Below are 274,015 nucleotides of genomic sequence, written 5' to 3'. Positions count from 1 at the left end.
GCCAAGGATAAATTCCTAGAAGCAGAATCCCTGGGCCAGAAGATGTGTGCATGTGGGACACAGATTTCCTGCTACACGGCCACCGACATACAGGAGCATCATCCCCAGCACCCAGCATGTTCTGTTATCAGTCTGTAATCTCTGTCTACGTAATCAGTGGAAACATAATGGTTTCTCAGGGTACTCAGGGCTATTTTTTTTTTAGGTAGTATATCAGGCCTTTTTTTTTTTTTTTTAGTATATCAGGCCACTATCAAACTTCATGATTGCTGAGATTTGCCCCCTCAGCCTTGTCATTCATCAGGCATGTCCCAACCCCCCCTCCTTGGATGTGGGCCAGGTCACCTGGAGAGTGAGAAGAAGCTTTGTTGGCTTCTTGGTAGATTGGGGGCTCACTCCACACCCCTCCCCCAACACTGTGGGCTGTCACCGAGGCCCGGTGGTGGGTGGGGGCCAGAGGACTCTGCTAAGTCTTCTGTTGGAGCGATACTGCAGGCTGGTATGATCCCTTCCCTAGCCTGGAGACACGCCCCCCCAAGGCGAGCCAGGGAAGCCCAGGCTGGGCTTCTTTTGTCCCCTCCAGGATCCAGCCTTGTTTACCTCCACTGCTGGGGAGCTTACCTCCTCCAGAGGCAGCTCTCTCCATCTTCAAACTATTCCAGCTGTGAGAATGGCCTGGACCCCCACCCCACCAAGCTACCCAGAGTGGCCCTTGAAGCCTAAACTATGGCTGTTCTCCTCAGCGCCTTCAGCCTGCTCAGCTCCAAGCCAGGCTTCCCACCACTGTCATGAGTCCTAGCTCCCACACTGACCTGGTCATTGTCCCTAGAAAGCCTCCAGTTTGTCATGGGCCTTCTCTGGAGTGTCGAGAAGGGTTGGGCTTCCCTGCTGTGCTGTGCTGCTCAGAACAAACATGAACAGACCAAACCCTCCCTTTGTCTGGGCACTAGACCTTTAATGATGCCACCCACAACCCCGCTTGCCTTTTTTTGGGCCACGCTGTCCTGGTTTCTGGTTCCAAACAACAGAAACCAGCTCTGACTAATTTAAACAGAAACGGATTCTTTAGGAGGCTATCGAGTGTGTCACAGATTCTCTGGGAGGGTCAGAGAACCAGGCCCAAAGGGCTCACCCAGCCAAGAACAATGCCCCAAAGTACATGCCAGAAGTGGCTTGGTGCAGACACCCCAAGTGCCAACCCCTCATCCCAGGCCGACACCAGCCGCCGAGGTGTTGCTGTCGCACATTCTGCACAGTGGCATCCCCCCTCGTCACCGCAGGGCTGGGAAGGCCAGTGACAGCACCATCAGCATCTGTGCCAGGAGGGACCTACCTGAGAAGATGGGATGGGGGAGGGAAGGAGGGCTTGGGTAGAGTAAAGAGGTTCAGGAGCCGGGCATCCCCAGGGGCGACAACATTAACGATAGGGTCTTGGGTTGCCATGTTGCACCCCAGATGATGCCTCTTTAGCACCCACTAGATGCCACCTGCACAGCAGGCACCCACACAGGTTTCTCATTTGGTTTGCGTGACAACCTGTGCCGGAGATGCTGTCACCCCCTTTTCCCCGAGATTCCTGTGGGGCGCCTGGCATCCTGCCGCGCACTCCACTCCAGCAGGAAGGAGGAGGTTCTGGGGGGCTGCCTGCCAGCCGGGCTCAAACCCTGCCTCCCACACAGCCATTCCAACCCCTCTGCGCACAGTCCCTGCCACCGACATGGAAGTACTCCCCCCTCTGTACCCCCCCAACCCCCACCCGCCACGGCCTTGGCCCTGGCCCGGGCCCTGCAGCCCAGGAGCACAGCCTCTGAGCACAGAGACTCCTGGAGCAGAACATGGTCAACACAGAGGATCCAGCCAGGGAGGCCAGCCAAGCTGTCAGCGTGTTCCCAGAAACCAGTCTCTGGGGAGGGGTGAGTCAGAGGGCGAGGCCAGGAGGGGAGGCGGCCCTGGCTCCAGCCGTGGGTCCAGACCCTCCCTCCGCGGGGGGCTGCAGAGCAGACCCCTTCGCTGAGCGGACCACTGCCCTCCTTTCCTGTCTCCCTCATTCATTCAGTCATTCACTCAGCCTGCTTATGTGTTCAGCATTCACTGAGCACCTGCTGTGTGCCAGGCCAAGTGCTGGGCACTGAAGACCAAGAGAAAAACCAGCCATGGTCCCTGCCCTCAAGGGGTTCACAGTGGAAGGGAAGAAATAGACGTAAAGGGGCAAGTGCTAGAGCGGAGACATGCATGGTGGGGTGTGGAGGGGGTGGTGGGTGCTCAGGAGGTCTCACGGAGAAGTGACATTTGAGCTGGGTCTGGAAGGATAGGGAGGCATGTCTGATATATGGTCGCGGGTGGGAAGGGAATGATCCCCGTGGAGGAACCAGCCTGAGCAAAGGTGGGCAGGTGTGATGAAGCCTGGGCTGTTCCGGAAACACCAAGGCAGGTGGTGTCAGAAGCAAAGGTACATGAGACTGGAAAAGCAGATAGGAAGCAACTAATGGAGGACCTTGACAGTGGGGAGAGCCCTGACATTTTCCTGGGCAGGGTTTGGAGCACAGGAGTGGCGTGGGTGCTGGAAATGCAGTAGACTGACATTTTGAAGTGTTAGCATGTGGGTCTCCTTCCCACTCTGAACTCCCTGTGCTCCTGACCCGAGTGGTCAGTTGAATGGAGGATCTCCGCCCACACATCTTTAGGGACCGACAAAAATGTTTTAATTTCTTTTGAATCAGAAGCAAAAAGTGAATGTAATAGTAATGAATATATAACAAAGGAATCTAGCCTGGATTGTATTCATGGTTATACCAAAGCAGAGGGAAAAAATGTGTTGAGATCTCGATCCAAGCCAATCAAAAGTGCCCAGGGCACAGGAAAGTCAATGCTCCCTGGCACAGGACAGGGGGCAGCTCTTGAGTTGCAGTCCACAGCAGATCGGTAATGCTGGAAGAAGAAAGCGTTGGGAGTTACAGAGTCTGGGTCTTTGAGCTTCAGGGGAGGCTTGGAAGGGGTGACAGGACCAGCTATGTCGTCGGCCTCCGCAGGGATGGGGAAAGAGCCTTAGACAAGAATGAGCCCCTTGGGTGCCACCCCAGGGAGGGAGGGGTTGGATGCCGAATTGGCTGAGATGAGAAATAAGTGTTCGATCGAGATTGCACTGGGATGCCTGGGTGGCTCAGTTGGTTAACTGACTGACTTGCTTTTGGCTCAGGTCATGATCTCTGGGTTGTGAGACTGAACCCTGGGCATGGAGCCTGCTTAAGATTCTCTCTCTCCCTCTCTGTCTGCCTTTCTCTCTCTCTCTCTTCCTAATAAAAATGCATGCAGTGGGGGCAGGTGAAATGCATAACTGGTCAAACTTCCAGGCACAAGATAAATAAGCCCCAGGGATGTAATGAACAGCGTAGTAACTAGAGTTAACAATACCATGTTGTGTATTTGTAAGTTGCCAAGAGAGTAGACCTTAAATGTTGACATCACCAGAAAAAAAAAAATTATAATTATGTGAGGTAGTGGATGTTACCTAAACTTGTGGTGATCATTTCACAATATATACATGCATCAGATCATCGTGTTGTACTAAGACTAACACAAAGTTCTAAGTCAATTATATCGCAATAAAACTGGAACAAAATGGATTAAAATGCACCCATGCCAGAGTACCCAAAAAATTTAAAATAGGGGGGCACCTGGGTGGCTCAGTGGTTGAGCATTTGCCTTTGGCTCGGGTCGTGGTCCTGGGGTCCTATGAGCCCCACATTGGGCTCCTTGCTCAGCACGGAGCCTGCTTCTCTCTCTGCCTATGTCTCTGCCTCTCTGTGTGTGTTTTTCATGAATAAATAAATAAAATCTTTAAAAAAAAGTGTGATACAGACACACATTCACATACACACTCACACACCCAATGGAATATTATTCTGCCTTAAAAAAAAAAAAAAGAAGGGACTCCTTGGGGTACCTGGCTAGCTCAATTGGTAGAGCATGTCACTCTTGATCTCAAGGTCATGAGTTCGAGCCAGCCCCATGTTGGGTGTGAGTGTTTACTTAAAAGAAACAAGAAGGAAATCCTGTCACGTGCTACAACATGAACGAATCCCGAGGCCATCATGCTCAGTGAAATAAACCAGTTCACAACAAACCAAGCAGGCTTCCACTTATATGTGATACGTAGAGTAGTCAAGTTTTTAGAAATAGAAAGTAGGGTGGCGGTTGCCAGGGGCTGGAAGGTGGAAGGAGGGCGAATGGAGAGCTGTTGTTTAATGGGTATAGAGTTTCAGTTTTGCAAGATGAAAAAGTTCTGGAGATGGGTTGCACAACAATGAACATATACTTAACCCTGCTGAGCTGTGGACTTAAGAACTGGCTCAGATGGTAAATTTTATGTTACGTGTGTTTTACCACAATTAAAAAATACAAATATACCCCAACTCTACATGTATATATTTTGGCCGTCAAAATAGTTGAAAACATTGTTATAACTTAGTTTTTGAAGCTATTTTGGGACAAGCCACTCCTGTGATTTGCTACTGGCCCTGATTTTTCTACAAACATCATGCATTCTTGGGAATCCTGGGAATTTTTCCAAAGTGAGAAAATGTGACCTACAAATTGTTTGCATGCACAGTGACATGTTTTAAAATCCTAAATGTAACAGTGAGCAAAGCTGACATGGTGTTGCATTTAGAAGAAGTTTAAGTAAATTTTTGTTATCTTTTTAAATCTTGGGGTTTTAACGCTGGGTAGCCAATGCATTTCTCCCCAACCAGACCGCATGGATTTTCCTGAGCGGGAGGCCCCAAGCCCACAGGGCCTCCTGGGGAAAAGGCCTTTCCACGCCACCCTACCGTCCTCCAACCTCAGACAGTGGCTGCTGGTGCCTGTCCAGTCCCCTGGGAGGAGACAGGAGCGGGGAGGAGGGGGCTGAAACCGAGAATGTGGGTCAGAGGAAGGAGCCGGGAATGGAGAGGCAGCTGGGCAGATGTGCTATCAAGGTGGTGAGGGCACCCCCACACATACACAGAGGTTTGAGGGGCCCAGCTGTGCCCCCACAGATTCTGGGCACGGGACTCTGGACGGAGCCCAGGGCCACAGGGAGGACGAGCAGGCTCTAGGCCGGGTGATAGCGATGTGCCAAGAAGTCTGGACTCGCCAGCTGTGAGAAGCCGGGAAGGGCAGGCTGAGACGCATTCGCAGGCCAGATGGGGCTCTGTCCCCAGCTTCCCCCCCGGCCCCGCTGGTCTTGACACCCCACCCACCCCATGTAGAAGGAGAGCATTAAATTAAATATTTTAAAACTGAGGCCCCTGGGATGCTGGGGGGCTCAGCGGTTGAGCACCTGCCTTCGGCTCAGGTCGTGATTCCAGGATCCAGGATCGAGTCCCATATCGAGCTCCTTGCGGGGAGCCTGCTTCTTCCTCTGCCTGTGTCTCTGCCTCTCTCTCTGTGTCTCTCATGAATAAATAAATAAAATCTTAAAAATAAATAAATAAAATAAAATAAAACCGAGGCCCACAGTGAAGAGAATGTGAGCCTGGAGCCGCAGCGCTGAGTTCCAATCCTCAATCCACTACTCCAATAGGATGTGCTGTGTGATTGTAGGCTAGTGACTCAGCCTCTCTGGGCCTCACCTGCCTAATCTATAAAGTGGGGCAGTGGTGGCCGCACCCCGTAGAGTGGCTGTGAATAGAGCATGCTGATGTCCCCAGACCTCGGGAGGCACCTTCCAATGCTAAGCCCTTCAGGGACGTCCTCTCTTTAGTGCCAGGAGCGGTTCCTGTCATCCTCTTTTATGGATGAGGAAGCCACAGCCGAGCCCCCGCTCTGTGTGGGGCGGCCCTCATCACCCTGGATCCACAGCGCAACTCCAGGCCCAGGTGCTGGTGTTATGTCTCCTTCACAGGTGAGGAGCCGCTAAGACACTTTGACAGAGCTGCCCACTCCGAGCTGCCTCCTTCCCTGGGAGGACAAAGAAACCCCCCCCACGCAGAGAGAGACAGAGAGATCTAGGTGCTCAAAAACAGTCCAAAGTAGAAAGAGAGGCAGGACGTCAGAAAGGGAAAAGACAGAAGCAGAGGGGACCATCCTAAACACCCCACAGACTGTGGTGGGGGCAGAGGGAAGCAGAATATTGCCCCCCAACTCCCTCCAGGGCCCCCTTGTTGCGGGGTGAGGTGGCAACAGGTTGCAGGTCCCTCTGGGCATCTCAAGGTGGCCAAGAGTGGTCTTGGGCAGAAGCCAAGGTGGGCAGAGGCAGGAACGGGGCTAGTGACAGGTGTCCGTCAGGTGCCCCGTGGGCACGGGGATCCCAGCAGTGGCAGAGAGTGGCTGCCAGCAGGGAGCTCACAGGCTCCTTTCTGTTAACCCTCTCAGCATCTGCCCCATGGGTGAAAACTACTTTCTCAACCCCCAAAATGGGAAACTGAGGCATATGGCAAGACAAGTGAGAAAGCAGGAGTCCTGGGTGTTGAAAGCTGAAGGTTGGGAGTCCACGGTCTTGGGTCCAGATCTCTGCCATGGCCTCCAGGAACAACCCAAAGCACACCCTTCCTATGGAGGAAGGAGGTGTTCCAAGTGGGCTTCCTGGAAGAGGTGGCACCAGGCTGGACTTGAAGGAGTAGGGATGTACCCAGGAAGTGGGGGTGAAGGGGCCAGGCTGAGCTCTCAGGGTGCCCCCTGAGCAGAGAGGACCCAAGGTTGTGGGGGCAGTGTGATTGCAAGGAGACCCCAGGCCCTAGGGCCCTGACAGGGCCTCTCCCAGCTCCACAGGGAGAAGGATGTATGTGTGAGACAGGGACTTGGCTTGAGAGCAGTGCAGCGGCAGCCAGAACATAAACCTCCTGTGGCTTCTGGCGCCACCGCCTTCCCACTCCAGCTCAGCACAGGACCCCCCCCCCCGGGGTGGGGGGCGCTGACAGGAACCAGGAGTCTTGGGGTGAAGAATAGATCCAGGGTGTGGGGGAGGCGGGGGACAGGAGGTGGAGGTGGGTCCTGGTTCTCAGCCTGACTCCTGCCCAGAGAGGTCCTGCACACCCTTCACACTCAAATGTCCCTCCTGGCAGGGCTCCCCATCACCTCCTCCTCCACTCCGTAGCTCCGGGGGCTTTGTGGGCACTGGGGCCCCAGCCTCTGGCTGCCCCCTCAGCTCACTGGGGTCCCCTGCCCTCGCTGGCTCCAGCAGGATCCCTACCATCCTCTTACACCTTCCGTGTGTGACTGTCCTTCCCTTCCCTGCTGGACCCCACACACTCTCTTCCTGAGCCACATCTCTCTGGCCTGGGCCTGGGTGAGGGGCAGCCAGGCTGATGGTGTGAGCAGGGCAGGGAGGGGGGGCAGCTCCTCTCGGAGGCAGGACCTCGGCGGGCTCGCCTCTGTGGCCCCGGTGCTGCTGGTGGGTGCTCCACAGGGGTGCTCATCAATAACACAGACACCTCCTCACACTGTAAAACATATTCAGTCTTAGGTGAACAGCTCGAAGGATTTTTACACATGGCCTCACCCAGACCGAGGTCTAGAACATTCCCAGACCTGAGCTGGCTTCCTCGGGCCCCAGTCCAACCACTGCCACCCTGGCTTCCCACCACCCCCTTCTCTCTTCACCCGTGGAGGGGCACCTGTGCTGTGTTCAGTCGGGGGCTGTCATACATAAGACCGCTGTGAACATAAGTTCCCTACACATCGTCTGCTGGACATGGGCCCTCAGTTCTCTTGGGGAAATACCTTTGAGCAGAATTGTGGGGTCCTGGGGTAGAATCCTGAACAGGCCAACTCTTAGGGTCCCTCCGCAGGCATTTCACACCAGTCCCCATCTCTCCCTCCATGGACCCACCAGATGTCCCCTACCCTTCCCTCCAGCAGCCCAGTGGTGGAAACTCCAGATATAGCTTCTTTGGGCAGAGCAGGGCAGCTCTGATCTCACTCCCCCCACCCCCGTGGACCCAGGGCACCCCTGCCACAGCTGAAGGGCCCACTGGATTTATCAGCAAACACAGAGCCCTTCCTTACCCCTTAAGAAGACACAAAGCTATTCTGAGAGCTCCTCTCATGGCACCTTCAGGACTGTCTTCTTGGGGTCTGCTGCTCTGTACTGGCCACCCTCCTGCCTATCTCCCCATAGGACAGGGACCGTGGCTAAGCTGTTTCTGCTCCCAGTGCCCAGTATACAGCCTGGGGAGGATATAACAGATGGCTGGGGACACAGAGAAAGGTCTAGAAATGAATGTCCCACCTTGGGGACCAAGCTTGAAGATATAGCCTCAAGGTCCAGTCTGTCTGCTGCTTTAACTTCTTAGGTCCTTAACACAGGCCTGGCATCCCTCTAGGGTTCCGGTGGGATTCAGAACCTGTTCTTCTCTTCACCCCTGCCCGCTGATCCTGAGGCTCAAGGCAGGTGAGTTAAAGCCAACCAGAGCGTGAGGGCTCCCTCCCAAATATCCCTGGTTGGAGCAGGTGAGCAATGGGAAGAGAAGAGGCCTCTGACATTCTCAGAGACTCCCTGGGGGACCCCGTGGCCAGTCAGAGGAGGCCGAGCTGTGGCCCTGGGGCAGCGGGTAGGCAGGCTCCGTGACCAGCAGTGCACCCACCCCACCCTTGGCCTGCAGCCCAGGCCTGGGTTCCTGTCTTCCCAGAAGTTCGTCCATCTCCTGAGTGGAGTTCCACACTTTGCTCTCATTAACTTCCTGAACCTTTCAGAAAGGAGTGGAAACGCCCTGCCTCGTCCTCCTGCTGAGGAAGCCATGGGTGGGAGCTGGGGAAGGTGAGGGGATCACCCAGGCTGCTGTCCAGATCAGAGGTGGGGGTAGGACAGCAGGGTGCCCCTGCCTCCCCTCTAAGAGTGCTGTGGCCCCCCACCCCGGCAGCTGAGCTCTGAGACCCTCCATGCCCGCGCCCCCCGCCTGTGTTCCCTACCCTCATGGAACCCACTATGTGCCCATGTCTTCGTCTGTAAAATGAGGCTATCCTGGGCTTGCCCAAGGATCTGGGGGTTCACATGTGTGAATTGTTCGGGTCAGTTCCTGATACCCTGTGCATGCTGTGCAAGGGTCAGCCCCTCCTCTGACTCACTGTGCCCTCTGTAGGTGGCATTTGATGGGCCAGGCTGGAGTGACCAGAGGTGGTGGACAAGGGTGGTTCAAGTCTCCTGTTTCCCTGCTCCCTGTCTGTCTCTCCTGGCCCCTTCACCCCACCAGGGATGGATGGAGAACCCTCCTCTTTGTGGGCAAACAGGAGATATTCTTGGAGTCCTTGGGATTTAGGAGGGACAAATAACTTGTAGTGGAAGGGACCCCAGGCGGCCACAAAAGAAGGGCGACATTCAAGCAGGGCTTGAATGACCAGGAGGGTTTGGGGGCCCTGTGATGGTGATGGGAGGTGGGAACAGCAGCAGGAAGGCAAGGGGAAAATCATGTGTGAGCCCTCGGGCCATCAGGATGGCACAGGAACCTCAGAGCTGACTCTGGGCAGCTCAGACACACGGGGCAAGCAGAGACTCTGGCCCCCGCAAGAGCACATCCCCAGGGGGACCCCAGGAGCACCGGATTCTTGGCCTGGGACTCACCAATGGGTCCTGGGATAATAGAGGAGACCCCCCTTTTTTTACCCCCTTGGCTGGACTGTCTTCCCAGGGAGAGGCCTCCCAGTTGGGTACCTGGGACCCCAGAGAGACCCCTCTTTCAAGTTGGGGTGAGCCTCAGGATGGAACCAGGAAGCTTAAGTTGATGGGGTCAGATGCAGAAGCAGCCCAGCCTCAAACCCCAAAGCTAGCTGATCCCTTCCTCTCCAGGGCCCACCTGGCTTCTGGCACCCCCAGGCCTTCAGACCCCCTCTGTGTGAGCCAGCATTCCCAGCAGAGTTCTAGGTCCCACGCCAAAGCAGGGTGCAAATGCACACTTGCAGGGAGTAGGGGGCAGAGCCGCCTGATTTTCCGTGACAGTGCACGTGGGCCACCTGGTTTCCTGCTGCAGAGGACAAGTGGGGTCTCGATAGGGGCCAGGGCATGGAGACAGGGAGGCTGGGGGCTGCAAAGGGCGTTGGGAGCAGGGCCAGTGGGTGAGGGGGCTCGGAGGGGGAGTGCTCTCTGGACCGGCTGGGCTAGGGCAACAGGCTGCGAACAGTCCCCATCCCTGACACACATTCTCTCCTTCCCTTCTCCTCTCTGCTCTGTTTTTGTCCTTTTCCTGTACTGAGCCCAAACCCAGAACAGAAGCTAGCTTTCTGATTTTATCCTGCCGTTTTCTGGGAGACAGTCATAACCGTTTCTGGGCCTGCTCACACGGCTTTTTCCCAGAAAGTGAGACAGAGTTCTCATGGCTTGTCATAATTAAAGATAGAGACAAGAGACAGGGCAAAAAACAGGCGGAGAAGCAAGAGGGGGACAGGCCTGTCAGTCGAGGGCCACCTGTAGGAGCAGAAAAAGGACCCTACTCAAAGCCAGGCGCTGATAGCAGGTGGCATGGGACCCACTGGACATCATTTCATGGCTTAAGGTCCTTATTCCCAGGTCTAGCTTCCCAGGTCTGTGACCCCAAGAGCTGGCACGCTGGGTGGGTCAGTGGTCAGTGTCACTCCACCTGCCCCTGCTCCGGGCACCTCCGGGCAGTGTGTGCCCTTCCATCCCATGAGGGTCCCCTTGTATCTCTTTGCATGTTGAGCCGCTGCTAGGCTAGGACTCCATGCCTCTGTGCCAGCAAGGCTGAAGTCAATGGCTGCTGGGCATGTAGGTGAGTGAGTGCGTGGGTGCGTGATGGGGAGGGGAATGACACCAGCTATGGTTCACCTCTTCCAACCTTTTCACGGATGAAAAGAGCAAGAAGGGTCCGGCAGGGTGCCAGGGCTGGGGCTAGGGCACGGACCCTCCCAAGGCCCCAACAGCTATGTCCCACGACACGGCTCCGAAGCTGAGGCTCCTTCTCTGCTTCCTGGGGATCCTGGTCAGTGGCTTTATGGGGCCACCCTGGTTCAGACCTTCCCCTCCGGGCTCCCAGGACCCAGAAGAGCCCAGCAAAGCATGCCTGGGCCTGGCTGAGGCTCCATGGGAGGCCCCGAGGGGGAGAATCCCACATACACCCTGCTGGGCTCTCTACCAGCCCCTGAACTTGGGCCTGGAGTTCAGCACCAGGCAGGTCCCAAGGAGGTGGCTTAAACAATGTGGCCAGGCTGTGTCAGTCACAGAAAATAGTGCTCGTCCTCAGTGGGGGCCTGTAGTTAAGGAAAGAGGTTAATCAGAGTCTTCTCTAGCCTTTGGCCTGGGGCTTGGAGGACCAGGGAGCCAGAAGGAGGTGGGGGTCTGGGGGCAGCTCTAGGTTTGGCTATGGATGTCGAATGGGGACCCAGGGCCTCTAGAATATCCATTCAGAGGTAGCCAGGGTTCCTGTCCTGCAAGACTCAGGGATGGGCTCCTGCCGAGTCCCCTCTGCACACCCCTACTCTGGCCTTATGCAGCACTCTGTTTGAGATAGGACTTTAAGGCCACCTGTCTAGAGCACAAAGATGAGGAAGGGTCTGATTCTACAGGATTGGCACAAAGGTGGCCTGTGACTCTCTATGATATCATGGTATAAGAAATATATATTTGGGGCACCAGGAGGGCTTAGTCAGTTGGGTGTCTGCATTCAGCTCGGGTCATAATCCCAGGGTCCTGGGATCGAGTCCCACAATGGGCTCCCTGCTCAGTGGGGAGCCTGCTTCTCCCTCTCCTCCCCACTTGTGCTCTCTCAGTCACTATCTCTGTCTCTCTTTCTCAAATAAATAAATTAATTAATAATAAAAAATAAGAAATACATATTTGATGTTTTTTCCTGATTCCTGAAAACAAAGCTCTTAAAACTCTTAGAATTTTTTTTTAACTCTAGAATTTTTTGAATGTTAGGGGTGACAAGAACATCTTTTTAAATTTTTATTATTTCTTATTTTTTATTTATTTTTTTAAAGATTTTATTTATTTATTCATGAGAGACACAGAGAGAGGCAGAGACATAGGCAGAGAGAGAAGCAGGCTCCACACAGGGAGCCTGATGTGGGACTCGATCCTAGGACTCCAGGACCATGCCATGGGCAGAAGGCAGGCACTAAACCACTGAGCCATCCAGGGATCCCCCCCTTTTTTTTTAGAGTGAGAGTGTGAGGGTGAGGGGAGGGGCAGAGGGAGAGAGAGAAGCTCAAGCAGGTTCCACACCCAGCGCAGAGCCTGTCACCGGGCTTGATCCCACGACCCTGAGATTATGACCCGAGTTGGATGCCCAACCGACTGAGCCACCCAGACGCCCTGAACACCTTTTGTTTTGTAACAAGCTCCCTTGGACCACACCTGAGTCCCAGCTGATGAGGCGATCCTTGGTGGGGCCTCGGGTGGCTTCAGGAGGCAGGCTGGCCTCCAGAGGAACCAGCCAGGTGCTTAGGAGGTTGGAACTTCCAGCCCCATCCCCACCCCCAATGGCTTCTGGGAGGGCAGAGAGGCTGAGCGTTGAGTTCCATCACCAACAGACGATGATTTCATCAATCATGCCTACGTGAGGGAATGTTCACAAAGACTCTGGACGCTGGGGTTCAGAGAGCTTCTGGGCTGGTGAGTGCACTGGGAGAGTGGCGCACCCGGAGGGGGCATGCCAGTTGTACACCCCTTCCCCCTACCTCTCCCTACGCATCTCTTCGAGGCTGCTGCTCTTGGTTTATAGCATTTATAATACTCTAGTAATAGTAAGTAAGCTGTTACCCTGAGTTCTGCGATCTGTCCCAGCAAATCATCCAATCTGAGGATGGGGTCATGGGAATCGCTGAGTAACAGCCGAGGTTGGACAGAAGTGTGGGTATCCCGGGCACCTAGTACTTGTTACTGTGTCTGAAGTGGGGAGCAGTCTTAGGGGGCCGAGCCCTTACCTGTGGGGTCTGTCCTAACTCCAAGTAGCTAGCATCAGAATTGAATTAAATCCCAGCATACCCAGTTGGTGTCCGGAGAGCTGGGAGTAAAACAGATCACAGTAATCCTGAGTCCATTCCTGGCCCTTCTCTGTGCTGCTCTGGTCCCAGGAGGCTGGCACCCAGACCATGTCCCCCCAGAGCCCCCTGCCCCCTTGCTTCTGGTAACATGGGGTCTGCTGGAGACACCGGTGTGAGAGCAGAAATCAGGAGAAAGGCAGGGGTATTTATTTCCCCGACTCCCTCTAGGGGTTTTGTCCTTCTATCCATAGCCTCCCCGCCCGCGCGCCCCCACTTCTGCTGTGCCGACCCTTACCCACAGCTCCTGCTCCCTGGCTCTGGAAACACCACCCTCTCTTGCTGGCCCTGCAGAGATAGGAGGGCTTATGGCCATCAGTGCCCTGGGTCAGGGCCCCCTCCTGTTGGCCCCCTTAGCACGCTGACCACACCTTTGTAAATGTTCTCAATTGCCCCGCCAGACAGCGTGCCATCTGTTTCCTGCCAGGCCCGACCCTACAGGGCGTTGGTTTGTGCCCAGTTCAATCCTCACTATTTACCAGAGAGGGTAGGTGATGTGTCCAGAGTCACCCAGCCCCAGGGTTGGGGCTCATGGCTGCTCCAAAAAGGCTATGGAGAGGCCAAGGCTGATGTAGGCAGAGGGTAGAGGCTTGTTTGACCCCCGCCCCTCCCTGCCCCTTCTGCCCCTCCCAGCCTGGCTCCCCCATGGTCTCCGAGGATTTCCTCCAGAGCAGGAGCCGGATGCTCTGCTTGGGCTCATAAACCAATTAGGGCCATTTGCACCTCCCAGAGAGAGGCACCTGGGAACCCAGCCAGCACCCTCCTTCCCCACCCCCTGCCCCAGGGGCACGTGGCACAGGCTGCCTCTCCCTTAGGCAGGGATGCCTCCCTGCCATCCCTTATCCTATCCTCTCACCACCCCAAACCTGCCCATCCACCAGCCCCTGGCGGCTCCTAGGTCTTTGCATATGCTATTCCCCCCAACCTGTGCACCTTTCCTGTGTCACCTGGCACAATGCTGCTCCTTCTCCAAGGCTGCATCTGCCCATAAAGCCTCTTCTGAAGCCTCATCTGGATCTCTGGTACCTGCATTCCCTCTATTCCCTGAGTGCTGGTGTCCCTCTCTTCCCCCACAGCACTGGGTGGCTTGAGGGCAGGATCCCGCATGGGTCATCTCTCGCCCCGCAGAGCCTGGCCCAGAGTGGGGCTGATGATAACAAATGCCAGACGCCTTGGACTAGGTTTGGGGCTAGAGTCAGCTCTGGGATGAGCCCAGGCTTCTTTAGGAGCCATAGCATCACATGCACGTCCATTCCCCATCACCCAGAGCCAGCTTAGAGCTGGGTGTGAAGCCCAGAGGCTCTAAGCCCTCCAGCCAGAGGGGGGCTACAGAGTGGGCCACCGGGGGAGGGGACCACAGGGAGGATGCTGCGGGGATGGAGTAGCCAGGACAGGATGAACACATTTGCCTCACTGGTTTAGCAGAAACTTGGCCCAGTGAGGCCAGTGTAATCATCCCCATCTTCCAGAGAGTGACACTGAGGCCAGATGAGAGGCTTACCTTGATGCAGATGGCTCAGCCAGCCTGGGACCCTGGGCTCACATCCTCCTGAGTACCTGCCTCCTTCCCCCTGCAGGGAAGCTGGGGACAGGGGTTCAGAGAGACTGACTGCTCAGGAGTACAACACAGATGTGCAGGGGTGGGTGGTGCTGGGGACATTTATTTCTGACAAAGACAGGCCCAGTTTTGGGCTAAGGTACCCTCTCCCTACCCTCACTTGGAAACACTCTCTTCCCAGGGCTCCAGCAGCTGCAGGGCATGCCCCCAGTCCAGGATTTGTAGCCTGGACCAGGGACGAGGCTGAGGGGGAGGTGAGGACCCCTCAGGAGCCCCCCACGGCTGGAGGGCTGATCATGTGGTGGGTGTCATATCTTTTCACGCACACTGACTGCTCGGGGCCTGAAATGGGAGTGCTCCCGCGGATGTCATAGCTGCAGGGGAAGAGAGAGAAGAGGAACTTAGGGCCTGATCCAAGCCCCACAGTTACTGCCCACAGCTTGGAGCTCTAGGCATAGGAGCTTTGGGGAAACTGAGGCTCAACTGGCCAGGCCGGCTTAGCCAAAGAGATCCAGGCTCTTCCTCTAAACCTCACAGATCCAGGGGCACCTGGGTGGCTCAGCAGTTAAGCGTCTGCCTTCAGCTCAGGGCATGATCCTGAAGTCCTGGGATCGAGTCCCATGTCAGGCTCCCTGCATGGAGCCTGCTTCTCCCTCTGCCTGCGTCTCTGCCTTTCTCTGTGTGTCTCTCATGAATAAATGAATAAAATCTTAAAAAAAAATAAACTTCACAGATCCAGCAGTGCAGCACCCCCACTCTCCTCTATCCCTGCTCAGCTGATCTGCCTGTCTTTCGCATCTGGGTGTGCCCCACCGGGAGTATCTGGGGCCAGCCCCCACTCGCAAGTCCAGCTGTTGCCGCCAGGGGTCACATGGGGCCCGCTCCGAGAGCGCAGACTCGCTGCCACCAACAGCTCCTGCCAGCAATTGGCAGCCCAGAGGGATAGAGGAGGAGGGTTTCCTGTGCACACACACTCGCAAGACCTGCTGTCTTCTGGGGGCATAAGAGGTGGTCTGGTCAGAGACCCCACCCCTCCCAGGGGGCCCAGACCCTGTCCACTTACCAGGTGTAGATAAGCAGAGCAAGGAGGGCAGTGAGGAGGACAGCCAGCAGGACCGACAAAATGGCAATGATGACCACGGTGCCCGTGCTTTGGGGGCCTGGGGCAGCCTGCAGCCTCTCAGCTGAAGGGCATGAGGGGGTTTCCCCAGGCAGGCAGAGCAGTGGAAGGAGGAGAGATCCGACCTGAGAAGAGGGACCTGGGACGGCCTCCAGACCGACCATCCCTCTCCCCAGCTTGGGGAGGGGCACCGGCAGGGGTAGTAATGGTGCCTGTGATGGGGGGCTGGCCCCATCTCCCCAGCCCAGCCCATCCTCAGGAGCCCCCAGGCCCCAGACCCCCCTGCCCCAGTGTTTTACCAGCCCCTTACCTCTCTGTAGGTGGGTCTCATTGGACCACTCTGTCTCAGCTACAGGTCCCTTGTCACTCATCACCAGGAACTTCACTCTGAGAAGAAGACCCAGGATGGGGAGTGAGGCCTCTGGCCCTGACTTTCAGGGCCTGGGGGATTGAAGGGTGGGGGAGAGAAGTGCAGACTGGCCTAAAAGCCAGCCTTAGAACCCACCAGAAGGGGCCTCAATTCCAGCTGTGACATTTCCCAGCTGTGTTGCCTTGGGTGCATACCTCACCATCACTGGTCCTTAATGTCCTCACTTAGGAAATGTGTGTGGAATGGTCTAGATCCCCAGCACCCAATATCAGTGAATCAAGACCCAAGTAAGGGGAGATGGGCTGGGGCACATCCTGCCTAGATGGGGAAACCTCCTGTGGGGTCCAGATGGCCCATGGGGGCAGAGGTGCAGGTGGTGGACCCTCTGCTCAAGAAAGAAGGGAGAAGTCACCGAGACCTCCCCAGCCCTGGCCCCTGCCATGCCCCCCCCACCCCTCCCCACCCCCCAGCCCCGCTCCCGCCCATAGAAAGCCAGGCATTGAGCAGGGAGCTGCCCCAGGCCGGGGTTTGGGCCCTGGCAGGAGCTCACCGGTAGGGGCCTGGGCCCGGCAGGGGGTGGTTGCAGCCCCTCTTGGTGGGGGAGCAGCTGGTATCATTGCCAACGCGGAGGACACGGAGCTGGTTGCCTGGCTGGTTGCCCGGGTAGAGCAAGCGGTTGGCCATCAGTGTGAGGTAGAAGCCCCTCCGGGTGAAGTCTTCAGGGACAGGGATGTCCTCCACCCTCTGTGGGGCACTGAAGTTCTGGGTGGCTGAGGGTGACTGCAGGTCAGACCGTGAGGGCTGCAGGGGCGGGGCTCCCCCCCCTCCTGCCAGGCCAGACAGCCTTCCTGTCCCCCAGCCCCTCAAAACCTGTCAACCCTCCCCCACGCTTGCTGTTCCTCCCAGGCCTCCTGCCCCCGTTCACAGAGGGAAACCGAGGCCCGCCCCCGCAGCACCCACCGTTGCTGTGGGCCACCACCAGCCAGATGGCATCAGAGTCAGAGATGCTGCGGTGACTGAACTGGCCCCTGGGCTGCTCCAGTGTGAAGGTGGACTGGGTGAGTGTCCCTGCCAGGCTGCGGTTTGAGAGCTGGGGCACGTAGCTGATGTGCTCTGGGGCAGGTGGGGGGCAGATGGAAGAGGCTCAGCAGGACAGCCAAGCCCCCACAGCCTGGTCTGAGGGAGAAGTCATGGTTCTGGAAGCCCCAGCCTGAGGGGGGAGGCACAGACTTGATTCGGGAGCCCCGATCTGAGGGAGGAGTGGAGGCTTTCTCTAGAAGCTGCAGTCAGGCACAAATCAGGAGGCCTCCTAGCAACTCTGTGCCCGTGGGTCACAGGCGGGGGCCTGAGTCCAGCCCCTGCCCCTTAGCTTTGCTAGTCTACTAGCAGGGCTCAAGAGGGAGATCCTGTCCCACCTGAGTCACTAGGGTCTCTGCCCTGCACGGGGCCTGGGGAAGCCATGGAGGCACAGGAGGCCCCTCCCCAGCAGCAGAAAGGGGAGGTGGCTTTCCCCGCCAGTCTCCCGAATCCTTTCCCTCTCTCCGTTGGGTTCAGTATGATTCATTTCCATTTCATTCAGCTCCAAAGGTTCAGGGCTACACCTCTCCTTCCGCAGAACCCCCACTTCTGTCTCTGAGGCCTGGTGCACACTGCATACAGCGGGTACTTAATGTCCACTTAATGAGGGAGAAGGAGTAGAGTAGCCCAGATGAGAGGGGCTGCACCTCTTAAGTACCTCCAGTTTAAGAGCCCATAGTAACCAATGCCTGCAGCCATGCCTGGAGGGCTTCCAGAGCTTTCTTCATGGAGGGATGGTCCTTGTCAACATCTTTAAACCTCTCCTTGGGGACAGGAAGGAGGGGACAGTGAGGAGGCATTGGTGAGAATAGGATGGGGGCTCAGGACCCACGAGAATGAGGACCCTAAAGAGAGTGAGGAAGCGCTGCTCACTCTCCTGTCTTGGGCTGTGGGGACAGGTGTCTATCTCTTGTGACCTCTTTGGTGGGCCACCTCCCCTGACCCACCCAGACTTGGAGCTTGGGAGGCAGCTGGAGGAGGTAGATCTGTCCTTCTGAAGCTGGAGACAGAGTGCCCTGCTCCCCTTCACTCACCCAGGGCTGTCCCCCGCTGGAGGCAGGTCAGCAGCAGCAACAGTGGCACTGGCAGCCCATACTGACCCCCACTGAGCCCCATGGCCAGGCCGAGTGTCTGTCTGTCTGTCTGTCTGCAGCGTCCCAGGGGCTCCACTATCTATCTGGATGGAGGAGGCTGCTTCTGGTACCTCCTGCAGCTCCTCCCAGGTCCCCCCTCTTCGCAAAAAACTGGTTGGACAGGTTTGAGGGCAGAATCTGCAGGCCCCATGGATGTGGCATCCCAGGGAGGGGTCTGATGAGAACAATCAGTAGCTGCCCGTCAGGACAAGCCTGGACCCTCCCACCCCTGACTCCAAGAGGGCTTGGCCAGGGAGGGGTGGAGGAAGGAGGCTGGAGCTTGGGGTCCAGGTGGCTCCCGTGACTCCGGCCAACAGGGCAACCTGGCACCATGGCTCTCCACAGCCCCCTGTACTGGAGGAAGTTGCTCTCAAGGGGCTTGTCCAGGATCACTGGCCAGCCAGGGCAGAGCCTGGATGGGACGGTCACAGCCAAAGGCAAGCCTAGGGGTACTCCCTGCAGCCTGGGCTCTGGAAGGGGGGCTCCCCAACATCGCCCTTTCTCCTTTCATTATCCAGGTGACCTGGTCCCTCTTCTCCTTCCAGCTCTGGCCACTGCCAGGACAGGGCAATTCTTCCTCAGAAGGGTCCTAGATGGGGTCTGGGGTAGGGGGTGGGGGTGCCGAGCCTGTACTAACCATCTCTCACCTGGATTGGAGCAACAGTCAGTCCCCTGTGGGGCAAGCCCTGCCCCAAGCACAAGCCCCCCTCAGCCCAGCCTCTGCACCTGGGCAGAGCCTCCCTCCTAAAACCCAAATTCCTTTGGGGAGTACTTTATTTTTTTAAGATTTTATTTATTCATGAGAGACACAGAGAGGCAGCGACACAGGCAGAGGGAGAAGCAGGCTCTATGCAGGGAGCCCGATGTGGGACTCGATCCTGGGACTCTAGGGTCATGCCTTAGGCTGAAGGGGGTGCTGAGCTGCTGAGCCACTGGGCTGCCTGGGGGAGTACTTTAAAAAAACATTTATTTTAATTTTTTTGAGGATTTATTTATTCGAGAGTAAGAGAGCATGAGCAGGAAGGGCAGAGGGAGAGAGAATCCCAAGCAGACTCTACCCTGAGCACAGAACCCAATGCTGGGCTTGATCTCATGATCCCAAGATCACGACCTAAGCTGAAACCGAGGGTCAGACACCTAACCGATTATGGCACCCAGGCATCCCTAAAGCACATTTTTAAAAAACGATTATGAATATTCTTTAGTTATTATAATGCATTTACATGCTATCTGATTGCCAGCCCACATACACTATTTTTTATCCTCCAAAGTACTTATAGTACTTATTTATATTATAGTGAACTTCAAAGGGGCAGATACTCCTATCAACTCTGTAATTAATTGCCTGGTTGATTTTTTTGTGACACTAACTCTACTCAGACATGCTAACAGATGGTTTCAGATTTTTCAGGATTTGAAATCACTGTATTTCCATTCGTGATCTACTCAGCCCCAAGGGAACTTGGGGCCGATACCAGAGTGAAAGCTCAGGGCAGGCTCATGAGGTCAGGGTGAGTGTGGGTATCTGTGTGCAGGGAGGCTCAGCCAAAGGGCCACCAAGAGGGCCTCTTTAACCTGGGACGAGCTCCCATATGTACCCAGGGTGTCCATAGCCCATTCGGGGTACCACTGGCTCGGTTTGTCCTGCCAAGCACAGGTATGAGGGCTCCTTCCCAGACTCGCAGGCCTGTAGGAGTCCTTCCTAGTCCTGCAGAATTCATCCTGGGGCTGCCGCAGGTGACAGCAAGGGAGCTGGCGGCAGACAAGCACAGGCTCAGCCAGGCCAGGGGATGCTCTCTCTTCCACGTCCCTGGACAGGAGCCTGGGCAGCTGAGGGCCGGCCCTGCTTGGGCACAGCTGGACATCACCAGAGTAAGCAGCTCCCAGCCGTGCCACGATGGCAGAATTGGTGACAGCGACAAGAAGGACCAGCGCAGACTCCTGGCCAGACATGCCACCTCCTCCCACAGCCATCTTCCTAGCCTGAGTCCGCACCAGAACTTTGGCCAAACTCAGCAGAGGAGAGAAGCCGTGTGAAGCAACCGATATTGGACATTGGAAGGACAGCCCGAGAGAATGGACACCAGGAACTAGAGTTGCTGTGATTCAGAAAACAAAGTCTGAGTATCCTACACCTCGGAGTTCACAGACATTCATGCCTGGTCTGCGTGTGTGTGTGTGTGTGTGTGTGTGTGTGTGTGTGTGTTCTAGTCAGCTTCTGGATGTTCTGATTCACTTCTTGGATCAATCTGTCTATTTGGGCATCAGTATCAGGCCATTTCAGACAGTAACTTTATGCTACATTCTCGACCACAGTAGAAATGATTTCCCCCAACTATATTAATTGGCCGTATCATTATTTGACGAATACCTCATTTCTCCATTAACAGGAACACCCCCACTGCATCCCCAGCGCTGAGCCCAGGGTCTGGCCCAATAATTGTGCTCAGTAACTTTTTAAAAAAATTTATTTATTCATGAGAGACACACAGAGAGAGGCCGAGACACAGGCAGAGGGAGAAGCAGGCTCCTTGTGGGGAGCCCGATGTGGGACTCGATCCCAGGACCCTGGGATCAGGAGCTAAACCAAAGGCAGACACTCAACCTCTGAGCTGCCCAGGTGCCCCGCAGTAACTATTTTGACTGCTAAGATAAACACCTCTCTGCTCTGTGTATCTGGCCAGGTGGCCCATAGGTACCATCTTGTTTTACATCACTGGGCTGACAACTACCATGTTGTGGCTTCAGGGTAGAGCCCAGCTCTCTTCCCTGGTCCAGATGTCCCCAGCCCAGTGAGTCCCAGTGTGAAAGGAGTGAGCCCAGGATGCCTGGGGGGGGGGGGGGGGGGGGGGGGGCATGCCAAGACCTAGGGAATAGTCTGTTCCCAAGGACCTACCTTGCCTTGTACCTTTGGGGTGACTCATGGGATGAGGGATGAGGTGGGGCTTCCACCTGCCCCCAAACACAGAACAGCCAGCTAAAGGCCCACCCAGCTCCATGTCACCAAACAAGGCACCAGCTCCATGGCAACCATCACACCCTGTCCTGTGGAGGTGCCTAGGATGAAGCTCTGGCACTTCCAGGGGCAGGAAGTCCCTTCCTCACCCTCCCCAGCACAGTGATGCCCCAGATCTGCAGTCTAGATCTGCAGAGGAATGCCTCCTTTGAGTGAAATCGCACAAATTTGGGGCCAAGAGGTAAGTGACCCTGGCTCATCCCTGATTCACCTAAGCCCGGGGCCAAGCCCGTCCTGTTCTGGGCCTACATCTCCCCAGCCAGACACAGAGCAGCAGGTCAGAAGACTGAGGCCATTTTAGTTGCTACGTTCAGTGCAGCTGCCACACTGTTTATTGAGGGACTACTCTGTGCCAGGGCCACTGTGGGCACGGGCCACGGCCGAAGCTCTACATGTGAAGTGGAGGCTGGGTAAAAGGTGGGCATTTTCTCCGCTTATTCCTCCCTCCAATAGGCCATCAGAGAGGCCAGCAGCTCTGCCCACAGAGCACCCCACTCAGAAGAGGCACTCGGAGATGTCTGATGACCTGAGTGCACTCTCTGCCCCCAAGTCCTCCCGCCCATCCCCCCACCTGCACCCCACGGCACCTCCTGCCCTGGGGGCCCTCCCACTGCCCCAGCCCCATGGAGTTGAGGTTCAGACAAGGACAGGTTCCAGTCACAGGGATTAGAGGGCAAGGCTGAGCGTGGGGGTTCCATGGAACCCTCAGGGAGAATTTGAGCCACCTGCTCTGGGGAGCAGAGGGAGCAGGGCTGAAGACAAGGAGGGGGAGGCCAGGATGACTAATGAAGCATTCCTCTTTGTCCCTCAGGGAGAGAAGTCAGGGAAAGAATGGTTGTCAAGGGCAACACATTCTTGCCCTTGGGTAACTCTAGCCCCTGTCACCCACAGGGAGTGGGGTTTCGGGGAGGCCAGGACTGGAGAGTCTGAGTCAAGGAGCTTGGAAAGATCTTTGCTCATTTTATAGAGGAGAAACTGAGGCCAGGCTGTCTGGTGGGGCTCACCCGGCAAATAAAGCATAAAGGAGAACCCTGTGTTCCTGTCTCACTCTTGGGGCTCTGCCTCAGGATCAGGGGCGTCCAGGCTGGAACCAGTGTAGAGGATGGAAGCAGAGGGACAGGACATGGCTATCATGGGGGTGGGGGAAGGCCGCCCCGAAAGCTGGGCCAGGGACAGTGAGCAGGGTGAGGGCCAGGGCTGAGCGCAGGTATAGCCCGGCCTACCCTCAAGTCCATTCTGAAGCCTGCTCGGTGGTCCCCCAGGCCCTGTCCTACCTCCAAGCCTCTGTGCACAAAAGCCGCTGCCCTCAGCTCACCTGCTGGCTCTGGGTTACATGACATCTCACCCTGCCCCTGCTCCCTGGGCCCCACCTCGTGAACACTCTTGCCCCCTGTGCTGTAATGGTGGGTGACTTAGTCCTCTTACAGCACGATGCCACAGGCGGGTGCTCAAACAAGCCTCAGGGTGCCTGGCCTGCTTCAGTAAAGTGTGCCGTTCCTGATCTCGGGGTCGTGAGGTCAAGCCCCACGCTGGGCGTAGAGCTTACCCAAAAGTGAAAACCAAGCGACTGTTCTCTCACACTGGAAGCCCAAGATCCAGCTGGTGGGACTGGTTTCTTCTGGGACCTCTCTCCCTGGCCTGCGCACGGCTGCCCTCTTGCTGCCTGGTCACATGGTTTCTCCTCTGCACATGCAACCCTGGTGTCGGTGTCCTAATCTATAATAGTGCCAATCAGATTGGATTACGACCCACTCTAAAGGCCTTACTTAGGGACGCCTGGGTGGCTCAGTGGTTGAGCACCTGTCTGCCTTCGGCTCAGGGCCTGATCCTGGTCTCCCAGGATGGAGCCCCACATCGGGCTCCCTGCATGGAGCCTGCCTCTCCCTCTGCCTGTGTCTCTGCCTCTCTCTCTGCGTCTCTCATGAATAAATAAATAAAATCTTTAAAGAAATAAAAAGGCCTTACTTGATTCCCTCTTTAGAAACCCTGTCTCCAAATACAGTTGCATTCTCAGACACTAGGGGTTAGAGCTTCCATGTATGAATTTTCCACAATTCCTTCTATCATGGCAGGTGTACCTCCCCTGTGTGTGGGTCACTCTCTAAGGACAGGGAATGAATCTGAGCCCTCTGTATGGTCCATAGGATCTCTGGGCTGGGTTTCCAGGTCCTGCCCAGAAGTGGTGCCCAGTAACTGCCTCTCCCCCATCCCCCTGCCCCCTCCCCCTCCCTTCAAGGGAGCCAGCAGGTGGGGTAAGCAGGCTGCAGAGTGAGGAGTGAGGGCTGGGTCCCTCTGTTCCTGTTTCCTTTCTGGCCCTCCACCTGAGGCCAGGCAGCTTCCCAGGGCCGCTGGGGGCAGGGATAAGAAGTGCTCCAGGGAGCCGGGAGTGGGGGGGGCGGGTAGGTAGGCAGTGGGCTGGGCTGCCAGGGGCCTGCTGCCCAGCTGTGTGGCCGGGAGCTGTATGTGCCATCCGTGCTCCAGCCTGCAAAGCGTTCTTGTGCCTCCACAAGAAGGGAAGGGGATAGGGGGCTCTGGGGTAGCGGCAACTAATGGTCAAAACGACAGCTTTGTCTTCCTCTGAAGTAACAAAAACAATCTCAGAGGAAGGTAGAAACACTCATTAGCGGATCATCTGCACATCAGACTCTTTCGGTCACAGCATCTCCCTGCCCCTCACAGCAGCCCTGGGTGATGATGATGGGCCTCTTGTACAGACATGACCACTAAGGCTCCCAGGTGAGGTGTGACAAGTCCAAGGGCTGGACTGGGGAGGCCCTCACTCTCCCCAGTGTTGGTCACAGAGCCCAGCAAAGCTCTCAAGAACTCCCAGCATTTAAAGAAATGAATATAAAGCCAAGCATCAGCTAGGCCCCCGCCCTGGCTGCCTGGGGCCTGGCCACCTTCCCAGAGTGATGAGTGGCTGCCGTGCTGATCTCCTAGCTCCTGCACTCCTTTCTTCCATTTGGGGTCTTGCCTTTCTGCTCTGTGCACTCCCAGAGCCAGCACTGGAGAATCACAGAAAGGTGTCCCTTCCCTACAAGGACTTAGTCCCTCACCCACACCCAGATACACAAGCATGGCCCACCTGTGGTGGGGGCTTGAGTCTGGACTTCTAGCTGTGGCTGCCAGAGAGGGTGACTTTCCAGGCTCCCATGCAGCCAGGGTGACCAGTCATGCACCCACACCAGACAAAGAAGTGAGAGCTGAGGACAGCCCTTCTGGCTGCCCTAGGGGCCACCATGCCCAGCTTCCAGATGCAACCAGGCCAGAGCCCCCACGGTGGGACCCAAGGAATGCAGTTTGTTCTGTGCTGGGATTCCCCATGTGATCTCCAACCCTGGCTCTCTCAGAGCTTCCAGGAGTTTCCCAATCTCCTCTAGAACATTCCTTCCTCCCCTAACTCACCAAGGTTGGTTCCTGCTGTTTGTGGCTGAGAATACACTGGCGGCAGGGGTGGGGTGGGGGGTGGGGGGTGTTAGTTGGAGGGGGCGTGTTTCCGGTCCCCATGGAGACTGAGCCATCTTGAGTGTTCTTGGGTGGGTGAAAGAGACCCCACATTTACTACCACTGGAATATAGTTCTATCCAATTAAAAATGATTAAGAAGTGATTCATCCAGATGAGACAAGCAGCGAGTGACCGAACCTGTGACAGGTAAATGACAGGGCTTCTATTTTCTTTTCCTCCCAAATTATTCCAGTCACAAAGGACCACCTTTCTATGTACTGTCCAGGGAGTAAGTGAGTGGTTGCCAGGGTCTGAGAGGTGACTGCCTCGTGGGTACAGTACAGTGTCTTTCAGGATGATTAAGATGGTGAATCACCATCTCTGTGAATATGCTAGAAATTAGCGAATTGAAGTAGGTATATCGCATGGTATTTGAATTATATCTCAAGGAAGCCGATTTTTTTTTCATATTTTATTTATTCATGAGAGACACACACACACACAGAGAGAGAGAGAGAGGCAGAGACACAGGCAGAGGGAGAAGCAGGCTCCCTGCAGGGAGCCCGATGTGGGACTCAATCCTGGGACTCCAGGATCATGCCCTGGACTGAAGGTAGGCACTAAACCACTGAGCCACCCAGGCGTCCCAGAAGCTGATATTTTTTTTGAAAAGAATATGAAGATGTGTTTGCCTTTTATGAATCAATCAGTCAACAAATGTTTTTAAGCACTCACTGGGGAGCCAGGCACTGTGCTAGCTCTAGGGGCACCATGGTGAGCAAACCAGATATGGTCCCTGCCCCCTGGAGTTTCCAGTTCAGTGGGAGAGATGCAAAACTCACCGTTTTAAATGTTTAATTACAAAATGGAAAATGTTCTGAGAAGGGAAAGAACAGGGACCCAGGAGAGCTGAAGGGTCACAGGGCTTCCTTGAAGAAGTGATACAGGAGCTGAGGGATGATCTACAGAAGCAAGGTGGAGAAAGTTTTACACTGAGGTGGGGAAAGCAAGTGTAAGGGCCCTGTGGGGAGGGCTAACCAGGGACCGCTGTCACTGGACTACAGGGAGCAAGGGATGGATCAATGGACCTCAAAACTGAGGTGGTTGTGACCCCAGTCATCTCTGCAAGTTGTAAGCAAAGCTGGACACCATCAGGTTCATAATCTGGTCCCTCTGGATACTGGGAGGAGGATGGGTGTGGGGGTCAGGAACACCGTGTGGAGAGACCAGCTAAAGATGGGGTGGCTGGCTGGAGATTGCAGGGATGATGGGCAGGAACGTGTGGTTCAGAGGTACACGTGAACTCAGAATGGTGAGAGGGAGCGGTGCTCTCCCCGCCTTCCCTTTCTACCTGTGTCATCTTGATTCCTTTGATTTTGGGTCTGATGAGTCATCTGCGAGTCATCACCCCCACAGTCACCACTGTTTTTTCCTTTTTTAACAATGAACTTGTTTTTAGCCACTGAGCCATTATGTTACAGGCCAGTGGATTTGGAGGCCCTTCCTCAAATACAGCCCTGGGGAAATTTTATTTATTTATTTATTTATTTATTTATTTATATTTATTTATTTATTTATTTATTTATTTATTTATTTATGCAGTTTCTTTCTTTTCTTTTTTTTTTTTTTTTTTTTAAATTTTCTTTATTTATTCATGAGAGGCGCAGAGAGAGGCAGAGACACAGGCAGAGGGAGAAGCAGGCTCCATGCAGGGAGCCCAAGACTCGATCTAGGGTCTCCAGGATCACGCCCTGGGCTGAAGGCGGTGCTAAACTGTTGAGCCACCTGGGGAAATTTAAAGGCTGCCCCTGGGGAAAATTTAAAAGGCTATTTAAGAAAAGATTCACCATAACATGGCTGTCACTACACACTCTGCTCAAGGCTATCATGAGCTGGCCTGCACGGGGCTAGGGTCCAGCTGGTGGCCCTCTGGAGCATGACTGTGGAGCAGAACGCCCTGCCTTGGCTCCCTGGGGCCCAGTGAGGTGGTGGCCATGCTCGGCCATGACTAATCCCTCTCCCCCGCCCCCCCCCCCCCCGTGTGGATTTGTTTTTGGCTTTGGTTTGTTTTTTTTTATGATTTTATTTACTTATTTGAGAGAAAGAGAAAGAGAGAGAGCACAGCCGGGGTGGGGCAGAGGGAGAAGCAGACTCCGCTGAGCAGGAAGCCAGATGTGGGGCTCGATTCCAGGACCCCAGGATCACGACCGAGCCACCCAGGCACCCCCTCCATGTGGATTCTGTGACACCCTGGCATGCTTGCCATCACAGCCCTGGGCCAGAACACCCACAGTCCGCAGGGATCTCAGGATGGCCTCCCACTGACCCAGGGTAGGCCTCCATCCTTGTAAAATATTAACTTGTTAATGTTCTTCTGAACTCCCCCATTTGCTAAGATGGTATCCCCAGAACCTCCTTTTCTGGGGGTCTGCTCTGAGGCAGGCTGGGGGATAGGGCCACCTGCGGGACATAAAGTGCCTCCATTTTGCAGTCACCCAAGCATGGCCCATCAGAAACCCAAGCATCACCTCTCCTGGAGCATCTCCCTCATCTCTGGAGTCCCAGCTCCTCAGATCGCCCCCTGAATACTCTAAAATCTCCCCTCCAATTCCCTTTGTCTGCCCCAGTTCCATTTGTCTGGAAGACCAGGCCAGTCTCCCTCATCCTGGCCTCCTAGCCCCTCATCCCTGCTGCCAACCCTTGGGCACCACCCCTGCCACCACAGGGTGAGACTGTTTACACCTGGTCTCCCTAACTCTCTCACTCTCTCTTCCTCCCGCCTTCCCTCCGCTACTTGATTCACTTCTCTGCGCCCCTCAAGACTCATCTCAGAAGTCACCCTTGGGAAGCTACCTTGACCTTCAGGTGGGGTCACTTTCTTCCCTTGGGTTATGCTTTACCCACTGGGCTGCAATGTCTCCTTGGAGGCTGTCTTCAGGGTCAAGGCCCAGATGGCTGGATGGGGTGAAAACAACTCCTCAGCAGGGCTCCAGGGTGTTGTTCAGAAGCGAAGCGCAGCCCTGGGCACACATGGGGCATCACTGGGGCTGTGTCTAGGGTCAGTATAAGCCAAAATAGGGCCCTGGGACACATAAAAGGTTAGGGCAATTTCTGCTCCTGCCTTATCCTCCAGCTCTGAGCTGGTTCATTCATGTTTTCACTCAGCAAACACCAGCCTCTTCCTCTTCGCCATACCCACCTGGACAGGCCCCAAGCTGGGCATTCAGGCCTAGAGGGCCTCTCCATCTGGTGCTGGAGCCAGCCTGGGCAGGACAATACAAGATGGGCTCTGCTGGATAGAGCTGGTGAGAGTGGAGGGCACTTTTAATCCTTCTCCGATTCCAAGAGGTCAGGAGGGTCCTAGATTCCATAGCAGCAGAATTTCAAAAGTGGCTGCCCAAACGGGCTGGCTCCCCATAGCCAGATGTCACTCAGGAGGCTGGAGCCTGAGCTCCTGACTGCATTCGAATCTGCTTCTGCCTGCACCTGGAGGATGTCTTGTGGCTGGTGGGAGTGTAGGTAGGATGGGGGATAAACCACTAGGGGCCAGGGGTTCATGGGTTTTTTAAAGCAAACCTCCCTGGTGTTCTCCTGGGAGGGAGCAATGCTAAAGCCACAGAAGCTGCATTGGTGGTTGGCTTCTTGGCCCTGAGGTGAATGGTGGGTTTCCCTGGGGCCCATTAGGCCATGGGGCATCCCCAAAGTGCAGTTAGGGCTACCAGCCAGAAGGACAGGCTCAGGGCAGACCCGGGGCTGGACGGGTGAAGCCAGGCTGGGTCCTGGGTGCAGATGCGTCTCTCCCCCACCCTGCGTGAGCACCACTTGGTGATGGAGGAGCCAGACCACTGTTAATTCACCTCTGAGGAGGGCAGGCATACATGGGCCATCACCGGGCGCCATTGGGGGGGCCTGAATGCTGGGAGCCGCAGTCAGGTTGGGGAAGCAAGGAGCAGCCCAAGGGCACGGGAGGTGGGGCCGGGCCGGCGGCGGCAGTGGACAGAGGGCGAGGACGAGTCGCCGAGCCTCAGTTTCTCAATGTACAGAACGGTGGCGGTTGTGCAGACTGGACAGCACATAGTAGGCCCTCAGGCGGGAGCGTGACTGCTCATCCATTTGACTTGGCCGAGATGAGGCCTGGAGCCTGAGACCCCACTGCGTGGCGGGGGCTCTTAGGCCTCAGGTCACTGCAGGAGGCCCCCAGCCTAGAGTCCAGCCGCTCTGTGAATAGGAGTGCGCGTGCGCGGGGCCCAGCTGCGGCGCATCAGCGCCCCCGTGTGGCCACAGCAGGAACCACCGGCCTTGTGAACCCTCGGTCGTTAGCGGGGATGCCGGATGATGGGGGGAGGCTCCCCGGCCTCAGAGAGCTCTTTAAGGTGATCATCTAAGGAGTGTGAATCCGAGGGTATGTGACAGTCTGAAGGCGTGACAGGCCTAACAGTAACATCTCACATCTGGACATGTGGGCATCACAGGTCCAGAGCGGTGAATGAGCTCCCCAAGATCAGGACTGGCTCTGCCTGAGGCCCCATGTCAGTGGCATACAGCAGGTGCTTAATAAGTTTTTGTGGCGTGAGAACGAGTAAGCCATCTGTGTGTGCAGCAGGGCTGGACGTGGGGGAATCAGTGGTCAGACGGTCACAACGTGCGTCTCCTCACTCGGACCTTCTGGCCACCCTCTGAAAGGGCCCAAGGATAATGAGGCGCCTCTGAAGGCCCCAGACACTGGAAGGTGGGGTGGAGAGACAGAGGGAGGCTTGGCCCCATACACCCTGTGACGGGCCCGCCCAATCCCCTGACGGCCCCCTTCCCGGATCCTGGAAGCTTCTCCACGTTACCTGTAGTGTCTCTCTCAGGAGGCCAGGCAGAGCAGAGGTAAGGATGGAAGTAGGGCTGCATGCTAGCCTGACCCTGACCCTCCCTGGGGACGGCAGAACAGGAAAGGCAAAGGCAAGCCTGCTAGTGGTGGTGATGTGCGAAACAAAGACAAAAGAGAAATTATTAAATTTCCTTACTGCCTACAGCCCACTGACAAGTCCTTGAAACAGGCAGAGTGACATTCCTCTAGGGACTCAGCTGCCTCGATGTTTTGTTTTGTTTTGTTTTAAAGATTTTATTTAGGGGATCCCTGGGTGGCGCAGTGGTTTAGCGCCTGCCTTTGGCCCAGGGCGCGATCCTGGAGATCCGGGATCGAGTCCCACATCGGGCTCCTGGTGCATGGAGCCTGCTTTTCCCTCTGCCTGTGTCTCTGCCTCTCTCTCTCTCTGTGACTATCATAAATAAATAAATAAAAATTTAATAAAAATAAAAATAAAGATTTTATTTATTTATTCATGATAGTCACACAGAAAGAGACAGAGAGGCAGAGGGAGAAGCAGGCTCCATGCAGGGAGCACAACATGGGATTTGATCCTGGGTCTCCAGGATCGTGCCCTGGGCCAAAGGCAGGCGCCAAACTGCTGCGCCACCCAGAGATCCCTAGCTGCCTTGATGTTGACACTTTGCTAAGGGCAAAGGCAATCTTAGCTCATCCTCCCCAGGACCCTGTAAGTCTACTTTATTTTTTTTTTTTTTAAGATTTTATTTATTTATTCATGAGACAGAGAGAGGCAGAGACACAGGCAGAGGGAGAAGCAGGCTCCATGCAGGGAGCCTGATGTGGGACTCGATCCCGGGAATCTAGGATCAAGCCCTGGGCTGAAGGCGGTGCTAAACTGCTGAGCCACCTGGGACTCCCTGTAAGTCTACTTAAAGGTATAAAAATTCCTTTGGAAACCACCTTTATCTCTACCCCCGCGTGATATATGTTGGCAGTCAGCCTCCAAGCATATGACCCACCGATATACATCTGAAGAGTCTTATGACAATTTTTGCTAAACAGTAATAAATCACCTTTTCTTAACAATGGCTAGTCCCCTCAGAATCCTGGAAACCACGTTTCCAAAATACCTGGGAGGCTTACTCGTTCCCTAAACCCCTCCCAACTTGAAAGTACATAATGGGCCACTCCTCATGACCCCAGGGCAGCTCTCTCTGCCCTTGGATCCTGTCCCTGTGCTTTAATAAAGTCATCTTTTGCATCAAAGACGTCTCAAGAATTCTTTCTCAGCGGTGGGCTACGAACCTTAGTATCTTTCCTACATCAGTGGGACTTTAGGCTGGGTGGGGAAGTGCGAAACAGGAGAGACAGGTGGGTGCAGAGGCTGGGGATGAGCACTGGGTACTTGCCCCCCACACCCCATGGCCATGCCCCAGACACTAGGCTAGGGGCTCAGGCTGGGGAGGGGGTCCAGACCAGGCTCACAGCCCACAGGCAGGGTGGCGGCCTCGCTGGGTGGGATGTGGTGGGTCATGTAGCGCTTCCCCATGAAGGAGCCAATCCGCAGCTGCTCCGGGGCCTCCTCAGGCCACCACAGGCTGGAGCTGGATGGGGAGAGGAGGCGGTACTGGGTCCCTGCTGGGTCGAGTGGCCTGCCAAGTCAGGCCTCCTCCCACAGCCTCCCCCTTTCCTTCCTTCTAGAACCAGCTGCTGCTGGCCCACCTCCTGACTACCCTGGTATCAGTTCTCTGAAGTGACTAAGGGCTCATGGGAGAGAAAACAAGGTCCAGGAGGAGAAAGGCTGGGGCCAAGGATACAGTGAAGGGCAGGGCAGAGCAAGGTGGCCCCTTTTCTGAACCCATCTTCAGAGAAGCTGCTGGGCCAGGGAGGCCTGCCCTGCAGGTGAGAGATACTTGGGATGGAAATTCCCTGAACATCCCAGGAAGGGGCACTGCCAACTCAAAACCGCCAGGTTCCTGGAGGGCTTCTAGGTGCTAGGACCAGTGAGAAGGAAGGGGCTCCCCAGGGTGGGAGGGAGGCCCATGAGGATATCAGCACTTACAAGTGCACAGTGGACGCTGCCAGGAAGGCCAGGAGCAGGAGGCCAGCCAGGGAGGAGAGGATAGAGGTGATGATGATCATGTCACCACTTCGCCGCCCTGGCCACGTGTCGATGGAGCCTGGGGCCTTCCCTGCACATAGCAGCTGCTCTCAGAGGCTGCCCCTTGACCCCAGGGCAGTCACTTCCACACCCAGGCTAACACTCAGGGCCTGAGAGCCTCTGAGTCCACCCATCTCAGCCAGGCATCTGTACCCTGCCAGCCTGGACCACCCACAGCTCCAGCCTCTTGGGTCGTCTAACCTTCTAGGCTGTTCTTGCCAATGTGCCCACACACTGCCCTGCAGCAGACCTCAGGACTGACCATGTGGCTGCTCCCTGGAGTCTGGTATTCAAGGCTTTTAGATGAAAAGACCCCCTGCTGCCCACCTTACCCAACACCCCAGCCTCTATAGCCTGCTTCGAATTGTCCCTCACACCAGACACTGGCTTTCCATATGCAGTTTCCTTGGCCTGGTGAATCACTGGTCCCTTAGGGTCCTGCTGAGGGAAGTCTCCCAGAACCCACGGCCCTGACTCTGACTCCAGCCTCCTTCATGCCCTAGCCCTTCTCCACCTGGTAGCACTTGACCCAGGGCTGGCGTTGGAGGGGAAGGCTTTTCCTGCACACAACTGGGCTGGGACCTGGGCACTCAAAGGTTAACCAACATTTGAGCCTGGACAGAGCTGTCTCTATCAATGAGACTGACCCTACCTCACCCACACGAGGTTCTGTTTTGGGAGATGGGCTGAACTCGGACATTGCCCCCAGACCCCCAGTCTCATGGCAGCAGGAGGAGAGGCTGGCTGGGCATGGCCATTTTGCAGGGGGACGGGCAGACTGGAGCCAGAGCACCCCCTCCCCCAGCACTACCTTGGTGGAGAGTAATGGGGTCGGACCACCTGGTCTCAGCCTGGGGTGAGCCCCTGGTGTCCATCAAGAGGAACTTCACCCTGGGGAGAGGAAAAACAGGTGAGGCTCAAAGCCTCAACTGCCCTGGGTAGGGTGCCCACAGTGGCCAAGCCCCAGGAGTTCTGGGCCAGGCTCTTTTGGGGCACATCTGGCTTAGCCACGGCCTGGTGATGCTCTGGGGATCCTCTGACATCTCTCTGACCACAGTGACCTCTGCCAGCAGTCCCAGTCCAGATACCTCATCTGGTTTAGGGGACCCCAGTTACTAAATGTTACATACAGAATGCCTCAGGGTGGCTCAGTGTGTCAGAGGGAGCTAGGGGCCCCAGGCCTTGCCAAGGGAGAAAAGCTGGCCAAGTGGCATCTAGGAAGCCACAGAAGGCCCCCAATAGGGTCAAACACCCTAAGCAAAGGTCCAGGGAGGGAGGGAGGGGTGTGGTCAGGGCACACTCAGAGCCTGGGATCACAGGGAGGGCGCCAGAAGCCATGCAGAGGAGTTCAGGTTGTTATCTTTGCTCCAGGTGGGGAGCTCTGTATCTGAGGGCAGCCAGCTCTGGTGGCTGCTAGGAGTGGGGGCAGGAGGTGAGCCAGGAAGTGGGCATGGGGAAGGTGGGAAGGTGGTCCTGTTGGGGCAGGGGCTGGGCAGGGGGCAGAAGGAAGCTATGAATGGAAGTGTCAGTTCAGCCCATACAGTGATCCACCTTCCCTGCACCCTGTGTTGGTTTTCTCAGCTGGACTTGGACTCCTTGAGGACACCTGGTCCTGTCCTGTGGCCCAGGCAGCCCTCCTCTGGACACCTGTTCTCCCACTCTGGCCCCTCTCCCCACCTACCACATGACCTCATACCTACTAATTGCATCCAAACCTAGCCCTGGGCTTAGATTCCTGCCAGGTCTACCTGTGGGCCAGTGGCTGCAGCTCCCCAACCCCCCGACTCTAGGCCAGAAACCCCACCCTGCCCCCACCAGCCCTGTGGTGCCCACTTCTTCCTCATGGGCAGGCCCCCTGGAAAGACCACACTCTGCCTGCCACCCAGCTGGGATGAGTGCTGCTCTTTGACCCCACAGAGGAATAAACCAAAACTAGACCTCTTCCCCCAGCACAGCTCCTGTCCCAGGGTCCAGAGGGAGTGACCCACCTGTAAGGTCCAGGGCTGGGGAGGGGGTTGTTGCAGTAGGGTGGTTCGTAGAAGTCAGCAAGACAGCCAGGGTCATTGCCCACCCGCAGCAGGGGGATGCTCCTGCCGCCACCCTCAGGGTCCTCACAGGGTAGCTGGTCCAGGGACAGGGGCAGTGTCATATAGTGGCCATCAGTCAGCAGCCGCGGGAAGGCTGGAATTTCAGCTAGTGTCTGTGGGTTGTGGAAGTCCTTGGAGGCTACAGGAGAAAGGGACAGACAGGTGGGGTCAGAAAGCATAGCCCCTGGGTCCGGGTCCCCCAGCCTGGCCCTCCTTGCCTCAGGGCCCAGAGACCCCCTCCAGACACAAATCAGGTTACTTAGTCACCCTCTCAGGGTCCCTCAGGATAAGGCCCAATGCCTAGTCCACTACCCTGCAGCCCTCCTCAGCCCCAGACCTACACCATGACACACCGTTGCTGAAGGTCACCACCAGCCAGACGGTGCTGGCAATACTGGCAGGCCAGTCCAGGACACAGCGAGGCTGCTCCAGGGAGAATGTGGTAGCTGTGACTTTCCCTTCCAGGTCCCAGGCTGTTATCTGCGGCGTGTAGGGGATCAGCTCTGCAGCCATGGAGATAGGCATGAGGGTCCTGGGACCTGCTCTCCCCTGTTGGAGGGGTGGGCTCCCAGAGTCCAATCACCCCCCGCAGGTGTCCCAACCCCTTTCGTCTGGCTGGGTGAATTCATCACCGGACCCCTACTCACTCAGGCTCATACAGGGCAGGGGCCAGATCAGTGTCCCCACGAGGAGGAGGAGGAGCAGCGATGGGCCAGGCTGCCTCTGGAGGAGCCCCATGATGGCCGCCCCAGCTCAGCCCTCTTCCACATTCACAGCCTGGGGCTGATCTGGTTACCTCCTGCCACACCCTCTCCCCCAGAGCCTTGAGCCAGGAGGAGCTGGTTAGTCAGGCTGCCAGGCTGGCCAAGGGCTGGAAAGACCTGAAAATGTAAATGCACCCCACCCTCTCCCACCAGCTCAGCCTACCATAAGGGAGCTGGGCAGGGCTGTAGGTGGGGCAAGCCAGTGCCAGGCCCCACTGCCAGGCCTGAGGCGGATGCCACAGACCCCCAGAGCCCCATGTCTGAATTTGGGTCCCACCCAAAATAAAATCTTTAAAAAAAAAGTTTTAAGATATAATTCACAGACCATAAAATTCATCCTTTTAAAGCCTACAGCTCAGTAGGTTTTCACAAGGTTCTGCAAACATCACCACTAAGTACAGAACATGTGCATCACCCCAAGAGGACACTCTGGACCCACAAAGTCCCTCCCCATTCCCCGCTCCCTTGACAACCATCTATTTACCCTAGGCTTCTGCAGACTTCCCTATAGGGAACATTTCACATCAATGGGATCACCCACGCGGAGTTCTGGGTCTGGCTTCTCTCACTTAGCATCTTGTTGTCCAGGTTCATTAATGCTGTAGCGTGTGGCAGGCCTCTGTTCTTCCTGAGGGCTACAGAACATTCACTCCACTGTATGGAGACGAGGCATTTTGTCTCCCGGCTCCTCAGCTGACAGAGATAGTGGGGCTATTCCCACTTTTTGGCTGTTATGAATGATATTGCCATGAACGTTCATATACAAGTTTTGTGTGGACCTGTTTTTGGATACACGCCTAGGGGTAGAATTGCTGAGTCATAGGGTAACTACTTTTTTTTTTTCTTAAAGATTTAAAAGTCATTTTTACACCCAACATGGGGCTCGAACTCAAGACCCTGAGATCAAGAGTCACATGCTCTACTGAGTCAGCCAGGCGTCCCCCAAAACCCAAACTTCCAGATTGAAGAAAAATGCTTTAATATATAACATACTCATCTTTTAAAAAATATTTTATTTATTTATTCATGAGAAAGACAGAGGGAGAGAGACAGAGACACAGGCAGAGAGAGAAACAGGCTCTATGCTGGAAGCCTGATACGGGACTCGATCCCCAGACTCTGGGATCACACCCTGAGCCAAAGGCAGATGCCCAACTGCTGAGCCACCCCAGGTGTCCCTAATATACTCATCTTTATACCAATGCATAAAACAGAAATTTTTTTTTTCTGGTGGAGGCAAAAGTACCCCTGGCCCACTCAGGATGTGGCCAGCGTCCCTGCAGCCCCAGGCACAATCACTGCCCCCAGGCAGAAGGGGGCTGGAGTATTTGATCCTCCCAAGATGGTTGAGAATTAGAACTTTGAGGATGGGGTCATATCAGCCCCGGCCCAATTCCAGCCCCAGTTCTATCTACCGCGAGCGAGCCTGGGACCTTGGGCCAGTCACTGCATCCTTGAACCTGCTCCCTCCTCTACAATGTAGAAGACAGCAGCACCTTCCAGGCATGAGCAGCGAGCAGCGTCTCACTTGGGGAGTGAATGGCATGGAGGGCCTGGCAGAGCAGCTGGACGGCACATACAACGAGGAGCATGGAGTCAGGGCCAAGGGAGCAGCACCAGGTCAGCATGTGGGCTTCTGGCCCTCACCGCAGAGCCTGTCATTACGGAATGCGGGTTGAACAGGCAGTCTGTGGGCTCCCTCCTGCTCTGATGCAGGACACGTGTGTGCTGCTTCTCGCACCAGCATGAGAGCACGAGCACACAGACGCACAGCCTCTCCACCAACAAACACACCAGGGTCTCTGACTTTGGCTATACGGCATTTATTGCAAACAGAATGTCTGAGGTATGAGAAGCTGACCCGGAACCCACGCCTGCCCAGGCCATGATGGGGCAGTCTGGCCTCACCCCACACCAGGCCCCCGGCACTATGAACCCAAAGCCGCCTGCCCAGGGCAGGGCCCCACACACTGAGGTAGCTGCATCTTAAGCCCCCACGAGTACAACTCCCCAGGCTTGCCCAACTCCCACACACATCCAGGCCTGGAGGGGAGGAGGCGGCAGAAGGCAGGCCCCCAACACACACCGCAGCCTCTGAGGAAAGGCACCTTCCTGCCCACCCATCCCAGGGGCAGCCCAGCCGGCGGCGTGGGTAGAAGGTGGCTGGCTGCCAGAGGCAGGCATGGTAGGGTGGGGAGGGGGCTGGCCAGGCTGGGGAGTCATGGCTGCTCCAGGCAGTCCTCAGTCACTCCCTGGGCAGCCAGCTCGGCCAGCACATTCTGCAGGTAGTTGGGGTCAGGGTAGCCATGGCCTGTCACGTTGCGGTCCATCTCTGTCTTGTGGTGGATCTCATTCCACACCACTGTGTCCGTCTCTCCTGTGGTGCTGGAAGTCCCTACTGTGAAGATAAGTCGCCTCTTCCAGGCTACCTTCAGCAGTTCCAGGACCTGCCGTGGGGAACGGGAAAGGAGGAAGGGTCTGGTGAACAAACCCAGGCCTGGGCATGGGTTTTTCCACCCAGGAGCAGCAGGGGACCAGTGTGCTAGCATTGGCTGTGCCCTCTTCCTTCCCTGGTCTCACCTGCCCCAGCAGTGAGGGCCAGGACGGCAGCAGTGGCCGCCCACCAAATGCCAGCTGTGGGCACACTGAGGGATGGAGAAGCCCTTTGTTTGATCCCTACTGTGAACCACTTGCAGGGCAGGGATTGGGCCACTCTCCTAAGTGACCTCATCTACAGTCCTGGACCTACAGCCCCATCTGTTGGGGTCCCCAGCTTCTGGCTCCAGTCCTAACTCCCCTTCCAGAACTCCACCTGCTGACCTGACTGCCCAAGACGACCCCCAACCTCAGAGGGCGAGTGCTGCCATCCTCTGTACTGCTCAAGCCACACCTGGGGCCAGGCTAACTCCACCCTACTTCCAAGTCAGCCTCTCCCTCCAGAGGGAACCCCTGCTTCTCTGCTCCCCCACGCTCAGCAACCTGCAGGCTAGGCTCACAGCAGCTAGAGGGAACTTTTTCATACCTCCAATCAGCACTACCCAGAGCAGCCTGTCCCCAGGCCTCATTGCCCCTACATGAGGCTCAGGCTCCTCCCCTAGACTCTTCACACTCTCCTGCCCAGCCTACCTCCATGACTCTCAAAGCCACCACTCTGAGCTCTTCTGTCTGCTTAAAATGCTCTCTCCCTAGTCTCAGTGCAGAGGTGGCTCAGTGCCGAGGTGGCTCTGCAGGCCATCCCAGTCACCCTGTTCTGTCCTGCCCCCACTCCCACCCCACCAATCTCATCACGCTAGCCTGACTGAAGACCAGGTGACCTGGCCCAAGAGGTTGCTGGAAGAGGCCTCCTCTCCCCTCTAGTCCTCTCTCTTGGGGAAGCATGCCTAATGCGCAGCAGTCCCTGGGAGCCCTAGAAGATGAGCTAAGCAGAGAAGGTATGGCCAGCAGGCTAGACCCTCCCTAAATCACCTGCTCAAATTGTCCACAAGCAGCCAGGGGGCCTACCAGCTGGGGGGCCCTCCCCAAGGGTTGCAGGGCCTTACCTTGCGGCCCTGGGCATTGTCTGGAAGGTAGCACTGGCGGGGAAACCCCCTGGCGGTGAACGGCTTCCCAGGGTTGGGGTGCTCCGGGCCCTGCAAGAAGAACAGACACTAGGAGTAGGAACATCCGGAGAGGAGCGCAGCAGCCCAGCCCACGCTAGGCCTCCTCTGCTGGGGCTATTCCTGTACTCAAAGTGACCAAATAAATTGGTGTCTCAAATCCTGCCCCTCAGAGACCCGACATGACACGGCCTCCCCCCAGTGACCACCTTCCTTGACCCCATGCCACTAGATGTGGCATCAGACACTTCTGCTAATGTCTCTCCCTTCCCTGATGAGACTGGAACTCATCAAAGGCCAAGGCACATGCTCCCACCCCGCTGGTGTTTGCCTCCAGGTGCTGGGCTCTGCGGCCTAGATGGCAGGGCCTCCTTCCTGACACCCTTACCCGTTGCTCAAGATGGAGCCACTGTGGGGCCTGAGACAGTGCAAATAGAGCAGAAAGGTAGGGGGCTGGGAACAGCAGAGGGCCCTTGCTCGTGCCCTCTGACACTCGGAGGCACACCATGTACACCACTACATTTCCCCCCCTGCTCTGTGACTCTAAGGCTGTCGGGAATGTTTTTTTTTTTTTTTAAGGTTTTATTTATTCATGAGAGACAGAGAGAGAGGCAGAGACACAGGCAGAGGGAGAAGCAGGCTCCACACAGGGAGCCTGATGTGGGACTCGATCCCGGGACTCCAGGACCTGGGCCAAAGGCAGACATTAAACCGCTGAGCCACCCAGGCGTCCCATGTTTTTTTTTCTTTTTAAAGATTTATTTATTTGCTCATGAGAGACAGAAAGAGAGACAGAGAGAGGCAGAGACACAGGCAGAGGGAGAAGCAGGCTCCACTCAGGAAGCCTGATGTGGGACTCGATCCCGGGACTCCAGGATCACGCCCTGAGCCGAAGGCAGATGCCCAACCACTGAGCCACCCAGGCGTCCCTTGTCTGGAATGTTTTTAAAATTCACTATGACCCACTGAAAAGACGTGGAGGGAAACCAGGGAAAAGAATGTTGTTGAACAGGGACACCCCACCTATCAGATGGGCTCATAAGGGTCCTGGTCTCCATTGCCCTGTTCATCCACCCCTCGCCCCCACACCTGGCCACCACCCATGCAAGAGGCCCAAGGCCCCAGGGCTCCTATCTGGGTCTCTACTGGGACCCTAGGGCCTTCTGCTCAGGTTCCAGTCTTATTCTCGCCACCAGAGCTGACCATGCACACCCAAGGCAGGCCTGGATCTGGCCACTGAGCTGGCCTCTCAAGAGCAGTCCTTACTGTTGGCATCTCCCTGCCCTATGGGGTTCCCCCATTATTCAGCCCCTCAACACAAGCACACAGCATTCTTCTTGTTTGTACATTCTTCTGCCCAATACATGCCCAGCTAAGATGTCTCCACCTCCAGGATGCCCTCCCTGCATCAGGAAAGGGCTGAAGGCCATCTCTTTGTTTCCACAGCCCTATAAGCTTATTCTACCCCCAGATGCTAGAGCCCTTTGGTTCCTGAGAGCCTGAAATTGGGAAGCCAGGGCATCCTGAGTGACCCAGGGATCAGACTGCTGGGAGAGGGGTGAAGCAGGAAGAAGAGTGCCCCAGAGTGAGAGGGACCAATTCCAGAATGGTCCAAGGAGGCTCCTCTTGTACCAGGGCCCCTTACCTGGATGCCGTGAGGAATGTTGTAAACTATGAGTATTGTCCCGCAGTCCTCATGGCCAGGGAGGGATACTTGGAACTTGAACACCTCCATCTTGCCCCGGGGTTGGGTCCCAGTTTTCTCTCCATAGATGGTTTTGCAGGAAGGACACTGCAAACTTCCGTCCTGAGACGAAGCAGAGCACCACAGACTGAGCCCGTGGCCCTGAGAGAGTGCCTAGGCACAGCCACCTGGGGCACAGGTGGGCTCACTGCTCCACAGCAGGTCCCTGGCTTATCACCCCACTCCCTCCTTGCATAGAAACCCGATCCTCGGGATGCCTGGGTGGCTCAGCAGTTGAATGGCTGCCTTTGGCCCAGGGTATGATCCTGGAGTTCTGGGACCGAGTCCCAAGTCGGGCTCCCTGCGTGGAGCCTGCTTCTCCCTCTGCCTGTGTCTCTGCCCCTCTCTCTCTCTCTCTGTGTCTCTCTCACGAATAAATAAAATCTTGGGCAGCTTGGGTAGCTCAGCAGTTTAGCGCTGCCTTGAGCCCTGGGTGTGATCTTGGAGACCCGGGATCGAGTCCCAAGTTGGGCTCCCTGCGTGGAGCCTGCTTCTCCCTCTGCCTGTGTCTCTGCCTCTCTCTCTCTCTCTGCTTCTCATAAATAAATGGATAAAATCTTTAAAAATAAAATAAAATCTTAAGAAAGAAAGAAAAGAAACCCAATCCTCACGGCTTCCCTGGAAAGATGTTCTACTAGGAGACTGGCATCAACTAGGCAAATCAGGTTTATGCACAGAAGAATCTATGGCCTGACAGGTTTCAAATCAAACAAAAAACCCTGTGACCTATCACTGCTGGTGCTGGCACCCTGGCTGGTTCAGAGAGCACAGGGATACTTCAGGGAGAGGAAGCCAGGCCCAATGGTCTGCCACATGACTCAGGTCTTTCTCTCTGTCCTCCTAATCTCCGTCCACTCTGGTTAAACTCCCCTGCAGGATGGCACCCAGGTGTCACTTGCCACCCTCAGCCCCCCAGTGGCCAACCTCTTTTCTGCTGCAGGCCAAGGCCTGCCGACATCTCAAGGCTGCCTCCTAGGGTGTCCTGGGCCCTCTGCAGGGCAGCAGCAGTCAGTCACCTGCTCAGATGCAGCAGGACCAGGGCAGGCCCATGGGCAGGTCACCCTGGCCCCCCGCCCATCCCAGGGACAGAGGTGTGGCACCTTATTCCCGTTGCAGTACATAGCCAGCAGACACAGCAGGTGGAAGGCATGGCTGCACTTGGCAAGGCGGCCCACTGCCACTGGCCCAATGGTCTTGCTGTGGGTCACGTCGCTGTACCCGGACACCACGGACAGTTTCTCCATACAGATGATGCAGTCCTGGAAGGAGACCAGCACAGGGCATGCTCACCAACAGCTTGCTGAGCCACAGGTGTGGAGGTATTCTTAATAGGAAAAGGCCTTCCTCTGCTGAAACACCAGGATTCTGGGCAGTCTGGTATCAGCTGTCCCAGAGGCTGGGAAGACAGGTGAGTCACCAGGATCTGTGCCCTCAAAGGGCTCACCACAGTCAAGGGGACAACAGACAACCACAAGCACAGGACACATGGGGGCCTTGGCAGTAACAGCAGCACAGGCCACACAGAGGCAGGGAAAGGGGAAAGAACAGGCAGGCTGCTGAGAGGCGAGGCCCTTGAAGTGGGGTATCACAAGGAAAAAAGGACAAGGTGAGCAAGGATGGGAACACACAGTCCAAGTAAAGGGCAGAGAATGTCGTGAAGCAAGAACCAGCAGAGTCTGGGAACAGCAGTGGCAGCCACCGGGGCCGAGGGGTAAGTAGGGTATAAAAGATCCAGACGGGACAGGACCAGGTCCCCGAAGGTTCTGATGGCCACACTCAGGAGCTGGGCTTTGTCTCACACGTCAGGGGCCTTGTAGAGGAGTTTTAAGGTTGGGGGTACCAGCACAATCACAACTGAGTGGCAGCTTGGAGGACAGGAGGCTGGCATGGAGCAGCCCAGGTATGGCAGGGCCACAAGGGCAAAGACAAGGACACTGATGTGGGTGCTGTCAGGTGGGAGCATAGACGGGGCTGGAGGGATGGTGGGAGACACAAGGATGGCCTCCAGGTTACTGAACCTTTATCACCCAGAGCTGCAGGAGAGTCCTGCACAGGCAGAGTATGTGGTTCTGTACTGGCGTAACTACACTTTAACCCATGACTCCCACCCACCACCCTCAAAGTCCTTGGAGCTCTCCATTCAAATCAGAGACCAGTGGCACTGTAGACCCCAAAACACAGCTCAGCACAGAGGATCGGGTCCTATTGAAGCTGCTATGAGGGTCTGCAGGCCCTGTAATTACAGGAAGGCTAACCAGCTCTCCCAATAGCCAGAGGGGCAGGGCTGCTTTGGGGACAAAGTCACTACTTTTCCCCAGCTCGGTCCTCGGGGAATGGGCAGGCTCTCCCATCCCTTGTCTCCAGGACCCTCCAAGGCCCCAGAGTGGCACAGGAAGAGGGCTACACAGAGGCCTGTGTAGGAGCCTTGCTCAGAACTACAGCTCATCAGCAGCAAAGCTAAAACCAGAATGCAGGCCCCTGAAGCCAGATCACCTCCTCTTGGTAAGGCCTGCCTCCCGTGGGAGGCTGGGTGATTAAACCCGAGTACCCGAAACAAGGCCGGAACCTTGTGAAGTACCCACTCAGCAGAGAAAGGCCAGTATTTTTCACCTCAGGAGCCACCCCTTGCCTCCAAACAAAACCAGAGGCAGCGTGGCTCCTGTGACACATACCTCATCTGAGGCCATTTTCAGCTCTTCTGTATACTTTTTTATCACCTGTTCTGGCTCTGGCTTTGGAGTCCCTCCTAGAAGAGAAAGGAACATCAGCGGTGTCCCAAGGGGTATGAACTGGAGATGCTGAATCCAGAGAGAAGGAGGACAAGGGAGCGGCCCAAGCTGCCAGGAGGGACGTTTAGAGGGGCCAAGACGGGAGGACTGAGTGTGCGAGAGGAGAGACATGGCACTAGCGCAGACACTCAGAGCTCTGCCTAACAGAGCCCTATCCGGTCCACCCGCTGGAGGCCCGATCCCAGAAGCCCTGGAGGCAGCTGGATGAGGACCAGAGACAGCTGCTGCTCATAGCCCTCAGGAGTCACAGACTGGGCCTCCTCCACATTCCCACACACTTCGGTCAGGAGGCTCTTCAGAGGATGCACAGAAAAGACAAACAGCAGCTGCTAAAACAAACTACTCTAGAGCAGGTTTTGGCAGCGCTGTTTCACTCAACTGCCACTACTCTCGTGAGAAAGCCGAGGCAAAAGTAGTTCCAGGGGCTGAACGTGCAGCGGCAGACATCTGTGCGCACGCCACCTGCAGACAATGCCACACAGACACATTCACCACAAATCCAGGTTTCTCTCTCCTGGCCCTGGGCTGTGAGGTTTCAGTGACACACCAAGCCCAGGAAGGAGCCAAGACGCAGCAGGAAGTGTGTTCTGGCCACCCCCTCCTCGGTGCGCACACACGCTCGAAACCAGGAGGGGCGACCCTGCACCTCCATCAACGCTGAGCCTGACTCCACATCGGCCCCCCCCATACCCCTAAAACGAGAAACTCCCCCAGTTGGTGAGAGAATTGGCCAGGCCCGGGTCTTCTCCAGCTAGAGGCAGTGGCAGAATGACAGAGAATGTAGCAAAGCCGTGCGGGAGCAGAAAGGGGGGCCTGGGGAGACCAGTGCAGCCGGGAAAAACCCTGGCAGGGCTCCTCTTCCCGCTTTGGGTCGCAGGGCAGGTCCTGCTTCTAGCCTCTGACCCCAGAAGGACCCTGGTTTGAACCCAAGCTCATAGCCACTGGCTACAAAGACATACAAGCCCGAGAGCTCCACAGCCAAGTGCCCTCAAAACTAGAGAAGGCCTGGGTGTGGCTGGGAGCAGGCAATGTCAGGGGTGATTCTGGCCATCCTGGGACCAAAGCACATCACTGGAATCTCAGTTCTTCACCTAATGGAGACCTCATCCTGACCCAAACTATGACTGCGGTGAGGGCATGAAGTGCGATTATCTGAGAGGCAGCTACGGGCAAAAGAATACCATCCCCCCTTCCACAAACGTATCCCCCACCCCCTCACTCACGCACCCCTCCTCATCCACATACATAAATGTCCCCACACTCCCTTCACGTGCGCAGCCCATTCATTCCCATACAAACGTATCCCCCACCCCCCCACACACACCTGACACCCCCGTCACACATGTACCCCACATTCCCATACATGCAAACCCTCCCTCAAATACAGACCCATACACACAGATTTCTAGGCCCCTGACAGTCACTGGTGAGAAAGCCAGGCCAAAGCACAATGACCACTGGCACTGGTAGCTGTCCTGGTAGCTGGGACTCTATTCAGAGACAGAGGAGGGGTGTCTAGAAAAGCTTGGCTACAGGCCAGTCTGCAGAAGGACCCCGGGACCCCAATTGCCAGGACTAGTCTCAGGCCCAACTTTGGCAAGGCCTGGCTCAGCATCCCATTTCCTAGCTCCTCATCCTTCCCTAGGTGGTCTTTTAGAACTGAAGGTAGCTTTCCAGGAGCCACATTTCTCTAAGGGGGCCAGCCAGGTGACCACCAACTCCAAGAAAGGGATATCTGAGCCCAAGAGGAAGGCCAGAGTGTCTGCCAAGAGCCTGTGTTTTTCCCAGGCAAGTCAGAATATCTCAGGAAGCTCTGGACCTGTCCTGCCCCCAAATCTGTTTCCACCTCCAAGGCAAAGGAAGAAGGAAGTGGGTCAAGAGCTCCAAGGCGTGCCTGACTGCCAGGATCAGGGTGAGGCAGGGAATGGGGTGTAAAGCCCCACCACTCCCTGGGCCTCCCTGTTACCTGCAGGGCTGGGGTTTGACAGGCAATCGCCATGATCAGGGTAGCCCCATGACCACGTGCTGGGTGCCTCATATTGGATTTTCTATTCCTCCCATGCCTGATTTACTAAGTAGGAGGTGCTGGCTTGTGAATGGAGGCACAAGCATGAGATCATGAAACAGGAGCCAAGACTGGCACCCAGGATGGCTGAGCCAGAGCCATGCTCCCTGCTCACCACATCACACTGAAGATCACTGGGCTTCCAGCAGTCCATGTATCTCCAGCCCAAAGATGGGAGGAGGCAGAGCCGCTATTGGCTTTCAACATAGCAGGTTTAGAACTTACTACCCACAGGACCCTTCATGTAGGTCTGGTTAAAACTCACAAAAGCTTCCATGGTTCTGAAACCCCTCCTTCTTGGCCATGTGATGGGAGGAGAGTGGTCACTGGGGGACCCCTCTGACGTAGTCCTGCATGGTGGCCAGAGAGGGCTGGGGGCCTTTCCTGAGACACATGCTGGACAGGCTGGGAGGGACAAAGTACCCCCCATTCCAAGCTGGCCTCGCCTCATGCCTATGTTTATAGTCACAGAGTCCTCAAGAATAGGCCCCTCACACTCGTACTGTGCCAGGAAGACAGGAGCTGAACTCTGGGTTTTCGGTGGTAAGTGATTCTGGGGACCCCCTCTGCACGGAGGGCAGGCAGAAGGGCCACTGAGCCCCTCTCCTTGGGGTAAAGGAAGCAGAGAAGGGCTGTGGGGTCAGAGAAGAGCGATCGATGCAGGAGAGTCAGAGGCAGCAAGACTCGCAGGCTTAGCAGAGGCCAGAGAGTATTTGTGAGCAGGACTACCTTTCATGGACATTTTCCTCAATCTCTTAACTGAGCTGTGACTTTTAGAGGCCAGACAGGAGGCGGGAGGGCTGGCAGGCTGGGGTGCGCGGCTAAGACACACAGGGAGTCCAATGGCTGACATCAGAATACTCGTCATGCCTACACGGGGTGCGAGATCAGACATGCAGAGAGGGGAGAAACGTTAGAAGGAGTCATTCGGCATGGGACGTCCACAAACCCCGGCCGAGTCCAGGTGGCACTGTGAATGACCAGCAGGACCCATCGATCTTCCCGAGGAATCGGCTGCTCGAGGCTCGAGGCAGCTAAGCTCCAGGCCAGGAAGCAGTGAAATGCCCAGCTCATCAGAGTCCCGCAGGTATCAGTACGAGCCACCAACCAGCCTGAGCTCACGGCAGGCAGGGAAGGAGGCAGGGCGAGGCCATTTGCTTCAGGAGGGCAGAGGGAAGGATGCCATCCCAGGAAGCCTCCTAAGGTGTTCTGAGCAGGATCTCCTTGTGCCAGGCACAAGGATATGGAAGGACACAGGCAAGCTATGGAGACAAGATCTCAAGCTCACAGTTCTCTCCCTGCACTCCCCCTGGCTGTGCCCTCTGGGCTCCTGGTCACCTTGTCACTCCAGTGGGGTGCTATTTGCTTTCTACACCCCATCTGGCCCATCTAGGTGTTCTTAGTGCCATCGCTAGGGTGAGCAAGCAGGAATGCTGGCTCTGGGCCTGCTTCCCCACTGAGGCATCCCCATGGCCCCTGTGGCTGCTCCTCTGACGCAGCACAGGCTCTAACAGACTTAGCTGTCCTAGATGGTAGCACCACGGACATACCATACCCATAGAGAGAAGGCCTCACTCAACTGGCGTTCCACACGCGGTCTTGCTGGACTCTCACTCCACCCCGCTCCCTTGGCACTCCCTGAGGACCTAAAACTTCCTGGCACACAGCCTGTCTTCCTGGTGGAGCCCCTATTCCTGACCCACAGATGGCCTTGCCATCCATAGCACCACCTACCCAAACCTCCCTGCCCTCTCTCCAGCTCAAAAGCACCTCGTCCACAGCTGAAGGGAGCTCTAGGCTCTCCTCAGTTACCTCCGTGAGCGGGGCTTGCTGAGTGCTCTGAATCAGGCTCAGGAGCAGGGTACAGAGGGCAGCTGGGGGTAGGAAGCAGAGATCTTGGATGGGCCAGGCAGATGGCACTGCCCATTCCAGAGGCAGTGCAGGTGGGAGGGGGAAATCTGCCCCTGGGACCTATCCAGGCCAGCCACCTTGGCCTCTTCTGAGAACAAAGACTCAATGTGGCCAACAGGCCCAGTCAGGGACAGAAGCAGAGGCCAGCCAGCAGCCTGGGCAGCACAGCAGAGGAGGGCAGGGTGCACTGTGGCGGCCACTTGCAAGAGACACCAAAGCACACATCAGAAGACCAAGGCCGTACCCTGAGCCCTCACTCATTGGGCAATGCGTTGCCACCAGTGTCTCAAGGTTGGCTACTCCTGAGCTCAGATGTGGGTTTTAAATGTTAGGCGGACTGAATGACAAGCAGGCACAGGGGGTGGGGAGCCACAATGATGGAGGGGATAGGAACAATGCTTTAGTAGAACCCTGGGCCTTTGCACTGACTGTGACCTCATCCCCCAGCACTCACTGACACACCACTTCAACCAGACGTTTCCCCAGGCGTCACCTAGGAGGAAGCTCTTCCTTGATCCCTCTATCTAGAAGGGCCACTCCTCCTCTGTCTCTGTCCCCTTTACCTTTAGTGTTCTTACTACGTGAAAGGACTTGTGTCTCTGTTTTGTGACAGCTGTCCTCCCTGCACTGAGCACCTAGGGCAGGGCCCAGTCAGAGGTGCACAGTATCTATCTGCTGGGGAACCAGCTGTACCTGAATGCTGCCAGGTGGCCTTTGTGAGGCCAGCATGAACACTGCTTCTGCCCTTGTCAGTGCAGGACCCTCCCCTGAATTTGAGTCATAGACACAGAAGTCTCAACTTAGAAGGCTGCAGAGCAGCAGCTCCTGCTCTGTGGGTCTGCCTTTTTTTTTTTTTTTAAAGGATTTATTTATTTATTTACGATAGACAGAGAGAGAGAGAGAGAGAGAGGGAGGCAGAGACACAGGAGGGAGAAGCAGGCTCCATGCCGGAAGCCTGACGTGGGACTCGATCCTGGGATTCCAGGATCGTGCCCTGGGCCAAAGGCAGGAGCCAAACCACTGAGCCACCCAGGGATCCCCTAGGTCTGCCTTTTGTGAGAAAGTGTGAAAATAACTCCACACCTACACTTCGCAAAAGCAACATCCACTGGACAGGACGGGTTGGGGGGATGCCAAGACGGACCATCATACCTTCCCAACAGTGGGGCTCAGGGACAGCCCCCTCACCCCCACACGCCATCACAAACTGCTGTCGTCCCCAAATAACTATAACTGTTTAGATGGCCATAGCTTCTCCACTTATCTGAGAGGATTCCCACTTAACCACTAGAGATCCAGAGAGATCAGCCCCTGTCGAGGTCAGATGTGTAAACACCTCCCCCCTTCTGACACCTTTGTCTCGTGACTGGGGCTCAGGTCCAAGCCTGTCCTCTGACTGGTCTTAGCAAGCCGGGTCCCAGCTCCACTTTTCCCCAGCTTCCCAGCCTTGGGTGGGCTACAGCAGCATAAAACACACACACTCCAAGGAGGGCTGGGCCATGCCACAGCCAGTGGAGCTGTCACCTGAGGGCACTGCTGGCCTGACCTGGAGGTAGCTTCTCTGTGGACTGCCTCTGTGAGGGTAGTGGGGTATACGGTCCTTTCACAGCATGACCAATTGTTTGCAATCCTACCCCAAAACCCTACATCTACCTCATTGTGGCCTGAGTACTCTTGAATCCATAAATGTGGCCCAGGGAAAGATGACATTCTCCTGACTCTACTTCCTGGGGGCTAGCTCAGGATCTCTGCTTCCCTGGCACCTCAGACTAGAATCCCATTGACAGGTACAAGGCAGAGTCTGTGTCCAGGGGAGATGGCATCTGGCTATGGACGCCAGTCTCTACTTCTTGCTGGCCAGGACCAAGTTCCACAATCTTTGAGGTCTGCTTCCCCAATGAGTAAAATGGAGGTTAAGAGACCTGCCTATCTCCAGGACTGACCTGAGAGCCAGGTGACAGCAGACACTGAGGACACTCTGGGATAGAGACTAAGAGGGTCCTCAATCTCAAGAGCAAAAGAAAGGGAGCAAGTGTTACTCAATCCCCAGACTACTTCTGAGCTGTGTTTAGAAAGGTTTTTATAGCATCTGTATTCAAGCCTTAGTGACTACAGAGCTGAATGGAGCTCAGCCATGTGCTGGCCACACCTGGTCACCCACAACCTTTCTCCAGTGAGACCACCGCCTCATACACGAGCATACACATACACACAACACACATATTCAGACACACACGTACACTGGTCTGACTCATGTGTTGCCACAAGAAGACCTAAGCTGGGGGAACTTTGCAATCACATCTCTGCTTCCTGTTCTCTCTGCCCCAGCAGAGGGCTGATGGCTGAGCAGCTGAAGTAGGTTCCAGAAGGCCCCACTCTCCTGTCTTCTATAACCTCTCTGGCTGGTACCTACATCTCCTTCAAAGGCTCTTCCCAGCATCCCACCCACAGTTTCTTTTTTTTTTTTTTTTTAAGATTTTTAAAAATTTATTTATCATAGAGACACACACACACACACAGAGAGAGAGAGAGAGAGAGAGAGAGAGAGAGAGAGAGAGGCAGAGACACAGACAGAGGGAGAAGCAGGCACCATGCAGAGAGCCTGACGTGGGACTCGATCCAGGGTCTCCAGGATCACACCCTAGGCTGCAGGAGGCGCTAAACTGCTGCGCCACCAGGGCTGCCCCCACCCGCAGTTTCTGTAAGCCCATACATTCCACCCATGGGGGCAGAGGCCATCCCATTCCACCCTAGACTGCTCTCCTGAGCTGCACATCCAAATGCCCACTGCCTCCGGGAGAACTCCCCTGGGCTAGGACCACAGGCAGTGCCCTCACCCCTTCCCGTACTCCCAACAGACTCGGGAGTGGCACAGTGTAACTGCTGTGAAACCAGCTTCCAGGGCCCAGAATGCCTGCAGCTGAGTTCCAGCTCTGCCAACGGCTGACTGGCTCATCTTGAGAAGTTTCTGGAATTCTCCAAGGCTCAATTTCCCTAAGTGTAAAATGGGTGGCCCAGTCAGCTGGGCATCTGCCTTTGGCTCAGGTCATGATCCCAGAGTCCCAGCATCGAGCCCCTGATCAGCAGGGAATCTGCTCCTCCTTCTGCCCCTCACTCTGCTCATGCTCTCTCTCTCTTTCAAATAAATAACATCTTTCAAAAATAAAATAAGGGACACCTGGGTGGCTCAGTGGTTGAGCCTTCACCTCAGGTTTGTGATCCTGGGATCCTGAGATCAAGTCCTGCATCAGGCTCACCACAGGGAGCCTGCTTCTCCCTCTGCCTGTGTCTCTGCCTCTCTCTCTCTGTTTCTATCATGAATTAATAAATAAAATCTTTTTTAAAAGATTAAAAATAAATAAATAAAATAGGAATAAAAGTTCCTACCTTCACAGGGCTGTTACAGAAGAAATGAAGGAAGATATATGTGAAGCCCCTACTTAATTCCTCAGTAATGCTGGCAGGCGCACACTGGGCCTTGTTCTATTCCTTCTCTCTTGACTCATCCAGTCACCAAGACAGAAGTTCTTGCCTCCACCACTACTAAGGCCCGAGTCAGGTGTTGGCTGGCTCCCCTGAGCCATGGAGTCAGACCCTGCACGGGTCTCCCTCCTCTAGGCCTGTCCCCTCCAGCCTCTGGTGCTACTACAGTGACTCACTTAACACATAGACTTAGGTTATCTTATTCTCCTGCTTCAACTTCACTATACTCCCCCGTCTATCTTTCTATTACACTTTGCCTTTCCCAATCATTAAAAAGTAACTTTCAGGGGATCCCTGGGTGGCTTAGTGGTTTAGCACCTGCCTTTGGCCCAGGGCACGATCCTGGAGTCCTGGGATCGGGTCCCACATCAGGCCTGCTTCTCCCTCTGCCTGTGTCTCCTGCCTCTCTCTATCATGAATAAATAAATAAATAAGCAAATAAAACCTAGTTCATTAAAAAAAATAATAATAAAAAAATAAAAAGTGACTTTCAGTAACTCCCTACCCTACAAAAGGAATTTTTTTTAAAGGAATTTTAAAAACAGTTCAAAGGTGTATGGTTAACATAAGATCAAGTTGGACTCAAAGCCACTTATTCAAAGCATATCTCCAGCCAAAAAAACTGAGTGCCCCAGAGGGCCCCTTCAGGAAAATGTGTAAAGTAAAGCACTTCAGGAGAGACAAATGACTCAAACCATAATTAAAGTGATGCTGAAATTTCAAAGATGGGGAAAAGTCTACACCAGGGTACCCACTGCCATTAGGCTGGCTAGACCCCCGAGAGACCAGACCGAGGGGTGCCCAGGCTCACTCACTGAGGGTACACAATCACTGCAAAGAGGCACTGCCTCCCCAGTCCGCCCCCCCCAGGAGCCCCTGTGGCTTTCCATGAGAATGGAGAGGGTAACGACCCCTGTCCCACAATCTCCTCCCATTCTCCCACTGCCTCCACATCCTGCTCCCTGCAAGACACAGCCTGTTCTGGAACCCAGGACCCAAGAGGGTGCCTACCTGCAAGGGCTTGCTGGACCCGGCTGGGCTTCGGCATCTGCATCTGCACCGGCAGTGCGGCAGGGATGCTCCCAGGACTGCTCACAGGACCGCTGGGGAGGGAGGCACTTGGGGAGAAGAGAGAACAAAGCTGAATGTAGGAGCCAACTTAGCAGAAACAAGAGCCAGAGCGAGACCAAGATACGAATACCCTGGCACTTGCTGGGGCCTTGATAGCTTCACTTTGTGTGGCCACTTCAGTGTGAGTGAGGACTTCTTGGTTTGTTTGTTTTTAATTAAAGATACTGATAACTGGAAAGAAGAGGAAAGAAATCTGAATTTTACCACTCTCAGACCCAGACTAACCTAGAGAAGCTGAATACTGAGGACGGGAAGCCCAGAGCCTGGCCCACCACCATGGCAAAACTCTAACAGGGAGAGTCAAACCCCAAGCCAGGTAAACAGGAAAGGGGGCATCATCAGCAAGCAGGTATAGGGCCAGGGTGGGAAAGAACATTGCTGAGGTGTGAGGCTCAGCTTTTTACAAGCTATCGAGAAGGAAGCTTTAACTGTCAAAAAAAAAAAAAAAAAAAAAAAAAGTTTTCCTGGACAATTCAAACTCTGAAGACAATCCTAAAAGAATTTGAGCTCACTAGCTTTGTCAGAATTAGGGCTTTATGGTACCTGGGGAGGGGAAATCCGGCAGAAACCACTCTCACAAATACTCAAGACCACTATTACCACTAATATGACCAATCAATATCAGGAACCCCGAGAAAGGGTGCTCTGAGAAGGACATAACACCACTTTTGTGGTTTCTGCCAAAACTGCATAAAACCTCAAGCGTGAGAAAGCAACTGACAAGCCCCAAATAAGGGACATTCAACAAAGTTAACTCTTCAAAAGCGTCAAGGTTATGGAAGATAAAGACGCCGAGGAACTTCTACTGAAGGGAGGACGGGGAGGATAAAGGACAACTGGATAGGAGGTGGAATCCTACAGGATCCTGGGACCGAACAGGAGCAGCACTGCACAAAGTGAAAATCGAGAAAAGTCTTTGGTTAACAGTAACATATTCATGATAGCAATTGTTTGACTTTACAAGATAAGGCAAGGAAGGGAGTTATGGAAACTCTCCATACTATTTTTCTAACTTTTCTATGTATCTAAAATTAGTTCAAAATAAAGAGATTAAAAAAAATAAGGGTCTTGCTTGCCACAGTAACTATGCTTGCTTGCATCACTCCCTTAGTTTTAAGCCATTATATTTTTCGTAATAATAAAGCCTCTGCCACTATGGTTTGAGGGGAGCCCCACACTGACAATTGGTGTAGATGGCCCCAAGATGCCTGCTGACCTGTGCTGCCTGTGCTGTGCTGCCCTGCCGCCCCCACTCACCTGCCACTGGGATTCCTGTATCTTCCAGTCCATCTCATCTCTGCCCATGCTAAAGATGGCAACACCAGAAGGGTTATGAAACCCTTCCAAATAGTTCCTACACTGGAGCTCCCCAAGGTCAGGGCCAGGTTGCATTCATCTGTTCCACTGGGCCTAGCCTGGAGCCCAGAAGATGCTCCGGAAATGATGGCCAGCTCCAATCTACCGTGCTACCCTTACAGCTGTCAGCAAACCAACAATGTGCCTGGTTCATGGCAAATGTTTCTGGAAGCAGCCTCGGATACTTCCCCTATCACCAGCGCCAGAGTCACAGATTCTGCTGGTGTAAACTACCTGGAGCTGGCCAGTTCTAATCCAAATCAGAATCTCACATTCAGCTGGTGCTGAAGCTTCTAGGGCCCCTGCATGGGGCTGGGAGCACGGCAGGTGTTCTAGTATTTGTCTGAATAGATGTTTTGTTTTCATTTCTGGATTGTTCTCCTACAAGAGAATCACCTGTGTGGTCACTCTATGCAGATCAGACTTCTTGCTGTCCTCAGCTACTCTCAAGCTCGAGAACAATGGACCTGGTTCTGGAGAGCTTTGATAATGTAATGGAAGAGCTGGGCATACAGGACACCTGGGCTAAGGTTTTGGCCCCTCTAAATTGTTCAATGTGGAACAACCAGCACACCCCTTCCTGAGCCTGTTTCTCCATTTTCATTTTTTAAAGGAAAGTAGATAATCTCTGATGGTCTTTGCAATTCTCAGGTTCTAGAAGTGAAGGACAGAGCCCTTTCAGGGATTCTTCATCTCCCAAGCCAGTTCTACAGAGGACACTGAACTTGAGCCCTCAGCCAGGAAGTCAGGAAGCTGAAGCTTGGCTCTACAATTCCCCCAAGTTAGTGGGCTACTCATCACTGGCTCAGAGAGGGTCCAAGAAGTGGGATCTTCCTTTGCTGGGAATAGGCATGTATGTGAGGGAGAAGGCCTCAGGTTCCGCCCCCAAGAACTAGAGCAGAAAGCAGGCATTAAGGCTACCACTGGGCACTCATTCTAGAACTGGGGCCAGGAACTGTAGCTAAGTTCTATGGGTCTCACAGTGTTGCCACTTCCCCTATCATTCATCCCAGTACCTACTCTGTAGGTATCCCTGCAGTGATAGGAGCAGGACAAGAATCCAGGAATTCCAAACATGGGGACTCTTGGGGCGGACAGGACCTTAGAGGTCACCAACTCCCCCTCCACCATCCTCAAAGGGCCCAGACGGGCAGAATGGTCCCCAGCATGGGCACTATTTGCCCAACAGAGCACCCTTCTCTGACAATTCCTCCCGGTCACTGCCTCCAGCAACCCTCCTGACCTCCCCTCTTCCTGGTACTACCTACTAGGCCCAACCTGGCTTTCCTGTCTGGGACTCTCTCCAGGAGCTTCCAAATGGGAGCTCAGAACAGGAGACAGGAGGACTTCCAGTCTTCTATGAAGGCAGGATGTGGCAGTCCCAGGCAAGCAGCAGAGCTGGGAGGCCAGAGTGAGGAAACACAAAGCCTCCCACCTGCTCCCCACAGGCCAGCAAGCCAGCACTGACCAGCAAGCCCTGACAACAGGTGCAGTACAAGGAGTGTTAGATGTGGGGTCTGGAGACCCCACTTCCAGCGCCACTCCACCTTAAACCTGCATGCCCTTGGCCAGGTTGAGTCCCCTTTCTGATCAATTTCTCTATCTGTAAGATGAGAGCAATTCCAAAAGGCCCCCAGGATGGTTGTGAGGCTCAATCTCCAGCCCAATACAAATGTTCACTGTTTCCCTGTTCTCAGAGAAGTCAAGGGGACACAGGAAAGCTGAAGGGCTGTCATGCACCTTCCTGCAAGGCCCCCCACGGAAATCCCAAAAACTACAAAATTAGAGCAAAGGGAAAATTCTGGTTTCCCGGCCCAACTCCTTAATCTCAGGAGGGGAGAGAATAGACATAGAAAGAGAACAGAGCTGACCCAAGGGCCTATAGCCAGTCAGAGGAAAGGTACCCTCCTTGGACCTGGGACTCCAAGCATGCAAGCCAGGTGGACTGCAGGAGGGAGTGTTTGCAGAGCCTGGGGGAAGAGCGGCAGCGAGAACACAGCAGATGGAAACAAACTGGGAAAGCCACATCCTAGGGCCACTTAGTGCATGGGCAAGCCACCCCAAGGCTTAGCCACGCCAAAGCTACAACAGACAGCCGGTCATGATCACCACCTCAAGTCATCAAGATGTTAAGCCACCACACCCTCTACTAAAGAAGACAAGGGTGTACGTGACACATTTCGGAAGGTTTTCTATCCAACATCATTAAAACACAAGTCTTGGTGCTGAAAGGATAAAGTTCAGCAACCAGGAAATTTTTTTTTTAAGATTTTATTTATTTATTCATGAGAGACACAGAGAGACAGAGAGGCAGAGAGGCAGAGACACAGGCAGAGGGAGAAGCTGGCTCCATGCAGGGAGCCCGATGCGGAACCTGATCCCGGGTCCCCAGGATCACGCCTTGGGCTGAAGGTGGTGCTAAACCCCTGATCCACCCAGGCTGCCCAGGAAATTTTCTTAAACCTGGCAGCTGAAGGCGGCACTGCCTGCTCAGAAAGCCTCCCAGAGCACAGGGAAATCTGTCAGCTAAGGTTTTATCCGGATTGAGCAAGAGGCGATCTGAAACCACATGGTTTCCAAAATAAAAACCACACGTGTTCCACAAATTTTGATTTTGCTCCTCCGCCTGTTCTTTCCAGTGGCTACCAGTAAATAAGGCTGGTTCTCAGGCTTCCCCAGCCCATGGTGCCCCCAGCCCCGCTGCCCTCTGGGGAATGTCCACCTAATGCAATCAACATTTGTTCAGCTTGGAGAATCAAACCACAGCCCCTAGGGAGACAGAGTTGTCAAGTGTTTTCGACTCTCCTGGTTCGGCTGGGTTGAGAGGCCAGGTATTCATTAAGCCCCCTCCGTTCCATAAGAAACAGGTTAACTGAAGAGGGCCACCTGACAAATAAGACATTGAGAAACCCTGTTTTTCAAAACAGGGAGGGATATGGCCATGTGAGTGAACTGTGCCTCTCCCAGGTCCTGAAAAGCTGGAGGAGCTAGAGATGAACACCCACTTCAGGAGGCAGGCCCCTTTGACGCGGTTTTAACTAACCTAGCCGGTTGGCCTGGTTCCCTTCTTGGCTTACAACCAAGGCAAGGAGGGCAAGCAGCAACACGCATGGCCAGCAGCACAGGTGAGGCCATGTGGCCCAGCCATCGTCCCTTCTGAAACTTGCCTGGCCTGTGCCAGGGGGGCCCACTTTGGCAGTCTCTCGGGCCCTCAGGCTGGGGAGGGGGGACGCCAGAGAAATATCAGGGGAGACCAATGGGAGCCCCGTGCCAGAAGAAAGCAACAAAGCCTATTAATTAAGTCACCTGGCTCAATCCCAGAATCCCAGCTATAGAACTATCTAGAAATGTGCCCCAAAATAATTTGTAAGAACTTAAGAAGCCCCAGAAGGCTCAGCAAAACCAACCTAGTAAAAGCAGCTCTAGCCCTGCTGATAACCACTCCGGGCTGGCAGAGAGCATACTTTTCTCTGAAGGATTCTGACCCACATATCAGAGAGGGCCTCACAGAACACTGGGTGGGGCTGACATAACACAGAGCCCTGCTTGCTAATGCCTAAGTGAAAATCCAGGGAGATGGCCAAGTGAGAGCTCCCATTCCCAGAAAGACCTCAGTTCACACACCCCCAGTCCCTAAAGGAGAAGATGCCCCTCCCATCTACGGATACCTCCATGCTATCCTTCAGGAAGTCTCGGTCTTCCCCCCCACTCCACCTGTAAGAGAGCTTCAAGATCTCTCCATGGGTCCCTCACAGCCTGCTCTGGGGCCTGGGTTTAATCCCAGCCATGCCACTTGCTGGCTGTCCTGCCAACCTCCATGTGCTCACCCGGCAGCTGAGGACACCATCTACCAGATGGCCATGAAGAGGATTACTGAACTCATCCACAACCTAGCTATGTGCACTTGGTGAAGGGCAGTCGTCACTGTCTTACCGTTGCCAGCAAGGGCCTCTGAAACCCAGCTTTAAAAAAATGCTAGAGGCTGATGTCAGCCTAGCCCAACGGGATGCTGCCCCCATGGGGTGGGGGGGGGGAGCCACGGGTCAGCTAGGGGCCCACAAGTCACTCTCTTGGGAACCAGCCCCCATCCGGGCTGCCATTCAGAATTCTCTGGCTATCCCCCAAGTCCAGCACCTTCAATAATGCTCCCCGAGGAGCCACTCTTCAGTGACAGGTCTCCAGGAACCACCTGGAGCACCCACCCCCCACTGGGCACTCCAGGGCTCTCCCAACTTTTCAGTGCCCTCTGGTCCAGGTGGAGTCCAGGCTCATTTCCCCATCCTCCCCCAGGTGCAGAGAGCTCTACAAGACACTGGGCCGATTGCGTCACCGTGGAAGCCATCCTGCTACCTGTTGCCACCTGCCACATACTCAGCATCTTGTTCTCTCAACTGTTAAGCACCAAAGCTGGGCTCACAGCCTTCCCCTGGATGAGTGGGAGGGGACTGAACCTTCCACACCTGTGTCTTCGGTGCCTGGCACAGAGGAGTTGTCAATGAGATGTCCTCAGGTACACGGCAGAGCAATGTGGCACACAGGTATAGCTAAAAGGCCTTTATATGCTTTACAGAGAGCCTCTCAGGAGTGAAGGCAACTATCAGCACTCAGGCACCAGAGATCACCTAGGCTCCATGAACCCAGACTGAGGAACGCCAGCATGCAGGCACCAGGTGGCATATGCAAAGGAGACGACACAGCATGGACGTCCACGGAAGCAGGGCCCAGGCCTGCAGGTATTTGGGCCATCTTCCCAGCTAACTCAAAGCAGAAAGCCAAGCCTGCTGACATGGCGCACAAGTGGACAAAATGACCCTCAATAACAAAGAGATACCTGGCTCCACTGGCAGTGGACAATCCTGGGGGCTGGTGCTGCGGTCCCAGGTGGGAGAGGCTGGAGCGGTAGAGGGGCTGGCTCCCCAGGGAGGGGGGCGCCCCACCCCAGGGGTTGGCGGTGTTCAGCCTGGGTGCAGACCTAGCCCCAGAGAGGGAGGGCTTGCTGTACGGAGCAAAGGCCTGGTGGGCCCCAAAGACAATGGCGGTCCTGTGGGGGGGCTGAGGGACAGGGTACGCAGGGAGGTTGGTCATGGAGTGGCGGTAGCGGCCTGACACCGGGCCAGTTCCACCACCACTGAGGCACTGATGGCAAGAGCAGGCAACTCCCGTGTGGCCTGGTGGAGCAATGATGGTGGTCACTGGGTATGGGGGTCCTGCTTGGCGCCGCACACTGCGGCAGAAGCTTGAAGTTTTGTTGGTCTGCGTGTGAGTGGCATAGTTGACGGTATAGTTGTACCCCAGGGGAGCCAAGTCCACAAGCTGGTTGCCCCTGGCCATCTGTTGCTCCAGGAAGTCACAGACACTGGCTTCATAAGCCGTCCAGGAACCATCGTCACTCAGCCACTCCCAGACAATGCCCCGGCCGGGGGCCGACTGCTGGGGGAACAGGTGCCTGCGCACAGCCCGCATGGTGCCTGTTCAAAGAGGAGGAGGACACATGAATGGTGAATCTCCTAGCCCCCCAAAACAAAAAGAGTAAAAATTCTTTTTCTACAAACAAAATAAGCCAGCATGGTCACAGTATGAATAGACAAGAGTCATGCTGTTATTTGAACAAAAGGCTGGCACCAGTTATTCTTTCCAAATTTTGGGTAGAAAGGGCAGAAAATTCTCTCTAGGTAAAGAAACTGGGGGAGCGCGTGGTGGCTCAGTCAGTTGAGCATCTGCCTTTGGCGCAGGTCATGATCTCAGAGTCCTGGAATCAGTCTGGAGTTGGGCTCCCTGCTCAATGGAGAGCCTGCTTCTTCCCTCTCCCTCTGCCCCAGCTCATGCTCACTCATATGCGCTCTCTCAAACAAAAGGGAGGGAGGGAGGGAGGGAGGGAGGAAGAGGAAGGAAGGAAGGAAGGAAGGAAGGAAGGAAGGAAGGAAGGAAACAAACAAACTTGGCCTAAAGGGATCTACATGGCAGATGGGGATCTGTGCTCCTTGGCAGGAGTGGGGGATGCTAGGAACTTAGGTCAAAAAACAGCTGTGGGGAATCCCTGGGTTGCTCAGAGGTTAAGTGCCTGCCTTCGGCCCAGGGTGTGATTCTGGAGTCCCAGGATCGAGTCACATCAGGCTCCCTTCCCTGCATGGAGTCTGCCTCTCCCTCTGCCTCTCTCTCTCTCTCTCTCTCTCTCTCTCTCTCTCTCTCTGTGTGTCTCTCATGAATGAATAAATCTTTAAAAAAAAAAAAAAAAAAAAAAAGAACAGCTGTGGCTCAGACTCCAGGCTTTTTCTTTTCTTTCTTTCTTTCTCTCTCTTTTTTTTTTTAAGATTTTATTTATTCATGAGAGACACAGAGAGAGGCAGGCAGAGACAGAGACAGAGGGAGAAGCAGGCTCCATGCAGGGAGCCTGATGTGAGACTCGATCCCGGAACTGCAGGATCTGAGCTGAAGGCAGATGCTCAACCACTGAGCCACCCAGGCATCCCAAGGATTTTTCAAAATACTTCTAATGATGCCTCTTTTTTGCTCAGGGAAGTGTCTCTGTCCCACCAGGAAGCTCTGCAGCCATGGACAAGATCAGTAGTGGCATGATAAACAGTACAAGAAAGCCTATTTGGGCACAGCCGTGAAGGCCAACCCTCTTGGAGGCATTTCCCATGCAAAAGGAATTGTGCTGGAAAAAGTAGGGGTTGAAGCCAAGCAGCCAAATTCTGCCATCAGGAAGTGTGCTGGGGTCCAGCTGATCAAGAATGGAAAAAAAAAAAAAAAATCACTGCCTTTGTACTCTTTATGGTTGTTTGAATTTTATTGAGGAAAATTATGAGGTTCTGGTTGCTGGATTTGGTCACAAAGGTCATGCTGTAGATGACATTCCTGGAATTGGCATTAAGGATGTCAAAGTAGACAATGCCTCTCTTTTGGTCTTATACGAAGGCAAGAAGGAAAGACGAAGATCCTCAGTTTTGATGGTGAAAACACAACAGTAAATTTTCATTTACCAAAAAAATATATTTCTAATGATGAAAAATAGGTAGCCTCACTTAAAAAAAAATAAACTGAAAAAAATATATAGAAAATTAAACCATCTATAATCCAACCATCAAGACTAACCAAACAGCTTGTATCACCATGCATTCCTCCCATCTGGTCTCCTAGGCATCTACCCTTAGGAAGCTGACAATCACACTGAAAAATTTTCCAGACTATTTTCTTATATTAGGCCATGAGTATTTCTTATATCTCTAAAACTTTATAAAGCTCATTATTCATTTTTTACATAAGTCCCTTACATGGGTGTAACAATCCCTTTGACTTCTCAAGTAGCAACTATTGGGAAACACCCTGTGGTTAGCTTATATTCTTAATAAACCAAACCTGAAGATTACAGAGCAAAAGAAGAGAAATAATTCGGGCCATGTTTCCAATAGCACTTGCCAAAAGATGATCATCAAATTCATTTCTACTGGTCTCCTGATCTCCACCCTTGCCTCCATGGCAGCCACAGGGATACTCTTCACCTCCAAATCAGATTACAGCACTCCTCTGCCCAAATCCTCCTAAGGCTCCTCCTTTCAGAATAAAAGTCAAAGTCCCTTCAAGGGACAACCTGCCCCTCCCTCGGGCCTGTCTTCGTTCCTTCCTTGTGACCTGGCCACTCAAGTTCAAACTTCGTCCTCTCACAACACTACAGTTCCATTACCTGATTAACACTCACTGTGACTGGGATGCCTGGGTGGCTCAGTGGTTGAGCGTCTGCCTTTGGCTCAGGACCTGATTCCAGGATCCTGGGATCAAGTCCCACATCAGGTTCCCTGCATGGAGCCTGGTTCCCTCTCTACCTGTGTGTGTCTGCCTCTCTGTGTCTCTCTCATGAATAAATAAATAAAATCTTAAAAAAAAAAATCTCCAACACTGTCAAACGTCCTGGGGGACAAAATCACCCCCAGTTGAGAACCCCTGGGTGAGAAGGACAGGGCATGGCTCTGGGAGGAAGCTGGTAATCCCATTCTCAGTAACACTGATCAAAATCCACAAAAAACCCACACATGAGAATAAGAGAGTGAAATAACCTGTGTAACTAGGTCACGCAGATAGTGCAGTGGAGGCAGAAGTCATCACTAGGCCCTCTTTATCAGCACACACACTAATTCCATGCCAGCCTGTCTGCAAGACCCTCTAATCGCTGCAGGTGGAAGCAAGCATTTGAGGTTTGGGAAACAAGGGGGAAGAGGCTATGAGGGCCTATGCACTCTGCTCTCGAGGCACTCGCTACCAGTGAGAGGTACATCTCATACTGTAGTACCTGGTACCACTCATGGCACCTGCCTCCCAAATGAGCGCATTTCAGGGACAGAATGAAGCTCTGAGAGTCATTCCTATATATAACCCCAACACAGGCACTCTGACACGTACTAGAGACAAGAAGTATCTTACCAGTGTCCTGGCGGAACTGGGTCCAGCTGGGGAGGTCAATGATGTAAGGCGCCAGCAAGGGGTCAGCTTGGCCTAAGGGGATGCTGTGGGCCAGGCTCCCCAGCCCGAAGCGCTGGCCTTTCTGCTGGACAAACTGCTGCTCAATGTAGCTGCAGACGGTGGCACTGTAGGGATGCCAGGTGCCCAGCCCATCCTGCCATTCCCACACAGCCACTGCCACGGGACTGGTGTACACCTGAGCCAGGGAAGGGCTTGGGGCCATGGCCATCTTCCCCAAGATTCCCTCTTCTTTCCCAAATGCTTTCAGACCACTCTGGGTTGGAGTCTCAGGATCATTGCCCAGTGCTTCCAGCAGACCTGTAAATAGGACAAACAGTTAACAACACACATAGTGTCCCTGAGAGTCAGCCTGAGTGCTGGGAGAGAAAAATGCTACTTTTTCACAATAATTTTTTCTTCTAATACCTTAAAAACATGGTGAATCAATACCTGATCCTGTCTCTTTGCTCAGGCAGCGAGGAAGAATTCAGTCAATCAAGCATCCTACCTGCCTTTGCAAATGTTCAGGGAGATTGAGTGGAGTGAATTTCGGGTGCTAATCATCAGCCCAGCTTCTTTTTAACAATCATTTCCCTCTGACCTAACTAGTGAGTGTATAGTGTATCCTTTTATCCTGTGTTTTCCTTTTTTTTTTTTTTTTTGAGATTTTATTTATTTATTCATGAGAGACAGAGGGGGGGCAGGGGGCAGAGACACAGGCAGAGGGACAGAGGGAAAAGCAGGCTCCACGCAGAGAGTCCAAGATGGGACTCGATCCCAGGTCTCCAGGATCAGGCCCTGGGCTGAAGGTGGCTCTAAACCACTGAGCCAAAAAAAAAATAAAATAAAAAAATAAAAAAAATAAACCACTGAGCCACCCGGGCTGCCCTATCCTGTGTTTTCATGAGTAATCCCAAATCCCTTACTTATACTGTTTGGTGAAGACTACTGTTTCCAAAACAGGTTTGTTTGTGAGATACCTGTTATGCTACAGATTGGAAAAACATTTGTCTCACAAAAGATTGGGGGCTCAGGACACCCAAAGGCTCAGTGGCAGAACTGAGACTCAAAGCACAGTCCTAACTCCGCCCAGGTCTCCAGGCTGCCCCAGTAGGCATCATTAGCCATGAAGGGTACCCTAAACATTAAAATCTCACAGCTGCTGAAGCCCAACCTCTCCGCACCATAGTCTGGGTCTTGCTGACCACTGGTCAGGCCCAGAGGGTTTACACTCATCTCCTGAGACACTCTTCTCCCAGCTATCCCAGCCCATCCTGTTCCCTTGTCAACTCTACTCAGACTTGAGGCCTAGCCTATGTGGTGCAGGAAGGCTTTCCCTAGCCACCCGTCATGTGAGCTTCTCCCTTGCAGCAGTGTCCAGAACTCTGATGTCTACAGACATGTTCCAGATCATACTGCCTCTCCAGACAGCAGCAAGCCGAGGCATCTGCCTTGTCCACAGTCGTACTGCCAGCCCCAGCAGAGGCCTTGTCATGACCTAAGTGTTCTATACACATTAGTTCAAAATACAGCTAAATGGAAAGTAGCCTGCAGCTGTTTGAAGAACACGGTACCGTGTTAGGGCCCCAGAGTCCAAGAGGAACAGGACCAATTTAGTGACAAATAACAAATATACTTGTCTCGTGTATGACTAATAGATGGACAAGGTGGTACTTCCACTTTATGATAAGGCTCAAAAGAGGTCAAGGTCTTATTGAAGGGCACACAAATACTGCTAAGTGACAGCAGAGGCAAACCCAGATCAACTCAACTCTAATGTCCATTTCTTGGACAGGAAAGCTCAACCTGACTCTACATTGGGCTCCACTTACAAACCCTGCTGAGAAAGGAGGAAGGAGAGAAGAGACCCCCATCCCAAGCCCTGAGCACTCTCAGCTGTTACAGCACATCCACCCAGGGTTCCCAGTCACACTATCTGCTCTGATTCTTACACAAACCCTTCACACACACATTGAACTGTCTCCCCATTTTGCAAGTGAGGAAACCAAGGCCCAGGGAGTGGCCGTGACTTGGTTACACAGCTGGTAATAGGCTGGGACCCTGGGCTCTCACTGCTGTCCCTGAGACAGCTCTGCACCATCAAGATTTCGAGAAGGCTCCAAATCCCTGCTCCGCAAGGCAGGCTGATCTGGAGTGGTGTGTGAAAATGACGGGCATGGGCTTATTCTACTCACTGTATCATCTTGACGAAGATACCTAAGCTCTCCAAGTTTGCTTTCTCCCACCTGAAAATGATGATACCAACATCTGTTCTCAGTGAACAAAGCACTCCGCAAAGCACTAGGCACCCAGCGCATATCTTCCAAGCCTGTCCCCTCCCTCCCATTCTCTGCCCTCCTCCCCCCCCAAACCCCACCCCCCACTCCAGCTGCCTGCCACACTAGGACCTCTGTCCCCACCCCTCAAGTCTGGGTGAGGAGTGGTGGCCCAGGGTAGCACTGAGCTACACAGCATGAGAATGTGGGCGATGGATGAGTCAGGCCTAGAAGAACTCGGAGCACACCTGCGGGTGCCAAGGCTGCCAGTGAGCTGCCGACTGCTCCAACGAAAGCACACAGCCCACTCTGGAGGATCAGACCTGGGATGCCCTTGGGCTGGCTGGCTTATTAGCTCAGTGACTGCAATTAGAAGTCTCTATAACCACATCCAGGTACAAATCACAGGACTGGTTTCAGAGCCAATTAATCCTGAGCCCAGACTTTCCTTCTGGCACCTCCTGGCAGGCATCACTCATCTCTCAGGCAGCGGTGGCCTGCCATATATTAGCACACCTGGTATGTTCCAGCATGTCCGCACATCCTCAGATGAACCAACTCGCAGAACTCTGCCAAACAGCTTGAGAGATACGGGCTAGAGCTGCAGCTGAAGTTTTTCATGAAAGTGTTTGGCCTCCACACACCAAGGGCCCACCTTCATCCAGGCACTGTTGGGGTACTGGAGACCCAGAGATGAAGAAGACATGGCACACAGCCACTGTCCCTCCCTCATACCATTGTCCCCACCTTATGTCCAGCCACAACAAATTCTAGCAAGTGCCAGAACATTCAAAGCCATTCCCTACCACCTCTGAGCTGTTGATCCTGCTGCTACATGTGTCCAGACTCTAGTCCTCTCTCCACCAAAGAACCCAAGGAAACATGCCCATCTTTCTAGAACCAGCCACAGCACCCCCTCTCCTGAGCCCTCTGACCCACACCCTCACCCAAAAAGTGCTGACTCCATCCACCTTCCTGGCCTAGTCCACTTAATCTGAACACAAATGACTGCATTTATTGGTTTCAGGGTCTGTCTCCCCATGGGAACAGGAACTCCCTGAGGGAGAGCTACAGCTGTCCTAGTGCTGGGGCTTCAGCTCTTCAAATGCCTAATATCCCAAAAGGTCTGAAACTCCAGCAGACGAGAGAGAGAGAGAGAGTGAACCTTCTGCTCCAGGGGACTTAGGGCACATTTGAAGCAATGCCCAGAAACACCGACTGGCTTCCATTTGAAAGCAGCAATTATGCACATATAAGGGCCATGTCAAGGCACCCATTCTCTACAACTACTTCAGCCATCATGAAGCTGTAGTTCAAAAACCTAATTTGTTTCAGCTCCTAATGACAGGAGCTATTGAAGGTGTTCTTAATTATGAAAATAATTACTATAATGGGCCATGGAAAAAAGCCTCAATCTGGAAGTAACCTAAACATCTACATAAGGGAATTGTTTTTTTTAAAAGATTTATTTATTTATTCATGAGAGACACAGAATGAGAGAGAGGCAGAGACACGGGCAGAAGGAAAAGTAGGCTCCTTGCAGGGAGCCCAATGTGGGACTCAATCCCAGATCCTGGGATCATGATCTGAGCTGAAGGCAGGTGCCCAACTGCTGAGCCATCCAAGCATCCCTACATAAGGGAATTCTTAAAGAAGCTACAGGATAGGGATCCCTGGGTGGCTCAGCGGTTTAGCACCTGCCTTTGGCCCAGGGCACGATCCCGGAGTCCCAGGATCGAGTCCCGCGTCGGGCTCCCGGCATGGAGCCCGCTTCTCCCTCTGCCTATGTCTCTGCCTCTCTCTCCTCTATGACTATCATGAATAAATAATAAAAAATATTTTAAAAAAAAGAAGCTATAGGATATTCTAATGATGGAATAGGAGTCTCGAAAGATGTTTACAAACGGCCTATGGACCTATGACTGCTTACAACACATACAATATACAAGATATGGAACTGCACCTGCTCTGCTGTCAGGCAGGACAGTGTGCTGTTCACTGGGCACCGACTGCGGGGTGCTCTGGTCCTCTAGGTTTGCTCAACCTCAATTGCCCTTGAAGGTAAGGATTGTCCCCATTTTACAGACGAGTGAACTGTAAAATAAAACTGAGAATTAAGAATTGGGGCACCTGGTAGGCTCAGTCAGAAGAGTATGTGACGCCTGATCTCAGGGTTGTGAGTTCAAGACCCATGCTGGGTGCAGGGATTACTAAAAATAAACAAACTTAAAAAAAAAAAATGAGCTGGAAGGAAGGGGGTTAAAAAGCTGCAAGGAACAACTCTGAAATTTTAATAGGAGTGACAGAATTATGGTTTTGTTTTTTTACCTCTTTCTGTACCTGCAAATGTTCCACAAGGTCATAATATTAAGTCTTAGGATGAGCCCAAAGTTACTTTCTAAAAAACATCAACAACTCAGACCATGAGAAAAATCGTCCCCACTTCCCTCTGCATCCTCTTGCTGGATTTAGCTACAAATCCTGTCCACAGCGCTGCACTGTGAGGCACAGGTGGTTGCTGCTATTCTACTAGGGAGGTGTTTTCACACAAAAGAAAAAAAAAGCTACATGCGTCCCAGAGTCTTTCTATCCACAGAAGATTTAGAAGAGCTTTAGAACAAGATCAAGCTGGCACAAGAATCTGAGCAAAAATCATCTTGCCTAATTGTGGGCCTCAGGGTGTGTGAACCACACAAGCGGATCCCCACGACAGCTGCAGTCGCTGGGGAGAGAGTCCGATGCGGTTTTTAGGGCAGTCCTCAGGCTGGGTGATCGTCACCTTGCCAATACATGAGGACTGGTTCATCCCTCCAAAGCCCACCGAAACATGTACCAGCTTCGCACAGGCCTGGGCTCAGAGGTTCACCATTCCGTCCACACAGGGATTGTGGCTGGCCTCCACCATCTGCTGTACCGAGGGGGAGATGGAGATGGAGACAGCTGTCAGAATCCCCCTCGGCTCAGCTCACACACAGGTGTGCTGCACCCTCAGGTGATTTTGGGACAGTCACCTCCCCTTCTTTAGGCTCTACCACTCAGGCAGTTGGATGAGCAGTGGAACCTGTTTGCAAATGGGACCATAGGCCGCCCACTGATATGCAAAATGCAGGAACGTGGGGGTGCTCTGACACAAAAATGGCCTCCTGCCTACCTCTCCTGAGGCTCAGGATGCTCTTCTGCAGAATAGAGGAGTTCTGAGGAGCATGGACAGGAACGCAGTGAGCCCAGGCCTATTTCCTAAGCCACCTCTCCTTCGGGGCCTTTCCAAGAAGCTCAGCCTGAAACTCCACACCCACCAGCTGACACAAGGAACGTGACCTTCCTAGACCTCGAGACCGTGCAGCAAGCCACCAGGGCCCTGTCAAGATGCCTTCCCACAGACCTGGGAAAGGCCAATCTTGCACACAAACACAGCAAAGAAATGTTCTACTGGACTAGAAACATTTTTAATGCAAATTAAAGACAACGGAACATTATTTTTTTGCCTATCAAAATAGTTAAAGACAAACAAAAAAACCCAAAGCAAAACAAAGCTTAATTTCAATACTTCATGCTGGCAGGAGTCCACGGAGTACTCCTACCCCTGGGAAGGCTAAACCCTTTCCAGCAAAGTGTGATAATATGTATGGAGTGGTTTAGAAATGTTTACTTGCTTTGACCCAATAATCAATCTAAACAGATTATAGAAAATCTTTGATGTAAAGATATTTACCATAGCACTATTCTGACAGTTAAAAGAGAAGCACAGAGAAAACTCAACAGAAACCTCCCAAAGTGTTCACATTGGCTGCCTTTGACTAGAGAAGAGGCCTTATGGTTCTACGTCCTCACATACCTCAACTTTTTACATTTTCTAAAGTGAGAAAGTATTATTTCTATTATCAGCAAGCAACACATCGCTTTAAAATGCCCAACACTTTTAAAAGACCACAAATATAAACCAAACCACTACCACCACCATGACTTAACATCATTACTTTAAATGGCTGCTATCTCTGTGGGGTTTTGCAAACAATAGACCTCATCAAAGTACCATGGCACTTCTTTTGCCAACACACATCCCCATCTCTGAGTTCCAAGAAAAGGCATACAACGGGGCAGCCCGGGTGGCTCAGTGGTTTAGCGCCGCCTTCAGCCCAGGGTGTGATTCTGGAGAACCGGGATCGAGTCCCATGTCGGGCTTTCTGCGTGGAGCCTGCTTCTCCCTCTGCCTGTGTCTCTGCGCCTCTCTGTCTCTGTCTCTCATGAATAAATACATAAAATCTTTAAAAAATAAATAAATGTTAAAAAGTTTTTAAAAATTAAAAAAAAGAAAAGGCATACAACGGACTACCCACAGGGCACCTGGGTGGCTCAGTGGTTGAGTGTCGCCTTTGGCTCAGGTCATGATCCCGGGGTCCTGGGATCAAGTCCCGCTTCAGGCTCCCCTCAGAGTCTGCTTCTCCCTCTGCCTATGTCTCTGCCTCTGTCTCTCATGAATAACATTTTTTAAAAACAAAACAAAACAAAAAAAAACAAAAACAGACCATCCACAGACTTGAACTACTGCAATAGGTAGACACTGTAAGATGAGGCTTTTATCTTGAAAACAGATGGCTAGGGGATCCCTGGGTGGCTCAGCAGATTGGCGCCTGCCTTCAGCCCAGAGGGCATGATTCTGGAGTCCCGGGATTGAGTCCCGCATCAGACTCCCTACATGGAGCCTACTTCTCCCTCTGCCTATGTCTCTGCCTCTCTCTCTCTCTGTCTCTCATGAATGAATAAATAAAATCTTTAAAAATAAAACAAACAAACAGAAAAAAAAACAGATGGCTAAAGACAGGGCCAGCCAAAACTTACTAAGTTTCTGAAAGATGGAGGACACTAATACATAATCTGCCCCTCACACTTAGGCTGCTGGAAGAGAAGTGACAACTCCTCTACTAGTGGGGGCCTGCCTAAGCCCTCCAGGGGCAGGTCAGAGCAGAATCTTCCCAGTAGGCCTCAGAAAGCCACAGGGTGGGGCGCCTGGGTGGCTCGGTCAATTGAGCGTCCAACTCTTGATTTCAGCTCAGGTCATGATCTCAGGGCTGTGAGACTGCACCGCGCCTCAGGCTCTGTAGTGAAGCGCGGAGCCTTCTCGGGATTCTCCTGGTCCCTCTCCCTTTGCCCCTCCCCCAGCTCGTGCTCTCAATAAATAAATAAATAAAAAAGCAAGCCCAGGGTAGCCAGGGGGCAGGCCCTAGTAATCTTTGATTCCCTGTAGGCAACCTCCTCCACCAGCAGGAGAACCTGCCATGCTGGCTCCTTCTCTGCCAGGAGCAATGTGGCCACTGGCAGCTAGTCAGGACACAGCCCTGATCCCCAGGCCTACACAGGGGGTCAAAATGGGGCAGCAGTAAAAGCAGTGGCAGGACTAACAGTGATGGCCACCAACCTAAGCTTACAAGGCACCAGACACTAAGCACCTTACACGGGTTCTTATTTAAGCCTTGTGGTACTGGGCACCACTCTTGACTTTACAGATGAGGACAGGAGGCAAAAGAAGATAAGCAACCTGCCCAAGAATCCACAGGAATAAGGAAACCCAAATCATTTCCAGACCCACTGAGACAGAAGAGGTATGCTCATGCTGGACACGTCAGCCTGCCAGGTATGTTTTTCCTGGCCTAGACAGTTTTCAGGGGTTTCTTTTTGTTGTTGTTGTTGTTGTTAAATGAGTTATTGTTTAAAATTGGAATATTCACCATTTAAAAAAAAAATCCAGATTTTCAGCTTCTGCAAAGTAGAAAAGTTGGCAACGCTTGCAGTGCTGACCTAGATTCATAACCCATCCAGCAATAACTAGTTGAACCACTGTGGTGGCTGGGACACACTCATCAGGTTACCACAGTTACCACAACTTATCATGGCAGAACTCAGCAAACTTTTCCTCTAAAGGGCCAAAGAGTACATATTTTAGGCTTTGCAAAACAAAGGGGGTCTGTTGCATTGATGTAACCCTGCCACAATAGTGTGAAAACAGCCACAGGTAACGTGCAAACTAACTGGAGTGGTTAGTTTACAGCGTCCCCAACATCTTATCACCATGCTCCCACTGTCCTGGAGTTGAAAGATACCTCTCTGAACCCATTTCTCTGTCAAGAAGTAGGAAAGTGCCTCTGTCCTCTGCAGACATGTCTTTCCCCAGCACCTGAGGAGGAACTACAGCTTGAGACGCTCTACCCTGTGAAATCTTTCCTATACCCACTCTGCCCACAGGCAGAATTGGCCACTTCTAACAATCAATATCCATGTAACATCTGAGTGCAATTATCTACCAGGCCCTCCACTAGGGCAGAGGCTCCTTAAAGGCAAGGACTAAGGTCAGGGAAAGATTTTTTAAACAAGACACAGAACACTGACTACAAAAACAACAAAATTCCACTATCTTAAAATTAAGATGATTCTACAAAAGAGACTTTTTTTTTTTTAAGATTTTATTCATTTATTCATAAGAGACACAGAGAGAGGCAAGAGACATAAGCGGAGAGAAGCAGCCCCCCACGATCACGTCCTGGGCTGAAGGCAGACACTTAACCACTGAGCCACCCAGGCATCCCAAAAGAGGTCTTAAATAAAGTAGAAAGAGTGCAATACAAGCTGGAAGAAAATATTCACAATATGAACAAAGGATCAAAATCAAGAATCTACAAAGAACTCTTACAATCAGTAAATAATAAAAAATTGGCAAAAACCATGAACAAATTTTCACAGGAAACACATAGGTCAATGAGCTTATGAAGAGATATTCAACGTCAGGGCTCAGGAACACAGAAATCACAATCCCAATGATCTCATTTTATACCCATTCAATTGGCAAAAATAAAGTCTGCCTATGATGAGTGATGGCAAGAATATGGAGCAACTACAAGTCCCATACACTAGTACTAATGGACTGTGAACTGGTACGACCTCTTCAGAAAGTAGTTTAGCTATATCTATGAAAGCTGCACATTTATTTACTCTATAACCCAGCAAAATATCACCCCTAAGTTCAAACCCAAGAAAACCTCTTGCACATGTACTACAGATGTGTATAGAAATGTCTAGAGCAGCAGATTTGCAATAGGAAAAATCTGGAAAACAACTGAGTGCCCATCAGTGGAAGATTAGATGCCTGAACTGTAGTGTATTCACTCCATGGATTATTCACCAGTTAAAACAAATGAACTAGATGACATGCAATAATATGGATAAATCTCAGCAATATTTTTTTACTTTCCTTAGAAACACATAGGTACAATATATAAACACAAAGCTAGGGGATGATGGCTATCTCAGGATGGGGAGAAAGACCAAATGATTATACATATATTTCCCTCTCAAGCTTTTGCTTCAGGTGATTGGAATGCAATAGTTTACTACATTCATTAAAAGTCACTTAGAAGGGCATCTACCAAAAAAAAAAAAAAAAAAAGAAGGGCATCTACCTTCAGCTTGGGTCATGATCTAGGGGTCCTGGGATTAAATCCTGAGTCCCAAGTCAGGCTCCCTGCTCAATAGGGAGGCTGCTTCTCCCTCTGCCCCCCCCCCTTCTCATGCTCACTCTGAGTGTTCTTGCCCTCTCTCAAATAAATAAAATCTTTTATTAAAAAAAAAAAACTTAGGAGATAAATAAAAGCAAGCCACACATGAATAGTGATTAGTGTGTATTAATCTAGCTCTGTGTTTACCTGAGGTAAAAATTAAACACATCTTACATCAACTGCCAAGCACTAGTCCTGGTACACAGTTTCTGTGGAGGCCATGGCCCCATTCCTGTTGGCTTCTTTGGCACCTTCCCCCAGATGTCTGAAGACAAACTCACCACTCAGGCAGGTTTTTTTTTTTTTTCTAATATTTTATTTATTTTTTCATGAAAGACACAGAGAGTGGTAGAGACATAGGCAGAGGGAGAAAGAGGCTCTCCACAGGGAGCCCAATGTGGGACTTGATCCCAGGACCCTGGGATCACAATCTGAGCCAAAGGCAGCTGCTCAACCACTGAGCCACCCAGGCACCCCTCACCTTCCTTCTTAATTCTGCTTTCCCTGGATTCCCTGGCCCCCGGCAATTAGGAGAAAAACCTGGGTTTCTAGCTCCTCACAACTTTTCCCCCACAGCCGCCACAGCGGCTTGCATTCTCTTCCGTCCTCACCTCCTCAGCCCCTGCTGCCAGCATCCGCTTGGGATCTAAGTGCCTCTCACACTGACAAGTATTCTCTCCCAACTGGCTTCTCCAACTCTCTCTCCTGGTTCACCTGAGAGGCGGGTACAATATTGAGCCTCCCAAAGTATACTTTCCGAATAATTTCAAGTTCCTTGGGTTGACACTGAAAGCCCATCACAATCTGGTTCCTCCCTATCAACAGTATTTGCCAGCGTACTTACCTTCAATACCTTCTTTTTGTCTACACCTCCTTTTCCCCCAATCCATTCCCCAAGAGTTTAAGTGACAACTGCTACCCCTACATACATCCAGTTCCCCCCCCCACCCATGCCTCAGCTCTACGAAGAATCCCACCCATCTGGCCACACATCCTCACCTAACCCATACTTTCAAGACTCAAATTTTTTTAAAGATTTTATTTATTTGAGAGAAAGACTGAGCAAGAGAGTACGCACAAGCATGGGGGGCGGGGGGGGAGAAGCAGACTCCCCAGTGAGCAATCCTGGGACCCCGGGATCATGACCTGAGTCAAAGGCAGACGCTCAACAGACTGGGCCACCCAGACTTCCTTTCAAGACCCAATTTAAACGTACTTCCATGATGCCTCAAGATGCCCAACTGAAAGAAAACACCCTCTTCTCAACTTCCACAGCACTTGCCTGCCCTTTACAGTTCTCTATGTCCATTCTATCTCTTCAAGGAGACTATGAAGAAACTGAGGGCAACATCTATGTCTAACTCTCCCTCTATCAAAAGCTGGCATGGTGTAAGGAAACAGTCACAAAGAGAATAATCCAGTCTAATCCATTCATACTTTCTAGCCAGTGTGCTCATTTAAAATGCCCTCATGGAATTCTGCTAAAATCCTGCTTCCCAGAGCCTTAGTGCGGCCCACAAAACCATCCACACTTTCCCTCTGCCTACCTAACCAGCCTCCTCCACCTCACACCCATCCCTGTTGCTCTAGCCACATAGAGCTACTTACATTGGCCCATGCGTACCAGGTAACTTCTGGACTCTGCAGATGCCCACTCCTCTGCCAGGCTTCTGCTCTCCTTTTCAAGTCCTTCACAACTCACCTCAATTATGTTCTTCTAGAAGCTTGCTGACCTTCCCTCCTATCCCTTCCTGGACAAACAGGGTCGAGGGGCTGGGGCTCTGCCCTGTGATTCCTCCCACCTCAACACAGCACACCAACAACTCCTTGCCACTGTCTAGGGTCTGTCTAGGAACGGACAGTCCATTCCACCAAACGATGCGAGCCCAGGTGACAGAGCTCTTCTCACTCATCACTGTGCCCCACCACTGAGCATGGGGCTTGACACAAAGAAGGCACCCAGTTTTGTGCGGGCAACAAAAGAAATAAAAATTTCCAGCTCAGATGCAGAAATCATGACTTGTGTCCTTCACCCCATAAAGCATGTCTTAAGTGAAAACCATGTGTAAAGCATCCTCTAAGACTGGTTAAACAGAAGAAGCCCTTGGCAAGAAAGCACTTGACTTTATTTGAGACAGTTGGCAATCAACAATCAACTCCCAAGGCTGACTTTCATCCGGGAGACCTCAAATTTCACCCTCCCCAGTCTCCACCTCCTCTACTGAAAACCAGATCCAGAAGGCAGCAATGTAAAGTCCCTGTCACTCTTACCTTTTCTCTCTGGAGAGCTGGCACAAACTGTCCCTTCTTGACAGAGACACTAGATCCTTAGGAGGAATGACTTGTTTGAGTTCCCATCTTGATATAAAATGCAAACAACAAAAACCGAGCAAATCGGAAAGCCTTGCTGACTCAGCAACACAAATTCCAGGGCACCTTTGCCAACAAGGAAAAAGATGATCAGGTTTTAAATTGAGAAACAGCAGTCAGTGAAAACGAATGCACAGATGTTGGGTCTGTGCGCTGCGGCCGGGGACTGGAAACCACCAGATTTATTTTTCAACAGCCTGGGCAGGACAGAAGGTACAACAGTCTCCTTCTACCCACTCGATAATCAAGGGGATGGTGGAAACAAACACACACACACACCTCAGCTCTTTCACGGAAAGGCCTAAATGGGCTTCCTAAGTCAGTCTGCAGTGTAAGAATCCAGGAGATTAACACACCAGAGAAGGTAAAAGTTTGGCCAAGGTCACGCAGCAAATGAGTAAGAGGCCCAGTTATAGTTACCGTGAGGGTAAAGCCCGATTTTGGCTACCACAACGTCGACCTTCTAGAACTCTAGAGGAGCTAGGATAGGATGGATAGCAGGCAGAAGCATTCTTGAATTAATTCTTAACGGTCCAGGAGCCTGTGCGTGCACACACTATTTCCACTGTTACTGGCACTTAGGGAAGTGGAACCAGTGTGGAAGGGAGCAGCTGGTTGGAGGGGAGCGGAGTGGGCGACAGGGCAGGTTCAGAAAAATAAAAAAAGTCGTCTAATTCCTCTCCAACGTACATTACGCAACCCTCAAAAGGAACCCAGGGCCCCCAGGAAACCGGAGTTTCCTGGAGGGCGACCCCTACCTGAGGCATGGGAGGCAGAGTTTGGGGACAAACTCTTTCAAAAAGTACAGCCCCGAGCTGCAGCAAGTCGTCCGCCCGAAGCCAGAACCCAGCAGAATCGACCCCGCGAGCCCCGGAGCCCAGTGACAGGATCTCCAGCGCCTCCGCCCGCTCCCGTGGGAAGGGGTGTCCTCCCCGCCACGGCCCCAAACTCCCGGGGTCTGCGCCCCTCCCCCTGCCAGACCTTCGGCTCCCACTCGGCGTTCACCCTCGCACCCAGACCCGTCCCAAAGCTGCCAGCGCGTCCGATTCTCCCAGCTCCCGCCTCCGGCGGCCGCGGCCCCGGTCCAGCCCCGCGGCGGGTCCTCCCAGTCCCCCCGGACCTCACCACGGGGCTCTTCCCCGGCCCGGCCCGGCCCAGCCCTCCCTCAGTCCCACGCCCGCCCCCTTCCGGTCCCAGTTCGGCTCAGTCCCCCCCGCGTCCCCGGGACCCCAGCCCTGGCGACGGGCAGGTGGCCCGCCCGCCCGCCCCTCTCACCGAGGCTGAGGAAGACGAGGGGGCCGGGTGAGGGCACCGCCGCGCTGGGGCTGCAGCTCGGGGCGGCCTGGGGACCGCTCGGGCTGAAGCTCCGACTCTGAGGAGGCAGCCAGAGTGAAACTCGGCGTCGCAGCTTCCTAGCGCTCCAGTGCGCATGCCCAGGTCGCGGGGTCTTCTGGGAAATGTAGTTCCATGTGTTGGGGGCGGGGCGGAACCCAATCCCACGCGCACCTGTTCAGGTGTATCTATTCTTCCTTCTTGGTCTGTTCACTCACTGACTTACTCCTTCATTAACTTACTGACTCATTTTAGATAGTCATTACCCGTACACATGCCCCGTGCTGGGTACCGAGGCTCCAAACGTGAGTCAGAAACTTGGTTTCTCTGCTGGGAGAACTTCATATCTGCTTGGGGAGACAGACACTCAAACACATAATTACAGTACAGTGGGATAAATGTGACTTTAAGCACAGGAGTTGGAGCACAGAGGGTGTGGTTCATTTGGAGGAGGTATCAGGGAGACATCACAAAGGGGTGGGACGCCTGAGTTGGATTTTGAAGCGCACACGAGGGTTTGCCAGATGAAGTACAGGGAAGCTCCTGCAAAGGAAGAGAGATGTGAAAGTGCTTGATGCATTCAGGAAGCAGTGAAACGTTCCCTGTAGCCAGGGCAGGAGGGTACACAGAGGGGCTGAGGACAGAGGAAATAGATTAGGGTGTGTCAGGATATGAGTGTGGGGACCAGGCTGGGTAAGATTATGAATGTCTTTAAATACTATGCATTTCTTTTTGCCACTAAGGCCAAAAGAAAGATTCAAACAAAGGAATGATACCCTGTGTGATAGGTGGAGGACACGTTTAAGGAACAAAGGAGTAAGACCAGTTTGGAGGCTCTTGCTATAGTCCTATATATATATGTGTGTGTGTGTGTGTGTGTGTGTGTGTGTGTATATATATATATATATATATATATATATATATATATATGATCTTTTTTCAAAAAAGATTTATTCATAGAGACAGAGAGAGAGAGAGAGAGAGAGAGAGAGAGGCAGAGACACAGGCAGAGGGAGAAGCAGGCTCCATGCAGAGAGCCTGATGTGGGACTCCATCCAGGGTCTCCAGGATCATGCCCTGGGCTGCAGGCAGCACTAAACTGCTGCGCCACCGGGGCTGCCCATATATATCAGATCTTGATATAGTCTGAAATATATCTATAGTTCAGATAGAAGGTCTGAACCAGGAGCACCTGGGTGTCTCAACGGTTAAGCATCTGCCTTTGGCTCAGGTTGTGATGGCGGCAGGGGGGGGGGGGTCCTGAGATCAAATTCCGCATCAGGCTCCCTATAGGGAGCCTGCTTCTCCCTCTGCCTCTCTCTGTGTGTCTCTCATGAATAAAAATATAAAATCTTTTTTAAAAAAAAAAAAAAAAGGTCTGAACTAGGTCGGTGACTACTCTTCTGGGATCACAGACCTCCTTCACAAAGATAAATAGCTATTCCCAAAACATGCTTAGATAGAAATGTTCACACATGTGTACATACATGTCACATATACAATCTTGCACAGTTCCAGGGGGTTAAGAGGTCTCTGAATCTTGGCCTCTAGTTGAGTATCTTTACATAATCTAATGTCACTCATACTTCATCAGGGATTTAAGGAAAAGATACCTCTCCACACCCCGCCCCCATCATTCAGTTGAAAACTTTATTTTATAGAAAAGGGAGCTGAGGCTCAGAGGGGAGACTAATCCACCCAAAGTCAGTGAAGCAGAGGAAGGAGTGCCTGTGGCAGGCCCACTTCTGGGATCCTAGTTTAGGACTCGACTCTGTGATCCAGGACCTGACTTGGAGGATATAGGCCTTGAGCCTGGGGAAGCACTAAAGTCAGATTCTCTCAATAATGCCAGTCCTCTTTCCAGAAATGAGGGAGTGACTTTCTAGCTGTGATTTATACTAGGTAACTGTATTGGCTACAGCTTAGGATGGGGACATTTCCCTTCCCAGAATCTCAATGTTCTCAGCCGAAACCACCTACAACATTTCTAAAGCACCTAGTATGTGCCAAGCATCACCTCACAGGAAATCCCCTCAATGAGGTAGGTACTAGCATCATCCTCATTTTTTAAAAAGTAGGCTCCATGCCCATTGTGAGGCTTAAACTTATAACCCTGAGATCAGGAGTCACATGTCCTACTGAATGAGCAAGCCAGGAGCCTCCTCATTATCCTCATTTTAAAGATAGGGACACTAAGACAGTTTAAGTGATGTGTCTAAGATCATACAGCTGGCAACTGGCAGCACTGGTCTTTAAATAAAGGTAGTGTCTGGGACACCTGGGTGGCTCAAGTAGCTTAAACCATCTGCCTTTGGCTCAGGTCATGATCCCACAATTGAGGGATTGAGGCTCCTTGCTCAGCCAGGAGCCTGCTTCTCCCTCTCCTGCTGCTGCTCCTCCTGCTTGTACGCTCTCTCTCTCTGGCAATTAGGTAAATAAAATCTTAGAGAAAAAAAAAAAAATCAGGGCAGCCCAGGTGGCTCGGTGGTTTAGCACCGCCTTCAGCCCAGGGCCTGATCCTGGAGACCCGGAATCGAGTCCCACGTCAAGCTCCCTGCATAGAGCCTGCTTCTCCCTCTGCTTGTGTCTCTGCCTCTCTCTCTCTCTCTCTCTCTGCCTCTCAGGAATAAATAAATAAAATCTTAAAAAAAAAAAAAAAGTGTTGTCTAACTCCAGACTTAAGCAGCCCCATATGACTGACCTCGTGGTGGCAGTGGGTGGGGGGAGGGTGGTGCAAATGAAATGATCTGAAGCATTAGAAAAGCCTTTCAACACTCAAAAGGTATGTTCTTTTTTTTTTTTTTAAGATTTATTTCTTCATTTGACACAGAGAGAGCACAAACAGGGGGAGTGGCAGGCAGAGGGAGGATGAGACTCCCCACTGAGCAGGGAGCCCCATGTGGAGCTCAATCTCAGGACCCCATGATCATGACCTGAGCCAAAGGCAGACATTTAACCAACTGAGCCACCCACATGCCCCCAAAAGGTATTTTCTTCAGTGCTTCCTTTTTCTTTAGTGAAATGCTTAAATGATAGTTATTTTCCCAAAATCCCACTGCACACACACCTACAGGTTCAAACAGAACAATGGTGGCAGGCTGGGCTGGAAAGGGGAGGACATCCAGGCCCAGAGAGCAGGAGGAACTGGAGCTTGGAGGGGGCTCGATGGAGCTGCCCAGGCTGGCGACAAATGTGGGGAGCCAGGGGGAAGGCCAGGGTGGTAAAGCTTCACAGAGCCAGGAAGGGGACACAGCCTGGAAGTCTGTATGCATGGACAGGCTTCCCATGAGGTAGAGGTCACTAGAAGGCAAGGTTGGTGGGGGCTGTTATGTTTTCAGTCATAAGTTGAGTGTGAGGTAGGGAGGCAGGCAAAAACAGCCAGGTGGGAGGCTCTAGAGACATCTGGGTAGAGATAGGGATTTTAGAGTCACAGGCAATGAGATTGAGATCACCTGGAAAGACGACAGAAGATAAAAGGTGAGTCCAGGGCTAAGAACACTGACTTTTAAAGAACAGATGAGACATAGAAGTGTCCGGAAAGGAGGCTGGACTGGGGTGGGGCTGGGGGATTGTGGGGGCGTGGTAGCACACCCTAGAGGAGCATAATGGCAGAGAATCAAGGGGAATGTCCCATGAAGGTGGCACTTAGTGGTGACAGATACTTCTGAGAGGCCCAACAAGGTGGTCTGCTAGAAGGGGAGCCTATGCCAGAACCCAGAGTCGTCCCTGCCTCTCAGTTCCAGGCTTTATCATCTTGAAGCCTTGAGGAAGTGCCCCAAACTTCCAACTTAGCTACAGGGAAGCCGTTGGTGACCAGAGTGGTTTCCATTGAGAAGCAGGGGCTGGAGCAATTAGATGGATGTAGGCAGCTGTGGTTGTGAAGGTTAGGAGTGCAGTCTAGGAGTGCAGACAGCTCTTCCAAGAACAATCCTAGTGTTCCATGCATTGGGGCAGGGGGTGGAATGCGGAAGAGGTTAAGCCCACATGCATGGAATGAGACTACTTACATAAGGTTGCCTGTGGCTGTGTAAGTCTGGAAGGACAACTAGCCAACACAGTAACATCTGACGGCAGGATAGCAGGTGATTTTCACTTTCTTTGTGCTTCCCTTGCATCATGTGAGTATGTCCCAATGAATAGTTTCCTTTTTTATAACCTGAAAAGAAAGACTTTTTATTTGGGAAAAATAAAGAGTTTGGGTCGTGAAAAGAAGCAAAATAGGGCAGCAGCAAGAGGGAGAATATGGGGGGGGGGGGCATGGACTTTAAATTTTAGGCAGGAGAGAGTGAGTGTGCTGTGGTCTGAGGCTGCAGCAGGATGTTGCTCAGGAAGCTGGAAATGAGGGAAACTGGGACCTGCCACTCGCAAACCGAACTTTAAGCCAATATGCTTTAGCAAAGGATCCAAAGGATTCGAAGCACTGAGCGCCCAGCAGAGGGGGCTGGTTAAATGACCTTGGAACACTGGTAGAAAGAATGAGGAAGATTCACAGGAGCTCATGGAACAGTGGCCAAGATCTATTGTTAAGTAAAAAAGGAACTTCCAGAGCACAGAGAATGTGCACCTGTTTGTATTGTTGGTTTGAAAAATGTGAGGATGCCCTCCCCCGTATACACACAAACACACACAGTAGGGCAGGTTAGGTATGCCTGGCATGAAGTCCACCCAGGGGTGAAAGGAGCCACCACATTCCTGGCATTGGCTAGGACAAAATCATCTGCCTAGAAGGGGAGGTTTTTTGTTTTTTGTTTTTTTTTAATGTCTCAAAGGCTGGAGTTTGTGCTGCCCACAGGCCTCTGAAGGCTCCCTAGCAACTGAGAATGGATGACGTGACCCACAAAAGAATGTGGCTGTTGGCCACGGAATGAGGATCAATGGTGGCCAAAGAAACATAATTTTTTTCCCCAGAAGCCCTTAGACCCCTCTCCAGGTGCCAGGGTTTACTGCTTCTGAAGGTTCCAATCCTGGAACCAGCCCCAGCTCACCCGAGAGCAGGAAAAGATCAATGTCAATCTGAGAAAAGGCTAGACACAGGGTCCCCAGCATTTCTGCTGAGGGGCTCAAGCACTTTCTGATGTTTTGCTTGGAAAGGCAGAATTTTGTTGCTTAGTACCTCAGCTAATTGGCCTCCATCTGACACTCTGGAGGGACTGATTTGAAGCCACAGCTGCCTTGCTCATTATTTCTGATTAATAGACAGCACCTGGCATCTCTGGGCAACAGTGCCCACTCAGGACCCAGGTGTGAGCCACACAGCCAACAAAAGCATGATGGCTTTGTAGCCCCAGGAGTGAAGCCCCTAAAAGTGTTATCTTATGTAAGTCCCGGCCCCTTGGAACATGCTTTGAACTGGCTTGTCCTTTTTGCTGGTTCCCTTGCTGCAAGTCTGAAATAACTGATGTGTACTCACAGTTAATTCATCTGAGAAATTTGTTTTAACACTAGACAATCTCACTCGACCTGTGCCCTCCACCTCAGTTATTTTCATTGTAAATTAATACTCTGGCATCCTGGTTTGGGATCCAGAGTTGCTCAAGAGAGGGCCCTATTGTGGTGTGTGGACAAGCCAGGCTTCCTTCCTAGCCTGGCTGAGGGTAAGAGGCGGCTCCCGCCCAGAGACAGACTCATCTTTCTGGTGATATTTAGCCTAGCTTCCCCCTGAAAACTTCCATTATAGTCCCTAGGAGCTGCTTCGAGTCTCTTGCTAAAAATATCTGATAAATCTAATACCCATCGGACGAAAGTGGGAGTTTCGGACACAGGCAAAAAGGTTGCTGGATGTTCTCTAGCAACCTTCCAGATTATCTCGTTCTACAAAAGTCTGCCTTTCCTAGTCTTTGACTAAGGTTTTGTTTGGGACTTTTTTAAGATGTGAGAAAGAGCATGAGCAGGGGGGAGGGAGTGCACCGAGGGGAGGAGAGGTGTGGAGGGAGAGGCAGACTCCCCGCTCAACAGGGAGCCCAGCTAGAGACTCAATACCCAGAGATCAGGACCCAATGGAAAGGTAGATGTGTAACCCACTGAGCCGCCCAGGTGCCCCTAAGGTATTTTGCAATTCTGTATATTGCAGAAAACCAGTAGTAGTGCAAATAATTGCAAATGATACTCATCTGTGGAGATACAATTGATTTCTTCTGAAGCCCTTTAGAAGAAGCCAAGTTTGCATCTATCAACCAACTCATTTCTGCATTCCTGATTACCTTCATGAAAGTCTTTGGGGATGCCTGGGTGGCTCAGCGGTTGAGTGTCAGCCTTCAGCCCAGGTCATGATGCTGGGGTCCTGGGATCGAGTTCCGCATTAGGTTCCCACAGGGAGCCTGCCTCTCATGAGTAAATGGATAAATATATATATATATATATATATATATATATATATATATATATATATATGTATTTGGATTCTCCTTTGAACCAGTTTTACATCTTGTGGTTTCCCGCAAGCAGGGAATTAGACCTTGGACACATTTTCCTTTTGTATTTGTGTGATCATGATTTTACTCCCTCTGCCCTGCATTGTCCTTTTTAACAGACTCACCTCCCTACCCCCACTACCAGGAAGCACAAAGGCAAAATTCTAAAAACCCATGAAGAGTTGATCCATCGAGAATTTCGCAGGATGTAATAAGAAGCTGCCCCAAACACCAGAGAAACAGGTGGCTGTAAGCAATGGAAATGCAGACAACCCTTAGCTGCTCACCATTTCCCTCACTTCCCCAAACTTCCAGTAACGTCTAGAAGGCAGGACGCTCTGCCTTCACTGCTGGAGGCTGCCTCTAGGCCTGTCCAGAACCAGCAAGGGCCACACTCAGGGTCACGTTCTAGTCACACTTCCTCCCGCGCCAGATCCAGCCACTTCCTGTTCCCACTGAGGACAGCAGAAGTTGAATGAGAGGAGTTCCCAGATGTCGCAAGCCCCAGAAATAGGAAGGCAAGTAATGGGTGGCTGGTTGTTGCAGGGATGGTCCCCGCCGGTGTGTCCTGGAAGTAGCCGTTGCTTATTCAGCACTTCTGTCTGAACACACGCTGGTGGTGGGGAGTGAAAATCCACTTTCCTTCAACAGGTCTTTCTGGCTGGTTTAAGAGTTTTGTCACCAGCTGGACCCCAAGACCTGGCCGGACCCCAAGACCTGACTATTAACTGTGCACCTACTGGTACTCAACTTTGAGACTTTCCCCTAACCTCTTCTTTCCTACTTATCTCTTTATTCAGGCAGATGAAACCTGAAACCATCCCTCAGGTGATGGGAGAGGCCCAGACCACCCAGACCTTTTGAGTGGAACCTGACTCGCATCTGCGCAGTTGGACCATGGAGTGACCTCTGGAATGAACACAATCACCTTTACCTCAGGATAGCACTAAAATCTCCACCCAGGGAGGAGTCTCAGCCTCATTTACATAATGTACCAGTTAGGTAGAGGCATGCCTTCTTAAGGTGCATGTGCCACCTTACCCCCCACCTCTACCTAGGAAGACCATGCTTCCTCATCCATATAGTCATCCTAGCCCTAAACTAAAGGAACCCAACCCATCCACCTTCTTTCTTGGGCAGTCACTGCTTTGGAAGCCATTCCCCGTGATCTCCTTGTTTGCTGCAAACGAACCTTTTCTGTGGCCACTCAACCTGATGAGGTATGACTTCCCAAGGTGCAAACTCATGTTGGTAAGTTACAACTTGACAGGAGACAGATTAACAGGAGGAAATCAGATTTAATTTTGTATATAGGAACCTCTCACATGTGTGGGGTTACCTTTTACTCAAAGGTAAAAATGAGGGGTGCCTGGGTGCCTCAGTTGGTTAAGAGTCGGCCTTCAGGGATGCTGGGGTGGCTCAGTGGTTGAGTGTCTACCTTTGGCTCAGGTTGTGATCCTGGGGGGTCCTGGAATGGTGTCTCACATTGGGCTCCCCGTGAGGAGTCCGCTTTTCTCTCTGCTTCTGTGACACACACACACACATATATATATATATATATATATAGAATAAAAAAAAAAAAAAAAAAAAAGCCTGCCTTCTGCTCAGGTCATGTTCTGAGGGTCCTAGGATCAGGCTGAGCAGGGAGCCAGGCTGCTTCTCCTTTTCCCTCTGCTTGTACTGTCAAAATAAATCTTTAAAATAAAAAAGGGAAGGATCCCTGGGTGGCTCAGCGGTTTGGCACCTGCCTTTGGCCCAGGGCACGATCTTGGAGTCCCAGGATTGAGTCCCACATCGGGCTCCCGGCATGGAGCCTGCTTCTCCCTCTGCCTGTGTCTCTGCCTCTGTGTCTATCATGAATAAATAAAATTAAAAAAACCTTTATAAAAAAAAAAGGGAAAATTAAGTCTATAGGCCATTGTGAGTTAAGGAAGAGGGTAGGCAGTGTAAGGCAATTCACAAGGCAAGAATCACAGGTGTCCCCACCCCCACAGATGGGTCACTCAGGTAAGATTTAGCTCTGGTAAAAAAAAAAACAAACCAACCTCATTCTAGGAAAGGCACCCCTCTCTAATTTCAATACTTCTAGGTAGTTGAGGGGCAAAAATTTATTTTGAGCTGATGAGTCTCACTTGGCATGTGGCCTCTTGAGATGAAGGCAGAGCCATCATTTTGGGGAGACTAGTCCTGAGCCCCTTCACTGGCCCAAAGTAACATGTTACTCCTCCCAGGAATTCTGAAGAGTGGAGAACTCTATCTGAAAGTCGAGGAGGCCAAGTAGGAGGAAACAGCTCAGGGAGTAGAGCTAGGTGGGATGGGACCCAGGCCATCTGGTCTCACGGGTCCTGTGTGACCCAGTATGCCATCAGGCACTCAGCCTCCAGACAGTGCTTCTACACATGAAGTGACCTGCCAAGCCAGCAGTGGAAGGGAGCCAGGGTGATTCTCAGCCTCCAGGCCATGTTCTGCAGTTCCCGTGGGTATTCTTGACATGGACTGTCCATTCTGTGGCTCATTTCCACATTTTTTTTTTAAGATTTTATTTGAGACAGAGAGAAAGAGGCAGGGAGAGGCAGGGCAGAGACACAGGCAGAGGGAGGAGCAGGCTTCATGCAGGGAGCCCGATGTGGGACGATATGGGACTCGATCCCGGGTCTCCAAGATCACGCCCTGGGCCGAAGGCAGGTGCTAAACCACTGAGCCACCCGGGCTGCCCCCACGTTTCCACATTGTTATGGCCCTAAGAGGCCTTCCTTCCTACTCTACCCCTTAACAGGGCACTGAGGCCCTCCGTTCTTCTAGGGCCAAGCGCTCCCCCCTTGCTCTCTTCCCCTCATACCCACCTCTCCCATTTTGTCCAGCTAGGATCTGCTAGCTCTTTAAAGATTTGCTCCAGGAAGCCCACCCCTCCTATACCTCCAACCTTTTACCCCCTCACATAGCACACCAGGTGGGACCTGCTTGGGGAGACAGGATTCCTTCTTGATGCTAAAACCCCTGGCCCGGTGCACTTTAACACAACTAAGTTGCCTAGAGTTTTTTTTAAAGATTTATTCATGAAAGAGAAAGAGGCGCAGAGACACAGGCAGAGGGAGAAGCAGGCTCCACGCAGGGAGCCCGACATGGGACTCAATCCTGGGTCCCCAGCATCAGGCCCTGGGCTGAAGGCAGTGCTAAACCGCTGAGCCCCTGCCTAGAGATTCTTAAATGCAGAGTAAGGCTGGGACAGGGCCCAAGATTCTGTCTTACCACAAATCTTCAGGTGATGATAATAGCGCTCACAGACCACACTTAGAGGGAGCAAGAACTGATGTCAAGGGGCCTGTTCTCAGTAGAACTAGAATCACAAAACCTTGCTCTGAACATACTTTAGACCTCTGTCTCTATGCCCTGGACAACACCCTTGAGCCCCTGCCCTCAGCCAGGCCTCAGGCTGCAGAGACAACCATTCTAGATGCAGCATTTAATTAAATTGATAGGAACCAAAAGGAACTTGTGTCCAAGAAACCTGCCCAATAGATACTAGCCCCATTTTGCCCATGAGGAGCCTTAGGCTCCCAGCAGGTAATTGGCAAATGTAGGGACCTTCACCTAGTCAGGAGAAGGAATCGGGGTCTGGGGTGAGGCTGGAGTCCACTAAGGGCCACAGCCCACTGTGTATGTGTGTGGGGGGGTGGCAGCACAGGGGAGCATCACAGTTGTCAGAGGGGGAGCAGGACCTGCCCTGGAAAGGAGGCCACAGTCTGCTTGGGCACCCCCAGCGTTACCATTCCCTCCTGGGCACTCCCAGGGCCTAGGAGGCCAAGACCACTCTATTGGTGAGGCAGAGGGGGAACAAGGAAGCTCCCCTAGGGACTGGAAGCTTAAAGCAGGGTCCCAGCCCTCCTGAGGAACCACCTTGAGTTGGTGACTTGGCCACAGCATGCACTCACCACACACCCCAGATGTGATCCTCTATAGCAGCTTTAGGCCCAAGGTTGCCATTGTCCAGACCATTGCCTCTAGCCTGCTGCCCCTAGAGAAGCCCACTCTGTCTTTTCCTCCCTGCCCCCACCATTAAGATGCATGAGGTGGGAGGTCCAGAGACACAAAAGACCCTTTACTAGCCTGGAAGGGAGACTGACAGGGCCCACCCTGCTTTTGCCCCCAACAGCTTACACCTTGGCCTCCCTGGCAACATGGGATTGTTGCCTGGGAAGGTGAACCCTGCTCCCAGGAAGGCCTTGTTGCCCAAAGCCAGAGGAAAAAAAAAAAAAAAAAAAAGGTCTGCCTTCACAGGCCAGCCTGGCCTCTCTGCTATAGACAGACCACCTTACACTAGAGATGACAGTCCTTGAATTCTGTTCCAACTGTGTTCTACATTCTGCCCTCACCTCCCAGCTCAGCCCTATCTGATATCACCATGCCACAACCCAGAGTTTGCTTATTCTTTTATTGGGAGACAGATGCAGGGCATATCACAGGGTGGGAAGCAGTGCTATGTCTCTTGGCAAGGACCAGGACAATGGTAGCTAGAGTCAGGGATACCACCGTGGCCAGGCCTAAGCCCAACATCACAGAGGTGTGAGGAGAGGTTGACCCCTTTATACCATGATCACTAGCCTTTCCCAGGAAGATCAGAGGCCCCACGGTGATCTCTGCTTCTTCAGTCACTGAAAGACACAGGACACCTAAGGGTCACTTTAGTCCCAAACCACAGGTCAGATTGAGGATTTTGCTCTGCTTCGGTGGATTGAAATAGTAGGTTTTGTTCTGAAAGCTGCATTATATCCCCTGGAATTCCTGTTACACCCTATTCAGAACCCCTGGCTGGCACTTGGGTGGGGGGTTTTAGAGCCTTCTAAGAGCCCCAAGGCTGATAGGTAAGAAAGCCCAGAACAGCATTCCCCCAGAGGTGCACAGACTTAAATGGGGGACAGGAAGAATATCACCCCACAGTGACAGCAGTTACCCTGAACTGGAGGTGGGAGGACAAGACCCCTGCAGGGGTCCTAACACCTACCGTGCCTGCGATTTCTAGTGTGGGAAACAGACTTGCGCCACCCTCTCTCTAGGTGGGACAGCCTCCTGGACCGGCCTGGAAGGCCACAGCTGCCTTTGTTACAACAGCGACAAATATCAGCCGAGCCTTCTACAGGGTACCACCTGAACAGGCAAGGACAAGAAGATCAGATGGCTGTGTTGCCCTCAGGAAGCAGCCTGCTGATGTATGTACTAGCAGAACAGATGCCAGGGAGGCCAGTCAGATTTCCTACCCCCAAGCAGCCATGTCTAACTTGTTTCTTACCTCTTGGTAGACTTGATGAAGGAACACGCTTTGTTTAGCTGGTCTGGGACTCGGTCAGCCGGAGTGACCTTCAGATGGCAGGTGATATAGATCTAGAAGGAAGAGTAGCTGTTACTAGGTAGAAATCTAGTCACTGGACTTGAATACGCCATTTATTTTTTTTTTTTAAGATTTTATTTATTCATTCATGAGAGACAGAGAGGCAGAGAGGGAGAAGCAGGCTCCATGCAGGGAGCCCGACATGGGACTCGATCCCAGGTCTCCAGGATCAGGCCTGGGCTAAAGGCGGCGCTAAACTGCTGAGCCACTGGGCTGCCCTAATACGCCAGTTATTTAATCTTAACCCTTGTGGGGAGGGAGGGTGGTTTCCATTTTAGAGAGGAATAGAGGTCAGAGATTAAGTTGCCCAAGATTTGAAGAAGCAAATCAGATTCCTGATTGAAACCCAGCAGTTCTATTCTCTCCTTACCACCCCCCTCAATCCACCCACCCCCCATCTTTCCCAAACTAATCACTGACTACCCTGCCACCCGGGGTAAGGGAGATTACCCCAGAACAGCCCTAGTCTTCTTGGCAGAGGCATTCCCCCAGCAGAAGTCCTTCATATTCCAGATAGTGCTTTGGCATCCTCTGCCAACCCCGCAAAACCTAGATGTTCTACTGCCTTCCCTGAAGCCTTCTGCAGAGCCACAAACCTTGGCCACCACCTAGTGGCCGAGTATACCAATAGGGAAGCCACTTCAGAAATCTGAACAAGGATTACTTCTGGCCACCCGCCGTTTCCCTTTTAAGATTTTAAAGTAATCTCTACACCCAACATGGGGCTCAAATTCACAACCCCGAGATCAAGAGTCCCATGTTCCTGGGGCACCTGGGTGCCTCAGTGATTGAGCATCTGCCTTTGGCTCAAGTCATGATCCAGGGTCCCACATTGGGCTCCTGCAGGGAGCCTGCTTCTCCTGCCTGTGTCTGCCTCGGTCATGAATTTAAAAAAAAAAAAAAAAAAAAATCATGTTCCACCAACTGAGCCAGCCAGGTGCACCCAAGGCTCCTGGCCTATCTACTCCAGCAGAGGAGGGCCCCAGGGTCCCTTAGGATCCCTTTTTTAGGAAAGCACTGCTTTTATCCTCCAGCTTCTTCCTAGTACTTTTCCGTGTACGCTAGGGCCTAAGACTCTAGAATGATTCCCTGTTCCTCCTGAATAAAGGTTTACTTCTCTATGCTGTGGATAGAGTCAGCCAAATCATCCCATTTACCTTTGAGGGAGAATCCTCCCAGAACTCAGGCTACCTGCCATTGACCATTGATCAGCATCATCCTCTGGTCTCTGGTCACCCAGGGCCCTGGGATTGAGCCCCATGTCAGGCTCCCTGCTCAGTAGGGAGTCTGCTTCTCCCTCTGCCCCTCCCCCTGCTTGTATGCAGTCTCAAGAAATAAGATATTTTTAAAAACTAGGTATATAGGTATTTGCTGTGAAATTCATATGAAGATCTCTAAGCTTTAGAAAAGGGATGCCAGTCTCCACCACAATCAAGTGAAAAGATATGGGATTTTACAACCTTTGCAGGTGATTACCATAAAGCCAGAATTAAAAAAAAAAAAAATCCCTGCTACTTCCTGACCAGCTATTCTGAACTTCACATTTCCCCTGAACTTCACATCTCCCCCCCATCCCCACCCCCAAAGCTGCCCCCAGCTCAGGAAACTTCTTTAAGAGCACTTAGGTAGAATTTGTAAAATTCTACTAGCACTTTCTGGTTAGAGACTAGTCCTACCTGTACTTCCTGCAACCCAACCATCAGAAGCAATCTACATCTTAGCTCCTTCCCTCTCCGCCCTCAAGTTTTAGGTTGGGCTTTCTAGCCTAGTAGTTTAAGGGGTGGATCCCAGAGCAACAGCATCAACAGCACTTGGAGATGTGTTAGGAATGCAGATTCTAGGGATGTCTGGATGCCTCAGCAGTTGAGCATCTACCTTCAGCTCAGGTGTGATCCCCGGGATCAAGTCCCACATTGGGCTCCCTGCATGGAGCCTGCTTCTCCCTCTGCCTATGTCTCTGCCTGTGTCTCTCATGAATAGATAAAATCTTTAAAAAAAAAAAAAAAAGGAATGCAGATTCTAGGTTCTCTTGACATTAAAACCAAATCCTGGGGATAAGGCCCAACCTATTTCAATAAACCCTCCAGATGCTGACACACTCAAGTTTCAATAAGTCAATGGCCTAGCCTATGATCAAGTACAAGATACTACCCTGTAGGAAAAGAAATTCATACTTGCTTTCCTCGCCCTTCCAGAAAGCCTCCAGGAAGGCTGACACCTGTTTTGTCAACCTCCTCGCTCAACCTTCATCTGGCTTCCAGCCCTGCCCATCTGGGCAGAGACCAGGTTAATGACCTGCCCACCATACGCCATGGTGGTTGGTCCTCCTCATTGCATCTCCCTGATTTGTTCTGTTTCTAAGACCCCAGATTCTCTCCACCTTTCGTGGGTTTCCTACCTACCTCTAAGGGTTTGTGACATCCATGCTTCTTCCTTGAAGATCTCACTAGAGATTTTCACTTGATCTGGTAAGTGAGTTCATGGAGTCTTGGGACAGGGACAGAGCTATCAAGTCATTGCTTAAGGGTGACCCGCAGCAGGCAGTAAGCCTGGTCAGCCTGACCCCATAGTTCAAGCTTATTTAAGTTTTGTTTTAGGTCTTTGTTTTTCCTGAAGTAGGCTCCCATGCCCAACATGAGGCTTGAACTCACAACCCTGAGATCTAGAGTCACATGCTCTACTGATGGAGCCAGCCAGGTACTCCCATTTTTTAAAAAATGTTAATTACCGTGTTTCTGGAGTCCTTAGCAAAGTGGAAAACATCCACTGTGAACTGAAGAGTCTCTGGCCTGGGTCTGGGGGCTTTGAAGGCCGAAGAGGCATTGTAGAGACCATCCACAAGACAGCTTTGGAAGAAGGAATGGACAATGGAATCAAGGGGCAAGGGATGTAGTGTGATGTTGTTCCCAGGGCTCCCTAGACAGGTGGCCCAGACCTCACCCATGGAAGTCCACAATTTTGTGATGAGGGAAGGCATTCCGATCTGGTATCAGCGTGGCCACACAGTGGTCCACAAAGAGTCGCAGTGGCATATGGCTGCCAGTGTGGACTTCAGCCTGGAGGTGGGCTATGTCTCCCAGCTGGAATGTGGGGGACTGCTTCTCGGAGCCCCAGTCCTCTGAAAGGCACACAGTCCGGGGTGAGACTCCCAGAGCTATCCCTGCCAGCCCCCTTCTCCCAGCCCTCCCTGCTTACCCTCCATTAGGCGGAGAGAGAAAACCAGCTTCTCCTCGAAGAGCATTGTGGTCCTGAAGGGCACCCAAGTGGGCAGGATGGCCTGGCTGCTCACATTGCTGTGCCTAGGGAGAAGAGCAGCTGTCTATACCTGTCTTGACCTCCCCTTCTTTGCTTTCAATGGAAAGAGGCAGGAGGTCTCTCCTTTCTACCCAAGGCCAGAGTCCTCAGCTGTGGCCCAGCCAGGCAACAAGTCCAGGGCAGCTGAAGACACCTGAAGTCTGAGCCTGCCCCTTGACCTGCCTGAACTCCACACCTGTGAGTGGGTCCCTCCCTCAAGCCACGATCAAATCCAGGTACACCTGAGTTTGGAGTCTGGGCTCTAGACCCATGTTGGGTGCCAGGCAGCCATCCCTCTCTGCATTGGACAGGGTTCTTGAAGGCACCTCTGGTGAAGCCCTTCAGAGACAAATACAGATAGGCCTCTAGTTCTTTAGAAGCCACGGGGACTGAGTCTAGACCAGGATGGGAAAGTCTTGGAAGCAATAGATCTCCAGATGTTGGCCCTGCGGATCCCAGTGGATCTCATGGAAGAGGCAGGGTCAGTGATGCATCGGAGAACCACGCCTCGGGTATCTAGAGCTAGGATAGGGCATCCCAGCCTGTGGCAGGCCACCTGCACTGCCCACCACCATCAGGCCAGGCAAGCCAATGTTCTCAGGTCAGTCTCAGGCAGAGACGTTCAAAAGCAAGATAGTCGTAGTCCCACAAGGGTCCCAGGAGGGCTTTGGCCTCTCAGCCAGTAAGAGGGGTAGCTGGCCTTCCCATCCTTGGCTCTACTATCTTCCCCCACCCAACTAGGCCAGGCACTGAGTTCCCTCCACCCTTGCTGCTATGGCTCAGAACTCCTACCACAGCTCAGCTGGTTTCACTGACTCCATATGCCTCCTGTTCTGGCTGCCAGAGGACCTCTGGGTTGAGAAACAGTCCTACCCATTCAGCTTGATTCTCAGGGAGGGGTGCTCATTAAGATGGGGGCCTGAGCACCCTCTCTGATCTGTTGGGCCTTTAGAACCCCTCTGTCCACCCCCCCACCTTTGTTGACTAGACCCTGGGCTCCAGACCCCTGGGCAAAAGCCCCTATTAATGGGCACACTACACTCCCCTGGGATGTATGTGGTACCTTTCCAGGATCTTGTTCTGGGAGCTTCTACACCATGACCCTTCCCCAGACCCATGCCCTCAGGGTATCAGCACCACCTCCTTCACTCAGCTGAGCCACACAGGAACTGGCACTCTGGTCTTGTCATTATAAGCCATTGTCACCTTCTCATGCCTCCGTGTATTTGCCTCTCATGCCTTCTCATGCCTCATGCCACAGGCACATGCTTGGTGCTAGGGCTTGAGGGGTTTCTCCCACCTGTGCATACGTACTGGGAGAAGCCATAGGCAAAAAGCAGGCTGTGATAGCCCAAGCCTAGAAATTCTCCCTGCATGGAGTTTTTCTCAACTTCAAGGTGGGCATGGGCTGGGCAGCCCTGTAGCTTCCACCAAGAGGCCACTGGGACCTGGGTGCATTTCAGAGGCTCAAGGTAGACTCAGCCAGCTCCCCGCTCCCAGCTGGCGCACAGAGCAGTGACCTCAACCTAAGTACTTCCACCTTCTTGCAGCTGTGCTGCCAGAATGGGCCTCTGCACCAGGGGCAGCAGCAGGCCCCATCCCACACTAACCTGGGGTAGTGGCACTCGATGGGAACCTCAGCACGGTTAGTTCTCAGGATGGACAGGTTGCCCGCAGGGCGGGGGCTGTGGATCAGGAAGGTGCTGTACACCAGAGCATTGTCAGTCACCTGAAGGGGACAGGAGGGGTTAACCCCACCAGCATCACCTGCCCTAGGTATGTCAACCCACACAAGGGCGCAGAGAGGACTGCCCACCAGAGATGGAGAGAACATAGGCCCTGGACTCAAAGCCCACCCTCCCGCTGACCCATGGGAAAGCCTGAGCAGCTATCACCCTCGAACCTTCATTTTTTCTAGCCCTGAAATTGTCATACCACTGCAGGTAGTCTGGATCAGCTCAGTGTCAGGCACCAAGGGATGCCCAATGACCAGGGGTATTGGGCATGTGCTCTCCTTCTCAGGCTCCCACCCCTATCTCAACAGTTTCCTTTTAGGGGTGGTGTTAGGCCTGAGACCAAAAAAGCCACTTTGAAGAACCCAGAAATTTTCAGGAACTTTAACTCATTCAATGCTAGTTTTCTTGAGTTGCCCTTCCTTTTCTGACTTCTTCTCATACCCACATAATAGGAGAGGAAACTAGGTCAGTGGTTGCCTGAGGCAGGAAGAGCTCAGGTAGGTGCTACTAGGATATTTGCATCTTCCAAGGGGCCACACAGAAGATAGTGCTGCTGCCTAGCCCTGCCCAAATCACTCCATCTTTAGGGGAGAGTCCTAGCTTCCTATTAGCTACAGCTCCAAATGTACCAGTAGCAGGATCTCTAGGTTGCTCTATTCACAAGCTCAGATATTCAGGGCATTAAACCAATCATGGACTGGTGATATGGCACAGGTCCCGGCCCCAGGTGATTCTAACCAGGTAGGATTGGGAGACCCCCCCCCCTAGAGAAAAGCATGGCTGGGTTGTGCTCATTGGAGTCACCTGGGAACCTGTAAGACTTATCTGGCTTCCACTTCCCGCCTGATTTAGCACAGGAGATGGGAATCAGGATTTTAAAATGCTCCCCAAGTGATTTTAATGCTCAAAGTTGGGGAGTTACTCTATTAGAATAATTCCTCACAAAACTCTTGCAGTTCTCAAAGCCTCCTGTCTTCCCCCTGGGGAAAGAGGGGCCAAGAGGCCTCAAGGCAAGCCCTGGCAGGGGTGGGAGGGGCAGCATGTCAGCTCAGAGCCCCAGGAGGGCTCCAGGTCCTTACTGACTTTGTCCCCACCCTAGTCAAGCTGAGACTGGAGTCCAGGGCCTGGTGGGCAGGAGCAGGGGCCCAGGACCGGGCAGAGGACCAGCTGTGGGGTGGGAGTAAGCAGTTCAGGGAATCCTGCACAGATGGGCTAGGGATCTTGTGCAAGTCCAGCCCTGCCTTACCGGAAGGCCCTCCTGCAGCCTGAACTACTTAGTTCCTAGGTACCTGCCTCCCACATTACACTTCCCTACCCCTCTGCTTGGAACCCCCCGCCGCTGCCCAGGGGCCACCTTGGTGCCTTTAACACAGAGGTGATCCTAATACCCTTGGCTTTCTCCTTCAAAACCACTTCTAGTTCAGGGCCTCACGTTGTTAAGCATGAGGGAGGGGTGGGATGCACACATGTTTTTTCTTGTGATTACTTCGGGCTTTCTAAGAAGTCAAAGTTGATCTCTGCCACACAAGTTTCTAGGGACCCTGAAAATGCTAGGTGCCACACACACACACCCCGACACACTCATATCAGCCAATCTCCTCTGGATGCCCTCAAGGGGTTTACAAATCCTCTGGATTCATGCTGGGCAATGCCCTATGGCCCAGAGTGCACAGCGCCCTCTGGACTCCACTTGGCGGGCCTGAATCCAGCCATTCCCCTGTCGCCAATACCCAGCTTCAAGCCTCAGTTGCTTTTTGCCGCCAGCAAGTGAAAGAACCTGGCCCAGCCCCACCTCTCACTGGCTCTGCATCCACACTCCCCAGGGCCACCAAGGGGGCTACGTCTCACCTGCACCCTGCTGCCACACTCGTGTAGCCCAACCTCAAACCTGACCACATCATCCGTGTCCATGGAGGCCAGGGGCTCACAGTTCTCTGGACCCAGGGTGAGGTCTGCTGGCCTGATGAGCTTCCCAGTACCAAAAAGGTCTTTGCTGACAGTGACCACCAGCTGGGACTCCAGACAGTCCACCATCACTGGGGGCCTAGATGTCAATGGGTAGTAGGTCTCAGTTGGCCAGATGGTCTGGGGGCAGCACAGCTCCATGCCTCCCAGGAGCAGAAAACGGATGAAAATTCCATAGCTCAGCCCCATAGCTCCTCCAGTCACTCCCACTGGTAACCACAGTACAGCCACCATTCAGCAGTCTTATACCCCAGATGATGCTGCTCGCACCTGGGCTAGCACCCACCTCCCCTCCCCAACCAATCAGTGGGTTGGTCCCCGATCTAGCAGCATCATCATCACCTGGGAGCTTGTTAAACCTGAAGAGGGGAGACCTCACCCCACCCCAGACCTATGGAGTTAGAATCTAGTGTTTTCCTCTTTTCCCAAGTGATTTGTATTTGAGTTAAATCTGACAAGTGTGGGTGGGCAGCCTAGTCAGTCCCACGGCCTTGCCGCCCGCCCCCCCAACTCCCGTGTGTCTACCCTTTGCTGCCCAGTGAGGGAGTGAAGAGCTGTCCCAGGTCCATGGGGGGAGACAGGGAGAAAGTCCTCTATTGAAGGGTGGGAATGACAATCAGGGGTGGCAGGGAGCTCATTCCAAGTGAGATAACTGGAGGCAACATCATTAGGAGACCAGGGAACTTTAGGGGTCATCGCCCAATTTTATGGGAGGTAGGATGGGAGGTCGGTTCAGGCAGAGGCAGCTGTGTGAACAGAATCAAGGAGAGGGCACTGGGCTGGCTTGGGAGAAGAGCCTAGGAGCTCAGAATTGCTGGAACCTCGGTACCTAGGGTGTGAGAGTGATGGTTTGGGGTGCTGGGGAGTTGGGTGAGGCGATCTGAGAGACTGACTGGGAAGGGGTAGGACCAGAGATGAGGGTCGGGTGGCTACTGTGCCAGTCCTGGCAGGAGAGGGTGAAGAAGGAGTGATAGGGGCAACATTTACTGATGGCCTGCTCTGCTAAGAAGCAGAGGAGGACTGCAACAGTTAATGGTGCCAGGGTCACCTGGCTGGCTCAGTCGCAAGAATGTGTGACTCTTGATCTCGGGGTCATGAGTTCAAGCCTCACATTGGGTATGGAGATTACTTAGAAATAAACATTAAAAATTAATGGCACCTAATTCCTAGGAACAGAAGTGTGGACTCAGTTGCAAATGCTTGCCTCTGAAGTCATCAAACCATAGGTTTAAGTTGCTTAAAGAGTCCCTTGGTGGGGATGGGGGGGCATTAAAAAAATATATGTAATCTAGTTTACTTGTGGGAAAATAAATAAGTGGAAGGAAGAGAAGAGATTACCCCAACATCCTTTGACTTAACCAACATGAGTTGATGGGCAGTGGTGCGGGATGTGGAGGCAGCCAGCACAGAGAAGCAGCTCCAGGGATGCCTGGGTGCCTCAGTGGTTGTGTCAGCCTTCAGCTTGGGGCATGATCCTGGGCCCTGGGATTGAGTCCTACATTGGGCTCCCTCTGGGGAGCCTGTTTCTCCTTCTGCCTATGTCTCTGCCTCTCTTTATCTTTCATGAATAAATAAATAAAATCTTTTTTTTTTAAAAGATTTTATTTATTCACCCATGAGAGACAGGGGGAGAGAGAGAGCCAGAGACACAGGCAGAGGGAGAAGCAGGCTCCATGAAGGGAGCCTGATGTGGGACTCGATCCCTGGACTCCAGGATCAGGCTCTGGGCTGGAGGCAGTGCTAAACTGCTGAGCCACCCAGGCTGCCCCAATAAGTAGAATCTTAAAAAAAAAAAAAAAAAAAAGCAGCTCCAAGGTCACCTGGGTGGCTCACCCAGGGGGAAATCCTTCCCTCTGGGTTCCACATGTTAAATAACAAAAATTCAACCCAGTAAATTTTATTTTAATTAATTAATTTATTATTTTAAGATTTTAATTTTTTTTTAAATATGGAACACTGGGGTACCTGGGTGGCTCAGTCAGTTAAATGTCTGCCTTCAGCTCAGGTCATAATCCTGGGGTCCTGGGATCGAGCCCCATGTCAGGCTTTCTGTTCATTGAGAAGTCTGCCTCTCCTCTTACTCATGCTCTCTCTCTCTCTCTCTCTCTCTCTCTCTCTCCCCCTCTCCCTCTCTCCCTCTCTCTCTCTTTCTCTTTCTCTCTCCCTCAAATAAATAAGGAACACTTCATGAATTTTCAGGTTATTCTTGTGCTGGGGCCATGCTAGTCTTTTCTTATTGTTCCAATTTTAGTATATGTGCTGCTGAAGTGAGCACTTCAAGATTTTATTTTACTTTTCATTTTATTTTTTAAAGATTTATTTATGAGAGTGTGGGCTCATGCATCTATGAATGGGGGGAGGGGCAGAGGGAGAGCGAATCCTCAAGCAGACTCCACACTGAGTGGGGAGCCTAATGCGAGGCTGGCTCCCACTACCCATAAGATCATGACCTGAGCTGAAACCAAGAATCAGATGCTTAACCAACTGAGCCACCCATGTGCCCCAAATATTTTATTTTTAAGTAATCTCTACACCCAATGTGGGGCTTGAACTCACAAACCCGAGATCAAGAGTCACATGCTCCTTATTCCAAAAAAAAAAAAAAAAAGAGTCACATGCTCCACCAACTGAGCCAGCCAGGTGCCCGAACCCAGTCAATTTTAAAAAGCTAATTGGCTTTATTATTTGGCTCATGAATCAGGCAGCACCCCATCTAACAGAGGGGAACCCCAAAGGGCCACAGGAAATGAAGGGTTTTTTTTAAAAGATTTTATTTATTTTTTTATGAGAAACACAAGGAGAGAAAGGCAGAGACACAGGCAGAGGGAACCCCATGCAGGACTCGATCCCAGGACTCCAGGATCACGCCAGGGGCCGAAGGCAGCACTAAACCGCTGAGCCACCCGGGCTGCCCTGAAATTTTTAAAAATAGAGAAGGAGAGACACCTGGGTGGCTCAGTGGGCTAAGTGTCTGACTTTGGCTCAGGTCATGATCTCAGGGTCTTGGTATCAGATCCCGCGTCAGACTCCGCAATCAGTGGGGAATCTGCTTCTCTCCCTCTCCCTCTGCCCCTCCTCTCATATACTCTCTCTACTCCCTCTTTCTATAAGATAAATAAATCTTTTAGGGCGCCTGGATGGCTCAGCCAGTTGATTGTCAGACTCTTGGTTTTGGCTTGGGTCATGATCTCAGCCTCATGAGGTGGAGCCCCACATCAGGCTCCGTGCTCAGCAGGCAGTCTGCTTGAGATTCTCTCACTCCCTCTGTGCCTCCTCCTGCACCCCTGCTTTCTCGCTATCTCTGCGAAATAAATAAATTGTTTTTTAAAAGGTTTCATTTCTGAGGATTTGAAACTGCAGTTAGGTTAGGTATTAAGTCTTGGTTTCCTGACTTGGGGCCTTAACACAAGTAATGCTTTTTGGACCTGGTTTTCTTTTTCATCTGCCTACCAGGTCCAGAGGGAGGGAGCCAGCTGTGGCCCAACATCCCAAGGAACAGCTAGTTGGAGACACTCTATCTGGGAGTGGTGGCCCTCTGGGGAAGGGGCCTCTCCATACTTGTAGCCCACAGCTGTGCTTGTAGATTGTGCTGTAAATAGGGTTGGGTGGGCTGGGGACTAGAAATCAGGGCCTCCCTCCTTGGGATCCATCCCCTCTCCCTCTCTGCCCTGGAACTACCTAGCCCTCCTAGAAGTCTTCTGGATAAAAGGACATAGGGCACCTGGCTGCCTCAGTTGGTGGAGCATGTGATTCTTGATCTCAGAGTCATGAGTTCAAGCCCCACATTGGGCTTGAGAGTTTTCAAACAAATAAGAAATAAGACTTGAAGAAATTGGTGAGTGGATGTGAAGCATGTATTGGGGGAGAGGAGGATAGAGGAGAGTATGCATATGAAGTGGTGGTAAGTTTGTGTCTCCCCTTTCCAGAAAAAGGACCAAAGACATCTCCATCAAGGATCCTGGGGGATCCCTGGGTGGCGCAGCGGTTTAGTGCCTGCCTTTGGCCCAGGGCGCGATCCTGGAGACCCGGGATCGAATTCCACGTCGGGCTCCCGGTGCATGGAACCTGCTTCTCCCTCTGCCTATGTCTCTCTCTCTCTCTCTCTCTCTCTGTGTGACTATCATAAATAAATAAAAATTGAAAAAAAAAAAAAAAAAAAAAGGATCCTGGCCAGTCCACCCCCACTCTCTCAACCCAGCCCAGATTCCAGGTCTTTTGTGTTTTTCTGAGGAGTGCTGCCACCTGGTGGCCAGAATCACCAAAGGCACAGCCACCTGCCCACAGCGTTTCCCTTAAAATTCCTTAGATCCCAGATTCTGGTCTCTAAATACTATTCCTCTCTAACAGGGGGACCCAGGGCTCCTTGGAGGACTGGCTGATTCCAAGGCTAGGGGCAGGAAAGTACAAGGTGAATCTAGAATATCTTGTGATGGTGAATATGTTCATAAAATGATGAGGACGTGTCAAAAGGACACAAGCCAAATTGAACAGAGGAGCGGTGGTCCCACTGGCCAAGCTGGGGACAACTGTGCACCAAAATGAATGATGAGAACAAGGACTCGACGTCAAATAAAGTAAGAATCCATGGGCACCCATTCTGACGATACATAAAAACACATAATGAGAATATTTTTCTGTAGAAGGGAAGAAACTCCTTAAGTAGAACACTATCACAGGAGGAATGATCATTTGGAAAGTGACCATTTACGGGCTCCTGGGGGGCACAGTTGGTTGAGCATCCTACTCTTGGTTTCAGCTCGGGTCGGGATCTCAGTGCTGTGCTATCAAGCCCCTTGCCTCCGGCTCTGTGCTCAGCAGCTAAGTCTGCTTGAGATTCTCTCTTTCTCTCTCTCCCTCTGCCCCAACCCCACACATGCACTCTATCTCTGAAATAAATCCTTTAAAAAATGACCTGTTGCAGTCATCATAATAATAGATTCAGGCAAGAATTATCAATGCATATTAAAAGTTAGTAGGGGTGCCTGGGTGGTTCAGTCAGTTAAGTGTCTGCCTTCAGCTTTGGTTGTGATCCCAGGGTCCTGGGATAGAGTCCCACATCGGGCTCCCTGCTCAGCGGGGAGCCTGCTTCTCCCTCTCCCTCTGTTACTCCCCCTGCTTATTCTTTCTCTTTCTGAGAAATTAAAAAAAATTTTTTTAACATTTATTGAGATTCTTGCCCAAATCTGTCTATATCATAGTGGTTACAAACTTTCAAACTCTACTACTCCTTCCAGTACATTAGAGGGGGGGAAACGGGCAGCCCCGGTGGCTCAGCAGTTTGGTGCTGCCTTCAGCCCAGGCTATAATCTTGGGAGTCCCAGGATCAAGTCCCACATTGGGCTCCCTGCATGCTTTTCCCTCTGCCTGTGTCCCTGCCTCTGTGTGTGTGTCATGAATAAATAAATAAAATCTTAAAAAAAAAAAGAGGGGAGAAATCTCATAATCCTCAAATCCACAATAAAACAATGTTGGAAACTGCCATAAGAACACAAGTGAAAAATAAACATCTTTTCTAAAAATCACAGGACTATAAATTCAGGAAGTACACAAAAAAATTTTAAATGAATCAAACTCATCAGATTATATACATTAAACATATAGCTTTTTTTAAATGTCAATCATACTTCATTCGAGTGCTTTAAAAAGAACCATGCCAAAAAAAATCATGATTTTTGGTTTATTTATTTATTTTTTTAAAGATTTTATTTATTTATTCATGATAGTCACACAGAGAGAGACAGAGAGGCAGAGACAAAAGCAGGCTCCATGCAGGAAGCCTGACGTGGGATTCGATCCCGGGTCTCCAGGATCGCGCCCCGGGCCAAAGGCAGGCGCCAAACCGCTGCACCACCCAGGGATCCCAATGATTTTTGGTTTAATTCTGAGTTAAGAATATTAAGAATTTTTTTTAAAAAAGGAATATTAAGAATTTGCCTGCAATGCATATAGTCTCCTATATACAATAGATGATTTTATATACAATTTAAAACCCAATACATTATGAATTTATGATTAAGAAATACCCTTAAATATCTTTTTTAAAAAGATTTTATTTATTCATGAGAGATACAGAGAGAGAGGCAGAGGCAGAAGGAGAAGCAGGCTCCCTGTGGGGAGCCTGATGTGGGACATGATCCCAGGACTCCAGGATCACGCCCTGAACCGAAGGCAGACGCTTAACCACTAAGCCACCCAGACATCCCACCCTTAAATATCTTTAAGCAGTAGAAACATTCATGATAGTTACAAGTGGAAATAATACCCATATAGTATTCTATATTATTATCCCAGATACATACCATAGAGGTCTCAGGTAATTAAGAAAACATCAAAAAATATTTTGTATATTGAGTATGTTTTTGGGAGTGGGAAAGAGTAACAGCTTTTCCTTTGGTTTAAAATACTCAACAGCCTGAAGTCATGAACCTGAGAAGGTAGTAGCCTCTGAAGGAGTTAGAATTGCAAGAGAAATCCAGCAAGGAAGCACACCTGTGCTTTCCACTCCCCACCCCCCACCCCCATCACCCTCTGCTAGGTGAGGCTCAGGCTCCCACTTTAAAAGAAGTTAAGGTCACTTCTACTTCAGAAGGGTAAACATTTGGTAGTATGAATGACTTTTTCATCTTATTAAGTTGAATGAATGGTAATTTCTGAAATGCTCTTCCAATTTAAAGCCTGTATCTCTACCCACGAAGCCAAAGGCCCCAGTGGAGGTTGGAGGGTCACATCTGCAATGCACCAGCCTGTGTCCCTGTAAGCAGGAAGGATGGAGGGTTGGGATCCCTGGGTGGCGCAGCGGTTTGGCGCCTGCCTTTGGCCCAGGGCGCGATCCTGGAGACCCGGGATCGAATCCCACGTCAGGCTCCCGGTGCATGGAGCCGGCTTCTCCCTCTACCTATGTCTCTGCCTCTCTCTCTCTCTCTCTCTCTCTCTGTATGACTCTCATAAATAAATAACAAAAAAAAAAAAAAAAAAAAGGAAGGATGGAGGGTATGAGCAGCCTGCGGTCCAGCCATCAGTGTCACCAGGGAGTTGATTGTAGTTCTCTTTGTATCATTAATTATAATCACAGCTGTATCCCTTTTCCTAATATTGTAAGCTCATTGAAGGCTTTTCGTTAACACCTTATTCTTCTGAACACATTTGGAGCACAGCATATTGTCCTCCAGCTGTGGAGGTAGAAAGTTACAAGCAGGGAGCAAGAAGAGGGCTCATACTCTCCCCCACTTTTCAGGCACCCAGGCTTGTCCTGCATGAAATTGCAGGTGAACCCAACCTTCTGTGTCTGCAGGCAGACTTCTCCCACGCACCACTGGATACCATGAGCCTCCTGTGGCGATGCCACTGTCTCCATCTTCCCAGCCTTGGCTGCAATTCTGGACCAGGAGGCAAACACGGCATCCAGGGCTGAAGTTGTCATAACAGTATCAACCTCCTCCAGGAGAGCATTAGACATCTCAGGAGGAGCAGCCACTTCAGGAGGGTAGGTTCCATCAGAAGGTATCTTTGTTCCAGGACTTTCCAGAGACATTTCCCCCTGTCCAACATCAATCTTCTTTGTGTCTGTGTGAGAATCTTGGCCTCCTCTGCAATGACAGGAATGTTCTTCTTTTGATTCGGTAAGCATATCTGCAGATTTGCTTATATACATCTAATTTCTGACCTTTGGTGCTCAGCTTGAGTTCTTGGCACCAGGCCTGCAGGATGTCTCGGTGAAGCAAGTTGGCAGGTGGCAATTTTAGAAGGTAATGGAGGGGGACCCCTGGATGGCTCAGCTGTTGGGCGCCTGCCTTCAGCTCAGGTCATGATCCGGGAATCCAGGATCAAGTCCCACATCCGGGGCAGCCTGGGTGGCTCAGCGGTTTAGCGCCGCCTTCGGCCCAGGGTGTGATCCTGGAGTCCCCGGATCGAGTCCCACATCGGGCTCTCTGCATGGAGCCTGCTTCACCCTCTGCTTTTGTCTCTGCACCCCCCCCTCTGTATCTCTCATGAATAAATAAATAAAATCTTTAAAAAAAGTCATCAAAGAATATCTAAGTACACAGAGAGTTATTCCATATTCATGGATGGGAAATATGTCATAAAAAATCATAAAAATCTCAATTTTCCAAGTTAACCTATAATCTCTACAAAATCTCAACAGGTGTGTATAATCTCTACAAAATCCAACAGGTGTGTAAACTGATTCTAAAATTTATACAGAAGGAGATGCCTGGGTGGCTCAGCGGTTGGGCGTCTGCCTTCTGCTCAGGGCACCATCTCAGAGTCCCGGGATCAAGTCCCACATCGGGCTTCCTGCATGGAGCCTGCTTCTCCCTCTGCCTGTGTCTCTACCTCTCTCTCTCTCTCTCCCTCTCTCTCTCTCTGTGTGTCTCTCATGAATAAATAAATAAAATCTTTGAAAAATAAAAAAAATTAAAAATAAAATTTATACAGAGGAATAAGGATCAAGGAAATCAAGACTTCTGAAGAAAAAGAACAATGCGATAGACACACCCTCGCAGCTATGAAGACATATTCTAGAGCCATAGTAATTAAAATGGGGTGCTGATAGGACAGAAAAACACCAGCAGTGGAAAGGAGGAGTGAGCCCAGAAACAGCCACTTGCATATGTGAAATATGACACATGACAGAGGGGACAGATGGACAACTTAATAAAAGGAGCTGTGACAATGATTATCCATATGGGGAAAAATTAGATTTCTACTTCATACATAAGAATGAGTTCTAGATAAATTAAAGAGCTGAATGTGTAGGAACAAAACCTTAAAATTTATGAAAGGAAATATAACCTTCCCGGACAGAGTGAGATGGAGGGTATTTGCTAAACATGACCCCTCCTACACACCCCTCAAAAGAGAAAAAGCACAAACCATTAAAGAGAGGTGACTTTTTAGGACACTGTTGTAAGTGATAAAAATAGCTACAGGTCACCTGTGTGGCTCAGTTGGTTGAGTGACCGGCTCTTGATTTTGACTCAGGTCAGGATCTCAGAGTCCTGGAGCTTGTAAGGGTCCATGCTTAGTGGGGAGTGTGCTTGAAGACTCTCGCCCTCTGCCCCTCCCCCCATTCTCCATCTTTCTCTTGCACGTGCTCTCTCAAATAAATAAATAAATAAATATTTTTTAAAACAGGACTTTCCTCAAAAAATAAAATAAAATAAAATAAAATAAAATAAAATAAAATAAGACTTTCCTGGGGCACCTGGCTGGCTCAGTCAATGGAGCACGCAACTCTTGATCTCAGGGTTGTGAGTTTGAGCCAACATTACCTATAGAGATTTCTCAAAAAAAAAAAAAAAATTTTTTTTTTAAATAGAACTTTCCTTTCTGCCTGTCACCCTAGAAAGACAAAATAGCTGGTATGTGATAGGGAATAATAAGAGTAGCCATGAATTGTAGGGCAGTTGGAATTTGCCAGACACACATACCCATATGCTGCTGATTCTACTGCTTCATTCTGTGGCCAGACTTTAGCCAGACTGGAGATATTCTGATGGGCTGGGATTTGGCACATTTTTTTGTGCAGTGACTGAAGTGAAAAGAAATTCAAGAATACAAAAAAAAAAAGGAGTTCTGAAGTGTGTGGGGAACTTTTCACTACTTCATTATTAAAAGCCAAATGATATACAAAACTTACAGCCCCCATGAGCAAATATGTGACCTTGATTACAGCTCAGGAAAATAGACATTTTGTACCATGTTTTGGCTTTTTTTATTACAGAGTGTTCAAAAATTACCTTAGAAAATAAAGAAGTGTTGGGGCACCTGGGTAGCTCAGCTAGTTGGGCATCTGCCTTCAGCTCAGGTCATGATCCTGGAGTCCTGAGAGCTAGCCTCACGTTGGGCTCCCTGCTCAGCCAGGAGTCTGCTTCTCCCTCTCCTTCTGCCCCTCTTCCTACCAAACTCCAGGCTTTATTTTGATACTTCCAGTTTTTACTGTTAATGCCTTTTTTCTGTTCCAGGATCCAATCCGGGATACTGCATTGCATTTAGTAAGTATACTTTTAAATGATTACATATGCATATAATATAATGTCTGGAAAGGGGTGTATGAGTGGCTCAGTTGGTTGAGCATCTGATTCTTGATTTTGGCTCAGGTCATGATCTCATGGGTTGTGGGATCCAGCCCCGTGTTGGGCTCTACTCAGTGGGGAGTCTGTTTGCTATTCTCTCTCTCCCTCTCCCTCTGCCCTCCCCCCACTTATGTGTGTGTGCTCTCTCTCTCTAAAATAAATAAGTCTTGGGATCCCTGGGTGGCACAGGGGTTTAGCGCCTGCCTTTGGCCCAGGGTGCGATCCTGGATACCCGGGATCGAATCCCACATCGGGCTCCCGGTGCATGGAGCCTGCTTCTCCCTCTGCCTGTGTCTCTGCCTTTCTCTCTCTCTCTCTCTGTGTGTGTGACTAATAAATAAATAAAAATTAAAAAAAATAAATAAATCTTTAATAAAAATAAATAAAGTGGGATGCTAAGTGGCTCAGTGGTTGAACATCTGCCTTTGGCTCAGGGTGTGATCCCGGGGTCTTGGGATCAAGTCCTGCATTGGGCTCCTTGCAGGGAGCCTGCTTCTCCCTCTGCCTGTGTCTCTGCCTCTCTCTGTGTATCTCTCATAAATAAATTTTTTTATAATTTTTAAAAGATTTTATTTATTTATTCATAGAGAGAGAGAGAGAGAGGCAGAGACACAGGCAGAGGGAGAAGCAGGCTCCATGCAGGGAGCCCGACGCGGGACTCAATCCCGGGTCTCCAGGATCACACCCCAGGCCGCAGGCGGCGCCAAACCGCTGCGCCACTGGGGCTGCCCTCATAAATAAAATTTTAAAAAAGAAAATCTTTAAAAATAAGTAAATAAATATAAATAAATAAATATAAATAAATATAAATAACAGAATGTGATTATATTATTATGTTATAATTATTGTTATGTGATTATGTTATTTATATTATAAATAAATAATAAATATAAATATAAATAAATTATATATAATTTATATAAATTATAAATAAATTATAAATAAATAACAGAATGTGATTTACCCTTCAAAAGGATACTTGGTCACTGGACAGAGAATATGTTTGGAGGGAAGAGCATGGAAGCAAAGACCAGTTAGGACTGCAACAGTCGGAGTGAGACAGGATAAAGGTATGTATCAGAGCAGGTTTTCTTAAGCTAGGCACTACTGACATTTCAGACCAGATAATTTGTTGTTACAGAAACCTGTCCCATATATTGTGGGATGTTTAGCAGCATCTATCCAGTTGTGACAACCCAAAATGTACCCTCCTAGGTTTGACCACCAGAAATGTTTCTGTAAGTTGCCAAATGCCCTTCTAGGGTGAAATCACCTCTGTTGAGAAATGTGTGACACAAATGGAGTGGCATGGAGGCAGTATACTGGAAGAGGCTGGGTTGTGGATATATACACACATATATGTATATATATAAAATATATAATCTTCATATAATCTATACATATTAGACTGTATATATTTTGAAGGTAGGGTTAAAAAGTCTTTCTGATGGAATGGATGCTGATAGCCAGATAGAAGAAAAAGAACAGAGAATGAGTGCACTGGATAAATAAAATATGATCTATCCATTCAATGGAATAGCATTCAGCTTCAAAAAGGAAGGACATTCTGACACCTGCTACAACATGACTAATCCTTGAGGACATTCTGCTCAGTGAAATAAGCCAGTCACAGAAAGACAAATACTGTATGATTCCACTTATATGAGGTCCCAGGAGGAGTCCAATTCATAGACACAGAAAGTAGGGTGGTGATTACCCAGGGCTGGAAGGAAGGGGGCATAGGGAGCTGTTGTTTAATGGGTATAGAGTTTCCATTTTGCAAGATGAAAATGTTCTAGAAATGAGCACACAATCACGTGGATATACTTAACCCTAAGGAACTGTACACTTAAAAACTGATTAAGATGGTAATTTTATGTAACATGGATTTTACCACAAAAATAAAACAAAAATGTTAAATATTGCATCAGAAAAATGTAGCTACTGGCTAACAGGGGTTGCTTGATTCTCAGAATGTGGCCACTGCTGCCAGAAGTTTCCTCTGAGCCATTGGCTGCCCAGTGCAAGAGCACTTTCCCCTGGGATGTTTCTGCCTTGGCAGCCTTTAGGCTGCCAGTGAAAGAAAGTGCTGAATGAACATAATAGGCCCCTGGTTCTCACCCTATGAAACTCTCCTTCAACACCAGCGCTTCACCAAACGTGCTTCCCACAGTTGTCTCTGGAAAGATCAAAGAATGACCCTTCAGTGGTTCTATGGAGAATCACGTGGCACTTCTCTTCTGTCCTCTGGATTTTGCTTTCACGTGTTCTGTGTGTGTGTGTGGAAACTGCATTTTGTAAAAGTGCAAAGGCATTTCACAATGGAACTTTTATTTCACAATAATGGGTTTCAGGGGATCCCTACTTCAGCCCACCTTGCCCAGACAAACACAGAGAAAGAATGGGGATTTGGGCACTGTTGTTAGATTTCATGCAACAAACTTCCTGGGGATTGAGCAAGCTGTTAGAAGTGCATGAGGTCGGGATGCCTGGAGGGCTCAGTCAGTTAAGCATGAGACTTGATTTCAGCTCAGGTCATGATCTCAGGGTTGTTAGAAGCCCCATGCCGATTGCTGAGCCTACTTGAGAGTCTTCTTCTCCCTCTGGCCCTCCCCCTCCACTCTCTCTTTCAGCCCCACTCTCTATAAATAAATAAATAAATAAATAAATAAATAAATAAATAAATAAAATTAGAAGAGTGTGAGATCTTTTCATAACTGACCTAAGTGGAGTCATGGAAGCATCTGAGGGTCACTGCCCTCCCAGGGAGCTCAAGAGCAGAAGAGGTGCTCCACGTGGGAGAGGCATTCCAGAATGTGGAGCCCAATGGAAATCCACTCATTGACTGTACACCAGATTTTCCTACACTCCAGAGAAGCCCAGCTGCTTCCAAAGGATTTTGAGAAATTTTATCAGTAATTCAATCCCTGGGCACCTGCAGCTTCTCATACCAGAAAAAAGCCACCTGTTGGAAACCATTTTTCACACATCAAGGTGGTGATTTCAAGAAGTGCTAAAAATGTTGCTTTAATCTTTATTTATTCATTTTTAAAATATTTAATTTAAAAAAGATTTTATTTATTTATTCATGAGGGACAGAGAGAGAGAGAGAGAGAGAGAGAGACATAGGAAGAGGGAGAAGCAGGCTCCCTGCAAGAGCCCGATGTGGGACAGATGCTCAACCTCTGAGCCACCCAGGCGTCCCTGTTCATTTAATTTTTAAGTAATCTCGGGACACCTGGATGGCTTAGTGGTTGAGCATCTACCTTCACTCAAGGCATGATCCCAGTATCCCAGGATCGAGTTCCACATTGGGCTCCCTGCAGAGAGCCTACTTCTCCCTCTGCCTGTGTTTCTACCTCTCTCTCTCTGTCTCTCATGAATAAATAAATAAAATCTTTTAAAAAATTTTAAGTAATCTCTACACCTAATGTGGGGCTTGAAAATACAACCCTAATATCAAGAGTCACATGTTCTTCTGACTGAGCCAGCCAGGCACCCTGTACCACTTTTATTTTTAAAATTAAAAAAAAAATTAAGATTTTATTTATTTGAGAGAGAGAGTGTGAGTGAGTGAGTGCATGAGTGGGTGGGGGAAGGAGTAGAAGAAGAGGGAAAAGCAGACTCTCTGCTGAGCAGGGAGCCCAATACAGGGCTCTATCCCAAAACCCTATGATCACGACTTGAGCCAAAACCAAGAGTTGGACACTCAACTGACTGAGCCACCCAGGAGCCCCAGAACTATTTTATCATTACAAAGATCTCTCCCGTGCTACCCCTTTACCCACACCCACCCCTTACTCCTCCATGATCTCTAAACCATGGACATCACTAATCTGTTTTCCACTTCCGTAATTTTGTCATTTCGTGGATGCTATATAAATAGAATCATATAGTGCGTGACCTTTTGATATTAGCCTTTTTTACTCAGCATAATGCCCTTGAGATCCATCCAGATTATTGCCTACATCAATAGTAGTTCGTTTTGTTGCTAAGAAATGTTCTGTGGAATAGCTGTGCCATGTATGGCTTGTTTAACCACTTACCTATCGTAAGACATTTTGATTGTCTCCAGCTTTTGGTTATTACAAATAAAGCTGCTATGAACATTCATGTATAGGTTTTTGTACAGACATAAATTCTCATTTCTCTGAGGTAAATGCCCAGGAGTACAACTGCTAGGCTGTATGATAAGTGTATACTTCATTTTTTTAGAAAACCCTGCCAAACTATTTTCCAAAATGTCTGGAACATTTTACATTTTGCCAGCAACATATGAGGGATCCAGTTTTTCCACATCCTTGTTATTAGCACTTGGTATTGTCACTCTTTTTACTTTAACCCTTCTGATAGGTATGTGATGACATTTCATAATGATTTTATTTTTAAAAGTAGGCTCCATACCCAGCATGGAGCCCAGCATGGGTCTTGAACTCACAATCCTGAGTCATGACACGAGCTGAGATGAAAATCAGACACTTAACCAACTGAACCACCCAGGCGCCCCATCTCATATTGATCTTAAATAGTGTCTCCGTAATGGTCAGCTCATCTTTTCATGTGCTTGTCTACCATCTCTATAGCCCCTATGGTGAAATGTCTCTTTATGGCTTGCCCATTGTCTAATTGGTTTTTTAAAGTTGAATTTTGAGTTTCTCATATATTCTAGATAGAACTATATCAATTCATTTATTTAGTATATCCGTGCAACAGAATATCACTGAGCTATAAAAAGATATAGGGGTGCCTGGCTGGCTGGCTTAGTCGGTAGAACATTCGACTCTTGGTCTCGGAGTTCTGAGTTCAAGTCCCACTTTGGGTGTAGAGATTACTTAAAATCTTTTTAAAAATGATGATGTGAAAGAAATATTTTTTTTTAAATTTTTATCCATTTATGATAGTCACACAGAGAGAGAGGCAGAGACACAGGCAGAGGGAGAAGCAGGCTCCATGCACCGGGAGCCCGACGTGGGATTCGATCCCGGGTCTGCAGGATCGCGCCCCGGGCCAAAGGCAGGCGCCAAACCGCTGCGCCACCCAGGGATCCCTGAAAGAAATATTTTAATAAATAAATAAAAAGGAACAAAGTACTGATGCATAGTACAACGTGGATAAATCTTGGAAACTATGCTAAGTGAAAGAAGCCAACATAAAAAGCCACATTGCAGGCTTGGATTTATCTGAAATGTCCAGAATTGGCAAATCATGGAGGCAGAAAGTAAATTAGTGGTTGCTAAGGGCTGGAGGGAAAGAGAGTAGGGATTAAGTGCTAATGAGTATAGGGTTTATTTTGGGGGGTGCTGAAAATGTCCCAGAATTAGATTATGGTGATGGTTGCATATTTCTGTGAATATACTAAAACCAGTGAATTGTACACCTTGAGCTTGTTCAAGGCTTCCCAGGAGGGAGGAGGCCGGAGACTGAGCCTAGGGCTCCCCTCCACTTGCCAGTCATGTTGCAGTGGGCGCGTGACTGAATCTGGCTGAGAAGATTCAAGGGGATATCTGTTGGAAAGTCTTCCCAGCTTTTTTTTTTCTTTTTAAGAATATTTTATTTCTTTATTCATGAGAGACACAGAGAGAGAGAGAGAAGCAGAGACACAGACAGAGGGAGAAGCAGGCTTCACGCAGGGAGCCTGATGTGGGACTCAATCCTGGGACTCCAGGATCATGACCTGGGCCAAAGGCAGCACTAAACTGCTAAGCCATCCAGGGATCCCCTCTTCCCAGCTTTTAAAACGAGACACAGATAGGGATATTCTAGCTCTGAACTTGTCATATGCATGAGATAACAGAACTGAGGCCGCCATCTTGAATCAAGAGGGAAGGCAGCCAAGAGGAGGATGATGGCAGAGTAGACAGATGGGAAGCACCTGGGTCCCTGATGATGTCACCCCACTGAATCAACCAATCCTGAAATGGTCTCACCTCTGACTTCTTGTTCAGTGAGATAAAGTCTCCTTTTGAGCAACTTTGATTTATGTTTTCTGTTACTTGCCCCCTAAAAGCACCATAACTGATAGAGCATCAAATGCTGCCAGAATATCAAGTAATATGAGAACAATGTGTGTTGGTGGTATAGAGGTGAGCATAGCTGCCTTTGAATAAACATGAGGACAGTGACAGAAACTGTAGTTGTCCTCTGGTGACTGCTCTCCCTCCTCCTCCTCCTCCTCCTCCTCCTTCTTCCTCTTCTTTTTTTCCATTTATTTGAGAAAGAGAGAGATAGAGAGGAGGGTCAGAGGGAAAGGAAGAGGAAATCTCAAGCAGACTCCCCACTGAGCACAGAACCCAACACAGGGCTCAATCCCTGAGATCATGACCTGAGTTGAAATCAAGAGTCAGATGTTGAACTGACTGAGCCCCCCAGGTACCCCGTTACTTTCCCTTCTTGTACAGTAATACAGTTCTTAGCTAGGCTGTGGCTATGAGAAGTTCTAGCCATGAGAGAGAAGGCTTGTGGTCATACCCTTTAAGGAAGGAACATGAAAAATCCCTCCATTTCTCCTTTAGGTTGTCTGTTATGGACTGAATGTATCCCTCCAAAATTCATGCTGAACCCCCACCCCCAAATGTAAGTGTTTATGGAAATAGGGCCTTGAGAAGATAATTTAGATTAAATAGTCATAAGGGTTAGGGCCTTCATCCCATAGGAGTAGTATCCTTATAAGAAGAGATGCCAGGGGGATCCCTGGGTGGCGCAGCGGTTTGGCGCCTGCCTTTGGCCCAGGGTGCGATCCTGGAGACCCGGGATCGAATCCCACGTCGGGCTCCCGGTGCATGGGCCTGCTTCTCCCTCTGCCTGTGTCTCTGGCTCTGGCTCTGCCTGTGTCTCTGGCTCTGTCTCTCCCTCTATCTCTCAAGAATAAATAAATAAAATCTTTAAAAAAAAAAAAAAGAAGAAGAGATGCCAGGGATAACTGGGTGGCACAGTGGTTGAGTATCTGCTTCGGCTCAGGGCATGATCCTGGAGTCCCAGGATCGAGTCCCACATTGGGCTTTCTGCATGGAGCCTGCTTCTTCCTCTGCCTGTGTCTCTGCCTCTCTCTCTGTGTCTCTCTCATGAATAAATAAATATTTTTTAAAAAAGTAGCTGAAGGAACAAAAGAGTAGCTGAAGGAATCTGTCACATGATGGGTCTTTAAAAAATAAAATTAAAAAATAAAACATGAGCAGGTGCTGTATGTGTCATGCCAGAGCAGAGGCTTTAAACATGCTTGCATGAGGGGTGCCTGGGGAGCTCAGTCAGTTAAGCATCTGCCTTCAGTTCAGGTCATGATCCCAGGGTCCTGGGATAGAGCCTCCCCTCCATCAGGCAGGGGGTGTGTGGGGAGGGTCCTTGCCCAGCAGGGAGTCTGCTTCTCCCTCTCCCTCTGCCCCTCCCCCTGCTTGTGCTTTCTCTCTCTCTCTCTCTCTCAGATAAATAAATAAAATCTTAAAAAAAAAAAAAAGAAAGAAAGAAAGAAAGAAAACAAGGAATGAAAATCCTCTCTTGGATCTCATGACACAGGTCACTGGTGACCTTAGGAAGAGTTGCCTCAGTGGAGTGGTGAGGACAGAAGGCAGACCAGAGCAAGCTGAGCTCAGGGAGAAGTAAGGAGGCAGACCTGGGTGTGCAGGCAGCACTCTAGTGAAGTCTGGCTGTGATGGAGAGGAGAGGGACGGGGCACTAGCCAGAGGAGGGGCTAGTGGAGGCCAGTGCAGAATACAAGCAGATGCTCTCCTGCTCGGGTCTCCCTGCTAGAAAGAACCTGCTGATAAGCCGTGAGGAACGCAGACAGGGGGATGGGGGTGGGCTTGGAACACAGGTATGTACAGCGTGCTGTAGTGGAAGTTTTGTATTATAGTAATCCTGTTTCCATTTTGGTATACTCTAGTCAGGATTGAATGTATTAGATGAAATGTAAGGATCTTGTTCAATCTGAAACCCCCATCACCCCCATTCCCTCCCTTTTTTTTTTACTTAAACATTTTTATGATAATTTAGATGGAAGTTGTTTGTCAGTTAATGTTGGTTCCAGTCCTTCAAACTGTTCATATCTGCTTTATAACATTCATTGTACTAACCCTTCAGGTTGGGGTGGGGGGCTGGTGACAGTTTAGTTATGTCCTCAAGATAAAGTCTTAGTGAAAAAAATGAATAAATGTTCTTTAGTTATATTTTCAAAAAAAAAAAAAAAAAAAGCAGGGAGTCTGCTTCTCCCTCTCTCTCTGCCCCTCCCCCTGCTTCCAAGGCTTCCAAGGCCCTTTTTTTTTTTTCAATATGTAAAGTCTTTTATTTAAAATTTGAAAAGTTAAGACTTCCGACCACCTCAGCATATGCCATTCCCATTTTATAAAGAGGAATGACGGTTTCAAACTCGTGCAGAGCTGCATTTTCATTTACAGAACTCTGTAGGCACTTTAGAAGTGAAGCTTGGCTTCAAAATACAAACACTGGGGGCTTTGGCTCAACCTTTTAATATAAAAAATTCACTGATGTACAAAAATGTGAAAGTGTGGCAGCCTCCAGTTCCAGCACCTTCCAAGGCCTGAGCATCTGAGCCAAGGTGTCCCTTCCCAGGCATCCTCCAGCCAGTGACAGAGCATAAGGAAATGAGGGTCTGGCCATTTCTACCCTGAGGACCCACCAGCCACAGATTGAGAGGGTTTTCTGTGGCTTGCTTGTAATGACAGAGACCAGAGGATGCTCAGAGCCCCATGTGAAGGATCCAGTTGGAAAAGAGCAGCTGAATATGGCAGAGAGAGGATGCCTGGATGGACAGAGGGAGGTCCTTGATGAGGCAGAAGGACACGGGGTCTGGACTGCGGGGTCTGGACTGCGTGGGAGCAGTTGGTCAGGCCAGGGGAAGGGGGAAGAGGGAGGGAAAAGGAAGGATGGGTGTAGACACAGGAGTGCATATAGGCTTGGGAGTAGGGTGATGGCAGACCTCCCCGCAGAGAGTTCTCTTTCTCCGAGAAATAGGATGCAGGATTAGGAAACTAAGTCCTGCGAAGTTCCCCGGGCTGGATCTCCCTCTTCCTCTCTTAGACTCATCTTCTTACCTGCAGGATTAACAGCTCTGACTACATCCCTAGTCCCCAAACATGTCTGATCCTCAGGGGCTTTTCAAAAATATGCTTTTGGGGGACCCTATCCATGAATTTCTGTAGCAGAAGTGGTGGGTGCAGAAATCTGTATATATATTTTAAGTACCCCTGGAGCTGATGTGGAGGCACAATCAGGTTGGGGAACTGCCCTGAAGGGACACTCTGGCTTTAAGAGTTTGTGGTTTCAGCAGGAAGGTGCAGAATTCCAGCACAGCATTTCATGGAAGCCACAGGCTATAGAATGAGCCACATGTCATTTCCTGTCGCCAATAACTACAAAAGCCCCAAAGCTCAACAGCACCAGAACTCAAGAGGAACAACAGTAAGGCAAAATCAACAGCAAGATTAGAGGCCCTGCCTGCCTGGGAAGCTCCATGCCACCCACCCTCCCACCCTCATATACACTCTGGCTCCAGTGACCAAGTTTCCAAACCCCCAATGGGACTTGGGTCAGGGCTTGATCAAGGGAACTCCCCAGGCAACAGGATTAAGAGTTGGATCAGAGCTGTTGCAGGAGCTCAGGGATGCTTGGCAGAGCTCCCTTTCTGAAACTCGAGCCCTGGGTTAGGAGGAAGGGGAAGGAGGGGCTGTCTGGCCCTGAGAGTCCACACCTGTCCCCTCACCGCTGAGCTCCTCCTCTGCCTGGGTGCCCCTTCTCTGGGACTGCTCCAGACTGTGCAGGTCATCTCCACTCTCGCTTTGCTTCCCTCTGCCACTGAGGTTGGGTGGGGACAGGCTGGGGCCACCAGCCAGCTCCATGGACGGGGACTTTGCCTCTGCTCATCTTCCAGCTTTGGAAAGAAAAGAAGAAAGATCTGTGTTGATTTGCATTTGGGGGATCCTTCCCCCTCCTAAAGTCCTGGGGGCAGAAAAAGTGATTTGAGATTTGACCTTGGACTGACTGGAAGAAGGGACAGAAAGAGCCCAGAACATTCCCCCAGGTATGAATACTTCACTTTTGCTGGTGTGTGTGTGTGTGTGTGTGTGTGTGAGAGAGAGAGAGAGAGAGAGAGAGAGAGAGAGAGAATGACAAGTTTTCTACTGGTCAGATGTGGTATTACCCTTGCTGATCTTCGGAGCCCCTTCTAACTGCTTCATTCTATGATTCTGCAGCCCTAAACTTCATTCAGTCATTCAACAAACATTTCCTGATTACCCATCCTGTGCCAGATGCTGCCATTGAACAAGATCTGATCCCTGCCCTCAAAGGTCCACAGATAGTACTAACAATAAAATAGCTACCACAGGGAATCCCTGGGTGGCTCAGTGGTTTAGTGCCTGCCTTCGGCCCAGGGATCAAGTTCTGCATCAGGCTCCTTGCTTGGGGTCTGCATCTCCCCCTGCCTGTGTCTCTGCCTCTCTGTGTGTGTGTCTCTCATGAATAAATGAATAAAATCTTAAAAAAAAAAAAAAAAAAAAAGAAAGCTACCACATTTATGGTGGGTCAGGCATTAGGCTAAACCTTTTACAGACTTTAGTTCCTTTAACCCAGCAACAATTGTTGGAGTTAAGTGTATTACTAGCACCATTTTACAGATGAGTAGGGTGAGATCACACAGCTAGTAGGTGGTAGAGCTGATACTTCTAAGCACTGTTATGCTGCCTGCCCCCGACCCCCTGCTGTAAAGGCAAAAGGTACACTAATAAAGGGCAGCCAGGGAGTGTGAGAGCTTCAGAGAGTCACAGTTCACAGAGGGCAGGGAACAGTTAAGTCTCATTTTCACCTGGGGTCCCACGGGGTGAGGCAGGGGCAGGGCCAGATAGCTATGGACCCCCTCAGTAAAGATTGGCCTGTGGCTGCCCCTCCTCATAGTCCTCAACTCCCCATCTTCCAGCTGTCCCCAGGTCAGGCAGAGGGAAGACAAAAGCTGATTATTCCACTGGGGGCTGTACTGGGCCCCATGAATGGAGTATTGAAAACCCTGTGTCCACATCCAGATAGGTTTTCAATCTCTCCCCAACCAGACTGTTTGTATGCCAGGATGGAGGCCAAGTCAGGGGGAGATGGGGGCTGTCTCTTGGTAGGAGGTATCTCCCTCTCAATATATCTCAAACAGATCCATCCTCTAAACCAACCCCCATCCCCCTCTAACCATCCTATTACTGTCTACACAGTATATCAGACTCCTGCTGAAAGTCAGCCAGGAAAGGGGACCTGGAGTCTTACTGGGAGGCTGCTTTCATGGTGCAAATGTTCACTGAGCTCTACACTTCTGATTTATGTACTTTGGGGCTTGTATACATCAACCCTTAATTAATAGATTATTTAATTAAAAGATTTTATCCATCTATCTATTTGTGGCAGCAGGGAGAGGGCCAAGGAGACTCCACACTGATTGCAGAGCATGACTCAACTCTGAGACCATGACCCAAGCCAAAATCAAGAATCAGAGGCTTAACCGACTAACCACCCAGGTGCCTCCAAAATCTATTTATTTAAGTAATCTCTGCACCCAACATGGGGCTCAAACTCATGACCTGGTGATCAAGAGTCACCTGCTCTTCTGACTGAGCCAGCCAGGTGCCCTTATTCAAACCAAAATTTTAAAAAAAGCATCTTAAAAGGCTTCCCACCCAAAAAGGGCAGAGCATCCCAAATGGCATCTACTCTCCCAGCCCTTCACCATTTTGGCATATTTGAGAGTCACAGGAACTACATTTCCTTGATGTTTATTTTTCCTTAAATTGACTCATTTATTCTCATTTAGATTAACTTTTTTATTTAATTTTTTTTTATTTATTTATGATAGTCAGAGAGAGAGAGAGAGAGAGAGAGAGAGAGAGAGAGAGAGAGAGAGAGAGGCAGAGACACAGGCAGAGGGAGAAGCAGGCTCCATGCAGGGAGCCCGACGCGGGACTCAATCCCGGGTCTCCAGGATCACACCCTGGGCCAAAGGCAGGCGCCAAACCGCTGCACCACCCAGGGATCCCTAAATTAACTTTTTAAAAAAAGATTATATTTACTTATTTGAGAGAAAGAGAACGTGAGCAGGGAGGAGGGGCAGCGGGAGAGGGTGAAGCAGACTCCCCGCTGAGCAAGGAGCCCGATGCCAGACTTGATCCCAGGATCCTGAGATCATGACCTGAGCTGAAGGCAGATGCCCAATTGGCTGAGCCATCCAGGTGCCCCTTAAATTAACTTTAAAGAGAAACTTTATATTGCTCCAAATAAATTGAAAACCAGAAGCCTTTGCCATAAATAGAAAGCACTGCTAAACAAAACAAAACAAAACAAAAAAAAAAGGAAGAAAAGAAAGGCATGAACATCCTTTTATCACCCACTAAAATTATGTGCATTACCACCAGTGGCACCAACACCAGGCTTTGGGATGCACTGCTGCGTGGAGGATAAACTCTGAGCCCTCGGCACAACCCCCAGGCCTGTCTTGGTCTGGGACCAGGCAACCCTCCAACTTTGTCTCCTGCCTCTTGTGCTCACACACCCGCTGCTCCATCCAGACCTAGCTCCTCATTAGAGTCCTGTGCTCCATCCTTCCCTGAGGTCCCAGCCGTTGCTCCTGCTGCTGCCTCCACTCGGAATGCCAGATCCAAACGGAAATGTCACATCCCCCTGAAGCTCTCATTGGGCCTCTTCCAGCTGGAAGAAGTGACTGGGGATATTTAATTCCAGATGCTCCAGCTGTGACTTCTCACCCCTTGATGGGACCCTCTGAAAGGCCATCCCCTGGCTGGTTACACAAGGAAGCTGAGATGCGAATTGGTCTGCAGCCAGCAGAGAAGAGCAGGGGATGGAGGCCAGGAGACAGGAGTGCTGCCTCTTCACCCCTCCCCCCAGCCCTATCCTTCCTCCTCCTCTTGCCGCTGGGTGAGTGCCTTCCCCTAGCCTTTGACCCTTCCCCTTTCTGCCTCTGGGGTCTTCCCAGCTGTAAAATTATGGTGGGACATGGTTTGTCAGTGAGGTGGTTTCCGAAGTTCTTTCCAGCTGACATTTGTTCAAGGTTGATGAAAGCCAAGGGTCTGTCTGAGTTGGGCAAGTGGAGGGCTTAGTGCTAGAGGGGAAGGCTCAATGTACACAGAGTCTGGGCAGTTAGAGGGCATTGGAAATAGGGAAGGAGGGGAAGGAGTGGATTCAGTAATGGCTGTTGGAGAGGCAACTGGTGGAATACATAGAACCAAATGACCTAGAGACCATCCTAACCTTTCTTCATCTGTAAAATGGGTACACTAGTACACTCCACACACACCCCTTGGAGCACTGTTGTAAGGGTTCTATGAGGTAATGTACATGAATGTGCCTGAGAACTGTAATGCCCTGCACACAACTGAGGGGCTCTTATGGGATGTTCAGTTTCCCGCGTTAGGCCAGTTTCCCAATCTCCTCCCTACATCTTGGGCCATATGCAGAATTGTGTCGTGAAGAAGAGTATGGCTGTCTGGGTTGGAATCCCAGCTCTAATCCCTGTTGGATGTGTGGCCTTGAGCGAGTTGCCTAAACTCATTAAGACGGACATTCCCCATAAGTGCGATCATACCCACCTTATACGTTGTCCTAATGATTAAGTGAGCCAGGCCACATAAAGCAATGGGCACAGTGCCATGGGGGCTGAAGCAGAAGGACTTGTATAGGTAAATCTTTTGGGGAATACATATCATAACGAATCCCAGAGCCAACTGACATACTTCAGACAGAGCTATGGACCATCTGCCGAGTAATAGGCTCTCGGCGGCGGGAGCCCTGGGAAACACCTGGATGAGACAGGCATGGCCGCATCACCCAACAGAAGGCCCAGAAAGGGCCATGGAGACAGTGCCCAGGAATTCAGAGGAAACAGAGACCTCTAGCTGAGGGCTCCAGGAAGGGTTCCCAGAGGAGGGGACTTGGAGCTGTATCTTGAAGGAGGTGCAGGGCTCTAGTGAGCAGAATTGTTCACATAGAGGAGACTGTAGGGTTAAAGACCCAGAGACAAGAGAGATGGGCTATAAAGAAGTCTAAGAGAGATGGGCCCCTGGCTCACTCAGTACCTAAAGCATGTGACTCTTGATCTCAGGGTTTTGAGTTCCAGGCCCACTTTGGGTGTAAAGATTACTTAAAAATAAAAAAAAATTTTAAAAAGATTTAGTTACTTATTTATTTGACATAGGGACAGAGAGTGCGCATAAGCAGGGGAGCAAGAGAGGGAGAAGCAAGCTCTCTGCAGATCCCAGGACTTGGGATCATGACCTGAACTGAAGGCAGATAATTAACTGACTGAGCCACCTAGGCGCCCAAAAATAAAATGTTTCAAAAAAAAAAAAAAAAAAGTCTGGGCACCTGGGTGGCTCAGTGGTTGAGAGTTTGCCTTTGGCTCAGGTAGTGATTTGGGGTCCTGGGATCAAGTTCTGCATCCTGTGGGGAACCTGCTTCTCCCTCTGCCTACGTCTCTGTCTTTCTGTGTTTCTCTCATAAACAAATAAATAGCATCCTAAAAACCAAAAAGTTAGAGGAAGATGGTGAGAGGGTACTAGAAGGCTTTGTAGTGAAAACTTAGAGTCTGGGACTCTTGCAGGTAAAAGGGAGTCTTTGAGGAATTTCATGGTGGAGAGAGATAAGCAGACACCTGTTTCAGGCAGATGTGGAGTGATAGGAAAAGAGTGAAGCAAGGAAGCCCACCGGGACACTTAGAGAGAGAGAAGAGAAGCTTGGAGAAGGCAGGGGAAGTGAAGAGGAGGGGGATGATGATAAGGAGCATGGGTGGAGGGGAGGCTGCATCCTGGGGCCAGGTGGCCAAGAGAGGGGGCAGTGGGGTCAATGCTCTTCCTCGTTCTGTTTCAGCCAGCGCCGTACAGCCCACCTCGTTGCCCTTTCCAGGTAGGTGCCTCTGCCCCTTCTGCCCACACCCTGCCCTGCCCCTAGGTACTCAGATGCTCAGACAGATCCTCAGGCAGTAATGACTAACCAGCCCTCCAGAACTCTAGATGCACTCCCAATGTGTTGCATTAGCCTCTCCGTTTGACAGAAAAGGAGAAATAAGGCCCCAAAGGGACTCATCCCGAGGTTCCCGCACTTCCACAGCTTCACAGCAAGGTGGGCGCCTGTAGGTTAGGCCCAGCAATCCCTCTGGTGCCAGCTCAACCCTCTCCACAGAGCTGAGGCTGGTGGGGGGCCCAAGCCGCTGCCGGGGGCGCCTGGAGGTCTTGCACGGTGGCTCCTGGGGCAGCGTCTGTGACGATGATTGGGATGTGGTGGATGCCAACGTGGTGTGTCGACAGCTGGGCTGCGGCCTGGCGCTGCCCGTGCCTCGGCCCCTTGCCTTTGGCCAAGGCCGGGGCCCCATCCTGCTGGACAATGTGGAGTGTGGCGGGCAGGAAGCTGCGCTGAGCCAGTGCAGAAGCCGAGGCTGGGGTGTTCACAACTGCTTCCACTATGAAGACGTGGCTGTCCTGTGCGATGGTACGCAGAGACCTGTGACCAGGGAGGGCAGGCAGCAGGGCTGTAGGCTGGGTGAATGAAGGGACTTCCACACAGAAGACCAAGCCCGAGGTAGCACTGCATAGTTCTAGGGAAGAGCCTCAGTTCGGTTTTCAGGATCTCAGTGCTCCTTCTACTTCATTGTATGATCTTGGCTAAAGGAAACCAGCATTGTTGTTTCTACGTAGGGCCTTGATTGTTCCAGCAGAGCCCTCTTCCCATGTACAATCAAACAATTAGGGCCAACATGGGCAGTGAGGTCCATTTGGTGACGCACTGCAGCAGAAATCTCTGTAAGGTATTGACCTTGACAGTAATGGTTCTAGTCTTTCAAGAAAATCACCTGGTTGCCTCATTAAAACACAGACTGTGGCCCCATCCCAGAATTTCTCATTCTACAGATCTGGGGTGGGGCCTGGGAATTTGCATTTCTAATCAGTTCTCAAGTAATGAGATATTGCTCTAAGAACTAAAAGAACTCATCTGAAGCTACCGCTTTCTGGACTCAGGGGCCCCTTCTCCCCTCAGGGTTCCTGGCTTTGACCCTTTGTGTAGCCAGAGGCCCTATGGCAGGTACCTTAGGGGGTCCATGCCCTGCTGCTCACACACCCATGGGTGTGAAGATGAAGAACAGAAAGATCCATGTATCCTCCTCCCTTCTACCCTGCTTCCTTCCCAGAATTCTTGCCCACGCAGCCCCCAACAAGGAAAGTGATCATCAGTAGGGCGCCCCCTACAACTCCGCAGAACGGGAAAGGTAAGTAAGGGCAAGGTGGGGGACCACCTGGGTCTTAAGAGAAGGACCACAAAGGGAGTCTTCCATATCTACCCTTGACAGTAGGAAGAGAGGGATGACCAACGGGTGAGCTGGGTCCTTCTCCCTCCCCATCCCACTCCTTGCAGCCCCTCAGGAAGCTCACAGTCTGGGTAGGGAAAGAGGAGTCCATTCCCATGGGATGATTAAAAATAGCATAAGTTTTATCGAAAGGTGAGGCCCCAAGCTTAATTCGATGGGAAAGTCAGATATGTACAGAAATGTGGATAATGATGTAGAATGAGAACATGAAAATACCCTAAAGGATGAACAGATAAACAGGCAAGGAAGCCCAGGGAAGGAAGAAGGTCTCATGTATCAGAAATCAGGGAGAGTAGTAAATGAGGAAACCATGTCCTATATGGTTAGGATTGCTTAGGGAGAGCATGGACCAGTGCAAGGAAGGTCGGTTTTAGGCAGTCAAAGCCAGCCTATCCCAATCCCACAAAGCTCCCCCAATCTGGGCCTTGGAGGAGGCAGTGCCCTGGGTTATCTGTGTGTGAACAGCTTCTCCTTGGTTTTAGGTCCTGGGCACCATGCCCTGTGGGTAGTGCAGGGCCTAAGGCATTGGGGAAGCCTTGGGTCAGGTGCACCATGGGAGGGGGAGGCAGAGCCCCGAGGGAGATGCTCCCTGCTCCCACCCCACCCCCCAGGTGAGGGCAGCGTGCGCCTGGTGGGGGGCGCAGGCCCATGTCAGGGCAGAGTGGAGATCTTACATGGCGGCCTGTGGGGCACCGTGTGCGACGATGACTGGGGGCTGCCAGACGCTGCTGTGGTCTGCCGTCAGCTGGGCTGTGGGGCCGCCCTGGCTGCCACTACCAACGCCTTCTTCGGCTACGGCACGGGGCACATCCTGCTGGACAACGTGCACTGTGAGGGCAGCGAGCCCCGCCTGGCAGCCTGCCTCAGCCTGGGCTGGGGTGTGCACAACTGTGGCCACCACGAGGATGCCGGCGCACTCTGTGCAGGTGCGGGCTGGGGGTGGGGGTAAGGGACACCTGCAGTGGGCCCGGGCTTCGTGGCTATTCCAGTGCTCCCCAGTGCTTTCCAGGAAGGCCTCAAAATTACTTTTAATGGCTCAATACTGCACTAAAAGTACCTCTGAAAGTCCCAGTAGTCTTTGTGGTAGGTTTCACAGTATTCTGCCACCAATACTCCAGAATTATCTAGCAGTACCCCAAGAATGCTCCTCGAATTTTCTAGCAATTTCTATGTACTCTTCATGGAATACTTCAGAGTAAACTAATAGTACTCTAGACTTGCTCCAGAGATACTCTTGAATTGTCTCACTGTAACCCAGGGGTGTCCCCAGACTTAAATAGCATAGCCCTCTGTAATTCTGATGCTCTCATACTTGTATTTTCACCCACCCGGTCCCTCTCCCATTTTGAGAGTTTTCCTGAAAAATCGGAATGATAGGACCAGTAGTGGCTCTTCACAGATGGACTTCACTCTACAAGATATAAATTGTTTGCCCATACCTCAGCAAACCAGGGCCATCCTTCCTGGTTTACAGATGGGAAAGCCCCAGCGCATTCGGCAGAGCCTTACCCAAGGTCACATAGTGAGCTCTGACAAAGCCACAGCTAACCTTGCTGCACAGTCTCCAGCATGATCCTTGCCTTCTAGTCCTATTTTATCTGTAAGATGGGAATGAGTCTTGTTCTGTAAGTCCCTCAGAACCGTGCATGGCCCTCCCTGGTGGGTCCACATTGCGTTTCTGGAAAACACTGGAGAGAAATGAAAGCGCATCCATCAAGGTTCATATACTGTGAAGTGTACAGTAAATTACAAACACTGTCAAGTAGGGCAGACCTCCTAGGACCCTAGCTGAGGTTGTGCCCCTGACTCTGGAAGTAAAATCTGTTGTCTTCTCCAGGGAGACCCTCCCATCCTCCCCTGACAGCCCAAGGCTGACCAGGAACCAGAACCTTAGCCTCTGACCCTGCTCCCTTCTCTCTTACTCTAGTGCTGGGCCCTCCAACTTTCACAGCATTACCATCCCTGGCCACAAGAGAGGACTGGGCCTGGCACACTGAGCCAGAGGGTAAGGAGACCAGCCTCCCCCACTGAAATGCTGGGGCAAGGTACACAGAGATGGGAATTAGGCTGTTCTGGACCTCCTGGAAGGGGGCCCTGGCTAGGCGACCAGGACTTTTGGCCAGATGGTAAAGAGATGGGTGAGAGAAGAACGAGCAGTTGAAGCAAGGATGAAATCCGGAGCTCTGGAAAATTCAGCAAGGTGGGAGCAGATAGTAAAGGATCTCTTCAAAGCTCTGAGGTAAAATTTGGGCAGGTGCTGAGGTTGGCAATTGAGAGACCTTGAGAGGTTGAGCTAAAGGCTGAATGAAGGCTACAAGCACGTTTGGAATTCGGTCTGGAACTATCATTGGGATTGAAATTAGGATAATGCCTGGAATTAGGACTGGGTTCATTCCAATCAAGTTTCCTGAGGACCACACGGGACAACACGATGACACTTAGGAGTGAGGCTGAGGGGTGCAGGTGCGGTGCAGCTGAGGTATCCCATAGGCGTCGCTGTGCCCGGCTGCAGGCCAGAAGGCCCCCTTGCCCCTACAAATGTTCTCGGTGCCCTGTCTCTGCAGCTACCGGAGTTGGCGCCCTGCCTTCCAGGGAGATGGCACTGTTCACCACAGCTACCTGGGCCTCGGGGAAGAAAAGTAAGTGGCAGAGCCAGGATTCTGTGGGAGGTGGGAGAGGGTGGGGCTGGGGCTCTGTCCCCGATCCTGCGGCCCCAGCCCAGCTCCTATGGCCGCGGGCCTGTGCGCCCCGCAGGCGGGCGGCTGCGGTTGGTGGGCGGCCCGGGCCCCTGCCGTGGCCGCGTGGAAGTGATGTACGCCGGGGGCTGGGGCACCGTGTGCGACGACGACTGGGACTTCGCGGATGCGCGCGTGGCCTGCCGCGAGGCGGGCTGCGGGCCTGCGTTGGGCGCCACCGGCCTCGGCCACTTCGGCTACGGGCGCGGCCCCGTGCTGCTGGACAACGTGGGTTGCGCCGGAACGGAGGCCCGCCTGAGCGACTGCTTCCACCTGGGCTGGGGTCAGCACAACTGCGGCCACCATGAGGATGCCGGAGCGCTCTGCTCAGGTGAGGAAGCGGCGGGACACAGCAGACGCACGCAGCACAGCACCGCACGGCCTCCCCGGGACGAGCGGGGCCGCGCGCAGGCGCGTACCGCGGCGCACGCAGGGTAAGGCGGGCTCTGAGAGACCGGCGGGCCCGCGCGCGTGGGCTCTCTGCGGCACTGCTGCGGGAGCGGGCCCGGGACGACGCGCACTCCGCAGAGAGGGGCGGAGCCCGAGCGTCCACGCGCTCTGCGGCTGCGCGGCGCGGGCGGTGCCGGGAAGGGAGCGTTCTCTGCTGAGCGAGCGGGGAGGGAGGGGAGAGTCGAGGCGGGGGACGGCTCGGGGAGGGCGAGCGCTCTGCGGCGGGGGGCGGGGGGCGGGGGGGGGCAGGCGGGAGGTGAGAGGCGGAAAGCCGGAGGCGAGGTCTGGAAATCTGTGCGGAGGGAGGGGCCTGGGCGCTTTTGCTCTGCTGAGTCAAGGACCCACAAGGCGGCTCTAGTAAGCAGTTAGTTGATCAGCTTTCGGGGAGCAAGCGTTTGACCTTCGGGAGGAATCGATGGAAAAGGATATTTGCTGAGTCTGGACCTATTTTAAAATGCTTCTGTTCATTGACTGGTGTGGGAGTTGACAGCTTCACCCTTCTTTGGTGCCCTGGGTCTAGTAGCTTTGGCCGTAAAGGGGTAGCTATAAAGGGTTCTGCGTTGGGTCCCGGGGTGAAAGAAACACGACTCCCATTTCTTTCTTTCTTTTCTTTTAAATATTTTTATTTATTTATTCATGAGAGAGAGAGAGAGGGGGGCAGAGACACAGGCAGAGGGAGAAGCAGGCTCCATGCAGGGAGCCCGATGTGGGACTTGATCCTGAGTCTCCAAGATCACGCCCTGGGCCGAAGGCAGGCACTAAACCACTGAGCCACCCAGGGATCCCTCTTTCTTCTTTTTTTTTTAAGATTTTATTTGAGAGGGATCCCTGGGTGGCGCAGCGGTTTGGCGCCTGCCTTTGGCCCAGGGCGCGATCCTGGAGATCCGGGATCGAATCCCACGTCGGGCTTCCGGTGCATGGAGCCTGCTTCTCCCTCTGCCTGTGTCTCTGCCTCTCTCTCTCTCTCTCTCTGTGACTATCATAAATAAATAAAAATTAAAAAAAAAAAAAAGATTTTATTTGAGAGAGAGTATGTTCCTGCGCGTGCAGGAGCAGGGGGAGGGGCAGAGGGAGAGGGAGCAGCAGACTCCCTGCTGAGCGCGGAGCCCCACAGGTGCCCCCACAGCCCCCATTTCTGATCCAGGTGGCAGAGAGCAGTTCTCCTTCATGGTCCTGTGAAGTTCTCTCTGTCCCTAAATCACGGGGTTGGAGGTAACCTGGCCTTAAGGAACATGTACCCTAATGTGATGGCCACCTCTTTTTCTTTGTCCTCTCTGAGCCAGGCCCAGAGGAGCTAGGACTGCAAGGCCAGCAGGACGGTTCTGAGACCACCCGGATGCCCACTCCTCGGCCCAGGGACGGTAGGTGCCCACAGCCCCAAAGATGGAGGTAGAGGCATTAGGAGAAACATGGCCAGAATTGGGGAAGATCATAGCCAGAGACTGCACAGCTGAACAGATTTGTAACCAGGTTTATGAACCTTTGTTTTGTGCTAGTCTCTGTTTTCATGAATAGGGGTATGATGTCCAGAAAGAGGTACGAGGTGGGGGTGGGGGGTGTTGCTAAGGGAGCAATCTTAGAGCTTTCTAGAGATGGGACCAAAATAAAGGGATGTGGCTGCTTCTCAAAAGACAGAAATGGAAGAATTCACTTTTAAACCTGTGGGTGAGAGGAGATGATGACCTTCAGGGGACATATTCACAGTCTCCAGAGAGCAGCACTGGGGTTATGAACAGAGGACCAAGAGCAGACATGAGACTCTTGGGTTGTGTACAACACCCCACAAAGGCTTGTACACGTTCTTCCAGTCCAGAGAGTGCGCCTGGACTGCTGCCCATCCTCTTTTAATCTGATTTGTCCGCCCTCATCCATCAGCCCTGAGGGAAATGCTGTATCTCAGACCACCAGCCTTTGTCTTTTCTGTCTACCCATTCCGTGGCCTGGCATGAGAGTAGCCTGGCATAAGCCAGCCCTTGCAAGCCCTGATCCTCGTCTCTCTACAGGGCACCTGCGTCTGGCCAATGGAGCCAACCAATGTGAGGGGCGTGTAGAACTCTTCCTAGGGCAACGGTGGGGCACCGTTTGTGATGACGCTTGGGACCTGCGGGCAGCCACTGTCCTGTGCCGCCAGCTGGGCTGTGGCCAGGCCCTGGCAGCCCCTGGCGAGGCCCACTTTGGCCCAGGCCAAGGCCCTATCCTCCTGGACAATGTTAAGTGCCGTGGGGATGAGAGTGCTCTTCTGCTCTGTTCTCACATACGCTGGGATGCCCACAACTGTGACCACAGCGAGGATGCTAGTGTCCTGTGCCAGCCATTGTGACCCCGCCAGTTCTGCAGACCATCTCTTCTGGGAGCCTACTATGGCTTGTCCCTCTTCCTCCAGGAAGCCCTCCTCCTGTGACAATTTCAGTTCACCCTACCCTTCCCTCCTCTTGCCTGGGAGAGAGCCTGCTCAGACAGTGTGGTCCTGCATGGGGGAGCCTGGCTCTACCCATCAACTTGGGTGACCTCACCTGTCATCAACGACCGTGGGCCTAGTTCATTGAGAGCTCCCACTTTCTGCTCAGACAAAACATAAAATGTGGGGAAGGGAATGACTCTTAACTCTCTTCTTTTGGTGGGGTTCCTGTTAAAGCAACTTGACCCTGCCTTCCTGGACCCTGGTCCAGGAGGCTCAGGGACTCTCTGTAAATGGGGTTTCTCCCTTTCTCCCACCCATACTGGGATCCGCAAGAAGAGGGAAGGCAGGAGAGGCCCACAGCTCTTACCTTAGACTGACTGCCTGGGGCTGCAGAAGAACCAGGGTCATTGCCCTGGCCTTCTCCGTGAGGGCCCACACTCAGATGGTGCTTGGCTGGACAAGGGGACTGGAGGGGCCAAAACAGGGATCCTGGCCCCTCCCTGCAGCTGGAACCAGCATCTCTGATTTATGCTGCCCCCACCACAGAACCTCCACTTTGCAGTAGCAAAGAACCCTGGGGGCCTGTAGCCACCTGTTCATAGGTGCCAAGTCAATAAAGCATTGTCCTCCCTGTCTTTTAACTTGTGGACACAAGTGCATCATTTGTAGCAGCAGGAAAGACTGGTTAGGATTCTGGAGGAAACCAGCTGGGGATGGAGTGGTTCAAGAGCATCAGAGAGCTCTCAGCAGGCCTACACATCTTGGAAATGTTGACTCACTATACGAGGCCTAGATCCCCTAGCCCATCCCTACTTTCCTTTTGCATATAGAGAAATTTAGGTCCTACAGAAGGGAAGGGTCTGCTCCAAGACACATTTCAAGGTGGCAGAGTCACTAGAAGAGCAAAATTCGAGAAGAGGTAGGGAGATGAGAGCAACGCAGCACTGGGGTGTCCCCAGGGTCTGCTCTTGGGACACCTCACCTGGAACTCCAGGGGCAGAGAGAAATGGAGATCTTGCCAGAGCCTCTCTCAGCCCTAGGGTGGGTGACTTGCCAGTAGCAACTGTCCTGGTCAAGCCTCTGTCCTCCACATCTGGCCTGCAGGCTCTCTGGTTTTCTATGGCTCCTGTACCAAATTATCACAAACTGAATGGCTTAAAACAACACAAATTTATTATCCTACAGGTTGTTTTTTTTTTTTTTAAAGATTTATTTATTTATTTATGATAGACACAGAGAGAGAGGCAGAGACACAGGAGGAGTGAGAAGCAGGCTTCATGCCGGGAGCCCGACGTGGGACTCGATCCCGGGACCCCAGGACTGCGCCCTGGGCCAAAGGCAGGCGCCAAACCGCTGAGCCACCCAGGGATCCCCCTACAGGTTTTTAAAAAAAGATTTTATTTGTTTGAGAGAGGGAGTAGAGTGGGAAGGACCCTGAGATTGTGACTCACGCCAAAACCAAGAATCAGATGCCCAAACGACAGTGCTACCCAGGCAGTTTTTGAAGTCGATAGTTTGAAGTGGGTCTCCCTGGGCTAAGCTCAAGGTATTGGCAGGGTGATGTTCTTTCAGGAGAGTCTAAGGGAGAATCCATTTCCTTACCTTTCCAGGCTGTCCGGATCCTATGCCCACTCATGACCTCCTTGCAGCCAGCAAGTGCATCACTCAGACCGCTGTTTCCATTACCTCATCTCCTTTCCTGAGGCTACTGCCTCCCTCTTCCATTCTCTGAAGCCCCTTGTGATTATATGAGGCCCTGGATAATCCAGGATACTCCACCATTTCAAGGTCCTTAACTTAATCACATCTGCAAAATCTCTTTAGCCGTGTAAAGTAACATGTTCAGGAGCTCCAGGGATTAGGACATGGACATCTTGGGGCGGGGAATGGGGGCGGGAGCATTATTCTGCCTCCCACAGGCTCCAGCTTGGGTCCTGGCTCCCAGCCAAGGAGTGAGGCAGACACTTCAGCTCCACAGTCCATCAGCACTTGGCAGTAATGGCTTTGTCTCCATTTGTCAGAGAGCTCAGAGACCCACTGTGTCATTGGAAGGATAACGACCTGAGCAATGAAAGGAACAAAAATACTTCAGGGCAGAGGGATGGGGACACACCAGCCACCCTTTAGCCTCCAGATCTGAGTGCAGCACACTCAGATTCTGTTTGACCACTCCAGCCACGCCCACATACCTCTCCCTCAGCCTGAGAAGTAGCACAGCGTCCCATCCCTGGACTCTTCTTCCTGGTCTTTTTTTTCTTTTTTTTTTTAAGATTTTATTTATTTATTCATGAGAGATACTAGAGAGAGAGAGGCTGAGACATAAGTTCTACGCTTACCTGGGGCTTGAACTCACAACCCTGAGTTCAAGAGTCACAAGTCTACCAACATGTCCAGTGCTCCCCTTCCTGATACATGACAGGTTTAAACTTCCCTGCCCTCCTGAAGTGAGGCATGGCCTTATGACATGCTTTGGCCAATGAAACGTTAGTGAAGTGCCCCCTCAGATAGGAGTCCCCAAGGACCTACGCAGTTTGCCAAATTCCTTCCTTCAAGGTGACCAGTGATGTTCCAGGTGACAGAGGTTCCATCAACCTGTATCCCTGAATGAGGGCGACCTGGCACAAAGCCTCTATTGACTCACTGTGGACTAAGAGTGAGTGAAAAATAAATCTTTGTTGTTGTAAACTACCGAGACTGGGGGTGGTTTATCAGAGCACCCTAACCTAGCCATCCTGTCTGACATACTCAGGCTTCTAAATTTATCTGTCTTGGGTTTATGTGAAGCCTGTTTTCCAGCCAGTTATCAAGGCAAGTACTGTTAACTGTTGTTATGACTCTGTTGTGCTGTACATTTTGGTATTCTGTGGGCCAGGGCCTGCTGGGAGCACACAGATAAATAAGACAGGGCTCTTACCCTTGAGAAACTCACATAATAATCATTTGCTGACTTGAGTGCCCTGAGCTCTCCTGAAATTCAGCCTGTCCCACTCAGAACTTTATCACCTATACTAAACCTGGGTTTCCCTGTTTGGTAGGTAGTACTACCAACCACTGGCTTAAGCTAGGAATCTGGGTGTTATCCCCAGCAATCTCCACCACCAAAATTAGTCACTAAATATTACTGATTCTATCTCCCAGACCTTGCTAGAATCTGTTCACTTCTCTCCACCCCACATTTCACACCATGGCTTCTTCACTGTCTGCCTGTCTCCAGCCTGTTCCAAACGCCACAAGAACAGTGAGCTGGGGACACCTGGGTGGCTCACTGGTTGAGCATCTGCCTTCAGTTCAGGGCGTGATCCCTGGTCCAGGGATTGGTCCAGGGATCGAGTCCTGCATCCTGCTCCCTGTGAGGAGCCTGTTTCTCCCTCTATGTCTCTCCCTCTTTCTGTGTCTCTCATGAATACAGAAATAAGTTCTTAAAAAAAAAAAAAAGTGAGCAGTTTCTTCCAAACCCCATGCTGCCACCCCCCTGCTCAAACCCCTCCATGGCTCTTCCTCAACCTCTTAGCTCAACTTGCAAGGTCCTGTCCAGCCTGGCTCTGCCTGTGTTTCTAGCATCATCTCTTGCCACTTGCTGCCAGGATCTCACCAGGCCGAACTACTTTCAATTCCTCTAATGTCTGGGCTCCCTTCCCACCAGGCCTCTGCACATGCTGTTCTCTCTGCTTGGGAGACACGTCACCCTCTCCCCTCCTTCCCCTGAATCAACTCTTATTTAGGCTCATGTCTTAGCTTTCCTTTTCTCCAGAAGGCCCTCTCTGATACCTCCTCCTCCTGGTCTGCTCTAGGAACAGCCAGCATAGTACCTTGTACTCCCCAGGAACAGCTCTCACCCCTGCTGAGACTGCTGACTTGGCTGTCTCCTACCAGCTCAGGGAACCTTTGAGCCCTGCGGCTGGAGCTGTCATGCCCAACTTTGTGCATAGGACCCCTCATACAGCAGTTACTCAAATGATATTAGTCAGGTGAGTGAAGGACATGAGCAAATATTTCTGGAGCACCTGTGTGCTAGGCCAAGCACAGTGCTGGGCTCTGGGGCTCCAGAGCAAGAAGAGACCGGGAGCAGCTTCCTGTTTGCAAGGCACAGAGATTAAGTTCTACAGTAGAAGAGACCCATGAAAACCACTGTGCCTATCAATAGAGAATTTGAACTAGTGATTAGTGCTCAAAAGAACGTAAAGTAGGTGTCATGGTAGGCACTGGGTGGTCAGAGAAGGTGCCTGAGGAGGTTGAGGCTTGAGTTGGGCCTTAGTAATGAGAGGGAGGTGGCCATGAACCTTTTGGCCACAGAAAGATTTGGGGAGGAACATTCTAAGTCCTTCAGTAGGGATTTAGCCTGGACTGCAGATGGGCCAGAGGGAAGTGTGCTATGATTGGAGCAAAGGGGAATATGCTGAGATGGGTCAGAAAAGGTGTTACCACCTGGGCCAGATCACTCAGGACTTTCTAGGCTAGAGGGAGAAGTTGTATTCTAATGGCGGGCAGAACCCACTGGAAAGTGAATGATACAGGCACCCCAGATGTCAGCCTCTTAAATATGTTCCACTTCTTTCAACTTGCTGAGTGTGCCTTGCCTCTTAAAATTTACTTAAAAGGACCCAGCCACCAGAGTGCCTGGGTGGCTCCCTTGGCCGAGTGTCCGACTCTTGGTTTTAGCTCAGGTTATGATCTCAGAGTCTTGAGATCAAGTGCAGGCTCTGAGCTGGGTGTGGAGCCTGGCGCCTGCTTGGGATTCTCTCTCTCCCTCTCCCTCTCCCCCTCCCTACAGCCGCGTGCTGGCGCTAAAAAAAAGTAGGGGGGAGGGGATCCAGCCAGTTATCTCCCATTATAGTAGGATACCCAACATCCCTACCAAAACCTGCAGGAAATCTTCAAGTGCTTTCTGCTAAGCACTCCTGACTTTTGCTGATTTCTTTCCTTTTTTTTTTTAAAGATTTATATATTTATTCATGAAAGACACACAGAGAGAGGCAGAGACATAGGCAGAGAGAGAAGCAGGCTCCCCACAGGATGTGGGACTCAATCCTGAATCTTGGGATCAAGCTCTGAGCTGAAGGCAGACACTCAACTGCAGAGCCACCCAGGGGTCCCATTTCTTTCCTTTAAGAAAAACAAAATTTATTGGGCACCTAGGTGGCTCAGTGGTTGAGCATCTGCCTTTAGCTCAGGGTGTGATCCAAGCTCCTGAGATAGAGTCCCACATCAGGCTCCCCACGGGGAACCTGCTTCTTCCTCTGCCTATGTCTCTTGCCCCTCTCTCTCTGTCTCTCATGAATAAATAAAATATTTTTTAAAATTATTCATTTAAGAGAGAGAGTGCGTGTGATCATGAATGGGGGGAGCAACAGGGAGAAAGAGAATCATAAGCAGACTCCAGGCTGAGTTCCGAGCCCTACATGGGGTTCAATCCAACAACTGCAAGATCATGACCTCAGCAGAAACCAAGACTCAGACCACAACAGACTAAGCCACCCAGGCACCTGACTTTTGCTGATTTTTGAATCTTCCATCTGCTTTTGCCTCCCCTGTAACTCTTCTTTCTCCTGTTCACTAAGCCCTTCATTCCCGGTTTCACCAATTCTGGGCTGTGCCTGTACCACACTTGGCTGACGATTTGGAGCAAGAGTGCAACAAACAGCTGAAAATTGAAAATTAGATATTTTGTTTTTACAAAGCCCTTATATATTCATGCACACCACTGCCACCACTGCCGCCGCCACCCATCCACCGCCCTACACACACATTCACATTTCCACATAATTTTCACTCATTTTTCCCTACTCTAGCCCTAACAGTCTATGTCAGTTTCTGGGATCCTCCCTTTCTCCTATTACCTCTTTCCTTTTCCTTGTTTTGCAAACCCTCTGACTGCCACATTTTGCTCATTGCTTTTTTTTTTTTCTTTTTTAAATAACAGTTTAAGATAAAATCCACATATCATAAAGTTGACCTTTTAAAAGTATACAGTTTGGTGTGTTTTTGTTTTTGTTTTTGTTTTTTAGTATACTTGCAGGGTTATACAACCATTGCCACTACCTAATTCCAGAACATTTCATCCCTCTTCCCCTCCCAAAAAAAACCCTTACACCCATTAGCACTCCTCGTTCCCCTTCCCCCCAGCTTCTGGCTACTTTCTGTCTCAGTGGATTTGCCTGTTCTGAATATTTCATAGGCACAGAATCATGCAATATGTGGCCTTTTGTGTCTGACTTCTGTCACTTGGAATAATGTTTTCAAGATTCATCTGCATTATAGCATATATCGGGACATCATTCCTTTTTTTGATGAAATAATATTCCTTTGTATGGATGCAACCAGTTGTGTGTATTCATTCATCTGTTGATGGACACTTAGGCTGCTTGTACCTTCTAGCAATTATGACTAATGCTGCTATGAACATTGGTTACAAGTGTCTGAATTTGTTTTCAGTTCTCTTGGGTATATACCTAGGAAGGGAATTCCTGAGTCATGTGGTAATTCCACCTTTGATAGTTTGAGGAATATCACCACCAAACTGTTCCACAGTGACTGCGCCATCTTCTGTTCCCACCTTCAATGCATCTGGGTTCCAACTCTCCACATCCTTGCTAACTCTTGTAGTTCGCTCCCTACTTAAAAAAAAAAATTCTAAAACACAAAACTCTAGCCATCCCAGTGGCTGTGAAGTGGTATCTCCTGGTTTTGATTTGCATCTTTTTTCCTCCAAATTTTTATTTAAATTCTAATTTTTTAAAAAATATTTTATTCATTTATTCACGAGACACACAGAGACATAGGCAGTGGGAGAAGTAGGCTCCATGCAGGAAGCCTGATGTGGGACTCGACCCCGGAACTCCAGGATCAACCCTGAGCCAAAGACAGTCGCCCAACCCATGAGCCACCCAAGTGTCCCTTAAATTCTAATTAGTTAACAAACAGTGCAATTGGTTTCAATAAAGTTCAATGGTTCAGTATTTACATACAACATCCAGTGCTCACAAGAGCCCTTCTTAATACCCATCCCCCAGCCAGCCCATCCCCCACCTGATTTGCATCTTTTTAATGACTAATTATGTTGAGTATCTTTCCTTGTTCTTATTGGCTCTTTATTGATCTTCTTTGGAGAAATGTATATTCAAGACCTTTGTTCATGTTTCAGTTGCATTCTTGCTTATTTCATATGCATAACTGTCTAGCTAGCCTGTCTACTGCCTAGCATTCAGGACTAGCTTTCCAAAATTGCCCTTTTTGTTTTGCTAATCAAAGCTGGCTCTTCTATTTTTTTTTTAACTTTTTTTTTTAAGACTTTATTTATTCATGAGAGGCAGAGAGAGAGAGAGAGAGAGAGAGAAAGAGAGAAAGAGGCAGAGACACAGGCAGAGGGAGAAGCAGGCTCCATGCAGGGAGCCTGATGTGGGACTCCATCCTGGGTCTCCAGGATCACGCCCTGGGCCAGAAGCGGGCACTAAGCCGCTGGGCCACCGGGGCTGCCCCTAAAGCTGGCTCTTCTTCTTCTTCTTTTTTTTTTAAAGCTGGCTCTTCTAATTGGAATTTTGCTGCCTCTTGTGAACCTATGTCATTTTGCCTCATTTCATCATCACAACCAGAGAACAAGGTAAATACCTTATCTGATTTTACACGGAGTATTTAGGGATTAGCCAAGGTCACATACCTAGTTAATCAGGGGTAGGGATTTGCACCCAGAGCACACTCCCGAAAGCCCCACACTGTACCTACTGACTAGCTAATCCTATCTTATCTCACGACCGCCCAGTATCCTTATCTTTCCTGCAGAGAAGGTAAGCTATGGACAGATAAGGGCCTGGATTTTCTCCGGGTCACACAGAAAGCTCCAGCAAGGAGATCTAGGGTCTCCCACCTCCGCTCACAAATCGTCCCCAACCCCACCCGCTCAGTGTGTGGACCCGGAGGGAGCGGCGAGGATCGGCCCTTCCGGCCCAGTCGGGTCGCACCTTCCTGCTGAGTCACGGCCACGGCGCGGGGCGGGGAGCAGCGGGCTGGGGAGAAGAGGTGAATAGGAGCCCGCCCCGCGTGGGAACCGAAGCCCCGCCCCTGGCCTCGCCATAGCCTCCCGATTGGAGAGCCTGCGATTGGGACAGCCAATCATAGCAAGAGGCAGGGTGCCGGTGGGTCGCAGCCTAAGGCGAGGGAACGCCCCCACCTCCCCAGGAATTGGCCCCTCCCGGGCACGCGCCTCGCGGCTTTCGGGAGTGTCCTGGGCCTGGCCACTTGAAGGGGTGGGGCTGGAACCTGGGCGGGGAGCCTTGGTGCAGCCTACACCAGCACCGAAAGGAAGGATCGGGAACGGCCTCCAAGAACTTGGGGTGAAGGCGACCATTTCTAGTCCGTGCGGCAATTCTTAGCTTAAAAGAGTGGCGCACCAATCGGGCCTGGCTGGGGTCTCTACTCTTGTTTTCAGACGGGAGGATTAATTAACCTACAGAGGCCTGTTAAAATTGTAAAGCCAGTTTTGTTTTTTGTGTGTGGGTTTTGTGTGTGTGTGTGTGTGTGTGTGTGTGTGTGTGTGAACAAATTCAAGAAGGGCAGTCTTGAGCACTCCCAGACACGCACAACTAGCCTAACAACCAGCCGCGCTCATCGAGGAGCCCCAGCAAAGGCATGCGGTTGCAGGGTCACATTGAGGATGTGATCCTTGTGGTCTCTGGAGTTGGCACTCAGGGCTTTCGAGATGTAGGCAAGCCTAGGAAGGTGGTCTCTGGCTCTTAGTGGTTTCCCAAATTGATAGTCAAAGCCTTATGCTCTCTGAACCTGGCTGCCCTTCTCTCTACCTGGCCTCTGCTCCTGATATGACTTGGTCTGTTTGAATTTACTCTCAAAGACTCCTTGCAATCTTTTTTCCTTTCCCGCCCACTCTGCTACTCATCAAATATTCTGAGCCCCTTCCTTGCTCCAGGCAGGGATGAAAAGGGCCATTGTGGGACTACCAGGTCCATGCTCTTCTAGGGTTTACAGTCTAGGCAGGAGACACCACAAAGGTTACATCAAGACCTGATGAGTATTGCAATGGAAAAGAACAGTGTTAAGTCAGGGGCAGGTTGCAGGGGCCCCTAATTTATACTGAGGTGAGAGTCCAAGGAAAACTTTGCGAAGAAAGTAACTTTTAAGGAGAGGAAGAGGAACCTGACCTTATTGAAATGGGAGGAAAGTCAAGATGGTTAAAACAGAGGTTCAGCCCAGATGGTGGGCTTAGAAAGGAGGAGAGCCTTGTAGGTCATTAAAGATTATGGAGATTATCCTGAGGGTACTGAGAGGCTAACTAGCCAGTTATGAGCAGAGGAGAGACATAAGATCTAAATTTTATAGAGATCACTGTGGGCATCCTGTGGAGAAGAGAGCTAGTAAGATAATAAGATAAAGAAGCAGGGAGGGGCGCCTGGGTGACTCAGTTTAAGTGTCTGCCTTCTTCTTGGGTCATGATCCGGTGGTTCTGGGTTGGAGCCCTACATGGGGCGGAGCAGGACAAAGGTGGGGTGTCCCTGCTCAGTGGGGAGCCTGCTTCTCCCTCTCCTCCCCCTGCTTGTGCTCTCTGCCAAATAAATAAAATCTTAAAAATAAGTAAATAGAAAAAGGGGGCCCTAACGCTTCCTGGGACCCATTCATTCATTCATTCATTCATTCATGCATTCTCTTGTTCAGAAAATATTCTGAACCACTCTGGGCCAGAAATGATGCCCAGTCTTCCAGGGAAAGGAGCTGCTGTCTGACCCAATTGGGGTAGAAGGCGAGGGGTGATGTCTACAGAGGGGTTGGTGCAGACCTCTCTGTGACCCTACAAGAGCACAGTATTTAGACATTGGTGTGGGGCTTCCTATGCATTGCAACCCTCACCAGGCCTTGCCTCAACTCTGCCGCCAGCTGGGAATTATTATTCCTACTTAGCAGATGGAGAAACTTATGCTCAGAAAAGGGACTGCCCTGACCAAGGTCACTCACCTTTAGCTAGAGGCAGACTTGGAAACTGGGTATCCGGGTTCCCATGGATTCTCTTCCCACTGTAATCTGGTGCCCACATTTGGGGTGTTTCAGGCTCGGAGACTCCCTTCACACTGTCAGGCAGGAGAAGCTGCAGACAGAGGGGCGCCTGCTCCCTGCCTCTCTGAACCCAGCCCTAGCCCGAAGATTGCTATATTATTAGCAACAGCCCACAGCGGCACGGAGCTATAGAGCCTCCAGCTTGCCAGGGGACTTCACGTGCAATATCTCATTCGATCCATCTGGCCCCACGGGGAAGCAAAGATTATTATCCCCACTTTACAAGTGAAAAGATTGAGGTTTAAAGGCAGTAATTATTATGCAGCATTGAACTCCACTGAAGTTCAAAGACTTGCAAATATGTATCCTTTGAACTCTGACCCCTTGCTACTGTGCTGGGCTCCATAGGAAGCAAAGATTAATGGGATATGGGTTCTGCCCCCAGAGAGGAAACCATCTATGGGGATATAAAGCATATACATTCCTAGACCAAGTATAAGACCCCAGTATGTGGGTCTTTGGAGAAATGTTGTGGGCTCAGGGAAGGAAAAAGTCTCCAATCCTAGAAGTTCTGGCAAGCCTTTTGGAAGAAGGAATATTTAAGTTGGAGTTGGATAGGTGGGTAGAGGGCGAAGGGTCCCCTCTATGTCCTCTTCCTTCATCCTGGGCTCATTACACCTACCAGATCTCATACACTAAGGAGACATTCAGGGACACCTGGGTGGCTCAGTGGTTGGGCGTCTGCCTTTGGCTCAGGGCCTGATCCCCAGGTCCTGGGATCGAGTCCCACATGGGGATCCCTGAGGGGAGCCTGCTTCTCCCTATGTCTGTGTCTCTGCCTCTCTCTGTCTCATGAATAAGTGAATAAAATCTTAAAAAAAAAAAAAAAAAAAAGGAGACATTCAACATTTGAGTGAATGAAGAGGCAAATGCATGGCAGAGAGGCTGGATGAGGCTAGTTTGCAGGTTGGCCTCAGTGATCAAGAGTGTCTTTTCCAGCCCTGCTGCTGAGGGCTACTGTCTGGAGCACATCTATTGGATGGTTAGGACAGAACATGTTGCAGCAGGGCTTGGCACCCAGCATCAGTGCAAGGATTTGGAGGAAAGGGGAGCTGGATAGGAGCCCTCACTTGGCAGGATCTTTATCAATTGTGCAACTCTGGACCTGGGGTCACAACCACCCTCAGCCCAAACTACTTGGCCAGATTTTTGGAACTATCCCCAAAATGTGCCAGGAACAGAAGGCACCTGTTACCTCCAAGTTCTTGTTGGACCTGAAGGATACCGGTGACGCCCCAGGGTACCCAGGTCCCCTGTCCCAATAGAGGAGGTGGAAAAATGTCAGAATCACTGAGGACTGGGGTTCTGGTTCTCGGTTTAGAAATGGGAGTGAAGACTTCAGAGGACCCAGTGACCAGGAAGCTAGGGAGAGGCAGGGGTAGGGGCGGAGTGGGGCGTGGGGTCCCTGTCTCCAAAGCAGCACCCTTCCCCACCTCCTGCTGTCCCTGAGGAAGCCCTGAAGCTGCCCTTCAGTCAGCCTGTGGGGAAACAGGGTCGGCTGGCTGGGCTCTCTGATGCATGCTGTGCTGATGGAAGAGACAGCCCAGCTGCCTGTCTGCCCGGCCTGGCAGCCTCTGCCTTCCCAAAGCAGCCATCCATCTTGCACTGATTGGGCCCAGCCCAGCAGCTTCCCGGATGAGCCGTGGGCACCTGGCCAGCCTGCTCATCACCTTCTCTCCTCGCTTCTGTCTCAGGCAATCTGTCTTCCTGTCTGTCCCTCTGTTGAATCCTTTTCTCTCTCTTCTCTCTGGGTCTCTGTCCCCACCGCTGTGTGTCTGTCTGTCAATACCATTTTCTCATCTCTGGGTTTTTGTGGGTTTTTTGGTGTGTGTGTGGTGGTGGTGGTGGGGGGGTCAGCCTCAGGACCTCCTCCCTGGCCTTTCCCCTACCTCAGGAGCACTCCCCAGGACATACAGCCCCTCAGGAAAGCTTTATTCTGCCTGGTGCTTCTCCTCAGCCACGTGCATGATCCAGTGGATAAAAAAAAAAAAAAAAAAAAAAAAAAAAAAAAAAAAAAAAACATAAAACAACCTACCAAGCAGGATACACTGTGGCTATGCTCCTATTTGTTCAAGCCCTTGGCTTCCTCTTCCCTTGTTATGAAGCTCCAGAGGCCTGAAGCGGATAGTCTCAGAGGCGGAAGTGTTGGCCCAGAGATCAGTTAGGGGCACAAGATGTGCAGGTGGCAGGGCCTAGTGTCAGGCAGAACAGAGAGGTATGGAGGTCCAAGCCGTGAACCACCCTGCCAGCTCTGGTCCTTCCAAATGCCTTGGACAAGTCTCTTTCCTCAGGGCTGAGGCCTTGCAGTTCTGTGATTCATCTCTGCTCAAACGGCCCGTTTCTGAGTGGCATTCCTGAGGCCTGGTTGCAGTTTGCCTTTTTCCCCAGGCCCTGCTTCCCTCTGGAACATTCCAGCATCCACAAGACATAGCATCTTGCACCAGAGTCTCCTGTAGGGACCTCCTTAACTTCCTGGGCCTCAACCCTAGTCCTGTCTACTCCCCAGAATATTCTGCAGGCCTTGGGGGACCTCTGAGAATGACAACCCTCTACTCTCCTGATCCTCTGGTACCTCTTCTTCCCTGCTCCCCTCTACCTGTGCTTCCATGTCCCAGAGGCCTTCAGCCCCTGACTCACTTCTGGCTTCTACCCTTTACCTAGCTTGGTCCTTGGCCCATCTGGGTACTCTCTTTTGATATATTGGGTTCCCTGTCCCCCGCACCCTTGGCCACAGCTGACCACTGCCTGCTCTGGGTGATCTGACCTTCACCTTCTGAGCTCAGACTCATATTGCAAGGGCTGCAGGAGAAAAACCACAGGATTGGGCAGACTGGAGCCTTTGTGTGGTGGCCTCTAGGTCCAGCTGGTCCTCAAATGGCTGGCCTCTCCCCAGCTCACTCCCTCATCCTCCCCAGAGACTTCCTCAAACCTTCAGCCTGTTCTCTGGCTTCCTCCCCTCCTCCTCTCATGACTCAGCAAGTGACTTCAGCTTCTCCTTCTCAGAGAAAGAGGTTCCCAGGAACCTCCCTGCTTTTCACTCACAGGCCCATCCACCCACCTGCCATCCCAGCTGACCCTTCCTTCAGGGCTCCTGCCCTGCCCCACCTCAGCTTATCCACCTGTCTCTTCCAGCCCTTCACCTTCTAGTCACTCTTTCCATCCTCTCCTCTAAGCATTTAAACCCTCAGCCTCCACCCCACAAATAAAACCCTCCCTCTGCCTGAGCCACCAGCAATATCAGCTTCTCTCTCCTTCATCTAACCATTACGTTAATGATGAAAGCAGTCAGCTCCACATTTTGATTCTTCACCTGTCCACCTCTTGCCATCCAAAATTGCTCTCACCTAGCTCAAGAAGGATGCCCTAACTCAAGAAATGGCCTTCTTTTCTTGCCCTCACGTGAGTTTTCTGCAGGGTTCTGGCATCATGGAGCACCAGGTAGATTGGATGATCACATCATTCCATGATCCCTGAGACACAGGGACTCTGGTTTTCCTTTTTTTTTTTAAGATTTTATTTTTTACTTATTTGAGAGAGAGAGAGAGAGAGAGAGAGAGATCACAAGGGGGGGAGGGGCAGAGGGGAAGGAAGAAGCAGGTTCCTCGCTGAGCAGAGAGCCCAATGTGGGGCTCCATCCCAAGACCCTGAGATCATGACCTGAGTTGAAGGCAGACACTTAACTGACTGAGCCACCCAAGCGCCCTGGGACTCTGGTTTTCCTGGTGCTCCCTCCAGATCTCCTCCTGAGCCCATCTGCACGGGCCTGCCCCTTCATTTCTATTTCTAGCCTCAACTTGGGCATCTCATTGGATATCCTGTTTTTCTTTCTTTTCATTAAATTAAATTTTAGGGATCCCTGGGTGGCGCAGCGGTTTGGCGCCTGCCTTTGGCCCAGGGCGCGATCCTGGAGACCCGGGATCGAATCCCACATCAGGCTCCCGGTGCATAGAGCCTGCTTCTCCCTCTGCCTGTGTCTCTGCCTCTCTCTCTCTCTCTCTGTGACTATCATAAATAAATAAATTAAAAAAAAATAAATAAAATAAATTAAATTTTAAATTGTATCAATTTTTTAATATTTAAATTTCAGTATAGTTAACATACAGTGTTATGTTAATTTCAGGTGTACAATATAGTCATTCAACAATCCTATATTTGGATATCCTTTTGTACTGCTACTCCTCAACTGAACCCATCCTCTTTCCCTTAAACCTGGTCTATCTAGGGGTGCCTGAGTGGCTCAGTAGTTGAGCCTTTGGCTGAGGTCATGATCCCGGGGTCCCTCTGTCCCCACACGGAGCCTGCTTCTCCCTCTGCCTATGTCTCTGCCTTTCTCTGTGTGTCTCTCATGAATAAATAAATAAAATCTTTAAAAAGAAAAACAAGGGATCCCTGGGTGGCGCAGCAGTTTGGCGCCTGCCTTTGGCCCAGGGCGCGATCCTGGAGACCCGGGATCGAGTCCCACATCGGGCTCCCGGTGCATGGAGCCTGCTTCTCCCTCTGCCTGTGTCTCTGCCTCTCTCTCTCTCTCTCTCTGTGTGTGTGACTATCATAAATAAATAAAATTAAAAAAAAAAAAAAAGAAAAACAAGCCCGCTCTATCTAGAAGAAGGGAACCATCCCTATCTACCCCATGTTCCTAGGAGTCATGCTTGGCATCTTCCCCCACACCCCCACAGCCACTACTACTGCCCTAACCAATGCCCACCTTTCACGGGGGCTATTTTTTTTTCAGATTTATTTATTTATTCATGAGAGACACAGAGAGAGGCAGACACACAGGCATAGGAAGAAGCAGGCTCCTCGTGGGAAGCCGGATGTGGGACTCCATCCCGAATCCCAGGATCACACCCTGAGCTGAAAGGCAGAAGCTTAACGCTGAGCCACCCAGGTGTCCCTCTCACAGGGGCTATTAAAGGAACTCCCCAAGTGATCTCCCTTCCTCTGGCCTTATTCCCATCCAGTCCATCCTCTACTCCAGAGGCCAGAGTACTTGTGTTCTAAAAATGCAAATTTGACCCTATCTCTGCCTTGCTTAAAACTCCTCCTGGCTGAAGAATATGAAGGGCAGGAATCTGGTTCATTCTGAGATTCCCAAATTTAGTTCCTCTTGGTATCTTTATATTTATCCCCCCCTCCCTGGAACCCCGGAAAGCACCATGATATCATAAATACCCAGGAAAGCCCCATGATATCATTGGGTGCTTCTGATCCCCATAGGACCTGAGTTCAGATCAATTTAGAGAAGGTAACAAAACGTATAAAGGTTGTTTTTTTTTTTTTTTTTTAGGTTTTTTTTTTTTTTTTTCCAAAGGTTTTAGTATTAACCCAAGTGACTTGTTTTGAGTGGATACGTCATTGGTTCTTCATTTTGCAAAAGAGAGACAGAGTTCCAAAGAAGAGAAGTAATTTGTTTAAGGTTATTTAGTGAGTCATCTGTAGAGCCAGGTCTCCCGTGTTCTGCTTGCTGTCTCATGGCTTGACGCCAGCATGGGTGGCCACAGCCTTGAGACAGTACACCTGGAGACTGCTGTCCCTTATTCTGCAGAAGGGTCTTTAGTCTGATTCACCCTCCTAGCGACCACACTACACTCCTTCCCACTCTAATGAGTGAGCAGGTATCTCACTTCCTCCCTCTGTTAGAAATAAGCCCAGCTCTGAGCAGGGAGTCAGGCTATCTTCACTGGCTCTGAAAAGAGGTGAAAGAAAGAGAGAAAGAGAGAGAAAGAAAGAAAGAAAGAAAGAAAGAAAGAAAGAAAGAAAGAAGAAAGAAAGAAAAGAAAGAAAAGAAAAGAAAGAAAAGAAAGAAAAGAAAAGAAAAGAAAAGAAAAGAAAAGAAAAGAAAAGAAAAGAAAAGAAAAGAAAAGAAATCCCTTTTACTGAGGTGGTACTTCTGGATGGTAGATGAAGAGTAGGAGACACATGAACTCCCCTTATGACCCAGCCCCTCCACTTACTAACTGTATGACCTGGACAGGTTACTCACCTTCTGTGTACCTTGGATTCCGCATCTGTACTGTGGCTTCTCTACTATCTATAGGGGCATGGGAGCAAACTCACTTGCTCTCCTGTATTCTTTTCTCACCTACTGCCCTTTCCTTGCTATCTGAGTATAAGAAACTCAGGTGAGGGGCAGCCCCTGTGGCTCAGTGGTTTGGCACCGCCTGAAGCCTGGGGTGTGATCCTGGAGACCCCGGATGGAGTGCCACTTTGGGCTTCCTGTGTGAAGCCTGCTTCTCCCTCTGCCTGTGTCTCTGCCCCTCTTTCTCTGTCTCTATGAATAAATAAAATCTTAAAAAAGGGAAAAAAAGAAAAAAGAAACTCAGGTAAGGGCTTAGTGGAAGGAGCATTGATTACAGACCCCACCCCACACACACAAAGGTAGCCTTTGATGTAGCCAGGGACCTGACACAGCTTATGTTGGGGATGGCTACCCTGGGGTTGTAAGACCAAATCTCTGCTTATTATGAAGTGCTCTTAGGCCTTGTATAATGCTCTAGGAACATGTTTCTTAAGTGGAGGATCAGTACTGCCTGCTCTAGCCATCTATCTTCTAGGCCATCTCTCCATCCACACCGTGTACTAGGCACTATGGTTGCATAAAAGCATGTGCTCAAACCTACTCTCTGCTCCTGGGGAAACTGTCCAGTGTGGAGACAATAGGGCTTCACATGTTTTGGCCTTAAACATAAAAGGATTTGGGGGAGAATGTTCTCCTTTTCCTTGTAATGCTAGGGAGCAGAATAAGGAACAATGGGCAGAAGCTCTACAAATGGGGGTGCTGTCCCACAGAGGAAGGGGGATCTCAGGAAAACAGTAAATGGTCTGTAGCTGGAGGTATGCTAGCAGGGGCTGACACCCAGGAGATGGGATGCTGGAGAAGAGATTTCCCCCCTGGATGAACAGGAGTCCTCCTGCTGTCCTTTTCTGTTATGAACCCCAAACTCCAGGAAGAGAGGAAGTCATCTGGCTGGCTCTGAAACCTAGAGCAGGCCCCATGCTCCTCAGTCGTCTTAGCTCACTTAAGGCTTGGCCTGGAGGGAGTGCCTCTTGCCCCTGCCTATCCCCAGGCTTAGAGCAAGGAGTTGGTGCGGAGTGTCTGTTCCCTGGTACAGCCTGGGCTCCCGTCTGCCTGCTGTGTCAGCACCAGCGTTCCTATTACATGACCAAGTGGGATTTGCACTCTGGAAGCATTAGTGCTGGGCTGATTCAGCAGAATGGTCAACACGAGAAAATGCCAATTCCTGCACCCATTCCACACAGCTCTCAGAAGCCCTCATGGCCGCTCCACTTCCTCTTCAGGCAACACAGCCTGGCCTCCTTCCAGGCACCAGGGCCTTTTGAGGTCATCCCGGCAGACCACCGGTGGTAGGAAAAATCCTCCAGAAGCATACAGGTTCTCAGATGCCACCACCGGAGTTTCCCACCCAGTATGTCTAAGCTGCACCTGGGACTCTGTGTTCTTGATACATACACCCCCATCCCCACCCCCTGTATTGGGAAGCAGTGATGTCCAGCCACGTTGAGAACCTCTGTTCAGCATCACCCGGGAGTGGCTGGTCCTCCAACCCAGTTTATCTGCTGGTCCTTGACCCATGATCTGTCCCACTCCCTTCAGACTCTGCTCATGTCATCACCACACCACTCCAGCCGATGGAGAAATTGCTTCCTTGAAATGAACAGAAACTGCTGGGCTTTCTTGAAGCTTGCAGTCCTCCAAAAATAAAAAGGTCCACCTCACTCTGTGTGACTGATCAGCCGGCTGCCATCAACCCATCCCTGTCAGTCTCCCAAGGTCATTTGCCCTCTGTTAGATTTCCAAGCATCAAACCATTGCTTCAGACCCCTCTACTGAGTCAAAGAATTCATCTCTGTCACTGTCTGATTTAATGAGTAGGGTGAAGGGATGCCTGGGTGGCTCAGTGGTTGAGCATCTGCCTTTGGCTCAGGGCATGATCCCGGAACACCAGGATTGAGTCCCACATTGGACTTCCTGCATGGAACCTGCTTCTCCCTCTGCCTATGTCTCCGCCTCTCTCTCTCTCTCTCTCTCTCTCTCATGAATAAATAAATAAAATCCTTAAAAAAATAAAAATAAAATCTTAAAAATAGAATGGAAAGGTATACTAAACTTTTCAATCTCTTCCTTTTTCCAGCTCAATCAGTTTTAGGGGATTTGAAAGTTAGGCCCTAGATTAGGGAAGCTGGTTTGGAAGGGAGTGGTCAGCCCCACCCAGAGAGTCAGAATAGAGAATTTCTTTCCTTCCTTCCTTCCTTCCTTCCTTCCTTCCTTCCTTCCTTCCTTCCTTCCTTCCTTCCTTTTCTTCCTTCCTTTCTTTTGATTTTATTTATTTATTCATGAGAGACACAGAGGGAGAGGCAGAGACATGGGCAGAGAGAGAAAGAGGTTCCCTATAGGGAGCCCGATGCGGGACTGAATCCTGGAACTCAGGGATTATGCCCTGAGCCAGAGGCAGATGCTCAACCGCTGAGCCACCCAGGCGTCCCTGAAAGGCTGTTGCTACAGGCTGGAGGATCTTAAGAAACATTCATCCAATTCTTTTATTTTATAGATGCACAGTCTGAGGCCCAGAGAAGTAAAGTGACTGGCTCAAGGTCACCCAGCAAGATCAATAGCAAAGTTAAGGCTTCTACCTATGGGTCTTGCCTCCTAGTACAGACTTCCTTCACTGCCCCACTCTCCTTGGAAGGTGGGCAACCCACCAAGATTTCCCTGTTGTCCTTTGCCTCTGAACCTGTAATGTGCTCTGCCCCTACCACAGCCCAGCTGGCTAGGAAAGTGACAGGAAAGTGTTCCCAGAGGACAGGGTGAGAGTATTGCCTGCTTCAGAAAATGTTGCTGCTGTTGTTCCTGCTGCTGCCTCCCCTCCAATCAGGGAGCTTTCTAGCCACAGGAGGAAGCCAGGAGCCAGGGGATGGGGCTGCAGTGATTTATGACTGCACAGAAACAGCAGGACACTAATGTCTCTGGCTGGCCTGCTTGTCCGCCAGCTCAGCCAGAGAGCATGCATCTAAAGGTCATGTCCTCTTGTACTGGAGATGGGGCAGAGGGTTAGCTATACAGCGTGCCTGCCCAGTGCCCTTGTATCAGGCCCATCATCAGAGGCAAGGGTCCCCTTTCCCAAGCAGATGCCAAAGGGTAGATCCTGACAGCCTGGGTAGAGAAGGGTGTCCTTGCTGTTGGGAGTCTGGAAGATCTGCCCAGGTTTGAATTCAGGGCTCTTAGTCACTGGTGTGTGAACTTTGGCTGGTCACACCGTCTCACTGTGTCTCGGCTTCCTGGTCTCAAAAACAGGGGTGATTCTGAGCCTCTCAACTCTTGGGACTGAATCATCTCCCAGTTCTGCAGGTACAGATTCTCTGTTTTCACCGCTAAAGGAGAGGAACACGCTGAATCTAGAACTATGAGTTGTCACAGCTGGGGAGGAGGGAGGACATGGTGCTTAATTTGTTTGATTTCTCACTTCAAAGTTGGGGAAATTAAAACCCTGAGAAGGGACAAGCTTTGCACACAGAGCTGGGGGCCAGGCAGAAGCCAGAATGTTAATTTTCCACCTTCCTGCTCCAGGCTTTTTTCAACAGTACCAGGCAGTGGAGAAAGAAGCCAGAATATTAAGCTATTTGCTCTGTATAACATCGCCGCGCCTCTGAAGCTGCCCTCTAAACAGCCAGGGGCTGCTGGGCTGCTGCAGCTTTAAGCTTAAAGTCTTAAAAAAATCAAAACGGAAAGGAGGGCAGGGCCAGATCTCCCCTGCACCATTGGAGGGAAGCTTTGATGTTGAGACTGCAGATGTCATTCCTCTTTGCCTTTGCAACATCCTTTTCTTTGTATCTGCTTTACTTTTCCCAAACAGATTTGGCCTGGATTTTAAAAATGATTATTATTATTTTAATGCACATTGGACTGTGGAGGAAGGAACTCAGGTGGAGAGGTCAGAGAGGCAGCCTGAAATGTCTCAGGAAGTTTCCAAGATTTTGCATCTGGGGCCTGAATCATTGACACATTCAATGCACAGGAGGACAAGGAGGGTTGGCTATGAGGGCTCATTGCCACGGACCTGTGACACCCAGGCCGGAATTGTTCAGGCCTGCCCTGCATGCAGGGAGGAAGAGAAAGGAAGAGGAATGACTTGGCGAACACTCATGTAAGAGACAGAAGGAAGTGGGAGGGTTTATTCACAAGCAGGATTGCATTTTGCCGGGTGTTGTGGTAAGAGAAGAGGGTCTAGATCCCATGTCCATGGTAGAAAGAGCTATTTCCTCCCTAGACCCTCTCCTCACTAAGTCTATCTCTTCCACCTCTGCCAGAGCAGTCTCCCTATATGTGCATGAATTCAATAATTCATTTCTTTATTTGGTATGTTCTACAGATTTACTATGTGCCTGGTACTGTGCTAAGCTCCAAGGAGGCCGTGATGATGCCAACAAAATACAAATCTCATCATTTTCTGCCCTCATAACAATCTCTCCTCGGGCTTCCTATTTATTTCAGGAGAAAGACTTCACTCCCTTAACTGTCATTCAGGGGTCCTCCTGTTCTGGCTCCTGGCTCCACCCGCAATCTCACTATCCATCATTTAAGACAACAAAGACTCTGAATTCTTTGCCTGAGGATAACTATATCAGGGAGAAACCTACCTTCCGAATTCTGGGCCTGTGCCCCGTTCATGCTCTTAAATGCTACACATCCTTTAAGAGCTGGGTTGGAAGTGTAACCAACCTTCCCAGAGAAGCTTTTCAGAACCTCTTTGTATCTAGCCTGAAAGAATTAACAAACAAAATTTAACAGCACTTAAAACATTCTAAATTCCTTGAAGGGGGATCCCTGGGTGGCTCAGCGGTTTAGCGCCTGCCTTTGGCCCAGGGCGCGATCCTGGAGTCCCGGCATCGAGTCCCACGTTGGGCTCCTGGCATGGAGCCTGCTTCTCCCTCCTCCTGTGTCTCTGCCTCTCTCTCTCTCTCTGTGTGTGTCTATCATGAATAAATAAATAAATAAATCTTAAATAAATAAATAAATAAATTCCTTGAGGGCAGGGTTCCATGCCCTGTTCTTCTACCATCTAGCACAGAGCCTGGAATATTCCCACAGAGACTCCTTCGTTCTAGATTCTCACAACACAACACTTCTTATCCTGTATTTTTTTTTTTTTTGAACTCCTTATCACTTCCTAACATACTCCATATATTTATCTTTTATCTTACCTATTTTGGGGGGTAGGGATTTTTTTATTTTGTTCCTTGCTCTCCCCCATTGCTTAGAACAGTGCTTGGAACACAGTAGGTGCTCAACAGATAATTGCTGAAAAAAAATTAAGCAAATAAAATATACAATCAAAACTATGGGCGTGTGAGCTACATGGAATGTGCAAAAAGAGAAGCACATGAGCAAGAATTTGTCAGCCTGACCTCAGTGTGTGTGTCCTAGATGGGGAGAAAAGGGTTGGTCAACCCTCAGTGATACAACCTCATGTTCAGCATACAGTAGGCTCTTGGCAATAGAATTGAATCTTTGACACTCCACCCTGGAGAGGAAAAAGGAGCTCCCCAGGGATCAGCCTGCAGACAGCTGCATCCTTTCTGTAAATTAACTCGTATGCCGGGCCAGTATTTGTTCATGTTTTCACCTCTTTGGGTCCAAGAACCTTAAACTGGGTACTAGGAAATAGAACCTTGTGGGGGAGGGTGAGGGTTTAGCACCCCATATTAAGCTCCTTAATTCAATCCATCCTGCGGGCGGGCACTACCCTGGCAAGTTTGTGTCTCCCCTGTCCCTCCTTGGCCAGCTGTTGCTTTATCTCACAGACAGGTAGGGGCCAGGGCTGAGGTCCTGAGGCCCCCTCCCCTCGTAATTTCCCAGAGAATATGGGGCGGGGCCGTGAATCAGCACTCGCTTGGACTGATGCAGCCTCAGTCCCCGCCAGGGGTCCCCAGTGGCCGCGGAATTAGAACCCTCCCTTTCTCCACAGCTCATGCGCTAAGACCACTGGGAGATGTAGTCCTGACTGCCCCTTTGTCCTTGATCTTTCCAACGTATCACCCCCCTGCTGGATAAACTACAACTCCCAGGGGCCCACGTGGTGGGGGGGCTGACAGGGCGTAGATGCGAGGGGGGCGGTGGAGGGGTAGTCTGGAGAAGCTAGGGCGCAGGAAGCGGGGTGCAGGGAGGAACGGGGAGCACTGGCAGGAGGCAGCGGGAAGAAGGGAGACGCCCAGAAAGCTGCGGCGAGCGGAGTTGGGGAGGGGAAGCCCGAGAAGCGGAAGGGCCGGGGCGGGGCCGGGGCGGGGTGCGCGGGCGGGCGGGCGGGGCATGTTGCGTCACGCGGCGTGGGCGGGGCCGCAGGGGGTTGTCCGCCCGCGGCACGCACAGCAGCCGCAGCCGCCTCGCGCCCGGTCCCGCGGTCGCAGCTCTGTCCGCAGCCTCCGCGCCGCCGCCGCCGCCGCCGCCACCGCCACCTCAGCTGCTCGCTTCGTGGGTCGGTCCCTCCGGCACACGGGCTCCAGCCGCGCCGCAGCCGCCCTCCGAGCCCTTCAGGCCGCCCCGATCTCCTCACCCGGCCCGACATACAGCCCGCGAAGATGGTGGACCGCGAGCAACTGGTGCAGAAAGCCCGGCTGGCCGAGCAGGCGGAGCGCTACGACGACATGGCCGCGGCCATGAAGAACGTGAGTCTCTCCTCCCCTCCCCCCGCCTCGCCCCAGCCCCTTCGCAGACCTTCGCGTGGACGGCCCGGGGACTAGTCGCCAGTCGCGACTGCGGCGTTGGCCGCCCCTCCCCGCCCCCGGCGGGGAGCTGGGGAGGGCCCCGACAGCGAAAGGGACCCGGGCTGTGACGCGGACTCTCCCCGAGCTCCCCCAGGGCCGGCGGCGCTGCCTCGACCCTCCCCGGGCTCGGGCTGGGGCGGGATCATGCAGAGCTGGTCTCGGGAGTGGGGGCTCTGGCCCCGAGTCTCCGGGTCCGCTGGGGACCTGAGCGGGGGCCGTGAACATCCTTTGTGCCCCACTTCCCCTCCTCCCAGCCTGGGCGTGGGGGCGGGGGACCGCATGGATGCGGTTCCTCTTTCTCTCCCTGGTGTCTGGGCGGCGCCTTTCCCATTCACTTATCAGGTCTCCTGGTTTTCTAATACTTCCCCCCCCCGCCCCCCCAAATCTTCCCCATTGCCTCTCCTGATGGATCCTTTAGAACCTAACCAGGAAAAATGTAGGCTTTCCTGAAACCCTGGGCTCAATGGAGCAAAACCGAAACCTCCTTGCTGCTCTCACGTTTTTCTTAACAAAAGGCTCCTCTTTCTCCATACCCCAAAGCAGGTCTTCTTGCTTTTAGGTAAGGGGAATGTATGTCTTGCTGGCATTTTCATTGATTGTTCTCAACATGTCCTCTCCATTTTTTCCTGATGCTTTTTATATTAAAAAGGGTAGGTATTGTCTTTAAAATAAAGGTTATACGTTTAGCTGACTGGTACAATTTGTGACACATGCTGTTTCTTTGAATATCGGCACACATCTGTTGAAATTCCTATAAGTTGAAAAAATATTCTTTCTGATCTGATATTGCAAACAAAGCAGTGGTGGGAGGCAGTATCAAGTCATTCTAGAAGATTCTGCATTTGTCATATTGCAGAGAGCCTAGACTGGGTGGAGGCTGGGAGGAGTTATTTTAAAGGAGAAAAAGTCTTTTTAATAATTTGTTTTAGATAAGTGTGAGGCTTTTTAAAATAAAAACTAGTGCATCCTCATGCTGATGAAAAGAGAATGCTGATCGCCAGTTGTCGCATTTTTGTCTGGGATGCAGATTCCTGCCTGTATTGCACCATTTTGTCAGTAACAGTACATTTATCTAATGGGCTATCAAGGAGTTTGATATTAGAGGAGGGGGCAAATATTGAGTATTATTAAATGAAACATATAAATTATCTAATGAATGATTTAGGTCTCTCACTGCCTTAACATTTAACTTCTGCATTATGTAACAAAGATTTTGAAAATGCATCTCCAGTGTGAAGTGGATTCAGGAGTGTATCTTCCTGCATGTTAAATCTTTATAATGAAGCAATGTAGGTGTCACAGATTAATCCTTGAATAACTTTGCTATTTCATGAAAAATACATAACAATGCTGATGCTTTATTTAAGCTAACTACCTTAACAAAAAAGATTTTTATTATTTAGGAAGAGCCTTGATTCTGAAATTGGGAGTATTGCTGTATTAACGTATTGCCACAGATTTAAAATTTAAAACATTTTAAAGCTCAAATGATAAGTTGTACTTTTAAGAGATAGCAGTATTATAAATATGTTTAGTTCATGCTATTAAGACGCTTCTAATTTTTCCATGTTTCTAGTTTCACAGGAAAGTGAGTGACCTCGCACCTATATCCATAGCAACCCAGTGATGTCACACACAATGACACAGAGGCTGCAATGCACCTAAGGGCTGGTAGGGAGTATGCAAATGGCATTTGTCCAAGGTAATGCAGAAATTAGCAGATAAGCAGGTGGAATTGAGCGTTTCACCGTATCCACCAGATAAGAGTTGGTCCAAAAAATAAGAATTTCATTTACCTTTAGGCATGAAAATCAGTGACCTCTAGATAATGCCTATTCATTTTCCAGTTTCTAGTTTACTCACAAAAGTATATTTGTATTTTAAAACATGTGTCTCTGTTAAAATTGGACAATAATGGAATAAAAATAGAAATTCTAAACAATATGTTTTCTGATCATAGTGCTGGGTAGGCTGCTGTATACTTGGGTTTATTGCAGATTTTTAACTTGTCAGGTCATAATAAAAACCTTTAAAAATTATGATTTCCTACTGGGTCATTTTCAGTAATGTTAATGAGTGAAGATTCGTTTACATTGAGACTTGGAAAAGTTCTTTTTTCACATATTTATGCTTCTGCTTCTTGTCAGAGTATGGAGGAAAGAACAGTGTAAAATAAAGGAGATCTTTTTTCAAACCTGTTTACTGTGACTGAGGAGGTATGCTTATCTCTGACCCTCATTTTCCTCATCTGTAAAATAGGTCAATATCTACTTGAAATACTTGTGAGGATTAAGTAAGGGATGTAGTAGGTGCTCAAAAATAGTAACTATTTAGAAAACTTTGTTTCTTGCCCCGTTTATAAAAGTCATCTCATCTTTGGGGAATTGGGAAAATACAGGAAGATACAAAGAAATTACTGGGTCCTGTCACCCAAGGAGCACTCTTCTAAGGCTGAAGTCATTCTGATGACAGGGGGATTAAATTTGCACTTAATGAAATTATCCTAGTAATAATACTGTTGGTACCTGTGCAGGGTGGTAGTTGTGTGTGGGTGACCAAGGATGGGAACAGTTGGCAGTGTTTTGAAGAAGAAAAGGGGAAGTTTACTGGCATTTTGTTTTAAGCTAATTTTTTAATATTTTTTTTTTAGTAATCTCTATACCCAGTTTGGGGCTTGAACTAACGACCTGGAGACCAAGAGTCACATGTTCTTCCAGCTGAACCAGTTACGCACCTCAGAAGTTTAGTTTTTTAAGAGAAACCTGTAGTCTGCCATTTAAGGGAACACCTAGATGTTTCTTGTTAGACAGTTCTGTCTTGTCCTTTGGATTCTAATAGCCTCTCCAGAAGTTAATATTCTAAATAGGCTACTGGTACTTGCCTCAGGAGGGAGGAAAGATCTCTGGGCTACTCATCTTGTTGAAGTGACTGGATTGGGGGGCACTGGTTGGAAAAGGCTACCTTAATTATATAGAAGAGTCTTATTGGAATCCATATGGTCTACAATTCTTAATATCTTAAATACTCTGTTTTTCATCCTAGCCCTTCCAGGAGGCTAGATCAATAGCCATTATCTCTAATGGAGTAGTGACACCTCTGCAGACTTCAGAGGTGGAATTCTGCCAGCCATTATTCTAAGTCATGTGGTTTCAATTGTTCTGTTCTTTGGGGTGGAAAGAATACAGATAACAGTTGGCTTTTTATGTCGTAGTCTTTGCAATAACTGCAATGACAATTGCTTTTTCTAATTAAAACTCTTGAATTGTATCAAGATAAAAAAGGTACTGCTAAATGTGTATCCTTGTTACAGAGCTTTGGGTTAACAGCAGACCACGGGGAGAATTTCATTCCCTAGCACCTGCGGGAAGCCTTATTAAGCCAAATTCTAAATTATTAAAAATCAGAGAAAATGATTTTGTTTTTATCAAGGTAAAAGTCACATAGTATTAAACTAATCGTTTTCAAGTGTACAATTCAGTAAAATTTAGCACGTTCACAATGTTGCGCAACCATTATCTCTAGTTTAAAAAATGAGAAAATGATATTTCTAAAAAGGGATGATGGTTTGGCTGTAGCTGGCTGGATTTCAAGACTACTGATTCAGGAATGTGTCAATAGTGAAGTAATCACAGTAGCTCACAGCCAATGATAATTGGCATCCTTTTGTCTTTGTTTTCTGACATCTGAACCTTTTCAGCATAAATTGAAAAAAGACTTATTTTAGCTAGGTTTATATTTCTCTTCAAGAAGTTACAGAGTTTAAGAACCGTATGATGTTCCCCCAAATAAATAAGAATTTATCTGAAATCAGAACAAACTATTAACTATTGGAGATTATGGAAATTTTGCTGGGTTATTACTATGACTCATTTTCCATCCCAATGCTGACTTCGTTATAAATGCTTTCCCTGCTGTGGCAGCGGTTCCCTAATGAACACTGTACAGCATGGAGAGGGTGAGCTGTTCAAGAACGGGATGCTAAACTGATGGGAATACCCTGTGTATGATGTTATATACAACATTGGGGGCTTCTGAGGCTTCCAAGAGCTTCTTACTGCCATTATCACCAGCCTTCACTCTTCTTACCTGGCGCAAGGCATCTGGTTATTACTGTATTGCTCTCAGATTCCATGGGATGTGGAAGAAAAGCACAGAGCATTTTATAGATTTACTAGTCAAACAGATAAACCAGTTTTTTGTCTTTTTTAATTAAACTCTGCCTAGCATGGGGCTTGAACTCATGACCCCAAGATCAAGAGTTGCATGTCCTATTGAATGAGCCAGGCGCCCCTCTTTTGTCCTTATTTTCTAAGTTGTTTTTTTAGCGTTTGAGCATATATTTACGACTGTAATCATGGGAGGCTCAGCTTGTCTTTGTAGGTTGTAAAGGCTACCAGTATCAGCTACCTTTCCTTTCATAATCATTTTCCTGTTGTCTTCCTCAAATTCCTTTTTAGGTATCAAATACGATTTTGGTTCATTACCACCATATCATCACACAGAGATCCTTGAATTTTGATTTTACTCATTTAAACCAGTTCCATGAAAAGTGATCAATAGACGTTCCCAAGAGAGCTTCAATTTTAAGATAAATGGTTAAAGAATCGGTTTGATTCCGTGATTTTACAGCAACAATAAAAATAAGTCTTAAGGACTTTGCATGGCTTCTTTTTTTTTTTCCTTTCTAAACTAGTGAAGTTCAAGCTAAATTGTTAGCAGCATTTCACCTATAAAGTTGTGTCCTATAGAGGGAGATTTTTCTTTACCTGAGTTGAATATTGTGCTGCATAGCTGGGTTGCAAGTAGGTAAAAGGGAATGAGAGTGTTCTCAGATCATTTAACATGAGATTTAGAAAGTAAATTTCCAGATAAACTCCTCGGTCTCATCCTCTTAATCTTTGGAGCAAGATCTTACTTTTGGGGGGAGATAGCCAAACTGAATAGGACCCAGGTGTAAGGTCAGCTTTTTCCTCTTAATTCTGTTACTAGGACAGGGGCGTCAGAGCTGGGAATAGGACAGTGACAGCAGTGGGCAGCTGCACAAGTAATGACAGCTCAAGAGGACTCCCTTAGCCTCCCTCCCCCACAGCCGAATGTGCAGAGCAGCTGCAGTGGCAGAGAGAAGGAAGGGTAAGAGGGTAACAAGAGGAGGGCTTTTAAAAATGCAGGTTTGTTTTGAGATAGATCATTTAAATTTCTTGAGGTTTTTTTTTTTTTTTTTGTCTCCTTTCTTTTAAAGATTTTATTTATTAATGAGAGAGGCAGAGAGGTAGAGACACAGGCAGGGAGGAGCAGGCTCCATACAGGGAGCCTGACGGGGTCTCCAGGATCACATCCTGAGCCCTGAGCCGAAGGTGGCGCTAAACCGCTGAGCCACCCGGGCTGCCCCTATTTTTCTTGAGCTTTTTTTTTCTTTTCTTTTTTTCTTGAGCTTTTTGAAAGGAATTATTAACACAACACTTGAGCCTATCATATTTAAATAACCTGGATCTGGGAAGTGGTTTCTGGTGCCAGTACTTTAAGGATGTGGAAATAAGCTTAAACTTTTTTTTTTTTTTTGGACTGAATTAAGTGAGTAGGTCTCTGCCCTGGTGGCCCCACATGGATATAGTAGCCAATAGCCATGCAGATAATCCCAATCCCATACTCCTGTCAGCACAGTTTTATGTGAGGGCCTGCCTGATATGGGTAGACTGGTGGATAGATGCTATTTTCAAATGATACTCCATTCTTCACATGTGACCTATATCGAGTCTTTTAAACTACATCTCTAATAGAGGCACTAAATTTTTTATATTAAGTTGAAAATGACCCAATCTAGAAGTGCAAGGAGAGAATAAGAGGCTTAACAACCATCTTGAGGCAAGGAAAAGCTAGTGGGAGCGCAGAAAAAATAGTTTTTATTTTATTATTTTATTTTTTTTAAGATTTTATTTATTCATGGGAGACACAGAGAGAGAGAGAGAGAGAGGAACAGACCAAGGCAGAGGGAGAAGCAGGCTCCATGCAGGGAGCCTGGCATGGGACTCGATCCTGGGTCTCCAGGATCACACCCTGGGCCAAAGGCGGTGCTAAACCGCTGAGCCACCTGGGCTGCCCAAAAGATTGTCTTTTAAAAAAAAATTTTTAAAGTTATCTCTACACTCAATGTGAGGCTCGAACTTAAAATGTCGAGATCAAGAGTCATGCTCTACTGACTGAGCCAGCCAGGCACTCTTATTTTTCTTTTTCCTTTTTTTTTTTTTTTTAGAATATTCTAGAATATTTTGAATTTTGGGATGCTGTTATTTTCTAAGGGAGTCTGGTCTTTGGAAGGCTGTCATCAATGGGACTGATTACTGATAACAAACATGTCTGGCCTTTTGGATGCTTGGAGATTTGGGAAAAAATGACAGGTATCACCATAATTATTCCCCATGCAGGTATATTTCCCTCGTGTCTTTTTCTGTAGTGTTTAGGCTTGCTTTTGTACCTTGCCTTCTCCCTTGACATTTTTTCAAGGATCTTTTTTTTTTTTCCTGTTATTATGTTCAATGGCTTAACAGTTCTGTGGGTATGTCATAATTTAATTTTTTCATAATTGTATTTAACGTTTGTGTTCTTTCCGAATTTATAAGTAATGTTGCTATAAATATCTTTATGGCTAAAGCTTCCAACATATATTTTTTTAAGATTTTACTTATTTATTTGACAGCACAAGCAGGGGGAGCTGCAGGCAGGGGGAGAGGGAGAGGTAGGCTCCCTGCTAAGCAAGGAGCCTGATGTGGGATTCCTTACCTGATGAAGGCTGATGTTTAACCCACTGAGCCACCCAGGTACCCTCCAACATAGTTTATATATTAGGACAGAGACCCAAAAGTGGAATTTTTTTTTAAAGATTTTATTTATTTATTCACAAAAGACACAGAGGAAGTGACATAGGCAGAGGGAGAAGTAGGCTTCATGCAGGAAGCCCGATGTGGGACTCTATCCTGGATCCCAGGATCACACCCTGAGCCAAAGGCAGACGCTCAACCGCTGAGACACTCAGGCATCCCCAGAAGTGGAATTTTTGAAAGGAAGAGCTAAGCATAATTTTTAAGGTTCTTGAAATCACAGTGGGTACTGAGTTTTCTTAAAAGTAGTGGAAAATGTAATCAAGTAGGTATAACACGCTTCTAAATTCAAGGATAACCTATTCCACTTTTACTACATGAAGAAAAGTGAAGTCAAGCAGGTAAGAACTTCACTGCTAGCAGCAAATCTCCCTTTTGTTGCTTTCTTGTGGTTGGAATGATTGCCTTTAAAAAGAAAACACTGAGGGCCTCTCTGGCTCAAGTGCTAGAACGTGGGGGAATCTCTTATCAGGTCATGAGTTTAAGCCCCACATTGGGTGTAGATTACTTAGAACTAATCTGAAAAATTTCAAACATTTCTGGAGACGAACAGTAGGATATGTCTTCATACAACCAGCTTCACCATTTATCAGCATAACAGTCAATCTTGTGTCTATGTTCCTACCAGATTTACCATCTTAGAGGAAGATGGCTTCTTAACGACCTAAAACTACCCTGTATTGGCCATAAATGCTTAGGTTATCAGCAAGATCTCTCCACATTCAAATTTGGCAATCTCAAATGTAGTTTCTTGCTTAAAGCATTTAATTCACATGGCAGATGAATTTCATTTTTTCCTTGATTTTTAAGAGAGGCACTTTGCTTCAGTTGAAATGCAAGTGCTGCCTACCATCAGCTTTTTCTCGTGAGGGGAATGAAACCCTGGATGGGTCATGAGGGGGCAGAGGATGCATGATGTGTTGTCTGTGGGTTAAGACTTCTGTCATTACAGGACTGGGATTTCTCTTTTACTGCCTTTATTTTGTTTTTGGAAAGATTCTTCAGTTACTTCTGGCTTTTATCACTAATCTGATAGAAGAGCTAAAACCCAGTTTATTGGTTGAGGACGATGTGAATAAACAACTTTGCTTTTGTTTGGCTCTGTTGCTTGCGAAGCATTTTTTAAAAAATCATTTGTTTTAAGGGCTGTATGTTGCTGGGTATTTGGGTGGATGGGTGGGTAAGTAGGTAGTAAGCATATATCTTAGCTGTCTGGGCCCAAACAGCCTAGCTTTGAATCCATGCTCACAGGTATAGAGCTGCCCAATTTAATGATGTTAACAGTAATGTAGGTGGGTATGCTATCATTTTACTTATTTTTTGCCCTTTGAAGGTTCTGCAGAAAAACTTGATTAATTTTTTCTTAAGATTTTATTTACTCATGAGAGACAGAGAGAGGCAGAAACATAGAGGGAGAAGCAGGCTCCATGCCAGAAGCCCGATGCAGGACTCAGTCCCAGAACTCCGGGATCACCCCTTGAGCCAAAGGCAGACGCTCAACTGCTCAGCCACTCAGGCGTTCCATAAAACTTAATTTTGGAAGGGGATTCATTTATTAAGGAAAGGAAAACAATATGGTAAATTTCCAACGGCTATAACAACAGTAATAGAGTAATAGGACATCAAAGTCAAACTGGACTTCGGGATATTTGGTACAGAAGCAATGCTGGGTCTCGGTGAGGCTGGAAGGAGGAGAGCATGGAGGAAGGAATGTCATGGCAGAGGGAATAACCTGTGTAGTTCCAGAGTGTGCAGGAGGAGAATGTACTGCAGTGGTGTGTATTTGAGGAAATAGCAAATGAGTCCACAGAGGTGAGTTGGGGCCAGTTCACAAAGGGCTTCGGGAAGTCTTGAGTTTTTAAACTATGGAGGGTCATGGAAAGATTGTAAGCAGAAGAGGATCATAATCTGATTTTTGGCCTGAAAATATTTGGAAATTGGAAAGGACCGTGAAGGGCAGCCTGGGTGGTGGCTCAGCGGTTTAGCGCCACCTTCAGCCCAGGGCTTGATCCTAGAGACCTGGGATTGAGTCCCATATCGGGCTCCCTGCATGGAGTCTGCTTCTCCCTCTGCCTGTGTCTGCCTCTCATGAGTAAATAAAAGTCTTAAAGAAAAGAAGGACCATGAAGCGGAGGGAGGGAGACAGATTAGAGTGTTACGGGGTGGGGCCTGAAGGGATGAGAACCTGGACATGAGGATGGATGGTGAGAGCAGGTTTGAGGGAGTTGGATGGCTGGAGACAAGAGGAGGGAGGAAGAATGACCGACACGGTGAATTCCATTGTGGTTGTGCTGAGTTTGGGGAGCCATGTAAGTAGAGGCAGCTACAGGTTAACATGTGCACGGCACTTAGAATAGCACCATACACAGGGCAAACACTGTATTACATATTCTCTTTTCATCAAATAAACATTTTTGTAGAACCAACTAGTGACTGAGCTTTGGTCTGAGAGCTGGGGAATCCGTGGCCCACTTCGTGGCCCCTATGGAATGGACATTCTAGTGGGGGACACTTGTTTATCCGTGACGGCTAAAACCAGGTATAGTAAGGTCACCTAGGGAAAGTAGAGAGTTTGAGTCAGAATGAGGCGGCTGAGCCTATTAGTTGGTAGTGAGGAAGGCAAGAAACCAGGAGAGAATGCTAACAAAGGGAAGAGCTGGTCTGGAAAGAGGGAGTGGTTGGCAGTGTTGGATTCCTTTAGGAATAGAGATTTAAGTTGAAGATATAAGGGAATGTTGATTGGGGATGAGTAAGGGGAATGACAGTTGATGGCTTTATCAAGTAGGTGCAGGGGTGGTAAGGCGAGTTGAATGAAAGCTCAGGAAGTGCTGAGAAGTATAGACTTATTTTCAGGAGCTTGATTTTGCAGGAAATGAGAAAGATAAGATTAAAAGCCACTTATTTTTTTTCTTTTTCTTAAAGATTTTATTTATTTGAGAGAGTACTAGCAGGGGAAAGTGCAGAAAGAGGAGAAGCAGACAACCTGCTGAGGCACTCACTCGCCTCCACTTACTCATTTTCATCCTGATCTTGGGTGATGTGCTAATGGGAAAAAGCAGGAGGGGAGGAGGCAAGATCTAGGGGAGAGATTGACTGCTGGGCATATAGTGAGGAGGAAGAAACACTGTGTTTGCACACAGGGAGGAGGCAATGATAGTACCAGTTGTTTACTAAGAAGAGGCACCTCTTTCCTTGTGGTCACTCTCCTCCATGAAGAGGTGGCAGGAAGCAAGTATTGCGAAGCAGTAGGTGCAAAGGGCCCCTGCTGAGGTTAGGAAAACCTTAATGTGCAGGGACTTGTCTTAGGTTGGTGTCTGTCTCTGTCTCCTTCCCTGTCTCCTCTCCCCTCAGTAGGAAAGTTCATATTCATACACAAATAATTGAATTCGTGAATCTTAGAAGAAAGGAATAAAGCCTAAAGGGAAGGAAAGAAGAGATGGGGCTCAGGAGCATGGGCTAGTAGGTAAGAGTGAGGACTGGTATTATTGGATGGAGGTTGTGTAAGAGTTTTATTATTTATTTTTTAAGATTTATTTATTTATTCATAAGAGGCAGAGGCATAGGCAGAGGGAGAAGCAGGCTCCCTGCAGGGAGCCTGATGTGAGACTGGATCCAGGGACCCCAGGATCACAACCCGAGCCAAAGGCAGATGCTCAACCACTGAGCCACCCAGGTGCCCCTAACAGTTTGATTTTAGAGGTGAGTGATTTTGAACAAGGAGGTCAGGGTGTGGTTTGGGGGTTAAGTTGTCAAATTTGGTGAGATAGCTACACTATTGTTTATAATTAATTCAGGGGAATAGCTTTGGACAATGCAAGTAGAACCAGAGAGCTAGACACAGATCTGGACATAGGTGAGTAATCCCAACAAAAATGAACAGGACATTGATTCCGGGAAAGTTGTAGAAGCAAAGAAAAGGCCTAAAAGGAAATTGTTATGAAGGGGAGTCTGTATGGATTTGTATAAGAAGCTGTTTAGGGATACCTGGGTGACTCAGTGGTTTTGAGTGTCTGCCTTTGGCTCAGATCATGATTCTGGAGTCCTGGGATCGAGTCCTGTATCATGCTCCGCGTGGCAGGCCTGCTTCTCCATCTGCCTATGTTTCTGCCTCTCTCATGAATAAATAAAAATCTTTGGCGGGGTGCTGGGGGACAAACTAAAGTGGCCATGGAAGTTTTCTAGCAGCAAGCTCTCTCCTGATTCACAAGCACTTTTCAGGCCTCTGCTTGCCTCAGGCTTGCTACTGGACCACTAGCTAAGGCAAGTCACATGACCAAGTGCAGAGTGTAGGGGTGGAGAGCTAAGATTCCATTTCTTCATGGGAGGAGCTACGAAGTCCTACTGCAAACGAAAAAGATCTATACAGGGTTGGGAGGAATTAGTAGAGCCACTTTTGCAATCGGCTTGATACATTGAGGATAGATTCGGGTCACCTAAACATTTAGAAGTGACTGTTTGGTACGATGGTGATTCATTGGTGTGCGCAATGTGTGCCTGTCCCTAAGGACTTCAGTCTTTGTGGGGAAAGGAGGGGTATATAGTTAACAGTATGAGGCACTAGAAGTAAGTGGTATAAAGGATGTAAGGTAAAAATTAATACACAGAGTAAGCTGTGATTAGAGTTGCCTGAGAAATTTTCAGAAGGCTTTTGGAAGGAAGTGTATGTAGTATTTGAATTAGGACTTGAAAGATTTACAGAGAGTTTTTCTTTATGGGTTCTGGAAGTATGCTTAGGTGGTTGGACAAGCATGAGAGTGCAGAAGTATACAGTATGAGGAAGAGTAACATGACCTGAGTATTGATAACTTGGTACAGGGTAACAGGGTTTTTCTTTCCTTTTTTTTTTTTTTTTTTTTTTTAAAGATGTATTTATTTATTCATGAGAGACACAGGCAGAAACACAGGCAGAGGGAGAAGCAGGCTCCATGCAGCCTGATGCAGGACTCGATCCCAGGACTCTGGGATCATGACCTGAGCCACTGAGCCACCCAGGCGTTCCAGTATAGCATTTTTCTACCTTGGTACCATTGATATTTGGACCATATTATTCTTCACTCTTGTAGGGGGCCTCTCTGCATATTAGAGTGTTCAGGAGCATCCCTGGCCTTTGCTCAGTAATCTCTGTAGAGCTGTTTTTAAGAAACTGCTGCAGTGTACCATAGTTCATACAGCACTTGTGTACACATCAGCTAGTTTAATTTTCTGCTGGGAGAGTCTCCCCTCCCTCGCCAAAACATACCTATGATTAAAGCAGCCATGATAAATATTAGCTCTTTGTTTGCCTGCATTCAGGAGGTAGCCTGGCTGAAGTTTGAGTCTTGTATTCTCAGCAGGCTTACGGGTAGTGACAGAGGAGCCTGTTTTTGGGAAGAGAGGATGGTGAGGGGAGTTATATCCAGATCATATAAACAGTAAGTAGACAAGACGAAGAGTTAGGAGGACTGTCTTCATCTGTTTTGAGGAATTGATTGTGGCCCCAAGAGATAAAATTCATAAGGCTAGCACATGACAGTTGTAGGGAGTTTTTTTACCATGAAATTAATTTCTGAAGGTGGACTTAGGTCCAGTTCTCACAGAAGATGTGCAGGTCGGTGGGGGGCAGGGGGAACCTTTGCTCAGGGTCTGCAAGAGGGGAGGAGCTCTGGTTTGATATCTGTGTGGATTGTCTGTGTTTCAGGAAGTAATACGTAATCTTGCATAATCTCAGTATGTTTCTGTCCTTCGTGTTTCCCTCCTATAGTGGCACAATTGGATGCTTTATAATGAGAAATACCTGTGATAGGGAATGTAAATTTCGTAGCCCTCTTCACGTTTAAGTATACCTGAGCAATAAAACTACACAATACTCTTGTTCTCATCTTGGGAGAGGGGATGAGAAATATTAACATACATTAGACTACATAGGAGTTGACTTGAAATAACAAAATTAATATTAGAGGTTTATGCTCTGTGACAGTGACTTGTCTTTGTATAAGCCCACGTATTATGAAGCATGAAGTATTTGGAATTGGGAACTCCTCAGGCACACATGAGTTAATGTTTAATTGCTAGTGTGTGAAAGTGCAATGTAGACTATGCTACAGTGCAACAGTTTTATTTTTACAACTTTATTGAGATATAATCCACATATCAGTTCACCCATTACAAGTGTACGGTTCAGGGGTTTTTAGCATTTCAGAGTTGTGTTAGCTAGCACCAGTGTCTGAATCCTAGAGTAAATAGTCACTCCCCGAAAAAGAAACCCTGTACCCATGGGGAGTCACTGTCTACTCCCCTGCCCTCTCTCAAAACCCCCCAGCCCTAAGCAACCACCAGTCTATTTTGTGTTTCTGTAGATTCGCCTGTTTGGGACATTTCCTGTCACTGGAATCCTGTAGTGTGTGGTCTCCTTGTGACAGGGCTTCTTTAGTTTGGCATCGTGTTTTCACTGCCCTCCATGTTGTAGCCTGTGTCCTTATTCCATTCCTTTTTATGCCCGAGTAATACTCCATTGTTTGAATAATGCATTTAATTTAGTCTGCTCACCAGTTGACCTTTAGCTTGTTTTCAGTCTTGGGTGTTTTGACTAATGCTGCTAAGAACATTTGTGTATAAGTTTTTGTGTGGATGATGTTTTCATTTCTCTCATATATACTCACCTAAGAGTGGAATTGCTGAGTCATGTGGTAACTTGCCATTTTGAGGAATATTGTGCTGCCATTCCCTTTTTTTTTTTTCTTCCAGATTTGTATTTATTAGAGAACAAGTGGGAGGGAAAGGGAAACGCAGACTCCTACACAGTGAACTCAAACCCAGGACCTTAAGATCATGACCTGAGCCAAAGGCGAATGCTTAACCGACTAAGCCACCCAGGTGCCCTTGTGCTTCCATTCTTAACCTGGAGAAGTAAGGATTCCATGCAATACTGGATCTTTAAGGGGTAGGGCTATGTTGGAGGATATTTATTTATTTACTTATTTATTAAAGGATTTTATTTATTCATGAGAAACAGAGAGAGGGAGGGGGGGCAGAGACACAGGCAGAGGGAGAAATGGGCTCCATGCAGGGAGCCCGACATGGGACTCATCCCAGGTCTCCAGGATCACGCCCTGGGCTGAAGGCAGTGCTAAACCGCTGAGCCACCCAAGCTGCCCTATTGATTTTTTTTTTTTTTTTTAAGATTTTATTTATTTAGAAAGCGTGCACCTGTGGTATAATGCATGCAAGCTGGGCATGAGGGAGAGGGAGAATCCCAGGCAGACATTGTACTGAGCACGGAGCTGAACATGGGGCTCGATCCTGTGACCCTGAGATCACGACCAGAGCCAAAATAAAAAATTGGATGCCTAACCGACTGAGCCATCCAGGTGGGCCAGGGGATAGTTTAAAAACCTCCTCTTGAGGTGCTAGGGTGGCTCAGTCAGTTAAGAGTCTACCTTCAGCTCAGGTCATGATACCCAGGTCCTGGGATCGAGCCGCAAGTCAGACTCCTGGCTCAGCGGAGTCTGCTTCTCCCTCTGCCCCTCCCCCCTGCTCATACTTTCTCTTTCAAATGAATAAATAAAATCTTAAAACCCCCCAAAACAAGAGTCACTATTTAAAAATGCTGGAAGTATTCCATTTAATTCAAAACAAAAGTGCCTGTGATCAACATTAGTAACATTGCCCATGTGTGTTCAGTAAGATGTGATTATAGGTATAGAGAGTAATTACTACAGGAAAGAAACTGATACTTGATAGCCATAAGATTATGGAAATAAACTGGGGAAATATATGAATTAATAATTGATTTAATGAGACAGGGCTGAAATTTATAGTATATAATATATAGTATATATATATAATATATAGTATATTGGCCGTGACCTGTATAAAGATCCAGTGAAAGATTTTTATACAACTAAAGTGGGGGTAAAAGGTATTCTTGGGGTGGGGTAATGCACACAAATCAACAGATAACGGGTTTGAGTTAATTATTTACACCAGTAAACTTGTTTATATAAAATTACTGCCTTTGGGTGCTTTTTTTGTGAAAATTTAGTTCTCAGCATTGGTTTTAAAAATCTTAAAAAAAAAAAAACAACCACCAAACCTTTAATGTAGATAAAAATTAACAGTGTGAATTATGGAGTAGGTTTGTTTGAATAAGTACTGTAACAGGTCAGAATCAATGTTCTCAATCTCCACTGCTCCCCAGCCACTCTGTTTTCAGAGTGGCCTCTCTAGAAATATACCTAAAATACACAAACACTTTTTTTTTTTTAAGATTTTATTCATTTAGTCACAGACACAGAGGGAGAAGCAGGCTCCCTGCAGGGAGCCCCATGCGGGACTTGATCCCAGGACCCCAGGATCATGACCTGAGCCAAAGGCAGACACTCAACCACTGAGCCTCACAAATACTTTTTGAATGGCTAAGAATTCCACAGTATGGATGTGTCATAATCTAACTAGTTTCTTATTGAAGACCATTTTGGTGTTTCCAGACTTTAGCTGTTAGCAATAATGCAGTGAATTAGTTTCTAGAAAGAGTTGCAAGAGGAGCACCTGGCTGGCTCAATAGAGTAGCATGTGACTTTTGATCTTTGGGTTAAGAGTTCAAGTCCCATGTTGGGTGTAGAGCTTACTTTATTTTTTTTTTTAAATTTTTATTTTTATGATAGTCACAGAGAGAGAGAGAGAGAGAGAGAGAGAGAGAGAGGCAGAGGGAGAAGCAGGCTGCATGCACCGGGAGCCTGATGTGGGATTTGATCCCGGATCTCCAGGATCGCGCCCTGGGCCAAAGGCAGGTGCTAAACCACTGCGCCACCCAGGGATCCCTAGAGCTTACTTTAAAAAACGGGGGTGGGGATAGGAATCGCAGAGTCAAAAGGTTGCTGAATATTTGTAATTTTGTTAGTCCTTTGCAGATTGTCCTCTATAAATGTTGTACCGATTTATAGTTGCCCACCATGGATGGATGAGAGGGTGCTGCTCTTCATAGAGTCATCTGACTTTAGGTATTGCCAGTCTGATTGGAGAAAAATGAACATTCATAATAGATGAGATTGGGTGCTCTACCTGTGTTTCCCTTTTCTTTCAACTGTCCATTCCTTGTACTCCTTTTTTCTATTACTAGTTGGTCCAAAATTCTTTATAGGAGGTCTATGTATTAAGAGAAATTAGCCCTTTCTCTTTGATGTGTTGGTGATACTCATATCATCAGAGCCTTGGGATGGGAGAAGGAACACAGGTTTTGAAGCTAGAGGGCTCATGTTTGTGTCTTATCTCAGCAGTGTGTTTGTGGTGTGATTTTTTTTGGGGGGGGAGGGGGGAGTCCTTTTCATTTGTCTACATCACATCTGTAAGTGTGATGTCCGCCTTGAAGAGAAGTAATGAAACAAACACAGGACTTTGTGACTGTCTGAAAAGCCCCAATGCCCGGGCAGCTCCTCTGTCATCTGTGAGATCTTGAGCTTGGCCCTGGTGAATATGAAGTTACAGGACTCCCAGGATGCTCCTGTTCCTTAAATTTTTCCCTTCTGTAGAGTTATCCATGGTGGTTGCTCCTGGGTTATTAAAAAAAACAAAACAAAAACAACGCTAATTGGGATGCCTGGGTGGCTCAGAGGTTGAGTATCTGTCTATGGCTCAGGGCATGATCCCCGGTCTGGGATTGAGTTCCACGTTGGGCTCCCTATGGGGAGCCTACTTCTCTCTCTGCCTCTGCCTCTGCCTCTACCTCTGTCTCTCTGTGTCTCATGAGTAAACAGTCTTTTTTTTAATTTTAATTTTTTAAATAAAAAACCCAGCTAGTGTTATTTTCTAAATAAAATTTCCTCTAAACTTTACAGACAGAGTGCTATCCTTAGAATAAAGTGAGTAAGTTTGTGCTTCCTCCTCAGGGAGCAGCACCTTGAGGATGTCTCACTAAGTTTTCTGTTTTCACAGAGTGGTGGCATATGAAACATGCTAGATGCTCAACAGATGCCTGATGAATTACCTGATGAGTGGCTTTTCAGTATATTTCCTTGTTATCAGACCTTATGGGACATGTTCTATCAAGTTTTCTAGAATGAATGTATTGAGGGTCCTCAAAGGGTCCATCCCCCCAGGGTGGATGATGTTGCTAGGACTCAGCATATAGTTGCATTCAGGGCTGTGTATTACAGCAAAAGGATGCAGAACTAAATCAGCAAAGGAAAAAGGTGCTTGGGCAAAGATCCGAGTAAACCAGGTGCAAGGTTTCAAGAGTCCTCTCCCAGGGGCTCCCATGTAGGCTGCATATGTGAAATGGTGTCTGCCAGGGAGTTTCATAAGAAATTTAGTGCCCCGAGGGTTTTATTGGGACGGGTCACATAGGTACTTTTGCCTAGCACATACCAAAATTCAAGACTCCTAGAAGGAAAACAGGTGTTTACCATAAACCACATTGTTTGCACAAACAGTTTAGGGGCAGAGGGAGCCTTTCTTATCTGGAAGTGGTGGGAACCGTTCCAAAATTCAAGTTTTCAGATGCCGGCCAAGGGTCAAGTTTGCAAGTAGATCTTGCTAAAGTTAGCATTCTCAAGTCTGTTGTATTAACTCCTCTGCACAGGCTATAATGCAAGTGTAAGGCATTTTACCCTGATAGAAAAGTCATAGCTTCAGGGTATTTTGTAAAGTTTTTGTAGTTATTTAGTAGACCAGTCATCTCTAGAATATGTGATTAGTTACATATTCAGGCAGAACAGTATCATTTATTTCTAGCAGTTTATTCCTCTGCTTGTATAGTATATAGACTATCCATTACATGAACACTGATATCCATCCTGTACCTTGTCATCTTATTTTTTCTGTTTGGTATAGGGTGTTCATATATAGCAGTTACTGTGTTTCTCTCTTTCATGTTCTCTTGGCCTTTCTAGTGACTAGTGCTCCAAACCTAGGGGCATAAGAAAAATGCAAGATGAGGGCCAAATGTTATACCTAGTGTCCGCTAGTCCCCTCCTCCTCTTTTTTTGGGGGGGGGGGGTGGGGAGACAGAAAGCATATGAGAGTGTGAGCCGGGAGAGGAAGGAGCAGGCTCCCTGCTGAGCAGAGAGCCCAATATATGCCTCTATCCCAGACCCTGAGGATCATGACTTGAGCTGAAGGCAGACACTTAGCCAACTAAGCCACCCAAGAGCCTCCTTTCACCTTTTCCTTGAGATTATTTTTTTAGAGCAGTTTTAAGATCACAGTGAAATTGAGTGAAAAGCAGAATTCTCATATACCCCTCACCCACAGCCCCTCTTCTCCCCCCCCCCCAGCATCCTCCACTATCAACATCTCAGAGTGTTTTTTTTTTTTTTTTTTAAGATCTTTTTAGGGATCCCTGGGTGGCGCAGTGGTTTAGCGCCTGCCTTTGGCCCAGGGCGTGATCCTGGAGACCCAGGATCAAATCCCACATCAGGCTCCCGGTGCATGCAGCCTGCTTCTCCCTCTGCCTATGTCTCTGCCTCTCTCTCTCTCTCTCTGTGACTATCATAAAAATAAAAATTAAAAAAAAAAAAAAAAAAAGTAAGCTCTACACCCAACATGGGACTTGAACTCTTAACCCAAAGATCAAAAGTCACATGCTACTCTATTGAGCCAGCCAGGTGCTCCTCTTGCAACTCTTTCTAGAAACTAATTCACTGCATTATTGCTAACAGCTAAAGTCTGGAAACACCAAAATGGTCTTCAATAAGAAACTAGTTAGATTATGACACATCCATACTGTGGAATTCTTAGCCATTCAAAAAGTATTTGTGAGGCTCAGTGGTTGAGTGTCTGCCTTTGGCTCAGGTCATGATCCTGGGGTCCTGGGATCAAGTCCCGCATGGGGCTCCCTGCAGGGAGCCTGCTTCTCCCTCTGTGTCTGTGACTAAATGAATAAAATCTTAAAAAAAATAGGTGTTTGTGTATTTTAGGTATATTTCTAGAGAGGCCACTCTGAAAACAGAGTGGCTGGGGAGCAGTGGAGATTGAGAACATTGATTGCCTCTCTCTGTGTGTGTGTGACTATCATAAATAAATAAAAAAATTAAAAAAAATATTTTTTAAAAATTTATTTACTCATGAAAGAGAGGGAGAGAGAGAGGCAGAGACACAGGCAGAGGGAGAAGCAGGCTCCATGCTGGGAGCCTGGTGTGGGACTCGATCCCGGAATTCCAGGATCATGCCCTGGGCCGAAGGCAGGTGCTAAACCGCTGAGCCAACCAGGGATTCTCCCCAGAGTGGTTTGTTTTAATCAGTAGACTGAGACCTACAGTGACACATCATTATCAAAGTCCATGGTATATATTAGTGTTCACTTGTGGTATACATTCTATGGATTTTGATAAGTGTTCAACGACCTGTATCCACCATTAGAGTACCATATGGAATAGTTTCACCACCCTAAAATCCTTTTTTCTGGCTATTTATCGTTTCAGTTTTAGTTTTTGGATGTGAACTCAGTTCATTGTGGAGACTTCAGCATTCTTAAATCAGTGTGTCTTATATTCACCACTCTAACTCGTATTTTGTAACTTCTCCACAAGATTCTGCAAGATTGAAATAGTTGTGTTTTATTTTTTTTTTGACTTATTTATTCACGAGAGACACAGAGAGAGAGGCAGACACACAGGCAGAGGGAGAAGCAGGCTCCACGCAGGGAGCCCAATGCGGGACTCAATCCTGGGACGGCAGGACCATGTCCCAGGCCGAAGGCAGGCACCAAACCGCTGAGCCACCCAGGAATCTCCTGAAATAGGTTTTAAAGTAAGCCTGATGCAAGTTTTTTCTTATTTAAGAAGATAAAATGTTTTGAACTTGCATTCATTACAGTTTAAGGTTCTTGATAGATAAGTTGAGGATCTTGTAAAAGACTGCGTGCTCTAAGTGTTGAGGTCAGAAAGTTCTCTAAATAGCTTTCCAAGATTCTCAAGGGTTGCTAATCTTTGGTTGAAAGTCTTTGCATCAACTCTTAGGGGAGAACAGTTGATGCTAATTAATATCTGATTCCTTAGCGGCTGGGATTTGGAGAATTCCAGTTCTTAAGCTATCCTTAAGCTATCTGAGAATAACAGATTTTGGGGATCTTTTTATTAATCTGTTTATCTTTTTTTTTTTTTAATTTTTATTTATTTATAATAGTCACACAGAGAGAGAGAGAGAGGCAGAGACACAGGCAGAGGGAGAAGCAGGCTCCATGCACCGGGAGCCCGACGTGGGATTCGATCCCGGGTCTCCAGGATCGCGCCCTGGGCCAAAGGCAGGCGCCAAACCACTGCGCCACCCAGGGATCCCCTAATCTGTTTATCTTTAACTCACTAAAAGAAATTTGAACTTGGGAGGGGCCTGGGTGGCTCAGTCAGTTAAGCGTCTGCTTTCAGGTCCAGTCGTGATCCCAGGGTCCTGGGATGGAGCCCCATGTCTATCTCCCTGCTCAGGGGGCAGGGGGTTCTGCTTCTCCACCCCTCCCCCCCCCCACCCCCCCCCCCCCCCGCTGTCTCTCAATCTTATTTATTTATTTATTTATTTATTTATTTATTTATTTATTTATTTATTTATTTATTTTAAAAGATGAGAGACATAAGCAGAGGAAGAAGCAGGCTTCCTGTGGGACTCATCCCAGGACCCCAGGACCATGACCTTAGCCAAAGGCAGATGTTCAACCACTGAGCCACCCAGGCGTCCCTAAATAAAATCTTTAAAATAAAAAAGTTAGGCAGCCCCGGTGGCTAGGCGGTTTGGCACCACCTTTCAGCCCAAGGCGTGATCCTGGAGACCCAGGATCTAGTCCTCAGGCACCTTGAATGGAGCCTGCCTCTCCCTCTGCCTGTATCTCTGCCGCTTTCTCTCTCTCTCTCTCTCTCTCTCTCTCTCTCTGGGTCTCAATAAATAAATAAAATCTTTAAAAAACAAATTGAACTTGGGTTAGTATCCTATTTGTTGAGAAGAGAGAAACCTTAATTTTGTTTTTAAGAGGAACATGTGACATGCCAGAGGATACAGACTTTCTACATTATACACCAGCCGTGACAGTATATTTTGGGGACGATATTTACAAGTGTTGCATTCTTAGAAACAATTCAGTGACTGTTTGGAAAAATAATTACCTCCCTTTCCATATGATATATATATATATATATCTCCTCTTCCCACATTGAATTCTCATTCTATCTTGGTTAAACCTTTTTATGGACCCTGAGCATAATTTTTTTCCTTTTAAAAAGTTATCTTTTGACTTTTAAAAGTAGTATGGTTGGGATCTCTTTTAATGTAAAAATCACATATTCATTCTTACAGAAGTCCTTTTGATAGAAATTTTTTGATATTCTGGCTTAAGGTTTTTAGAGAAACCTTACTATTCTTTAAGCAGACTTTAAGAGCTAAAGGTTTTTCCCTCTTAGTTTTTCAGTGGCGGAGAACATCTGGGTATGTTCCAAATGTGTTTGAGTTTACTGTATCTAAAGGGGATATTATCACTTCATAATCTCCATGTTTCTGAGGCAACTGTGCAGGCTTTACATAAGCACACATTGCTGCCTTTGGGCTCTGCAGCCTTACTTCATTTGAGCAGGAGGAGACCCAACAGTATAGGGTACTGGTGAGGTCATTTGAGCTTTAAATAGTTGCTGGCTCTGGAAATGAGGGCAGCATGATTTAGGGGAAAGGCCAGAACTTGATCTCAGTGGCCTTAGGCACTCTGGCTTCTCTTTGCATTGGAGACAGTGATCAGGTTGCACTGGAGGAGGCCAGCCTTTGGTATTCAGGGAGTATAGGCTGGAGTCCTATGGTACGCATGCCTGAAGTTTACAAAGGCCTCAGCTTGTTTGAAAGCCAGTCTTGGGAGTATTTTCAGGCTATATGATACTAAAATTTGTGGAAAGGAAGTGATGTAAGGTAGCTAAGGAAATTTCAACTTCGAGAACAAGATGAAATGGAGACGTGATACTTGATACAGGGATATAAGTTAACAGATGGTTATATAAGAAATTTAGAGGCATCTTATGCTGAGAATTAAAATGGAAAATTATTCAAGTTATGCTCAAAAGTAATTGCTCACATCTTTCTGTCACTTTATTGGGTCAAGAGCACGCTATCATTTATTTGATACACTCTTATAATAACTTCATGAAAGAGGCAGAAATATCAGTTGGCCCAGAGAGATGAAATGCTTGCCCCCAAGGTCACTTAGTAAATGGTGGGACTGGGGAAAGTACAGTCTTTTAGGTTAGCTGAGTACACATCAGAAATCAGCAGGAGTAAGTAACTGTGTGGTGTACAGGTTGAGTGTAGTGTCTCCAAAGCCTAGAATATGTAAAGAATTGGATATGGGGAGGGGGAAAAAAACAATTGGATGTGAGATGATAGAAGCTGTCTTATTCCAAAGAAGTGTTTCCACAGCAGAATGGGGATGGGGGCGGGGGGTCATAGAACAGAAAGTACCTCTGTCCTGGTTTCCTTCTGCTCTAAAGTCTAGTAGTACAGAAACCCTGTCTTCCTAGTCTACCATTTGTTTTACAAGTAGACCATGTCTGGTAGTGTTCTCTAGCATTATAATGGGACAATAAAAAATGCATAGTAAAAGGGTAACATAAGAAAAGCTGCTAACCAGTTTAAGAAATATTTGAGTAGGGACACCTGGGTGGCTCAGCATCTGCCAGTTGATTATCTGCCTTTGGCTCAGGTCATGATCCTGGGGTGCTGGGATCGAGTCCCACATCGGGCTCCTGCGTGGAACCTGCCTCTCCCTCTGCAAGAATGACTTGCTTGCAGCAAACTAATGAGTAAGATTTGGTTTGTGTTAGGATTTAATTATCTCCTGAGAGATACTATTTAAGTTACACAACCAATTACAATTAAGCCTAAACCTCCCCACCTCCAGGTTTATGAAAGTGTCATATGTACTAAATGTGAATGATTCACACATCGAAAAAATCTCTTAGTATCCCACCCCCTTGTTTTGGTTATCATTTTAGATTATGTCCCCTCCCCCCAGATCATTGAAGATCTGAGTGACTGGCCAGTTTTAATAGGGTAGTTGGAGAGATGGGGAAGATTTCATAGAGGACATGAATATTAACTATTAAGTTCTTTCTTGACACTTGTGTAAGTATCCCAGGCAGGGGGAGGAGAACAAAGGGCCGAAGTAGAAGTTTTTGTTGCAATTAACATGTTATGACTAGAGCCACAGGTAGGAGAGGACAAGGCAAGAGAAGTATCTAGTCCTTCTGAAATAGTTAATGATCTGAGATTCTTGGTGTTGTGGCTTAGCCACTGACTTAGTATACACTGCTTAGATACAATAACAGACCAATAAAAATGTGCTCTCTCAATAGGAACAAAAAATAAGCAAGCGTTCTATTCTCCTTGTAGAAGTCTTGATTTATTTATTTTTTATTATAAGCAGTTGTTTGGTAGTCATAAAAATAGAGATCATTGGTGTGGTGTTGCTTTAGTTTGCTCAGGGTGATTACTTGCTGGGATGATGAAGATGGAAACTTAGAAATGCCCATATTGAAAGAAGCGTTAGGGATCCCTGGGTGGCTCAGCGGTTTAGCGCCGGCCTTTGGCCCAGGGCGCGATCCTGGAGACCCGGGATCGAATCCCACATCGGGCTCTCAGTGCATGGAGCCTGCTTCTCCCTCTGCCTGTGTCTCTGCCTCTCTCTCTCTCTCTCTGTGTGACTATCATAAATAAAAAAATAAAATAAAATAAAATAAAAAAGAAGCATTAATTCCTGTTGGCCACTTCAGTTTAGAAGTATGTTGCTCTTCTCTACATTCTTTTGTATCGCTGATGGTGTTCAGCCTGCAACAAATCTGTTTTCCAGTTGCTGACATGCCTCAGTGTTAGAACTGAGTCCAGACATGGCCCCAGTTTTGATTTCTGTTCCTGAGGTTTGTAATTCATATAGTCTTAACCCAAGGCAGAAAAGCTGCCTCATTTCTCAGAAGGCAACTTGAATTTGACTTCAGAATATTCTCACTGAAAAGGGATGGAACTGATTAGACCGGACAAGGTTAGAAGTAAAGTGTTGAGATATATAACAGCCATTTATGCTTAAAATGTCCAGGATTTGTATCTATGTAACGTTATAGGAGAGAACTGTTGCCCTTTTGTAATTTATATCAAAATTTGTTTTTGACATCTAAGAGCTCGACCTGATTGATAGACCTTTGATGGAACAGATGTAAAAAATGTGTTTCCTTTTCTAGGGAGGAAGTGGGGACTTCAGGCATCACTGATCCAGCTGCAGTATTTTCCTTCTTTGTCATTTGCTCTGTGTCCCTCCCCTCCCGTGCACCCACACAGCCTCCCTGCTCTTTCTGTCCATCACTTTAGTCACCTGGTGCATCTGTTAGTGTTGTAGTGGCATAAAGATGTGATCAACCCAAGCGACATCATCCAGACCATAATGACTCTTCATTCTCTTCTCCTTATAGGTGACAGAGCTAAATGAGCCACTGTCCAATGAAGAGAGAAACCTCCTGTCTGTGGCCTACAAGAATGTCGTTGGGGCACGTCGTTCTTCCTGGAGGGTCATTAGTAGCATTGAGCAGAAGACATCTGCAGATGGCAATGAGAAGAAGATTGAGATGGTCCGTGCTTACCGTGAAAAAATCGAGAAGGAGCTGGAAGCCGTATGTCAGGATGTGCTGAGCCTGCTGGATAACTACCTGATCAAGAATTGCAGTGAGACCCAGTATGAGAGTAAAGTGTTTTATCTGAAGATGAAAGGGGACTATTACCGCTACCTGGCTGAAGTTGCCACTGGAGAGAAGCGGGCAACTGTCGTGGAGTCCTCTGAGAAGGCCTATAGTGAAGCCCATGAGATTAGCAAGGAGCACATGCAGCCTACTCACCCCATTAGATTAGGCCTGGCTCTTAACTACTCCGTTTTCTACTACGAGATCCAGAATGCCCCGGAGCAAGCCTGCCACTTGGCCAAGACCGCCTTCGATGATGCCATCGCTGAGCTCGACACTCTGAACGAGGACTCCTACAAGGACTCCACTCTCATCATGCAGCTCCTCCGCGACAACCTAACGCTCTGGACAAGCGATCAGCAAGATGACGACGGTGGCGAAGGCAACAATTAAGGCCCCCAGGTGGACTGGCAGCGCCCGCTGATGCTACTACTGCAGTCTTTATTTTTTCCCATGAGCTGGGGGTCGGGTGGGGGAGGGAAAGGGAGGGACGACCTTCCTAGGGAGAAGCCCACGACCTGTCCTGTCTTTGATCGCCTCTTTTTGACATTTTTGCCAAAATACCACTAGTGGAAAGTCAGGCTAGCTGTGCTGGTATTGAAATAGCAGCCTCACACTGGCGTATGGACTGTTCTGTAGATGAATGCAGGTGGAGCGGTCTGTCTTTAACTTATTGCTAGAGAATAGGGTTTTAAGACGAAAAGAAAACTGAAACGAGATGGCCCTCATTCAGTAAGTTCTGTGGTTCCAGTAAGGATTTGTGTGTACAGACGCTCTTGTCTTATGTTTTGGGTACTTTCTATCTCATCTATTTTAGCTGTGCATTTTTTTTTTCAGGGTGTACTCGACCAGCCATGGACTAATTGAAATCCCAAACTGACAGACTTGGAACATAAGGTGTGTTTATCCTTATGGTTTAGGCCTTGCCAGTTTCCTGAAGTCTTGGATTAGCTGACAGTATTAACACTAAATTGCAGTTTACAGTATTCTCCATTACAGCCATACGTAACATCAAGCCATTGATTGTGTCTTTTTCTTTGCTAGTTATTTTGGTTTTACATCCTTAGCCTTATCCAGGTTGGTTTTGCTGTTCGCTATCTCCTGGGCCAAAAGGCTTGCCTGAGGAGAATCAAAGCTACCCTAGGTTTTGGTTAATAGGTGCTTGGCAGGTGGCTGTGGGATTTTTGTCCTTCTTTCCTCTTAATTCTCAAATCCACCACAAAAATGATTAATCACTTTAATAGAAACGTTAAACACCACAAAAATAGAGAAAATTCAGGTCTGTATGTCATTTATTGTGTTGATATTTTCAGAGAACTCCTGGTTTTTAAGCTGCCACAGCTCCTTCCTCAGGGATCACGCTGCCATCACTCTTGACTTGAGTGTTCCCCACTGGACCTTCTGCTGGTGGCTCTTTATAGGGTGGAGATGCCATTGAGCTGTAGAAGCTGGGCAGTCATCTTGAGGAAGTTTGTGGTGCAGTGTGTGGAAATTCAGGTGCTAGAAGCTTACTGGTAGACAAATCCAAAAGGAAGAGCTCTTCTATTCATAAGCATTCTGTCCAGTTTCGGGAGCCTCGTAAGCATGTCTGTTTTTCCTCCCTGAAAACACTCCTTCCCCAGGCAGTTGTTGTAGGAAGATGAACTAAAATCATTATCAGATAATAAATCACTCCTATTTGACCAAGAGTTTTTCTACACATTTTTTTTCTTCTTTTAATGAAAGCATTGAAACGGGAGAGTCCTTTCTCTCTAGTGCAGTTGACGCATGCTCTGGAATCCAAGGAAAACTACATTGTTGTTTCCACAAATTTGTTCTCAGTTAGCCTTAGGTCCTTCATTCTTGTTTCGGAAAAAATCTGTCTGAAAACATGACCTGTTGAGTGTGTGTTCAGCCTTTTTTACAAGATCAGAAACAGTGTAAACTCCCGAGATCTGGGTTAAGACGCCAGATTTGTTTTGTCTGTTCCTTTGGGTTATTTAGTCAAGGAGAGGTATGAGTAATAATTGAGGAAACACTGACAGTTGCTTTTGCTGTTTACCAAAATTGAACTTACAGTTGGGAAATGAATACGTTTGACAGGATCCAGGTGACAGTGAAGAATAGAACGATGATGCCCTGTAGCATGGCACAGTTTACCCAGCGTGACTTTCCTTAGAAGGTTCCCTCCATACGCTAGAGCAAAAGTCCCAATTAACTGAACCCTAGCAGAACTAGAAGAGAGCTGTACAGCTTTTGTGCCATCACCGGGGCCTAAAGTCAATGCCATGGATGGGAAATGATTTGGGGGGGGGTGGGGGGGGGGTTAGGTGGGGCTTTCCTTAACTTATCTTCATGTCCAGTGAGCAGTGTTGTGTCCTTTCTCGTAGCCTTTGGAAATGATTTACTGGAATTACAAAACCTATATTTTCTTTTAAATTTCAGCTTTGGCTCTGGCTGCTTTTTAGAGTAATGCAAGATAAAATTATACCTGAGGGCTAAAAATGAGGGAACGGGAAACTTGATATTTAAGCAGCTTGAATGGTTTCTTTTCTTTTCTTTATTTTTAAAGAAATGCACTTGCCTCTGATACTGTCTCTCCAGTGAAATGATTACTCCTCCATTATTCTATTGATACAATATTGTGCATGCTAGTGTTGTATTTCTATACAGTAGCTTGAAATTTATTAACTTATACTGTAGGTGTTATGTATTCCTATGACAAAAAATTAAGTCTTCAAATTTTTTAAAGTTTTTTTAATTTAATTTTTCCTTTTGGGGGTACAGTTTGCTCTACCAAATAGTGATCGTAACAAATTGATCTGTTTTGGATGTTGCTATAGTGACATGCAGTTATATATTTTGTTTTTAAGGGGGGGGGAAGCAAAAGAAACACCAGTGTTAGCTTAATCTTAATGTCTGGTGTTTGTCATGGTGAAATTATAACTATTACAGTGTAGGAGAACGACGACTATGTTCTCTGAATGAGCCTTTGTGCTTTTTTGTCATGTTATGCAGTGAACTATTTTTAAGGTCTAATCAGTGATTATTTTTCCAACTCCGTGTTTCTCTAAGGAATTATTTCACACACGGACCATTCTTAGCAGTTTTCCTCAGTGATGGAATATCATGAATGTGAGTCATTATGTAGCTGTCGTACATTGAGCAAATAAACTTACAGATCTGATGTCAGTGCTACTTAGTTTTATTTAAATGACCTTAATTTCCCTTTGCTTTCCAAGGGCTGATTGGATGTGCGTGCTTTCTACTCACAGAATGTGGTTAGATTGGGGGCCAGGGACAAGACTGGGAAAGTGCCTGTAAGCTGAGAGTCAGACCTGGGTTTACTGATGTTGAAAAATGATTGTACCTTTTGGGCCTCCAATGTTTTTCCTACAGAAAGGGCACCTACAGGTGGATCTCTAAAAGCCTTACAGGGGTGGAGGGAGTATGATTTGTGAGAAGAACAGGGCTGAGTTAAATGATGGCTTCTTTTGGTCCTTGGGCAAGGGCAAATTACAAAACTTTTGAACTTTGGGGTGTAGGTCTAAATGAAAATGGGATCACATGCCCGGCTGTGTGTCTCAGTGAGGCACCCAGTATTGTTGGAGGTCTCATGAAGTCTTAGATGAGGGGGTTCTTTGTGCTGAAAATATTCATAAATAGTCTTGCGTTTTTAGTCCCTCTGAGGGGGTCAGGCACCTCCAGTTGGTGTGGCCTGAGTTCTCTTAGTAGTGCTGTTGCAGATGGCAGCTGTTACACTGCTCCCACCACGTGAATCATGTCCCTGGGTGTGGGGGTGTTCTGCTTTCTATAGGAAGGAAGAATGCCAGAGCAAAGGCTTTCTTCCATCAGCTTGGGTGTGTTCCAGCAAAGGGGTAGAGGCTGCAGGGCATTGAAAGAGGGTGTGGCCTTTTAATTTTTTCAATTGGAATTCACATTTTATGAGTAATTCGTATGACCCAGGGTTTTGCCATGTACTGGATGAATTAACTTCTCTTGGCAATTTGTCACTCAGGACCACTCTAAGTGCCACTGCTGGCACAGCTGTGAACATAGAGGTGGCCGATATGCCTGAGTTCCCACAGTGTCGGAGCCCCAGTGTCGGAGCCTCCTGAGCCTTGCCTACAAACACCAGGCTGCTTCAGCTCAGCTAGGAAATTAAGAAACTGAGCAGCAGCCATGTGGTGACAGCTCTTGCAGTGTGGGAGTTACTGAGGGTAGAGAGACATCAGACAATCTCTTACTCTCTTACCAACAGGACGGTACACACGTGGGCAGCATCAGAGCAGTGATGTAACAAATTCACCAAAGCTCATCAGAAAGAAGGGTGGCTCCTGGAAGTTGCTGCTGTTGCACTCTTATTTCTTCTGTGGAACTTCCCATTATTTCTAAGTGCCCGGAATTTGACAGAAGACTGGAATTTGCCCAGAATACTCCCATATACATATAATTTTCTTTTTATTTTTTTTAAGATTTTATTTATTTATTCATGAAACACACACACACATACACGGAGAGGCAGAAACACAGAGGGAGAAGCAGGCTCCATGCAGGGAGTCCGACGCTGGACTCGATCTTGGGACTCCCAAGATCACACCCTGGGCTGAAGGCAGACACTAAACCACTAAGCCACCCAGGGATCCCCATTTAAATTTCTCTTAAGATAAAATGTAATCTGTTGCTGTGTTTCCATCCAGTTTGGAAGAGTTCCCCTTAATGCAGTGGTTCTCAAACTTTGTAGGACTCCTTTTCACAACCGTAAAGAGCTTTTGTTTATGGGGGGGATGGATCAAAAACCAGAAATTAAAAATATTCGTCTAAAAAATTTAAACGGGATGCCTGGGTGGCTCAGTGGTTGGGCGCCTGCCTTCGGCTCAGGTTGTGATCCCGGGATCCAGGATCGAGTCCCGCATCGGACTCCCTGCGAGGATCCTGCTTCTCCTTTTGTCTATGTCTCTGCCTCTCAGTCTGTGTCTCTCGTGAATAAATAAATCTTTTTAAAAAATAAATAACTTAAAAACCCTTGGCCATTACATGTTGAGATAAGTAACAGTTTCAGGGACACCTGAGCATCCCAACTCTTGGTTTCGGCTCGGATTGTGATTTCAGGATTTTGAGCCTTGTGTGAGGTGCTGGGCATGGAGCCTGCGTAGGATTCTCTTCTCTGCCCCTCTCATCCCTCTCCAAAAAAAAAAAAAAGAAGAAAAGGAATTGTGTGTTGTCGTCCTTGCCCCCTCCCCCCCAAAAAAGGGAAGAGGAGCATTATTTTGCAGCTTGGGTGATCTCTTCGTAGAAGTTAACTGGACTCAGTCCCTGCTACTGCACTCGATCCACTAAGATGCTTTTGAGCTGAAGCATTTGGAAAGAAAAAAACCTGGCATTGCAAGGATAAGTAGTTGGAGATGGATGGCCCTAAAGAGTTTAAGAAAGTTCTAATTCAGGAACTGAACGATGCCCCCATATTAGGCTCCAATGATTACGGCCTTCCTCTGCACTCCAGAATGTCAAGCTAACTGATACTGTGAAGCAATTAAACAGTGGTGATGGGTAAGGGGGAGGAGAGCAGTTAAGACTAGATTCACTCTGCTTGGGTCATCCATAGAGTAGAATTCTCCATTCCCAGAACTTTGAGGGTGGGGTGGAAGGGCTATCAAATGAGATTCAAAGTGGCAGGGGACTTTGTAGCAAATACGTTGCTGTTGACTGCCAGTGCAGTTTCCCTCTACTCTATTTATGTGTCATTACCACATGCATTGGCCTCTGTGCTGGTCAGCTGAAACTGCATGTTGACTCACATGCGCTGATCAGAGTGGCTAAGAATGGCAGCTACATCCTCCCGGGTGTACAGTTCTCAAAGCAAGCTTGGAGAAACAACCTGCTGAAAACTAGCTGGGTAACACTTCTCTGATTCTAGGATTTGACATTAAGTGGTAAGCCAGCCTAATCAGAACATTGAAATATGGTCTGCCAGCTTGCTAATTAGCCTGCTGGTTTGAATTCTCTGGTTCTGGTGTGGATCAGGATAAATGGTTTGAATCTGAATGGCCACAAACTCTATCCCTGATTAACAGGATTACCTGTGGTCAGTGAGTGGGTGGGGCAAAAGTGGCTGGGTTACAGTGATAAGAGTCTTTAGTACCAGGTCAAGTTTGTTGGTATCTCATGTTTGTGTTCTGTCCACACCTGACAAGACAAATGGGTCTTTAAGTAATAGTCTGAGATGGTACTCAGTTATCCCCCCATGGGAGAGGAAAGTCAGGAATTGGGGGAACATAATACAATTTTTTTGGTTTTTTATTTCAGTAGGTAGTGCAGACACATTAAAAATACAAAAGTTTAGTCTAAAACAGGTTTTTGTACCACCTTTGAGCTAACAATGTTTTCCACATTTTGAAAGGGTTGTAAAGAAGAGTGCAAAGGGACAGTGTGTTGCCTGTGAAACTTAAAATGTTTACCACCTGGCCAGTAGTTTGGCGACCCCTGGTTTTATCAGTGACTCCTTCTGTGATGCCCGTTTTCCAGCCACCCATTTCTCCTTCATAGAGGTAACCACTCCTCTGTTGGCTTGGTTTGAGAGAATGGAGTTGACTCTGGCTTTGAGATGGAAGGATTTCTGCTGCTTTTAAGCAGTAAGTGACCTTTGATCCATAAAAGGTTTTGCCTTGTGGTTTTTAAATAGGGTTAATTGAAATTTGGTGGTTCCTTGGGGACACCTGCGTGGCTCAGCGGTTGAGTGTCTGCCTTTGGCTCAGGATGTGACCAGAGTCCCATGATTGAGTCCCACATCGGGCTTCCTGCAGGGAGCCTGCTTCTCCCTCTGCCTATGTCTCTGCCTCTTTCTGTGTGTCTTTCATTAATAAATAAAATCTTAGGGGATCCCTGGGTGGCGCAGCGGTTTGGCGCCTGCCTTTGGCCCAGGGCGCGATCCTGGAGACCCGGGATCGAATCCCACATCAGGCTCCCGGTGCATGGAGCCTGCTTCTCCCTCCGCCTGTGTCTCTGCCTCTCTCTCTCTCTCTGTGACTATCATAAATAAATAAAAAATTAAAAAAAAAAAAAAATAAATAAAATCTTAAAAAGGGGGGGGGGTTCCAGTAGTAGCTCTCAAATTAGATTTAAGCCTGTTTTTTTAAAGGGTACCTAGGTGGTGTAGGGTAGGGCATTTTACCCCTAACATTTTTGAGAAATTTCAAACAAAAGGTGGAAAGAATGGTACAGTGATAACCAAATACAATTGGTACAGCAGTTAACTTTTTTTTGAGAGATGAGAGAGAGACGGAGACACAGGCAGAGGGAGAAGCAGGTTCCATGCAGGGAGCCTGATGTGGGACTCGATCCCGGAACTCCAGGATTACGCCCTGGGCCGAAGGCAGGTGAGATATGAGGTGCTGAGCCACCCAGAGATCCCCAACATTTTTTTTTAAAGATTTGTTTATTCATGAGAGACGGGAGAGAGGCAGAGAAACAGGCAGAGGGAGAAGCAGGCTCCTCGCAGGGAGCCTGATGTGGGACTCGATTCTGGGATCACGACCTGAGCCAAAGGCAGACACCCAGTCACTGAGCGTTTTGTTGCAGGTGTCCCAGCGTTTTGTCGTGTTTGCTTTATATTTCTCTGTATCTTGTGGAACCCTTGAGAGTACTCAGTGGAGAGTCTGCTTCTCCCCACCCCCAAAAAAGACCATCTCTTAAAGATGCCTAGTTTCTTGAAAAAGTCATTATCTTAAAGAAGGGAGAAAGAATAGAGACTAAAAAAAACCCTAATAATGAAATTATTAGGATGAATCAATTAAATCCGAGCTAGTGGTGGGGAGAGGTGGCTAGAGCTATCAAAGGCATTCTGGGGGCAAAATACTCTATATTCATATCTCTCTTAAAAATAAGGATAGTCTCACATAATCACCTCATTTTCAGGACACCTAAGAAAGTCAACAATTCCCTGTCAACCTATTTTCAAATTGCCCCCCAGAATGCCTTTGTTTTAAGATTTTATTTATTCATGAGAGACACACACACACACAGGCAGAAGGAGAAGCAGGCTTCCTGCAAGGAGTTCAGTGTGGGACTCCATCCCAGATCCTGGGATCACACCCTGAGCTGAAGGCAGGCAGTCCCCCAGAATGTCTGATAGCTCTAGCCACCTCTCCCCACCACTAGCTTGGATCTAATTGAATCATCCTAATAATTTCATTATTAGGTTTCTTTAGCCTCTATTCCTTCCCCCTCTTTTCTTTATAATGACCTTTTCGAGAAACCAGGCATCTTTAAGAGATGGTCTTTTTTTTGGGGGGGGGGGGGGGGGACAGACTGCTGAGTACAAAGCCTGATGCAGAGGCAGCCCCGGTGGCCCAGCGGTTTAGCACTGCCTTTGGCCCAGGGCGTGATCCTGGAGTCCCGGGATCGAGTCCCACATCGGGCTCCCTGTGTGGAGCCTGCTTCTCCCTCTGCCTGTGCCTGTGCCTCTCTCTCTCTCTCTCTGTGTATGTCTCAATGAATAAATAAAATCTTTAAAAGGGGGGGGAGGGATCCCTGGGTGGCGCAGCGGTTTGGTGCCTGCCTTTGACCCAGGGCGCGATCCTGGAGACCCGGGATCGAATCCCACATCGGGCTCCCAGTGCATGGAGCCTGCTTCTCCCTCTGCCTGTGTCTCTGCCGCTCTCTCTTTCTCTCTCTGTGACTATCATAAATAAATAAAAAAAAAATTAAAAAAAAAAAAGTGGGGGGGAAGCCTGATGCAGGGCTGGATCCCTGGGTGGCTCAGAGGTTTGGCACCTGCCTTTGGCCCAGGGCGTGATCCTGGAGCCCCGGGATCGAGTCCCACGTCAGGCTCCTGGCATGGAGCCTGCTTCTCCCTCTGCCTCTCTATCATAAATAAATCTTAAAAAAAAAAAAAAAACCCAGGACCTTGGAGATCATGACCTGAGCTAAAGGCAGATGCCTAACCTGTTGACTAAGCCACCCATATGCCCCTTTAAGATTTTATTTTTATTTTTTAAAGATTTTATTTATTCATAAGAGATAGAGAGAGAGAGAGGCAGAGACACGGGCAGAGGGAGAAGCAGGCTCCATGCAGAGAGCCCTACGTGAGACTCGATCCCAGGTCTCCAGAATCACACCCTGTGCCAAATCCCGCTGAACCACCACCCTGTTGCTAAACCGCTGAGTCACCCAGGCTGCCCAAGATTTTATTTTTAAATAATCTCTACACCCATTGTGGGGCTTGAATTTACAACTCCAAGATCGAGAATTGCACTTTACCAGCTAAGCCAGCCAGCAAGGCACCCTTCAAGAGACAGTCTTGTACAACGTCCAATGTTCTGGGTTTGTCTAGTTTCCTCGTGTCATTTAATTTGTTCCCCCTCCTGTTGGGGCACATTTTTGTCTTGGGTAAGGCTTTCACTTTGCCTCTCCATCCAGTCTTTTCAGTGGTTTATGTCGAATTGAATTTGAAATGAATGGGAACCTGCCAGTGCTTTACTGGAAATCAAGTGATCTTAAGCAGTAGTCACCAACAGGGTCTTTTACGGGAACCGTGAGGAGTGAGCTAAATAAAGGACAGACTAGAGAGAGTCTCCCACCCATGGGAACCAAATGTTTAGGGTCTTCCAAGCTAGGATATTTTGCCTGCTTAAAATCCTCTGCTGCCTCTCCTGGATGGAGAAAGTGTTAGATACGTGCTCAGACATTACTTGCTTTGACTTAGCAGCCAGCATATGCACCCCACGCGGTGAGTCCTGGTGGTATGCAGCAGTTCTGCCCTATGCCTTGCGGAGGTGATGAAATGGTGTAGACCCTGCCATGTTCCCAGGAGTTCTCAGAGACATGCAGGCATGTCTGAGAGGCTGCCTTCATACTGAATCTATCTACATCAGGAGAAAGAATCTTGACACAATCTTGTTTTTTTTTTTTTTGTTTTTTTTTTTTTGACACAATCTTGTTTTAACACAATCTTGGTATTAGCTGGCTCTTCCCACAATGACGACAAGTTCTTCTACTTGCTGACTCTTGGGGACCAGAAGGGACATCATACCCTAGTACCTGTTTTTCACTTAGCCTGAAGCTATATTTTTAGGGATGGGGTTGTGATGGCAGGTAGGTTCCTTAAAGCCTGGTGGAAAATTCGTTTTGGGTACCATTGGGTTTGTTACCAAAGTCTTCTGAAAGGCCTTGCCTCTCCAAATATGGAGGTAAAATGTCATTATGGTTTACAGGTCTTTTTGCCTTCTCCATTTGGGACCTGCTCAGTTTTTAAAACATTTCTTTTGGGGAATGTTGTCCCAGTGAAAAGTTCTAGGTTGCAGAGGATTGGGTAGTGGGCAGACTAGGAGTGAAACATTCTCTTGCCCTAAATTAGGAGATTGCATTAGAAGTAGAGACAAGATAGATTTAGGAAATAGCTAGGTTACCCGTACAAAGGATGAGCAGCTTATGGCTGGCTGCAAACATTTTTGGGCGAGTCCCTTCTATGTCATTTCCCCCAAATTGTATCCAGATCCCCAAGATCAAACAGTTACTACAGCCTACTACTGGGCGAAAGCAAAGGAGCAAGAATAATTACTCCCCACGGTATATGGGGTAGAACTTAAGGTTTCTTTAGCCTGCTGGTGACAGGGCCAAAATGAACCTGACAGATCTAAAGAGAGCCCCCAGAAATGCATCATTGTCGACTGGTCGGGTCCCTTCTGGGCCATTGTTTCGGGCTACCAAATGGTTTGCTGGATCCTGGAGTCGGTGGTGGTGGGTGGTGGTGGGTGGTCCCGCATCCACCCGGCCCGTAACCACCTAGGTGCTGTCCCCGCCGCCGGGCTCTGCGGCTGCCCCCGGGTTTCCGCAGGGTTCTGCGACACCCATGCTGGACCCAAACCTCTGGGCCGCCGCCCCGCGCCAACTCGTGTGGGAGCCCTGTCCGCGGGCTTCTCTCCGGTCACCTCCCACCCCAAACACCTGGGCCGCGCGGGCGAGCCTGCCTGAGGGCGCCACTCGGCCCCCCGCACCCGCGAATCGCGTGCTTGGCCGGGGTCCGTGCGCGTGCGCCCCGCAGGTGCTCGCCCCCACGCGTCCGCCGCGCGGCCACGGACGAGCACGCTTTCTGACGAGCTAGGGGCACCCCCGAGCCGGGCTCGCGAAGGTTCCAGGATCGGCCAGACACCCGGATGTGAGGCGGGCGGGACACGGCCCGCCTTCCCAGCTCGGACGGTGGCGAGAGCCAATCACAGCCTAGTCTGTCCCGCTCATCCAATGGTCGGCTTGTTGCTAGCCCGGTGCTGGGATCTGCCTGCGCCTCTGCCCGGCCGATTCGCTCCGACCGCGGGCCTCGGCCCCGGTTGCCGCCCTCCGCCAGCCCGCTCTCGCGCTCCGCGTGCGCACTTGTTACCCGTAGTAACTTCGTGGGGGCGCTGCGGGGCCTTGTGTCGCGGTCTAGGCCGTGGCCACGTCTCTGCGCGCTGTTCACCGCCGTGGTCGGTGGAGGGCGCGTGGAGGTGGGGGACGGGGGAGACCGGTCCTCAGGCTACAGCTTTCCCGCAGACCTCGGCCCGTCCCTCGGTTTCTGAACAGCGGGCCCAACCTCAAGTGCCCCCAGCGGGTTTCCTATACTCTCTTATCCACGCAGCCGTCGCCCTGGCACCAACCCCCGGGGGCTGCATCTCCCCGTTGTGCAGAGGAGGAAGCCAGGGTTCCTTACACCCTGCTTGATCCTCACCATATCCCAAAGGGCTCAGGACGGGTGGCGACTCGGGTCTGTCACACGCTGGCCCGATGGCCCAGTAACCTGGCATCGGGATACGTTGAAACTGCTCCTGCATCTCCTTGGCATCTCCTTGGCAGTCAAGGCATATCCAGCCTCATCTGCCGCCCCCCTCGCGCCCCTCGCGTCACAGCCTGTCCTGAGGGAGTGCTGGTCCCACCCCTGAAGGCCCTCTCCCTCCACACCTCTGGACAGACGCCCCCAACTTTGGAACTGAATGGTGGCCGCCCAGGGTCAGCCCCAGAATCAGACGGCAGAAATGTTAGGGAGCTTGGGCACCCCAATCTCTGCTCTAAACATAGAGCTAGTACAGCCTGGGGCCGGGGAGGGGAGGCGGGTAGGTCAGCTTCAGCCAGGCTAGCTGCTGTTTACACAGGTGAGATTTCTGTCAGCAGTGTCTGTCTTGTTCCAAAGGAAAGGGCTGTTGGGGGCAGTTTTGAATTCTCATCCTACCACGTCCCAGTTATGTGGTGTAACTTCTCAAGTCCCTTAGCCTTTCAGACTGACAGTTTCAGTATCCGTAAAATGGGAATAACACAGCCTACCTCATAAAAATTGCCTCACATTGACTGGTGTTTACTGTGTGGTTCAGGCTCTGTTTCAGAAACTTCACTCACATTAATTCATATAATCCACTTCACTTGGCAGAGGAAGAAACCATGACTTAGTAACTTGCCCAGGGTCCCACAGTTACTAAGCGGCCCAATGAGGATTTGAACCCTGGGCAGTTTTGTCACTGTGGGAGAAAGCATAACCATAAGGCTCTGCTGCCTCTCAGCGGCATAGGGTTGCTATGAGGATTTCATAAGCTAAGGAGTGATTGGCAGCTAGCAGGTGCCTCGGACATGCCCGTTGTGATAACAGAAACAGTGGTGAACACCTATGCAGCAGGGCGGAGCAGGGGCCCCAGCTCCAGGACTTGGCTGCCAGACCCTGCAAAGGCAGACACAGGGGTGGCAGCCAAGGGAGTGAGCTGGGTCCCCCAGATAGGATCTTCTGGGAGGCTTGAGAGTTCTCAGAAAGTGAAGCCCAGAACAGAGAACAGGACCAAAGGTATAGAAGGGGGGGGTGGGGACGGCTGGGAGTGTCAGTGTTTTCCAAGACTGGGTCTACTGCCGTTTCTGCTCTTGGCCTGCCAGGACCTAGAACTTAGGCAGAGATTCCTGAAGGTTCTGGGGTAGGCAGTGTTAGATATCCGAGTGTCTCTGGAAGAGCACCAGGGGGCAGTCATTTACAAGTCCTGTCTGGGGGATCCCTGGGTGGCACAGCGTTTTGGCGCCTGCCTTTGGCCCAGGGCGATATCCTGGAGACCCAGGATCAAGTCCCACGTGGGGCTCCCAGTGCATGGAGCCTGCATCTCCCTCTGCCTCTCTCTCTCTCTCTCTCTCTCTCTCTCTGTGACTATCATAAATAAATTTTAAAAAATTAAAAAAAAAAAAGTCCTGTCTGGGCCTGGGGGAAGGGAGGGGAAGATGGGGACAGCCAACCCCAGGGGATCTTGCAGGGGGCAGTCAGGGCTTGCCTTGTCCCTGCTCCCTCCCCTTTGCAGGTGGGGCCTAGGCTAGGCTTCCTTTCCAAATTTGACCCGTACAGAGCTGGCAGGGCTTGCAGCCTGCGTGGTAGGGATTAGTTTCTCCTCCAGAACCTCTCAGACCCAGGGCCTTGGAGTGCCAGGACCCCTGCTGAAGGATTGGGGGCCACTCCCAGGGTTCAAGGCTTTCAGGCTGGTCACACTGTTCAGGCTCAGAGAAAGGGGTCTTCAGGATGTTCAGCAGGCCCACTGAACACTGAGGATTGTAAAAGCATAGCTCACCCACCAGGGCTCAGAGAGGTGGGGGTGGGCTTCAGAGGGGGAGGAAGGCTCAATGAAGGAAGGGGGTGTGGTGAAGTGAGAAAGTACAGTGATGGGGGGTAGGGGTTCAGTGAAAATGGGAGAACTCTGGGCTGCCTGGGTGGCTCAGTCTGTGGAGCATCCAACTTGATTTTGGCTCAAGTCATGATCTCTTGGGTTGTTGGAGCCCATGGCTCTATGCTCAACATGGAGTCTGCTTGGGTTTCTCTCCCTTTGTTCCTCTCTGCGCTTATGTGAGTGCTCGCTCTCTTTCTCAAATAAATAAATAGAATCCTAAAAGAAAATGGGACAACTCTGAGAAAGGGGGTGGCTCAGAGAAGAGGGTTGAGGTTGGGAAGGGGGCTGCAATGAGGGGTGGCTCTGAGTAAGGAGGTTCAATCAGAGAGGGACAGGGAAGAGCAACCAGGGCAGTGGGAGGTCAGAAGGGTCTTGGAGAGGGCTGAGAGAGGGTGTGATAACTCGGGGTGGGGGGCTTTGGGGAGAAGGCTCATTGACCTCTCTGGTCATTCATTCACCTAAATAAATCCTCAACTACCCTGTCCCATTGTCCCACCAGCCTGAGCACACAGACTCAGCAGCCATTCTGGAGGAACTCTGAGAAAGACTTTCAGCCCCTCTTGTGCAGTGGGGCGGGGGGAACAATGTGAGAAGGAAAGGGTTACCCAGACCTGCCCTGCGGTCAGGACCAAGACTGAAGGCCTTCCCAATGCCAGGCCCTTGTTGGTCCTGCAGAGAGCTGTCCTTATATCCTTGGGCACCCCTGGGACTTGGGCCTTCCTACCATTGTTAGGAGACCCTGGGCAGCTGCCAGTCTTCATGCTTTTCCCTTGATTCCCATCCTGCAGAGGGCCGACAACAAGGCAAGAGAGGCCTCAGAGGTCACCCAGACCCCCAAATGGAAACTGAGCCCAGAGCATGGTGGATCCCAGACCATACGTTCAACAGGGGCAGAACTGGCCTCAGCCCGGTGCTTTTCCTGCACAGAGTTGCTCCTGCCACCTTAATCCTGTCTTTAATCCAAGCCTTCTTGGTAGACTCTACCCTGTTCAGCCCAGGGGAGGGTGGAGGGATAGACTTTCTGACTCTGAGGCAGCCTCTGGGCCACCAGTGCTGCATCTTGATCCAACCACTGCCACCACAGTTTGGACAGAGTGATGTACCAGGCCAGTATGTGTGCAAGACTGGAAGGAAGGATGGAGGGGGTCATGATGCTGCAAGACTCCTTGCAGGGGTGGTGGGTTTTTCCCAGGGTCCCCAGACAACAAGACCTTTTCTCTCTGGATGTTGGGAGCCCTGGCTGGGCACTTCCTTTGCCTTCAGTCTACCCCTCAAAAAAGATGGGGATGGAGGTGCCTGGGTTGCTCAGTGTTTGAGCATCTGTCTTTGGCTTAGGCTCTCTCATCCTCCCACATCAGGCTCCCTCACAGGGAGCCTGCTCCTCCCTCTGCCTGTGTCTCTGCCTCTCTCTGTGTCTGTCATGAATGAATAAATAAACAAAATCTTAAAAAAAAAAAAAAAAAAAAGAAGGGATCCCTGGGTGGCGCAGCGGTTTGGCCCAGGGCGCGATCCTGGAGACCCGGGATCGAGTCCCACATCAGGCTCCCGGTGCATGGAGCCTGCTTCTCCCTCTGCCTGTGTCTCTGCCTCTCTCTGTGTGTGTGTGTGTGACTATCATGAATAAATAAAAATTAAAAAAAAAAAAAGAAGCCCATGAGGACATGGCTCATCCTTGGGATATAGAATCAGGTGCACACAGTGAAATCCAAAGTCACCTGGCCGGGTGGAAGAGGTGGAGAGGACTTAGAGCCCTTAGCTAAGAGGATTGTGTCTGGGATGGAGATATTTCCCACGTGTATGTGCCGCCCCCCCCCCCACCCCGCCCATGGAACCCTGTGCTCGTCAGGGCTGGCACACAGGGGCATTGTTTGGTGGATAGACAGTACATATTTTGGGGTGAAGGGCCCATGCTTGGCCACTTTCCTGTTTCTGGGAGGGCAGCATGGGGGTGGGGCTTAGCCCCCATTTCACCAGGCCCAGTGCCAGATCCTGGCTAAGACTAGCCTAGGCTTGCCTTCACCCATACAGCTTCTTCCCTGCTTTGGTCCTGAGCTGGCAGCTTATTGCTGCTATACAAGTCTGGGCCAGAGGCCAAGTCTGAGCTCCAGGGCTGTCCCAAGTCCCCAGGTCCCACTGTGTGCATGGGGGGTGGGCAGGGGAGGGAGGTATAGGGGAATCCAGGGTAAACTGAGCAGACAAGACCCTCACCATCCTGATTCCTGCCCAGACCTAGGCTCTGCCAGGGTGGAATAGTGCTTGGGTGGCTGCCAACAGACCAGGGGGCTTGGGGTGTCTTACCCCATGGCCAGTCCCTGGGCAGGGTTCCAGTCCCACCTGACCCTCCTCTCCTTTCTTTGCTTGGTTGCCCTTCCCTCCATCACAGAGGCACTCTGACCATGCCCTTTGGACCCAGCACTAGGGACCTCTGCAGCCACTGTCCAGGAGCTTTTGCTTCCCACACCACCCTCTCCACAGAGCAGTCTGTGCCTGGCAAACCCTCGGTGGTAGCAGGGAAGATGATGCTCCCTGGAAACAATTCACTCCTCCAGCAGCAGAGGTGTAGGGTCTGTCCAACCTTGCAGAGACAGGTCAGCAAGCCCTGGGCAGAGAGCCATGAGAATCCAGGGCTCAGGGCCTCAGCAGATCCCTGTCTTCCCCTGCCCCCTGCACCCCCACATCCCAGTCTGTCACCCCACACCTGACCTCCTTTCCCCCTCTCCCCCTTTCCCTGGCAGTACCCATGCCCAAAACGCCTCAGCAGCACATCCTCCCCTGCCTCTTGACTGGTTCCTCTACCCACTCTCTAAGATCTGGACCCTTATTTATTTATGTACGTGTTTGTTTGTTTGTTTGTTTATTTATTTATTTATTAGATTTTATTTATTTATTCATGAGAGAGAGAGAGGCAGAGACACAGGCAGAGGGAGAAGCAGTCTCCATTCCATGCAGGGAGCCTGATGTGGGACTCCATCCGCGGTCTCCAGGACCACACCCTGGGCTGAAGGCGGCGCTAAACCGCTGAGCCACCCGGGCTGCCCTGGATCTTTTTTTTTTTTTTTTTTTTTTGAGATTTTATTTATTTATTCATGAGAGACACAGAGGGAGAGAGAGGCAGAGACACAAGCAGAGGGAGAAGCAGGCTCCATGCAGGGAGCCCGATGTGGGACTCGATCCCAGGACTCCAGGATCATGCCCCGGGGTTAAAGGCAGTTGCTAAACTGCTGAGCCACCCAGGCTGCCCAGGACCCTTATTTTTAAAGCGGGGATGCTGAGGTAGCCTGCATTTAGCATGGCCGTCAGTGCACTGCCCCCACCTGAGACTGGTCCCACCCACCCCCCTCACTTGCCCTCTTGCTCTTCCTCCAGCCTGCCAGCCCTGGCCCATACCATTCCCACTTGCCTATCCAAGGGTCATTTCTGGAAATCTTTCTTACTCCAAGATGCCACAGGATGTCCCGCCTTCTTGCTAATGGCATAATGCTGCTGGTCACTGAGCTGTTTCCTCCATTTGACCCCTTGAGCAGAGACTGGAACTGGGCTGGGTGCCAGGCCAAGAGGAAGTGCAACAGGGAGGGCAAATTTCACAACTGGGAGGGAGAGAGAAAAGGAGAGACCCAGGGTTGGGCCTGGAACTGAGGATGGCTTGTGTACTCCACAGATCCTTAGGGAAGCCAGAGCCAGTGCAGGGTGCCCAGCAGCCACAGGCACTTTAGGTCCTCAAAGAAGCCTTAGTCATCAGCCTGGAGCACAGAGTATTGCCCCTCAGATACCCTTCACCTGGGCACTTGGATTACTCAGTGGCTGAGCATCTACCTTTGGCTCAGGTCGTGATCCTGGGCTCCATCCTGGGATGGAGTTCCCAATTGGGTTCCCCGCAGGGATCCTGCTTCTCCCTCTGCCTATGTCTCTGCCTCTCTCTGTGTGTGTCTCTCATGAATAAATAATCTTAAAAAAATTAAAAAACATACCCTTCAGCTGAGTGGTCTAGGCCAAGGTCTTGAGTCTGCAGACCTGAAGGACATCAGAGGCCTATAGAATGAGGCACCCGCTGAAAGGCCCGGAGAAGTTTAGAACTGTTCCTGCCCCACAGCAGTGCAGGGACTCACCAGGTGTGCCCATCCTGGTCCTCCAAGACCTCAAAGCCGTTGTCTTTGGACTCACTCCTATGATAGGCACTGACAGCCTCCTGAGCGCTGACCCCTACCTGTCCCAGGCTGTGGCCCTGGCTCCCTGCAGGTCACTTGCAGCCTGGCTCCCTTGAGTGGGGTTGGAGGGGAGAGGGGGTGGGGAGTGCTGCATCCCAGTCCTTTTCCTGTGGTCCCATCAAGTCTCTTTCAGAAGCACTTAGAGCTTTACATATGGAACACTTCAACATCCCCTCCCCTCTCCAGTCTTCCTGTTTGATATAACCCTCCCCTCCACTGCCAGTGGCCACACTGATGTCCCTCTGCCCCTCTAGGACTAGCTGCATGGACCTCGGCAAGTCTGTTTACTTTGAGGCTCTCTTTTGCCCAGGTGTTAGGCAGGACTTACCACACCTCTTCGCAGACTTGATGTGAGGATTACCTTGTCAAAGGCTTGGCCGTCAGTTTTCCCACACTTCCAGAGCACTGGCAGACAAGCTGGCAGCCTTGCTATTGCTCGCTCTGATCTGACAAGACTGACAAGATGGGAGGAGGCAGTCACACCCTTGCAGGCCAGGACCATCCTGTTGCCAGCCAGCAAGGAGCTGGCGAGCAGAGCAAGGGTGAGCCATAGACAGACTGATTCAGCTGTGACCGCAGGAATGTGGACATGTCCAGGAGACACCTGAGATGTGGCATGTCTGTTGTCAGGGAGGAGGATGGCAGATTTAGGAGACTGGAGCTCAGGAAATGAATGGTGGTAGGGCTGGAGTGACTGGGCAGTGCCCTGGCCGGTAGGCCCAGACCTGCGCTGCCAGCTGGGCCAGCACACCCCTTGTTCCATGTGTTTATTTCCCTTGTTGGCCTCCCTCCAGGCCCAGGGAGGCCTCTGAGGGCTGGGACCTGCTTTGGCTTCCTGCCTGCTCCAGATTGTGGTATCTCAAGGGAGCCCACACCAGGGAGTGGAAATTAAGAAGCTGGGTGGTGTTGAGGGTGGCTCGCGCGTGGCTCTTCCTTACAGGGTGCTGCTTCTCTCAGAGACCCTAGGAAAGTAGGGCTGTGGGCTTAGAAAATAATGTCATGGTGTCTTGCCAAAGCTTCAGGCTCTGTGACCTTAGTAGGTGGAGATGGAGTAGAGATGGTGATCTCTCAAGCTCTTAGGGACCAGAGACTTGGTTCTAAAGCCCCTATCTGCTCTACCCCTCCTTCAGGTCCCTCCAAACCCTTCTTGGGCCAGGTGAGAGGGTGGTGGGTAGGATGAAGGCAAAGGAGAGGACCTAGGTAGGTGTGACTTCCTACCTGTGCTAATCTTCCCTGTCAGGGTCTTTGCTTCTCTTCCACCAAAACCTTGGCCCCCTGCCCTCACTCTCTGCAGAATGCCCTTGACCCTAGGGCCCCGGCCTCATCCTGCATGCATGAGCAATGGGAGATGGAACACGGCCAACCTCCTCTCAGAAAGTCACCTGGAAGGCCATACCTCCCATGCCTTCTATATGGTCCTGCCCTTCTATGGGAGAAGAGTGAAATCTCAAATTCAGTGAGCAAGGGACTCTAAGCTCCTAAGAAGCTCTCCCCCCACCCCAGCCCTGCTCTGTCCCCCTGTACCTGAGTTCAGTCTAGGGGTCCCCAAGTGCCCCAGTGTGGGCCAGCCACCTCTCCTGGTTTCCCCTATCATTGCTGATTATGATCATTGCTTCTCTCTTAACGAACGGACTCCGGGCTAGAGAGCTGGGGTATGCCCTTGCCGTACATCACTGTACCCACAGGGCCTAGCATGGGGCTTGGCACACACACAGGAGGCCCTCAGCAAAGGAGATCAATGTGTGAGCCAGTAAATCCCCAGGCCTCCACAAACACCATGATCTGAAGCAGTGGCGGGCAGTTGCTTTGAACTTTATTTGAGAAAAACAAAAGGTAAATGTATCAAAAGAGCATACAGGTTAGTGTGCAGGGATGGTCAGTGATGGCTACTGAGGTGAGGATGTGGGCTAAGCAGGGCTAAGGCCTTTACTTGGCTCCAGACTGCTCCGACTTTCCAGCTTCTGGGCCCCCAATCTGGGCACGTGCCTCGAAGGTGACGGGAATAGTGATTTCTGCCGACTGGGTGGCTGGCTTGGGCATCGGAGCCTCCACCGTGAGAGTGCCCTCAGGGGACAGGGAGGAGGAGACCAGGGTAGGATCCACACCAGGGGGCAGCCTAGACAAGCAGAGAGGGGGAGGGCAAGAGTTACACACCTGTGCGTACCGCTGCCCACCCCCCCACCCCCACTCCCTGCATCCCCCTCCATCTGGGGCCAAGACTCACGTGTATTTTCGAGTGAAGCAGCGGGAGATGTAGCCATGCTCATCCTGCCTCTCTTCGTGCTTGCCTGGGGGTGGGAGGGGAGGAGAATGAGGTCAGAAGCTTCTCGGAGGAGCCCCCCCAAACCCACACACGCCCCAGGGGGTGGTCTGACTGCTTCAGGACCCCTCAGAAGCTTCTGGAAAGTTGGGTTCAGTGTTTTGGAGGGTGGGGTGGGGTGGGGCTCGGCGCGGCGCCAAGAAAGCGCACACGCCCCCTCCGCGGACCGAGGCTTAGGGACAGGGAGTAGGGCCAGCACCAGGGAGACCTGGTCATTTGGGGGCGGGGCTGTGGGGGGTCTCCGCTGGAAGGGGGCGTTTCTTCCCTCACTAGAGCGTTTTCCCGGCCAGAGGGGCGCTGAGTCCCAAGTCTTCCGGGTCCCGGGTGGAGTTTCCCTGCCCAGTTCCCCGCCCCACCAGCCGGGTCCGCGCAGGCCCGGGGCTCACCAGTTATCTCCACCACGCCGTCCTTCGTCTTGACCGTCAGCTCCTCGGGGGCGAAGTGGTTGACGTCCAGGGACACGCGCCAGCGGTCGGCCGTCTGCCGGATCTCCGACACGCCGCTGCTGAGCTGCCGGCTGAGCGCGCGGCTGTAGGCGGGCGCGGCGGGCGCGGCGGGGCCCTCGACCGCGGGCGGGATCGGGCGCACGTAGCCCGGCCAGCCGCTGTGGCCGAACCACTGCGCCCACTCCTCCGGCAGCCGGGGCAGCCCGAAGGCCTGGTCGAAGAGGCGGCTGTGGGCCGGGTACCAGTCGCGAAAAGGGTCCCAGCTGGGGCTCCGCAGGAGCGAGAAGGGCACTCGGCGCTCGGTCATGCTGGCTCGGCTCTGCGCGTCCGCCTGAAGCTTAGAGAAGTGCGGGGCGTCGGGCCCGCAGCGCTTTTATGCGTCTCCAGCCGGGTATTTTTAGCAGGCGGTGTTTCAGGTCTCTATTAAAGGCAATGACGGGCTGGGGGCAGCCCCTCCCCCTGCATTCCTCCCCCTGCACTCGGGGCGGGGGCGGGCCGCGGAAGGCCCTGCCCACATCTGGAACCTTCTCTTGTTCCAGAAAACAAATGACTGGAGCACTGGTGCTGGTGCAGTGCCCACAGCCCGGCGCTCCCCGGCCTGGGCGCAAAACCCCTGGGCCGCGGCTGGGGGACAGTCCCATCCTTTTTGTCCGCAGGACAAAGCCCAGAGAAGCCGGGCTGCTTGTCCCAGACCACATGTATCTAGAAGTGACAGAGCCAGGATTTGAACCACAGGCGTCCCTGAAATAACGTCTTAAAAAGCAGTCTGGTGTTGCAGATAAGAGTGTGGGCTCTGGAACCAGACTGATCTGACTTCACATCCTGTTCTGCCACTAATGGAATGAACTTGTGCAAGTTAGGCTCTAGGCCTTGGTTTCCTCATCTGGAAAATGGAGATGATGATGATGATGATGATGATAATGATGATAGTAATAAAAATGCTTGCATCATTGGGGTGATGTGAGGATTCAGCAATTTTATGCAAGTAAAGACTTTATTTAGTCCAGGGCCTGCTAATTGTTCACTATTGTTATGTTATCTATGTGCAATTAAAAGGGCTGGGGAAGGAGGAAAGAGAATGTGTATGTATCCCTGTTGCAGGGACAGTGACCCAGGTCAGAAGCCCTGTGCTAAGAGGGCATCAGGTGGCAGGTTGTTGTTGAATCCCCCCATATGTCTGTTGTTCCTTGAGGAGCCCTGGACAGGGAACTTGTAAGGCAGTAACCATGGATCTATCCTGGGCTTTGCTATTGACCTACTGTGATTTGGGACAAGGCCTCTTCTTTCTCTAGATCTCCGTTCCCCGTTTTGCAGAGGATGATGTCCAAGTTCCTTTTGTTTATGATTCGCACAGGACCAAGGGAAGGAGAGCTCCAGGCAGTACAGTTCACTCAAATTTGCTTGGAGCCCGAGGCCTGCCCCTTGACCCCCCCCCCCCCCCACCTCCTGTCTGACCACCTGTGGGATCCAGGCCCAGATCTCCCACCTCTGAGAAAGGGTGCTGCACATAGGCTTCTGCCATGATCCTGACATTCCCTCCCTCCCTTTGCAGGCATGAGCCCCCCCCCTCCAGTCTTCCTTCTCCGGCTTTACACCGTTATCCCTCTTTTTGAAATGAGGAAATTAGTTCAAGGAGATACAGTGAGTAGTGCACTGTCTCCTATAAGACACCAGCAGAGTAATCCTCTTGCCTGTCTAGTGCCAGGGGCTCTTACCCTCATAGGACCCCCACCTTGGAGTCCTCCACTTTCTTTCTTTTTTAGATTTTATTTATTTATTCATGAGACACAGAGAGAGAGAGAGAGACAGAGACATAGGCAGAGGGAGAAGCAGGCTCCCGGTGGGGAGCCTGATGCAGGACTCGATTCTAGGACCCCAGGATCACAACCTGAACCAAAGGCAGATGCTCAACCACTAAGACACCCAGGCACCCCTACTTACTTTCTTTCTGAGGCCCACTCTGCTTACTGCCCCTTTCCCAGGGCTGGGCTGATGCTGAACCCCCACCAGTTTATAGGGGGCCTTGCCCTGCCCAGGACACCTGAGAATCTAAAAGCCAGACTCGAGCCACTCCTTCATGAGCTGGGGGTAGCAACAAATCTCATGCCTTCTTGGGGTCTGTTTCCTCTTAAAAAGGAAGCTCCTGGATGCTCTTTTTTTTTCTTCCTTTGTTTTCTTCTTTCTCTTTTCTTTTCTTCTTTCTTTCTCTTTCTCTTTTCTTTTTTTTTTCTTTCTAGCTATTGGCTGCCCCCCACCAAAGGGTCTCAGCTTCAGCAAGTCCCAGGCCTTCCTTCCCTGGCACTCCCAGCTCCACCCATTCCTAACTCTATAAAGCCGAGGTGAGGTCAGGAGCCAGGGAGGGCCCTCATCTGCCCCTGCTTGCCCACCTTGGCCCAGACTGGAGTCCAGGAGCCCCACCCTACAGGAGCTGTCAGGTGTGGTCATGGATGCTTTCAAGTGTGGTTCCTCCAGGCCCAGCCACGCTTTTGGTGGGGGCTGCTGGGCTGTCTTGCCTGTCAACCCTTTGTAGACAGAGGCTCCCTTTGTAGTTCCCTGCATCTTGCCTGAAGCCAAGGCAGAGAGGGTCCATTCCTGCTGCCTCAGCCAGGGAAGTTGTGTAAACCAGGGCCCAACAGCTCCCAGCTGTCTGCCCATGGTGGGTGGGGGAAGAAGGACTGAGACTTCATATCCATCTTCACTGAGTCAGTTCTTGGGGGACCCTGCCAATCACAAGGGAGGGGACATGGGTAGCTCTGGGTGATGGTAAGAGGGGGTAGGGTTGCAGGAAAAACTGGGTTTTGGAGTCAAGGCTGGGTTTGACCTTGGGTGCTGCTGTTCACTGGCCTGCTGACCTCCCTAAGCCTCCCTGTCCCCATCTACAAAAACGCGGGTAGTAATAACGCACCCATCTTTCCAAGTTGTGGTGAATCTCAAATGCAGTTATGTGTGGGAAGTGCCTGGTGCTCAGTAAGTGTTCATCTTTATTAAGGAAAAAGGGCCTTTAATTTTGGATGCTGAGACTTAGGCTAATAAGAATTACCCAGTTGTATGCACTTTATAGCAAGTCCAAGTATCTTATCAGAGTCCCATTTCTGAGATGAGAAAACTGAGTTGGAATTCCTGCAAGGTCACAAAGTTGGTAAGGGGGTGGAGGGATCGGAACTTGAGCCTCCTGACTCTCTGTGAGCAGAGGAGAGATTTGCTAAGGAGTCTGGGGAGGGCTGTAGGCTGTGGGCTGGTGGGCACAGGGGGAGGTGTGCAGTCAAGGGGTAGGGAAGGTTGGGCCAGCCTCTCTGGAGTCCCTTGGCTGTGACCAGGCACCCCTGTTCCCCAGGGCACAGAGCAAGAGGAGCAAGAGCTGGATGTCAGCCCCCATTTGCCCACCTGCCGAAGTGTTCTTTGACAATCTTCCACTCTATCATTCTGGGCACTGAGCTGTCAGGGCTAGTTTTTCTGGAATTAAGAGGACAACTCCACCTCCAGGGATTTCCCAGTAGCTACAGGGGCAGTGGGGGGAAGGGAAAAGGCCAGAGTCTGGGATTCCTTGATCAGAGGGGCCCCTCCCCTCATCCCTAGCCCCCAAATCTCCGGTACTCTGCAGCAGCCTGCGACCAGCCTCCGAGCCTCCTCACCTGGCACTGAGCCCAAGGTCTTGGCCACACTAGCCACACCTTTGAAAGGCCTTTGCCAACTTCGGCTGAGCCAGCCCCTCCCTCCCTGGCTTAGCCTCAGAGAAAGCGCGAGAGCCTTCAGGCAGCTGCTGGAGCTCCCTGGAGAGACCTGACAGCTGATGGATTGTGCCAGTCAGTGGGCTTACTGGGAATTAAAAATGTGGGCAGAAGTAATTAGAGCACATGGGGGTGGGGGCACCAGATCTTTCTGGAAGCATCTAGACACTGCCTCTCTGGGAGTCCCTCTCTGGCCTGCACATCCACTAAGCTTCTGGCTAGCCTTGGGTAGTCATCTCACTCCTTTCATCACTGAAGGGAAGCCAAGGAGGCGTCATGGGGGGAGCCAGGGATCCATTCTCTGGCCCCTCCTGCCCTGCTGTCTAGCAGAAAGAATATGTCTAGCTTGGGAGTCTGGGGACCTGCATGTCTCTGGCTCTGTGACCTTGGCCAGGAGCCGGCTCCCGTGACTCATTTTCTTCATCTGTACAATGAGACCATTGGACTGGATGTTCTCAAAGGCTCTTTCCAGAGTGTTGAATCAGGTTTCTCCTCCACTTGCCCTCACTCCCCCCAGGCCGTCTGCACAGCCTGCTCTGCCATCTAATACTGCTAGAGGGGGAGTGTGTATGGTGAGTGGAGGGGGGGGGGGATGAGGGAGGACCTGGCATCCCCTGTGGTGTCTGCGGGGGTGGGAAGCCCTAAGGCTGGGACACTCTCAACATCTTGGATGTCCTTGAGCAGAGAGGGGCCTAGGGAAGGAAGAACGGTGGGGGTGCCTGGTGGTAGGGCGGGGTTTGCTGAATATACCCTCAGCCCAGAAGCCCGTGGGAGGCTAGGGGGCTTCCAAGAGCATCTCAGAGAGGCAGGGGATGGGAGATGCTTGCTGGGACACCCGTGTGCACTTGTGGCTTGCTACCCTGGGTCTGGGGCTGCAGGAAACCAATTAAGGAGAAGAGAAAATATCTAAAAGGACGCAGCAAGCCCTGCCCAGCCAGAGTCTCGGCTGCAGTGTGTATCAGGAGGGGAAGGACAGAGGGGTCCCTAAGGTTCCCAACTAGAGAGACACCAGGAGAGGACCAAGGACACCCCAGATGCCCACATCCTGGAAAGCTTCTCCCACACGCATGCCCCATCCCCCCACCCCTGGCTACCAGAGTTTCCTGTTTTCCTGCTTGCCTTCCTGGAGATATTTTTCCCTTTTCCCAAGGTTAGAAGAAAGTTCAGGCTGAACTCCCAGTCCGTGGGAGGGCAGGGGCTTGGTACTCTCCCCATCCTTCCCCAGGGAGGCAGGGGGTGGACACTGCTTCCCTAAGTAGCCAGGATGGGCACTGAGGACACGAGCTTTGAGTTTCCAGGCTGACATGGACCCTCCCCCAGGGCTCTCTCCCTCTCACTTCCAGCCTGTTCTGCGCCACTCCTGGCCCGCCACCCACAGGCAATTTTCCTCCTCTCTTTCGCCCTCTAGTGTCTATCTGCCACCACCACACCTTGCCTTTGGTCCCTCCCCTCCCCCAAAGTTTCTGGACTGCCTCACTCCGGCTTCCAGGTTCACTTCTTTGCTCATTTGACAGACATCTCAAGGGTGCCTGTTTGGGGGAGGCAGAGGCCAAGAAGGCATGGCCTGGGCTCCAGAGACTCAGATTTAGGGAGAGATCAACAAATAAGCCGAAAAAGAGCTTGGGGCCCTAAAGGCAGGGACAAACCCAAAAGAGCTGGAGGGACCCCTGGGTGAGAGTCGCCACTGTAGCTGGGGATCAGGAAGGCTCCTTGGAGTAGGAGGCAGCTGAGTTAGGTCTTGGACCATGAGCTCACTGGAACTTTTGGAGATGGAGAGGTCATGCATGGAGGGCCCAAGGAGGCAGGTCAGCTGTATTGGTGTCAAGGACAATGATGGGAAAGGAAGTGGTGGTGTTCAAAGCCCCCAGAGTGTTTAGGCTGAAAGGAAAGTCTTCCTGGGTCCCTGGTTTTCCTCCCCACTAAGCTGTGTGCTCTGCTGCTGCATTGAGGCAGGGGGATGGATGCACGGGGCTCTGGCTCCTTGGTGCCAGATCTTCTCTCTGGGATAGAGTCTGCACCCCTCTCACTTCTTGGAGGGAAGGACCCCAGGACCTTATGTCCTCCCCACACTCCCCAGGTGCCCAAATCCACAGAGGCCTGATCTCACCACCTGCCATCCGGGCACCGAGTGTTTTATTGGAGTCCAATTTTTATCCGCACCGCGGAGAAAGAGGGAGGGGAATATAGGGAGAAGGGGAACCCGGACCAGACCCCAGACCCCTCCCCCCATGGGAGCCCAGGGCATGTGCCCTGTTGGGCCAAGGAAGACTTTGTGAGATCCCTGAGGGCCCCAGGAGGAGTGGGCTGGGAGCAGCAGAAGAGGGCTGGGGGCCACTGCTTCCCCATCGATGCCCCAGGCCAAGGCCCTCGGTCTAGATCTTACCCTTTCTTCAAAGGGCTGTAGCACCCTTCTCTGGGTAGCCTTCACTCACCACCTCCCCACCAAACCCCAAGAAGGAAGTGCTCCCTTGGGCAGGCCCTGAAGTGCATGTTATTCTATGCCTGTGACCCTGTGCTGCCATCTGGTCAATGTCCCAGACACAGGGCACACTGGGACACCAGGGCTTGCTCCGTCATCAGACTGCATTGCTTTCCCCCCATACTCCTTACAGGCTCTTCTTCCATCTACCCCTTCTCTCTTCCACCTCCTGACCTGAACCCCTTTTGACCTCAGGGTCAGATGCAGTGTGGTCTGACTGTCCCACCTCTAGTCATGCTGTAGGCCTGGCTGCTTGTCCCAGGGCATGGGGCAAAGACTGAAGGGGAGTGCCTGGCCCAGAGAGGAGAGGTGGGACCAGGAGTGAGCTCCCCTGCTCCTCAGGCTGGGGCTTAGGGGCCCACCTAGTCATCTGGGTACTCCCGGGCCAGGGGAGGGGTTGGGGGAGGCTGTGGGGCCTGCCTCCAGCCCTCAGCCAGGATCCTGCAGCCAGCTCAGAAGAAAGCAGCTCCCCAGCCTGGATGGTGACGCACCAAGGGTTAGGCCATTCTTCCTTCTGTCTAATTTAGATCCTGCTTGCCTTCCCACCTCCTTGTCTGCCCATTGAGAGAGAGGAGCCGAGGGCCCTGTGGAGTGGGTAGGGGAGGCTCCCAGGTCTGGCACCTTCCAAGGTGTCCCTGGGTCCACTGAGCTGTCCCCAGCCTGGTTAGCTGGCATCAAGCAGAAAGGGGGACAGGGTGATCCCTGTGTTCGCAACGGCTCTTTGTTCCCTGGATGTGGTGGGCAGGCAGGAGGTGGGGGTGGGGACCCTCTAGAAGCAGCAGAACCCAGCTCCTCCTCAGCTGCATGGCACCCACCCTCAAGGTCTTCCCTGGCCCAGGGACCTCTTTGAGCGGTGGGGTGCAGGCCCCCTCACAGGCCCTGGAGCCTGACCCCTTGCCTTGCCCTATGCCAGGGGGCATCAAGCTGGGTCTGTCTGGGCTCAGAAGCCCCCACTCTCTGAGCTGCTTCGGCTGTGATAGCTGGGACTGGGACTGGGGGTCCGGGAGGGGCTGCGCGTGCGGCTGCGGGTCCCCCGGCTGCGGCTGCTGTAGCTTCCGTGGCTGTGGCCCGGGCTGGGGCTGCGGCTGGGGCTCCGGCTTGAGTAGTCGCTGCTCAGGCAGCTGGAGGAGGATGAGGGGCTGGGCCGGTAGTAGGGGATGGGACGCTTCCGGGCACTGCCGGGAGGGAAAAGCTGATTATAGGCCATTCAAGTCCCTGAGCTCCACCCTGAGCTCTGTCTTGGCCCTCACTCAGGCCCCAGCCCTTCCCCAGCAGTGGCCAGGGCTTCCCTGCCTCAGTTTCCCCTGAGCTCTGGCTTGGAGTGCCCCCCTGCCCCAAAAGGATCAGACACTCAGTGGTCTCTTGCCAATTTCCATTGGTCATTTCATTTTCTCCTCCCCTTGTCTTCAGGGAAAGGGGACCAAGTCTCTGCTTCACCGAGTAGATGCTCAATAAATATTTGTCGGATAAGTGAAACTTAAATATAAACAGCTCCCATCAACGAAGCTAAGCTGTGGTTTCTGGGCATGGAAAGGGTTGTGGATATAGTCCAGCCCTGCTTCTCTGTTCCCCCCCAGAATTGAGTTTGGGTTTGTCAGGTCACTTCAAGGAAACAAGAAGGAGACCCCTGGCCGCTGCTGCCCATGCCCAAGGCCCAGCCCAGTCCCGCTGGCCCCTGCTCCTCACTCAACTACCTCCCACCGGCCCAGAGTTAGTTTGAAGCCAGGAGGCTGTGACCCAGAGAAAAGAAAAGAGAGCGGTTAAGGAAGCAACAGTGCCCCATGGCGTGGGGTTAATTCTGAGGAAGAAAACAGGTGTACGTTAGTGGGAGGAGGAGGAGGCAGCCTGGGAAAGGGGCTGAGGGAGGTGCCAGGTGGAAGGTGCAGGGCAGTCCTCTAGGACCCTCCGCCTATGGGCGAGGTGTGGGCCAGTTGAAGGAGTGTCCCAATCCTGGCCATCTGGCCTCTTGTTCTGGGCTTAGGGGAGAAGGTAATGCCTTTTCCTCCCTCAGCTACAATCTGTATCACCAAGGACTTGGAAGGGTTGGTTTGAGAATCAGTCCATGTAGGAGCTGAAAAGACACTCAGGGAGCCCTGCTTATTGTGCAGACATGAGAACCCAGATCCAGAGAGACACACCAATGTCCCAAGGTAGCCTGCCCATCAGGGCCTGTGGCAGAGCCCTCTACCCCAAGTCAGGGGTCTAGGGCTTCAGGCTGATTTCCACAAACATAGACCATAATTTCACAGGGATACCTAGGCCCACACCCTCCAGTCCTGGCACAGAAACTCTGAGGTGGCTTCTGCAGTATTTTCCCACACCCTCCACACAGCCCCATTGGACTTGGGTTGGGGCAGGGCTGAGTAGAAGGGACGAGACCTCCCACAGCTGCTCCAGAGAGCAGGCTGCTGGTGCTCCCTCCTCCAAATCCCTCCCTCCCCCACCCTGGGGTGGCTGGGAGGTGAGCAGTGAGGTTAGTGACAAAAGGAGAGGCAGACAGATGACAGCTGAACAGAGCCAGATCAGCTCACATGGGCATCTCCCCTGCAGCCTGTGGGGAGGGGGTCCACCCGGCCCCCAGGCCGGCCACAGGCCACTCTGCAGGCTGGACCTTGAGATGAAGGAGAAAAGGAGACATCATTGCCAGGAGATGGATGTGGGGAGGATGGAGAGAGGGAGGGGCTCCAGGAGGGATGGCTGGCTGGAATCTTCGGGAGCTCAGGTCGGTGCCTGCGGCTGCCCACCCAGACCCAAGGACACAGCCCCCTCCCCGCTGTGGGCTTCTCAGTCCTGCGCTCCTCAACACGTCCAGTTCTCACCTCTCTCCTCCTCCAGGCCCTCTTCCCTCCCGGGAACCTCCCCTCCCCTCCCCTCCCACCTCCCAGCGCCGGGTTCAGTGCGTCCGTCCCCCAGGGGTTTCCTGTGGCCTAGCCGGGCCCTTTCGTACCTGGTGATGCGCCGCGGCTCCATGAAGCTGGGCGAGTCCCGGCGCCGCTTGCGGATGGGCGAGTAGCTGCGGGAGCGGCGCCGGGCGCGGGCGGCCTCGGCCTCGGCGTGCCTCGCGCGGCCCTCGCTGTCCTTGTCCCTGCGGGCCCGGCCGAAGTGAGCCACGTGGCCCGGCTGGCTCGCCCGGGCCCAGCCCCGCCGCGCCCCGCCCTGCCCCCGGCAGGACCGCGGGCCCGCACTTACCGGCTCAAGGTTTTCTTGGGCGACGGCGAGCGGCTGGGGCTGCGGGTCCTCTTCTCCGCGGAGCGCGAGCGGGACTTGGAGGGCGAGCGGCTGGAGCTCCACGAGAGCGGGTGGGGGCCGGGGCTGCGCGACGAGCTCTTCCCCTCTGGGCCGCCGTGCCTGCCGTGCGCGCCCGGGGACGGGGAGGTGCTGGCCGGCCGGGCGCGCGGGGGCCGCTCCTTAGCCCTGGAGGGGGGCACGGCGACAGGGACTCAGCCAGGGACAAAGTGGGCTCCGTGGAGGGCCAGGGACTCGGTACGGGAGTTCTATGGAGGAGGAGGTGTGGATGAGCAAGAAGTGGTGCGTGAGTTGCTGGAGCCGAACTCGATTCCGGAGGAGGGAAGGCGCGGGGGGCGGGGTGGGGGTGTGCGGTAGTGACAAGTGTGGAAGAGTGTTCCCGGTGTAGGGAGAGTGATCTGGGAGGGCGGGCAAATGAGGGAGGAGAGTGCTCCTCAATGGGAGGAGAATCATGGGGAGCGGGGGACTCTTGGGGAGGAGGGTGATCGTTGTGGGGAAGGGAGGGCTCCTTGGTGGGGAGAGAGCGCTCAGGGAGGGGGGACCTCAGTGAGTGGGGAAGGCGGATGACCAGTGGGAGGGAGAGCGATCGCTGGGTGGGGGCCGTGATCACGGAAGGGAGGGCTTGTTGAGGAGGAAGGAGAGGGGTCAGTGGGCGGGGGGGGGGGGGGGGGGGAAGGGTGCTTCACCGGGGGAGAGGGATCTGGGGTGGGGGGCAGGACGGGTAGTCCGGGCCGGGGGCGTGGGGGAGAGGAGCGGGCCGGGAGCAGGTGTTCAGGGCTGTGGGGGAGGAGGTGTGCCGTGGGGAGGGACGCGGGTCAGTGCGGGTAGGGTGTTCCACTGGGACGGAGGCGGCGGGTGGGGGCAAGTGTTCCTCGCCAGCAGGGCGGGGCAGATGCTCGGGACCGAGAGGGGGCGCCCGACGCACCCGGGGCCGCGCCGCTCACCGTTTCCCGTGCGCGCCGTGGCCTCGCTCGGAGCCGGGCTCGGGTCCCGGGCCGGGGGCGCCGCCGCCGCCGCCGCCGCCGCCGCCGCCGCCGCCGCCGCCGGAGTCGCTGCTGGAGCGGGCCCTGCTGAGCGAGCGCGACGAGCCCCGGGGCGGCGCGGGCCGGGCGCGCCGGCGGCCCCTGCGGCGGGGCGCGGACGCCGAGGACCGGGAGCGCCGCCGCCGCCTTCGCCGCCGCCGCCGCCGCCTGGCCGCCCCGCCCGCCGCGCGGCCTCCTCTGCCCTGCGACGACGGCGCCGAACGCGGGCTCGGGCTCTCCTTGCCCCGCGCGGGCGGCGTGGTTGCGCCGGCCTCCGCCTGGTCTCGGGCCCTGGGCGAGGGCGAGCTGGGCTTCTGACGGGGAGAGAGGCAGAGAGGGCACGGAGGGGGTGGAGAGGGGACGGAGGCGCAGACGGAGGCGGGCGGGAGAGAGCCCGCAGAGACGGAAAAGCGAGGCGGTCGAGAGTCCAGAGCAGAGAGAGGCAGAGGCAGGGCCGGGGAAGTCAGGGAAGCGGAGAGACAAGACGGAGCCGGGCAGAGAGAGAGAAAGGAGAGGGAGAGGCCGAGAGAGGACAGACCAAGAGAAGGCAGCGAGGTCGAGGGTGAGAGAACGGGTGGGTGGGGTGGGGGGAGAGAAGGAGAGGGGGCTTTCACCGGGCCCAGGCCGGGGGCTGCCAGTCCCGGAGCATCGCACACACGGTTCCCCGCGCCTGCCCTGCCTCTGCCTCTCCTGAGTGTCCACCTTCTGGCCTCAACAGTGCAGCTCATGCAAGGTTCTCGGCATGCAAAACACAGGAGGGACGGAGCGGTGGAGGGGAGGGGGGCTGAAACGGAGGGGGGGCTCCAGGACGGGCACGGGGGCTGGCATTGGCCCCCGATGGGACGGACGATCCCGGCAGAGAGGAGAGAGAGGGCGGGCACCGGGAGGCCGGGCCAGGGCCAGCCCCCCCAGGCCAAGCCCCCCCCAGCGCGTGGGGGGGGTGAGGGGGATGGTGGGGGCACACGGCACACAGATGGGGGGTGGGGGCGGGGCGGGACAACTGAACTCAAAACTGAACCGAAGAAAGGGAGGAAAAACAGAAATAAAAAACAAAATCCACAAATGTCATTAGATACCAAAACCAAAAAACAATGTCTGAACTCCTGGGGGAACTGACATTTTTTTTTTTTTTTTCTGTTAACATTTTTCTTTCTTTGTTTTCCGGCCCTGCAGAGACCTGTGGAGCTGTCAGTAGCACCCGACTGTCTTTCTGTTTCTCTCTTTTCTTTTCCTTTTTTTTTTTTTAAAGTTCTGATTTTTTTTAAGTCCCTCTTGGTTAACGTCCACTTACCAATAAAGTGGCACTTCCTCCTTTAGTAGGTAAGATGTGTAAGAGAAGGGAAAAGTGTGGTAGCGTAAGTTCATCATTAGATTCACAAAAATGCAAGAGAGATAGAGAGAGAGAGAGAAAAACGCAACCACCCCATTCTAGGCCGAGAGGAGGCCACACCGCCTCTGGAGGAAGGACTGGCAGTGCCCGGCTCCTCGGGCCTGGGCAGGCACCTCTTGGGTGACTGTCAGATAGAGATGTCAAATGTTTTTCCAAAAGTGCAGTTAGGACACAAGGGTTGGGATCCAGAAAACCAGAAACGGAGCCTGGTACCATCTAAAGGGCCCTGGCTGGCAACCAGGGGGTCTGAGAGCCTGCTACTACCTCACTGAGTCACCCTGGCTAAGTCACTTCCCCATCCTGGGCCTCAGTTTCCCCATCCACAAAATGAGAGGGTTGGGCTTTGCTTCCTGAAGTCCCTTCCAGAGCAATTATTCCAGGATCCTCTGTGCACCCTGACCACCCTCTCCATCCTCCTCCCGTCACAGAACTGACCCCTCCTCCTGTCCTTGGGCTTCCATCTGATAACAGTTGATTACACTCATCTGTTTGGAAAGCTGTCCCCCACTCCTACCCCACCCCCAATCACCAGCACCGACTTGGCTTTGAGCACCTCCAGGGCAGATTTTTTGTTTTTGGATTCAGCTCTATAAACTCAGTTTTGATCATAGAACTTGGCATTAGTAGGGCCTTGATGCCCTTTGCTGAGGAAGGAATAAGCGTCTTTACAAGGGTAGGGGGCCAAACCAGGAAGTCCTAAAAGAGGGGCAGGGTCGGGGCCAAGCTTTTTTAGCAGGCTCTTTGGATGAGCCAACAAACCAACTACCACCCCTCAGGGCACCTAGCTACCAAGAAACTGGAGGCAAGATGGTTTCCTCCACACAACCCTGGTGCTTCCGGCAGGAGGCAGGGTGGGGCCAAGGCCTTTCTGTGCAAGCCCGGATCCAGCCAGGGCTTGGAGGCAGAACCAAGAAGTCAGTCTCATTGGTGGAAAGGCACAGAGCTCGTGATTGGTGGCTGAAGCAGCCAATGAACACTAGCTGTAGCAGGTGTGTGCAGCTGTCCAGAGTCAAATGGGCCCTGAAGGCCTCCTGGGAGAGCCCGTGTTTCCTTTGGGCTTTGAGTGGATGTCACTGGGTACTGAGGTGCCCCTCTGAGCACCCAGACTCTCCTAATCACCAGCTCACTCCTCATTCTAAGCTAGAAGACATGGGAACTGGGCTAACTAGCCATTGCCCCTCTGAGATGGCAGTTCCATTCTCAGCAGACGTCAGGGGGAGATCTCTGGCTCCCTTGACACATGTCCCTTCCACCCCAGCAGGTGGTCAGTGCCTACAGCTCCCAAGCCCTCAGCACTAGGTTCTCTCATTCAGCATCCTTTTCCCACCAGAGGAGGCACATGAGAAAGAAACCTCCAGGATCTTCACATTTCCAAGTTCTTCCCTATCTCCTGGATTGTCCACAGATACTAGGTGGGGGAGCCCTGGGAACCAAGGCATAGTGACCCATACATACCCAGGAAACACTGGACCCTGCCCTTAAGAAGCCCTTGCTAGTACTGCGGCCAGAGGGGGATGGGCAGCAAGGCAAACTGGGAGAATATTATTAAACTGTGGGAGGGGGGTGTCAGGACATGGCTGTGAACCCTGCCTGGCTCTAACCTAGACTCTGGATCTGCGCCATCTTCTCTGACTTCAGGAGAGAGGCAGTGGGAGAAGGACACTGGGGTCTTCCATGTTCCTTCCCACAGGCACCGTGGGGGCCCTCTCTACTTCCCACTGTTGTTGGGCTGGCGGTGTGGCAGGAATGTTAGGAACAAAACGGGTCGGGTCTGGGTTGGGTGGATGTCCACCCCTGTCATGCTGCTACCCCCAATCGCTGAGGCCCATGCCTCGGCGTCAGATCCCCTCTGCTCATCTGGACACTTCCCACCTGGTGAGCCTCAGAGTCGAACCCTTTCCCTTCCTCCAAGCCAAGTGCTGGATGATCGCTTCAGATGATAGCAACTGGCAAAGTGGAACACCCTGGAATCAGCCCTGATATGAGTTTGCTGTGAGACCTTCAGGAAGTGACCTAACTCTTGTGGGCCTCAGTCGCCCCTTTGGTAAAGTGGGGATAACTGGGGTCTTTGCTGGATGGGTATGAATAGGGGTTGAGAGGTTCTTTTGAGAGCACATGTGACTTACAGTCCCCTCACAGATGCATGGGGTCAGAGCAGTGCAGGAAGGTCTGGGCACTCCCACATGCCAGGATGGTGCAGGATGGGAGGAAGATACTGTTGGGCAGGATGGCAGATAGTGCCTTCCTTCGGGAGGCCTCCTACGGCCAATCTCACGGCCTTATCCACCCCATTCCTCCCTGGAGAAAGGGTCACCATGATCCTGCCAGAGGGTGAGCCTCATCCTCAGACTGGCTTGGTCTCTTTCTTCCCAGGAATTTAGGGAGATCCAAGTCCAGACACCATGGGATTTCATAGCTAGACAGGACTGTTGTACCAGGGACCTCCTAAGATCTCCTCTAGAAGCCTGTTCCTTGTGACTGCTGTTCCTTCTTCCCCTTCCCTGCCCTTACCGCCTCACCCCACAGCCTGGCTAATGCTTATAGGCCCTCAGCTCAATACCACCTCCTCCATGAAGTCTCTCCTGCCTGACCCTCACCCTGAGTCAGGTGCGTTCCTCTTTGATCCCTTGTGCCTTGTTTCAGTAGGGACTGTGCCAGGTTGTGTTAGTGCTGAGCAGAGCTCCCCATCCACAGTTCAGCTTTCCTCTCTAACTATCCTCCAGCCTGGCAGGTGAGGGCCTCAAACCCAGGTGAAGCCTGCCTCTCACAAGGCATGGACACTCAGACAGGGCCTGGCATGGAAGTGTGTTCAGGAAGTGCCGACTTTGTGTGTGTGTGTGTGTGTGTATGGGTTCGCGGGTGCCTGAACAAATGAGTGAGTGCTCTGCACCTTGCCTGTCTCTGAGCCAGGCTTCTAGGGGTCCCTCTATTCCTTGGTACCACTTGCTATCTGCTATCTTCTCTTTTGCCTATGTAAGAAATTTTTGAGGGGGAAAATGACAATGGGAAAGAGTAGCGAGAGATGATGTGCTAGCCCAATCCTGGTATTTTTAAGGACCAGAACAATGCGTATCTGGCATGCTTTACCCTTGCTCCCCCCAGGCCTCAGATAACTACCTCCTCTAACTCAGCATTTGAGGATCCCATTATTGGGTCCCTGGTCACATCAGGTCCTCCCAGAAGATGGGCCTCTACTCCTCCCATCAAGCTGGGACACAGTTTCCCTGTGGGACCGACAGTGATTTCTCCCTTCCTGAAGAACTTCCTGTCTGCCTTCCCGACACCACTTACAGATGAGCAATGTTCTGAGTGGGTGAGCTCCTCACCGCCTACCCCTGGGATCCACATGGGGGGAGGGGAGGATGAAGAGCCAGGCCTTCTCTTCCCAAAGGTGAGAATGGAAGCCCACTGAAGCCTCACAAGGGCTGAGATGTCAAACTTCTGTAGCTACTCCCGGATGCAACAGGAAAACAGTTTAAAGAGCAGGGATGGAGAGGCAGGGTCCCTGAGGACCTACTGCTGCTGTGTACCCTCACTGTGACTGGATGAGAACTGGGCTGGGAGTCGCAAGTCTCAGGACCTAGGCTCCAACACCTTGGGGAAACCCAGCCCCTACTGACTGTCCTTTCTGACTCACTCTGAATGTTAAACTCAAATTCAGAAGACAGAAGGGTGCTGGGGCCTGAGGGAGCCCCTGTCTGGGATGGGTAGTGGTCCAGGCTGGCGGGGGGGGGGGTTGTGAGCTGAGAGTCCCCTCTGTCCCCTAAATTGCCCCACAGAAACTTTGCCAAGTAGGTCCTCCAAGACCAGTGCCAGCTCAGGTCCTCTGAAGTTCAGCTACCATTACACCCAAAATATAGAGATGTGAGGTCCAGCCCTGGTGCCAGCTGCTGCCCCAGAGTCTGGAGCTTCCAACCTAAAGTTCTACCTGCTACCAGGACAGCTGGCCCTGGAGGGCTCTTTCCTCAGGCCTGGCCTCAGCCAGAACTTCTTCCAGGATCTGGAGGTCAAGAGGCCTGGCACAGGTGCCTCCACCACTGCTTATTGCACAAATGGGCCCCAGGGGCTGGCAGGGGAGAGGGGCGGGGGTGCTTAGCAGCTACTCCAGACAACAGAAATCAAATTGGCTCAACCGCAGCATACAGTTCAGGAAGGGAACACAAATTTGGAATGCTAACCACACAGAAATGCATTCGGACAACAAAATGAGAGAGAGAGAGGGAATGGAGGGGGCTGGTGGTGGGGGTGGGGCAGGGGTTGCGGTGGGAGAGTCAGGAGGAGCAGGGGAAGTGGACAGGAAGGGGAAAATGAACCAGAAACATTGTCAGGGTGGGAAGTGGAGGGGAGGTCAAGAAAACCAAACAACAAACCAGAAAACATAGCTTTGTAGCTCATTTGGAGAAAGATGCAAGTTTACAAATGAGTAGTCACTAAAATAAAGAAAGAAAAGGAGAGGGGGAGAAAACCAACCAGAGCGAGATCAAGAGAAAGAGAGAGAAAACCACATTCAAACCAAGCAGAGTGGCGGGGCTTATCTGGAGATGGGAGCGAGCGGGCGCACAGCTGAGCTGGGATACCTACCTTCTCAGTGGTCAGGGACAGGAATGCAATAATAAAAAAGAAAAGAAGGTCTCCGCATTGGGAATTCAGAAGGGAGGGGGGAAGACAGTGACTCTAAGCTGTGCTCCCCCTCGGGAACTGGCACTCGTGCAGCCAGTGTGGCTTTTGGTCTAGTCCCAGGGATGGGCAGGGGCTCCTGCCCAGCTATTAGTTTGCCAGCTATTAGTTTGCCTTTTTTTTTTTTTTTTTTTTTTTTTTTTTGACAACCCACGGCTCCAATAGCCAAGTTTTCTTTAACTCTTTAAACAACAGAAAACCTCCAGAGGGCATGCAGGAAGCAGCTGATGGAAGCAAGAACCAGAGGGTGGGCTACTGAGAGGGGCTGGCAGCATGGGGAGAGAGGCCCATGTTGTGGGGAGAGATGGAGAGAGAGACAGAGACACAAAGAGAGAGACAGAGAGAGAAAGAGAGAGAAACAAAGGCAGAAGGAAACAGACAGGCAGGGGATAGAGAGAGGTAGGTCCAGAAGGAAAAAGCAGAGACAAGCTGTTTGGACAAGGCAGAGTGGATAGATGGGGTGACAAGATCGTTGCATTTAAAAGGGAAGGCAACCACAGATTCAGTGTGGAGACCCGGATCTGCCACTTTCCCAGGGGCTTCTGCATCATTTTAGGAAAACTCATCCTTCCTGTCTTCTGGCTTCATCCTGGAAGAAATGCCAAGATGCCCCTTCCTATTCTGATGGCCTCCCTCCACCTGTGGTCACTGCTCTTTCCCAGCGAGCAGTCAGGAGGAGGCCTGGGATGGGGCAGCCCAGGCAGTGCCATGGCACCTCTTCTTGGAGTCACCCGAGGCTGCCCATTTTGTGATGGACTTTGAGCCAAAGGTAGAGGCCAGAGAGAGCCTATAGGGGCCTTGCTCAGGAATCTTCTCTGCCCCACTCACCCAACAGTGAGGCTTCCTTCCCTTGACGCTTCCAATGCCAGGGACAAGTGGAGCCAAGGCAAAGGTGCTACTTGTAAGTCCTTAAACCTTGCATGCCTTTTCTGGAATTTGGGCTCAGCATCTTATTACTTCTCCCAGATCCCCATCCCAAATCATGTGACCTTGAGCGGCCCCCTTCCCTTTCTGCCTCACTATTTCTGTCCCTATATGTGTGTGAACTGGGAGGACATAGGGTTCCCTGAGTCGCTGAGGCAGCATTCATATAGAATTGGGGTTGTTGGAGGCGGGGCCCACCTACACCCTGGTCTCCGTGTGGGCAGATCCCAGTGCCAGGGAGCTGAGAGCTGGGAGTGTGCCATCAACATCTGGAGGGGTTCCCAGGGGGAAGGCAGGAGCTGAGACAATCAGCATTCGCTTCCCGAATCCTCCTCCTCTTAATCAGTGTTCCCAGAGTGTGCTTTCCATTGAGCACTCTCTCCATATCTTGGATGTGGCTGGTAGTCTTGAGCTTACAAGGCTGGAGTCTCCTTTTGAGTCTACTCTTAAAAGCTGTGTGACCCTGAGCTGATCACTTGACCTCTCTGAGCTGCAGGGGACAGTTAATAGCAGAACCCAGAAATCCCTTGGGGGTTTCACCCTGGCCTGGGATGGAACAACACAGAGGTGTGTTGGGAACCAGCACCCATCTGGCTTTAGTCTCAATGGGGATGGACTTCTCTTGCCTGTGAGTGTCTGGCCTTGAGGCCCTCCCTGAGCTAAGCAATCTCAGGGGTGTACAGTTCCCTCCTCTAGGATCTGAGGCCTGGCACAGAAGGTGCTCAGCAACCTGTCCCTGCCATGCCCAGCCACCTTATACTAGACAGAACCGGGGAGACACAGGGTGCTCCCTGGCCTGGGATGCTCCTCAGGTGACCTGGGACAACTCTTCCTCCCTGGGTCTCCCAGCCTCCCTCCAAGGTTCCTTATAGATAGGGACCTGGGAGAATAATCTGGGCCACTTCTGTTCATTTAAGAGCTGAGACAGTTCCAGCACCTGCCCTGGGGTCGAGGAGAGGATTGGCTGCTGCTGCAGATTTGGCAGGAGCTGTTGGTGTGAGAGTCACTTTTTAAGAGTTATCTTCCCTTTTAAATTCTGGTTACAAAGGAAAAAAGAATAAGTCTATAGAGATATGTATACGATTAATGTTCACTTGAGATTCAAAACCCATCTCTGCATTAGGAGGAGAGGCTCCCACAGGAACACACACAAAAGCAAAATTCTAGAACAACACAGAAGATAGGAAAAAAAACAAACAAACAAAAAACCAGAGAGATAGTTTGCATTTCTGTACATTACCAAAGGAAAGAAAAAAATAAAAGAAAATACAAACAAAAACAAAATAACAGGAAAAGTTACATTAACTTCCCCACCCTCTTCCCTTGCCAACTAAACAAGAAATGGAATCACAATATTACCACGGTTCAAATGGGAGGCTAAAAAAAAACAAGCAAAAACATAGTCGGGATTAAAAATGGTGAGCTGTTCTTTTTTTCCCCCCGTTTGTTCTCTCTCTTTTTTTTTTTTTTTAAGGTAGCATCCAAGAATTACCCCCGTCCCCCCAATACTGGTCCCCAAAGACGTTTTTATGGTGAATGGCAAAGACTCCGGTCCCCGCTCCCATCTCACCTCCCAGGAGGTACAGGTGAGAGGCCTGGATGTCCTGAGGTCCCAGATCTCGCAGGGCCCGAGGGCAGGGAGAGGATTTGGGGAGCATGCTTTGTGAGAGGAGTAACAAAGTGCTATCTCTCAGGAAACTCCCAGGGCAGTGCCAAAATGGAATCTCATCCTGGGAGGGAGTCAAGATTTGGGTGCTGCTGAGGCAGCATCCTCCCCAAGGCTGGAGGCTGGGCTGTCTTCCTTGAGTGCTCTCTCCTGGGGTCTACTTTAGCTGCTGTGGCCATTCTGTCTGTACATGCTAGGGACCCATGGCGGCCTAATGCCCAGGGAGAGGAGGGGACCAGAGGTGGGATGTGGAGCTCCCTATCAGCCCTGGCTGCATTCTGTGCCTTTCTAGAAGGATGAGGAGCTCCCTTGAGATGGTGTTTGGGGCTCTGGCTCTGTGCCCATGGTGGGGGGTGAGGGTGGGGAATGAATTTTCCCAGACTGATCCATCATCTCTGGGGCTTGTGGCACCAGGTCTCTGCCCTGGCTGTGTTCAGCTACCTCCATGTGTCCTCTCCCATCCCCAGAACAGATCCTGGGTCATTGGTGTAATCCTCCCTATGTGGCCCAACCGGGTCCCTGGGATCTAAGGAGCCTGGCACTCTGTCCAAGTGCGGCAGTCTGGAAACAGGTAATGTCCTTAAACAAAAATTAACCTTGAGCCCAAGAGCCTTTTGTCAGCTGCCTTTGGCTCTCCTCAATAAGGCCTTGGGAGTAAGGGTGTTTGAGAAAAGAAAGGGAGTGAAGGAAACAGCCAAAAATCAAAATGAAACTGACCAACACGGACATGTTTGCTGCTGAGACCTGAGGTCTGGGGAGGGGCAGCTCCTACCCTCCCCGCTGAAGTGTCTGGGACAGTTGGGCTCTGGGGGGGGGGGGTACCTGCAGGCCTGCCCACCCCTAGACCCCTGGACCCACCCAGTGCCCCTGCCGGTACTGCAGCCCCCTCTCCCTGAGCGGGCTCTATCCTGTACTCTAAGATCAACAGACAAAAGGGGATGTGGGCCTCCCCTGGGGCTCGGGAGGGCTCCCCCACCCCTAGTGCAGCCCCGCCACCTGGGCAAGTCTGACAAGCACGTCTGTCTGCCAGCCTCTACCATCACCACACCTGCTGGTGGCTCTCAAGGACTGCGTGCCCCTCCTGGAGGATGAGTGGGGGCTGTTTATTTGAGTGGTGTTGGTGTGGAGTCTCTGAGGGAGTAACGGGTACACTGGCAGGCGCTTGAGGCAGGTTGGAGCACGGGGACATCTGTCCACGCGTGGGCGGCCCCGGGGAAAAGGACAGACTCTCCTTGGAGCAGGGACTTTTGAAATGCAGCTCAGCGGGGCTTGGGGACAGAGAAAGGGGAGGGCTCTGAGGGAGGGGGAGTGAGGCGGTTGGGGGAGGAGGGACGCTCGGAGTGGGGAGGAGGCTTGGTGGGGGAGAGGGAGACTGGGGGGCCTAAGTAACGCCCAGGGGAGATCCTGTCCCTTGAATCCGGCTCCTGACTGCGACCCCGAGCACCGTCCATGCCCCTCCCACCGCATTATGCCTCGGGGGGAGGAGGGAGGGGGAGGGGGGCCGGAGACCCCGGGTTCTCCTCAGCTCTCTTCCCCACCGGCTGAGAGCCCCAGTGGTCAAGCGCCCCCCCCACTCCGGGCGTCAGTTCGCCAAGCTCAGGGCTGGCCCAAGCCCGCAGGCCTCCCTCACTCTGACGCTAGGCCAGGTGGGCGCAACGACCAGGCATTCCAGGCCGCCCCCGAGCCGAGCCGAGCCGAGCCGAGCCGAGCCGAGCCGGGAGGGGGCAGCGGCGCCTCCCGCCCCGGTGACCCCTCACCGCGCCCTCCCCCGCGGTGACGCCCCCTCCCCCCTCCCCGCCCAGCGCGGCGCAGCCCGCACGGCGCGGGAACCCTCCGCAAAGCGAAGCGTACGTACATCTGGCGGGCTGTGCGCCGAGCCGGGGCGGCCCCCGTGCGCTCCGCTCCGCTGTCTGTTGCTGCCGTTCTGCTGGGGCGACCCCCATCCGCTGCCGCCGGACAGGGAGGGCGACCGGCTCCCGCTGGACCGCTGGCTGCCCGTCTTCCGCCCATCATCTCGGTGCTTGGGGCTCAGCCTTGGTGGGGGGGGGGGGGGGCGGGAGATGGGGGGAGCCGGCGTGGGACGCCCCCTCTGCAAGTGGAACCGCTGCCCCCGCACGAAAGGCAGCCCCTCATGCGCCCGCTCACTTGCATTTAGAGAGCGAGGCCCTAGCCCGCACACTGCCTCGATTTCCAGTTCAGGATGTGGGGCGCCTCTGGGCAGAGGCCAAAGCTCTTCCTCGCCCACTTCCAGGTGGGTGGGCACCTGCACACTCCCGATAGACTTCACCCACCGACTGCTGTTTGGTCCACCAGCCTCTGCCTCAGCTCCCTTCCCAGCCCTCCGGAGTGTTCAATCTGCAAGTCCCCCTCCCTTCCCCCAGCAAAAAGCTGAGCCAAACCACCCCTGGACTGCCCCCAGGGGTCCAGGACGTACCTGCTGGGTGATCTGGAATCGCTGTAATGGGAGGAGAGGGAGGGGCTCTGGGAGCTGCCGCTGCTGTGGCGATGGGACCTGCGACCTGGGGACTCTGTGTGCGGCCTGGGAGAGAAATCAGCCTGTACTCAAGTTCTGCCTGAACTCCCCAAGGGTCATTGGTGTAATCAATGGTGTAACCCCCACCCCCTGTAGTCTCCCACCGAAATAGCCCTGCCAGTCCAGGTGGGTCGTTTGTGGAAATTAGGAAAAGGCCTTCTTTTGTCTAGACAACCCTGGTCCTCAAGACCTCACCGACCCCTCAGCAGGTGCTCTTGTGACAGGGGGTGGGGGTGGGAGGTGGGAGGTGGGGGGTAGAGGGGACGTGGGGAGTAACCAGAGCCAAGCTTGAAAGAACTCTGGACTAGGAGGCAAGGGGTCTGAGTTCCAGTTCCTGCTCTGTGTCTGACTCACAAGGGCTCTTGGCTTCTTCTCTGGCTCTGACTTTTTCCATCTGGGCAGTGGGGACAAAATGAACTATCTCCAAGGGCCCAATTCTGTAATTCTAGAAGGGGGGAGGGGGAGGAGCTAGAGAATGGTGAAGGGTTCTCACCTCTTCCTCTCTTTGTTCTTCTCTTTTCTTTTGCTCTTGGGGCTTCGAGATCTGCAGAAAGCAGAGGCTAAGATGAGCACTTGGCCTGAGCCCAGCAGGCGGCAGGGTGGGGTGGGGGGCCGGTGGAGAGCTGTGCCAAGGTGTGGATTTGAGATTTATTCCTGTCTGGGACCTGAGCCTCCCATCCCTAGCCCCACTGGTGTGGACATGCTCATCCTACCCCCACTGCTTTGGTTCCTTTGACTCAGCCAAGCCTTCCCTCTTTCTCCTGTAAGCCCTGTCCCACAGTCGCTGCCAGTCTGGGCCCCAGTTTTTGTTCCTCCTGGGGATGCCATAAATAATGTGTCCACCACCCCAGAAGAAAGGCTGACTTGTCCTTTCCTTCTGGAACTGGTCTTAGCACAGGTCCCTCTATGAGTCACTGTGCTAAGGGGTGGCCCCTCCACACCTCATTTGTGTCTGCTGGGTCCCAGGTCCTCTGAGATGGGGCTTCCTAGGGCAGAGTCCCAGCTTTCCTACCTCTTTGCCCCTTCAGACTGTGGCTCAGCTCTGGGCCAGCTCCCCAGGGGGTTAGGAAAGAAGTACTCTCCCTTGGGCATGATCTTTCTGCATTTGGGTCCTCTGGATTCTCCTCTAGGGCTGCCCCCAAAGTTTCCCATCCCACCAATCCCACCTCATCCTGTCCCATCTCATCCAGCTCCCTGGGGGAGGCCCCACAGTCCTTCTCCTACCTTTGACAAAAGGATTGAATAGTTTACTAGTAGGTGTCTAAGGTTTTAGACACCTGTAGACCCCTCAGCCTCACCCTCCCTGACGCCACCAGATTCCAGCTGGATCCTTCTATCCCTGAACAGATGCCGTCTTCTGACCAAACATCCAGGTGATGCTAAGAAACAACAGGATGTATTTCTCACAGGAGCAGAGTGGGTGGGGGCAGGCTCAGGAGGCCAAAGATTTCAGTTCTAGAACTCATGCTGCTTGCTTTGGGCCTCAGTCTTCTCATCTGGAGCTGGTGTAGCCCTAGGTCACCTCTAGGTCCTTCTCAGGACCACTGGGAGCCAGTCAGAGGATCTGTGCAAATGGATGGTGACCCCTGGGGTGCAGTAGGGGCCCATACTGGCCCCTGAGAGGAGAGGAGGCCAGGAAGGGAAGGGGGGCGATGAGAAATTGGAGGATCAGGATTTTGGTGTTTATTTAGGCTCCTACCCCACCTGGCAAGTGGCCATGGGCAAATTCCCACTGCAGGAACAAGACTGGGGACTCTGACCCTCTTCTGGGCCCCTGGGTGGGGCTCTGGCTCCCAGGCCAGCCATGGGGATGTGACTGCACTACCTCTTCCTTCCCTCCATGCTGAGAGTTTTCTACTTTCCCCACCCCAGTCTCTGCCAGGGCGCTTGACTTTCATCTCCTCATTCCCCCACCCCCAATCCATCCTGAACAAGTCACTGTCCTGCTCAGAGCCCCATGCTGGCCAGCTCCTTGGCCTGGCAGTCAGGCCTTTTGGGGGCTATCCCTCAGACACCACTGCTAGCCTCAGCCTGCCTACAGGTCTCCAACCCACTGAGGTTTCCTTCTGTATGGATGCTCTTTCCCTGCAAATTGGGGGTCCTGATGCTTCTCCCTTCCCAACACCTCTATAGACACAGCCCTTGGATAATGACCTGCTGTGTTGTGTGGAAATTCTTAGGGCCCTGCAAGTCAAGGCTGACTCAAGGGACCAGCAAATGTTGCAAACAATTGGCTTTCGTCTTCCTCCCCACCCTCCTCCCATCATTGCTTCCCTTAGGCCTTGGTCCCTAGCAGGATGGCACTAGCCTCTGTCCACATCCTCAGCAGGGCATTGCTCACCTGTGTCGTCTCTTCCTCCGGGACCCAGAATCAGACCTGGAGGGCCACAAAAGGGTTCTCTTGAGCTTGTCCGGGGTGGCCTGGGGACACAAATCTGCACAGCCACAGGCCTGGCCCAACAGAAGTGAGGGGAGGCCCCAGGGGAGGGAAGGTACCTGTCTCTACGGTGCTTCTTCACACTCTTCTTCTTCTTGCGCAGGGGTGAGGAGCTCCCACAGCTGTGGACACAGGGGGGCAGGCTCTAGTGAACTGGTGCTCTGGAGCAGGAGGGGCAGCTAGACATGGCTGAGAAGTCTGGGCACCTGGGGCATCTAGCTGAAGCCAGCTGCCCAGTGCACAAAGTGAACGGAGGCCAGGAGGGTCAGCAAGGTCCCTCAGGGTGGGTGATGCAGTGGCCTGTGTTGTTCCCTAGCCACCCTTCAGCCTCCTTGGCATTGTAAGTGAGGGCTGTTTCACACCCAAATGTCAGAGGCTCCAGGGGTGGGATTTCTGGCCTGGCGGCGGGGAGGGAGCTGGCACCTTGGCAGCTCTTGTGGCAAGCCTCCTGCCGCTGGAGGGTGGCCTTGGGGTCTTGCCCACCCACAGACATCCCCACCACTGCCACCAGCCCCTGCCCGCCTTTATCACTGACCTGCACTCCGAGTCCACTCTCCTCTTTTTGCTGAGAGCCAGGAAAGAGAAGGACAGACAGTCAGACAGACTTAGCTGGGACTCCAGACGTCTGCTAGGGTCACATTAAGGACAGGAGAGGGGGATATACAGAGGGAGAACCACATATATGACCCAGCTAAACCCTTCTTCCCCAGGTCACTCACACTTGGTGTGGTGAGCGCAGGACCCCTGGGGAAGGGAGGAAGGGGGACCTTGGGAAGGTGGACTGTGACCCAGGGGCCAGTGTGTCCAGGTTTGGAGTTGGGTGAGTGCCACTGGGGGGACTCAGTGAGGGGAGGGGACTGGGTAAAGGGTAGGGCCCCCCTGCAGGGTGAGGGGCCAGTATGGGGGGGAGCGAGGGGTGGGGCTCCCAAATACGTCGCGCGAAGGGGGGGTACGGGGTGGGGGGCGGGGGCCGCGGGGACGGGACTCAACCCCGCACCGCGCCCTCCCGACCCTTCCCGCCAGGCGGCGCTCTCACCGGCTTCTCCGGTGGCCGCCTTTCTTTTTCTTCTTCTTCTTGGGAGGGGGCGACGCCGAGCTGCTGGACCAGTGCTGGGTCCTGGGGGAGAGGGGGAGGGAGGTGAGGGAGGAGGGCCGGTCCCGGGTGTCCCCCCCTCCCCCTCCCCCGCCGCGGCGGGTGCTGACCTGTACCCCCGGTGCCCGCGGTAGCAGGCGACCGGGCAGTCGCAGTCCACCGGGCCGTCGTCCTCGTCCAAGGGCGCGTACTCCAGGCCCGGTTCCGCGCCCTCGAGCAGCCGCGGGGTCTCCGCCACGCTGCCGGCGACAGGGACGCTCACCACCCGCGCCCCGGGGCCGGGCCTTCCGCCTGCCCCTTTCTTAGCGCAGCGCGCCCAGACCTGCCCAGCAAGGTTGGCGGGGTACGGCCCCGACCGCTGGAGGGTCAGGCGGGGATCCGGGTGACCCGAAGGGCCGCCTCCCCGACAGGCCCCCAGGCTCAGCGGTGCCCTCCTGCCTCACTCCTTCTAAGGTCACACCTCTCAGTGAGACCCTCCCCTCCCTGGACCTCTCAGTCCCGTTTATGGCGCTCCTCCCCCCACTCCGCCCCACTTAGAGCCCCTTTCACCGACTCCTGCTCCTGAGACCCACAGTCCCACCCTTGGCCTCCTGCCCCTCGCTCAGCCCAACCCCCTCCGGAGCCTGTGCTAAGGCCAATTCCAGAAGGAAAGGACAAGTCAGCCTTTCTTCTGGGGTGGTGGACACATTATTTATGGCATCCCCAGGAGGAGCAGAAACGGGGGCCCAGACAGGCTTCCCCTGGTGAGCCTCTCTTTCCCGTGAGCCCCTTCCTATCTCCTAGCTCCCCTCTCCGGTGCCAGGGTGTCAATCTTTCCCTAAACTTGGCTCGCAGCCCAGTCCCCTCCTCCTCCCCTGCCCAGCGCCTCGTCCTCCCCACCCCCATCCCCACCCCAGCCAGGCCCCCCAGCCCCAGGTGTCGCTCTGAAATATTCATGGCCTGTCCTCGCCCTCGTCCCTGCAGCCTCCTGGCTGCTCTTCTCCGTTGCTGGGCTGTCATCAATCACTGCTCGGTGGCAGCGGTGTGGGCCTCAGCCCTCCAAGGCTCCCCATCCATCTTGCAGAGCCTACCGTGCACTCAGCAGGGCCGGCTGCGTGTCCTGGCCCTGCTGCCTGCTCAGCAGCCCATGGCCATTTTCTGCCAAAGATGTTTGCTCCCTTCAGGCACTTTGCGGTGTGTTTGGGGGGGGGGAGGGGGAATGCTTTCTTCCTAGAGGCAGTTGGGCTTCCAGCAAGAGCATGAGCTTTGAAGCTGTGGAAGTGCCCTCATCATGTTCTGGCCGTGAGTCCTTGTGTGACTGGGTACCTGTCATGAGCCCTCTCTGAGTCTCTTCGGCAAGATGACCATGATAACTATGTTTTGGGGCTGCTGGAGAATTCACTGAGGTAGCCAGTACTGTGCAACTTCTTTTTCTATTTAACAAGCCCAGAAGCGACCCCCCAAAGGCCCACCTCCTAGGCAATGGCTCCAAGGTGTGGCCTCCCCACCTTCCTGGTGTCTGCTGGTTCAGACAGGGCCCCTCCCAGATGCAGCCTCATCCCTAGTTCCATATCACTGCTCTCACCCCTGGAGGCTGTTCTTCAGGCTCCCTCTTTCCCTGCCCAGAGCAAGGCAGGCCAGAACTTGCGTGGCAGATCATTCAGCATATGACATGAGCTTTGGATTCACACAGACAAGGTCTCAATCCAGGCATGACCATGCTCACTGAGTCTCCAGGTCCTTACATCTCCATAAGCAGAAAAAGAATATCCCAGCTGAGGAGAGGATTAAATAAGATTCTCTCTGGGAAACTCCTGATACCAGCCACAGGCCTGGCCCTCAACAGCTGTCCTGCACATGGTCACCACTGTTCAACAGAGGGCCCCTCTGTCAGACACTGACACACCAACACCTTCTCTTCTCTTCCAGACACATGAAAGATAGACAGAGTAAAGGTGTCAGACCACAACTACCAGAAGAAAGAATTTTCAGGGGCACCTCTCCAGTAGAGCATCCACTAACCTGATCTTTGAAGAACTGAGTTTGTGTCAAAAAAAAAAAAAAAAAAAAAAAAAAAAAAAGAAGGGGGTGCCTGGGTGACTCATGGGTTAAGTGTCTGACTCTTGATTTCAGCTCAGGTCATGATCTCAGGGTCATGAGATCGAGCCCCATGTTAGACTCTGTGCTGGGGGTGGTGTCTGCTTGAGATTCTTTCCTTCCCTCTCTCCCTCTGTCCCTCCTCCTGCGCGCTCTCTCTCTCTCTCTCTCTCTCTCTCCTTAAAAAAAAAAAAAAGAAGGGCAGGGCAGCCCTGGTGGCTCAGCAGTTTGGCGCCACCTTCAGCCCAGGACGTGGTCCTGGGATCCGGGATCGAGTCCCACATCGGGCTCCCTGCATGGAGCCTGCTTTTCCCTCTGCCTGTGTCTCTGCCTCTCTCTCTCTCTCTCTCTCTCCTTCTCTGTGTCTCTCATGAATAAATAAATAAAATCTTTAAAAAAATTTTTTTAAAAAAGAGTACCTTCCCCCCAAAAGAATGCAACACAAACCTGACAGGGTTAGCTAGCCTTGAGGCCAATATCAAGAATGCTATTCAATTCCTAAACACACACCTGGTCCAGGCCACCCTGAAATCATACAGGTAGTATGGGAGGTGTTCCTGGGTGATGGAGGAGGAGTTCAGGTCATCCTCCCTATCCCCACAGAGCTAAACATCCCCACATCCCTCCATTCAAACCTCTCTGCTCTTCCCCTTGCTCCTCTTTCTGCAGCCAGTGGCTTCCTCCTTCCTGTTCCTGAAATCTCCAGCTCCTTGGCCTGTCCAGCTCCCCTTCCCCCCCATCTTCCCCCGCCCTGTCACCCCCACACAGCCCTCAGCCACACAAATGCCTGACACATAAAACACAGTCTTTAGCAAAACTTAAGAGCACCTCAAACATTGTGGGGGTGAGCAGATGGTAGGAGGGAGCTTCGTTTATCCTGACACAAATGTGATGAAGGTTATTTACAAAATAGAATAGCTCTGTGGGGGCACTGCCCTCAGCAGGGATCCTTTTTGGCCTGTATCCAAACTCCCCCTTCCCTGCACTGTACTCTCCCACTCTGCTGGCCACACCCCTACAGACATTTTTCTTCTTCTGGTCCAGGGACAGGTTTCTGGGTTTTTCTCATGTGGCCTTTCTCACTCTCCGGTCCCTTCTGAGGGGTTTACTTGGGGTTCTTGTCTGCTGGGAGCATTGAAAGGCAAGCATAGAGCATGAATGGGCTCGGGGAGAAGTGCAAGGGCTCAGAATCTTCTGGTAACACTTGCCCTGCATGTTCCAGAGATATAGATTGGGCCTAGGCTGTGACTTCTCTTGCTGACTTTGTGCAGCTGGTATCAGGACACCTGTTTTGTAGTCTTTCTTTAAAAATTATTTATTTATTTATTCATGAGAGACACAGAGAGAAGTAGAGACATAGGCAGAGGGAGAAGCAGGCTCCATGCAGGGAACTCAATGAGGGACTTGATCCCGGATTCCAGGATCACCCCCTGAGCCAAAGGCAGACGCCCAACCACCGAGCCACCCAGGTGTCCCCCCCATTTTTTTAAAGATTTTATTTACTTATGAGAGAGAGAGAGAGAGAGAAAACAAGTGAGGGGAGGGGCAGAGGGAGAGAAAGAATCCCAAGCAGACTCCCAGCTGAGTAAGGAGCCAGATGCTGGGGTTGATCTCACAATCCTGAGATCATGACCCAAGCTGAAATCAAGAGTTGGATGCTTAACCGATTGAGCCACCCACGTGCCCCTGTTTTGTAGGTTCTCCTAAGGCTAGAACCCTGGGTTCTCCTAGCCTGCCTTTCCTGGATGATAATGTCACTAACAGTCATGTTCTCTAATGTTTAAATAGCTCTCTATGGTTCACAAATCCCAATCAGAGCCACTACCTGATTGAGAGAAATTGCACACACACACACACACACACACACACATTTTACAGATGAGTAAACTGAGGCCCAGAGAAGAAACATCCCCCACGATTTTGGAACCTTTGAGTAAAGAATATAAGTAAGTTCACTTAAGCACTTGGCTTTGAGAATTCACGTGCAAACCAGCCTTGACTTTGCTGGCTGGCCTTCTCTGTTGCAGATGTTAGCTCAGCCACAGCCACTCTGTTTTAGAGACATAGTTATGGGTACATGTACCAAGTTCCAGATTTGTTCAGCACTTCCTGCTCTTAAATTCATGTTTGTTACCTAGTCGACTCCTCAGCACATCTGTGGAACAGGCAGGGGAGGCGTGACAAGACAAACCAAGCCCCACTATGCTAACCAGAGCCAGCCACACAAGTGGGGTCTAACCACAGAGAGACCAGAATTGGATGGGGGTTCTGCACTGCACAGGACACTGTTGGACTGGCCGCCCTGGGCAAGGTTCTGACCTGGGGTAAAGACCGCCTGTCACATGTTTTTCTTCATGCCAGCATTTTCTCTAATTAATTGGTTCTGTTTGCCATTAGTCAGGAGCATAATGGCCAATTGACAGATGAATGAATCGAGGCAGAGGAGGGGAGGATTCCAGGCACAGGGTCTGCCCTTTTCGCTCATCCACTTGGCCAGTGTGCCAGGCCTGCCTTAGGGGTGGGGGTGGGGAGCAGTGGTAGGAGGGGCATGAGGCAGGCCTGGGGTCTCTCCTCTCTCTCCTTACAGTGCCTGGAGTGTATGGTGATGGATAATTGCTAACACAGGTGTCAGGTACTAGTCTAAGCGCTTGATGTGTTTATCTCATTTAATCATTAATGCATGGAATGAATCTGTGACATGGGTACCACCGTTAATGTTCCCATCTTCTTGATAAACTAATGAGGCACAGAGAAATGGCACGATGCATAAAATTAGATGCATGGGGGGAGAAAAAGACTGGAATTTGCTCACTGTGTTAGGGAGTAGCTTATGCATATTATTTTCCATAAACCCTCTCTCCCAAGCATTTTGTCATGTTACATAACTGTGAAAGCAATTATTCTTAAAGGTTGTCTATCAGAGTGAGGGAGGAAAAAAAAATGATAGCAACCACAGGAAGTAAGAAAACACTGTGTGGATTCCAAGGAGGAGAAGGTTTTACTTTTATCCTGAGAATATTGGTAAAGTGATTTTTAGAGGCAGCCCAGATGATGGGGTGAATGCGAGCCAGTGCGGAAGGGGCTAGTATGAACAAAGGCGCTGGACAGGAGGGAGAGTGTGCAGGAGGCTGCTGGGAACTGCCAGCAGGGCGAGCTGGTTGCTGTGTGAGGCTGGGAGTGGGGAACCAGGCTGGGTTGAGTGTGGAGAGCCTCTACACTGGTGCCAGACCAGTGAGTCCAGAAGTGGCTGCATAGATGGTGGGGAACCACAGAGGGTTTATGGGGCAAAACAGGCTCCCCACATCCATCAGTTTCCAAGGATGTTGAGAGCGTGTCCTCTCTCAACATCTCTGGGACTTCCTCTCTATCACCCTGCTTCCAGATTAGAATGCCAGCTGCCCCACAGGTCTCCAGGCTGTGTTACCCTTCTGATCCTTCTACCCAAGAAGAAAGTCCCCAAACACCTGTTTGGCCACATCAGACCTTCCCAAAAACCTTCCATGGGCTCCCACCATCTGTGGAATCTGGTCCCAATACTGCACCAATATGGTGGCCTGGTATCCAGTGTGGAGAGGAAGGTGGTCTGTCTCAGGACACAGACCAGTCGATTAACTTAAGGAAAAAAGATGACCCCTGGGGACAAAAAGCTCTGGGAGTGACTCTGCCCCCTTGAGACTCTTCTTGAGTGGTGGGTGCCATGGGCTCTTACAGTCCATATCTGGTTAAAGTCAGACAGCCCTCCTCACTTCCTCCCAGTGTGGTGACCCTTCTTTTGGCTCTAGCTTTGTCACCTCACTCTACGAGGGCACTGGATTTCTTCATATCTCCAAATGCCAGTTTGTGAGTGGGTAGGGTGTCAGGGTCAGGAAGCCAGAGGTAGGAGCACAGGGCCTGCTGGGTGGTCCATTTTATATATAAAGAAGTGAAGGCCCAGAGAATTCAAGGACCTGGCCGAGTTGCAGAGCTGGGGTATGGCAGAGCTGGGATCCAGGGCTCTGGGGGTTAACACTGAGCTTAGAGGTTGGGACAGGGGAGGTGTTTGATGCCAGAGCCCACACTCTCCTTCCACTACCCCAGGCTCTGAGCTGGGGTAGGAAGTTGAAGACCTCAGAGGCCAGGCCCACAGGAAGGCACACGACAAATCTGTTACCAGCTCTCTGTCACAATCTGCCTTAGGTGTATTCCAGGTTGCTATCAGCCTCCTTAGCTTGCTGTAGTCACCCGAGTGCTATTTTCTCACTGTTTGGGCAGTGTGAGCTAGGAGAAGCCTCTGGCGCGTCCCCTCTTTTCCCAACTAGAGGAAACCAACTCTGAGGAAAATTGGGCAAGCTTTACTGTTCTAGGCACCAGGGATATAAAAGTGAGCAAAACTGATAAAGATCTTGTCTTCAATGTCTTTTAACATGCAAGTGGGATCCCAGGACTCAGCCAAGGCTAGACTCTCCTCTGTCTCCAGAGCAGGAGTCCTCCTCCCTGCCCATCAAGTTTTCTAGACACTGTCTCTTCCAAGGGACCCTTCCAAAGGGACTACTCCAGCCTCCCTCTCTCTCTTTCTCCACTGGACACACACAGGACTAAAGGTTAAGTGGTTCAGGTGGCCGTGCTGTTGTTCCTTCTGGTTGAGAGTTGCTGGTAATTCCTGGTTTCAGGTGGCAGAGGGCAGGGGTCCTACCTTCCCTCTTTCTCCTCCCTGCTCCTAGCACCTTCACAGACCCTCAGGGACATTTCTTCTGGTGATGGACACACCAGCAGATTTCCCAGCATGTCCCTGGTTCTTAAATGCATCCTTCCTTCATTGGAGAGAAGATGAGATTAAGACTACTGGAGAAGACCTGAGGGTTACCTGCCCAGAGGAGGCATTCCCAGCTGGCACACAGATTGAGATTCCACCCAGGGAGTGGAGGGAAGGTGGAGGGAAGGGTCCCACGTCTGGGAGGAGGGCAGTAGCTGGAGAGATCAAGAGAGAGAGCCACCAGAGGGACAGGAGGAAACATAGAACTGCATCCTGGAAGCCAGAGAGGAAAGGAGGCTTCCAGAAGGGGAAGCACAGTGGTGGCACCTGCCAGAGAGAGGCCAGGCCTGCAGAGAAGCACAGGCCACGGGAAGGAGGACTCTGGAGGCTGCAGTGCGAGAACAGGTCACAGGAGTTAGGGCAGAAGTCCACCATGGCTCCCGAGGCCTAAGGAAGTAGGTGTAACACATGCATGCACTCTACAGAAATTCGATTGAGAAAGAAAAGAAGAATTGGGGGTGGTGGCTGGAGGAGGAAGCGGAGTTGAGGAAGGAAGGATGGGAATTTGATTAAAAGGAGCCAGGGAGAAGGAAGAAGTGTAGGCTTCTTGCTGGAAGGGCCAGGGAAGATGGCAGGAGAGTCCACACAGCGCTCCCACCCTCACACTGTGTGGACAAGTGAGATTTTCCAGAGAAGCCCTGGGGTGAGATGAGGGGACACAGGTTGGAAAGCCAGGACTTCTTGGTTTGGAGGTGGCATGGGCGGCAGCAGCAGGAGGATCTGGTTGTCAGGAGCTTTGGGAAGGGAAGAGAGGCGCTGGCCCTGCTCCCGCAGGGTGAGGTCTGGGTGGGCATCCCTGAAGGTAGGGCACAGGAGTGGCTGAGGGTGCTGTGAGTACAGGGTAGTGGAGAGAGGGAGGTGGTGATAACATCACCTTATCACCTTTGATTCTGGCTCCCCCAGATCATCCACGGAGCCTCCACAAGCCTGGGGCTGCTCTGACCATTTTTTTGCTCCTACCCATACCCGAACCAGAGAGGGGAGGTGTGGGTGGGTTAAAGTGGGACTCCCCTACCGCTGGGCATGGGGCTCATTCAGCTATCCCCCTGGGGCCTGGACATGCCAGGGACAGGCTGCCTTCACCCTCTTATGGCAGCCTGTTGCAATCTCCTATGGCTTCAAGTGGTTCCCAGTTCTCTAACCTAAGACAAATCTGCTTCCCTGTAACATCCCTGTTTGATGCCCAGGGGCCCCCACACACTGGCACTCCTCCTGCCCCATGACAGGTGCAAGATGTGACACCACAGAGCCCTTGCTCTCTTTACCTGACAAGACTTCGGCCACACTAGCGATGGCCTTCGGTGTGTTGGTTCCTACTTTCCAGAACCTATGTTTACTCTGGGGCCCATTTTACAGGTGGTAACAGTTGGGGAAGATGGACTGGCCTGGTGGCCATGGTGGGGTCAGAACATTTCTAAGTTTCCCCGATTTGCAGTCCAGGATTCCCCAAGTTCGGCTCTGGGCTGCCTCCCCCACCGCTGAGCCATAGAGGGAACCCAAGGCAGCAGGGGAGACTGGGGTGACATCCAGGGGACCAGTGGCTCTTGATCTGTGCCCGGAGTCAGGCTGGAGCTTCCAGTGGATGGGATGCACACCCTGTCTTCCTCCTCTTCCTCGAGCTCACCCCTCCAGCCCCACAGAGGGAGCTTGGAAAGCTCTTCTGGCACCCAGCTGCTGCCTGAGCTTGCACACTCCCCTGTCCCTCCCCCAGGCAGGGGAGCACTCACATGTGGCCCCCAGGCCGGTCCTCCCTGGTGAGCATGCCCTCCTTCTCCATCAGCATCTGCCGGAAAGTCCTGACCTTTTGCCGGGTCTCCTCCTCTGAGTACCTGCAGGGACGTTGGGATGGTGAGAGCTGCCTTCTTGGCTTTCCTTACCTCCTCGCTTCCCCCACCCTCCATCACAAGTGCACCTTCCAGCTTGCACTGACCTGTCCAAGGTCCCACCACCAAGCAAGGCTTTCATCCAAATGAACCAAGGGAAGAGTTATTCCTGGAGGTGGGGAGACCGTCCTGAGGAGGCTGTGCCCTTCCTCCCGGTCCTCCTCTACTCTCAGGGCAGACTGCTGGCCCACATCCAAACTACAGTCACTCTCTGGAGACAGTTTAAGGGAGAAATGGAAATCCAGGCCTTTTCTGCTTTCCTGACCTCAAGGACATCTGATCCTGACAATAGCCTTGGGAAGTCCTCAGAACATCCCAACCTCTGCATGAGCAGGGCTGCCAAGTGGCTTGTCCCAGATCTCAGTGGTAGATCCATTGCTTCTCGGTTTGGGGAGGGGGGGCGGTGATGGTGGGAGGAGGTGGGCAAAGTCTGGTCTTGAATGAATCTCTTGACTTCTCTATTCCCTTCCGCCTCCCTCCCTAAGCCCGGGCTCACGCTAGGGACCAAAGTCCAGAATGGTCACCCTTGCTCCCATGCCCTGGGGTCAGTCATTATCTTCTCTCACTGTGCCCCTGTGACAGCCACTGCAAGGCCTCTCAGCCCCTCTGAAATGTCCCCTCCAGCATGAGTCCATGCTGTCCCGGGGGCAGGTTTGGGGTGCGGGAAGGGAGGGGAGGTCTTTGCTCACCCAGTCCCTTGCCCTGTCCCTGGCACATAGCAGGTGTCATATCTGTTGCTGAATGAATCCTGGGGTCCTAAACCCCTCACTCCCCCCTTCCTGGGCTGCAGGTCAGTGTCCTGGATGGAAAACATGGTGGCAAAATAGGAACAGGGTCCTGTCTTGTCTCTATCATGTGCCCTCACTATCCACTCTGTCCACACAGTAGACCCAGGCCTCTGCACTGAGCTTGTCCATGAAAATGGCACATTGTTGCCCCTTGGGGATACCACGGCTATCCTCCTTCCTCTTCTCCCACCTTCCCTACCCTTCTCCAACAAGCATTTGGGATTGGTCCAGCCTTTTTGGAGAACAATTTGGCAATTCCTTACAAAAGCCTTAAAAAAATGAACACGTCTTTTGACTCATAAAACTAACTTCCAGGTTTACCCTGTGGAAATAATCACGGCTTAAGCACAAAGATGGGACTCATGGGATGTTTACAGCAGGATGGATATCCCCAAACAAGTTAGGTGTCAACGTTTGTGTTTCCATAGAAACCTCTACCTCTAGGTGCCAGCAGGTGGCTCATGGGCTAGCTTTACCTGTTGACTGACTTCTCCATATCCAGCCCTGGCCTGGGAGTTCCCTGAGGGCAGGGACCTTGTCATCTGGATTGCCACTGTGTTCCCAGCACCTGGCACCGCGTCTGCCACATGTGGCATCCAATTTTTTTTTAGACAAATGAGTGGCTGGTGATGGAGAGGCATCGAACCATTTGAAGGTTGGATTTTCATTTGGGACACTTGCCTCTGGTGGGGTTTGTGCAGGAGACGGTGAAGTCAGAGCTGGTGAGGATGCAGGGGAGGAAGGGAGCAACAAACCATCAAGGATGCAGGATGACCAGGACCTGGGGACCGGCTGAATATGTCACGGGCTACATGAGGGGCACTAGCTACTTCTTAGCCAGGTAGGTGCCCCTTGACTCCAGCTATGGTCTGTCCTTTTGTGGGTTCAGGCTCCTGTGTGGCCCACCATAGGGAGGACTATGTCCTGCCTGCCAGGCGGTGGGGTGGGGGGGCATCTCTTCCAAGCCTGGGGTCTTGGCTCATCAATGTCCACCACAATCGCTGTTAGCCTCTGACTTGGGCATTTGGCTGGAGGTGCCTTGGCCTTGCTTGCTGGGCAGTGCAACCCTGGGCTGGCTTGGTTGTCCTGGAGCCCAGGGAGAAGGGGTGGTGGTGCTTTCTGAGCAGTGGAGGGATGGAGGAACTCCTCCTATCTCACCTGCTCCTCAAGAGACCAGCTTGTCGATGGCACCAGCATAGAGACAAACAGTGAAGGGCCCTTCACCATTGCCCAGCCCCTGACTCACAGGGCTCTGGGAGGGAGGGACAGGTTGGCTGGGCCATTAGGCATGGGGCCCTGGGCTTGGTGGGGCTGGGGAGGAGATGGTCCAAGAGCAAGACTGGGCTAGATCCTCAGTGGAATGGGATAGGCTTCGGGCCAGGGTCCAAGTTCCCCAGACTACTGGGGTCTGTGGAGTATATGAGGCTGGGAGGTAGGAGCAGAAATCAGGGTTTCGTTAAGACCTGGAGCAGGACACACGTTCATGACTTAGGGCTCATCCCAGAGATGGCAGGTCTAAGGCAAGTTGACTAAGTCCAGCATATATCATTGGGAGGCCAAGAGGGTTGGATTGAATAGGCCTGGAGGCTTGGGGAGGACCTCCTATGCCTCAGGACATGCTGGGAGAATCTGGGGACCCGGGACGAACAACTGGTTATTGTACAAAAAGATCTCTGGTACAATCACTACCTCCAAGTCTCCTGCTCCTTCATGCCTTTTGAGGTCAACCCTCAGCCGAGGCCACGTTGGACAGTGATGAAAGGAAGAGGCCGAGAGCCAGGTAGTCCTAGTTTTGGGTCCTAGCACCCCCCACTTTCTAGCTCTGTGATCTTGGACAAGAATATAGTTTTTTTAGCCTTAGCCTCTACATCTGTGAAATGGGATAGTAACCTGTCTCTCAAGGCTGTGGCAAGGATTAAGGGAAATGATGCTTACAAAGCACTTTGTGCAGTGTGTAGCACATAGTAGCTGCTCAATAAATAGTAGTGACCAAGGACTATTTGTTTTCGTGCAGGAAGGATAGAGGGTCTAGTTGTCCTAGTCTCCCTCCCTTTTTCCACACCACACTCCTGCCAGGTCAGCATTGTCCCAGGTTGAGAATCACCCGGGCTTCTCTCTGTTCTCTTGGAGGCAAAGGCTGAGATAGGGAGGCTGGTACTCAAATCATCCACTCCTTGGAGGTGGCAGCACCTGCTGACTTAAAGCCATGCATGAGGTCTGGCTGCCATGCTGGAGCCTCAGACTAGAAGTTGAAGGCTTGGCCAGGGAACTGAGGACAGGGTGGGTGGTAAGGCCTGTCTCAGTGTCCCTGCCTCCTGGCTGTGACAGTCTGGCTCCCTTGTCTCCCCTCCACTCTATGGGTCATGAAGGATGGACAGGCCAGATTCATTGTTCCTCCCTGGACTGTCCTCTGAGGTTGGGGTGTGGTAAGGAGATCCTGCGTTTAAAAAGGGGTCCCCAGAGTAGAACATGTACCATTCTGCCCGCTTCTGCCCAGACCTGGAGGTTCCCACACTATTGCTTCCTTGGTCACTGATTTGTTCTTCACAGCAGCTCTCAGGGTGTGGGCAGCCTTCCTCTTCTCATTTGATGGATGAGGAAACAGAAGAGGGAGAAGGGAGACCTCCAAGCTTTCTAAGTCCCAGGGGCGGAGCCATTCTCTGTGCGCCTCCCGTGTCCTCGTGTCCTCTCAGGAAGAGGCACAGGTGGGTGTGTATGGGAGGTGGATAGGTGCTGGGGTGGGAGCAGCACACCACACTGGCCTGGGGCTCTGTCCCTAGCCCCACGGTGATTACAGGCTGCACGAGGAGGCTGCCGGGGAAGGTGACTCCAAAGCGGCATCAATCACCAATGAATTAGTGGGCCATCCATCAATATTAGGGAAGGGATTGCTTTTTAATGGGGCCAAAGAATGTGTGTTCCTGTGACTAGTGGGAATATTTGTCAAATGCCCGAGAACCTGGTAAATAAGCTCAAATGAACCAGTGTTTGTAGAAATGGATATTAATGACTGGATTTTATAACAGAGCAAGGATCCTTGGTGTTTGTGGAGCAGCTTATGGGCATTGGCTGGAGATGGGGGAGCCCCATACATCTTTAGCCCACAGTACTCTCAGAACGACTCCTTATTTTACAGGCCAGTAGCTAAGGCTTGTTCAAGTCTGGATTGTGAGGTTCCAGAGTGGCTGTGGCCTCCACTGGCTAGGCTGCTGCTAAGGGGTGGGAGTGGGGGCTGGTAACTTGAGAGCTAGCTTCCTGGGAGACTCCAGTGCAAGGTCCACCTGGAGTGAGGGCTTGGGTGGGGGAAAGGGCCCTGCCTGGACACTTAGTGGGTCCCTCCCAGAGAGACATGTGTCCTTGATGCCAGGGGACTGACATCAAGGGCCTGGCCAAATGCCATCTCTTCTTGCCTGAGGCTGCCCTCATCTGATAATACCCTCCTATGTGCAGTGAGGGCCTGGGAGCTTCTGGAGGAGGAGACTCCGCCAGGGGGAGGAGGCTTGGGAGGGGAGGGGTGCCAGGAGATAGGGGCTTTAGAAGTTCCCTGAGAGAATGGGGCTCTGCAAGGAAGAGGGAGGGGGCTCAGGTAGGAGGTGGGGCTCTGGGAGGGGAAGGGGGCAGTTTCCAAGAATACAGCATAGAAGGCTGGCCCTCTTCTGGCCCAGGCACCCCTCCTGTTCCCTAACCTTGCCCACCTGCCCACAACCTCTTCATAGCTGGAGTCTCCCAATTTAGCAGGATTTATAGGTTGCATTAAGGTCCTTGAGCTCTCCTCTTCCCACTCCCTAACTTGATCCTACCCTTGGGGATATCATTTCCTCTGTCCACATCCACGGCTCATCAAACCTGGTTTCACTGCCAGCTGGAAGCCTCCTTTCTGTCTGCCTTCCATCCTTTTATCCCTCTCTGCAGGGACCCCCCCCCCCCAACCTGGTCACCAGGCCAGCTGGAGATGAACACCAAGTCTCTGTGCCCCAGGGGCCCTGCCTGGCAGCCCCCCTGAGGACCCTGGATCCAGTCTCAGCTTTGGCCCTGCCTGCAGCCAGTGAATGTCTCTGAGCCTGTGTCTCCCTGGGTGCTACAGCAATGGTGAGCCATGTCTCAGCTGCCTCTTGGGGGAGCCCAGGAGGCCTGGATGGACAAAGGTGTGGTTTGGAAGCATTGCTGGGTCCAGGCTGTTGTCCCAATGTGGCTTCAGGCCCCACTGCACTGGGCATTTCTGATTTTTCAGCTTGCTGACAGTGCCAGTCTGATGGGTGGGCCCTGCTACCCATTTTGACTCCCTCAGCAGTCAGCCCACTAGTTTCAAAACACTCAGGGAAGATGCTAAACGGAATCTTGGGGATCACCAGCTTTCTTGGAGCTGCACAAAGAATGACTTTGTTCTGCTTCTTTACCTCCTGCTCCATGTGTTAGACCTGTCCTGTCTCCCCTGGACTTTCGAGGGAAGTCCCTAAAAAGATCCTTACTGACTGATCAGTACACTAAGCCCTGACAAACTCGTACTCAGCCCTCAAGGCCCATTCAAATATCCTTTCTCAGAATCTTTCCTCTGAGCTCCTGAAACACTTGGCCCCCTCACCATGATTCTAATCTGTTTTATGATGGAGTGGTCGTAAACATGCTTGTTTCTCTTCTGAGATGGGAGTAGGGGGTGAGGGGTGGTCTTTGAGGAGGTGACTCCAGTCTGGCTCTGGTTCTCCAACATTGCCCAACGCAGTGCCTAGGACACTTATGTGTCCCTCCCTGTCACTGGTTCTGAACTGGACAGGTAAAACTGAAGCTTCCAGGCATGGCTGCTGGAGGGACTCCTCTGCTGAAACCACAGGCAGCCTCCCTAGTAATGGTAATAAGGGCCCATTGTGCTCTCGTGGCTGGCAGAGTCCAGGAAGCTCAATAGAGCCCTTTTAGAGAAGGGCAAACTGAGACCTTGACTTGTCATAGAGGTTTCTATGCTTCTCTCCTCCCCACCCCTGCCTGGACTGGATATTTCTGGAAGACATGGACTGTCTCCTCGGCGTCTGTGAATCTGAGCTTAGTTCAGAGTTTGTCGTAGAGCAGGCGTTCAAGACAGCTTATAGGCTGAATAAACTAATAAATGAATGAAGTTCGTGGGGCCTTGCGAGGGCTCTACCCCAACTGGATCAGTGCCTGGCCCCTCGCCGCCCCGCCCCGGCTCCTCCCCGGCTGCGGCCCCGCCTCGCCCTGGGCCCGCTCACCCTTGCTCCTCCATCATCTCTTGCAACTCCATGCACTTGAGCTCCACGCGCCGCTTGCGCTCGTGGTCCAGGATCTCGCGGTGCGCGCGCTTCACCAGGCCCGGCTCGGCGGCGCGCAGTTCCTCCTCTGCCCGCGGCCAGGCCCCGGAGGAGGCGCCCGGCTGCGGGAAGCCATTCGCCGCGTCCGGTGGGGACGGCATGCTCGCCGCCCCGTTGTTCACCGTGGAGGACATGGCGGCTGGCCCCGGAGCCGCCGGCCTCGGCCCTGCGAGACAGACACAGATACCGCCGGATGGTCACCTCTCGGCCACCTGCTAAGCTCCTCTGCGCGGGTTAATCCGGGAGATTTAAAGGCCCACTCATGGCTCTAATCCGCTTCCCCTCATGCTGCAGAGGGGGGCGGACGTCAGGTTAGCACCTTTGGGTCACACCTCAGGGCATGAGGGGGGGATTAGACACCAGGCTTTCCTGTCTGCAAAGTGGGTGGATGCAGGCTGGACTAGAGGGCCTCCTAGGGCCCTGGCCTTGGAATGGTCATCTCCAGGGACCTAGTAACCACCTAGGGCAACCCTTTCTCCCTTGTCACAGTTCCTGGGCACCTGCTTGCAACTTCCCATGCAACCACATCAGTCTCTGGGAAAATTTGTTAGTTGGTTTTTTAAATTTGTTGTCTTATTTAAGTAATCTCTACACCGAAGGTGGGGCTTGAACTCACAGCTCTTGAGATGAAGACTCCTGTGATTTTCCAGCCGAGCTAGCCAGGTGCCCCAGGTAAAATTCATTATTTTTGTTTTTCCTCCAGCCTCACTTAAACTTCCACCTCCCTCTGGACACACACTGTCCTGATGGCCTATGGGGTCACAAGCTACATGTGCTCCCACCTCCCAATCTGCTCCCAGGGCAGCCCTGCGGAAATGGGAAGATGGAGTCCACTACGCAGGCGGTTTGATCTGGCCAACTTCTCCAAAGCCAGCCTTCCAAGTGTGGGCCAGGTCCAGATGGAAGCCCATAGATCTGTTCCCTCCTTTGTTCTAGAAACACTGCTCCTAAAGATGTGACCAAAATGGCAGTGACATTAGCTTTCCAGACAGCCACATCCTCCGGCAGGCTCAGGGTGATGCGAGTCAGCATGGCTTGAAAGGTCAGAGACCCTGGCTCCACACCAGGCTCAGAGTAGAGTATGCACACGCACAGGTGCAATGCACACTCATGTGCACAGACCAAGGACCTAGCTTGACAGAGGGGAGGTACCTCCAGCTATTTCCATTTCCTTTCTCCAAGGCGCCAGCTAGTTGCTAAGCAACACGGAGGCCTCCTTCCCAGGGAGTAGGATGAGAGAGAGGAGAGTGGAGGGAGGTGGGAAGAGCATGTCTGGACATCCTGGATGGGGCCTTTCCTGCAACACAACCCCCAAATCACACTCTCCTCACTGGGTGATGGGGGGGTGGGGGTGTTCAGAGCCACAAAACCCAGGAAGGCAGGGAAGGGGATAGAGTGACAGGCAGTGACGATGATGAGAACATAAAGTCTTTTCTCATGTCCATCCCACTAAACCCCAAGCCCCTGGATTCTACGATGTGCTCCTCTACTCCTTGCTGTGAGACCCCTGAGGATGTCACTGACCCTCTCAGAGCCTCTGGTGCCTACCTGTGCCTGTGAGCATCATCCTGACTCTTTAGGAGAGGGAGGTTCTTGGGGTGGCATTACAGACCAAACTGTTCGTTCAAACCTCTTTCTCATCCCTAAGCCCTGCCAGCTTCTTGCCTCTGTCCTAGCCCAGCCCTGCACCCCAGTTCCACCAGGGCCTCTCCTGGGGTGACCCACAAGCATCACACACTCACCAAGCTCCACAGAGAGCTCTGGGAGCCTTGCTTTCTACCTGCTTTGGTCTTAGTGCTTGGCTTAGGGGTGACTCTCCTGGCTGTTGGTCACCTGCACCAGGGACATGTGTGGAGTTGGAGACCCCTGTTGCCTTGGCCTACCACAGCTCACCTGTCACTAAATGTGGCCCCCCATCCCCTCTTCTCCACATCACTTCCATTTATCCACTTTACCCCCTCCTGTCACCAGCAAAACCCAAGCCCCTCACTCTGATCTGCTCCCTCTGCATCCTGCTCCCTCGCCCACAACACCAACACCCAACCCTCCCATCGCCATCAGCAACCTGACAGATCAGTCCAGGAGCAAATTAGACTATGTCATGCCCTGATTAATAGCTTCTAGTGGCTTTCCGTTGCTTAAAAGTCATGGCATAGCCTGCCTCCTGGTCTAGTGGTAACCACCCTCCCCACTCACAGGGCCACACAGATTCTCCAACTCTTTTGTGTCCAGGCTTTTCCACTTGGTGGTGCTCTCTTTCCCTGGGACACTCTTCTCCTGACTCCTTTGTGCCCTCGGAGTCCCTGCTCAGAGGCATCACCATCTTCTCGAAGGCTCCCTTTACCCCTCTAGCTGGTGCCACCCTGCCAGAGCTCTTGCCACTCACTGTTGTCACAGCGGGCTCACAGGTCTGGCCCCCTCTACACTGAGGGCAGCTTAGCTTTCAAGTCCTAGTGCCAGCAAAGTGCCTGAGTGAGCAGGTGAAGCTCGAAGCACATGGGTGGAACAAATAGAAGATAATTATAAGGGGAGGTGGGATAGAGGAATACCTGGCACAGTCCTTAATACAGCGTGCAAGACCCCTTCACATTTTGCCTTATGCTATCTCACAACTTCATCCCTTGCTACGCCTCATCCTGCAGCCAACATCTAGCCCCTTGGCTTTGGTCATCTGTCTCCAGACATGTGCTCTCACTCCTTTGGGCCCTGCCCATAGGTTCCCCTGTGCTGGAATTCCATTTCCTCTCTTGTCCCCCTGGGGAGCTTCTGCTCATCCTTCAGGGCCCAGCCCAAATGTCACCTCCTCTGGGAAGCTATCCCAGCTTCTCAGGAAGGATGAGCCATTATCTATTTGTGCTCCAGCTTTTGTCCTCACCTCTGTAGATACTGAAGTTTAACTTGTTTGCATCTGATTCTCCTTCTGAGCTGTGAGCCCTTTGCGAGGAGGGATCCCTTCTTTCTGGCTCCCCAGAGCCTATCCAGCACCTGGCGATGGAAGAGGCATGCTAAGTGTATGGGGAGAAAGTGCTTAGGCCCCAAGGGAGCCCATGGAGCCAGGTTCTGAGCCATGCTGCTCTGCATGCTTTCCCTCTGACCTGGGCGAGGCTTCCTGGCTTGGAAGTTGGCCTGAGCTCCTTGAGGGTGGGGGAGGGGAAGCTAGTGGGAGCAGTTTTGAACACACTCAGATCTCCAGACCCCAAGCAGTTCTTCCCCCAGCACTAGGAGAACGCCTGGCTAAGATTGCTTGCCGGCTGAGTGCAATCTTCAGGAATGGCTCTTAGAAGGAAAAGAGAGGGGCATATGGGCAATGGGGCTGGGTCAGCCTGGATTTTCACTGAGATAGTTGGTGGATTCTACCAACTTCACCTGATGTGTTAGAGGCTGCCACCAGGCAAGAATCAGAAGCAGGTTATTGAAGAATGACCCCTGAACCCTGAGAGGAGGGGCCTGGCCCCTAAGAACAGTCATTGCACATGGAGCCCATTTCCTTCCAAGCTGCTGGTGCTGGGCCAGCAGACCAGGGATCTATCTACCTTACTGCAGGCAGGAGATCTCTCTGAGAGGCACCTGACATTATCTTTTATGGAATACTTGTGAAATTGTGTAAGGAGACAGAGACACTGCAGTTATTGGAATGAATAGTCTGCACTGTAGTAATTGGTGGATAGATTGACCTGTACTCAAAGGGAGCTGATAAATGAGTTGATGTCACAGTAGATGAAGTTATTTAGTGGAGGACCACAAGGCTTGGTCCTCACCCATGTCTGATCTGGATGTTCACCACTGACTGGATAGAACACTGATAATCTGATGATCAGATTCATGAAGGGCAGCGCCTGGGAAGCCTTTTAAATAGACTCGATTTTAAAAGGACTCAGTAGGCTGGAAAGATGGAAAGAATAGAAGAAAGTAAAACAGGACAGAGACAAATCCCTCACTCTGAAGCCAGATCCTGAGCTAACTTTTTTTTTTTGAAGATTATATTTATTTATTCACGAGACATACACAGAGAGAGAAAGGCAGAGACACAGGCAGTGGGAGAAGCAGGTTCCCTGCAAAGGAGCCCGATGTGGGACTCAATCCCAGGACCCCGGGATCCAAAGGCAGACACTCAACCACAGACACTCAGCCACCCAGGTGCCCCAAGTTAACTTTCTAAAATTGGAATGGGGTAGACATGATTTAGAAGCAGCATATTTATGAAGGATTTAGGGGTTTTCAATGGCCACAAACCCGATTTGAAGTCAGTATCATATTGTGGCTGCCAAAAGTGCATGTTATCTTAGGCTGCATCAATAAAGACATTATGTCTAGAATGGGGAGGTGATAAGAATATACAGGTGGTCAGAATCCCTATCTTCAAATATGTGAAGGATTGTAGAGGATTTAGGTCAAACCTGGCTGAATCTATGGGGAAGCTTGTTAGAATTAGATAGGATTGGGACACCTGGGTGGCTCAGTCACTTGGGCGTCTGACTCTTAATTTCCACTCAGGTCGTGATCTCAGGGTCATGAGATTAAGCCTTGGGACAGGTTTTGTGCTGAGTGTGGAGCCTGCTTAAGATTCTCTCTCTCAAAAAAAAAAAAAAAAAAAGATTCTCTCTCTCCCTCTGCCCCTGTCCCCTGCATGTATGCCTGTGCTCTCTCTCTCTCACAAAAAAAAAAAAAAAAAAAAAAAAAAAAAAAAAAGGTAGGGTTGCCATATTTGACAAAAATACTAGGATGCACAGTTGAATCAAATTTGAATTTCATGAATTTCATATTTGGGGCATACTTAGGCAAAAAAATAATCATTGTTTATCTGAAACTGAAACTTAACTGGGTGTCTTGAATCTTAACATCTTGACATCAATCCTACCTGGGACCCACCCCAGACCTACCAAACTTGAATGTCTGGGGGATTGTTGATGTTTCCTGAGTGATTCTAATACAGACTCTCTCTGGACCAGCCATTGGGAGCTGGTGTCTGGAGCAGCAGATCTCTGATTTTTTAGGCATCAGAGTCACCCAGAGGGTTTGTTAAAATGCAGTTTCATTTTCTGATTCAGTAGATCTGGGGTAGTGTCTGAGAATTTGCATTTGCAACAAGTTCTCAAGTGCCCTTGATGCTGCCAGTCCTGGATCACACTGAGAAGAGGAAGGACCTCCTCAATCTGGGCTGTTCCAGAAGAAAGCCAGGACTCTTGCAGGGAAGTCATCTAGAGTAGATTTCAGCTGAGTCCAAGACAGTATTTTTTTTTTTTCTTAGCAATCAAACCTTTAAGAAAAAAACTAAGCAGTTCAGTTCCTTGCAGGATAGGTGAGTTCCCCATCACAGGAATGTTCAGAACAGGAGGTAGACATTCTATTCACTCAACAAATACCCACGCAGCATCTACTCTGGGTCCTACACTATGAAAAGCTGAGCATTGGAGATGCACACGACCCTAGCCTGGCCATCTGGGAGCTCATGGGCTGGCCTGGAAGACCAGATGGATGGTACAGCCGTTTACTGGGATGGGGAACATGGAGGGTAAAGTGGGGGTACACTGAGAACAAAGAGTTTGTGGGGATCAAGCAGACAGTTGTGGGGCCAGAGCCATAACTCTCACCCTGACCCTAACTTGTTAAGGTCCCTGGGGACATTTACATTTAGTCTCTTTGGAGGTGGAGCAGCAAATGGGGAAGTTTTTTTCTCTACTGCTGATTGGCTGTGAGACCCTGAGAAAGCCACTCCCCTTCTCTGGATCCTGGTATCTCCACCAGACAATGAGGATGCTGGACTTGAAGATCCCATGAATCCTTTTCTCCTCTGCAAATCTAGGTAATACTAACTCATAGGTATACTGCAAGTCTTCAGCCTAGCCTTTTCCTGCTGAGGGTGTCAGTGGCGGGAGCCACACCATCAACCCCCAGAGCTCAGCCCTAAGGCTGTCCCCAGCATCAGGTCAAGTCCCAAGGGCAAGCCCAGATGCTGGGCCAGCCACATCCATGTGCACATTACATCCTGGAACTCTAAGAGAACACCAGCTGCCAGGGGAGCATCTCCTCTTCTGCTGGCGAGGAAGTGGTTCAAGGGCCAGAGCCCTAACCTCCAAGCCTTACGGCTGAGTCCCTGGGCTGACCTCCTTCCCTCAGACCCAATCCAGGCTCCCCTGAGCAGGCTTGGCTGAGAACAGGATGGAACACAGTATGGCTGCTGGGACTTTCAAGTCCGGCTTTGCTGGTAGAGATTAACTGAGGGCGAAGCAGCCCATCCATACAGCAGTGTACAGTTGGCTGACAGTCACAGAGGCCTCACAGCTAATGAACTGATCACTCACCCTGAGGCTCAGAAGGGTAGGATGCTCAGGTCAGTAGCAACCTGGCCAGATCTGGGAGAGGGGGCACTGAACCACATATGCATCTGAGTGGGAACGCTGGCCCTGCCGTGGAGAACCCCAGTTTGATGGGGAGACAGGGAGGCTCTGGGGGGAACTCATGAGCTGAGTGACCTTGTTCAATTGACTAAAACTCTATGCCTCAGTTTCCTTGCCTGTAAGGTAGAACTAATAATAGCATCCTCCCTCCAGGTTCGTTGTATAGGACCAACCCCTGGGAAATCCCTCACAGAGCCTGGCATTTTGATGAGTGTCTCATCGGTGGTCCTGGGGGTCACCCTCGTTGCTTTGTCAGTGGCACTGTCCTCTTCAGGACATAGCGGGTATGAGGAATCCCTACACGTGCAGGTGAAGATGCCTAGGAAGCCTCAGAGCAGGGGTCTGGCACTTGGGAGGCTGTGATCTGGGCCTGATGTAGGAGTTGTCATTACATTGGGAATACTAAAACCCAAGAGTGAACCAGGTGGTTGATTGTGGAGGGAGGTGAGGCAGAGGCTGGCCAGGGCAGTGGGTGGGCACCACTCCAAGGAGCTTGCTGGACTGACTTTGCCTACTTTCCCTTTCCTCCCTGCTGGCCACTTCTCCCCCTCCCCATCTTCTAAGCCTCCAGCACTGGGGCACCCCCAAGGTGGGTACCCAGGGGCCCCCTTGGTTCCCCTAGAGAGCAGCACCCTTCCCCTGGGGGCTCCTTTACCTGCCCCTGCCCTTGAGAGACCACCTCCCCAGATACAGTGCTGGTACTCAGGGCCACCACCCCCTCAAGGTACAGATTTCCACAGCTTCAAGCAAGCCCTGGATCCCTGGTCACCCACAATTCAATTACCATCTTGCCACTAAGGTCCTCCTGCTGTTTCCCATTGGCCCAGGACAGAGATGGAGGTGGGGCATGGGTAGACAAGGATCACTGGATTCAGAGCCAGAAGACCTGAGTTTGAATTCTAACTCTACCATTTGTGTCTGGGCAGCCAGGGGGAAGTCAGTAAACCTACCCAAGGCTCATTTTTTCTCATCTGTAAAATGGAGACAATACCCCCTACTTCCTAGTGTGATGGAATGGTTGTTCTTTCAGTGGCAAGCTTGTTATCAAGACAGATCCTGATTACCCTCCTCACCTCACCTCATGCTGGGAGAACAAAAGAGACCAGAGGGGGTCTGTCTGTGTTTGTGAAGCTCTAGGAAGGCTTCACAAAGGCGATGGTGGTTGAATGGGCCCTTCAAAGGATGAGTCTCAGTCCTTGGTAGGAAGGGGGGATGCAGGCAGGGCATAGCACAGGCTGATGGCAAAGGCGAGGCAGGGCCCAGGGATCTAGGACAGAGGGCGAGGGTGTGTGGGATGCATGATGCGCTGAAGGTGGGGTCTGTGAACAGAGGGTGAGCCCTTCTGGAGAAGAAGCCCAGTGTGTGGACAGGGGGCGGGGCGGGGCAGGCCTCCTGAGCTTCTCGGAGAAAAAAGATTCTTTGTGGCTGTCAGAAACAGGGTGGAACTTACAAACACACAGGAAATCAGGTACTTAGATTGTGAAACTAAGTCCAGGTCTTTGTAAAAATGAGTGTGCAACCATAGTGGTTATCAGGCTGGAAAAGAAAACTCATCTCTGAGAAGTCCACAAGGTGTCCCTACCCCAACTCCCATCCCTGGCACTGAAGCCAGGCTGCATCCATCGCACTGACATGTCTCCCAGAGCAGTAGGGGACTGTCTCCTATTAACCCCACCCTTCCCTGGGGGACACTTCTCTCAACCTCCAGCCCATAAGCATGAGTATGGGCAGAGGGGCAAAGATAATCAAGTAGTGGGTGGAACAAACTGGAAGCCTTCCTGTGCAACCTGTGCAAGAGGGCAGGGCTGGGGGCTAAGGGCCACAGGATCAGGTAACAGCCCCCTCATCTCTAGGTTCAGGTCACTCATTCACGTCACAGCTGTTCAGTGAGTGGCCACTGATGCCTATAATGTAGCAAGATAAGTTCTGGGATGGGGGATGTGGCAGAGATATCAACTGAGCTGGGGTTCCTGCGGAGGAGCATAGCTGGGAGGTCTTCTTGGAGGCAAGATCTTAAAGCTTAAGGAGGAGCTGTGGGACAATGAAGGGGAGGAAAGATGTTCTGGGCAGAATGTGGGGGTGTGTGGGAAGAAGTCTTGAAGAGAAAAGAGGGAAGAGCATGGGCTTGTGCATGACTGAGCACAGAGGGCCCAGAGAGGGGGTGAGAGGGAACAGAGGAGCTAGGACCATACTCTGCAGGCGATGGGGAACCAGGAAAGGCTGTTGAACTGGGGAGGTCGTGGTCAGATTTCATTCTGGAAAGCTCTCTTGCTGCCCAGTGCCCTCACTTTTGGGGGTCCCTGCCCTCTGGAGAGAGGTCTAACCCTAAGAGATAGCCCAGTCCAGGTGCAGATCAGCAAGTGGCCAAAGAGCCAGCCCGGGTTCAAGTCACTTACTAGGTAAACTGACGTAACCTAAACTGACAACCTCTGTGCTTAGTTTCCACACCTGTAAAATGGGATTAATATAAATGCCTCCTCTGTTTAGGGAGGAAGTAATTAGCCCTTAAATTAAGGGTACACAGTAAGTTAACTGCTAGTTTTACCCATAAACAATGCCATCCAGTCTGAACCACTACAGGCATGAGTTAACCAGTAAGACATAAAGATCAGTATAAATCAGAACAGATCGAGTAGATAAGTACCATCCCAAATCAGCACCACCTTGGAAAGACTTAGCAGGCCAACAAGGTGGCTTTTCATGGATACCAAACCACTTGGACCAGAATCCCCTGGTAAGAAGACCCTGCAGCATGAGGCTGGGAAGCAAGGCATTCAGACAGGCCGGCAACGAGAGGGTTAGCAGAGTGAGTTTCCTCCCTGCCTCCTTGGAGTCTCTCCTGGGAGGTGCTGGCACTGCTATTTGTTACCCAACCCACGAGAAGAGGCTGCAGGGGGGAGGGAGAACCGCTGAAAGCCTTCCTTTTAATTATTCAGCAGCTGAGCTTCCTGCTGCCCCCGTTGGAGCCAGAGGAAGGCTCTGGCCAGAGCCCCCGGGCTGGGTCTGGCTGGGTTGGCGGAAGGGCCAGTTCCAGGAGGACAGGCAGCCTGGCCCACGAGGGTGCTGGTACCACAGCCTGGGCTGCAGCCCTCGTGGTCCAACTCCTGCCCCTCCTTCCCATCCAGTCTGGCCCCGGCAGGGCTGGCCAAGATCCTAGAGTCAGGATGGGGAGTCAGGGCAGGCAGGGAGGGAGGGCAAGCCCACTGTCTACAGAGAAAGCCGAGGCAGCTTAGCTGGCATCTGGGTCCTGAGCAACCTGTACAGACCCCCTGTGTCTCAGGCACATGGCACTCTAGAACACACTAGCCCCCGCTGTTCCCTCTGCCTGGAATGCCCTTTCCCTTCCATTTTTTCCTACAAGATGCTGCTCAAGCATCTCCTCCTCTATGAAGCCTTCCCTGACCTCGGGTGGGGGATGCACCTCTGCTGTGCTCTCAGAGACTTGCCCTCCGGCCACCACTCAGCGTTTACTTCTTTCTACTGTGACTGCTCCCTGGCCTAATGAGGGCTCTTCAAGACCAGTGGCTCCAAGGGCTCTCCAAGGGTAACATCCAACCTTATGTCTCTTTTTGCCCAGCACAGAGCTTGGCACAACGCAACCAAACTGTGAACCTTTATTGAACCATCTGTGAGACTTTGTTGAAATTCAGTCTGTGTTTGCACAGATGGGGAGCTCACTACTTGTTTTTTACCACTGCCAGAGACCTCAGCAGGAAAGGTCCTTGGTTCCTACTGTCAATATGCCCAGACTTTGCAATTGTCGGTATTTTTGCACAGGTTACATTGTCATATACTTTGCAAAACTTGGAGTTCAGTTTTGTCTTTGAATGGGCAGAAACGACTTGCCTGGCACCCAGGCTCCCACCTATCAGCCCGGGGCCTCTGTCTCTGTTCCTGTTGGGTCTGATTTAGGTTCCTAGAGCAGAGGATTTGGGAGGCAGGTCTCTATGGATAAGGAGGATTCTGTTGTCTGCTCCCCACAGAGGAACCCACAGTAAAGGCAGTACAGGCCAGATGAGACCAGCACAGGCCAGTATAGCCCAGGACAGGCCATGGACAGCCTGAAGCTGGCATTCAGACTAGATCCATCAACAGAGGACAGTGGGGGAACCCAGAGACCGATGCAGACCAGCATTATAGTCCAGTGTAATAGAGCCAAACATGCAATACCGGTCATTGAAAATAATGCAGAGTGCCTGGGTGGCTCAGTGGTTGAGCATCTGCCTTCGGCTCAAGTTGTGATCCCGGGGTACTGGGATCGAGTTCCACATCGGGCTCCCCACAGGGAGTCTGCTTCTCTCTCTGCCTATGTCTCTGTCTCTCTCTCTGTGTCTCTCATGAATAAGTAAATAAAATCTTTTTTTTTTTTTAATTTTATTTATTTATTTATTTATGATAGTCACAGATTGAGAGAGAGAGGCAGAGACACAGGCAGAGGGAGAAGCAGGCTCCATGCACCGGGAGCCCGATGTGGGATTCGATCCCGGGTTTCCAGGATCGCGCCCTGGGCCAAAGGCAGGCGCCAAGCCGCTGCGCCACCCAGGGATCCCAAGTAAATAAAATCTTAAAAAAAAAAAAAAAAAAAAGAAAGAAAGGAAGAAAGAAAATAATGCAGACCAGTTCAACCTGGGAGGCAGATCTGTATAGACCAGTGCGGATCCCAAACAGATAAGTCTGTATATTATTTTTTTTTTTTTTTTTTAATTTTTTTTAATTTTTATTTATTTATGATAGTCACACACAGAGAGAGAGAGAAAGAGAGAGAGGCAGAGACACAGGCAGAGGGAGAAGCAGGCTCCATGCACCGGGAGCCTGACGTGGGATTCGATCCCAGGTCTCCAGGATCGCGCCCTGGGCCAAAGGCAGGCGCCAAACCGCTGCGCCACCCAGGGATCCCAAGTCTGTATATTAGACTCCCTCCCCTGCACTCCAGTGGAACAGAAACCCTGTCCCACCCAGCCTACTTTGCTTCTCCCTCCCACACTTGGGAGCTGGGCTGAGGAAGGATAAATGGACCAGAATCTGTATGATTAGATCTCTTTTCCTGTTTGAGACTCAGTGTTCCCATCTGGATTAAGTATCAGGGGTCTGGGTACGGTTGGGGCCAGGGTCGGGCTGGGCTCTGAGTCTCTGGCAGTCCAAGACTTCGAAGAATCAAAGTTGGTGGTGATGTGTTGCCCCAGGGGTTCTCAGCAGGAAGGACATGTACGGGACAGAGACAAGCCCCTTCCACCCACTGGGGAGGGTGACAGGAGAAGCCAGGGCAGCTGCCTCCAAGGCCCACACAATCTCATTATGGAAAATTCGCTGTATTGACTCAGCTCTAATCAAGCAGGCTGCCCTGGGCATCCCCCCCAGGTTTCTGTTGGGCCGGGAGGAGATCAAAGAGAGAGCCGAGCTGGGGGGCTGGAGCCTCGCCTGCCATTCCCATCGATCCAGATGCGCCTCCTGTTGCTAGGCAACAGCCTCCAGTCTCTTCTGGTCCTTCTTCCCCCAGGGGCTGCAGGATTGGGCAGTAAAGGGGAAGAGAGACCCCACATTCATTCTCTAGGTCTTCCCTTACCAAACTCGAGATCTCTGTCACCAAGGCTCTCCTCTTACCGAGGAAGTGCCTCCCCACCTCATCCTGGCAACTTGACCCTCCTGCAAAAATGGACTCCTCTTCTCCCCTCACATTTGTATTCATCTCCGGAATACTGAAAATTCACACCTCCTGTGCTCCACGTTAAACACTCTCTCAGGAAGACAGGCCCAGGATTTTGGAGAAGAGAAGGGACCCACAGGAGTTCCGCAAAAAAGTCAAGGCTACCAACTTCCAGCCCAGCATTGGACTGGATGTAGGAGCCATTTAAGCTTCAGAGAGCGGCTCTGAATTCACACTCCCAGTTTTGAGTGGGTTGGCTTTTTTTTTTTCTTTTTCTAAAACGTAGGATGCATTTCATAGTAGTTTTTTTTCTTTTTTGTTTCAAGTGCTATAATTTAAAACTGTAAGTTGTGTTTTAAAACAGGCATAAAAATGTACTGTGGGCTTTGGGGGCTGTAATTGACTAAATAATGCAAATCTGATCACTTGATCACATTTAATATTTTGCATATTTTATCTACCCTTTACTGCTCATCTTTTCCTTTTTTTTCTTTTTCTTGAACCGAATATATGCATGCCACCCAGCAGTTGTTATGTGGTGACCTACTTAGATCCTGGCTTATTTAGGATTTTAAGGTCTCTCTCCCCTACTCCAAGGTCTTTACAACCCTTAGGGTTGGTGGGCATCTCCCTTTTCCCACTGGTCCCTCATCAGACCTTTTTCAACACAACTAAGGACAGGAAGACGGGCAGCCCAGGTGGCCCAGTGGTTTAGCACCGTCTTCAGCCCAGGGTGTGATCCTGGAGTCCCGGGTCGAGTCCCACATCAGGCTCCCTGTATGGAGCCTGCTTCTTCCTCTGCTTGTGTCTTTGCTTCTCTCTCTCTGTGTGTCTCTCATTAATAAATAAATAAATAAATAATCTTAAAAAAAAAAAAGAGAGAGAGAGACAGGAAGAGTATGAAGAGCCAGAACTCAGGAGTTCAGGGGCCCACCCCTGAGAGCCAGTGGGGGGACACAAAGTCCCTGTATGGCCGTCTTGGTGCCCTTGGTCCTGCCACTGCCTGCCACCTGCTCCCTTAGCTCTGCAGCATGGTGACAGCTCCTCCCTGACTCCCCTGCTCAGCCCTAGTCACACACTTCAACTCTGAGAGGCACAGCTTTCCAGGGTCCTTGACAAATGGTAGCCAATTAATGTCAATTAATCTGATTAGCCTAAATAGTTAATTAAGCAGTTAATTAACAACATCATTGACAATAACCTATGGCTCCTGAGGGATTGTGGGTGGGAGGCAGGAATGGTCGGGGAGGGGTAGGCTCTCCTTGCTCTGGAAAGGGGTGAGTCCCTTAAGGTCAGATTGTGGGGGAGGCTGCTCTCTGAGTCTCCACCTGGGGCCTCGTCTGACCCCACCCTCAACACAAGCCCTGCTCCCTGCTCCCTGGCCAGGTTTGAGAGGATCTGATTTATTCAGGAGAAGCCACACCTCAGCACCGCAGAGGAGGGCTATTGTCTGGAAAACTCTTCTGCCCTAAAATCCCGGAGAGGAGTCCCTGCCTTTGCTGCCACCATCCCCACTCCAGACCAGGCACCTTGTGCCTCGATGCTTCAAACCCTGTCAGGGCCATGGACTTCCCCAAGCTGCAAAGCAGCCCTGGAAGGGAATCATCATCTTTAAGCCCATCCTACAGATGAGGACACTGAACACCTCCCCTTGGCTAGACCCTGTGTTTGCCTTGAGGACCTGTGACAGTGACTAACACGGGGTTTCTGCCCTCAAAGAGCTCCTGGTCTGTGTTATCATCGAACGGCGCAGCCTCTTTATTCCTATCGGGTCTTATTTGGGTGATGCTGGTGACCTCATTAACCGCCCTGTGTCTCAAGGATCCCCCACACTGGCACCTGACTCCCTCATAGGATGTTGTGAGGACGGATGAGTTGGTACATGGGAAATACAGTGTACGGTGCCCAGCACTTGGGAAATGCCTAATGGGTGTTCACAGTGATTATCGAGGGAGATGGGAGGGCAGACAACCAGCCAGGACAGAGGACAAAACGGCCCAGAAGGAAGGACAGGACACTTAGCACAGGACACTTAGGGGCCCACGGAGGGAGGAGAGCTTGGAATGAGCAATTGTCCATAAGACATGGGAGCAGAGGCTGAAGTTCAGAGAAGTAGAGGAAGGGGGAAGAAGGGCATCCTGGCAAAGGCAACAGTGTGTGCTAAGTGATGAGATGTTGGTTCCCAACTCTGGCATGGACACTCACCTGGGAGCTTTAAAAATGCAGACCCCTAGGACCCACACTGACTCCATCATTATGGGTGGGTCCCAGGAATCTGCTTTTCACTGGTGGTCCGGAAACCCCAAGGCAGGTACGCTGCACCCAGAGACCATGGCTGCAGTGGTTCTGGGTGCCCGGGTGGGGAGAAGCTGAGCTGCAGTAGGAGAGGCCCCAGGCCATGTGACCCGTGTCCTGAAAATACACTGCAGGTCCCCAGTTCGCTCCATCTGTCCAAATCATGCTCGCCCTTCGGGGGTGACCTTCCCGAAACAGCTCTGGCTGTTTGCTTACCTGCTGGGAACATCTCTTGGTTCTTCCTGCGGGCCAGACTCCCTGGACACCTCCCTCTCCAGCCTGGTTCTCAGTACCTGAGCCCAGACCCCGACTCTCCAGCCACACTGCTCCCCAAGTGCCTGGTGTCCTTCCCTCTATATCTCTGCTCACGCTATTCCCTCTGCCCAAAATGCCTTCCGCCTTTCCTTCCCCTGGCAAACCTGTACTCCTCCTATTAAGTCCATCTGTGAAGCTGGCTCCAAAGTCAACTGGGCAAGCAACCTCTCCCACTGCCAGTGCCTCAGCTGTCCTTGGAATGCTCCCTCATTAACCCATATTCTGTCTCAAAACATTCACCAGTTTATGGGCCTGCTCCCTGCTAGATGTTGGGTTCCAGTGCCTAGCACAGAATTTGGGGATGACAATGGTAAGTGAGCTTTTAAGTTCAGAGGAGCTGCTGAGCAAAAGTTTGATGGATGAATGAATGAATGAATGAATGATCGTCTCTGCTTTCTGATACATGAGGAGCAGGGGACAGAAGGAGAATTTTGAGGCAGGGAAGAGAGGTGTTCTGGGGACACTAATGGATGGGTCACAAGGACCAATAAACATATGTCAGACAAGGCCAGACAGGGAGGGGGGACAGGGCTGCCTAGAGGCAGGACCTGCTGAATGTCCTAGCTTCCTCATGGGAGGAGGGGTGGCTTGGCTCCTCTGCCAGTCTTGAAGCTGGCTCCCCCAGCCTGGAGTTCTCTGATACTGAGGGCTATGCCGGCAGCTGGAGCTGGGCATAGGGGTAGGCTGCCTCTTAACTTGCCCTGCCCCTGGCCCACAGCTCTTTCTTTCTCCCACATCCACATACACCCCTCTCAAATCTCCCAGTGGCGTGTCTCCAGTACCTGACCCCTTTGTAGTCACCTCCTCCTACCCCCCCACCCGCGTGTTTGTCCTTGGTCTCTTTCCATCCTTCCCCCTGCCCCAATGCAGTCAGAGTGGGCTTCCTAAAGTACATATCTGACCATTTCATGACAATGCTCCAAAGCCTTCTTTGACTTCCCTTGCCTTCCAGATAAATCTCCAGTTCTTACAGTGGTTCTTAAGATCCTTCACGACCTGTTTGGGCCTGTCACTTCCCCCTGGGCTGCCCTCCACCCTCTACTCCCAGGCATGCCCTGTGTGCTATGGCCACATTAGATTATTCATTATAATGAGGCATTCAGTAGATCTTGACCGTGTGGTCTCATATTCAGATGACTGCCATGTCTGAGGGGAGTACACTCGATTTTATCCTTGCCTGAGTCACTTCTCATAGCACATCAGGTGGCAGATATCAATATGCCCATTTTACAGGGGAGGAAACAGACTTGATTGTGGAGGTTGGGGCCAAATGATATCAGAGCCCAGGAGACTGGCAATCGCCTGACTTCTCCTTATAAGCTTTCTTCTGAGGTCTTGTTGGATCCAGGTTCTCACCTTTTCCAGGAGATGCATGACCCTCACATGCTACTCCTCCCCCAGCAGCTTTGGCCCTTCTCTCCTCAATCCCTGGCTGATTGTCATAGGGCCCTTGGCCATCCTCTCCTAGGAAACCCACAGCAAGAAGACCTGAAAGGTGTGCTCCACTCAGGAGGGAAGGGGGGGATGTTCTCCTCTCAGCTCCCACCAGCTCCTTTGGGAAGCAGCTCCACCCATGTCCAGCCTTCAAATGGCCATTAAAAGCAAGCTTTTTGAAGAATCTTTAAAGACATCAGAGAATTCTCATGATAGAGTGAAATATAGGATGCTGGCTTCCCTCACCAGTGCGTTCTCAGTTATTTAACTCTACATATCTATGAACACATGGACAAAATCCTGGAAGAAACATCCCCCATGTTCTCAGTGGCTATCTCCAAGTGGCGGAACTACAGGTGATTTCTATTTTCTCTTCGGTTTTTCTATTTCTCAAGTCTTGGACAAGGCAGATGTGCCATTCTTGGAATCACAAGAGTTCAATGAAACTTGCTTTTACCTGTCTCCAACCTGAGGAGTTGTGGGAGATGGTGGTAGGGATGGAGTTCAGTGTGGGAAGGGTCTCAAGTCACAGGCCATACTCAAAGCTAGAAATAAAACAGGTAGGCCAAGAGCTCCCCAGTTCAGTAAAAGCTACCTGTACTTCAGGGTCCAGTTCAATGGGCCCAGACCACCTCATAGGGCTCAAAGACCCCAGCAGGATGCTAAGGGAGTTGTGGTGCTGCTTGCCAACTTCAGCTGGCACAGCAGCCTCTACAGTGGGCAAGAGGCCAGGGTGAGGGTGGCAGGAGACTGAGGCCAGGCTGAATGCTCAGGACGCAGCGCCTCAGGTGGATGGGCTGGCAGCTTTTGGCTGGGGGTAGAGGTGTCCCTGGGGGTTGGGGGCTGCTCTGGAGTTAAGGCACACATGGCCACTTGGGCAACCTGGACCCAGCCACCTGGCCAGGCCCCCTGAGACCTCCATTTCAGATGACATGGAGTCAATAAGGGATGACTGGGGATGGAGCTATCACCCTCCTGTGCTCATGACCCAGAAGAAGGTGAAGGGGCAGAAGCCAGAGGTGTTAGCAGACACTAAGCCACAGTGACAACCTAGGCTGGGCCAGCCTGGGGTCTGTAACTGTTGGTGATGTGCCCCTCCCTATCATAAGCCCCTCTGCTCACCTGGGCCTCCTGCCTTCTCACCAATCTCTGTCTCCTCTCACAGAGCAGCCCATCACCCCCCTTCCTCTCCGAACCCACTCTCACTGAGTACCCTCTTTGATCCTTCCACCTCTCTGAGCTCCCTACCCCTTCACTGGGCCCAGGGGGCGGGTGTTAGAATTGAGGAGGAACTTTCTTGCCTGACATCCCTCCCCATTCAGACTGGACTAGTCACCGGACCGACTCATTCCCTCTCCAAGGCCCCACATCCGCTCTTCAGAGCATCAGGTGCAAAATCCCTCCCTCTCTTCAAGACATTTTGAATAAGCCTCAACCACAGCACCACTGATGCTTCCCTGGATTTAGGGCCTGTGCACATGTGTCCTGGGAGCTCCTGGAGTCTGATGAACAGCTCTGGGAAGTGTGTGTGGGATACCTTCAGTGACCCTGCAGGTCACCTCCAATCCTGGGCCAGGACAGCTAAATCCTGGCTCAGCCAAAGGATCTGGGGTCTCCACGTAAGCTACTGGGCCTCTCCAAGGTCTACCTTCTAGTTAAGACCCCAAGTTTGAAAAAAAAAGACCCCAAGTTTGTAGATGGGAGGGGCGGATGAATTTTAAATCTCAGCTCCAACTAATAAAGCAAACATTGAAACACTTGGAGGTGACTTCTTAGCTTGCCAATAGAACCACAGGCTTCCCAACATACAGATTTATAGAGCAGAGAGATCTTAAAATTGTGATGCTGGCAGGGCTTTTGGGGGTCATCTAGTCAAACCCTATTGTTTTATGGCTGAGGACACTGAGGCCCAGAGACAGGTAGGGACCTGCTCAAGGTCACAGAAGGAGTCAGTTAGGGATGGGCCCAGAAAGAAGGTCCTTGGACTCCTGTCCCAGAGCCCTTCTGTTACCTGTACCACCTGCCTCCTCCCACCTCCCGCCAGCCCACAGTGCCCGCTGACCCTCACCCAGGAGAGCCTGGGGAATTGAGGACAGAATGATGTGGAAGCCACACTGGGTCTCTGCAGCAGTGGGCATGGGCTGCACTGAGACCTTGTTCTGTGACCTTGGCAAAGTCATGTCACTTCCATGCCCTGATCTGCTCCTTTGTGAAAGGGAGCAAAAACACCTTTGATACCAGGTTTTGTGAGGGTGAAATGAGGTCATGTGTGTGAAGTGACAGGTGCCCAGCAGGGGCTTGGAGTGTGTAAAGGAGTCAAGGAAGAGAGAGTGGGCTCCCCTCATCTTTCAGCAGAGCCCTTGATGGCTGCTGGGACAGGAGGAGCCTTGATTCTGCCCCCAGGGCAATGAGAAGTAGACAGAGGAAGAGAAAAGTCAGTAGAGGAGGCTGACCCCAGCAGTGCTGGCAGTGGCTATTGACTACGGTCCCATCTCAGGGAAGTAGGGGCTAACTGCTCAGAAAGGAACAGGCAGTCACTGGCTTGCTGAGGTCAGCAAGAGACTGGCTGGCAGGCAGAGGAGGTGAGAAGTGGGTACGGCAGTGAGCAGATGGGCCTGCCAGACCCAGAGTCCCCCTCTGGCAGGAGTGACAGTGGCAGGGGTGGATTGCGATGGGGGCACCCAGCTGGCCAGTTCAAAGCACGTTCCACCTCCGAAATATCCCAGTGACCTTGGGGAAGTCAGCTCCTCACTGCACCGCACACCCTCATTCATACGCCTCAGGCTCCCCACCTGGAAAGCTGGCATCATGAATCAAGAAACTGGCATTTAACTGGGACTTGCTATCAAGAGGCTGGGACAGGTCATCAGCTATACTCTTGTCCCAGGGAAGACAGCTTGGGTAGCTTCATGACCTTGGGAAAGTTACTGGTCTCATTTCTCAGCTGTGAAATAGGGACAATTATGGCTTCCTTGGGAGGCTTTTGTGAGGATTAACTGAGTCATCTGTAGTACTGTGCCTAGCATGGAGCCTGGTATGAGGCCTTCAGCCAACGTTCAGCTCCTCTGGGAAGAGAAAGATGGGCTTCAAACAATGCTGAAAAGTTTCCCACCTTTATCCAGCTCCTCCTTACAAAATTCTTACTTGCATTCAATCGACTAACACTTGCCCAGTATTTTATAGCCCCAAAGTAATCTCCCATCCATTGTCTGGATTATTTCTTTGAATGGCAAAGTAGATGCTGTTAACATGACACCTGTTCTACTGGTTGGGAAATGGGCTCAGGAAGGATCAGTGGTGTATCTGAAGTCATGTAGCTTAGATTTGAACTCATGTCTCTCAGACTTCAGAGTCCATGACGCCCTACCCACCTATCCCTTCTTAAAATCTAATCAAGTCTTTATTCACCCTTCAAGAATTCCTCCTCCACCCCTCACAGGTGAGTAGGATGGGGCATAAAGTTAAGGAACCAAAAAGCTGGTAATGTGTGGGAGCAATTTCCTAGCCAGCTTGGTCCTATTTCTGTCTGGGGAGGAATTTGGTATCTGTTGGGGCCACAACCTTCAGAAGCACAAGGAAAGTCTTCAGCCCCTGCCCTGCTCTCTGTTTAAGTTCCTGCCTCTTCTCTTGACGCAGGACAAAAGGCCAGCTCAGGCCCTCTGATGCCAGAAGTGGGTGAGTGAGTGAGGTCTGAAGGGAGTGAGAAGTCGCAGCTCAGATACAGCACAGGTATTGGAGTACCAGGCCAGACCTGGGTGCCCTTCTCTTGCTCTCTGCCAAACCCATCCCCACAATGGACCTGCTGCCAGGAGCAGGAACTGCAGGAGGCTTCAACACTGCCCTGGCAGGAGCCCTGGGAGGAAGGGGGAGGAGGAGGAGAGGCAGAGGCTGCGTCTTTTCTCTCATCTCTCATTTTTTACCAGAAATTTGCTCTGAGCTCAGGCCCACTCTGAGCTTCAGAAACTCTCCCCGGGCATTCAGGGAAGCCACAGAGATCCCCTCGAAACTCCTCATGGCTATTTTTTTCTTCTATGCCCTCCATCCTCTTCCCAGTGTGAGAGTAAATGCCATCCTGTGTGAGACCCAGTTCTCATTGCCAGTTCCTGCCTCCCTAGGGGCATTTGGACAGCTGGGAAAGGGGCCAGGCCATCCCCTGTGCTGCCACCTCCTGCTGGACAGAAGCCCAGCATTCAGGTGGGGGCTTGCTCCCCCCACCCCTGCCAGTGACCAGCATCTCCACGGGGTCCCTGCATTGGTCTCTCCCTTCCCTAGGGAGCAGGTCCTTCTCCTCAGTTGGGGGAGGGCAACTGGACTGCAGCTGGGGGCCTCCCTAGCCTCTCATGGGCCAGGCCATGGTCATTTATGCCCAGGGGAATCCTGCCCATGACCCCGTAGGGTTCCCACTTTCTCTATTCCTCTCAGTGAAATGAACAATGTTCCTTATCTCTGTTTCCCAGTGCCTCACACCCTCTATCAAACACTCTTGCAGTCCCCCAACGTATCCCCTGCTCCAGGGCCTGCGGACTCTGAGCCCCCCGTCCGACTGTGGAGGCCCAAGGTTCAACCCAGCCCCAGCCCCTCTGGGAAATGCCCCCGCCCCACTAGGGGCTCTCACCTCCCCGCTGACCGCCTCGCTCCGCCGGGTGCTGAAGCCAGGCCCTCCGGCGCCGCTGGTCCCGGCTGCTTCTTCCGCTTGGCTCGGCAGGGCAGCCCCGCGGCCCCCACGGCCCCGCGCCCTCCGTCTCCCCGCGGACGCCGCCGCCGCCGATTGCTGAAATGCTGGACAGCGCACCACCATGGAGGCGGCCTCCCCGTCCGCCCGCCGGCCAGAGCGGCCCGGCCCCCACAGCGCCCCCAGCAGGCCCGGAGGGCCCCCCGCCGCGGAGGCAAGGAACTGGGCGTCGGGCAAGGACTCCACCCCAGCGACATCAGTTCCACTCCCTGCGGGTGGGAGCACTCCAGCCCCCGGAAGCGCCTGGGGCCAGGGAATTATTAATTTGGAACTGGAAGCAGAACTCGCTATCCTGAGTTCTCTCCAGGGCACTGCGCAGCTGGTGTCTAACAGGTCCTGGGATCCGACTGGGAGATGCCCCAGGAGGTCCCTGTTATCCTGCATCCCGATAGCTGACTGAGGCTGGGAGGGGTGGTGCGGGGGTGGGGTGGGGGAGGGCCATCCTAACTGGGAGAGGAATTTGAGAACGGAATCTCTGGACCTTTGGTGGTGCTTGTTTGGGCGTCTGGAGTCATAGGTTCAAGTCACCCTTTGGTTACTCTCTTTGTGACTTTGGGCAGCTGTCTGACCTGCAGTTTCCACCTTCTTTTCCTTGCCCCACAAGTGAGCGTCTGAGAGTTGGAAATTCAAGGGTAGGGCCGGCTCCTGAAGAGGCTTTGGAAGTCCAGAGACCTTTCTCTAGTGGAAGCCAGGAATGTGAGGCCTTTGGTTGAGGCTCACTAGCCATGTCCTCATAGAAGCTTCCGGTCCCAAACAACAAGGCTGGAAGTGCTAGAGCTGGCTTGAGCAGCGCCCAGACTGGGGTGAGGCAAGTGACAGTCTTGGGGCTCAGATTTTAAGAAGGGCACTGAGAGTCATCCCTGGATGGAGTATATTTGTTCTAAGTCTGTGTGTTTCTGTGCCTGTGTGCCCATATACAAGTGTCTGTGCATGCCTTCCCCCCCCCTCTCGCTTCCCCACATTTCTTCACCTACATGTGTCTTTGGAGTGTGTGTGTGTTGAGTGGTTGGGATCTAGGCACAACAGGGCCATTCCAGTCTGCTGAACAAAGCTTGGGGTGGGGGAGTGGGGTGGGCTACAGCTGCTGCTGCCATTACCACAGCCTCATAGCCCCAGGGGTGAGTCCTCTGCTGGTCTCCTGCCTTCTGGCTGCATGAATATTTTATCTGCAGGGGCCTTGGGTTGGCTTAACACCAGTGTGTTCACTCTTCCTGCCCCGTTTGCTGGCCAGGCCTCCCAAAGCAGAGCAGGGAGTAGACAGATCAGGGCTGGGAGAGAGCCTCTGAAGGGGTCCTTGCCTTGCCCGGGGAGCCATGGCTGAGTTGTGCACAGGGGGTGTGGGGAAGGTCAGAGGCGGTGCAGGAAGGGGGCATCCTCTGAGTGAAACCTGTTCCTTAAATAAAATCAAGGTGGCTTTACGAAACCTCACCACACTGATTGGGTCCTGACCAGCCCTGGCCTCAACTGTTTGGAACTAGTGCCTGGGCACACCTTGCTCTAGCTGGGCACACTTTGTCCTGCCCTTCCTCATCTGCCCTGCAGCCCCTGCACCCCGCACCCCCCATCCCCCACCTCGGGCTTCACAGAGAGAGGTACTTCAGGGAAGAAGGAGAGAGGACCCTGCAAGCTGGCTGCAAGCTAGCCTCCCCGGCTGCCTTGGGCCCTCTTTCTACCAGACCTGGGATGGGGAACCCCGATGCCTGGGCATCCCCTCAGCCCCAGTAGCTCCCTTATCCCTTATACTCCCTTGCCCTGCCACAGAGGAATAGGCCTCTACCTTGGGCTCTCTACCAAACAGCTAATTTTCCAAAAAGGGCTCCTCTTGCGTTATTCATTTCAACAAACAGCATCACCATCTGTGCTGGTTTTTCTCCATTTGCCCCTCTGAGTTCATTCTCCTACCTTCTTTGGCCTTGGGAGGCTGACCTCTGCAGACCAATTACCCAGGTTCCCTTGCCCTTGGCTACTGGTTGGGTTCCTTCCAGGGGAAGCATCACCAGGAGGATGAAAAGCAGGAGGAAAGAGAAGCTAGGGATTAATTCCCCTGATGGGTTCTTCTCCAGCTCTGGCCCAGTGACCACTCATCCACAGCTCTAGGGCTCCTGGCCTGGCTATGGCATTGTTTCCTCTCTGTGGCCCTTCAGGCCTAGTGTTGGTGGCTCCTACTACTAAGAGTCTGGTTGCTTCTCTGTCCTTGTTGGCTCGTTCTCATATCCTGACCTGCCCCTCTGTGCACCACCCCTTTATGAAGCTCTCTTCACTTAAGCCTTTGGAGGTGTTGTCTACTTCATTCTGGGTCTCTGCCTCATGTATCTCCCCACCCCAAGCCCAGCCTCTACGTCAGAGCCTGTGAGGCCTTGAGCCCCCTCTGGTTCCTCTTCTCCCTGCAGACCTTCTACCTCCTGGAACTATCCCTCTTCTTCACCTTCATGGTGTCTGCTTGGCCCAGGTCCTGGACCCCTGCCTGTTTCCCACTCCTACCTATTCCCTCCCCCTGAAATGTACATATCTACTCCAATCACACTTGACTGATGAGACTTTCAAATACCTCACCATATAGAGTGCATCTCCTTGAGCAGCGCTATTTTCCCCTCTTACCTTCCTTTAAAAAAATTATTGTGGGCAAGCTTGGGTGGCTCAGTCCATTAAGCATCTGCCTTCAGCTCAGGTCATGATCTCAGGGTCCTGGAATGGAGTCCTGCATTGGGCTCCCTGCTCAGCAGGGAGTCTGCTTCTCCCTCCTCCTCTGCTCCCTACTCATCCTCACTCTCTCTCTCTCTCACAAATAAATAAATAAAATCTTTTAAAAAATAAATTATTATGGTAAAAATATACATTACAAAAAAACTGATCATTTTAATCATTTCAAGTGTATAGTTCTATGGCATTAAGTCTATTCACACTGTTGTGCAGGCATCACCTAAGCCCAAACTGGAACTCTCTACACATGAAGCATTAACTCCCTGTCTCCTCTCCCCTCAGCCCCCTGGCACCTGCCACTCCACTGCTGCTGTCTATGAATATGATTGTTCTGGGGACCTCATATAAGTAGAATCGTATAGTGTTTGCCCTTTTGTGTTTGACTTATTTCACTTAGCATCATGTCATCAAAGTTTTTCTTTTTTTAAGATTTTATTTATTTATTTATTTATTTATTTATTTATTTATTTATTTATCTAGCATGAGCAGGGGGAGGGGCAGAAGGAGAAGGAGAGAGAGAATCTTCAGCAGACTTTGGACTGAGCATGGAGCCTGATGCAGGGGCTCAATCCCACAACCCTTGAGATCATGACCTGAGCCCAAGCCAAGAGTCGGACACTCAGCTGACTCAGCCAACCAGGTGCCCCATCCCTTTCAAATTTTTATTTTTATTTTTTTTTTATTTATTATTTTTTTTTTATTTATGATAGTCACAGAGAGAGAGAGAGAGAGGCAGAGTCACAAGCAGAGGGAGAAGCAGGCTCCATGCACCGGGAGCCCGACGTGGGATTCGATCCCGGGTCTCCAGAATCATGCCCTGGGCCAAAGGCAGGCGCCAAACCGCTGCGCCACCCAGGGGTCCCCCTTTCAAATTTTTAATAACAGGTATGAAGTATGTCTCGTTTTGGTTTCTATTTGTATTTCCCTGATGGTTAGTGATGTCAAACATGTCTGTGTTTTCTTAGTGGCCATTTGTCTATCTTCTAGGGAGAACAGAACCTCCCTCATGTGTATCTTGTCACCATCATCATATTACTCATCCAACTTGTGTTTTTTTTTCTGTCTTCACACCCTACACCTTGAACTCCATGAGGGCAAAGACTTGGTTACTTGCTCTGTTCCCAGTCCTCACACGTAGTAGGTTTGCTCACTAAATAGTTATTGATTGAATGTCTAACTGTTTCTCTGGTTGTTTTCCCAATCCATCTTCTGCCAACCCTCAGCAGCCAAAAGTTTGTCTGTCTCACATTCTGCCACTTGTTTTGTGAGAACAATAACGCCATGTATGCGAGGCACCTGGGTGGCTCAATCGGTTGAATGTGACTCTCTTGATTTTGGCTGGGGTCATGATCTTGGGGTTGTGGGACTGAGCCCTGAATTGAGCTGAGCATGGAGCTTGTCTGGGATTCTTTCTCTCTCCCTATCCCTTCATCACACTCTATTTCTCTCTCTCAAAAAAAAAAAAATTCTTTTAAGAAAATAATGTGTGAAGGAACCTGGGTGGCTTAGTCAGATAAGTATCTGCCTTTGGCTTAGGTCATGATTCTGGGGTCCTGGGATCAGAGTCCCACATCAGGGTCCCTGCTCAGCAGGGAGTCTGCTTCTCCCTTTCCCTCTACTCCTCCCTCCTGCTCATGCTCTCTCTCTCTCTCTCAAATAAATAAATAAAAATCTTAAAACAAAACAAAACAAAACAAAACAAAACTCCATGAACAAGCCTTTTCAAAGTAGGTACAGGACCCGGAGTCTGATTCAGAGCCCTGCACCTGGAGTCCGTTTGAGCTTTCCCATCCCTCCTATAGCCAGACTCACTTGCCTATAGTCTGTCACTCAATGTGGCATTGCCCACGTCCCCATTGCCTCCCCTTCCAACCCCTGAATCTCCCACTGGCCTCTGCAGTTGTTTTCTCCCACCTGTAACACCTGTTCCTATATCCCTGTCTTTCAACATTCAGCTCCAGGGAGAACTCCTCCTCCAGGTGTCCTCCCCACTGCCTGTACCTGATCAGCCCTTCCAGGGGCCTCCTGTGCTGGGGCAAGAGCGGGCCCTGTGTTGCGGGGCCAGGCCAGGCCAGGCCAGGCTGTCATCCTACACTCACCAGAGCTCCAGGCCCAGAGAGTAGCCTTGACTCAGAACTGGCCTTACCCTTTCTCTCTTCTCCCGCTGTGTCTCTGTCATCCTCTTTCTGTGCCATCTTGTGTCTAGAACATGACCTGTATGAAAACAGGGCTGGGTCATGTTTATCTCTACTTCTCCCACTCCAGCCACAGGAGGCAAGAGTCATTGCTTATTGAATTGAGTTGTCTAATTTTCTGACTGTCTTAAAGCTGCACTCCATCTTTCTCCCTCTTAAAAAAATTTTTTTTGCCTCTCCATTCCTCAATCTACTACTCTCTTTTTCCCTGGCTTTGCCTTATCTCCTTCCATTTATTTTTCCGTATGATGTGATGTAGACGTGGACCTTGGGGCACTTGTCCTTAGAGCCCATCCCTTGCTTCTGCTTAAAGTGTTCCCCTGACCCTGCACATCAGAACCACCTTAGATGCTTGTTGAATGCATTGGTGTCTGGGCCTCTACAGACTTACTGTAATGATAGCTACTGCTGTGTAACAAATACTCCAGAACTTAATGATTCAAATGACAATGATTCTTAACATATCTCACAAATTTGGTGGTCAGAAATTTGGGCAGGGCTTGGCTAAGGTGATTCTTTTGCTCCATAATGTATTGAATGGGGTCATTGTCCAATGGGATGGCTTTCAGCCAATGGGTGGCTTGTGGACTGGAAGGTCTAGGACACCTTGGTTCACATGTCTGGTGCTCCTGGTAGGGATGGCTACAGTGTTGGACTCAGTTCACTTTCTCTCTTTCTCCAAATAGTCTTGGATCTATCCATGTGGTGTCTCCAGCAGAGTCATCAGACTTCTCACAAGGCAGCTTAGGGCTCTGAATGCAAGCGTTCCAAAGAGGAAGTAGGGCACAACATAACTTTCCCCATTTTTTATTGGTCAAAGCAGTTACAGACCCTACTGCATTTAGAATAGTACTTTGTCACTCATATTCAAAGTTGAGGGACATAGATTCCACCTCTTGATGGGAGGAGGAGCAAGCAGTTGGTGGCCTTTTTTTTTTTTTTTTTTTTTTTAGATTTTAATTTTAGGGATGCCTGGGTGCTCAGTTGATTAAGTGTCTGCTTTGGCTCAGGTCATGATCTCAGGGTCCTGGGATTGAGCCCGTGTTGGGCTCCCTGCTCAACAGGGAGTCTGCTTCTCCCTCTTCCTCCACCCCTCCACCTGCTCATGCTCTCTCTCTCAAATAAATAAAATCTTAAATTTTTAAATTTTTAAGTAATCTTAATCTGTACACCCAACATGGAGCTCGAACTCACAACTGTCGCATGTTCCAATGACTATGCTGCTTGGTAGCCATCTTTAATCCACCATATCTAATGAGTCACACTCCACAGTAGATCTGCAATCATGCTCTTGAACTTGAAGACCCAATGCTATGGCCTTTATCTGCCCCAGAGCTCAACTCTTGGGCTGTTCCTTTGCCTGGCATACCTCACAGCTCTGTCACCATGGATTGACTGTCATTTAACAGTCCCCTTCTTTGGCCTACCTCCCCACAGCACACAGTGACACTTGTGTGAGACACATGGGTAGGCCACAGGATAGCAGGATTCAAGCATGCGTGGCCAGCAGGCATTTGCAAGAGACTGCACTGGGCATGTGGTAATGTTGGGTGATTGCATAATCCTGTTCTCACTGGAGAGAAAGGCTGGAATTGAAAGACAAAAATAGTCCCTTGAACCTCAACTCCAGGGGATTTGTGCAAAGCTGCCCAGGGCACATAAGACAAAAGGTGACAATCTGAGGCCACCTGGACTTGTTGATCCTCCAATGAGTGATAGGTGTGTCCCTGGTGTGTCTCTGGTTGGTGTGGGCCTGGGGACACTGAGGGCATGGCCACTGTTCTCCGTGCTGGCAAGAGTGGGGAGGGGTCAAGGTGCTGAAAATGTCTTCCAAGACTGGCTGGACTTGGGCCCTCAAGAGGCTACTGAAACAATCTGGGAGATATTTTTGGAGAAGAGTCTTTAGCTGAGCCCAAAGCGTGGGGAGGGTGTGACAGACTCAGTGGGAAGTGGGTCTGGAGCCAGATTTGCCACTGACTAGCCGCATAGATTTGGAAAAATGATTTAAGCCTTGGTAAGTCTCAGTTTTCTCATCTGCAAAATGGGGCTAATAATACCTGCCTGAGTCCTGAGTGTTGTGCTCCTTTTCTAATTATTATCTATCTTCTCAGGGTGACAGCCTGAAGTAAATTGGTGATGTGGTTGAAAGGTCAGTGACGTTCTGGACAATGACTTGGGCATCCAGGTCACTCCCCTGGTCCTGGTATCTTAACTGATCACTCTTTGCCCCTGGCCTCAGTGGGTCCTTTCTCTCTCCTTGGTCCCATCCCTGCTGTTCTGGTGCCCCATCTGTGCCCAGCACAATGCACCTCTCCCTCTGTGCCTCTGCCTAGCCCACTCAGGCCTCCTCTTCCTGTCCATTTTCTTCCCCTCCTCTGGCACTTCTCTCTCTGCAGAGCCTGGGAAATTGAGGAGTCTCTTGTGGCAGACAGGCAGGGCTGACCTTGAAGTGGATCTTTAATAAAAAATGAGCAGAAGCGTCAGCCTCCCCTCCTCCCTCTTGCCTCTTGCTCTCTTCTCCTCTGCCTGTGAATCTTCCATAAGGAGCACTTGCTCTAGAGTAAGCATCACCTTCATTAGGGAACTTTTGGAGGGCACAAATCCCTGGGATGCAGGAGGGTAAAGGAAAGAAGCTTTTGGTGGCATTGGGGAAATGATATGGGGGAGGGTCTACCCTCTGAGGTTGTAGGTCCTGCTTGCTTCTGCCTTAGAACTTTGCATGGGAATTCACCCCACCAAGGCTTCACAACTGTTCCAGTGGTTCAGTCCCTAGTCTGGTCCAAGGCAATCGTGGATTAGAGTTGGGGGGCCAGCAACAGCAGCATCACGTGGACCCAGGAGTAAGAGTGACTCACACTCCAAACTTGGCTTGGTCTCAGCGTTATATTCATTCTCATTATTTCAAATCCTCATGATGAGCCTGTGAGCTGGAGATCATTGTCCTAGCTCACAGATGAGGACATGAAGGATCAGAGAGGTTCAGACCTGCCCATAGCCACCTAGTCCATAGGTGACCGAGGCAAGGACTCGAATCCAAAACTCATTCCCCTCCCTGCTGGAACCACTGGCCTCAGAGCTGTGCACAGTCTTATTGCTCCTCCCTCGGTCTAGGGCCCTGACCACTGTCCTGACCAGAGCAACCAGCTTCTCTTCTCCACTAAGGCTGGAACCCACAGAGGCCCTCAAATGTAATCCCTATAGGAGGGACAGACTTTCCAGAACCGGGTTGCCAATTTCCTGGCTCCTCAGTATGTCCCTCTTTCCCCTGACCTTTTGGGACCCCCCTTCCCTCTGAATTGTGTACATGGTAGGTGTGTGACTCAGGCTGGTCCAGCCACTGTGCCCTTAGGGCCTGAATAGGTCTTACAAGTATATGGGAGGTATACACAATTGTATGGATGTGTGTGCACAGATGAGTAAATATAGCATGTGTAAAGCATGTGGGGAAAAGTGAGTGTATGAATTTGCCAATGAATGAATGAATAAGTCACTCAAATGGGTAAGTAAATGAGGCATTGAGTCAGTGGACTGTGCCTGTTAGGCAAGGTAGATGCAGGAGCAGAGATTGTGTCCTCTCTGGGCTCTCCCTTCCCGTGAGGTCCACTGTGACAGAGATGCCCACCACATGTTCTTGCTCCCCTTCCAGAGTGGATAGTCATCAATAGGATGTGAATGCCCATCTAGGAACTACCCTTTTTTTTTTTTAATTTTTATTTATTTACGATAGTCACACAGAGAGAGAAGGAGAGGCAGAGACATAGGCAGAGGGAGAAGCAGGCTCCATGCACCGGGAGCCCGATGTGGGATTCGATCCCAGGTCTCCAGGATCACGCCCTGGGCCAAAGGCAGGCGCTAAACCGCTGCGCCACCCAGGGATCCCCCATCTAGGAACTACATCTCCCAGCATCCTTTGGATGTGGATAGACCATGTGACTAATTCTCACCAATGGAATATGGGCAGAAGTGACATTTTGCTGAAAGAGGAGCCTAAGAATCAGGTATGCCCTCTCTCCTCCCTCCCCTTATCTGCTAGCAGGATGCACAGGACTCCAAGGTCCTGGAGACCCAAGAGGGAGCCACAAGATGGAAGGAGTCTGGGTCCCTGTGTCATCATGTGGGGGAAAGCTTGCCTGCCTACCAGGAACATCAGCATAGGACCATCAGAGATTGAGAAATGATAAGTAGTAAGAAACTACTGACACTTTAGGATTCCCTGTCATAGCAGCCAGCATTGCTTTAACTGGTACACTCACAGAAGCTAACCATTCACTGTTAAGCTGTGAACTTAGTGGGGACCTTGGAACACTTGACAGGCATCCATGATGAGGGTAGACAGCATGGCCTCCAGCTCTCTCCTCACCTCCTACATTCAGGGAGGAGTTCATGTTGCTCCTGGGTTGAGAGAGGGACTCAGATGTTGGGGTTAAAAATGATTAATGAGCCTAAACTAACCTACAGTGTCAGAAGTCAGAATACTGGTTTTCCTTGGGAGGTAGGGACTAGAAAGGGTGCACTGGGGCTGGAAATGTTCTGTTCCTTGATCCAGATGCTGGGTGCTTGGATGTGTTCAATTTGTGAAAATTCAGTGAGCTGTATGTGTACAATTTCTGCACTTTCTGTATGTATATTGTATGTCTAGAAAACACATTTTTATTTTATTTTTATTTATTTATTTTTAAAAGATTTTATTTATTTATTCATGAGATACACACAGAGAGAGAGAGAGACACAGGCACAGTCAGAGGGAGAAGCAGTCTCCATTCCATGCAGGGAGCCTGACATGGGACTCGGTCCCAGGTCTCCAGGACCACATCCTGGGCTGAAGGCGGTGCTAAATCGCTGAGCCACCCGGGCTGCCCTTTATTTTATTTTTAAAATATTTTATTTATTTATTTGAGAGCCAGAGCATGAGTGAGGGGTGGGGCAGAGGAAGAGGGAGAAGCAGACTTCTCGATGTGGGGCTCGATCCCAGGACCCCAACATCATGACCTGAGCTGAAGTCAGACTTAATGCACTGAGCCACCCAGGTGCTCCAAGAAAACAGTTTAAATGCCCAGCAGAGGGAAGGTAGGAGGTAGAGAGAAAGAAGTGGAAGGAGATGGGGTAGAAACAAGGAGAGGGTGTTGGCAAAGGCTGTGTGTGTGGGGGGAAGGACACCTGTCCCCATGACCTGGGACAGATGCCTCCTCTCTCTCCTTGGCAGGCCACTGTAGGCCATCACACACCACCCATCATCCCTCAATCCCACACAGACACCTACTGGGTCCGGGTCCAGGAAACATCCAGGCTATCCCCCTTGGGCAGGTGTCATGGCCTGGGAACCCTCACACCCCCAGGACTGTGCAGCAAGCAGTCCTTGGAGGTCTGGAACACCACCCCTAGCTCCATGTGCCTTGCCTGGGACAGGGCACAGAGGGTAGGGGTCAGGGTCAGGATGAGGGAAGGGGGCAGGGTAGCTGCAGAGATGGCAGCTGAGGCTATCTTGGAGGATGTGACCCAGTTTCATTTCCAGCGTCTGTCTGCCAGCAGAATAGATTCCAGTCACCTGGACCCACTGCAAACGTCTACACAGCACACACACCAGACTCATACACAACTCGCATGTATTTCGTGTACATGCCACATGCGCCGTCCCATACATGTGCCACATACATGCCCACACAGTCCTTCATACCCTATATACACGCCTCATACATATGACCCATAGCCACGCCTCATATACACCCCCTACACACAGGCCCACACACAAGTCACGTACATGCCTCATACAAGCCCTCCCCCCACTACACCCACACATGCAAGCATGTGTGTTCCCTCAGGGGGAACCCAGCCACAGTGACTTGGATCCCAGGCACCCAGAGGCAGGTGCAGACTGACCAAGGGCCCTTCTGTGGGGCCTCAACCCGGGCTCCTTTGTTTCCATGAAGGCCTTCCTTTACTGTCCTGCCTCAAGTGAAAGGTGTCCTCATTGGGATCTCCCAGAGCCCTTGGCCCTGCCACAGTGGGGGCCACAGCCAGAGTGAGTGAGCGGTGGGGCTGGGAGGCAGAGCCAGGTGAGAGACCCCAGGGAGCTCCGGGGGGGCCCTTGGGCTGGACCAATGGGCTCTGGGGAGAGGGAGATGGCTTGGGGCAGGCTGTCAGGGTGGGGCAGGGTGAGAGTCGGGCTCCCGGGAAGAGTACTGCATGTGTGTGTGTGCACATACACGGCGATTGATATAAGCATTGTGCATTCAATTGCACACTACCAATAAACTTGCACACCTGATAAACTGACCTCCTTCTTACCCTGCCCCCTGGCCTTGCAGGGACCCTGACTGGCTGAATTTGCCTCCCGAGCCCGAGCCCGAGGCCAGCTCGGACAAAGCAGCACAGGGGCAAGATCCTGCCCATCTGCTCTGCCTGTGGCTGCCTGTGACACCCTCAGTTCTTTATCTCTGGCTCCCGCAGCCCTCCTCTTCCAGCAGCTTCCATTCTCAGACCAGGAGCCTCCCTGTGAACCCCAGGGGAGCCCTGATCTCCAAGTGGGGAAAATCACAAAGCCAGTCACCATTTATTGAGGGAGCGCTACGCTGTGTTATGGACTTTGTTGCTTGACTCTCTCAGCGAGGCTGGCCGTGGGCAGGATCAGCTCAATCTTTTTAGTGAGGAAGCTAGAGCCCAGAGAAGTTAAGCAATTTGCTCAAAGCTCCACAGCCTGGGCAGGGGTGGTTGGGCTTGGAAAGAGATCTGGGGTCTGCAGTGACGTGCCTGTCAGCCCTCAGCAGCCTCATCTTCTAGGCTGTTCTTCCGGACTACTCCAGCCCTGCTAGACTCTCCCTTCTGGAAGGTTCTGTGGCACTGGGGAGGATAGAGTCAAATTTATAATGTAGCATGTTGCCAGTGAAACTTGAGCAATTGGAGTTCTGTCTCCACATACCTGCTCCTCTGAGTGCCTTCTGTGCTGCTTGTTATTGAGCGCTTTCTCGAAATCAGCTCGTGTTTGGGCTCAGCCTTGTGTGAGCAATGCTGCCCTGGATGTAGCCAGCTTGACGTACTGGTTTCCAACATCGAGACACACATCATAGCAAATGTGCTTATGCCACGGTGGGACCCTGTGGAGAGGCCTGGCATGGTGCCTGGAGCCAGATTGTGGTCAGTGCACCCCGTCCCACAGCCTCTGGCACTGCTGCGGTGACAGTCCCTCCCCTCGGACAGCCAGCCTGGTGACTGTGCTTCTCCCTGTAGGAAGCCCCTTGGGCTGGGGTCCCAACTCCCCGCCAGCCATCCCCACTGCTGAAGTCACTTGACTTGAGCTTCGGTTTGCTAACTGTCTTCACATGATACCCAGGTCTAGTCGGTGCATGGCACAGAGTAGCTGTCATGTAAAGGTGGCTAAGTTTGCTCTGGGCTTATAAAGGGAAGAGGGCCGCTGGGCAGACAGGCCCTCTGTGCTTCCCTATTTGTCACAGATGCCTCCTCACTGGCAGATGTGGAAAGTTCCGGGAGGACAAGATGCTCTGTGATGCCAACAGGCACTTTCTGGTTTGCTCCAAATGGGCAGCAGTGGGGGCGCAATTATCCCACTGCAAACCCTCTTTCCTGAGCCAGGTCTTTCCAGTGAGCACAGCCCAGCACAGGTACGCCTGACATTTGCTTTCAAAGCTTACAGTGTCAGCTCCCCAACACACACACACACACACACACACACACACACACACATCCCAAACACACAACACATTCATGCACACTACACCCTCCCACACCACACTCATGCACACGCGTGCGCACACACACACACATGCACACCACATGCATGCATACACCACACACACATCGACACACCGTACACACAAGCACACTACATCCACAAATGCACATACATACCACACCCCACGCAAGACACCCCCCCACACCAGACATACGTGCACACACCATACACACATGCACACTATGCTGACACAAACCACACACATACACACACACACACACACTATCACCCCTGCCCACAAAAGGAGCATTTTCAATCACCCCACCCCAGGAACCCAACCAGCCAACCTCCCTCGCAGGAGGGGAGTTAACCTAATTACTGGCCTGGTCTGCCTATTGCCTGACTGGGAGAATGTTAACATCAGCAGGAGCCTGGGAGGGAGAGAGCAGGGAGAGGCGATGAGGAGTTATTTTAGGCGATGAGGTGGGGTTTGCAGTGGAGCTGGGCTTTGGCTTACAGAGGAGGGGGCCCAGAGGGATGGAGGGCTCCAGTCAGGGAGAGGAGGCAGCCTGGCTGTGGCCTCCCTAAGAGCGACCAGGCTAGCGGCGCTCTCAGGCACAGGGGGAGGGGCTGAACAAAGGAGGAGGGACTTGTCATCGCTTCTCAGCAGAGGGGTCCCGCTGGGTGGGGGCGGGGGCTGGGGAGAAGGCTCCGTGGGACCTGACAGTTCCCCCTCCCCCACACCCACAGACATACAGGGTGTGAGCAGGGCGGTGCCTCTCAGTCAGGCCTTTGAGAGTAGCTGGGCAGTGGCAGGGACTGTGATGTGACATCTCAGGCATGCCAGTCCCTCTGCAAATGGCCTGTATTTAAGCCCTAAGCAGGGAACCATCCCCCATGGAGTTCCACCAACATTCTGCCTCCTGCAGTGGGGTGGGGTGGGGACACAGCAGGGACCCCACCCCTCCGCCTGATCCCCTGCTCCAGAAGCATGTAGGGCCTCAGAGCATGGGTGAGCCAGGAACCCAAGAAGCCCAAGGGTCTGCTCTGAAGGGACAGAACCAACCCACGTGCAGGGAGGGTCTGACACGCAGGGGAGGCAGCTACAAAGAGGCCAGATGTCAGACACAGCCCTGCACCTGCTGCAGGCACCTCGCTGAAGGGGCTCAAATCCCAGCTCCTTTTACCTGCTGTGTGACCTTGGACAAGCTGCTCAGGCTCTCTGAGCTTCCATTCTTTTGGCTATGGAATGGAGATTCTAATTGTACCCACTTTAGAAGGGTATGAGGGGGGTTAAAACAGGCCTGCTAACACCCAGGAGGGGAGTGCCAGCTTCCTGTGGCGGTAAGCAGCAATTACCACAGACTCAGTGGCTTATTATCTAACAATTGTCTAATAGTTCTGGAGGTCAGAAGGTCTAAACCAAGGTGGCAGCAGGGCTGCTGTTGTTCTGGAGGCTCTAGGGGAGGATCTGTCTCCTTGCCTGCCTTCCTGGGCTGGTGGCCCCTCCTCCATCCTCCAAGCAGCAACCTCACATCTCCCTCTGACCCACCCGCTTCTGTCCTCATGCCTCCACCTCTGGTTCTGACCCTTCCGCCCTCCTGTTGTGATGATCCAGGAGATTCTCCCCATCTAATAATATTTAACTTAAAAAAAAAAGATTGTATTTTTTTATTCATGAGAGACACAGAGAGAGACAGAGAGAGGCAGAGACACAGGCAGAGGTTCAAGAAACAGGCTCCATGCAGGGAGCCTGATGTGGGACTCGATCCCAGAACTCCAGGATCACGCCCTGGGCTGAAGGCGGCGCTAAACCGCTGAGCAACCCAGGCTGCCCCTAATAATATTTAACTTAATCACATTTACCAAGTGCCCTTTGCCATGTAAGGTCACACATCCACAGGTTCCAGGGATGAGGAGGTGGACAACTTTGGGGGCCATTCTTCTGCTTCCTGCAAGACTTGGGAAGTAGGCGGGGCTTAGCAGATGTGAGAGAGGAAAAAATGTGCTCATGGCCCCGGACAGGGTGATACAACTTATGTGGTAGGGGATGGTTTCATCAATAGGGGTTTCCAGGGGCTTCCAGGAAAAGTTGGCCCTGTGTTAGGTAAAATGTGACAGCAGAATAAGGTACCTGAGACATTACAACTCCCTGGTGCATAGCTCTTTATAGTTTGTAAAGGGCTTTGCATCATATAGAAGAGGAAACTGAGACTTAGCCAAAGAACAGTGCTTCCCCCAAGATCACTTGGGTATAAATGGCAGAGCCAGAACTGAATCCAGGGCTGTGGGACTCCAAGTCTGGGGGTCTTCCTACCACCCACCAGGTGCCACCATGCCCATCAGGTGCTGGAACACCAGGAGTGGGCACAGCACCCAGAGAAGAGCAAAGGGCACTGGGTCTGGGGCCCCAGCAGCCTCAGGTCCCATCCTGCACTGTCACTCAAGCTGTGTGAGCTGGGGCAAGTCACCCTCATTCATAAAAGGGGCAGTCATGGGTGGCTGCTGCATTATATGACAAGACCCAACCATAGACATAGGGTGTCGTGCTAGAGTCTGGGGTTACCTCAATAGCATGCTCTGGAAAGACACAGATTTTATTATTTATTTATTTAATTAATTATTTATTTATTTATTTATTTATTTTTAAGACACAGATTTTAATTTTAATTTTAAAATTTTCTTCTAAGGTTTGGGATTATGGAGGTCATACAAATGACCTTTTTTTTTTTTTTTTTTTTTTTTTTTAAAAAAAAGACTTTATTTATTCATGAGAGAGAGGGAGAGAGAGAGGCAGAGACACAGGCAGAAGGAGAAGCAGGCTCCTTGCAGGGAGCCTGATGTGAGACTTGATCCTGGATCCTGGGATCATGTCCTGAGCCTAAGGCAGACGCTCAACCGCTGAGCCACCCAGCGTCCCCAAATGATCTTTTTTTTTTTTTTTTTTTTTTAAGATTTTATTTATTCATGAGAGACAGAGAGAGGCAGAGACACAGGCAGAGGGAGAAGCAGGCTCTATGCAGGGAGCCTGATGTGGGACTCAATCCCGGGTCTCCAGGATCACACCCTGAGCCAAAGGCAGGCACCAAACCGCTGAGCCACCCAGGGATCCCCAAATGATCTTTAAAAAGAAAAAAGATTTATGTATTTATTTAAAAGATTTAATTAATTTATTTATGAGAGACACACAGAGAGAGGCAGAGACATAGTCAGAGGGAGAAACAGGTTCCCTATGGGGAGCCCTAGGTGGGACTTGATCCCAGAACCCCAGGGATCACGACCTGAGCCAAAGGCAGATGCTCAACCACTGAGCCACCAAGGCACCCCAAATATTTATTTGAGAGAGAGGGAGGGTGTGCTTACAGACACCTACACATGTGAGTGGGGGGAGGAGCAGAGGGAGAGAATCTTTAAGCAGACTCCCTGCTGAGTGTGGAGTCTGACTTGGGGCTCAGTCTCATGACCCATGAGATCATGATCTCAGCCAAAACCAATGTCAGGCACTCAACTGACTGAGCCATCCAAGTGCCCCTGAATTTTAATTTCATAAGCGATACTCATTATGCGTTCTGACCTCTGTTGGGAGGGATCTCTTTCTCACTGTGCAATATTTAACTCTACAGAGTATGTTGATGTACTGGGGCCACTGTACCAAATTACTGCAGAGAGGCTCAGACAATAGAAATTTATAGTCTCACAGTTCTGGGGCCAGATCGAGGAGGAATCTATGGTATTGATTCCTCCTGAGAGCCATGAGGGAAACTCTGACCCATGCCTCTCCCCTGGCTTCTGGAGGTCTGCTGGCCATACTTGGCATTCCTTTGCTTGCAGATGCATCTCCCATCTCTGATTTCGTGTTCATATGACATTCTCCCTGTGTGCATGTCTGTGAGCAAATTTCCCCCCTCCTTTTTTTTTTTTTAATAAAAGATTTATTTATTCATGAGAGACAGAGAGAGGCAGAGACATAGGCAGAAGGAGAAGAAGGCTCCCCACAGGGAGCCTGATGTGGGACTCAATCCCAGGACCCTGGGATCATGACCTGAACCAATGGCAGATGCTCAACCACTAAGCCACCCAGGCATCCCCAAATTTCCCCTTTATATAAGGACACCAGTCATTTTGGATTAGGGGCCCACCCCAATCTGGTATGACCTCATTGTTAATTACATCTGCAATGATCCTATTTCCAAAGAAGGTGGCATTCTGAGGTCCTTGGGATTAGGGAAGGGTTATTCTCAACATGGAAATTTTTAGGGACACAATTCAACCCATAACACAAGTATATAGAGGAGAAAGCCGGGGAGTGCCTGGGTGGCTCAGTTGGTTAAGTGTCTGCCTTCGGCTCAGGTTATGATCCCAGGGTCCCGGGGTTGAGCCCCACATCGGGCTCCCTGCTCAGTTGGGGAGTCTGCTTCTCCCTCTCCCTCTGCCCCTGTTCCATGTGCTCTCTCACTCACTGTCTCTCTCTCAAATAAATACATGAAATCTTAGAAAAAAAAAAAGAAAGCTGAGAGTGCCCTATGTACAGCATACACTCCAGAGGTAATTCTCTTCCTCATTCTCAAAGTTAATACCAAGCCAACTTACTCCAATTCCCTCAAGATCTTTTCCTATGCATTTACATTCAAATACAAATGGGCTTTTGGGGGGGGGGGTTGTGGGACTTTTAAAAATTGTGTGGTTTATCTACCCTACATGGAATCATATTATACACTTTAATTTTCATTTGTTAGGGTGGGGAGAGCCTTTTGTGTCAGATCAGTGCTTCATTTATTAGCTTTGGCCCTGGGGAAGAAGATGGGTTTGGTGAAGCTGCTGGTAACCCCCAAACCCAGCGCCTGGACCCACCCACCCCTGGCTGAAATAAGGTGGGGGGTGATCAGCACCACCAGGGGGCGCTGTGCTGGGAAGGCAGTTGGAGGGGCCCGCAGAGGAGGGCAGAAGCTGGTCGCTAAGTTGGTTCAGGGATTTATTGCACAACTGTACTGGAGCAAACCACCAAAGATCAACCCACCTGGCTCCATTTGGGGCATCCGGTTCTGGGTGACCCTATTGGATTTTATGAGGGAATTCAGGTAGGATCCAGAAGAAAAGGAAGGGCACTAAGAACACATTTCTGATTTGTCAGCTCTGGCTGCTTTTAGAAGTTTGCCCCAGGCAGTGAGCCCACAGGCCCGGGGGAGGATGTGGGGTGGCCTCTGAAAGTGCATTAACCGAGGAGCTCCGTCTGAAGCTCCAGGGGAGGAGAGGTCCAGAAAGCACTCCGTGGGAACTCAGGCAAGCACCTGGAGGACCCAGGCATTCCCTGGCAGGGCCGGGTGGGGCAGCTGCTGCAGGTACCTTCAGGGACCCTGGGGCTTTCTGTCCTGGCCGCCGGCAGCTTCCGTACATCCTGGGTTTGGGTTAATCCATCTCTACCTCGTTGGGGTACCAGAAGGAGTGGCCTGCCTTTGCTGTCTACACAGGGCCCTGCAGACAGGACGAGTCCCAGTTTACCTGGTTGACGGAAATGGGAGGTTGTCCTCCCTGCTGCTCCACCAACTCAGGGGCATGGCCTTGAGTCTTGGGCAAAGCTAATGGGGAAGGGGGTATTTCTTCCCAGACCCCCCCACCTCCGGCGTTCACCTCCCTGCGTATTTTGTCTCTTGTCCGGTTTCCACGGACCTCCCTGGGCTCACTCCCGATTCCCTTACCCCTGTTAGAGGCGGCTGTCGCTCTGGTCTGGGTGAACAGAAACCAGACAGGGCCGAGCCGGATTTGGCTCTGGAATGCTAATCCTTACTCCACCGACTGCCCCGCTGGTCCCTAGGAGCCGCTCTGCAGCACCAGCCTCCTGCTCCCTCTCCAGGCAATCTGGGAGAACTGCAGAGGAGGCTGGGCCTGCAGAAGTCCCTCCTAAGCGAGGTCAGGGTCATTCCAGGTTAAGCTGTTCACCCCTCTGCCTTAGCAGTGAGGATGTAATACTCTGCTTTCCTTATAATTACCCAACTTGGCTGTGTCTCCCCGGGACTTACATGCAGTCCCTCTACAGGAGCAATTCTTCGGTCGTGTAATTACCCTTTCAGTGCGGGTGCTTGGTGGCTTCCACACCAGGCTTCCCTTCGCTCTCTAAAGGCTGGTTCTTGGCCTCCCCCAGCAAAGTCCCCAGCTAGCTCATTATGGTCATTAACACTACACACCCAATCCCTCGGTTTCTGTTCCTTGCTAAGGGGGGACAGGGGTCGTGGTGTCAGGAGGCAGCCAGAAGGCAGGGATGGCAGCCAGTCTGTGGACAAGGAGGCACATAATTGGAGTTTGAAAGCAGGGGCGCAGTTAGCTTAACTGTCCTCATAACTGGCTGGTGGACTTCTGCGTGGTGGAACTGGGAATGGGGTTGGGCAATGCTGCTTTGTCTCTGTGTCCCTGTCATCCTATACCTCCCACTCACTGCCACCCTATTTTGGGCCTTCAGCCCTTCTGCTGCTGAGCATCCTGAGTGGGCCCTGCTGCTATGGCTTTCCTACTTAGAGGACAGCCTGCAGGCCTGTAGCAAAGGTGTCACCTGGGCCCCACCCCCAGGCTCTTGAGTCATACTGGCATCGTGTCACCATCCCTCGTGCCCACCTTCACAGAATGAGGTCTGAGCTCTTCAGCCTGGCATTCCAGATCATCCCCAGGAAGAGTCCCATTCCATCCTCCTTGCCCTAGGCTGCAAGCCAAACATTTGGCCTTTCTTCAAGCACATCTTGCGTACATCCTTTTAAGCCCAGCCACTCCTGTGGCTGCCAGACAAGCCCATCCTGCTCTCCTGGCCGTGGGAATCCTAGCTAGCCTGCAGAGCCAGCTCAAACGTTCCTCCTCCCTCCCGAATATCTCGAATGAGGCCTCTCCCTTGCTCCTTGCCGCTTTGCCAGAATATCCAGAAATAACCTTGTCCTGAGTCCTGTGCTACTTTACACTTTTCTCACTGGTTCTCGTGTACCCAATTTAAGTCCTGAAAGGCAGGAGGCCTAGGTAGTGGAAGGGGCTCTGGGGTAGCCAGCGTTCAAAGTGTAGTGGGTTCCCTTCCCCTTCCCCAGCATAATCTGGAAGAGTCTGGACTATTTTCCATTCTTGGCCATTCTTCTAGCCCCCCACCACCCCACCTTCTCAGATTGCTAGGTCAGAACTTCTGAGAGGTAGGGGTCAGGAAGCTGCATCTTTAGCAAACTGGGAGCCCCC

At 51.3% G+C, this 274,015-nt stretch overlaps 8 protein-coding genes, 1 non-coding gene and 2 pseudogenes across 18 annotated transcripts; 3 read left to right on the top strand and 8 right to left on the bottom strand.

The window, feature by feature from the left end:
- Window positions 1-14,434: 14,434 nt before the first annotated feature.
- LOC112935767 (uroplakin-3b-like protein 1) lies at window positions 14,435-18,241 on the bottom strand. The gene is made up of 6 exons (XM_026019665.2): window positions 18,132-18,241; window positions 16,981-17,133; window positions 16,571-16,790; window positions 15,961-16,037; window positions 15,594-15,714; window positions 14,435-14,904 (listed from the first exon to the last, which is right to left on the bottom strand). The coding sequence occupies exons 1-6, from the start codon at window positions 18,211-18,213 to the stop codon at window positions 14,796-14,798; spliced, it is 762 nt and encodes a 253-aa protein (XP_025875450.2). The 5' UTR covers window positions 18,214-18,241; the 3' UTR covers window positions 14,435-14,795.
- A 12,004-nt stretch (window positions 18,242-30,245) lies between these two features.
- UPK3B (uroplakin 3B) lies at window positions 30,246-34,639 on the bottom strand. Of its 2 annotated transcripts, none has more exons than XM_026019632.2 (6): window positions 34,404-34,639; window positions 34,110-34,259; window positions 33,658-33,895; window positions 32,481-32,560; window positions 31,571-31,700; window positions 30,246-31,112 (listed from the first exon to the last, which is right to left on the bottom strand). In XM_026019632.2, the coding sequence occupies exons 1-6, from the start codon at window positions 34,492-34,494 to the stop codon at window positions 30,953-30,955; spliced, it is 849 nt and encodes a 282-aa protein (XP_025875417.1). In that variant the 5' UTR covers window positions 34,495-34,639; the 3' UTR covers window positions 30,246-30,952. The 2 variants fall into 2 exon arrangements, with proteins under 2 accessions (XP_025875417.1, XP_025875416.1); XM_026019631.2 differs by having other exon boundaries at window positions 34,098-34,259; window positions 34,404-34,555.
- Window positions 34,640-36,327: 1,688 nt separating this feature from the next.
- DTX2 (deltex E3 ubiquitin ligase 2) lies at window positions 36,328-75,120 on the bottom strand. Of its 6 annotated transcripts, none has more exons than XM_026019571.2 (11): window positions 74,521-75,120; window positions 73,147-73,311; window positions 61,014-61,370; window positions 57,427-58,063; window positions 51,120-51,226; window positions 45,444-45,584; window positions 42,533-42,606; window positions 40,961-41,119; window positions 39,762-39,923; window positions 38,060-38,149; window positions 36,328-36,967 (listed from the first exon to the last, which is right to left on the bottom strand). In XM_026019571.2, the coding sequence occupies exons 3-11, from the start codon at window positions 61,279-61,281 to the stop codon at window positions 36,740-36,742; spliced, it is 1,866 nt and encodes a 621-aa protein (XP_025875356.1). In that variant the 5' UTR covers window positions 61,282-61,370; window positions 73,147-73,311; window positions 74,521-75,120; the 3' UTR covers window positions 36,328-36,739. The 6 variants fall into 6 exon arrangements, with proteins under 6 accessions (XP_025875356.1, XP_072609021.1, XP_072609022.1 ...); XM_072752920.1 differs by lacking the exon at window positions 74,521-75,120 and adding an exon at window positions 74,227-74,380; XM_072752921.1 differs by lacking the exon at window positions 45,444-45,584 and having other exon boundaries at window positions 74,521-74,692.
- Window positions 59,092-59,566, top strand: LOC140598159 (small ribosomal subunit protein uS12-like; annotated as a pseudogene).
- A 10,285-nt stretch (window positions 75,121-85,405) lies between the features above and the next one.
- Window positions 85,406-93,559, bottom strand: ZP3 (zona pellucida glycoprotein 3). The gene is made up of 8 exons (XM_026019513.1): window positions 93,252-93,559; window positions 91,278-91,396; window positions 89,569-89,672; window positions 89,314-89,491; window positions 89,102-89,219; window positions 86,275-86,366; window positions 85,990-86,132; window positions 85,406-85,639 (listed from the first exon to the last, which is right to left on the bottom strand). The coding sequence occupies exons 1-8, from the start codon at window positions 93,555-93,557 to the stop codon at window positions 85,419-85,421; spliced, it is 1,281 nt and encodes a 426-aa protein (XP_025875298.1). The 5' UTR covers window positions 93,558-93,559; the 3' UTR covers window positions 85,406-85,418.
- A 1,978-nt stretch (window positions 93,560-95,537) lies between these two features.
- On the bottom strand, window positions 95,538-95,643 carry LOC112935804 (U6 spliceosomal RNA). Its single transcript, XR_003238218.1, has one exon. It is a non-coding gene; the product is annotated as a U6 spliceosomal RNA (small nuclear RNA).
- Window positions 95,644-100,468: 4,825 nt separating this feature from the next.
- On the bottom strand, window positions 100,469-113,292 carry LOC112935734 (developmental pluripotency-associated protein 4 pseudogene; annotated as a pseudogene).
- Window positions 113,293-116,193: 2,901 nt separating this feature from the next.
- Window positions 116,194-126,025, top strand: SSC4D (scavenger receptor cysteine rich family member with 4 domains). Its single transcript, XM_026019696.1, has 10 exons — window positions 116,194-116,359; window positions 118,307-118,342; window positions 118,619-118,924; window positions 119,622-119,699; window positions 120,410-120,724; window positions 121,726-121,803; window positions 122,363-122,437; window positions 122,553-122,864; window positions 124,267-124,344; window positions 124,987-126,025. The coding sequence occupies exons 1-10, from the start codon at window positions 116,194-116,196 to the stop codon at window positions 125,301-125,303; spliced, it is 1,761 nt and encodes a 586-aa protein (XP_025875481.1). The 3' UTR covers window positions 125,304-126,025.
- Window positions 126,026-147,670: 21,645 nt separating this feature from the next.
- On the top strand, window positions 147,671-175,921 carry YWHAG (tyrosine 3-monooxygenase/tryptophan 5-monooxygenase activation protein gamma). Its single transcript, XM_026019715.2, has 2 exons — window positions 147,671-148,121; window positions 172,492-175,921. Exons 1-2 carry the CDS (start codon window positions 148,035-148,037, stop codon window positions 173,146-173,148), a joined length of 744 nt encoding a protein of 247 aa, XP_025875500.1. The 5' UTR covers window positions 147,671-148,034; the 3' UTR covers window positions 173,149-175,921.
- Window positions 175,922-192,390: 16,469 nt separating this feature from the next.
- On the bottom strand, window positions 192,391-194,099 carry HSPB1 (heat shock protein family B (small) member 1). Its single transcript, XM_026019676.2, has 3 exons — window positions 193,301-194,099; window positions 192,819-192,882; window positions 192,391-192,710 (listed from the first exon to the last, which is right to left on the bottom strand). Exons 1-3 carry the CDS (start codon window positions 193,665-193,667, stop codon window positions 192,521-192,523), a joined length of 621 nt encoding a protein of 206 aa, XP_025875461.1. The 5' UTR covers window positions 193,668-194,099; the 3' UTR covers window positions 192,391-192,520.
- A 5,092-nt stretch (window positions 194,100-199,191) lies between these two features.
- On the bottom strand, window positions 199,192-254,304 carry SRRM3 (serine/arginine repetitive matrix 3). 4 transcript variants are annotated; one of them, XM_072752917.1, is made up of 18 exons: window positions 254,114-254,304; window positions 233,314-233,578; window positions 227,151-227,252; window positions 218,666-218,794; window positions 218,499-218,579; window positions 217,998-218,027; window positions 217,522-217,584; window positions 217,367-217,402; window positions 215,519-215,569; window positions 214,927-215,031; window positions 214,348-214,525; window positions 211,908-211,989; window positions 205,127-205,146; window positions 203,758-204,149; window positions 202,757-202,981; window positions 202,515-202,652; window positions 202,099-202,178; window positions 199,192-200,742 (listed from the first exon to the last, which is right to left on the bottom strand). In XM_072752917.1, exons 2-18 carry the CDS (start codon window positions 233,544-233,546, stop codon window positions 200,681-200,683), a joined length of 2,007 nt encoding a protein of 668 aa, XP_072609018.1. In that variant the 5' UTR covers window positions 233,547-233,578; window positions 254,114-254,304; the 3' UTR covers window positions 199,192-200,680. The 4 variants fall into 4 exon arrangements, with proteins under 4 accessions (XP_072609018.1, XP_072609017.1, XP_072609020.1 ...); XM_072752916.1 differs by lacking the exon at window positions 202,099-202,178; XM_072752919.1 differs by lacking the exons at window positions 202,099-202,178; window positions 218,666-218,794.
- Window positions 254,305-274,015: the final 19,711 nt, after the last annotated feature.

This window comes from Vulpes vulpes, chromosome 3 (assembly GCF_048418805.1).
Source record: "Vulpes vulpes isolate BD-2025 chromosome 3, VulVul3, whole genome shotgun sequence".
In the NCBI taxonomy this organism is placed as follows: domain Eukaryota; kingdom Metazoa; phylum Chordata; class Mammalia; order Carnivora; family Canidae; genus Vulpes; species Vulpes vulpes.
This window is presented reverse-complemented; position numbering and strand designations above follow the sequence as displayed.

Coding starts and splice junctions, on each gene's coding strand:
- LOC112935767 (XM_026019665.2), bottom strand. CDS start 18,213: ATGGGGCTCAGTGGGGGTCAGTATGGGCTGCCAGTGCCACTGTTGCTG. Junction 16,791..16,980: donor GGTGGTGGCCCACAGCAACG/GTGGGTGCTGCG, acceptor AGTCACCCTCAG/CCACCCAGAACTTCAGTGCC. Junction 16,038..16,570: donor CCGGGCCCAGGCCCCTACCG/GTGAGCTCCTGC, acceptor TCTTCTTCTCAG/AGTGAAGTTCCTGGTGATGA.
- UPK3B (XM_026019631.2), bottom strand. CDS start 34,494: ATGGGGCTCCTCCAGAGGCAGCCTGGCCCATCGCTGCTCCTCCTCCTC. Junction 34,260..34,403: donor CCTGCCCTGTATGAGCCTGA/GTGAGTAGGGGT, acceptor CCATGGCTGCAG/AGCTGATCCCCTACACGCCG. Junction 31,113..31,570: donor GCAGCGTCCACTGTGCACTT/GTAAGTGCTGAT, acceptor CTCCCCATCCAG/CTCCAGCCTGTGGTGGCCTG.
- DTX2 (XM_026019571.2), bottom strand. CDS start 61,281: ATGGCCATGGCCCCAAGCCCTTCCCTGGCTCAGGTGTACACCAGTCCC. Junction 51,227..57,426: donor TCCACTGCCAGTGGAGCCAG/GTATCTCTTTGT, acceptor CTTCTCCCCAAG/TGCCTCCCTCCCCAGCGGTC. Junction 39,924..40,960: donor TGTACTGCAACGGGAATAAG/GTGCCACACCTC, acceptor GCTTCGTCTCAG/GACGGAAGTTTGCAGTGTCC.
- ZP3 (XM_026019513.1), bottom strand. CDS start 93,557: ATGGGGCTGAGCTATGGAATTTTCATCCGTTTTCTGCTCCTGGGAGGC. Junction 86,367..89,101: donor CTAAGGACTCCAGAAACACG/GTAATTAACATT, acceptor TCTTCCTTCTAG/ATCTATATCACCTGCCATCT. Junction 85,640..85,989: donor CACTAGAAATCGCAGGCACG/GTAGGTGTTAGG, acceptor TGTGTCTTTCAG/TGACTGAAGAAGCAGAGATC.
- SSC4D (XM_026019696.1), top strand. CDS start 116,194: ATGGGACCCTCTGAAAGGCCATCCCCTGGCTGGTTACACAAGGAAGCT. Junction 118,343..118,618: donor CACCTCGTTGCCCTTTCCAG/GTAGGTGCCTCT, acceptor CCCTCTCCACAG/AGCTGAGGCTGGTGGGGGGC. Junction 120,725..121,725: donor TGCCGGCGCACTCTGTGCAG/GTGCGGGCTGGG, acceptor CTCTTACTCTAG/TGCTGGGCCCTCCAACTTTC.
- YWHAG (XM_026019715.2), top strand. CDS start 148,035: ATGGTGGACCGCGAGCAACTGGTGCAGAAAGCCCGGCTGGCCGAGCAG. Junction 148,122..172,491: donor TGGCCGCGGCCATGAAGAAC/GTGAGTCTCTCC, acceptor TTCTCCTTATAG/GTGACAGAGCTAAATGAGCC.
- HSPB1 (XM_026019676.2), bottom strand. CDS start 193,667: ATGACCGAGCGCCGAGTGCCCTTCTCGCTCCTGCGGAGCCCCAGCTGG. Junction 192,883..193,300: donor CGGCGTGGTGGAGATAACTG/GTGAGCCCCGGG, acceptor TCCCACCCCCAG/GCAAGCACGAAGAGAGGCAG. Junction 192,711..192,818: donor TGCTTCACTCGAAAATACAC/GTGAGTCTTGGC, acceptor CTGCTTGTCTAG/GCTGCCCCCTGGTGTGGATC.
- SRRM3 (XM_072752916.1), bottom strand. CDS start 233,546: ATGTCCTCCACGGTGAACAACGGGGCGGCGAGCATGCCGTCCCCACCG. Junction 227,253..233,313: donor GAGATGATGGAGGAGCAAGG/GTGAGCGGGCCC, acceptor ACGTCCCTGCAG/GTACTCAGAGGAGGAGACCC. Junction 217,585..217,997: donor AGAGTGGACTCGGAGTGCAG/GTCAGTGATAAA, acceptor CTGTGTCCACAG/CTGTGGGAGCTCCTCACCCC.